This window comes from Perca fluviatilis, chromosome 3 (genome assembly GCF_010015445.1).
Source record: "Perca fluviatilis chromosome 3, GENO_Pfluv_1.0, whole genome shotgun sequence".
NCBI classification, from domain to species: Eukaryota; Metazoa; Chordata; class Actinopteri; order Perciformes; family Percidae; genus Perca; species Perca fluviatilis.
Genome location: NC_053114.1, coordinates 35,419,996 through 35,708,353, shown reverse-complemented (window position 1 = coordinate 35,708,353; position 288,358 = coordinate 35,419,996). Strand labels below are relative to the sequence as shown.

Here is a 288,358-nt window from a genome sequence, read left to right as displayed (position 1 = left end):
TTGCCCTTATTGATGTATAAAAGATATCCCACAGAGCTTTGTGAAACACCATTAGCAGGCAGAAGCTGAATTGTTCATGAGCTGCCTCCAAATGAGGAAGAAGGGCAAAAAAAACCCTCTAAGATTAATAAGACTTCCCCTGGAGTGTGATAATAGCATGATGTATGTGTGTGTGGGCCTATGTGTGAATGTGTATTTTCAGCCCAGCCTCTGAAGAGTTTCCATTACTAACAGGCATTATTCGGTGAAACTAATCTATTTTAAATCTCAAATTGAGGGGAAAAGATGTAATGTCATTTAGCATAAAGGGAAGGATGATGGTCATTACCATAAGGGCCATCCTCATTTTGACTTAGACTGCTGAAGCCTAAATGATGACACTTAAAATGCCACCGGAGCTCCACAGAAATGAGACACTTGCAGCAAATGTACACTAGTGAGGCACTGTGTGAGGCCAAATCTTCCAGGCAGACACCTCTATGGTGAACCACATATAAGAAAGTGTCTCAGCAGGACACTGCAGCAGGATCTAAAGATGTCCAGCTTAATCCCGCTAGGGGCACTGGAAAAAAATCATCTTTGGAAACACCTTCTTCTTTTTAGTATTTTTTTGTGTTTTTAGACGTTTTTAGACGTCTTGTACACATAGACATTAAATTTGCCTCTGTAGGCACATGATGCCCATTAGAGTTCTTAACTCACCTAAAAAAAAGACTAGTGGCCACAAAGGACAATAAATACAGTACTTAATGGTAACCAAAGCAGGGACAACCTTAACCATTAACCTGGATCAGAGAGAAGAAACTAAATGCTTATTGAAACTTCAATTATGAGCAAATCATCTAAACCTTGTAGTGGAATGTTATCATTAAAAACTCCCATGAAAAGAAAAGGTTTAAAACACCATTTAAGTAACTCCATAGCAACACATGAACTGAGCTTAATTATTAACTTGGAAGTCAAGAAGAGTTCTACCAGTTGCAACACTGTACATTACATCAAATCTGCACAGACTTAAACTTTCTCTACGTCACATGTTTTTGAGCAAGAGCTTGAAAAAGAAAGTTGAAAGAACCCATTACAAATATTCATAGGCTTGACTGAAGAAGGAAATTTGTGAAATATTAAACAGAGCATTGCACCCTGAATCTAACGATTCCTGAAGTCTCTGTATATGTATTCAAATCCAAACCTCCTAATTATTCAAAAAGGGAAGCCACGGCAATTCTGACAGGGCTTATCAATGAGAAATGACATCTTGTTAAGTTAGGAATTCTCTTTGTGTTAGCAAGGTTTCTCTAGTTAATCTGGCACCTTTCTTGATCTGCACCAAGGTAATTGGAATGCACAGTGAAAATGCCTGCCTTATTGAGCCAGCCGAGAACAATGAAAGAAATGGATATCACAACAGGCGTTAGCTTCCTAATCAATTCTCCAACTTACAGTTCAAAAGTAGGTTTGTACATTTTTAATGAGGACGCAGGGGCTGTATCTTCCTGGCTCCGCTCACATGGCAGATTACTGCTCCAATTAAGTAAACTTTCACTTAGACATCAAGTACTTACCTATTTGTGGTGAAAACCTTGTTTGTTGTTGGTTTTCCAGACAAAAACCAACACAAATGTTGACTGACAATCTATATTCATCAAACAGTTAAAAAATTTAGCAGAGCGAGAAACTGAGACACAGAAATATCTTAAAGTTTGCTTGACTGTGTGGGTTAATGTGGTTTCTTTTTGTGTGCGCACGTGCTGAAATATGTGTGTGCATGCTCACTTATTTTACTGCGAGTAAATGTGTGTTTATCCAGTCATCACACCCCCAGTGCCCTGGCATTAAGCAGAAGGAGGGGTGAGAGGTCAGGTCAGGGGCAGCCACGACCTTTCCGTCTCAGCGGCACAGTGTCATCCTTTGGGCAAGGCAAACAAACAGGCCTAGCCCCCGGGCAAGGTGGGCTCAGCGGGGTGGCATTGCCAGGTCAGAGTATAGCCTGGGACAGGACAGGATGGGATGGCAGGCCCTTGATAGATGCAGCTCATTATTCTCACCCCAGAAAACTAGGACAATTACAAACAGAGAGATGCCATGGCAACTGGGGTATGGGGTCACAGGCAGAGGGCTTTTCATCCAAGGTAACCCAGCCACATTTGTCAACTCAGCCACACAAGAGCACACACATGGACACAAATATGCAAGTACACACGCAAAGTTTCTAACATTTGATCGACCAAAGAACTATTATGGATGCAGTATCACAATGGTCACAGTAGCTATGTTTAACCTCTTGCGTGATAAGCACAAGAAACATCTAATAGGTTAGACTCGGACACACAAAAGGCATAATAATAATTAAGATCTAATAATAATTAAGATCTTAAATAAAGACTTTTTGGTAGGTTTTTATATATGGTATGCCTTTTTCATAGACAGAAGTAAAGATAGACAGGTACAGCCTTTGCCTTTGTATCTGACCTACCAGGTAGCTCAGAAAAGATTAACAATTTTTAAGTAAAACATTAGTAGCTAATAAGGACCCTTTCATTTGATTTATTTGAATTATGTGCAGAGCAGGACTAAAGTGCTCCCAAATGCTCATGTGAACTTCTTCTGAACATATCACAAAAAAGCAGTTCCCTCATAAACTGCAAATCCACCCCCCCCCCCCAAATCCCAAATTTAACTAAGTCAAGGAACTGTATATTCCCACTCCTTTTTGGTAAATGTCTTTATATGACCTGCACATTTTCCCATGTTGTTTTGTATAATTTAAAGAGACTGTAAGGGAATGAGGGGTGTGTGTCATGATGTCTCTCTGAACTACCTATATTTACTACTGAAAGTGAATTCTTTATGTGAGCACAGATATCAAAGACAGCAGGATCAAAGAGGATTTAATAAGCTACCCACTGTTCTACGAAACTTCAACTTTCATGTCATGCATTTTCCTTGGTTTCTTCATTTTGTGCTTTGGGCCAAGAAACTGACACTAAAGGCAGGCATGTGTAGTCACATTGTCATTCTCTATTCCTTTAATTTGTTAGTCTGTAAACCGTGTAGTGGAGAATGTCCCAGTGGCTGGCAAGTGCTGAATTTTTAAACCGTGTCAATTTTGTACACCACATCAACTATCGCTCTTCCGGTACATGTTTCCTTTGCTTTTAGCCAATGGTATTAATAGTGTCTTCACATTAGTCAGTAGCCCTTGCAGGCAGGTACATTTGCAAGTCCTTATGTAGCAGATGCTGCTGTTTTACTAGTAATATAGTGCAAATAGCAAAGCTATGCACCGAATACATCACTCAGCTCTTTAAGCTGTAAAATAGGGTTTTATGGGTTTGTGTGCAGGACTATTTATTGGCAGGGCACAATAACTTCCTGGATTCTTGTTATCACCATGAGGTTGCCAGGCAACCAGAGGAGACTCAAATAAGTCACTGTGCCTCTCCAATAAATAGTCCAGCACAAGTTACTTGATGCTGGAATTACACAATATTAACCCCTACAATGGAAATGGATGGGTGTTTCTAGCTACTACATTAACCTATTTATAGCCAGGCTGTGTTAGCATAATTATAAGACTGCATTGTTAATAGTCATGGACTGTAAGTATAACACCGTGCACAAATAGTCTTTCATGAGAAGTTTTTATTTGATATGCATCTAAATCAATCAGATGCTCATTTTAGCTCTCTGTGAATGGTATATTGTAGGTTCACAGATGAAGACACAGAAAGATAGATATCAGCTGATCCAGAGAGATGTCAAGTCAAAAATCCCATACCAGGAATGTGACCTGTGTAAACAGAGACCAGCTAAACCTGAAGCCCCAGTTGGTGGTTGTAAATCCTCATTTCAAGGCATAACAGTCATTCTAATGGTTACTGAGAATAGTGTTTGCAGGTGGAGAAAAGAGTAGAGAAGACGTGGAAAGGCACATCTTTGTCTACATGACATTGTTACAGAAAGAAGCGTTTATAACTCAGCTATGTAGTCAGGGCTTATGATTAGAAGGACCACAGAACTTTACCTGCAATAACATCCATAATAATTTGCTATTATATAAGAGACGTTATTTTCGTCACAGTAATTTGCTAGGGAGCAAAAATGTAAAAAAGGGAAAAAAAATGTAGGTCAATGGCGGGCGAATTGCGTTGATAAACACGCTAAAATGCGATTATGTGTCTTGATAACACGCCAAAATAGCATACGAATTGGCGTGTCATATATACGCCACTTTATGAGATCAGTCTGAAGTAACAATCACTTCTTGCTTAATAAATGTCCATAATCCATAATACATGTTTTGAAAGGTGCTGACAAAAAAAAAGTGTTGTTCCCATGGTGCTAATGCAAACATATTTACCAGCACTTATCACAAACTTATCTACATACATTTAAGCCAGGGCAGATCCTCATATAGGCCGGTACGGTTTTTCTGTGTAATCTGTTGGCCAAAATCACTTCTTGCAGCACATGGAGAAAATACAGTTCTACCCTTGCTGATTCACGCTTACTCCTATACTCTCGGGTCCCATGAGGTGATGGTCCCCTGTGGAGAAACCTAACAAGGCCCTCTGATGTCACTCACTGCTATGTCTGTGGTGTTATGTATTCAATGCCCTCCTCTCCAGAGGATTACAGTAGCTCACCGTACTGGTGTGTATGTCAACTCATGTCTTGGGGTTATTGACACATACTGTAGCTGCTGCACTGCAGCGCATAGTGCCTACTGCATCCATCACTACTTTGAGAATATATTGTATGGGTGAAACATCATGCAACACAGCAGTTCAATACCGTAGAGGAAATTCACAGAGGTGAGTATGTTTGCAATTGTAGCTATACCAGTCTGCAGACTTAAACCAAAATGCAAATGTTTACTAAAAACAAAAAAAAGGACTCATACAGAGACACACTCACTCGCAAACACAAAAATGCAGTGTGCCATGCAGTCAGTATGCTTTCCCTTATCTAAACACCATCAGTATCTACCTGAGTTGAAATATGTAAGCCAATTACACGGTAGATATCCAATATATGCAGAATACACTGGAATACGATACTATAGCCAGCCCAGACAGCAAGCTGGCTGGTTGCATGGGTGATTAACATTTGATGTTAATGGTAGGCTTATGTTCAGGGCAACTGCGCTGGGGTTAAGTAATGATAATAGCAGACTTGGCCACACCACATCTGTAATAATGTTGTCTGCAAAGTGTGATGCGATGATTGTGAAATTGCTACTCTCTGCACCGTTTACTGAACAGTCAAACTGTCAAGCAACCGGGTCACAAAGGAATACACAATGACACACATCAGAAAGACGGAGATACAGTATAGTCACAAGGAAATGAATTTCAACGTTCCTTTGTATGGAATGAAAAATTAGTTAAAATGATGTTACACAAAAAAAATTACATTGAGAAAAGGGGGGATTCAGCATTGCTAGAAATGAAAAATGAGTGAAATTTACATGACGCTTTCATAGTTTCAGAAAAATGCTAAATTCAGTTTGAATCATTGAAGTGGTGTTTCCATTCAAGGATGATCAGACATGGTCTTCATTTATTAAGCTGTGTTTACTGAGACGATGAAACAACATCATCAATCATTCTTAAAGACTAGTGCTCCGATGGGGAGAATTAGAATGCATTACAGATGTCACGCATCATCAAGCTAAACATCTCATTTCCACCTCGCTGTGAGCTGTGTCTGCTCTGTGTCTGAGACTTGGATCTTGCTCTGTCTGTGGAGCATTTGTGTGTATGTGTCTGTGTTTGCCTGTGCATGTTTACGGTTAAGTGCTCTTGTGGCCATTCTCCCTGAGGCAAGGTATCCATCACCGTCCAAGCAGATTTTGACTGGGCACAGCTTAGGCCCTCAAGCCTGTTCTGGGCCCATGCATATCCCCCTGGGGTCCCTCTATGTCAAGGGATACCACCTGCACCAAACCCACACAGACACGCACACACAAGCTAATACAAATCACTGTGACCCTAACACTCCTCTAATGCCCTCATTAGGTGATTAGTCCCAGAGGCGGGACTAAACTAACATTGCCCACTTCCAAATACCCAGCTTTGCCCCTAAGGGTAATAGTTGAGTCAGGTGGGGGTACAATACATGCAAACAGACAACAGGGTGAGATTTGTATATTTTGCTTGCCCTCTCAAAGTGGTTTGCATTTCTTTGTATTGCTTTTACTGGGATGCATGAATTAAGGACAGCTGTCTATTACTGCCTTGTTTTTTTGTTTTTACTTTAGCCCACAGGAAAAGACAATGCACATTAAATAGTATCATTCTAGTGAGAATTAGAAAAAGAATACACTTTGTTGCCTTTTTGCTGTGTTCAAATAGCTACATTTCATCATACTTTTCTGACAAATAGTGTTATGAAGAAACAGTAGCAATGCACACTAGTTGGACAAACAGCTCGGCAGCTTTTTTGAAATTATTGTTGACAGTTGTAGATTGTGAATTAATTAATTATGTATTTATTTTTTGTTTCACATTGGTGTTTGTTTCCCCTGGCCGTTGGGGACTAAATACTGCAATGCAAAGCTCAAGGCAGATATCCTAAAGCGAAACTATACCATCTTGCAAGTAGATCATATCTAAAGAAACTCAAAATAATTTAAAAAACTGAAGAAATATGTTTCTGTACGTCAAGATCAAGTCCTAATGTGAGGGCCTATATTATGGGAGCGTAACCAGGAAGTTATAAACTCATTTCCCGGAGAGTGTGTGTATTTTGTGTGTGTGCTCACTGGCATGCACATGTGTGATTGGGCAGGAGTGGTTTGACTATCCATATCCTTCTATATTTATTAATTCATCCAACACTCCTCCAGCCTGATGTGTCACTAACAACATTGAGCTGCAGAAACCTCTCCAGGAATATTAAAGTCAGCGGCTTTGGCGTGGTAATTAACTATGAAATATTGATGCCTATAACTTCTTCTGTGGTCCCTGTGAGCAAGCCTTTAAGACACACTGGGTATAGAGGAAACTGTATGTGTCTGAGAGCTTGCGAACCTGAGTCCCCAATAAATAATTGACAGCAACATAATTAGCTTGGTGCTCTATTGTGTTAGCACGTTTCGCACACATCCTCAAAGCATGTTCTGCTATGAAGAAAAATGTCAAACACGGGCACAGAGAGATCTCTGAAGATGTATAATTGATATGTATTAGAAAAATGCTTTTTTGACCTTGTGTTGCGTGTTCAGTTAACTATGATAAAATAATTATGATAAAATGTGAGTAAAGTTGTTTTTTTTATCCCAATCCTTAAACACAGCAGGAGGAACCATCTGTAGAAGTGAGTAAACCTGATGTTTCAGCTCCTTCGTCTGGGCTCAGTGAAAAGACAATGCTTTATCTTCATACACTGCTGTGACTCACAGTAAGCATTGAAGGGTAAAACACACCGACTTGCTTTACGAATATGTCCAAGTATAATAAATGAATAAGATTTGCATGTATTTGTGGGCATTCATTTATAAACACACTCATTTACATAGATACTTGTATATTATAAATTACAACCACACCCTCCACTGTACACATAGTTTTAAAGGTCCTATGGCATGAAAATTTCACTTTATGAGGTTTTTTAACATTAATATGCGTTCCCCCAGCCTGCTTATGGTCCCCTAGTGGCTAGAAATGGCGATAGGTGTAAACCGAGCCCTGGGTATCCTGCTCTGCCTTTGAGAAAATTAAAGCTCAGATGGGCCGATCTGGAATCTTGCTCCTTATGACCTCAAAGGTTACCTCCCCTTTCTCTGCTTTGCTCGCCCAGAGAATTTGGCCTGCCCATGAGAAAGAGAGACATCATGGCTTTCAAATGAGCAAAGTGGCAATTGGTTAAGGCCACACCCCCACCCTCCACCTTGTCCCCCACTCGCTCCTCCTCAATAGCTACAGACACAGAAATGGCACATCCTAAGGAAAGCTCATTGTGGGACTGGCTCTAGTGGCTGTAATTCTGCACCAAGGCTGAATTTCGGGAAAGAGATTTCAGATACAGTATTAGGGGACCACTGAGGCCTATATAAAAGCATCCAAAGAGCACCATGTCATGGGACCTTTAATGTTGTTACTAGAACAGGGGTGGGTAGTATCAGACACATTGGTCAGGCACAGGTTTACTATAAAGTACCAAATACCCACCAAAATATCAGTTTGTCATGTTGGGCAGGATTGGTTTCTTGAAAGGGAGGTAAATGTATGTTACTCATCCACTACTCAGACAGCTCTCCTCCCCACTAGTGTAAGGCCTGCTTTTTGTTTTGTAGTGAGACACCAAAAAAGGTTGACTGTTTTAATTTGTTGTGTTTAGTATGAAAGGAAAACTTAAAAAATGTCCAATACTGTACACAGAAGTTGTTTTTACAGATGTAGCTGCCTCCTTTTTTATTTGCTGTACTTGCTGATAGATAGATTCAGTTTACATGTTAGCCACAACCACTGGTGTTGCCAAGTGTACTATATTCCATTTATAACGCATTCTTCTACATTTCAAGCCAACATGTTGGCATGAATATGTCTAGAATCAACAGTAAATATTCAGTCACTAGGCTGCAAAGAGGATGAGAGTCCCAGAAGAAATGAACCAGTGCCTCCATACTCCTTCTAGAGAAATGCATGCTGGGCAGTGTTGGGAACGTTACTTTAAAAAAGTAATTAGTTATAGTTACTCACTACTTGTTCAAAAAAGTAACTGAGTTAGTAACTGAATTACTCTATAATAAAAGTAACTCGTTACCAGGGAAAGTAACTATTTGCGTTACTTTAAAAAAAAGTTGCTATATGTCAAAGAATTTGGATTTTTTTTAGCAGTTTTCACAAGTCGGTTGAAATGAGTAGAACAGACAGGTGTTTAACGTACATAACTTTCCATATTTATTGCACGTTGACAGACAGCAAGAGGTTTATCCTGCACTTCAAGTATTATCTTTGTAAGAAAAGTAAACAGTTACACCATATAAACTTATATGACACAAATACTTTAACAACATACCTGCCTATCATATGGTTGACTTCAGCCTGTGTCATAGGTTTTTGTTGTGAGGCAGAAAGATCTAGCTTTTGCTGCTTGGAGGACTTTGCTCCGAGTCCTTCTTTGCTAGTGGATAGTGAGCTATCATCTGTGGTGGAGGTATCGCTGGTTTTGGCCACTAGCTTTGTAGATGCGTGTGTCGGTGTGAGATGCTTCATTAAATTTCTTACAACGGATGTCGACAAAGTCTTCACTCCTGGACATAATGTACACATTACATGCACGTTCTTGCCTTTGACCACAATTAATTTGAAGTAGTGCTTATATCTCCACCTTGAAAACGCCAACTTTTCATTGGATTGCTCCTGACTCGCCATCTCTGCTGAATCTGTTTAGCTGTTGTGTGTGTGTGTGGCGCGTGTGCTGGCATGTGTGTAAAAACATGATTGGCTACCATGAAACATGACTCTGCCTTAGCCAATCATAATCGCTTATCTCGTTATTAACCCACCTCCTCACTAGCTGCGAGCCAGGGGTGCGTTCGGATTACACAGTTTATTCAATCAATGCCTAGTAACGCACCGCATTTAACGTCCAATAACGTTAACGGCGTTGTAACGACGGGAAAAGTAATTAGTTAGATTACCCCGTTACTGAAAAAATAACGTTGTTACCTAACGCCGTTCTTTTAAACAGCGTTATTCCAAACAGCGTTATTCCAAACACTGATGCTGGGTAAACAAAGCTACTTGGAGACTGTGGGCCCTATCATGCACCAGGCGCAATTGCCTTTGTACACCGACGCATGTATCATTCCTATTTTGCACCCGACGCACAGCAGACTTTTCCCTTCACAAACGCACGTCGGTAAATTAGGGAATGTATTTGCGCTCCCGGGGGCGGTTCAGCGAAAAGAGGAGGCGTGTTCCGGCGCAAACGTTACCTGGTGCTATTTTGCAGTTTCAGAAAACAATTCCGCCATTGACCAGGAAAAACCTGGTCTAAAGTCAGTGGCGCTAGTTTAAAGTCAGTAGCGCGTTATTCAGATGCTATTTTAGGGGCGCATGCTTGGCCATAATGTAGCGTGTGCACAATGCGCTAACACTTCTCTCTTCCCATTTATGCAAACCATACATAATTACAAAGAAAAATATTACTGAAAATACTCTTCAGGTGTTTGAATCAGGAGGCACTTTACAGTACGGTCCTCAAAAAGTCGCAGCATTCTTTGTGGCTTGTTGTGTTTTACACAACATTTCCATGAATCATGGATGTGTTGATGACATAAATGAGGAAATATTAGAGGACTTAAGGAGACGTAATGTTGAACTATGGTGGGATTGGACACTCCGGCGGAATCTGGTCCGGGAGTAATGCACGATGTGCTCCTGATGGAGCGGGTGGACGGAGATGGAGTGGGGGGAGGAGGAAGGGGCACAACAGGAGCAGGTGGTGCGTTTGGAGCCTCCATGGCTGCAGCAATCCTATCCACTTGAGGAGATGCGCCCGAGAGGCCGCAGCAACATCGCCACCCGGCCAAACGGGCATTTATTACTTTGCCAAATCCCGGACAGCTCCCGCTGGCGTGCGGCAGGCAAATCCGCCGTCATAATAGCAATCCGCCATGGAACAAGCGCGCCTGCTCTTAAAGGGAATGTGAGATGACGCTCTGATTGGTTATTTTCACATTACGCCCAAACCACACCTAGCTACTTCAGACCAACCCATTTTAGATTTGCGTCGGGCGCAAGAGTCACAAGAGATCCGCCCACAAAGCTACTTGCGTTTTGCGTTTCATACTTGCGTTTCAGATCATTAAAATAGGGCCCTGTGTCTTATCATGATACCTCCTTATTAAAAAATATATATATATATATATATACATACATATATATATATATAACAAAACCATTACATGTTAATGTATACTACTAATGTTACTATGTTATTTTAATGTTTCAAGATGCAACTTTAAAGATGATTGCAACTCTTCCTCACCTGAAAGATAACATGACAATTCTAATTATAACAGCTAGGAATGCCTAGTACTGTGTAACAGGCAAATTTATAAAAAAAAATCACAAGTGAAATACTGGAAGCCGACAAATCCAGAGCTAACTGAGGGCTGTCTGCTCAATATCATCATCATGCCATGGAATAAAATAATCCCTCTCATCTGCTCGGACTTGTTAACAAAGCTGTCAGCTTGCTTTTACAACCAAACAGTCAGACCCTCTCTCCGACAGTGGAGAAGGAGCAGACTCTGTGTAATGCTTCAAACAGCAGGAATACTGCCCCCCCCAATACCAACACACGCAACACACCCCTCCCCTCTTTCCTTCTAGTGTCGACTAAATGTCAACTCTCCTGACATACAGCCTTGTTTGCAGCCAATGATTACCTCATAGCTAATTAATCCTGATTCAATCAATGTGAATTATTCATATATTGTGTGTGTGTCTCTCTGTGTGTGCGTGTTTATGCTACTTGTGCATGTGTGAGTGTGTGTGAGAGACGGAGTAATCAGAAGGGAGGACCGGTAGGTTAGATGATGATGGATGGCACTCAGTGAGAGGCCTGTTCTAATCAGAAGGACCTTTTCCCTGTGGTAGACGAGGTGGCAGTAGAGAGGATGGGGAAGGCTGATTGACGGCCGAGGAGTGTGCGGTTGTATTTTTGTGTATTTGGGAGGTCCCTTGCATTTCCGAGTCTATAGAGCATGCCTCTAACAGAAGTCCAGAAACAGTAGATGGAGGAAAAAGAAAAAGCGCTGTGACTACACCACAGATACATTCTGGTATAAGAGAAGAAAGAAAAAAACGGATTAGGTTGTTTGCATTTCTTTAAACCAATTCTAATTGTCTTCAGCTCCGGACCCAGCTACGGTGGCTCTGCAAAATGGTCTCGGGATGGAACTTGTTTTGGTGAAAAAGATTGCAAAAATTGCACCACGCAAGAGAAAACGCCACATAAAATATTAAATTAAAAGGTCCAATGTGTAGGAATTTCTCCCATCTAGCGTTGAGATCATATATCGCAATCAACTCTCTCGCGCCACGCAGTTCAAAGTACGTATTACAGCTACGGTAGCCTTCATGCTTCAAAAAGACGGTCTCTTGCTCTTTTCAATATCCTTTTTCTTTTTCTGGAAATTGGATTTTGAATACGTGTGGTCCTCCAAGTTTCCTTCTTAAAACTTGCCGGGGCCGGGAAGCTACGATACCCATTAGCAGCATTAGTAGCACCTGTGCATTTATCATGTGACAGCAAAAACTGGCTAACGTATTTCAAGATGCCGCATGAATATGGAGCGTCTACCCCAGTTCATGCAAATGCAAATTTAAAATTTCAAGCCAAAAGGAATACTTGGAATTGATGGTGGTGGTAAATATTCATGAAAAAGGACGTAAAGAAGTTTGTGAACGGGCAAAACAGATTTTGATAATGAACAACTAAAGACGTTACACACTGGACCTTTAACTTAACTGTTCACACAATAAAGTAACGTGAGCTATTTAGATTAGCAGGATACATGGTTAAACGTAATTTGCTCTTACCAGTGTATCACTGTGTATACTTCCATAGCAAAACTCTCATATTGGTCCCAAAACGTCCCAGTTGGATGGTAAATGCCATAAACATATTCCGTGTAAATCTTTGCAACCAGGCCTGCCTTGTTGCATGATCCAAATTTTCTTCAAAAATTGTCATTTTCAGTGCGTACCTTGCACGCGCAGGATGTCAGGCAATTATCCTGGAAATGTACTTCAGTTGATCCAGACTATACCGAGAGAGACGATAAGAGATGAGGAGCGAGATAATTAAAATGTCATAGAGGCTAAATCTGACAAGTGACAAGAGGATGTTCTGACAACAGAAAGTCAAAAAGAGATGAATCAACCTCAATAAACACATGTACATACACATTGATACAAGGAAAATGTACACAGATTTTATCTTTCAACAGTCACCCTCAAACCGAGCAGGTTGCTAGAGACAGTAAAGGATAGAGAAAAGAACACAACACAAAAAAGCCAAATGTGTATATATCTTTAACAAGTGAGGGTAAGGCTTGTTACCCCGATATGTCCCCGTTCTTGTTAAGAGTGGCACAGAGTTAGTATTACTTTAACATGCATACTAGAGAAAAGCCCTGTCTAATAGCTGCTCTTTTTATAGTCTCCCTGTTGCACTGCACCAAACCACAAGAGGTCTTGGCATACATCTTATATCAAACAGCCAAGGCCAGGAGATTTAAAGAAAAAAACATGTTTGTTGTCTCCTTTCCTCTGTTCATTAGAGGCATTCGAGGAATTGTCCCCAGGTAGCCTCTTTCTGGTTGCTTTTTGGAGTTACTTTAGAGAAGTTCTACCAATGGCATGTTTAAAAGATCATTTGTAGATACTCAACACAAACAAACCAGCCTCATTTAAAATGTTATGGCATAGTTAATTTGTGTGGCTTGTTTGCATTTGAGTAAACATGGTGGCGTAAACATGTTATAAATATATGAGTATTCTTATTAATCTGGGATTTTCTAAGATAATAAAAAGTAATTAGATAACAAGCATTAATAAGTAAGGAAAAAGCTGTCGCCTTGCCTCTTTTCAGATGACACTGAAGGGGAAGGGGGAGTAAAAAGCTGACCTAGATATATATATATATATATATATATATATATATATATATATATATACATATACACACACACACACATTTAAAAAAAAAAGAAAAAGAGAAACAAACTTGTCAAATGTTACTGAGAGATGGATGGCATCTCTCTTGAGTTTTTAAATATTTATAATTTATCATGGCAGCAACAGCACAACCGTTTAACCATACCATTGCATTTAGACCATGATTAACAGATAATAGGGGTGGAAAGAGAAACTCAAAAATCTATAGATTCCTCTTCTTCTGATCTTACATACTAATGAGATTTTCATGTGTCAAGAGTTCCAAGGTTGTTGTTTTTTTTCATAAGTTGCACAGTAGTTTAATGTAATAGTGGTTGTGCATACTTTATGCACAACCACTTAATATTTAATGCATACTTTACTGAAGTAAGCTTCCAATTCTAACTAGGGATGTTAATAATTAACCCTTTAACCATTAACCGAACAATAATAATGTATCCTATTGGTTGAACAATTAAAACCCTCCTAACCCCAAAACCGGCCGGCGGTTTTGAAAAAGCATGTTTTTTTTAAAAGATCGCCAAAGAAAAAACACTTACCCTAATTAGGCCTGCAACTAACGGTTATTTTCATTATCGATAAATCTGCTGATTGTTTTCTCAATTAATCAATTAATCGTTTGGTCTATAAAATAAAAAATAGAGAAAGGTGTCCATGCAAAGTCTAAGCTGATGTCTTTTAATGTCTTCTTTTGTCCAAAACCCAAAGATGTTCAGTTTAATATGATATAGAGCAGGAAACCTCCATATTTAAGAGGCTGAAAACAGCATTTTCTACGATTAATTGATTACCAAAATTGGTTGGCGATTATTTTTCTATCAATCAACTAATCGATTAGTCGACTAATCGTTGCAGCTCTAATAATAATACTCTTGTTACAGTAAAAGTACCGCATTGAAATTTTTAATTAAGTAAAAGTATGTAAGTATCAGCAGGAAAATGATCTTAAGGTATTAAAAGTAAAAGTACTCATTGCAAAACTAGTTACTAAAGATGTCAAATAAATGTAGTGGAGTAAAAAGTACAATATTTCCCTCTGAAATGTTGTGGAGTAGAAGTAGAACGTGGCATGAAAAGAAAAGACTCAAGTAAAGTACCTCAACATTTGGACTTAAGTACAGCACTGGAGTAAATGTACTTAGTTACATTCCAAAACTGGTTTTAAGTTAGTAAAAAATGTAAATAATTCTTTGTGTGTATGATGTCCAGCTAAAATTCTGTATTGTATATACATGTGTTCCCTTAGGGAAACGTTTTATTATCTGTTTCAACTGTTGTTCTATTATTTTAAAATAATTAATAAAATAAATGTAACTTGTGTTTTTCCTTTTTTATGTTTTGTGACATTATAACTTTGTTATACTGCTCAAAAGAAACTTAGGAGCTGTTCCTACTTTCTGGACATAGTTGCGTTTGTTAATTTGAGATGCAAAACTTGCAGATAGAGTGAAAGATGAGCTCACAGTGAGTTATAATGTGACAGGAGCAAAAAAAACTCAAAATGGCTTGGTTTTAAAAACAATACAACTAAAAAAAATGCAAAAGTAATACAAAAATGTATTACACTATATTATATATACTATATTATACTATACAGTCTATTTATTAACTACTAGTTCACATGCTAGTGCTAACTTTGCACTGGTAAGTTGCATTTTAAGCTTTTTTTCTGCTAAGTTCGTGGCTCTCTGCTGGACGGTGCTCACAGCGGAGAGCTACATAACACATGCCACTATATCAATGAAGACTGGCGCGTTGAATCTAAATTAGCATCCATACTTCTAATATATAAGGAAAGATAGCTAAATAAGAGATCAGACTCATGCCTACACACTGAAGACTTGACTCAAACTTGCAAAAGTGAGTTTTGCAGACATGATCACTATATTCTTTGAGAACATTGACTCCATTCTCTCTCTCCATCGACAACCACTGTCTAGAGGTGTGACGAGATCTCGTCCCCACAAGATCTCGCGAGATTAAACGTGACAAGATATCTTGTCGAGGTAAAAAGTGTCTCGCGATATCAGTACACATAGAAGATCCCCCCGGCCGTTCTCTAAAGTTGACTCTGAGCTTACTTTTGCAGAGCGATAGTGGAAGAAAAAAAAAAGTTAGAATGTTAGAGTTAGAGTCTCTCGGCCCGAGACGCACACATGTCCACAGCACGCAGTTCACTGTGGCGCTGTCTCGCGCACACCGCTCTCTATCTCTGTTAAAATGAGTCGGGAAGCAGACAGCAAAACCTAACTTTACTTTTAATGACATTAAACAAAGAGAAATGATCTCCCTTCATCCTATAATGGTCATAAATTGATACTAGAGTAGCCTACTTCCTTGTTTAGTGCTGCAATTAATAAAATGCAGAGGAGGAGAAAATATCTGTCTTCACAAAAATCATCTGTTGAGTGTTTGATGGTAATTTATTTGTGCTTTAGAACATAATCAATGTGAAACAATAGTAAAATAAGCTTTATTTCTCTCTGTCTACTGAACAATGACAAATTCAAGTACAAAACATTTGGTCTCAACCGTCTCAACTACTGCCAGAAAACACCTTTCTTCTCTGAGTGAAGAGACTCTCTCTCCACAATACATATGGAATAAGTAACAGATCTACAGGAGAGAAGCCAGTCATTTGAGTTTATGGCAAAACCTTCCAGTGCTCGGTTTTCATTTTGTGACTTTCGATTGAATAAAGGACTATTTTTCCAGTCTTATTTCTTCATTGAAGTTTTCTGTAAAATAGTGTTAAAATCTCGTCTCGTCTCAATCTCGTGAACCAAACCTTGTGTCTCGTCACACCCCTACTGAGGTCATCTGCTTGATGCATGATCACACACAGGGCAACTGCACAGAGTTTCAGGGACTCCAAAAAAAACTTTTTGAAACTGTGTGGATCTGTGTTAATGTGTCACAAACTGTGTGTTTGCTGAACTTGCGTGTGGTAGATCACTGGAATCAAAGGCAGCGACACAGCATCAGACTGTTGCAGTTGCTAGAGTCATTAGGTAAGGTATAAGAGAGGAAGAACGGTGATGTTTTAACGCCCATTCTGCTCCCTCTGGAACAGGAGCTGGAGGTGGCAGATTGCACGCACGCACACTCATAATTACACATGCAGGCAGGCTCTCATGCAAACACACAAAAAGCTCTACACCCACATGCAGCCATTCACACATAGGCAATCACAGTAAAGCATACACAGGCGCACTCCGAGAGCTGCACAGGTGGTGCCTCATATGAGGTCTGCACTTCACATCAAAAGGACACCTCTGACATCTCAGATTGCTCACAAATGATGATGCACAGAGATCTTTTGCCACTACAAAGGCAGAACAAAAGAACTGACATGAAAGAGAAGTCAATAAACATAAGGCGTTTAATAAAACATTTTTTTTTTTTTCTGCTGAATTCACTACAAAGGTTTTCACTGTTTTTACTCTCGCACGACAATAAAAAGAAAAAGCAGGAACTGTTGACTCACATGATTGACTGAGAAGAGATTTTCACTTCCGGAAGTGAGAAAATCTCATTCTTTTTTTCCATGAGGATTTTGATTATTAGCCATGATGTCTAAACCATCCAAGGTAGACTTACCATGAGCTGCGAGATTGTGAAACGATGGTTTTAGCCCCTGTAGAAGCCACAAGTCCGTATGAAATCAACCTTGTTTTATAAAAAAAACGCACAATGACACAGAGAAGTATTACCATAGACCTTAAAAGAAATGGACAATGTGATGCCGTAGCTTTCCACGGAGACCAGTGAAGTCTATTAGAAGCACTTTTCCGGTGAGCGCTGAGCGTTACTGCGCAGCCTCCAACTGAGCTTGACGAAGTAGATGTGACGTGAGCAACATGTCTTCTGCTAGCTGTGCCAAGAGAAATCTCAATCATTCCCAATCTTGCAGAGATGGAGAGCGTAGGTATATGTAAGGAGATAACATAGGCACAGGCTAATTATTGCTAACTAAAATGCTAGTTAACATTAGTAATTCAACTTAAACAGCTAATGTAAGTCGAAAATGCCTGCGAGCTTCTCCTGTACTGTACGGTAATGGAGCCTTTTGTACATTGTCTTGTTTCTTTAGAAATAAACAATGGACAAATAAAGTCTTTAAACGCCTCAGATGTAAAGTTATTAGCTGTCAAAGTGACGTCAAAATGAATGGCAGTCAATGGTATGCTAACGGGAGGTGATGGCTCGTTAGCAACAAAAAGGCTTCATAGGAGGTATGCTTTGTGGACACTCGCTTACCCCCTTGAGTACTACGCTACCCCCCGACGTATCTGATTGGTGGACCTTGCCGTTACTATGGAAATGTTTACCGCACCAGTGAGCAGCTACCACTGAAGTCTATGATTGCTTATGTAAACAGTCGCCTTTTTTGGGGGATTTTTGCGTTGAATCAAATGTTTTATGGTCACAAATCATCTTGTGACCATAAAACTCAAGCTGGTTGGTCCAGTCTTAAAACTGGTTACATAAGCATTTTCTGAAATGACAATGAAAATCACTTCTGGAACTGGAGCTGTTCCAAAAGCGCTGTTGAGCTCTATCCAGTTATTTTCTGTGGGGATGGGCCTGCCCTGGTTAGATTACGTAACGTGAGGGCAACTGAAGGCACATTTCAGTGCGCAAGTTTTGTGGGTAACATATGAACACACATCACACATACGGTAAACTGTAATCTCTCTATTCCACTGTAGTTGACACACTAGTTTGCTACTTTGTTTACTCTCAGTGATGCAGCACATAAAAAGCCCCCGTACCAAAGGCATGCTGTACACATGCGGACAGATTGGCTCACAACTCGTACCAAATATGACCAGCATCAAAGTATGCTGCACGCAGTCTCACAAGCTGTGCTGGAAATACACATGCAGCAGCAGCACAGAGAGCATGTGCCCAGTGCAGAGGCGGCTGAGTAGGAGCGGTGGCTTACAGATGTTTAGTGTCCCACAGCAGTTGTTGCAGCTACAGTGAAGTGTCAGCCCAGGAGGACGGAGAGCTGAGGCACAGCGGCATAGAAACAGAATGGAACATGAGGTCACACTCAAAGCCTCGCAGCCCGCAGCACCTCAAACGCCTGGCCCTGCCAACAGCCTGTGAGCAAACTTAAAGTCAACACAAGTCAGGATGGCGGGGTAGATGATGGCTAAATCTGAATTTAATCATATTCAGGTAGTGGGCTCCATCCTTACATGTATACTGTACTCCTTGTGTTCAATAAACCAGGACTAAGGGGGTCAAAGTAGATGCTGGAACATTACCAACGTGAGGAAAGATAACAGAGGGTTGTTAAAATATAGAACCACGTTTTATTTTTTCGTGAATGCCATTGAGCAAAACCAAGGTTATGTATTATAAAGCAAAATAAGTTTCTAATCAGCTAGTTTGTAGACAGGGGATTTAAAAAAATAATTATACAGCTGACTTCTACAATAGAGTATATTCTTACTGAGCGACTTTACACAGTAGGTTGGTATCTTGCAAGCACAGTATTTTGAAGCTGAATAAAAGACTAAACACAACTGTGACTATCAGTATTTTTGATTAGCAGTAGTATGTTTAGTGCATAAAAAACAAGCATTCAAAATTCCCGAACCCTTTCAAATTCAGGCCAACAATGTACTGTACAGGGTTCATACGCATTTTAACCAATACTTTTCCATGACTTTTCGGTAAATTTCCATGACTATGTGTTCCTGAAAAGAATACAAATCTGTGTTAAAGTTTACTCTCAGAGGTTTAACTATAAAATGAACGACAATGTATTTGGTTCATAGTGGAATTCATAATATCGCTCCCCGAATACAATGTTGAGGTTAAGACGACATGAAAATACATTTATTAATGACATATTATTATGCTGTGTTAAAAAATAATTCTATGACTTTTCCAAAACTTTCTGGGTCTTTTTATGTTTCCAAAACCTTTCCAGGCCTGGAATTTGCATTTTTCAAATTCCATAACTTTTCCAGTTTTTTTCAAAACGTATGAACCCTGACTGTAGGTGGAGTACAGCACTAAAATGCTACGATTGCTACTTTTGTACCTTATTAATACAATAGACTTGACTTGACATCTTGCATGTCCACTGTAAATCTCTACAAACACTTAGGTTAGTTTGAGAGTTGAGTGACAGCAGAATTGTTTCTAAGTTAATGGAAGGGAGGGGGCTGCATAAAGGGTAGTTGACATTAACTCATTGCTTTTCCAGGTGGTCTGTGCCGAGGTGAAAATGGTTACGGTCATAGGTCAATCTAGTCTTTAGTTTGTCTCTCTGATGTGGCACTGTATAACGACTTCTGGCGTTCAAAACGCTCTCAAAGCCTTTCCTGTTGGAGAGACCCCTTGCATTTGTGTGACCAAGTCTTCCCATGTTGGTTTTGGCCTCAGATTCCCAAACCCTGACTGCATGAAGTATCCTGCAGACAAACCCAGATTAAACCAACTGGTGATTTCCTCTGTGTTTCAACATTCTGTGTACTATTTCAAATAGATGATGCAATATAATTGAAAAGTTCACTTGATGCAGTTATTTTTGATGTTTAAAATGACTAAGCCTGTTCCTTTTTTCCTCATTTCAAACATTCATCAGGGGTGCTCAGGGTTTTTCATGTTTGTGTGCGCGCAAATGTATCATTGGCTGTGTGAGTGTTATGTTTGTCTGTGTGTACATGCTTGTGTGCATGGCAGTGTGTGCTTAAGCCGACTGAAGGATCACTCGCACACGGTAGCGTAACATGAATATTCTGCTTTGCGTCTGGCTGCTGTGGTCTCCCTCGGTATGGGTAGCCGTGTAGCTGGAGGTGGGGGTGGTGGTCGGGAAGGGTTACACTCTCTAATGGGCTACCCAGGGACCTGACGCCACTCTCCAGGGACACATGGGCTCCATACAGCCCAGCCTGCAGCCTTTGTCAAAATGCACACTTCCTCAGATATTCCTTTTCAAATCTATTAACTCCAAACTCAAATCCACACCCAATTAGGCTAAGCAGGCTAACTTCATAGGAACATGGCATAAGAAAGTTCTGATGTGGAGCGTGTATGTTTGCTTGTGATTATGCGGTGTGTGTGACAGTGTAATGAAATCAGAGTTGGTCCTGCAGACAAACTACGTGCCTACTTCTGTTAAGATTTACGTAACTGCTCATCAGGATTATGTTTTATCGAGAGAAATAATTAGCAAATTAAGAGAAACATAAGTTATTATTGTTTAAACAGAACTCTGAACAAGTCTATATTTTGCTTATAAATTATTACATAAGGCTGGATTAGTAGTATGCAGGATAGAAGTGTGGATGTGCCAATATCTTTCCTCCATTACACATCTCTGTGTGCACACAATTTGAGTGATTGTGCACATTTATATCCGTATCAGCATTTGCTTGTGAGTCTCTGTGTGTGCGCTTCACCTGTCTCTATGACCACCATGGAGAGCAGTGGGCCTCCTGCCCCCTTTAATCAGAGTCACACAATGGTGAGGCTAAAGCCGCCTTATCTCTACACAATCAGATTAGAAGGGATTGCTGCTCTGCTAAGCACCACAAAGCACCCCCCTCCACACACACACACACACACACACACACAGGATCAAGATGATTTGATTAATAATTCGTGATCATATTATCCTTTAAGAAGCATACATTGTTTTTATTTATTTTCCATTTGTTCCTATTTTTCCACACAGTTCTTAAGGCTAAATAGAGATTGAAAGATTATCTTCCCCACCTGAGCAAGTGCTCTCTCCTCCACCCTCCTATCTTTTCATTTCTCCCCGCCGCTTACTAGAGGTGGTTTGTTTGTTAATTCCGCCAGTGACCAGATGGGGGTGCCATGAGTGCTGCACACAGTGGGGGCCTCCTCCACACCTAATCTCATCAAAATAAACATGCCAGCAGTTGTCAGCTTCTCCAGCAGCGAGAGGCAGGGAGGGAGGGTGCTAGAGAAACAGGTCAGGCTAATCATGCATATAATTGCATTTTGACATTTTGGGCTACTGGGACCAGACCTTTGGATATCAGGTTATCCTCGAAGCACTTAAGTGATTAACAAATGAAAATGCAGCTCTGAAACTTAATTAGATATTATGTCTCGTCCATGCCAACGGGTGGGGTTTTAAGGTAGCTAGTTATCAGTGGGTGGGGGGTGATTGTACTTAGTTAAATCAGGAAACATAAAGAGGTGAGGAAAGACCGAATCTAGCCCTTCCATTTTAGGAATGTGTTCTTAAACAAATCCCTTAATATTGACTGCAGTTGGATTTTGAAGACACAGTTGATTTTAGGCTTTATATATGATGGTCCAGGTTGCAATCATTATTAAATGGCAAGGAAGTGAGGGCACTCTATCATTAGCTTGCTTCAACTTCCTTGTTTGCTCTAAGGAAAAATTACAATTACCCTCCCTTGTGGCACAGTTAAGGAAAATAAACATTTATCCTCCATTTTCATCAAAAAGCCACTTATGGCAGTGAGAGGCCTCTCTCTCTGACTCACTCTCACACACTTTCTCTGTCTCTCCATCATTTACCCAAGAGTAAGTTCTTCACATTAGAGTGGTGTAAACAGCCACACGAAGTTCAAGAGACCCCAGGGTTAGATTGCTCAGCTGGAATTTGTATTTTTCATTTTCTAGCATTTCACTAATCAATAAAAAGCATATGCAAAACAGAATTGGATGACTATCTACAGGACAGGTTCATTTGACAAAAATGGAGACATTACTGCTGACAAAGTGTGGAATGATCTGGTTGTAAATATATTGGCATAGCATGACCTTGTATTTCATTCCAATGTCATTTTCTTTGGTTTGTTTTAATTTATAAAAAAAATAAGTATACTATAGACTAGTATGCACAGATGATTAAATAAAAAAAATCTATTTTCAAATAGTGATTATTATTTTGAAAGCTAGACTCCCAAAACAGGAAGGTTGACGTCAACACCTACAAAAATCTAACATTTTCTTAACATGTCCTTCTGATGCCATCCAAATAAAAGGAACATTATTCTACCCAAAATCCAAACTAAATTTTAGAAGAGCCCCCCATGTTTAGTCTCAGACCCTGCATAATGATATAACACTGTGATGTCAGTAGATTAAAAGGGTGTTCCCTACAGTTTGACCCAAGTGGAGCTCTCACTGGCCACTACCTGATTCTCTGCTCACCACTCAGCTTACCCCCATGTTGGAACCCGCTCTTGAACATGATTAGTTACTTTTCCACTTTACTAATTCATGGGCCAACTAAAGCCTCTAAACACTAAGGGCACAATCCAACTCCTTATCTTACTTTCTTTCTTACTTACTCTGCACTGCGTTTGTCCCTGTAAAGTACAGATCCACTCCATTTGATTGTCCTGATTCCTTGTACTGTTTCTGCTCCAGCAGATTTGGTAACCCATCACCATGCGGTTCACTCTTCCATCCATAACAATAAATCCCAGTGCAATGCTGTATCAGGAGACCATCTAACCTACTTCACTTTTCTATAATAGCATTTTTTTTTTTGCAAGGGGAACACATTTAAAAAAATCTTTTCAAACAATTAGATATATGACAGTATGTATCAAGACTTGTCAGAAATAAACAAATCATAACAACATCATTGAATGAGGGATTTGCAAGTGGATTTATAAGGCCCTTCTCAGATGCCTATATTAATCATGAATATATAGCTGCCGTCATTCTAGTTTACATTTCATTTTTCTTATGTAAACAAGAAATGATACAGTGGTTTTATTGAACACAACTGGGCTTTTACTGACTTTTTCACTGGCAGATCCTATCAATGACTGGGTTTGACAAAGTATTTGAAACGCAACACTGATTAGGACATGACAAAAGTTCCAAACAATGTGATATATTTGTCACTAACCGACTTGTGAGCTGGATTACATGGTGACTGTATCTCTTAGTTCTGATGTAATATTAATTTATGCATAGAAATTGAATCATTCTCATTGTGTCTTGCAGTATATGCTGCAGTTACAAATAAATCATCTGTGCAAAGAGTTACATTTAATTAAAGTCAGGGTCAAGGACAAGTATTTAATTTAAGTCAGGGTCAAGGACAAGTATTTTGAGTGTTTCAACACATAACACATTCAGTAGCGTTGAATGTGATGTGCAAAGGCTGCCAGTACACTCCACCCTATACCGTTCAGAGCTCATCACCAGCACAAGGACTGTGATGAAGACATGGCTCCTGACAGACGTCCTGGACCATGTCTGTGTTTGTGCCTCTGCTTCACGGGACAACAAGAGCCGTCACTCAGAGAGGATAGGCGGGGAGAGGGAGGGATGCTAGGGGGGTTGGGGTTGAGGATGTGAGAGGGTGGACGAGGGAAGACTGGGCCTCAGCTGTCAGCTCCGTGCACTCACATATGGTTCAGTGTCCTAGTAGCACAGTATGTTAAATGACAAAGAGCCCTCCCTCTCCATCATCATAGGCAGACACACCTTTTACAGACACCTCTGTCTGTCTGTAGCTCTGCACACATATCCATGTGTACACACATTTTCAGATATGCACAATACAACCACACAACCATACATACATTCATATATATATATATATATATATACACACACACACACACACACACACACACACACACACACTATGCACACCCAAAACATGCACAAAGCACAATCAGAGGCAGGCATACTCATCTCCTGCATTTTGCATAGGTGACACTTTTCATTATTCAAAGCTTCTTTCTGGGGATGTGGTGTGCACATTGAGAGGCGACATGCACTCTCTCCAAACAAGGTACACCTTAATTATGCATGCTCAGACTACAGGCATTGCATTTTGGTGTGCATGTGTATGAGTCTATGTACTACTGTTTTGTGCTCACTTGCCTAATTGTGAGTCATTATATGTGGGACATGTGCATCTTCAGTATACCTCTGTATGTCTGAATGTAGATAGTTGGCACTTCTCTGTGTACACCTGCACATTCTGAATACAGTATCTTCATTTATGTCCTTGCAGGTCCACAAGTGCAGACATACATCTGTGACAGAGCCTGTGTAAAAATCCCATATTATCTGTAAACAAGCCACAATAACTTCCAAGCATTCTATTCAATAGTGTCACATTATATTTTGTGTAGAAAAAAAGCAAGAAAAAAAAGAAAAATACCAGCCTACGTTAGCTTAGCCGATTCAGTGTGAACAGATGAGATGTGGCGTGTCATAAAGGGCTCCCACCTGACCCGCCCCTCATCAGAGCCATCTTCCGCACTCGACATAACATATTTGTATTGTTGTTGTGTGTTTAGTCTCTTTATCCGCCTGACAGGGTTTCAAACTTGCACGTCTCTCCCTGAAGAGACAGCGGTGATGAAACAATTCAAAAGATGGCGGATCCGTCGTTCACTCAGCGTTACAGCTTACTGTGAAACACACAACTAGGCTTTCATTTAGGCGATTACACCAGATTAAAATTTCCACTAATGTTGGGGAGTGCACGTTCCTTCAGAAGAGGCCTCCGCTTTGAGTGTCGACACAACGACGCATTAGAACAGTGAGCATCACATTAACCAGCAGCTCTGGCAGCTCAGAGGTGCAGCAAGACAGGGATTTTCAGCCTGATTGGGTTTTCATCTTGGAGTAAAGGGATGCATTATTTATTTTCCAACTTATGTATGTGTATGTGTGTGTATGTGTGTGTATTGTGTGTGTGTGTGTGTATGTGTGTGTGTGTTTTAGATGAAAAAGCCAAGCCAAGGTAAATACTTTAAAACATTCTACCTTTCTCTTGATGCAGAAAAACAACAAGCTTCAGGGTCAGAGAGCAACGTTCCCAAAAGTGAAATTCCAGCAATTATTCACGGGAGATCCACAGCGGGTGCTCAGGGCAACATGTCCGCACCCTTGAGTGGGCAGAGGAGACTGACAGCCCCATTATAAAACGGCCTGCGTGACAGATAAATATTTCAGACACAAATAAATAAAGGATGCCCGGCGTTTTCCCTCTGAATGACTTTTCACAGCCGAATGCCCACGGCCGCTTGCCCCAGGATCTCCTGACGGCACCCTTCACCCCTCCCTCACCATCACCCCACCACCTATTCCACCTCAGGCTCTATGCGACACCCAAATACAGGCCGCCAAACCCCTCCTGATGTTGCCCGCCCCCACTGCACACGGCCACGGTCCTCCTCCTTCCCTGCACATATCCCCTGGGCCGACCGCCCCTCGCAGCAGCATGCAGGTAAAGGCGCTGCTCCTCCATTTCTGGGTACAAAGAAGCAATTAATCTACGTGTCTGAGACAGGATGTCTAGAAGGCCTTCCTTTTGTGTTGGTGAATCTCTCTCTGTCGAGCAAACTCAGAGAGCCAGGGTCCATTGTTGCCCAGTAATTACTGTAATGTGTAGAATACATGGTGAATTGTAATGACTTTGTTCTTTATTGTTTGTTTTTTTCTTTATTATTTTTTTGCAAATGTTACCTAAGAGGTGATTATACATGGGGTTGACTAGAAGGTTCTCGTGGGATATGTTAAAAAATAAGAGATTTCATTTAATAGTAGATTAAGTGTGTTAAATGGCTGCGGCTGTAATAGGCATGGCTAAGCGTCTCCTATGCCCTTCCCAATAGTTTCTTATGGATTACCTCGCTCCATTTTATTAGGGCAGAGTGCCATCCCAAAGGAGCACAGTGTAATAATTCAATTAAGGAAAAATAGCGAGACATTCCTGTGGTTACAACCTAAGGGATGTCAGATGGGAATCTTGCAGCTACTTGCCACAAGCAAAGAAATTGAGAAAGACTGAAGAGAGAGACAAAGTAGGAGAGAGATAATTTCCCAGTACCAATAGTATAAGTTCTTCCCTCTAAGGTACACACTGGGAAAAGATAGGAGTCAAGCATAAGATGAGAGATCAGAGTGAGTGATGGGAAATCTCAGATCAGCTTGCTCAAAATATAATATAGTATATTTTGTTAAGGCTACCTTTGTATCAAACTTTCAGACAGTTGAAATCCCTGCCATGAACAGTGCTGAGAATGACAAATATTAACAGTGGAAGCCATATACTGTATAAAAAACTATGTAAATATCAGCACTGACAAGCAGGTATCAGACCAGTATTGTATCTGGCTAGAATGCAATCATACTGACAGGTTTGCCTGTGTTGGCCTCATTCAAATGGTTCTATTGTGTCCCCGGTAGTTGGGATATCAGGTTCTTTCTTTGATGTCCTGCTGGACAGCACAGAGAAAGCAACTCTTCTACCAATTGGACTACTACACCCAACAAGTTAAAATCCTGAGGTCTTTTTGTCTGTATCTCCTCCTTTCACTTTTCTCCTCTCCATCTATGCCAATATTTCTCTTTCACGGTCTCCCTAACAAAAATAGTGTTGAGCGGTGTTAGCAGTGAGATAAAAAGAATGCTAAAATATTAATGGAGGTGTGCTTTGTTCTGGCGAGCACAGAGACGGAGTTCTTCTGACTAGTAGAAACCAGGTCTGATTCATTAGCTGGGGTATCTGTGCGAGGAGGTCCACAGAGGGCTGCCACATCCACTGAGAATGCTGGGTAGGCCACCCCACCCCCACCTCCCGAACCCCTAACCAGCATACCCCCTTCCAATCAAGCCCTCCCATGCACTCTCTCGGTCTCTCTCCTCCTTCCCCTTCTTTCTATCCATCATTATCTCCCACCTCTGTATTCTCTCTGCAATTCTTTAACCTCAAAACCTCGGTTTACTGTCTTGTGAATTCGTCTCATATTATCCTCTCCTCCTCTCCTCCTCCTCCTCCTCTATAGTGATAAGGTTCCATTTACCTCCCCCTCAACCCAACCCCCCTGTAAGCATGTTGTTTGTTCTTTCTAATGCCTCTCCAGATGCGCTAGTGAAAAAAAAACACAAAAAATAAAGAAAATTGTGTCTCCCAGATCCACTCGACACTAGATCTTGGGGTAAACAAGCCAAAGACCTAAGAGCTACGATCTGGTGCTACACTTTACCCTTAGTGACTGCCTTTGAGAGGTAAAGTGCTACGTATTCACACACGTTTGAATTATGCCAGGCTGTGCCGGGGAAGACTGTACCACAGGGAGAGTCCAGCTTCTTTCTCTATCTCCCCTTTCTCTCATCTTTTTACTCTACCTCACTTCCCCCTTTCCCTGTGAGACAAAGATGATCAAACCATATTGAGTGGACACAGTCCCTCCACAAACTGGAAGGGGAAAACCTAGAGAGAGCAACAGAAAGAGAGATGGAAATTATAGACTCCTCCGAAACTCCTTTCTTCCACAATCCCTTAAAAAGATGAGCTACTTCCCCAATGAATAGGGAACAACTCATTGGGATCGTCAAAGAACAAGATTGAGGGTTTCTGGGATATGTTTTATCTTTTGTATGCTCTCATTGGAAAAAAAAAATCAATAGAGCAACACGAGGAAAAAAAAAAGGAAATATAACAATGAGGCTAGATGAAGTAAAGTTTTCACAGATGTCTTAATACTTAAGAAAAGTACTACACTAGTGACTTTGTTTCAGGATTAAAAATTATTAACTTGGGTTTCTGTGTAGGAAAACTCTCGAACAACAGTGACTTGCCAAAACATTACACTGAAATCAGTGCATGACGAATTCTCCATTAATAGGTCGGAATTCATAACAGATGAAGACGAGCTGTAATGTCTGTTGTGGTTTATACGGAATGCATGTATTGTGGTTTGTTGGAAGGCAGCTCTTTTCTTGTTCAAATGGCTTGTAGTAGTCCAGTGGGAAGTTGGGGGAATATGGGGACACTTGTTATTTGTGTAAACAAGACTTGACAACGTTACCTGATGCAAGAGAGGGATAATGCACTGTAAACAGAAACCCAACAACTGAGATGCTTTATCGCCTGAAATAAATAGTTATGAGCAGACAAATACAAATCATGTTTGACATCCTCCTTACAGCCACTGTTATGTTAGGTTTATATTATATGTTATATAGGTCAATATTACATAATCGTCATGTTGTTATTAAGGTTAGGTTTTTGCTATATCATATTTTATATTATGTTTTATATTATATATTATGTTTAAATGCACACAATTGGTTGTATTATGACAAATGCACACAGACTTGGATGCAAACACATACACACACACATTTACCTTCTCACACATGCAAAGTGCTCTCTCTCTCTCACACACATACAAGCACCCTAGCAAGCAAACAAGCACACAGATGAGCCACGACAAGCTCAAAATCCCTTTATTACCTCTCGTTGTTGAGAGGATGCAGAAGTGGCCCGCCAAGTGCTCCCCTCTCTCTGTATATAAACCCTTAAAGCCTAGTCCCACAACCAATGAAAGGCTAGTGCAATCTGTAAGCAACCCTGTTCCCATATGGGCCAGCCTGCCATGGGCCTCGTTTGCCTTTGTCCTGTGGCTCTCTGAGGGCCAAGCCCTGCACGCCCCAGCCTAGCTCCAGGCATTTATTAAATATGCACCTTCCAGTTGCTGTGAAGAAAGATCCCAACCAGCTAATCTCATCACAGGCTGGGGACCCTCCACATATGTAAATCTACATCTGTTCCCCTTCAAAGGAGAGAGATTCTCCAGGATTATCCTGCACACAGACCCAGACACACACGCACGCACACAAACACACATTACTCTCCCACATGGCCACTGCCAATCAAGAAGTCCCCCCGTTGCCACACGTACTTGTCTGCCTTCCCCAGACTCCAAACATACCCTCCTTTCTCAATTAGCTTGATGACAACCAATGGCCAAGAAATTGCTTTTTTGTCAATGCTTTGTATTTTCCTTAGTGGGAAGTGACAAGGCAAGGCCTTACAAAGCCTGCCCCTCGCCTCAAGGCTATGGCTGGCATTGGGATGCAGGGGCTGGGACAGGGCCCATAAAGAGTGGCGCCAGAGGCCCAGGAAGATGGCACCATACCGAGAGAAACATCCTATAGTGCCCAGGGATATCATTATACATCCCTGCAACACAGGATTAGCTTGTTCCCTGGCTAGGAGCTGCCATGAGACAGTATATGGGAGAGACGGCTTCATCAAACATCAATGACTGGCAGATGACAGCAGAAGCAGCTAAATGTAAAGCTCTACTGTAAATGTGCCACCAATGCAACACAAATTGTATGCATATTGAAATTATTAACTCAATTCAACCAATGACACAGTAGGGATTGTCGGTTAAATTAGGATTTCCAGTTGATGATGTTTGGGACCCCCAGGGACCCCAGGGAACCTGCTTACACAGTTTTAATATGTTTGTATCCTGTATATGTTAGATCATGAAATAAAAACAAATTTATATTTTTAACTATATATATTAACACCATAAACAAAAAAACTGATGATTTTTTTATTTCTATTTTAAGATATTTGGTATTAGTATATATACTAGAAGTTAAGTATTTCAGAATAATGTCTGACATAGTGTATGTGAGTTTACCTATAAAACATGACTGAAATTTATTCCACCACATAAATAAAACCTCAGAAGCAAACACGCTTATTTGAAATATTGCTTGCTGACCTCGTGAAACTTGTTTAATTTCCCTGTTATAATCACTAACCCTGTATTGAGTTGCCATAATTAGATAGCATGGTGGTGCAATATGTAAAAGGTGCAGCCCCACACAAGTGTCAGAAAACAGTGTTCTTAAAAACAGTACATGCTCTTCACAGAAGTGTTAGTGTAAGCCAAGATATACTGCTAATACCTAGTTTAACACAAAACATTGGTACAGCAACAGATTGAATAAGTGAAGCTACCCATTTTATTATATGTAAGATTACACATTCTCTATGACTGAGCCATGGTTTGCCTGGGGAGTGTAGACAAGACCGGGTAGAAGTTGTCCCTAATTCATTATTACTTGCGGTGCAACCATATCAGTAGTCAAAAAGCATCAATCAATCTCGAGTGTTTGCTTAACCCCTGGTGAAATACTTCTCATCATGCCTGCATTGCAGCCATCACACAAGCTTGCGGTGACAGTAGCACTGACATACTGTAAGGTGCTTATACATGAATATTTCTGGTGACAGACTAATATGTTAGCTTATTTTACTATGGTGGCACTGTGTGGTAATAGACTTTTGGCACTGATAATTTAGTTTCTCGGAATGTTGGTGGCATAGAGTAGGACTTTAAATGTACTCTACAATATTTCCTGCAAGTCTAAATACAGTGTTGTCTAGACCTCCGTCCAAATCAAAAATGTAAATATCTGTCACATAGGAAAATATACTGCTTTTCATGAATCAATCATTCTATGGATGAAGCGACAAAACCTGCGTCAACAACAGAATTGAGAACAGTGGAATTTTGAACAGACTATTATACAAAGTAAAATGATTTGATTGTGATGTGTGCCCTCCAACCAATGATCAGCACTACTGTACACATACCGTTTCACCAAAATCAATCAGGTTTGTGTTAAATGTAATTCACCTTGAGCTGGAACAGCATGTTCACATGAGCTAGTATCGTATAATTAGATTAAAAAAAAAAGAAGAAAAAAAAAAGGCTCAAACACAAAGAAAGACCATCTGACATGACATAACAGCTACACAGAGAATGGTTGTTAAGACGTGTTCGATAGATCCGATTTGCATGTTTAATTAAGCTATCAGCTCAGTACAACAGAGACCCAGAACCTAAAGCCGCAGAGTCAACAGCCCCTGTAATAACACCTCCCTACGGTCAGACGGGCTGAGGAGAAATGGAGGGAGGAGGAGAGGAGGCAGGCAAAGAGGGTGTGGGGGGGTTGCAGTCAGTCACTAATACAGTGAAAGGGAAAGCGCAAAGCTTTTCATTAACACCCTGTGAAAGGCACATTCACACTCCAGCCCACTAATTAAGTCAGGCCTCACTCACTAGGGTAAAGGAGAGAGAGGGAGAGAGCAGTAGAGTTGGGAAAGAGAGAGTGAAAAATGAGGAGATTTGGGGAAAAAATTGAAAGGAGGAAAGAGGCAAAATTGTGTGTTGGTGGTGAGATGGAAGAGAGAGACGGACACAGAGTGAGAGTGAAGGAGCAAAAGGAGGAGGGAGGTGCAGAGATAATATCTCTGCCCCTAATCAGGTTGATTTTAAAGTCACTCGTTGCCAGTCCACTGCAGGCCTCATTAACTCGCCTCTGGCTGGCATCATTGTTCAGGCAGCGTTTGAAATCCACCAAAGGAATGTAGATTTGCTTTAATCCGGGCCCATCAAAGGTAACACTGATGCTGCAGTGACGCCGTGCTTCTGGATTAGGCCAAGCTCGAGGGGAGAGAGAGAAGAGAGCAGCTGGAACGAGAGCGAGAGACCCATCCTCAAAATTTAACCATTTCGAATTCAGTAGGTGACAGGTCTCAAGAGCCTCACCAGCACTGAAGATGACACTTTCAGGCGGCATTTGAATAATCTCAATGGTCTAGGTTACATAATTATGCCATGACAATTTGGGCACATATGTCAGAGCACAGTCTGGCAGCCAGCATGTCAGTGTGGGGAAGCTTACAGGGGTAGGGATAAGCGCCATACTGTCCCCGCATTTACTCTCCTCCACTGTGTTCTGCTAGGTGCTGATTTGGGAAAATTTGCAATTCAAAACAACTTTTTAAAAAGAATATTTTTTCGTCTCATGAATACAGAATTCGGGGGCAGGGTTTAAATTGCACATAGCAACAACAGGAGACCATTTTGTGGTTAGCCTAACCTTGGCTATGTCAAAAGATGAGGACTAAAGACTGGCGGCATATCTGGGAAATGACATGTTGCTGTGCTTTTCTTCATGTTCACCGTTTGCATAGTCAGCCAGGAAGCCCAGTTCAAGCCTTCAGGAAGTTCTACATGTTCCAAAAGGACAGTCCATCGGGATTACTACTAACTGAGATTATAAGGTTGTGAGGAAAAAGAACATCAGTGTTAGAAGGGCAAACACAACAGATGGGATTTAGCCCCATATATAGTGTATGGTGATCCTTGACAGTTGTGATAAAAGGCATGCTAAAATACACACTTTTATCACTTTCTAACTGTATCTTAAAAACATGTTTTCTGAAAGAGTAGTGTCCACTTGAAGAGAGAGCACCCTCTTGTCTAGGATACCTCTAAGTCCTGGGGTAAAAAGAACCTACTGACATCTCATCTTTATTTATGAGCAAAGCCATTACTGAAGATATTAAACTATAAACAGTTTCAAGAATACCAAAGAAAAGTGTTAGTGCTAAAAGGACAACTCCATACAATCTACCTGTTCATTCCCAGAACGCCGGTTCTTAGCACATTGTTTAGACACAGGATGAGTCATGCTGATGTTTTATGCTGATTCCTAGCATGCTTATGACATGTTAAACAGGAGTTTCAGGTGTCACCAAGCATGCCCCAGCATGCTTTGCCACAGTCAAACCCCAGTGATGCTGAGGATTCTCAGGGGACTTGAGGGCGAGGCGGAGAGCGGGGGATAAGTAGGAGTGGCAAAGAGGCGAGAGATTGTGGGCATGAGGGTCCTAGGCTCACAGGGGGAGCCAGGTTAAGCCAGTTAAGGGCATTAGACCTCCAGGCTGATGAAAAGGGGCCCTCCCAGATCAAATTGAAGTAAATCTAGCCTAAATCCACCCTACAAAGGGAGTTTAGACTTCGCCATTGTGCAGGCCAGAGTAAACAGGGGGTCCTTGGGTAAGCCTCCCTTCACAGGGGACAAAGGAAGAGAGTTGAGGAACTGATCTTACCCCAGTAGGCCAATGTTAGCACACAGATCACAGGGTTAGACACACTCAAACCTATCAGCTGCTACACAGACCTCTACGGTCACAACACTCTCCTAAGCCTTAAACGAGCTATAAGTTCTCTACTGGCTCTGACACTCTAGCATGCCCCCCATGACTGCTCACATTTCGCCCTGAAGACAGGAGTGAAGATAACTTTGTGTTCAGTCGCTGGCTCCTGGACAGACATCTCAAAGGGCAGTTTCCTCGCCCAACTGGCTGTTTCACACATCTTGGCATTTTTTCTTTCACAGGCTAAAAGGATTGTTATTGTATTGTGTCTCCACGACAACTGACGAACCAAGCCTCCATCATCCTTTTCGTCAAAGCATGAGGCGATTTTCCCAGATGGCCGCCGGGCACTTGTGCTTTGAAAGCAGGATCACAGTGGCGGGGGTGGGGGACCCTCCCCATTCACTAAAAAAAAACTTTCCAGAAAGGCAAGCACAATCATCCTGTTAATGGTTCTAATTGAGGCATCATCATACCCGTCACACTCCAGCTGAACCTAGCACAATAAATATGTGTTCAATTAGGATCCATCAAACGCTCCCAGCCACCGCTGCTGGAAAAACAAAGAGGGCCCTCGGCCCATGGGCCTCATTCAATTCACCTGGCAATCATGTTATGATGCTCTCATTTTTGACCTGTTTCAAATTATCTCTGGGTAAACAAAACCCTTCTCCTATCCATTTGTGCCAAGACGATTGTTCTCCCTCTCCCGAGTCAAAAACTTTGGCAGATTATAGCCTCTTTGTGCTTGAAAGGTACTAAAGTACGTGTCAGGCACTATTACAGTCAAGGTCTACACAAACATGCACTCACACACACAGACAGAGGTTACAGGCCCAGCAGGCGTTTGTGTGAGCCTGCAAAAAACAAAAAAGCCCACGTAGCTTCAGTAATTATCAGCCGAGGAAACCATAACAGTGTTCACACAACAGAAGAATGCAAAAACAAAAGATCCATTCAGCAGCAGTAACACCCAAGGTGTTTTCATAGTGACGGCCATCTTGTCAGCTGACAGAAGCCGCTAAATACAATGAAAGATAACCGCTGCAGGCAACCAGGTGCTTCTTCAATATACCAGTAGTCTATTTACAGCACATTGAGCATGGCTGTGTGTGCATACATGTGTGTGTGCAAGCATGTACTTATTTGAAACAAAGACAAATGGACAAAGTGAGATGGCTCTGTCTTAATTATACATCGGATACTTAGAGCGGTTTATCAGATAGTGGGTTAATAGGAAGAACATGTTGGTTTGTTTTGATTATACATGAGTAGTATTTTCATACCTGCTTATACGTATGCTCACTACGGCAGTCACTTCTTGTTAAAAATTCAAAAACTACCATTTAAATGTGGAAAAAATTAAATATGCAATCGGCAATTACAGTATTTGCCTGAATTCATTTACAGTGTTTGAGTGCACTTTTTACACCTGTTAATATTTTTGTCTTGCTGAACAGATAATCACAGCACCAACAAAGAGAAACTGTGTTGAAGTATTTTGTATTCGACACCACAGCTAGACAAATTGTGTTTAAAGGTAAGGCTAAGGTAACATTCATACTGGTATACACATAGTGTATTGGTGGAAGAGCCTGTGGAAGAACACTTTTATTCTTAGTGTAAATCCAGGATGAACCAAGGTTTCTTTTTCTTCATTGGTAGGCCTATATCAATTATACTGTCACAATAAATAACTATTGACCCTAACTAGATATTTCCAAATATTGTATTATTAGGGATAGAGCCAAAGAGCAGTCGCTAAGCAAACATGCCGTAAAACAGTGTGTTTTTTGGTGGCTACAATTGAGAGTTTTACCACATGGCTGTGTGTCAGCGAACAGGCTTGTGCATGTGTGCCGGCTCCAAATGAGCAGAAGGAGGGTAGAAGGCTCGTCACAAGCCTGGCTATAGGAGATGATAAACAATCGAGCTGAAGTCAGCCATAAGGAGAGTCTGCCTGTCAGTCCTCTTACCCTAGAACAGCCTGGGGTTATCATGACGTGCCAGCACATTTGGTGTGAGCGTTTGACTGCTTCACCTCCTAATCGTGCCTCCTCCGGGCAGCGCTCTCCTGGGAGAACTCCCATCCTATCCTCTTCCTGCTGCCTCTCTTTCAGCAGACTCTGTGTTGTTATACTGAATAGTCACATAACTGCGGATGGAGGAAGCTTGTAAAGTGTGAGGTTTGTTTCAACAGTGGAAGTGTCCATTATTTATTGTTCTGCAGGAAACTGTGTGTTTCTAAGTTTATATACATACTAAGCCTCTGGGTATTTTCGATCTTGGCCTTACTTTTCAGTTTTTGCCATCATGACAAATGATGCGTCAAAAATGTTGTCACTGTTCTAGTCTAGCTCTGGTCTCCTATATACACTCAGGCCTAAGCAAGCACCAGCAAATACATAGACATTTTTTTAATATCTTTTTTTTTAAACAGGTGGTACAAACATATTAAGTTTAGGCATAGACAGACACAAACATGATTTATGGAAATATATAAATTATAGACACACTCCAAAAAAACTAAAACAGGCCCTCCTGGGCTGGAGGTGGTTGCTATGGAACATTGGTATCGGTAGCCTACACCAGCAGCTAGTAGGGCTGCTCAATTATAGAAAAAATCATAATCACGATTATTTTGGTCAATACTGAAATCAGGATTATTTATTTAAGGATTACTCATTGACTTTTAAAAAGATGTTGCATTTATTGAATAAAAAAAAAAAAAACAGTTAAATCAACAGTGAAAACACCTTGAACTGTGTAACTTCCCCTTAATACTTTTTTTAGTGAAATTTTTTTTCCATTCAGAACACAAGACAAAATAAGAGTTTATTTGCGTGGTTGTATCAGGGTTTACATGGTTTAAGTTTCAAAAAACACCATATTTTTGTTGTACTGCACATTGCTGCAGCTCCTCTTTTCACCCTGTGTTTAGGTCTCTGTTTTAGCTACAGAGTGAGACATCTCACTGCTGTAACATCTTTGTTGGCAGTCGCACATGCGCAGTAGCTGTTTAAACAACTTTGGTCAGTTACAAGGCAGGATTAGCCGAGAGACTTCTTCTAAACAAGGGCGCACTTCCAACTTTGTGTGGAATACCTGCAGAACAGGGACATGTAAGTAGTTCTTTGGTAGATTATGGTGAACTAGTGTGTGTTGTAGCAGTGTTTTGCCATTGAGAACGAGCTAGCATGCTAGCGCTAGCATTCTACGGTTAACCCCTTCGTCTCGGCTAGTGACGTAAAAAGCCCTGCTGATTTTGAACAGTTTACCCGGAGACTGAAGGCAGGTTACATTCAGAAACCCGTATCTCACTCAAAACAGCATGGATGTTTTGTTTTTTCCCAAGTTTGTATGTGTGTGGAAGCACCAGAGACACAAAATAATCCAATTATTTCATAATATGGGCGCTTTAAGGTAAAATTACTGTATAGGAGTCGGGTACCTGGTAAGTAGACCATGTTAATGTTTATTAAATATTGTCTTAATAAATAAGTTTATATATCAGATTTTATATATAAAATCGTTAAGGCAAATACAGAGTCATGTTATATTTGTTTAATATATTTACTTTTCTAATGTATTATCTTCCTTTCTAACAGGCATATTCCCCAGTTTAAAAAAAACATACAAAAATATCTAAATGGCAAAATGACACTTCCATCCACAGAATTTAACTTGTAGTTTTAAAAAGGTGCAGCAAAGGTCAAGTATGGTAGCTCTGCACTGAAGCACTTCCAGTAAATGTGTCCCTCCTGTGTCATTGCTAACTATATTTAACTCATGAACACATTAAGCTCTGACCAGTTGATCTATAAAGCTAAATGATAGAATTAAACTTTTCCCACATTCAGAACGCCAAAGAAAGACACAGTAAAGACTACATTCCAGGTAGGTTTGTATGAGAGGATTCAACCACCCTGAACATTTCTAGCTCTAATTATTGTGACAGTGTCACAACTATTTTCTTTCCCCATGTAAGCATCTATTTCCATGGCAGAGGCAGGCTGTTTGTATGTGGCCTGTGTAGGCCACATCTTCCTCTGTGGCGTGTTGTTTTGCGCATTTCTGAACCCACCCATTTATTTTGGTTTGTCATAAACTATATTTATCTTTTTTTTCTCTGACAAGTTGGACTTGAAAAAGAACAAAGTGTAAAGAGCAAGGCCCCAACAGCTCTCCCTTTCTGGCTCTCTCTCAGAGTCCTAAGAATTACTGTAAGCCTGCAGAATATACAGTGCTGCCGTTCTGTAAGCCAACATTTTGATTATTCCTGCAATGATCATAACAGGCATGTAATTGTAACTCATAAAAAGGCTAGCTGGTCAACTTGTTGACAAGAACATGGAATAAATACAACTAAAGTCAAACAAAGCACAAATGCACAAAAAAAACATTTGGAAACCAAGATGAAAACAAGTACGAGAGCGCACACTGTTTCTCAAAACTGTCTGTGAATAAATGATGTGAAGCTTCTATGTGTTCACACATAACTGAAACCATCATGGTGTTTCGATCTGGACGCCATATGTAACACCATGAGAGGCCAGGTACCATTGGCGTCTCATCACATAACTATAAACATTACACTTTGTTCTCACATTTTGTTCCACTCAATATCAGAACAATAGATCAAAGGCTGAGTGTCAACTCAGCCTTAGCGCTCTCTGATACTTATGTCATTGATAGCTTGTATGTTGTGTTCTATAATTTTATATTAAAATGTTGTACATTTCTAATTATTCCTTTAATAATAATAATAATAATAATTTATACTTTATTAATCCCGCAAGGGAAATTACAATGTTTTTTCACTCTGTTGTTAGAATACACATACACACAGGCCTGAAATACACACACATGCTCAGTACCTATACATGCACTAATGGAGAGATGTCAGAGTGAGGGGTCTGCAGCTGTCGATGGACAGGCGCCCCGAGCAGTTGGGGGTCCAGTACCTTGCTCAAGAGCACCTTGGCAGTGCCCAGGAGGTGAACTGGCACCTGTCCAGCTACCAGTCCACCAACATACTTTGGTCCATATGGGGACTTGAACCAGAGACCCTCCAGTTCCCAACCCAATTCCCTACTGAGCTACTGGCACCCCTCGATTGGAAGGAAATTATAACTTTACTGTGCCACCTCTGAGATGTATCCGTTAAGATATTACAAATGGCCTCAGGCATCAACAGGTACAGATACTGGTTTGGTAAGTAAGCATTTAAATTAAATGTAAAACTGAATTTTACATCCAGTCGCACATGTGCGACCAGTTAATTTGCCCCCTTTTTTTACACATTAAACGTGGAAATTTCAGTACCTGAGAGTTCGTAAGCGCAAGCTTATCTGTCTTCTCTGCATATGACAGAGAGCGGAGCTCCGGCGCGAACGCACACACACACACACATACACAGAGGTGCGGACGGAGCAAACTACTCTGCAGTTTTGTTGAAGTCACAGTTAGTCACGGAAATGCCGACAAAGTGGTTGCAAGTGTGGTTACAGTTGTTCAAAACTTCACGCAGACAGCGTTTGCTGCGATATGATATTAACGGCGATGCGAAATCGGTCGCGGTGCTGTTGATGTACACTTCCTGACAAGAGGGAGAGAGAGATGCACGCACGCAGTTGGATGCTGTCCTCATCTCCTACTTCGATGCCTAACGAATCTATCTCTTTCTCTCCCCTGTCTTTCACTGGTTGAAGCCTGAAAATACTGTAAAACAAATGAACAACATAACTAATTACACTGGTCGGGCTGCTCAGCTCTGTTTCAGACTGATACCTCCGGTTCATCTTCAACACGGGCCTTTTTCAGTCGCGGAAAATACTTTTCAATAGGCTACTCATCTGGATTGAAGCAGAAAACATTCAGTGTAAGAGTAAAAAATGACATAACATTATTTATAATACGTTTATTTGATTCACAGCTGCTACATATAGTGTTTTGACAAGTGGGCGCAATCGCTTGCTAAGAGTCGGGTCGGGACTCCAACGTTAACACACTGACAACATTTTATTCAGAATCTAAAATATTTTTATAACACTTTTTAATGTGTGATTGTGTAAAGGTGTTCACGAGATATATACCAACCTTTCATGAACTTGTGAATTTCGCCAGCCGTCTTCTCTCCTTGATGGAGACCGACGCTGTGTGCACGGTGGGATCGATAGTGTTTTAAGCCTCCAACGTCGCCTTACAGGCACTAACCCTCACCGTAATCTTAAACATAACCATTGCCGAGGTGCCTGTAAGGTGATGTTTGGGGGCTTAAAAAACCCAACTCCGCACGGTGGGAGGAGCTGTGTGTGTGTGTGTGTGTGTGTGTGTGTGTGTGTGTGTGTGTGTGTGTGTGTGTGTGTGTGTGTGTGTGTGAGCGAGACACAAGTGACAGAGAGACGGAGGAGAGCAGGGAAAGTAAATGCAGAAGAACGTATTTTAAATAGCGTTTAAAAAATAATAATAATAATAACGAAACGCAATGTGCGGCGGCCGGTGTTGATAGTGAGGCGGACCGCCACACAATAGTCTATGTGTGGGGAAACACTTAATTATTCCACTCAAGGTTGTAGGGACGGGTTTGGGAGGAGAGAGGGAGGGGTTTTATTTTTTTATTTTAGTTTAGTAGCCTTAACAATGCATTTTTAATTTTAAGTTGAATTCATTGTAATTGTAGACTGGAGACTAGAGCTGGTATATTTTTTAATGTTTGTACTGTCATGACAGCGATGGTGCTGTCAGTTTACCTTTTATGTTGCATCTTCAAAAGTGCACAATAAAATGTGAAACTAAATTTGAAACATTGCACATTGTAATTTCTATTATCAAAGTGTTTATTAGTAATACAGTGGGAATTAGTAGAAATGTGAATATTTGGTTAGCATGTTGATTTACGGTGTGTGCCCCTAAATTTTCTGGTTGCGCCCCTAAAATTTTCAGTTGGGGGCCACTGTTAACCTGACTCCGCCAGATGGATTGCTTCGCATTTGCTCGGCATATCCATCTGGGAACTTTCCGTTAGAGAACTTTTGGGAAGGGGCGAAAATACTGGTTAGCTGATTGGATAAACCATCTGTCTATCACCTATGTTGGTGATAGACGGGCCAAATCAACCAATCAGATCAACGAAGCATATGAAAATACAACCACAAGCCCCTGCTGCTGCAGGCAAAGCATAGCTCGTTAGCTCAGCAAGCAAGCAACATGTCGGTAAAGGATATTTGCGGTTGTGTTGCGACGAATTTACAAATAAAAGCGCACCCTTTCAGGTTCCCGGTCCATATTCCCAAAAGAAGGATCCAAGAGAAAAAGCATTAGCGAGCAGCTAACAGAATTAGGGATACCGCTGGCTGAAAATACTGGTTAGCTGATTGGATAAACCATCTGTCTATCACCACCTAAACCCGCCTCAAAACCAACGCTGACTGGCCCGGTCGTTTGGCGAACGGCTCCAAATTTCTCTATCTCAAGATGCCAGACTGATCTGCGAGTGGAAAACTGGAGCTTGCGAGATCAGGACTGTCTCACGAGGCTAGGCCACTGTGCTCCTAGTGAAAAAAGTTAGTCTGGAGCCCTGTAATGTGATTGCAGACGATTTAGAGACTCAATCAGATTTCAAAGGGGGGTTGGGTATGTGTCACACTGTGCCACCCTACTGGTTCAGTTAGAGCAAACCCAGTCTAAGGTTAACTTATAACTGATCTAAGACACTAGTTTAGAACAGTTATAAGTTGATCTCAGACTGGGTTTGCTCTAACTCTTGTAGCTCTTTAAAGAAGCATGCTGGCTAAAAGAAAACAGAAGATCCTGTCCACCCACACAAACTTCTCTCTTACGCTAAAAATTTTGACAGCTCTACTCCAAAGAGCATTGCGCAGACTGAACGAATAAGCCACAGCTAGAACTTGGAGGCTTAAATGATGCAAGAGGGTGGGCAGCTACTCAGGAGGATGAATCAGAATTTCTCAGTGCATGGGTATACACTCTAAATATGAATTATTAAGTGGCTATCATACCCCCATAGTATGAAAATAAATCCAGGGGTGGATGAAATGAGAAGGGGCTGAGGCAGCGGACCTGAATACTGATGTGGAAAGAGATCCCAGAGGAGGCACAGGTACTAAAAGGCCGCCAGGAAGCTTGCTTGGATCTCACACTGCGAGTACCTGATTGTGCCTTTTAACCTCTGACATGGAGGATCACAACACAGACTGTGACCATCAGTGCTCAGACATCCAACTGGACACTGAGTTTCCCTATATGATCTGCTGAAGTAAAGCATCACACTGGTATATCCGTAAGAGAAGAGCCCAATTTGAATAATAATGCACTAGTTCAAACAACTACTGCTGAACAAACTTCATTAAAAGTGTTACAATAACAATCTCTTTAATGACAATTTAGCTATTTTGATAAAGCTTATCCCAGAAAGGGCTAAAAATATATAGTTGAGATGCCTTAAAAAAACAATGAGGTTTTTTAAAACCAAGTTTATCTCCTTGGGAGCATGAAGGTACTCTGCAAATTTCATAGCAATCTCCCTATTTAATTAAGCAATATCTTGCATGCAAAGTAAAAAGGTTGGCCTGAGGTAAAGCTCATGGAGTGACAAATTGTAAAGCAATATGTGGACCATGAATGTGCTCAGTAAGGGTCATGGCAATCAGAAATTGTAGATTGTTATATGTCTCATGTACAAATGTTGGACTGATGGTGATGGAAAAGCCATGGGGACGTCAACAATATGATAATTCATCATCTGTGGACCCTGAATAAACACAACACATTTCATGGCAATCTAGCGATTACTTTTTATTTTTTTAGATCCCACTGACCTAAAGCTGGTTTCACACCGCTGCGCAGCAACCAAACTGACAACAGCCTACCTGCAAGAGCGTTTCCCAGTTTCCCAAAAACCCAAACGTTTTTTAAAGTGGTTCCTGCGACCCGGTGGTTACCGCCATAAGTTTAACATGGTTCACCGTAAATATTCAGAACAAAAGTTTAGCAGTCTGGCGGTAGTTTTTACAAACAGATGGACTGACCCAGTGATCAACACAACCATCCTTATGCTGCTACCAGAGGGGGGAAAATGACTGCTTCTTACCTCAACCACAACTTTACCTTCAATGAAAATTTGAGGGAAACATTAAGTTGGTGGCTCAACCATAATTTTAATATTTGTAAGACTATAATAAACACAGTAAATATTGAACACCCACTGATTATAAGCCACAAATCTAGCGAGTGTCTTTACGTGATGGCTGGCATACACTTCACTACAGAGCAGAGCGGAACCTTGACACCAGAGCAAGGATTTCATTTAAAGGTATTTTAGAGTCAGAGGACAGTGTAGACACGCACACATCTTTTTCACCGATCTTCCTGTGGTGTAAAAAAAAAAGGTGATTTTTAGTTGGGGGGTTAAATTAAAAGTAACATTTTGAGAATGTAGGTATGGAAATGTCCCATCTTCATGTATTTTCAGTGTAACATGTAGTGACAAAATACTGTAATTACGCAGATTGCTCATCAACACTACATGATCCGATTCAAAAACATTTTTGATATTTGAGTCACTTTGGATATCTTTTGCCCTGTAACTGACACTGTTGAGTCTTGACTTTGTAAGGTGGCTGTACAGTTAAATGTCTCAGACAGGAGAACAACAGAAAGTATGAATGGCGGTGTTCTTAATACTATTTATACACTGATCTAATTTGACGTTATTAAAACCGTGAACCGATGCAGCTTGTGGGTGCAGTTTTTGAGATATAGGAGGTTTGAGCGTGTGAAGGTAAATGTTATTGAGTCTTTCACCACAAGATGGGGTCTGTCTAAGAGGTCTTATTTCTCTCTGCACATGCTGCTGTGGATCTAGGGGCAGTGTGCCCTGGGACTGTCACAAACCACAATTACATAGGCACACAATGTGCCTCTGATGTTCACATCATACTCCTTAAATAAACCCACCCCTACACGGAGCTAAACTGGTCTAGTTACACATTCACCACATTTTGGGACAATGGTTATCAACTTTTTACAGGCTTACAACTGTTAAAAACAGATTAGTCCACGTTTTTTGATTGTAACCTGCTCTCCAATTCAATGGATGTGCATTCAGCATGTTGAGCATACATAGTGTGAGGGTATACTGTATCACCGTCTGTTACTTTCCTCGTTAGTAGATCAGCAAATTCCATTTAATTAATTACAAGACGAAGCCTGGAGACTATAAAAAATAGTTGATTTCATGAGCCCTGGACTCCTTTTGTGGGACGGACACAAAACACAGTCTTACCTAGTAATGCTAGAAAGGCCAGTTGCAATGGAAAAACATCTGGAAAACTGTTGCCCAACAAAGGACTGTTCAGATGAACTGAGGTTTAAGAGGCCGCAGTAAATTTATATACATCAAACTCTGTTATAGCAAGGAGATGAAAAGCTCACGGCAGACAAGATATTTCATGGTCCCAGATCACACCAGCTCTAAGCTGTAACATCTTAACACATCACACCTGATCAGATGGCTTTAAAGCCCTAACCCCTGCATGGTTTCCACATAGAAAGATGTACCAGACCGAGCCTTTCACTCACTGGGAGTGAAGCCAAGTAAACCCTAACCATGTGTGCAGCATCCGGCCAGGCAGTGTTGAGCTCAGTCCAGCATATGGTTTCAGCTGATGCAGAAGTATGCGAAAATATCAAAACTGCAAAGTAACTACTAGTATTCTAACTTTGTAAGAGTAAGTTACAACACCCCATCAATATCCCTGTAAAACTACACAAAATGATCTAAAAGAGAAATTAAAAAGAGAAATTGCTTTTTCTGACATCTCATTTTCTCAGTGAGGAACATGTTTAGACTTCACATATAGTCCCAGGTGAAAGCAAGAAAGTATCTACAAATCCAGGGAGCATATTGTTACCGTGTGTAAAGGAAATATTATCATCAGAGGTGGAAAGAGTACTTTGCTTGCTCTGCCCTTCTGCAGCCACAGACACACCAGCAGCTTCTTTTCTGCTGCAGCTGCTGCATCAGCTGTTTCTTCTCTTCCATTCTCACAACTAAATGTGACTTTTGTTTTACTCTGTAACGGATGCAACTTAAAGGAATACACCACCGTTTGTTGAAATAGGGCTTATCACGGTCTACCCTGGCTGTAGATAGGTTGGCCAACGCATTTTTTGTCTCAGTGCAAGTAATTAGGTTGTTTTTGTTGTCTTTTGTTGGCTCACTCTTACTAACAACATGCTAACTGGCAACATAGGATTCCATTCACTACGCTAAGCTATCTAGCGGTGGCGCTGCCGATGTTGCACCGGACTAAAACAATGCATGCACAAAAAATGCGTTTGCCCACCTATCTACAGCTAGGGGAGACCGTGATAAGCCCTATTTCAACAAACGGTGGCGTATCCCTTTAAAATTAGGGCTGGGACGATTCGCCGACGTAATCGATTACGTAAATGTGTCGACACAAATAATTTGCGTCACGCGTCGAAATAAAAAACAACAGCATAACTGCCTCCAGCAACAGCGCAAGTATGGATTCCTCGCGAGTTCAACAACACGTTGAGAAAGAGGCTCGCACATGGTCTTCTAAAGTGTGGGAGTATTTTACTCTTAATGCCAACAACAACGTGGTAGTCTGTAGACTTGGTAAAATGCATCACTGAGTCAGGATAACAGCAGCAAAACACCCTAAGTTCTGCTCACCTTTTTGCTCTGCTCCCTTTCCCTCCCAAGTAGAGTTTAGATTCTCTGCCCGAGCCCGAACTTGACCCACAGGCCCGGGTCGGGACGATATTTCCTGCCACTACGGCCGGGCCAGGCCGGGCCCTTGATCAAGCATTTGTGTTTTTTTAATCATTACTTTATTAGCCTAATTGGGTGGGGAGAAAGCTATGCCTCTTCAGCTTCTCCCGTAGCTCTGGGTATATGTCCTGCACTGACTTGAGTGTGAGGTAAAGTCTGCTAAATCGTGTCTCCCCCATCTGCAGCACTGTCTTTGATTATTGCGCAACCAGGCCAGACTGTTTCAGATATCTCACGAGTCCTTTATAACGTCAGTTATAACTAGAGGTCGACCGATTCATCGGTTTTGCCGATTAATCGGCACCGATAGTTGATTGGTGGAACTATCGTTATCGGCAAAAATCCATACCGATAGTTTTTTCTGGTTGTGTCCGTTGCTGGAGCAGCTGAGAAGCGCACGCTGTCATTCATTACACAGTACGCGAGAGCTGAGAAGGGTCTGCTGGCATCATGCATTACAATAGCGGCCTCTAGAGGCGAAATAAAAACCATCACTGATGCCTCGTGTTGTTTATTTCGACACGTGTTGCGCGCTGAACAGAGAGCACATGCTGTGCGGAGAAGGCTGACATCAGATGCGCGTTTAAAGCATCGACAGCAAAAAGGTATGTATACAGTACATTTTGTCATATCATTATAAAGTTATTAATTTGTTGAATAGATGCTGCATTAGTAGAGAAAGAACAGCACAGTATGTTTGTTTGCTTTCGAGGCTGAGATGACGCTAAACATTAGTAGTAGGCTAACTTACCTCAAGCGGTTAAAACACTGACAAAAATAAACGCAAGTCCGACCCAAATGGATCGTCCACGATCCCAAACGGCACCTCTGATTCATATTTAGATAATTTAATAACAGTTAAACATAGAGACTGACGTAGAGACTTAAAAGTTAACGAATTAGCCGTCGTTAGACCGGGGGTGTCTTTGGTGTCTTTCTAGCCTTTACAGGTGATTTTCTATCCAGCCTGGAACTTGTGCCTTTTTTCGGGGTTGTTGAGCATTAAAGTAATGGTTCGGAGTAATTTCACCCTAGGGTCCTTTGCACCATGACCTTGAGCCAAACACCCCCAGAAGCTTTTTTCACCTGAGTCGAACATTGGGAGAGTTAGCGTAGAGTAGCGTTATCAACTGAATAGCTTAGCGCAGGGGCTAATGGATCCGAAGTGTCTCTTAACATTACCCCACTAATAATGCCCAAAATGATACCAAACGTCTACAGTAGTACAAATAGGTTATGCTCTCATAAAACGATGGATTGTAAAGTTTGTAAGTACACCAGAAGTTTATGTAAATAACACTTGCCTGCTGGCTTCTGCTCTCTGCTGTTGTTGCTGCTGCTCTAAGACGAGTGCTTAGGGCCGTCTACAAATTACAACACCGAAAAGAGATGCAACAAAAATATTTTTTAATTTAACTTATTTTTTAAAGTAAGTGCTGTAGAATAACTAGCAGGAGACAAGTTATAATTGAGGTAAGTTTGGAGACATTACCTTATTTAATCATTAAATTAATAAATATTTTTGTTGCATCTCTTTTCGGTGTTGTAATTTCGACCCAGGTGAAAAAAGCTTCTGGGGGAGTGTTTGGCTCGAGGTCATGGTGCAAAGGACCCTAGGGTGAAATTACTCCGAACCATCACTTTAAATCCAAACTGTTACATCCAAGATTTATCCACTTGATGTCCATAATTCATCACGTTTTCGGTCATTTCTGCCACTAACTCCGTGCTACCGACAAGTGAATCTCCCATGATGCCTTTGTTTATGTTTTCAACCAATGGGAAAGCAGATCCGTCACACATTACGCCTTATATGGGCATCCAAGCGAGAACAGAGAGTATATAGTGGGAAAGATAGATCCCTCCAGGTCAGAGATTGTCTGTTACTGTTCTAAACCGTTCTACAGCGAAGAATGGCGTCACTGTTTTGAGATTTGGCATACATTTGGGCCTTTTTTGAAGAAATGTAAATAGTTTGTCCTCTATATGAATTATAATGCTCATTATGTTTATTTTTGCACTGGATGACTCCAAATATGTAGGAGAACTGTTTTAGACAACACACATGCTTGTGTAGCATTGCTGTGGGTGTATCAAGTCTAAATACTATCGGTCGATTAATCGGTTATTGTCAAATACGGCCCAACCTAGCTATCGGTATCGGTAAAATCCACTATCGGTCGACCTCTAGTTATAACGGCCCACGTATTAAAAAACTTTTAATCGGACTCTGGCTCATAATTTCAGTTAATGTGTCGGGCCGGGCTCGGACACAACGTGGGTAGGGTCAGGCTTGATTTTTTTGTGCCCGATCTAAGCTTTACTCCCAAGCATGTGCAATTATAAACATAGTGACACGGAATGTGTTCCCAGTAGCAGCCCAACGGTACGTTAGTCTGTTGATTTGGTTTACCATCATCATGAGTGATCCAATCGATTCCAGACTGTTATATTAGACACTTTGCAACTTGCCTTATGCTGGATTTATTTGATACATCATATATTGCTAAAATTGCACCTTTTTTACTGTAAGATTAAAGGGAGAAGAACTTGGATGTTAAACAAGAGCTTATTCGTTAAGTTTACTGTTTAAAAAAAGCAAATACAGGCTACTTGCTCTGTTTACTTTAAGTTTTTATTTTTGTATTCCTCCTGAAAGTGACTTTATTTTGTGGTTGGATTGATAGCCTACATCTGGCTTCAGGTTGCACTACAAATTCATTTTACTTGAACAGTGCAATGTTAAACAATTTTAATAAATAGAGATTTGAACTTTATTGAAATTTGGTAATATATATAATTAATCGACTAATGGAAAAAATATATTGCTAGATTAATCGTTTAAAAAATAATCGTTTGGGACAGCCCTACTTAAAATGTATAAAATACTGTATCGATACACAGACGCCAAGTATCGATATTTTATGATATATGTGTTGGTCAGTCTGTCTGCTTGACAATCCCATTTTGCGCGAGATGAACAATCAGAGAAATGTATCTTTTTAGATAAAAAGATGTTGACAGAATTTTCCTTTGGGGACATCATTTGAAATTGGGAAGAAGTTGGAAAAAAGGTAATACATTGCAGTATATCGCAGAATATTGCAATATGTTTAAAATCGCAATAATATCGTATCGTGACATAAGTATCGTGATGATATCGTATCGTGAGGCCTCTGGTGATTCCCACCCCTAATGAAAAGTACTTAGATAAGGGGCGACCTCTAGCTTACCCAGTAGAGTGTGCGCCCCAAGTAAGCTGAGTCCTTGGCAGTGGCCTTGGGTTTGAATCCAACCCGCAGCCCTTTGCTGTATGTCGTCACCCTCTCTTTCCCCTTTCAGCCATGAAAGCCCCAAAAAATAAAAAAATTAAGAAAATGTACTTAAGTAAAAATTAACAATTTTTAAAAATACTAACAAAAACTACACAAAAACGACTTTGTTACAGTAATGACAAAAAGTTGCTTCCACCACTAATTATCAGCTGCACTGAGATCCTAAGTCTCAGCACCAGCACAGTGCTGTTACTCAGAGAAAGTCTGAGACTAAAGTAATACATTTGTGTGTTTACAATACAATGGAGATTATTAGTCTTTAAATATATCAACAAAAAATTAACAAAGTAGAAAGGGACATCATGGATGCATTATAAAGACCACAAGGCCTTGTGTCTTAGAATTAATGACAACACAGATTTATGGTTTTGTCACAGAATCAAATAATCACTTTCACAGAAAAAAAAGAGAGAGAGCAGTTGTTTGACCGTTCATCGGCCCTATAGTATACTGTTTATGTTGCAATGTCCTGAAAATGGGATTTTACAGTCACTGCTTTTATTCCCACATAAACAGTCTTGTATAAGCCTGTTAAGAGAGAATCCAATGGTATCTTGCAAGCTTGGTCCCAAAGCACCCAAACTACACAACAAAGCACAAAGCCTGTACAGGTGCCAGAGCCTGACCGTCTGCTTCCACTATCACAGCCGGATGTTAATTCTTCTCTCTGTGTCTCTCTTCTTCCCTACCTATTCCATACCTATTCCAAACTCCAAGCACTACGAGGAGTATAAAAAAGGGAGCAGCCCGAGGGCGAGAGGAAGGGGTTTTCTAGATTTTACTTTTCATCTCACATAAAGTATGTGGCAAGAGGAGTGTAGGAGAGGAAAAGAGCAATAAAGTGGTAGGGAAAATTAGAGATGAGAGCAGAGGGAAAGATACAGAGAAAAGGAGCAACTGAGGAGAATAAAAAGAGTGGGGTCATATTTCTTTTCTTCGGCATATATTTCATGTTCTCTGATCTGAGAAGGAAATGTTAAGTAATTCCAGAGAGATACATAGAACATGGATACAGCCTTCAATTTCTACTTTACTGACTTTGAGCTTCAAAAGTACAGCCAGCTCTCTGAACTACCCACCAATACAGCCTTTGTAAATTCACCACTCTCTTGGTGCTTTAACACACATATAATCAAATTTGTAAGGAGATCATTATACTATATGTCTAAAACTTGTCAACTTGTTTTGCATAGCAAGCTATTGATAGCAGTTAACACAGACAACCCAAATTAAGCATTAGCTGTTTCTGATTGTTTTAAATCGCAAGCTACCCTCATCCTGCTGGCAAATCACAGCTGTTGGACTACAGGATGACCTGGTGTAGCAGCTATCTGGCAGAGACACCACAACAGACCGCTCAGGAGAGGCCCACAATCACATCAGAGTGAGTGATAATACACTTTAGAGTGGAAGAGTTTTGAAGGCTGTCGATGCGAGTGCTGCTGGCTGAACTGTTGAGTGCTATAAGGAAAGGCTGATTCCCTGCTGCCTATATATCACTTGACAGGTGAAGACAGGGGTAGGGGGGAGGGAGTGAACTTGGTTTGGGTCTCTCCAATAGCGCATCACTCTGGGTAACCAATGAGAGGTGATGGGGGCTTATTGACTTGTCTGGCTTGTAGGGCACTCAGTGGCTGACACTGCTGCATGCAACATTCTTCAACGCTAAACCAAATGACCGAGCATGATCAAATCCTTTGCCCGCTAACCTCTTTACACCAAGATACTCCTGAGTTTACCATCCAGCCAGCCTTCCCCATTCACCTCCCTCTGGCTACAGGGAGCAATGCATTATGTCGATCGATGCCAGAAACGCCATTTTCATCTCTCCTTGAAAGTGTGTCACAGGAGGGATTCCAAAAACAGTAATTCAAAGCCTCTCTATCTGTCCTGGCACAACCTTGACAAGGACCTCACTTTGTGAGTGTCTATAGGAGCAGAAATGTACTGTTCATCATTGTTATACAAGGGCTTGGTAAAGAAAAAAGGTTGGTTTTCGACTTAAATATTTTCAAGAACTAACCTTTACGTTTGACAGTATAATGTGGTGCAAATACTGGAGGAGACAATATCATTGTGTGTTCTTCACACAGAAAATTGTGTTCCATTTCCCCCAAACTAATGTTGATATTAAGTAAACAATGCTGTTCAAAGAATCCAACAGCTTCTGAGGTCAGCCTAATCAAATATCATTTGCACGGACATGCAAATGTCACTTTCACATTTGTCTATACACAGGGATTGCTTTGTGGGCTGAACAAGTCCATAAGAAAAGGGGCAGTATAAAAGGTGGTAAGCCATGCTATTATCTCATTACAGGTGTCTCTGCACCACGGTAAAGGAATCATGTTGAGGACAGAGCTATAGAATAGCAAGCTCCTCTCTTCAGACGGACAGTAAATTGAGATGAACCTACTTGAGATGAACTCCTAATCAGCCTCCAGACACAGACAATCTCTCTGATGACTGGTGAAGGCTATTCATTGGAGAGGAGTTTAACATCATTGCGTCTGATTGACTGGGCTTTCAACCACTGTGGGTTAAGGGGGCTCCTGGGGTTAGCCTGGTCAGACAGAACAAGAGAAAGCAAGATAGAGACAGAAAGAGAGGAAGAGGAAGAGAGAAAGAGGGCCCTTCAGTAAATGGGCAGTCCACAGAGAGTTGTGCCGCAGTTTAATGGAGCCTCATCACGGCCAGTCTGTCAGTCAGTCAGGTGAAACAAGGTCTAACGGGGTCCTAATGAAGACAGCTTCACGCCGCGTTGTCTTGGAACTGCCCAGTTAAAAAGCAGACCCACTTATTATCTATCTTCCATACTGTGGAATATTACCCACTCAAAGTCAACAAGAGCAAAGCAAGATCCAACTTTAAGACCAAGGCAGCCAACAACAGATTTTGCTCATTCTATTTGGAATGAGCATAGTTGACAAACAGCAGAGGAGAGGGAGAACTGCTGCACTGTACAGCTCTGACTGAGTTGTAGACAAAATGCTGCAGGCCAAATGCTGAAGATAATTACATCTGTGTTGATACAAACAGTTCATAGAATAATACACATATACAATGTCCCAGTCTTGTTATACTGTACATCAGCACTCATGGAATGCCTCTTGGCCAATCAAATACACGTGGATGGAATTATCGTTCCTATAAATTCCTATATGACACTCCTAATTTAAGAATAATAATTTGTTGTTTCATTAAGCTTTTTCTATATTGCTTTTGTTTGGTATGTTGGGCTGCAAGTTATAGGAAGACATTACGTATATAAAGCACTGCAGTAGGGATGGGCGATATAGACGATATGCAATATAAACAATACAAAATTGGCCTACGATAGAGATTTTAATTATATTGCACTATCGCGATAATTCATGTTGATGACGCAATCTACCCACGAAGTTTAGAGCCACGAGCTGCAACCGGCTGCAACACGTCATCGTCATCTTGAGTAAACATGACTAAAAGCGAAACAAGGAGCTGGTGAAAAAGACCGGTGCAACATCCATTATTTGGACTTGGTTTGGATTTAAGCCGCTACAACGGAGCTGTGGTCGAGCCGTACCACGGAGCCTTTCACCAGCCTGACCATTCACTATATAACGGACGATTGGAATCTTGGCAGCCGGTGTTTGCAGACGTTGTACTTCCCCGCTGAACATACAGCCGTGTTTGTGTGTGTGCAGCAGCGGAGTGGGACCAAAAAATTTACCGGGACGTTTACGGCCCCTGCCGTACGGGTTGAGCAGAGGCTGCACAGTTTGACCAGCAGGCAGCGTATGGCGTTATATATGTGTCACATTCCTGAGCGAGTAATTGTATGTTTTGAGCGCAGAGAACTATATTTTGCAAGCACATTACATTACATTTTGAACAGAAATTAACACTCGCAAAAAATAATTTAGTTTGAGTAAACAAAAACCTATTTCGGGCACAATAAATGTATTTGCATGTCTTTCTCTGCTCGCAGGTAAAAGCTGCTGCGCTCCGGTCCTGTCTCCCTCGCTCTCAACCTCTTCTCTCTGCGCGCTCAACTCTAGACACGCTCGCTCAGATTTTCACAGCGTTACAAGTGTGCCACAAAACCAACCAATCGCAGAATCAAAAGGTCAATTCTGATTGACTGTTCACCTCCAATTAGATCGCAAGTAGCAGGAAAGACATATCTACACAACACCTGCAGTGATTCCCCAGCAAGGGGTATCTCTGCTGTAGCTAGTGGGTACTTGGAAAGATTTTGGAGCAGCTTAACTAATCAAAATAATTTAATTATGATTGATTTAAAACAATATATCAGCTGAAACAGCTCAACACATATGTTTAAACATATAGCGAAGTAATCAATGGTAGAAATAAAAAGCTAAAAGTGGCCTACTGACGTAGCTAACAGTTTAAATGATTAGTTAAAAGTAATGTATGACTTTTGAAACATTAACCACACTTCAAGTAAAAGGCCAAGCTAGTAGAATTTCTGACCAAACCAACCTAAATGTCTATAGTTCAATTGCATGAAAATGTAAGAATATTCACTTTAATAGGATAGTGTGAACACATTGGGAATTGACGGGGTGGGTATGTGAGTTAATATGACAGGGATGTGGGGGAACCGCAGACCAGAAGGGTTGGAAAGCACTGATCCACAGTATTTTATATTATTGACCGACCGGTATATTACAGACATGCCTTAATAGTTGTGTTAATCACAACACCGTTTTTTGAATTACATATCTCCGTGTGTGACTAACATCATCCTTCACAAGAAATCTAACATTAGCTAGCCCAGCATGGATACAGTCTATGCATCCAACATATTCATCTGAACAAACCTAAAATGTCACAATACAGCCACTTAAAAGAAGTTTGTAATACTGGTTACATCGATGTGGGGTTTTATTAACCTTAATTCTTTAAGGTTGGTTCAATTGACTTGCAAAGTAGCTATCCGTTGCTAACGTTAGCTAGCTAGCTTATTTATGTCAAAAATCAGTGGCTAAAGAACGTTACTGCCAAGATATGATTTCATTTTAAGACAGATGACAACACTTGACGAGTCTTATAACACCTCTCTGGTCTCTCGTGAAATCATATCTTGGCAGTAGTTAGCTAACGTTTCTGCTTTTTGAGATAAATTAGCGTTAGCAACGGATAGCTCATTCGCAAGCTAATATAGCAACATAATTCAGGTTAATAAAATACGGTAATGTAACCAAAGTATTAAAAACTACTTACATGTGGCTATAGTGTGATGCGCCTGCTGTTCAGTCTCGCATTGCGAGACCTAACTTAGCTAGTTACAGTGCGCGAGGCCTGTTCAGATGACATGTTCGGCTGCTGTGTGTGAGCTGGCTAGATTGCTTGTGAAGGATGAGTCAAACATAAGGAGATATGAGTCAAACAAAACAACGGCATTATAGTACACACAAATATTAAGACATTTCTGTGAAATAGCTATGTCAATAATACAAAATACTGACCAAAATGTGTTTTAATCCAGTAACATTAGTCGAACAGCTCCACTGTAGACGGTATTTGCCCGTTAACAAAAGTGTTGACTGAAAAAGAACGGTTCCTCCTAGATTTTTGTTTCCTGATATTGCAATCTATTGGAGACGAACAGCCAATCAGAATTGACCTTTTGATTCTGCGATTGGTTGGTTTTGTGGCACGCTTGTAACGCTGTGAAAATCTGAGCACGCGTGTCTAGAGTTGATCGCGCGCAGAGAAGAGGTTAGAGCGAGGGAGACAGGACCGAGCGCAGCAGCTTTTACCTGCGAGCAGAGAAAGACATGCAAATACATTTATTGTGCCCGAAATAGGTTTTTGTTTATTCAAACTAAATTATTTTTTGCAAGTGTTAATTTCTGTTCAAAATGTAATGTAATGTGCTTGCAAAATATAGTTCTCTGCGCTCAAAACATACAATTACTCGCTCAGGAATGTGACACATATATAACGCCATAGCAGCGGCGCCAGGCCGCCGGATGGTGTTGCTAACAACTTGCAATGTATAACTATTATCAGACCGGCCCACCGGGAAAAGTTCAGACTCTTCTGTGTGTGTCTGTGTGTGTGTGTGTGTGTGTGTGTGTGTGTGTGTGTGTGTGTGTGTGTGTGTGTGTGTGTGTGTGTGTGTGCGGCGCCGAATGCGTTACATTAGGCTGCAGGTAAGAAACTTTGTTTGAAATATGTTTTTATTTAAAGTATCTGTGCATCTTTGCCTAATACTGAAAGTATTTCCAGTACAGTGTCTGTTCCTTAACTAAACAGACACCAGTTTTTCCTGTTCTCTGCATCTTGGGTGGCATTTAAGAACCAAGGACTTAAACTTACTAAGTGTAGTGCCTTTTAGAATGGTTTGCACTAAAGAGAAGACACACAATACTTTAAGCTTTTTCTTTGTCAAAGTCTCTGCAACTAGTGTACTTGAATTTTATTTATCTGCAACATTATGTTGTATAATTACAGTTTTGACCAATAAATGTTCTCAAAACTATATACTATGTTTCTTTCTCTTTAAAAAAAAAAAAATACATTTAGCAGTTTGGTTTTCCTTAGGGTCTATGTAACCTGGTCTGAAATGGTTCTATTATAATTTATATATCGCAATATATATCGTTATCGCAAGAGGCTGCAATGTATATCGCAATATGGATTTTAGGCCATATCGCCCATCCCTACAATGCCATTTGCAAATGTTTCCCCAATCTTATTAATAATACACAACCATGACATTGCTTAACTGAGTCATTAAATATGCATATGCACATTGGGATACCGAGTTTTCACAGATTTATAAAACATTCCCCACTAAATGCACCTAGAAAAAAAAGAACACTCCAGAGGACCAAGGGGAAATTTTTACAGATAATTGAAATACAAAACTGGAGGTAGGTGAAGCAAAATTATACTATTCTACTACAGTCCAACTATAATAAAAACTCTTTTAAGACAACTTTTAATGCCCTCCTGGAAAATTTTGGACAAGCATTTGAGTTGAAAATTCTCCTTCTCAAAACAATATTGTACTACTATCAAGTTCCCCTAAAGTCAATGCAAACAAACCACCAACAGGTCAAGGATTAGTGGTGTGAAGTAGGGCTTGACGACATGATGATATACAGTACATCGTCAAAATGCGAAAAAAAATGTTTATCATATATATTTTTATGTAAAAAAAAAAAAAAACACTGCGTTACGGCAATATTTACATAATTTGGACGCCGCTTTACGTTCTGATCCTTGCAAGTTATGTTCATTCTGCACTAAAGATCATAATACAATAAGAAAATACTAGTACTTTTCATTTGTCAGTATTTAATTCACAAGGAGTATACAAAAAGTGGGCTTAACCATGTGGCTATTTGTTATAGACTTTATTTATGGAAGTACCAGAAAACATGCCATTTTTTTAGATATATATATATATATATTAAGGGTGTCACGATTTCTATTTTAAATCGAAATCGATCGAAATTAAAGGAATATTTCACCGCTGGAAAGCTGAATATATCTTTAAATTGGATCACTTATGTAGTAGAAATGTGAAAAAAAAATTGAAATTGGTGCCTTCTAGGCCGAGAAAAGCCAGAAAATGTGTTTTGGTCTTATATGGATGAAAAACACCAAATCCCAGAATGCACCTGCTTCGTTGTTTTGAGTCCACTCCCAAGCCACGCCTACCGCTTGACAGACCGACAGAGGCATTCAACCATATGTCAATGCATTCAACTCAACTCAAGCGTGTTTTATTGTCATTTCAACCATATACACGAAATAACGTTTCATCGTGACTCAAGTGGTGTTACACATTTAACATATATAAAAACGACATTATATAAAAACGACATACGAAACAGGCTACATTTAGTACACACACTTTATAGGCTCCGTAAAGTTCAGCTAACGCATACTAGCATTAGCGCTTGGTGGGCTGTAAACACCGAGCATAAACACAGCCGTGAATTAGTGTGTAATGTAGAATGGTCGGCATTTAACAGTCACAAACTCCACCAGCAGTTAGCAGTTAAATGGATACAAATCACCACATTTCTGCGCCATTCCTTGTTAACACAGCCCACCTCTTTTACCTGGCGACAGAGCATCTCTAGCTCGGGACGGCTAGCAGGCCTGGTAGCTGGACAGTCCGGTACACTATTCAGGCATGTTTCCACAACAACAAAAAAACACGGCGCTCTCAACTCACGTTTGGAGTGTCGTTGAAGTTGGATGTAGTCCAGTTTGTGGTCTAAATGAGCGGACACTTGCAAGCAGGATCCGTAAAGTTCATCTAACGCATACTAGCATTGGTGTAGCTAAACACAGAGTATAAACACAGCCGTGAATTAGCGTGGAATGTCGAATGGTCGGCATTTAACAGTCACAAGCTCCACCAGCAGTTAGCAGTAGCTAGTTGGATTTTATTTCTACACCAGTCCGTTTAACACAGCCCACCTCCACGGGCGAGAGCAGCCTGGTAGCTGGATAGTCCCGGATCCGGTACACTGTTGTTCAGGCATGTTTCCACAACAACAAAAACACACAGGAGTTTCGTTGAAGGAGGATGTAGTCCAGCTTGTTGTTTAATGAGCAGACACTTGCAAGCAGGATGGCTGGGACAGGTGGACAGCTACGATAGCTTTCCACCTAGCCGATGAGGATGTCCCCTAGCCGGCTAGCGGCATTGAGCGACACCGCTGGTCTCCGTGCAGGCGAAGCTCACGTAGTGTGCCGAGTATTGCGTCTGTAATAACGTTTCCTCCATATTCTCCGATCTGTACCGATGTATCCCGGTGGTACACACGTCCGTTAGTTTGAATGCAGATAATTGTTGTAAATGTTTTTTGACAGTCGTTTTCATTCGGAATACCTCGGCCAGACTTGGCAGTCCAACCCCCTGTGGGCGTGTTGAAAACATACGGAAGTAGATCCTACTACTGGCTGTAGTCCTTGCCTCTGGCCCAAAAATCTTCCAATGACGCAAAAATCGCCATTTTACGTCATCGGAAGATTTTTTCCAGGCCCCAAATGCAGAAATCTCTCGTCTCAGGGGGACATGAGGGAGGGAGGCACGGTCATTCAGAAATACTATCGGGTTTCTACTGATACAAAGCTGAATGCTAAATCGGTAAAGTATCCCTTTAAGTCACAATCTTGGATATCGAATAAAAAAAATGGAATCATCGATACTGCCACGCCCCCATGTCACATCCGGTCGGCTTGTCAAGCGGAAAAAAACACACATGTTGAAGTGCTGCAAGTCAGTCAACCTCCTCTAATTTAGCTACAGTCAGTCAAAAGATAGCATGGCAACTGCAGATGCAGGAGACCCATCGACAGAACTTGAGCCCCCTCCTCTTTTACTGAAGTGTGAAAGAGAAGGAGGAGTGAAGTATTTTGGATTTCCAGTGAATTATGTTGACAAAAAAGCCACAGTTTGCAAGCTCTGCTATGTGCGTGTACCATATTCTGTGTGTTTACCATTGCACGTTAGCCTAGCAGCTAGTGGATATTCCTTCTGCTTATAGCTTTATCCCAACAAAACGCACAGTTGAATTTCGGCCTGCATGCACGTTTTGTAGCCTAAACGGAGCAGCTTCTATTGGTTATATTAGAGAGCAAAAAGTTAGCAGACTGCCCGAGTCGTCCTCTTTGCTATCGGTCTGCTCAGCTGCTGCGCTGGTTCGATGGTGTTTTAAGCCCCCAACTAAGCCTTCAAGGCTACGCTGCGACCGTCGTCGTCAACCATCATAACCATTGCCTAATCCTAGTGCCTTCCAGGCAGCGCTGCCTGGAAGACGACGTTGGGGGCTTCAAACACCAAACTCCGTGTGCTGAGCGTCTGCCCTCAGGATTGTCGGTAAACATTTTTTCTTCTTTTTACTTTATTGACAAATTGTCAAGTTTCCAATTGACTGAAGATATGTTATTGTTACATTATGTTGTTAATAAATGTTTTAAATTTGACAATGTAATGTGGTACATTGCGAACAAAGGTCAGATATTATATAACATACAAGTCTAGTCTAAAAATGGCATAGCAACCTGTGCTTAAAAAAAAAAATTTAAAATCGATAATCGAATCGTGACCTTAGAATCGAAAACATAATTGAATCGAGGATTTGGAGAATCGTGACACTAATATATATATATACAGTGAGGAAAATAAGTATTTGAACACCCTGCTATTTTGCAAGTTCTCCCACTTGGAAATCATGGAGGGGTTTGAAATTGTCATCGTAGGTGCATGTCCACTGTGAGAGACATAATCTAAAAAAAAAAATCCAGAAATCAGCTGTATCATACAAATAAATAGTTAAAAAATCATACATTGTGATTTCTGGATTATTTTTTTTAGATTATGTCTCTCACAGTGGACATGCACCTACGATGACAATTTCAGACCCCTCCATGATTTCCAAGTGGGAGAACTTGCAAAATAGCAGGGTGTTCAAATACTTATTTTCCTCACTGTACATATATATATATATATATAACGATACGATATCAAGATATGAAATCACGAGATATAAAATCACCTATGTCAAGAAAGAATATATTGCCCATATAACCCAGCCCTAGTGTGAAGATAGAAAGAAATAGTCCTTTATGGAGTTTATGAAAATTTACCCTGATGCTTTTTAAAAGCCCATTCTACAGTTATCACAAAAAAATTGAAATGGTTTTAGGTTAGTATAGGAATAGTAGATTAACTGGAGAGCCAATCAGACCTACTGTCCATCCCAGCCCAGTAGCATTGCCTCAGGACACAGCCTCTGGGTGGCCCCTAACCAGGCCTTGGCCTGACGTCTCTACAGTAAGTGCTATGTCACAAGGCTGCCAGGGGCTTCAGCATATGCCACCAAATCCCTGGCGTCTCCCCCATGGAAAACAGAGCCACTGCTAATGGAGGCATGATTTTCTGTATGTATGTACCTGAGTATGTCTGTCTGTGCCTCAAACTGACCTTCAGATGGCCCACTCCTCCCCACCGCCAAATGGCTTCACGGCTGGATGACGCTGCATTGCCTGACTCGCTACATGTGGGAAACAGAGAGACAGAGAAAAAGGGAAAATGGGTGAGCGTGAGGGAGACAGAGACCTTCTTATCTCTCCTTGACCTCCGGGTTCAAAGCAAAAGTTGTGCTCTGTGAGTCCAGAGCACAACAACGCAAGCATGAACTGTTCATCGGATGTGCAGTCAAATAGCACCTTTGCACATGAAAACAGGTGTACATACATTTATATATATATATATATATATATATATATTAGGGCTGTGAAAATAACGCATTCATTTCGATTAATTAATCTGAGAAAAAATAACGCGTTAAAAAAAATAACGTAGATTAATCCATTCCATATTGACGTTTGACCCAGAGCCGTTCGACTGTAAACTGAAGGAGGGAGACGAGAATGTGCTGCCTGGATCATTGATTGGAACATTTAGCTACTTGTTACTTCTTCCTGCCAACCCTGGCTACCGAAATCTGGTGCCACTGATATGTCTGCTCTTCTCTCTGATGCTCTGAAACGGATGATACAGGCAACACAAACGCCGCTTCACGTGACGCTAGTTAACACTATACCCGACAGCAGCTAACGTTAGCCTACCGCTAGCTAGTAGCTGGATTAAACACTGTTAAAATGCTGACAGCTAACGCTAAACGGTGTAAAGTTTCACTGTTTTACTGTAGAGGATTCAACACCGGTATGTAAAAATCTGCTAGCCTGACAAGTCAGCTGCCACTAGGGTGTGTCTAGATTTCTAGGCTAACAATCTGCAGCTGCCGTCGGAAAAACAACACAGACGGTGCGTTCAATGAAACTGGTAAACTACAGCCTTGTGGTGCATTTCAAGTTATTGTAAATGTCCTTTTCCCATCTGGTGGTTGTTTTTGTCGTTCAACAGCAATTTACTAGTGAAATAAGTTATTGTTATTGTTATAGATTATTATCAAATCATTTCATTTTGACCATATGGCCTTAGCAATAAACAAGCCCTTCTTTAATGTCACCGACTGTTGTTTAGTACCCTTCTTTTTTCTTTTCTTTTTTTACTTTCTTAAAAAGTATCAGTTCAGGCACTGTTAATTATGTATGCGATTAATTTCGATTAATTAATCACAGAGTATGTAATTAATTCGATTACATTTTTTAATCGATTCACAGCCCTATATATATATATATATATATATATATATATATATATACAACCAAACAAATGGAAATACAGTAGATACTCAAACAAAACATACACTCAAAACATTTAAATCACAATACTGGGGCTGGGGCACTGCTTTAGAAGGAGCTGTAAAGCAACTTTGTTTACCTTGCTGAGAAAAGGTGTGAGGTTGGACAGATACTGTGACACTACATGGACAACTGTACAATGTTAAAAAACAAAAGAAGTACAGCAAACTCTGACCCCAGTGTTATGATCACGAGCTATAATTACCGGTGGTGTATTTTCATTGTTCAAAATATAAACTCAATCTTTACACATTATGACTTATATGGCTTCTAAGTCATCCACCTATGTGTAAACAGTCTGCAAAGACTGCTGAGTGGAAACGGCTGCACTGAGGATCTGACCTATGAGCCTTGGCAACAGACCTTTCCATGTATTTATTTGTGTTGACTTTGTTTATACTGCATGCATGCCTACTGCCAGTCAAGCATGCCATTGCCCACGCAGTAACCTATGTACCGAAATCCAATCGTAGAGCAAAACAGTTTTAATAGAAGTTTGGTACTTCTTTTCCTGACAATGGCCAGTGCCCCAGTGTTGGTCTGCCATTCTGTGGGCATCAAACATAATTACAGGGCTTTGTATAGGAGTATTGGGGCAAGATAAAGCCGTCATTACAGTACACATACACTGTCGAGACACAGCCCCAGCACTGGCTACAAAGCAATCACTACAAATGTATTATCTTTCCTGTACAAGTCTATAATTAGTGATTCCCTTGTTACAAAGTAGGCATATGTTTCATGGAAGAATGAAAAGAAACTGATTACTTCAAACCTTAACCCTGTCCTATTTCTCGGAGATAGGTTTATAGCAGGCAAAGATAAGAGGAGAGCTACAGGGAGGGACTTTATAATGTGTCTCGGTATCAGGGAGCATGAGGGGAGTTCAGAAGCAGAGTGGAATGAGGAGCCTGGGGCTTATGTCTTCAAATCACAGCTTTCCCAAGCACTGTCTCTGCTTTATAACAGTTAAGATGTTAGAGGGACGGGAATTAGTTTTGACAGTGTACATTCATAGATGCTCTTATAGTCTGTGTGCATGTGTGTGTTCATTACACACACCCAATATTATCATCAATAACAGCAACTTACAATATCTCTAGTGGCTACTGTCCAATATAGAGCAATTAGTTTACAATACACTTCTCCTCTCATATCTAGAAGGTATTTTAGGAGTGAAGGGGTTTATGCTGGCATCCATAAAACATAAAGGGGTCACATTAAATTGCAAGGGAGAGAGGAGATGAGACAAGACTAATTATCTTTATGGCCTAACGGCAATATTTTATTTAACTTCAGCACTGGCTCCTTTGCTATGTTGGCCAGTGTGGGCAGTGGACATAAGAAGATTTACTCCTTGGGGTGCAGCTGAGCAGGTTTTTGTGAAAGGTATGATTCCCCATCAACTGCCAAACTGTAATATACAGATGTGATGTATTCATTCTTCATCAATGTCATTCTCGTGGGCCAAATACAAAAGGCAACTGTACTACTAAAAATCCACATACACATGACCCGAATGCTTCCACGCTTCGATTGCTGCCATGGTAATCAATGTCCAAATCAGTATTTGAATGCTTCATTATTATTTTTTTATTATTATTATATATGCATAACGCCAAAAATGGATGGAGTTCTGTTTGTTGTGTGTGTAGGGGAGGAGGGGTGTGTGTAGGTCTAGGTGCGGCGCTGTCCCAGGTACTGAACCCCCCTCCCCCTTCAAAGCTTTAAATATATTTGAATTCTTCCCACCGAAGCCACAAAAGTGATTTTCGGGACAGCCCTAAAAAAAAGTGGCCTGGATTATGGCAAATTCAGCTCTAACACTAAGAAAATGCCATAAATAACACCAATGCCTGAGACAAGAAGGCAGTCAGGGGGAAGACGAGGCTGTAACAGAGAGAAGACAGAAGGAGGAGAGAGAGAGAAAAAAAAAAACTGAAAAAATGAATTGACACCCAAGAACAGAGAAGAAGGAGGGAGAGTGGTGTCATGGGAGCTGAGAGAGGCTAGTGCCATGCTATTGAGCGCCTGGAAGAGCACGGTCTCTGATTTCTTCCCTTTCTGCTTTTTTTCCCTTTCAAAGAGCACTTGAAAGCTCTTCTGAGGTATCGAGCAGGTAGTAGTGTACGGTGTGGCGGACTGGGGCCGAGAATGGGCAGGGCTGAATAAAGCAGCTCCCTCTTTTTCTACCCAAAGCACAGAAGTGGAGGACTCAGAGGTCCAAAGGCCCAGCGGCCCAGAGCTCCAGCCAAGCGTCTCTGAGGAGCCTTCAACCGGGCAGAGGTGGAAATTGGAGGCGTGAGGCTGGGCACCCAGGATGAAGGCAAACCCCAAAAGCTGCCTAAAAAGTAGCTTGGCTTGGAAAAAGGAGATATATATATTTCAAGAGATAGTGCCTTTTTACCAAAACAGCAAAACACTTGACACTGTCATTCCCAGATGTTTTACACCATGGATTAGAACCCTTTTGTATTCATTCCCATGATCAAGCAAGTTTCAAACAATTAGTAACACTAGTGCCAACAAAAATACAGTACATTAACCCATGCTATGTCAATGAGCATCCTTAATTTGAGTCATTATGACGCTAAGGTTTTTATTGAGACCTGAATAACACTGCTGAATTAAAGTAGGCTGGAAGGCAGTATTGACTCAATCCAGATTTTTTTTAAGTTTTAAACTTCAAACAGTATCAATTATAGAAATCGGCTCAGAGGACTGAATCAATAAAGTATTCAGCTGCAATCGCCAGAAGATTAGGGGAGAGATGAAGTGCAAACCCACAGGACTGCCTAGATCTACTGCATGGTGGATGCTCCAGTAAACTAAGTAGCTTCAGATGATCAAACAGGAGGTATTCCAATCAAACACTGCATAGAGCTGGAGTAGCAGAAGCTGTTAATACAGTGTTAACCTCTAGAGAACTGCTTCCAAGCCTCGACTGAAAAAAGTGAAAGGAGATGTGGCACTACAGTTTCACAATAAGTCTACTCACACTGTATAAATTGTTGTGCTACAACTAATCTGCAATACACTACACAAATCGATCTACACAACCTGGGAAAATAGGAAATGTAAACTGATGAGACACACTGTAAAGTACCAAAAACAATTAACCTGACATCAATAATGAAAATATAATGTTAGTTGGGCTACTCAACAAATTCAGAAAAAATCTATCAGGGTATCATAAATTAGGGTATAAACTCCTGCGGTTAACAGACTTGTCTGTGGATGTGCATGGAAAAAAACAAACCGCATATTCTAAGCTTTATTATATTATTTAGTACAAAGTTTTGCAACCATATGCATATGTGGACCGATCACGGCTGCTGCAACACTACACTTCCACTCTAAATCAATGAAACTGGCTACACTTGCTTGGCTGTCCTGCCTTCTGCTTGGCTGACGTGCTGACATGCTGACATGCAGAGGTAAGCATATTACCTCATTTCCAGTTGCGGATGCCTCTGTGTTGCTAATAGCGTCTGGCTTCGGTAGGTCAACCCAGTTCATTTTGTCATATTCTTCATTACAGCGGCTAATTATTTGATTTACATTTAAACCTCCACTAGTTCTGCTCAAGCACTCATAGCTCTCTCCATCTTTTAGCGACTTTCTCGCTAACCCCACAGATGTTTACATGCTGTTCAGTTCTGTAAGCTACTTTAGCTTAGCAGTTAAGGATGGCTTCTCTCTCTCCCTCTCCGGCTCTCTGTTGATCGGCACGTGAAATGTTTAGCTATTCCTCTGCCTCCTGTTGTGATAATTGTACATGTAATAAATTGAGTTTGCTGTGTTGGAGGCGCGGCTCCGCACCAGGGGAACTCGATCGTTTAACGTTAGCTGCTATAACTTAGCGCTCAGTAGTCAGTGCGGGATGACCTCATGTAGGTCGTGTTAGCCCTCCCCTGGCAGCAGCAAGGATGAAAGAAGCAGAGCCCATCAGGTGTTAGATCCATGGAAAAGAGACAGCAAACTGGTTTGTAATTAACAAAATAAAAATTCACTTGTCAATCGTGCTGAATAATGGAGCTCAGCGGGCGGACTTGCCGCTCCGCCAGAAACATCTCTAAATGCACAGTAGGGCGCAGATTCTGGAGATTATTTTATAACATCTTAGTTCTGATAGTAAGTTAGTTAAAACCGCTTTAATAAGTACGACATAGGAAATATACAACCTAAAATTCATGTAATTCTCTCCACTGCGGTCTCTCTGCTCTGCTGTCCGCTCTGTGTGTGTGTGGGGGGGGGAAGCTCAGCCCCACATTTGTGCAAACAGGCAGCACACAGAGCAGAGGAGAAGAAAACAGAGAATGGAGAAAGGCAGAGAGGCTAAATTCCCACTCAAGGGTTTTGAGTGGCATCCCTAGTACGCAGCAAGCTGTGCATTATCAGACGTAATTAACGGCTGAAATTCCATTATTGAGAAAATTTCAGGAATTACATTTTCTAACTTATAATAATAATAATAATAATAATAATAATAAAATTTATAATATATTATTAATATTAATAATAATAACATATCAACCACCAATATATTGTGCATTCCTCAAAAACAAAAATCCCAATTTTTTGTTTCATCCATCTAAAGCTAGTTTTGGTGTGCAGTTCCTATTTACTCTCTCCTCTGCATTCTATTAAGCCATTGATTGAGCTCCTCTCTCAGCTCAGCTGTATTTGATTGTTCACTCACTCGCAATCATTTCCTGTGTAATTGTTCACTGTTTCGGCTGTTAATCCAAAAAAATCTAAATTATTGTTGAAGTTACATGGATAAGAAGTTAACTCTGTCTGCCAGTCCACCAGGGTGTTTGCAAAGAAATCCTACATCTAAGTACCACATGTTCTATTTCCATGGATAAACAGTACTGAGAAATAAGGGTATTAATCTTCAGCTCAGGCTTGTTAAACAATTAAGGGTAACTGTTATCAGATTGCCTACGGTTGACTCTCACAAGCATGCATACAAACAGACAAAAACAAAAATACACGCGTGTACATGCATACATTTGCTCAAATGCATCCATATATGTACACACCCACTCCTCCACAGTATCAGCGTTACACTGTATAGATCTATTGACATAGCCACTCCATATCAATGACACCTTCAATCTACAGGCCCTTCTCCCTGAAAGCCTCTGTTGCGACACAATCATTACAAATTGATTGCAAAATAGCTAACAATCATGATTAAATCATTAAATTCTTGTCTACGCTTCAGAGAATGGGGAGAAAATTAACTTCCCACCAACCTCATTTTTTTCCGAACACGAAATAATGATTTTCTGCCAGTCTAATTACAAAGCCAACATCTGATCAAGCCCACATCCAGAGGGGATTATCACATGCGCTAGTATTAGACCTCATTACCAGCCTGAGTGCAGAATTATTACATCTTGTAATTGGATGGTGAGATTTATATACAGATCAGGCCAGTTTCTGTAAGATTGTAATTACAGGCTTCGTTGGTTAGCTACTTATCACTCAGCAGTGGAGTGCTGGAAATCGGCGCGTGGAAGAGCATTTCATTAATCCCTCACCCTGTCTGAGGGGGGTACACTGTACCTTCCATGTCTGTTTTAGGGACAACATCATCATTCGCACATCAAACAATTCATCACCTCCTCCTTTGCCCCATACCTGGCCAGAGAAGCCCTCAGTTTCCTGAGCTCTTAAATGAACAATCATGGGACATTTGTCTCAATAAACCCTCCACTTGAATTGTTGACTGAGCCCCATTTTCTAATTACCCAAGATAAGTATGTAGAATATGCTCTTAACAGAGGCATTGTGAAGAACCTTGCTTTGGAATTAGCTGTCTAGAGTAAACAGGCAAAAGGCTCATCACACTGCAACTGAGAAGGAGTGTGTATCTGTGTGTGCATATAGGTGTTTGTGAACCCAGTTATTTGGCTTCATCCTTTTATACAGCCCAGAGAGCACAGCATCTTACTCTTCTCTCTGTGGGCAAAGGCTGTTCTAGTTGCCTTTAGCTCATCTAAATTATTGAACACACTTTCTCCTCTTTTATCTTAAGGATACCTTTAATTAATGGAGCGGGACACTTGTTAAACACCTCACTTTCCATGGCACAAATCTGCCAAGTGTGATTAGACAGCATGCTTCATCAGCGGAGCAAAAGAGTGAGATAGAGAGGCTTCTGCAGCCATTATCATCATTACTCGTCACAACTCAAGCAATTGCTGCTCTACTTACAAACAGGTCACTCGCGATAAACCAAAGTAAATCTGCTCTGACAATGTCAAGTTCTGACACCTTTTACATATGGTAATAAATTGAAAACGGGACTGAGGCAAATCTTGAGGCAAATGAAATGAAAAATGACAGACGGGAGGAAAAACGAGAAATGTGTGTTGTAACGTGAAGCTGATGGAACACAAGTCATTTCCTGTCCGCCATCCTGCAACTCAGCAAGAAACGCCTTGATCCACGTGTCGGGGGGACACTGGCGGGGAGGAAAAGAAAGCATCAGCACCTCTTCACAGTTAACACCCATGCAACTTACTTTCTCTCTACATATCACTGAGCCCTCCCCTGTAACAATCAATACAGGCCTACATTTTATGAGACAAGGAGTTAACTTGTTCAATTATGCCACAGACAGCTCCATTCTTTTGTAACAAGTAATCTGGGTAGTGAAATCAATACTGACAGGCTCACGGCACGCTAGCTAATTTCATATTACCTCCAGCCAATGGCGGAGCAGCTCGTAATGGAGCTGTAGTTCCACTTCATTATAAGAAAGGAGGGGGGGATCAATACTAGCACGGACACGCGACGCCCACATTAACACATACACACACAAGCAAAAATGACTGATTTTCTACACATGGACTAACACAAACACATACGGGCAAAGAGGGCAACTCTGCTACTTCGGAGCCCCCGGGGGGCTACACTGAGCTGTCTGATGCAGGGCAGATGGAGTGGGGGGGGGGTGGATGGGGGTCCAGGGTCATAACCCCCCCAAAATAAATTACACTTCCAATTGTCAGCAACCATGTGCGCACAAACACAACCACTAACTAATGCACACCTATCTTTTTTAAACACTCAAGCAATCATGAGGGAAATATCCCCGTTTTTATTCACTGATCTTCCTTTGAGCACCACACAAACACACGCATGCACACAATTAACACTTAACTTCTGCACAACAAGGTCATAATCTGAATCAGAGGTTGACTACTGAGAGGGAAATAGAAAAAGAAGAGAAAAAAAATACGGGAGGATAACCTTCAGATGGTGGATCAAGTCTTTGACCTCTGCAGCTAATTACAAATTAAACTCCATATCTTCTTTTGTAAAAAAAAAAAATATATCTCCATTCTTTTTTCCCCCCATTATTGTTATCACTCTGTAGGATTAGCTGGGGACTAAGGGGATGATGTTGTCTAAGCCGATGTCAACTGTACAATTACTCGACTCATCCATCGCTTTCCAAGAAAAATAAGACACTGTAGATTAAGATAAGCTGTCTTGAGAAAGAATGGGGATGTAAAGCCTTTGACAATTACTGAGTACACATGGCACAGGGTGACAATTGCTCTTGGTAAACAAACTAAATACTCATTAGACTTAACTCTGACATTACTTTTTTCATAACTTCCTATTATACAATTTGGATTTATTGCACTCATTAATAATCTTTACCAGGTTAGGCTACAAACACCATGACAGCAGCATCATTTAGCTTTAGCAAAGGGCACTCGCAGAATGGACGGCTATGTGAGAACACATCTCAACTGCGTTAGGCGAGAACCCAATTAAATGCATTTTAATCTAAATATCCCTCAATATGCTTTATTGTTCTCCTTTGAATTCCCTGCCACTATTCCATATGGAGCTCCAGTTATCACGCAGACAGGCTTTATGAGCCTGACAGAGTTGTGCAACACTGGGGCTCATCAGTCCTCCGCAATTAAGGCTGGCAATGTCTCAGCAATAGGGGGCACAGGCCTGTAACAAACGCCTGGCTTTTGGTTGGAATGCATTCAAGACTCAGCTATTCGCTGGAGCTTCCCAACATGTATTAACAATTGTGTGTACACAGCATCCATCACATGCTAAAATTAGTTTGTTTGGAAAAAAGTTTAAATTTGTGGATAATTATTATGATCATTGTTTTCCTTATTAAGACCAAAGGGAATATGTCAGTTGTTACCATTCAGTATATCAGTGTAGATAACAGATGTACAAGTCACACATTTTATGATTCACTTGCTCTGCTGCTGGAATGTTGCAGAACCTCCTTGTCCAGAAAAGAATGGCTGTTTTCCCTCTGTGGTAATGTTTATTTGTCCATCTTTGGTACCAGAGTGTCCCCATTTCTCTAATCTAAATTAATATATCAATACTGATCGAATTGTTTAGATTAGAGACCAGTGGATGCACTTCCGCTGTTTTTCTTAAAGTTGATCAATGTTTATGTATTGTATTATGTATGTACTTTTATGATAAATGGGCCTATGCAATTGATGAACAAATGTATGTGCTGTCTTTTTTTTTACTTGTGTGTTTTGCGGTGATTTTATACTGCAGACACAGTGCTGTCCAAGGCAAATTTCCCATTGGGATAATAAAGGCTATCTCATCTTATCTTAGATCCCATCTTAGGTTAGGAACAAAATTATATAAATGCAGACAATGAGTTTACAAATTCTGTAGACACATACGGAAAACAAAATGAATCACCTTTTATAGGACTATGTGCTTGAGAGCGAGAAGGAATCAGAGACAGGCAGAGCAGGAGTTGAGGGATGGAAGATTCCGACTCACTCTCGCCCATTTTCACCTCCCATTATCTGATTAGCCTCCCATTTCTTCCCCATCAGTGCAGTGACCTGGATTTCGGTAGGATAGTGATGGTCAGCCAGGGCGGGGTCTGGTGAGAGGGGCCAAACCATTTGGGGGTGGCGGAACTATAAATCAGCAGCGGGAGAGAAGATAGAGGGGGATTTATAAAGATGTTGTGCTCGGCCAGCCCACTTGTGGACACTGTGATGAATTCACAAGCCCATTGCCAAGGCAAACTACTTCATTATACCATGGCCCAGTGGTCATTAATCTCCCTGGGAGGCCAGCATCCTGGGGGATCGCCAGACCAGAGAATTTATTCAGGCCTGGAGGTACCCATTTCATTAGCCATTCAATCTGTTCAGTCCCCCTCTCTCCCTCTTCATCCCTCTCTGTCTCTACTTGCCATCACCATAGTTTGTATTATCTAATAAATAGTAGCTCAATTTCTCTCTGTGTGTTGTCTTTATTGTAACAAATTACTCATTCACACAACATTCACCGAAATGTTAAATGCATTCAAATACTGGCTTTTTTTGACACATGGGTTAGATTCAGCTCCGGTTGGATTTGTATTAAAATAGGGTATTTTGGTTTGTATAACCACGCATGTCGAAATGCATCATATCTGATGTCCACAATATCTAGTGAGTTGTGCATTTGTGTATCTCTGATTATTATAGTAACCACAGCAAAACAACCACTGCATTTGTGTACTGAGGGTCCAACACTGCAAGTTCAAGTCCAACAGACAACCTCCCAACACATATGACAAGGAGGTGAGGCAGAGTGGAGACAGAGAAGAGATTCTCAGAGGTAAACTCTCAACTGGCTACTTCGGTCCTGTAATGGTGTCATTACTGGGGGCAAGTGCTGCTGGCCCAACATGTTACGAGAGGGCCAAGATCCAGCGATTACTTATTAATGCTGGGACTCCTTATTCCACACACACACAGAAAACAAATATGCTATTCCCTCCGTCTATTACTGTGATCAAACAGATGCACCTGGACACAGAAACACAGCTGCATACACGCACACAACAGTGCGTGTGCACAGAAACATACATGCTTCAAGGTGAATCAGTGTTGCAAGTGACATTGTGAATGCCAGTGGATATCCATATTTATCTTCAGCCAGGACTTGCTAAACAACTCAGGTTAGTTGTAGTGACATTATGTGGAACTGCTAAGTGGTAACACTGTCAGACACAACCACAAACACTTATGCATATTATTCTTGTCTGACACACACACACACACACACACACACAGACACACACTGTCTTGCTATCTCTCACACACAGCCCAGGAAACATTCACATTAAATACATCCTAGTGACTTCCTCTCCTGTTGTGAGGTCTGTAATACCACCATGTCGGCCAAGCGCACTAGCACCCTCAGTCTGTTATCATGTGATCAGACCTTACATCTAGAAATGTAGGGAAGGCTTCATCTTCCTATGTTCCCTTGCTCCTCTCCCTGAAGGATTTAACCATATATATATATATATATATATATATGTGGAATAATTTCATCAACCAAGATGTGTCCCGGTGGACCCCTTCCACTTTAAACACTTAACGGGTTAAATAAATAATGATGGCTTGCACACTGTGTGTGTGTGTTAACGTTAACGGCACCAGCCACTAGCCCGGGGTCCCACAGCAGCAGGAGTCCTTAAAGCGAATAATTTGCTTCCGCTCAGGCCGCCACACTGTAGCCATTCGCCAAGCAGATTATGGGCCTTTAAGTAGCAGCCAGGCCTGAAATGTGACTCTAGGGCTCACAGGCTGTCGATGAGGAGGCAAGACTCCTTAGAGAGAAACAGTGGAACAGGGACAGAGAGGGATGGGGACTGACAGTTAGGAGAAAAGCTTAATCTATAAATATAAACGTAAGAGAAAGAGGTGGTGGGGCGCTTACCAAGATAAACACAGCAACATAGAGCAAGCTCTGTATCTAGGTCAATTGAACAGGTAGGCTATAGGAAGCCGACAAAATAATCTAAACCAATTATCGACAATTTAAATAACTTCCAGGATTCAATGGAAACAAGACTGATAGTTTTAAAAAGGGTTTTGGTACTGTGTTAAACGGTAATGCTGTCATACAATTCTAAATAATGAAAGGCTATTTCCTCTGATGCAGGAGAGAAAGGTAAAGATGTCACCTGTTGCTAGATAGGATTTAAAAAAAAAGACAATCAACAACATATCAACCGGCGGGTTTGTAAGTACATCAGTTGTGCATCAGTTCCATACTTGTGGGTGCTTTAAGCAGCTACCAAATTTACATAAAGTTGTGATTAGTGTGCAGTGCGGAACACAAGCAACTGTGATGAGAATCATGAATGACAGGAATGACACAGTAAGATACGTTGCTTACCTGTATGACAAGTTGCAGGTTTGAGTGCACCCAAACTGAAGTATGCCAAGTGTCTGTCGCCTTTTCATCTGACCAGCTGACTGTAGCTCATTCCTCTTTTACCATTTCATCCTTAAGGCAAAATAAAAAAAAAAAGAATTTCACAAACTTAATGAACTTAATTCAGTGGGACAAAGTGAGTCTTTAAAATGATTACGATTCACATTCTACTACTAGTAGGGCTTCACAATTAATCGCAATTGTATCAAAATCTCAATATGGACTAGTGCAATATCCAAATCGCAGGGGGCGCGATATTTGTTAATGGCAGAATATGTGTCAAACCATTCTGAATTAAGTATTGTGGTGCTGCAGAGATGTCCCAACTTATAAATCCTATCCTACAGACTAAAGAAAAAAAATCTTTGTTTGGTACAGATCCTCGCTAAAATAACACTATAATCACTTTAATTTCTTTCAATGTTAATTTTTAATGAAAAGTAGAATAATGATACAAAAACGATCATTCCCTCCAATATTGTGAATCATATCGCAATCGCAATATCAGTCAAAATAATCGCTTATTAGATATTTTCCTCATATCATGGAGCCCAAACTACTAGTCACATTAAAGATGGATTACTAAATCTGAAACATTTGGTGTACATGCAGGTGTATCTATAAAAATATAAATAAAGAAATGCCTCAATAAAGATTTGATTTTTAATATTCATCCTAAATACCTACCCTCGCAGAACTTTATTGTTAACTACAAATTGCTAGTTACTCCTGGTTTATGCATAAACCCACATGAACCCAACTCCATCCTATGAACTGTGGTTAAAACATTACTCATTCTTCACTCCCATCAATATTATTACCTCTCCCTCTCTCCCCCGTATTTACAACCTCACATATCTATCTCCATCCAGGGCTACTGTACTACTACACCCCTATCCTATTTCACTTCTACAGTGTTGTCCCATCACTTTAGAATAATTAAACGGTGTAAAAGATGCAAAACATATTTACAGTACTACAACAGAATAAGACCAAATACATTTGACTTTCTACTAGGAGCAGAAACAGTGTGATGAGAGATGCAACATGGTCTGTACTGATCAAATGGATTGACAAAATGCTTAAGTGTGTGTGCTGTCATCTGTGTGTGATAATGTCTGTTCAGAGTCCTCGTCCTAGGTTTGGAGCTTATGATGATAACCCCATTAAGATATCAGGCTTTAATTCAACAGCTTTCCTGATAAAAAAAGCCGTAATCAATAGCATCTTTCCCTAAACCTTTTCTTCTTGTTTTTTTTTGTAAGCTTATCACGTTAGGACTCAACTTTACATCTGCGATTTCACTCCAAACAACGCCAGGCTCCAGTAAAACCCTGGAGAAAGCAAGCAGACACATCAGTTGATCTATCGTGGCATCTCCTCACTGAAGAGGGGACAGCAACATCAAATCCCCCTGAAATGACGTCTGAACATCAATACATGGTCCCCGCCCCTCCAATGTGACAGTAAAAGCCATATTGATTTCCACCCAGATTAAGGATACTACTGGGAGCAATTTAAACATACAAGCTGAAGTGTCTCGGCCCAATCGTGAGTGATGTCTTTCACCATGTATAATCACGCCAGCACTGTGCATTTTGGAGCAGCAGGATCATAGAAATTTTAAGGATTGGAACGACCTCGGATGGATGGATGGATAGATAGATAGCTAATAGCTAGATAGATAGATATAGTCAGAATGATAGATATAGTCTCTCAGATGCAACGTTTTCTTTCTCAACATTTCTTTGCAACATTTTCTTTTTCCTTCATCATCATATCTGCAAACTGAATTTGAAAACATGTTGGCTCTATACTAAATTAGCTAGCTAGCTAGCTAGCTAACTTATGAATATTGTGACATTTATTAGCCTACTAAATGGTTGACCCATTCTTCAAAAACAAATTACTAGCTAGCAGTAGTAACTAGTAGAACTAGTTTAGCTAAATAATGTACAGTAACGTTAGATCTTAAATTGAGGTTTCTGGTCAATATTCTAAGTTATAGTTAGCATTAATGTTTACTGATGTGAAGGCTAGCTAGCTTGCTAAACCTTGCAAGCCTAGCTAGTTAGCTAGCTAAAAATACCTGTGTAAAAAAAATAAGGTTTAGCAAGTAACGTTAATGAGTTAGCTTTGTTGGTGAGGTAATTAGCTAGCCAAATACTGTAGTAATGTAGTAAATACTGTCACCGCTGAAAAAACAGCTTTCTATGGTAAAAAAAAAAGGCATCTTACTGATGTTAGTCAAACAATTCATACTTAAAAGCAACTGTCTATACTTATCAGTCACACGGTGTCCTCTGAGTTCGACCGAGCGGGAAAGTTCGCCGTCCGAAGGGGGCGTGTTGGTGTCATATGGCTGTAAAAAACAACGGGAATCTGTATATCTTTGCCAAGCGCAAACCAGTACAGAAGGTATCGATACATTGTTGGGGGAGGGGATATTATTACTGGCGAGGGGAGGGTCATGTCTATTTTGGCTAAAGGTCCCAAAACTCCTCCGGTGGCCCCTGAAATAAATAACGAACAGTCCCTTAACGATGGCTCAATTCCATCAAGTGTCCCAGTAAGCTATATCAGTGAGTCAGCATGCACAATACCAGGGCCTTTTGAATACACCTGTGCTTTTCCTACTATGACATATCAACATGTCTGCCGTGAAAAAGGTCTATAGGCAAAACATTATGTGACATACACAGGTGATCAGGCATTTTAGTTTGTAGGCTATGTCTATTATTTTGTATTCTATTAGCACTAGAATGTAAAAAAGAATTCCCGATTTGCTTTATTACAAATCTAAAAATAAATGAATTTGAAATGGGAATCCATACATCAAGTGTCCAGGGCACTAGGCTACACCAGAATTATGATTATTTAAGATATTGACATAAATAATACCAAAAATATATATTTTCATTATATTCTTTAGCCTAAATAAAATATATAAGCTATTTACATTAGGCCTATACTAAGATTTTACCGTTGAAGTGATACCTAGAGACTGTTTGAATTGCATATTAGCGCATACTAATTATGGGTGAAGGGTGTACTCACACATTCTACTCTAGCCAGCTTGTGTCTCCTGGATTTGAGGTTATAGCAACATTTTAACCATCATTCATGACCCTCATATTTACAACACAGATGCACCCAGGCACCTACAGATGTGCATGCACACATACACACCAATTGAGTCCATCCAGACTTTCTTTCCCCCAGCTGCGCTGCAGCGCTGAGGCCATGTATCCTGATGGCACTGATGATGCTTCATGCAGCCCTCAGGCCTCTGAAGGTTAACTCCCTGACCTATCTGTGGTCTCCTGGCTGAGGGTTGCTCTGATAGATTGGCCTGCTCACAGATAGAGAGGCTGTCCTAGTGTATAACTCAACAGAGAGAGCACAATAATCCAGTTTGTATTGTTTTACATTTCATTTTAGATGGAGCTCAATATTTATGTCTTTATACTAGCAGCTCCTAGCTGTTTTGGCACCATGCTGTCTCTTAAGACTCCATTAGGAATATTTATAAAGAGTAGTAGCATGTTAAAAATGTTTTTTGTCATTATACTGTACACAAAAGTAGCACCCATCATGATGATTCTATGTATCTAACCTTGATACACTTACATGAGAAACAAAAAAGTGTATAAATGAAATAAGGGTTTGTAACGCAAGCATATCATGTAGTTTTGGGTTGTGTTTGCATGGCCTTTGATCAACAGCGTTTTCTTCTGTTGAGAGTGCATAGGTTCTCTCAGTACACACTGCCTGCTAGGCATCTTTACACAATATCCCACCTGGGGAAACCAACTGGGTGAAATAGTAAAGGAGGAGGGGATGGGACGGGAGGCAGAGGAAAAACAGTGAGGGATAAGAAAGAGGGCACAAAGCTAGAGAGAGGAATGAAACATAGGGTTAAGAGACGGATAAAAAGACTGTGAGACAAAACAGAGAAGAAACAATGTTTTCGGACGAAACTAAGCAACATCGCGTTCGGTGTCGGAGATCAATCAAAGCCCAGGTGAGACCTGAAGATGCGTGCACTTGAACTTGGCTAAATGTTGCTCTTGAACATGTGATAGGTGCTGCGAAAAACAAGCCATTAGAGCTGGTTCAGGTAAACAAAATAGGACTCCAGCAAGAACAAGCAACGCTGAAGGGTTGGGGGGGTGGGTGGGCGTCTTTGAAGTGGCTCGGAGTATTCCCCTGACACTTGGGAGATATTTATTTGAATAATGTGCAGATTCACACCCGAGTGAGCAGAGATCTGTACGGTGGGTGGGAAGATGACAGGGTTTAATTTCCAACTCTACTGAGAGTTGTAGTGAGAGTGAGGGAGGGAGGGAGAGAGAGAGAGAGAGAGAGGGAAAAGGAGACAAGGGAATTAAAGAGAGAGGAAAAAGAGCTATATGAGATGAGGAAGGAAGATGGAGGTATATTGGATCCCCCTGAAAACATTTTGACATTTTAAACCTAAGGCAGTTTGTAGGCAGTAAATAAAGGTGAGGGAATCAATAGCAGTCAGTGATAAGGGGATAAAGCAGCTAAATATGAAATACACCCTAACAAAATGCTATGGATTTCCAATGGGGCCACGTGACAGCTGCTTTGAAATGCAAATAGCAACTTATGCACATTGTCCTTCTCAGGCCTGGCCACCTATTGATCGGCTAAAACAAATTCTATTGATCATTGAATATTTAATGGCGATAATTAAATCTCTCATGGAGGTACTTACACCCCATTTCCAGTTTTCATCGTCTTTCTCGGGAGACCAGCCTTTGACTCACTGAAGCTTCAGGACTGCTCGATGAAGAATAGCGCACAGCTAATTGCAATAAAACTAGATATTGAGTTTATTCTGAGAATATTGACCAGGCTGTTTCCTGTCAACCTGCGTGTTCCTTGCACGGGAAAAGACATGTCTGGTAAAAAGGTGAAGTGGAAATCACATTGTACCATTCTAATTGAGGCTGCCAATTATCAGCAAACGTTGTAAAATGTTCCTGCCTTACGTAACATTTCACAGAATTAATGTATTTAGAATGATACAATTTAGATCCAAATTATGTCTTGCTGGAATTTCTCGGTGGCTGGGTGAGAAAGGAAGACTTTAATAAAATGAATAAAGATAAAAATAAAATGAGAAACTGTCATAAAAATTCGCTGAGCTTAATTGAAATTAAATGAGCTGGATTTATCTTGTTGAATATTTGTATAAGCTTGTTGCTGTAGGAGTAACATATACAGGTAACATATGTGCCATTTGTGTCTTCAATAATGCACACACAGTGACCAAAAGGTAATGGTGCAAAATCACCAAAGTCAATGGTACAGTACAATCTTGTGCATGTAAGTGTAAAACATGTCACTTGACGCAATACTGGGAACATTAGCCATATAACAGTGTACTTTATGTACAAAAATGCACTGCTCCTGTATTTTCTAGTGTGTATTGTGATTTAAGAAGCAGCTAAAGGAGCAGCAATATTTCTTAAACTCTGGTCTTAAAGTTCCTGTCGTATTACAGATATTAAAAAGTGAGTTACTTTAAATAAACAACATGCAATCAATCCAGCTTTTTAATGACTGAATACATGTGTGTACTGGACACATACAAATAATGTTCATAATCAATCTTTTCATCTGGGTTTGACAGCAAACAAGCCTAATACCCAAGATGTTATGTTGTTGCTCTCAGCTCTCAGGGGCCACTTGTGTTCTCTCTTCGGGAGCCAGAATCTGAAAATGTCCTTACACTGATGCAAAAACACGAGGGAAGAAATATCTCCCTAATCGATTGACATAATTTATGACATTAAGAGACTGGCAAACAGGAAAAGGTTGCTGTCAGGATAGTATTAGAGGGCAGCTCTTACTGCATGGGCCAGTGTTAAACAAAGTGCCAATCAATAGCCCTTTTATTAGTGACCGCAATCAATGTACTGGTGACTGAGTGAGCCAATTAACGCTATCGACCGCCTAGGCAGAAGAAAGAGAAGAAGAGAAGGGGACGGGGGTGTAGGAGAGAGAGAGAGAGAGAGAGAGAGAGCAAAGAAAATATGGGAGACGATAGCAGAGGATGAGCAGCAGTGTCTTCCTCAGGTCTTGTTTTCCTTCTCATCAGTAGGGAGGGGGGCATCTGTGGAGGGAGAAGACCAGATTCCCACCAAGCGAGAGGCCCCAGGGGTCTGCGGCTGAGGACACCCTGACAGAAAGCAGAGTACGCCTATCTCCCAGGAGGAAGTGAGTGTGTGTGTGTGTGTGTGGGGGTGGAATTTAAGGGAAGCTGCTGCCCACTAGTGCTGGGGCTGAACTGTACTGAGAAAACAGCACCACCCGTCTTCTCACCGCTGGCTCTGAATAGTAATGAGGTCACAGGGCTGTAAAGTCTCTGTGCATGCTCCACTCCACCTTTCTCCCCAAGATGCTGACCAGTGTGTGTGTGTGTGTGTGTGTGTGTGTGTCACTGTGTATGTGAGATAACCTAGGCTTGGGGACATATGTTACATAATTTCCTATTGTCTCTGTGTAATACTAAAACTGCATGTGACATTAAATTTCGGATTCGTCTGAGCTTTCTCCAAAACATCCGCTTTTTATGAGCTAAGAAAAACAGAACTGTTATCTGCTTTGCGACATTGCATTTCTCAGTCAAATGGGTTTTTAAAAATGTTTTAGCTTAGGAAGTGGGATAATTCTCTCAACCCATGAAGGAAAAATTAATCATTCAATTTATCTAAACAAAATACATGGAGTGTCTACATGTATGGTATATAGGTTGAAAAAAATGTTGCGTTGTAACATTTCACTATCCAGTGTTGCGTTTTATTGTGGTTGTCTTTCAGTTTTTTTCATGTATTTTAAGTATTTATATTATATATGCCACGGATGATTCATCAATTGTAAACAAAAACTGTAAATGAGCCAGAGTAAGTAAGTAAGTAAGTATTTTCATCTGGTGTGGTGTCCCTCGCCATATTCCAAAAAGAATAGAATAGAACAACATTGCCTGTAGAGGTAAATAATATCTATAGAATGATTGCCGTGCCACACCAAAGCTCAGATGTTATCGTAACAATTTCTGCAGCTCATAAAGTCTGAAGCCTCCCGTCACACCTTCTCAGTAACAGAGGGGCTCTGCTGACATTCAAGCCCCCCGTATTTTTGTTGGTATCCTGTTCCCAAAGAGAAAGGGGTCAGAAGGACATCTGCTTTATGTCAGCTGGCAGTGTAGCACTTGGCTCAGGGGTTATCAGGCTCACTCTATCAGCCTGTGGTCGGAACATGGACCTCTCCTTCCTGAAGGAAACCCTCCGAACCAGCGTGCCGACAGCTTGAGGAGGTGCAACGGAGACAGAGGAGAGGAAGGACTGGCGGGAGGTGGAAGGAAGAGGATGGGGAGAGAGACTATAGGAAATGACAATGTGTGTGAAGCGATAAGCCCCTGGCAAGGCCTCTCACACCCTGGGGGTGGACTGGGGGCTACAAGACTTCAGCCTCAGTGCTCAGTCCTACGACTGTCCCTGATGACCCTGCCCAGCCAGCCCATTGCAAAGAATGTGTTTGCTTGCTGTCTGACATAAAGTGTACCTTACTGTAGTTAGGCTAGTGTTGTTTTCAAAACATTTAGCATACAACTTGACAAGTAGAAGTGAAATAACTGATCTGAAAATGCATTTAGGAACATTTGAAAAAGATAGGTCATTAAATTTAAACAAAAAAAAAGATCTGTTATGTGATATTGATTGCTACCTTATGTATTAATCATTCTGTATTTATATGATGTGGGTTCTTGGAGGAAGATCTTTTGCAATAAAATGTTCCGTACGTATAGAAATCAAGTCTAATTGAATGATTAAAACATATGTAAAAGTAAAATGACTCGCATAACAATTCCAAAAAGATAATCAGGAAAAGGGTGCATCATTTTAATTACCTTATAAAATGAATAAATGTTACTTGTTATATCCACAAATGTTGAATTGCTAGCTATGAGGAGTGTTAACAAAGGAAACACATTATAGCCCAGTACATTAGAATCAGTTCAATTAAGCATACAAATAAATATTGTACCTGTCTTTTTATCCTATTATCATTTTAATTGCATAATGAAACTCTTACACAGTGTGTATGGATTTAAACCACAGCTCCCTTGAAATAACAGTAGTATGTCAGACTTTTGTCGATCTTGAAGAGAGAGTGAGAGAGAGAGAGAGAGAGAGAGAGAGAGAGAGAGAGGGAAACTATATTGTAGTCTCCTGTATGGGAGTCAGGGAAGGTGTCCATCTCAGGATAAACACTTGACCTGAGTGCTTCTACAGATTGTAAGTATGCAAAGGTCAAGACAGGCTAAGCACAGAGAGCTGAGGTATAGTGAGGAAGAGAGAGAGAGAGAGAGAGAGTGCTGGATGTAAATGCAGCCAGGCTCATCCCACAGATATGCACTTAATCTAGAGTATAATAGTAGGATGCTACAGTTCTTACCATGATTAAACTTAAACGAGATAGGTCAGGTGACGCTGAGGGCCAAAAAGAGCAGAACATGGAGGAGCGAACGCAGAGAAAAGCAGAGGAGTGTGTGTGAACGCAGCCGGGCTCCAGTCTGCGAGAATACTGCCAGCAGTTTGTGATGAGGGAGCTTCAGATGAAGCGGAGCGAAGTGAGCTCCAAAGCCAGGGCTGAGTGAGCAGATTAGAGGACAGCACAGTGCTATCACTCTTCCATCCATCCAAACAGCCTGCAGTGCACACACACACACACACACACACACACACACACACACACACACACACACACACACACACACACACACACACACACACACACACACACACACACACACACACACACATATATACAAAAACACAGTTACCAGACTTACAAGACACAGACAAAGTTAATGAAGGTAACAGCAACATAAATTCCAGCCTGGTGAAAACGTTCACGGTTTGATCTGATGGAACACAAGGTGACGTGTAGATACCTTTCTTGCTTGCAGCCCCTGTAGCTGTAAAGAAGTGTAATCCCTTTGCTCATCATGTTACCTTCTTCCTTTTTTTTGCAGGAATATTGTCAGGGTATTATAATCTGACCTCTTTCAGGGTTTGAGCTGGAATGCTTCATTGCAGCACTGAGCCCTTTAAAACAACGTGTTCGGTTACCATAACCTCCCTGTCGATAAAAAATCATAAGCAGGCCGGCTTCTCAGTTTTAGATTTTGTAAGTTGTATCAGCATGTGTTTGTTGTGTTAGCCGAACTACTGAATGAAACTGTTGGCTGCCACTCTACCAAAAGAGTAAAATGGATGCACCTATTGCGGGAGTACATCCGCACGGAAATACTTCTGATCAATTTCCGATCAGACAGGTTGCATTGAAGTGTGAAGTGTGGATACATCCACATCTAATCACTTAAACTTAAAGGTCCCATGGCATGAAAATTTCACTTTATGAGTTTTTTTTTTACATTAATAGGCATTCCCCCAGCCTGCCTATGGGCCCCCAGTGGCTATAAATGGCTATAGGTGTAAACCGAGCCCTGGGTATCCTGCTCTGCCTTTGAGAAAATGAAAGCTCAGATGGGCCGATCTGGAATCTTCTCCTTATGAGGTCATAAGGAGCAAGGTTACCTCCCCTTTCTCTGCTTTGCCCGCCCAGAGAATTTAGCCCACCCATGAGAAAGAGACATCATGGCTTTCAAACGAGCAAAGTGGCAGTTGGTCAAGGCCACACCCTCACTCTCCACCTTAATAGCTACAGACACAGAAATGGCACATACTAAGGAAAGCTCATTGTGGGACTGGCTCTAGTGGCAGTAATTATGCACCAAGGCTGAATTTCGGGAAAGAGACTTCAGATACAGTATTAGGGGAAGACTAAGGTCTTTTTTTTGTCACATGCAACACCATAGTGAAATTTGACATCTGGATTTAACCCACCCCAAGCATGAGGAGCAGTGGGCCAGTGTAAAGCGTCCGGGGAGCAACTTTGGCTTCAGTGTCTTGTTTAAAGACACCTCGACATGCGGACAGGAGGAGCAGAGGAAACATTGTGGTTAAAGGACGACTGAGCCACAGCCGGCCCAAAACGAAAGTTGCATTGAAAAGACAAGTGTAACCACGGCCGCAGTTAAGTAGGCCAACTGACCGACCGCTAATGCTAGTACAATAGTTGAAATCCTACAGTTATACTTCTTAATCTGGAGCAGGTTGTCGTATTAATCTGTAAAATTATAATGTTAGCTAGCTCATGTTGGCTTCCAAAGGGGAGACAGAGCTGTCTCTAGGATCAATTTAGATGATATTTCATATCTTTAGCTAGCAGATTATCAAGGTTAATTATTTCCCTAGGATGGAGCAGTTAAACGCTAGAAAAACACTACTTGACCAATTTGACCCCCCTCCAAGACAATCGTGGCTTAAACATTGCTTTTGAGTTGTGTTATGACAGAATTCAGGAAAATAAAGTTTTTTTTTTATCTACAGTCACCCTCATTGTATTGCAATATTTGATTATAAAAATGTGAGGTTTTAGGATACTTCTTATACTGAGGTGCAGTTACACTTACTTGCAAGTGTTTCTTCAATTGTTATTGGATATTTTTTGTTTTATTTGTAAATTCTATTGTATTGTTATACTGTAAACTTAACAGTATTTTTTATATTTCTTACTGTCCTTTCTGTTTTTATTCTTTATATGTTAAGTGACTGTTGTACTTTGAGAGCAAAGATTAACCGGAGTCAAATTCCTTGTTTGTTTACGCAAACCTGGCCAATAAAGCTGATTCTGATTTTGTTACATATCTAATGTGTGCACTCTATTACAAAAAGAACTAAAACAAATAGAAAGTATGTTATTATTTGTTCGCATTTTTGCTGCTCCAAGGTAAAACACTTGCGTTACTTTGTCACTGATGCTCACTTCAATCTCTGTGTGTTTCCCCCCCCTCTATTTAGCCTAAAGGTAACACCATATATTTACTCTCAACACCTTGGGGTGACACTGCTGTGCTTGCCGCTTGGAATTTAAGCTGTGCTAAAGAGCTGTTTTACAGCCCCCTCAGACGTCGCCTGTGTCAATTTGTTTTCCCACAAGCAATGTAAACATAACACTTGTTGAAGGACCCTCATTCACCATATATTTAAAAGGAATGCTGTTACCCCCCCACACCTCCCCCCCCCCCGCACCACTTTTCTGTCCATATTTTACCCCTTATCGTTCTCTGAATAAATATCCTTGAGATAAATAGAAGGCACATCTTCATTCTAAATATTGCAACCTCAAAATGGAAAACATCTTGAACTGAGCATGGAAAGAGGATCCTAAAAGGAGCCAAGTTGTATTTCAAGGACACTGTCCCCTTATTTAGAGGCGTCTGTGTGACCCCAGAGCAGGGGGGGGAGGGGCCTTGTGGAGATCTGATCCAGTCCTCCTGCTTTCTCCAAAGTAAGCTTGACGATCCGCAAATCAGAAATTAGCCTTAACAAGGCAAAGTTGAAACAAAAGTGCGTGTTTTTTTTCTGTAATCTGATGATGTATTGGCCATGAGGCCAAGGTCAAGGTTCACTCAGTAACCATGTACTACGCTCGTTTACATTAACCAGAGAAAAGACTAATCAAAGGTATATGATTTCACCCTCTATACAGTTAACAGGACCTTTTGATGTTGGCAACCATGTAACATCTGCTTTTAAGTTGGATGGATTGAGGGAGCCCCATTCTGTTTTTTTCTTTTCTTTCTTTTTGTAGGAGTAGATCCATATTGGGCGACGGAAAAAGACGGAATAAAACTTTGCTCAGGCCTAACAGATAGAGCTTGAACTCGGAACTTCTTTTTTTCTTCTCGCCACCTGAAAATTAAATCACGCAAGGGATATTTTTTTGTGATTTGTAATAAAAGTGACTGCAGAATATGAGTGGAAAAAGAGAATGAACTTTATTGTATTTGTAGTCACTGTTTTAGGTAACAGTCTTGAGATAAAGAAAGTAGGTTGAGTCACGTTGGATCACTCTGAGTTTGTCAAACCTCTTTGTGTGTTAAGATCAAACCCATCAATGTTAAGGGGAAAGCAGAAGTGTCGGGTTTTTGTACATGGACAAGAAAATATACCATCATTAGCTTTGCAGCCTGACACAATGTGGCTGCAGAGGAGCTGAAGACAAAGACAAATGTTGCAGCAAAAAAAAATATACTTTTAGCCGCATCTGGATCAAGTTGGGAATCGACCATGGAGGGACCTCCACTGGCTAAGCAGCAAAATGAGGAACAGAGGGCCCGAACGATTGAACTGTCATTGGTAGAGTTGCGATTTCCATCCTATCGGGGGGCTCTGGCTGAGACTCGGGGTGGGGGGGGGGGGCCTGGGTATCTATCCAGCTTACACAAAAATCTGTCTGTTACTTGTTAGCGCTGAGCTGGCACACTTACCTGGACATGAAATCTATCAGGTCAATGTTCTTATACCTGCAGCAAACCCAGAGCTAAGTGATGATGACTACCAATTGGTCGCTACGTCTTTTTCTTACCAGGTTGCGCAATCAAAACAAAGAAAATGTGCCTACTTTAATGGCAGATAGATTTTCACTTACTTTTTTTCATCAGTGTAATACAAGCCTAATTCATCCTCAGTACATAACTTTGCCTTTTCCTTCCTTTGCCTTGACCTATGGGAGAAAAATCAAAGTGGATATGCTGAGGGCTTTAGAAAAAGAGACATTTTCCCTACATTGCATTGGGCCTCTGAACTTTCAACTGAACTTTTAGCATGTGTTAAACGCTACATTGATGTGATCGAAATTGACACTGCTATGCTACGAGAGAAGAGAATGCTGAGCTGCTCAGCATTCTCCATCATCATAGACCAACATTATGTACACACACACACACACACACACACACACACACACACACACACACACACACACACACACACACACACACACACACACACACACACGCACAACCCACTGAAAAGTTCACAGTCCAAGCTCACTGCCAGGAACCGAGAAGAAAAATCCAAAACAATCTTTTTTTTTTTATTCTTAAAGAAGAGCAAATCTAACTGTCAGCTCAGTGAGGATTATTCCACCACGGTTGGCTCCCCAACTTCCCCACCGTAATCCACCCAAAAAACTCTTGGTGAAGCCTTTCAAAACAATTTATGCAAACAAACATCAAGCACAGCTATTTGTATTGGCACCACTTTGCAGTAAACCAGACTGAACCTAGACCAGATGGGGCTGGGCCTTTTCTGTCGCAGTGTGGTGCAACACTAGAGGCAGCTCAGCAGACACTGTCTTCTGTAATGGAGAGTGTTTCAATATTTAGACCACTTCTCATCACATTCCCCACTTCTGGGTGTACATGTGTATGTGTGGTTGATTATCACAAGGGCACATAGAAGGGAAATATTGCAACCATTTCTGCATCGTGTTGTCATTTTATTCACAAACTTTTACTTGTTTTCAGTGCATCCTTAAAGCAGGCTATTATCCATACACACTGGGTTGTAGGTGTACTTAACATCTCATAGTGTGCAAACTCTTTGGAGCACTTTCTACTCTACTCAACTCTTGACTCCACATAATGGTTAATTAATATTGTGTTAAATGTTGATAACCAGTTGCATATAGCTCAGAGCTGTGCTGCACAAAATACAAGTTCCTCTGCCTGGAAAATATGGCTTAACATGAGAGAAAAGATGCCGATACATACCGTGACCCGTCTGGTGTTGACAGTGGTGGCTGTGCTGTGGCCGGTAATTGGACTGACAGTAATAGGAACTGTCTTTCTGCCTCTGCGGGCCCTAGAGATGGGCCACAATACTGCTCAGGATTTAACAGCTGCAGTCAGATGGAAACCATGTAACTGCAATTTTCCTCGTCTTCCTTTTTCTTCCTCCGTTTGAACGCTGACATGATCATTTATGAGTTGAGTGAATTTCATGACCCTCGGGCCCTTGAAAACCTGGTCAACCGCCAACATGCGATTTCAGAAATACATGGTTGTCAATGAGAAAATGAGCCCTCCATTCGTCATTCCAGAGGAACTTGGTTTTTTGCAGATACATGTATTTACCCGACAGCAGCGTTTTGCCGCTGCTGGCCCTCCGCCTTGAGGGAAAGTTCGGTTTGAAGTCAGCATCCATCTCGGCGAAGACCACACATACACAAACACAGGCATAGTAGCAGGGAGGTAGCCTACACAGACTTCCTTATTTCTGGTCACTGAAAATACATATTTGATCAAATTTGGGTCCAAATGTTAATTCATGAGGAGACGCAGATCCACGCAATGCCACCGCGGGAGCTTTGACACACCCAGAATAGACGTGTACACACACCACTTGCTGTCAAGACAACACATAGGCCTAGACAACGAGCCTAAGGCCCGCAGATGAAAGACGGCACATGGATCCACACATCATATGATCGACCCACAACCTACCCGTCCACACACACACACACACACACACACACACACGCACACACATTGGGAGAAAATAGACACACATTCCTCCCACTTGTTCGTGGCCTCTCTATCTCTCTTACACACACCTACACTCACACAAGCTGTGCAAGCCCCGGCACACTCTCCATAAGCAGTTATTTCCCATAGTCACTGCCAGCACGCTCTCTCTCTCTCTCTCTCTTTCTCAGTGACAAGCTACAAATCCCTGACACCACCACTGATGATAGCTTTACAGTAGAGCCTCAAGGGGACTCTGCCAGGCGGCGCACACAAACAACACACACATGCCTCTTTCTCTCTCTTTCTCCCTCTCCCTCTCCCAGGAGCCCCAGGGGCCTCTGGGATATGTGGCTCCCAACACAAAATGCCTAGGGTTTGTTTGAGTTAAACATCTGACTACAAGCAATCAAAGTGGCGAGGATACGAAATGAAACACCGGCTGTGGCTCAGTCGTCCTTTAAAAACACCAATCATGCCTGTACATTAATGTACAGATCCATGTTTAAATTGTGGAAAACAAAACCAAAAATATATATGTGTAATTTACGGCCCTTTCAAGATACAAATTGTCTTTTAAAGGCAAGATACCAATCAAAGCATACCACAGCACAGTGACTCCACTTAAACAGACATCAATCTTGTACTGTCATTAGTTATCATCCTTGTTTTCACACCAGATTGATTTATTGAGACAGTCGTCATGTCATACTCGCCCTATCTCTTTTTTCTCTCTCTGTTTGATGAAGCTTTAATGACTCCCCCTGTGTGCTGTAATTATTCAGCAGCCCTGGGGATGTTTGTTTTGGTGTTAACCGGTCACTGCTGTGACCACATCCGCCGTTGCTCTATTATTTCTCATTATAATATTCATTACTTTTCTTTCCATTTTGGATAATTTTACAGTAGTGGGGGCCGTTTCTGTGTATGTAGTGTGTGTGTGTGTGTGTGTGTGTGTGTGTGTGTAATAATTCCAGATCACAAGTGCCTTGGATTTATTGGCATATACCAATTTGGCTTTAATGAGATCACACACCTCCAGGTAGGTGCAGCTTCATCCCCTGCTCGGCTCCCGTCTCTCAGTCTGTCTGCCCTTATTACCATTTCATACACCCCCCCTCCACCTCCAACTCCACCTCCACCACCACCGCCGCTGCTCCCCATCTGATGAAAACCCAGAAAGGCTTTGTGTGGTTCATTAAGTCAGCATAGGAAATGTATTAAGTAGGAGAATAGGGCTGGGAGCTATTGAGTGTTGACTTAACCTTTCCAGTTTTTTTCCCTCCTTCTTTTTCCACCCAGTGATGCTTCTAATGTAGGATGCGTGCATTACTCAGTCTCATTAGTAACCGCATGGATCTGTTAGAACAAGATATAATGGAGGTTTGGACTTGCTTTTTCTTAAATAACATGCGTGAGTGTACTATGAGGGTGAATGTCTTTGTCTGCTTGTAGTTAAATGTTCTATTACATGACCAGTCTTGGGTCAAATGGTATGTCTACAAATTCTAACTGCTAAACAGAGTTTGTTGTAGACTGTTTCAAGCAGGCATGTTTTGTTGCACGATGCAAATTTTCCTCAAAACTCAAAAAAAAGTTTGTGAACGGCAACACACAGAGAGCGGAAAGTGAGGGACACCTGGCGCTGGATGTCAGGCAGTTATCCTGGAAATGTACTTCCGTTGATCCAGATTATCACTTTTTTTTGACTGTTCCCATAAATGTGGTACTCCAGAGAGGAATATATGAAATTTTTGATATAAATTTGATATAAATGATACATGATTTAAACCCAGGGTGGTGCGTTTGGACTGGGACAGGGAGTTGAACTCGGGCATGGCCTGGCAGCTTAGGGATGGCTGGTACCCTATGCTGCTGCTTAAAAAGCTGCTCTCTGTGATAGGATATTGTTCCTATTGCATTAACACTGCTGGGAGAGTAGTACTCTATAGTACTCTAAACCATAGATCCTCAACAGAGGGGCTTTGAAAATTTTAATATAAATATAAATATAATATAATATATGTTCTATAAAATTTTAATAGCAAAGATAGATTGGCCTATTTGTAAGAAAACAAAATTACACATTGTAGATAAGCTTACTATAGGTAAGTTAGCCACTGGTAGCCATACAGTTAAGCTCAAGGAGTCACTGTGCCTTCCAGATGTATGTTTAACATTAAAACATGATGCATAAATAATATCAATTTCTTTTCATCCATTCTGCACAGTTGAATATGCAACTCAATTGTGTATGATATATATGGTAGGCGTCCCTACTTGGTCTCTTGTTCATCTTTGGGGTCCCTGGCTTAAAAGACATTGAAGACCACTGCTCTAAACCTCTAAAACGGCAGACTTTGCCAAAAGTAATTCTACTCAGGAAAACATCTGAGGAAAAGGAATCACTAATTGCTGTTGTCAGCCATTTAGCTGCTAAAAAACAAAAACTTGTTACAATGTGATAACTAAGTAATCCAGACAAAACACTCATTGTGGGGTTGTCACACATTTTAGAGGGAAGGGCACTGTGGCCAGTCTGCCATTACAATTAGTATTAATTTCGGCCTGATTCGGTGGGATCTACACTGACTGCTGGACATGCATTATGCATGAGTCTGTCCATATGCACTTGGGCCATCATGCATGCCCTTGCAGAAAAGCATCGACCACCGGCATGCAATTACATTTAGCTTGTTTAAACCTTCTCTGTGTGCACATTCCCCTATGGAATAATGCTTTAGGCATAAAAGTGTGCATTCTCCGTAGATAATAAGTTCTGATATCCATCATTAATGATAAATGGAAGAATGTTAAATTACAGTTATTGTTGACATCTGTGTTATTCCCATTAAAACTCTTGCCACTGTCCACGTAAAAGCATGTCTCCACATTTAGTGATTCTGAATGTTTAAGATAAACTGGAGGATTAAGTGTTCCTTCAGGGAATGAAGCTCAATAAATGATTTAGAAACCCTTTGGATTATCGGATTGCATTGTCACAAAGCTAAAAAAAACACAAAACATATCTCATGGGTTTTGTTGTTTTTCATATCTCATGAAAAGTAGATGTTTTGGAGATACTTTTTGTATGTTTTTCTCGTTCAGATATCTGATCCAGAACACCGTAAATAGCCAACATACATGTACATTGCCTTTTTCACCTTTTGTCCTCAGACTGTTTTCATTCATGCCACAGAATACGTTTATATATATATATAGTTATTATAATCAAGTTGGCCCTTTCACTTTAAGTTATAATTGAGTTTAAGTTATTTGCACTATGCCCATTGTTGAGTAAGTTTTGCCAACTTAAAATGTTTGGGTGCAGAATGAGCCTGGTTTTAAGATAAAATGTCAGAAAGTGAGATGGCAGGAACTGAACTTTGAAAGAATCAACAAGTTAATGGAAAAAAAACCATTTTATTTAAAAAAATAAATAAAAAGCTACATGAAAAGTAAAGTTCGGTAACATGGGGAATAATGCTTAGTATTGAGGACCAACCAGTTTCCTGCTGTAACTTAGTTGCCTGTCAGAATGAGCACCAAATAACTTGGTGTGTGTAAGACTTGCTGTTGCCTCTGGGTGTTTACTGCAGGCACTTCCCAGAGCCTGGACCATGACTACTCTGTCCACATCCATCTCTGTGGAAAATCTCTTGACAGGAGATCTTCATCTCCTACACGCGGCTCTTTAGCGCCCCTCGGAGAGGAAGCCCATAATCGCAGAAGCGTCTCCAAGGGAGGACACGCCATAGGTATCAGTTATGGAGAGGCACGGCAGCGGGAAATTTGGCACAAGGTATCACTCGTGACAACGGAAACCTTACATAGCCCTAGATAGTCAGAAACAGGCAGATCATATGACTCAGTAGGACTGATCATGGCTGTCACTGTCAATACAAATATAGTGTGTATAGGGGGAAATGATAGACACCCCCTCCCTCCCTCCCTCCCTCCCTGTCCCAGCTCAACATCACACGAGGAGGGAGCTCAGCTTGTTTATGTTTATGGGAGGGAGCGAGAGAACTGGTGATGGTTGAGCTGCTGATCTAATAAGGCTTAAAATTATTTCTCGTTTCATTCACTGTGAGGAAGCATCATTCCTTACCCATCTTTCATGTGAGCATCATTCAATTAAAATGCAATTCTCGTCGCCCCCTTCCACGGATATTTAATTAGACTGAAGATCAGGGCTTCCACTGTCTTTTTTTTTTATTTTAGCACAGCTCTTCGGATTTCACCTCTAAGGCATATTTTCACTCTGTTACTCGTTGGTTAAACAAGGGCATGTATCCATTTGTTAATTGATACAATTACGCATTACGCGTAATGGTCACGTAGGTCTCCAGGCGCGCATCAATCACTGGTCTATTGACCTGCCAAAAACCCCTCTAACCGGTCCTGCTGGGACTGCATCTCTCTCTAATAGAGAAAGATAGAAACATCATCATCATTAACTCCGGGATGGACCTCTGGCCAGAGAGCCAGAGGCGAACAGAGGTCGAGATAAAAAAGAAAAAAAGACGTTAGATGTTTTTATTCAACCAGCTTTGATTGTGATAGATTGTAAATAAACGAAACTGTTTTAACCTACAATATTTTTTATTTTATTTATTTTATTTTTTACAGAAAATATTCAGCAGACATTCTAGTTTACATGTTTAATTTTTTTCCTGGGTGAGAAAAAAAAAAGTTATCTCTTCTGCTGAATGTGTATGTGTTTGTGATAACTCACACGACTGCCCAACTATCTTCACTGTCTCTTTTTTCTCATTCATTTAACTTCACAAAGGGTTTCCATATGTTGCCATGCTACAATTCAATAATGATCAACTATAATAGAATTTTCCGAGACGTTATCTCAGCAAATCTGTGTAGAATTCTATTACAAAAGCGGGACATGACTGTGTACAGTGCACCTTAAGAAAACCCTGCGTTGAACGTGATTGGCAAAGACATTATTCTATCCTTGGTACCCTGCCGTTCCGGGATTACAGTGACGTCACGCTGATACCCTTGCATGGATGAATGCTAAAGAACTATAGAGCCACAAATAATAGCACAAGCAGAGTCCATATCTTGCAAGTCTTACGTTATCCTTTAAGCCTCCTTCAGCGAACACAACAACAATTTTTTTTTGCACTTAATGACGCTTAATTTCATTTCTTATCGGGTCCTTTGGGGGGGATTATTCATTCATATAAAACAATCTGCAGCTGGTACCATCCTAAAGTCTCCCTCCAATGAGTGAAGTCATCTATTATTGAGCGAAAGGCCGTGCGTGGAAATGTGTGTAAGACGGTGGATTTGAAGTTGAATTGGTTGCAATCGATCAAGGGTGAAGAATATTGCTGATGGTAACAAAAGAAGCAGCTATGTCTTTCTCGCAATTTGGATACCCCTACAATGCAACTTCACAGGTAAGTCTCTTTGCTTTTTTATTTCTCCTAAGTGTTGTGTACACACACACAACACACACACACACACACACACACACACACACACACGCATACACATACACACACACAAATGGCATTTTTCGTGCATATTTTCTTCTATTGCAGTATAGTCAGAGCACCTCTCTCTATAAGCAACATTTATGACTGAGTGACTGCGTTGACAGTATTGACAGCTATTTTCGTGTGGTGCTTTTGTTGTTGAACCAAGTATCGATATACACGCACCCGTGTCCAATTACACTGAATTATGAATGAACTCACGTGTTTTTCTGATGACAATAGAGATGAATGTCACCTATTGCTCGCTATGAGGTGTAATTGGACTGTAACGCATGCTGTACACATTCGCAAACTTTCTTAAATGGGACGTGTGGGATTGCTAGACACCTTGCATGATCCTGAAAGCATTTTATAACTCAATTAAAGTGGTCTGTTTACATTTCAAGACACCATTGTAGCGCTTAATGACAAGTTCACAGAAGTTCAAGTCGATCAGGGGACAAAAGTTACTCCCATGGAAAAGTTGTCACACAACTTTTACCTCGATAATATTTTAACTTTCATTACATTATATAGGCTATAAAATGAATTTAAAAAAATTACTTGTACTTGTACGGTGATACTACTTTAGATTTTTTTTTATCTTATTTTGAACCCGATGATAAACTAGAGCAGGTCACTTTTACGCAGGGATTGCGCACACCACTTTCCACCTTAATATCCACTGGAAAAAATAAAATTCAACTTTTTTATTAAAACATGAAAAGGGACAATAAGGTGATATGCTTATTACACGGGTTCACAATGTAAGATTTGTTTTTCTCTCATTCTAGGAATTCTCTGAAAAGTGACTTACCTTGAAATAAGGCAGGTCACAAGTAAAGATAATAACACTTGATTCAGGATAATTGAACTAAAAGCAAGCTCACATATTCACTCGTTTTGGAATGTCAAGGCTCAACACTAAAACTGACTGAGCTCAGATAACAACTTAACTCAGATATCTTTTTGCAGTGCATCACCCACATTCAATTCAGAGTTGTCACAGGCATCCAAATAAGAGCTGAAACAGCCAATGACCATGTCTATCCACGATTCTCTTCATGCAGTTTTTCGTGTCGGCAAACCCCAGTACGACTTGCTGCGATTCGATTTCCAGGTCGGTCTCTGACGGGACAGGCGGCACCCAGACCGCCGCTGCCGCCGCAGCCGCTGCTGCCTCCTTCTGCTGCCCGTCCTATGAGAACCGGCTCCTGGCGAGCAGCCGGACGGAGCTGAACGCAGCACTGGGGATGTACAGCTCTCCATACGCCGCAGCGGCTGCCGCCAGCCAAAACTACGCCAACTACTTCCCCTACAGCACCGACCCATCCGCTATCTACTCCACTCTGGTGGGCATCAGCCTTATCCGATCCGCAAAGGGTGGGGGGAGGGTGGCTCAGGCTGATCGATCAACTGGGTTTTGTTGATAAATTTATTTTACACTGCAAGCGTATCCGTCTCGACATGCCATTTAATCGAGCATCCAGTCTTAGCTCCTTCCCCTTAAAAGGATGTCAGGTGAGGGGAAGGAGTGTAGAAGCAATGCAGAGGAACTTGTCTTATTCGAGTCAAATGTCCTTTTATTATTATAAGCAATCGTCCTTATTCTGCGTTGTTTAAAATTATTGGCTCTTTTGTATGTTGTTGAACCAGCATTTGAAAAAAAAAGTTTAATTATACTTCAATATATACTTAAATGTACTACTCTGTCAGAAAGTACAATTTTAGAGTGGATACAGGACTAAATACCTTGTTAAGTGGCTACTTTGCAGTGCAGCTTTAACTTTTCTTTCTTTATTCTCTCTTATTTTCAACACCTGGAGTCAGCTAAAATGTACTGTCCATGGAAAAATTGCACGTTGTACACATTCTGTTTTTCATATTATAATAATAAATACCATTCTAGGATCATGTTTGCATATTGTACCTTAAACCTGTTAAGTTACATTTAAAAAAAGACAATGATCTCATGTAAAACATATTTTCACTCTTGGTTAGAGGGATTTGTTATTGATTTAGGAGCATAAAAATAGCAAAGGTCTTCATTTCTTTTTCAAAAATCATCAAAATGCAGAGAAATAATGAACGCTGCATACTTATAACAACCTTATTGTCTTTTACAGAATCCACAGTATGACATTAAGGACAGCACAGGCACTTTACACTCTGGCATCACTCAAACCGCTGCATACTATCCTTATGACCATTCACTTGGACAGTATCAATATGACAGGTAAATTCTATGTTTGTTTTTGTCTACTATATGTAATTATGAGTGTAAACCGACCTGCCAAAACTTATTGTACCACTGATAATTAAAAAGCAGCCATTCAGAGGGGGAATTTGTCACATTTAGATCAAAGGTCAGAGAGTAACTCCATACTGATGCCTTCATGGAGCGAAGCTGTATATATTTCAAACAGCAGGGATGTGGGCTTTAGGATGTCTGAGTGAAAAGTCTATGACATCCTTCATTTACTGCACTAATGGCCTCTGTCTGTGTGTATTTGTGTGTGTCCCTTTTCCAGATACGGGACAGTGGACTTTAATGGCACAGCCAGAAGAAAGAACGCGACTCGTGAAACCACCAGCACTCTGAAAACATGGTTGTATGAGCATCGCAAGAACCCGTACCCCACCAAGGGAGAGAAGATCATGCTGGCCATCATCACCAAAATGACCCTCACCCAGGTGTCCACCTGGTTCGCCAACGCCAGGAGGAGGCTAAAGAAGGAGAACAAGATGACCTGGTCACCAAAGAATAAGGCCACCGATGACAGGAAGGACGACTTCAACAAGAGCGAGCAAGACTGTGTCACCAAAGGTAATACTTTGTCTATAAATACGGTAACTTACACTAAATATGGACCAAAAATAAAACAAAGTAAGTTTGAGTGAAAAAAGTATATTTAAAGGTTTTCTGAACAAAGACAGTGTCTCTATGAGTTCATAATAGGCAACTATAAACAGTGTTACCTAAAAATGTCCTCTCTTCCATGCAGATTCTAGTGATTGCAAGGAGGAGAAGGATCTGCATCTGAGTGATCTGGATGACATGGACGACGACGACTGTGACAAGCTGGACAGTGACTGTGAAAAGGTGGCTGCCGATGAGCACGACCTCCAGAGGATCATGGCAGTATCTGGAGCCCCTCAAAAGAGAGACTGCAGCTCCGAGCTGCACCTGAGTTTAACTAACAGCTTCCACGCGTTCCCCTGCGCCATCAAAAGTGTCTCCACCATCCCTCCTCTCCCGTCTGACTTCCTGGATCCTGTGTTGTCCAAGGCACCTTCCTCGACCGGCCCCGCGGGGACAGTGTCCCTGTCTCACTTTGAAGCATCAGATAAGCCTCGGATTTGGTCTCTGGCACGTACGGCGGCTTCGGGGGTCATACTGAGCCCTCAGCAGCATGGCTCGGAGCTGAGGACAGGCAACACAACCGGGGACTGCCAGCTCCAGAGCGCCAGGCTTACCGGGGCTCTTACTGGACAGTGTGGGGCCATGAGAGGCCTCCATGAATCGAGCAGTGCCACCAATACTGAGAGCCCCTTCTCTGAGGGCTCATCCTTGCACTCAAAAGTCTATGGCAATGGCAGCTACAGTCACAAGGACATCCAACTGCACTGTTCATCCTATGCTGCACTCCCAGACACATGTCAGTACTCCACTATTGAAGGTATGTCATCTTATACCTGCAATACCATGTTACAAGGGATAGAAGTCGGTCTCATATGTGATGTGGAGGTTTTCTGTGCAGTGGCGGTTCTAGACCATTTGAAATGGAGGGGCCAGGCTGGGATTTTAGGGGTACCAAACATTTTAAGCATTTTAAGTGTTACCTTGGTTCTACAAAAGACTAACGATACACATATAACAATAAACACTCAGTGTTAACCTACATTTTTATTTATCACTGCACATGGACAATATCCCCTCTTTGGGGATAAAGGTGGGGTTATAAATGTAGGAGAATATTTGCAACAGTTAGGGTGGCCAGAGGGGGGTTGAGGTTGCCAAATACTTTTAAAACATGTTCCATGTGTTGTTGGATGTAGAAAAGCCTATCTAAGGTTATGAAGTGAAGACATGCTTTTACCTGAGGCCCGTTTCTTAGTTATGCTTTTATTTGGGTGTGTAGGATTCTCTGGTGGCAAAGCAGAGACACAGTCATCTGACCTGAGCGAAGCCTGCGGGACCGTGCAGGATGACAAGGTCACTGCGTTCAGACCGGTGATGAAGAGGTGAAGCAGGTGAGAGGCTGCACTGAACTGGAAGAAACCAGTGAAGTCACGACACACACACAACACACACACACACACACACACACACACACACACACACACACACACACACACACACACACACACACACACACACACGGGGCATAGAACAACAACCTCAAACACTCACAGGTGAACAAGGACACACATAGACACTCGATGACTCACTTTTTTATGAATAGATGTTGTTTAATTTCATTTTTTATTTTATGTAAATATGATGATTGCAAAAATGGCAAGTGACAGGTTACTAATATGCATGATTTTAAAAAGTAGTTGATATAACCATCCAAACATTTGACAGAATATTCATGTTTCTGTTGCAATCAAGTTAAATGTATATAATATAAAGACTGTTTATTCCTTCTTATTTTGGGAGATTATTTTAATTCCTGCTGTGTCTTTTTTTTCTCTGCTAGATTGGTGTAACCTGTACCACAATAAATAATGGGACATTTCTTATGCACTAAAGGACACACTGGCCGAGTCCTCAATATGACACTTGGGAGCTACCTGGCGCTGCTGCAGTGAGAAGCTGTCAAACTGTGGACGTGTCTATCATTTTGCACAACTTTGTTTTTATGGTGTAAAAGACTATATGCAAAAAAAATTCTAGATGCGAAAGTATGAGAATGGCCAAATGAAAACGGCCGGTTTTGTGTATGGCAATCGTGTAGTGTAGCAAACCTATTTATTTCTCTATGTATTTATTATTTTGTTATCCTGTTTGTTTCTTATCGGATGTGTTTATTGGTTGAATTCGTATCTCCTCTGAGTATTTTGTTACATGTTGCGTTTTACTGTGGCTTCGTGTCATTTTGCCTGATGTAAAAGAAAAAAAAAGAAGCTTGTCGGACATAAAGTTGACCCTAAAAGGACCGGATCCCCCTGTGTTGCGCGTGGACCTGGAGGATTTTTGTCTTTGTGTTTAAAATGTGAGCTTGTTCTGTGTTTGCCTATCACGGCTTTCTTTTTTTTTTTCTAAGAATACATTTTTTTTTTTTCTTTCTAAGAGCTTTCCTTGTCTGTGTCATGGTTATTCATTTTAGATTTTAGAGCTCAACGTCCTGTCGGCCAATTAAAACATTTGCGGATGTGCATTTGATCAAAGTTTATCATCTTGACTCGACAGCGTAAAGCCGCAGCGCTGATGGAAGGTCATAATTCAGAGGAGGACGTGAGTGAAATCCACAAGTTGCGGAAGAAAGGGGACATCATCCCTCTATTGTCAGCATCTAATCAGAAGTGGCATCGAACACTTTGTTACTGTTCAGGCCGAGCGACGAGGCAGGGACATAGGATGAATGCTGCTTTGTCCCCTGTGTAGCGAGCCGCTGCACTAACTTAACATTGTGTTAATTAAAAGGTCATTTGTAGGATCAAACCCAGGCAGAGGAATTCACATGGTCCATCAAAGTCCGTTTGATTTGGCTGTTTTGCCTATACAGTCCATCTCGTTATCGGATAACTTTTGAGACTCTCCTACACACAGCTCTGTAATAAGATGATCACTGTAGTGTGTGATGCGCGCTGACGGCTATGAACAACTTTTTCATCCTCACATTTCAAACTTTGAAAATCAAACAGTTTTGTAGCAAACGACAAACGAGTGCTGTGTAAACCAAATGCGGCTGGGATGTGGATTTTGACGCACCATCCTACTGCACAATCTACAAAAAAAAAAAAAGACTAGTGACAAGACTAGGCTATGTGAAACGTGTTTTACTTTAATTATGTAAAATAGGTCACTTGTGACTTTTTTTTTAAACAACTTGTCTGCCTAAAGATAAAAGGAAAAAGCTGTTCGTGATATAATTTTAATTGTTTAAATAATATTATTAAATCAATAATTTCCTTGTCTTACTATGTTCCCCTTTTTTTTATTACTTTGATCTCCTGTCTTGCTTCCTGAAACCAGTGAATTATTAGAAGTCATAAGCATGGCAACGATTTAGATTGTATGACTACATTTGACTCCAGACCACAGGCTATATACCTGCACAGAGTCCACAGCTTCGCTTAAACGTCATTTGAGGTCGTATTTGTGGGATTATGTTTGTAATAAAAGTATTTTAGGGCAATTCAGGCTCAATTCAGAGGCGCTGTGGTCATCCCTATGCGTCCTTAGCCAATGGCGGAGCTGTCAGTAATGCACGGAGCCTGGTAAATCAGTATATGGGTAAATCCAGGAAAATCTATGATGAGGATGAGGAAGGGCAGGAATAATAACTTAGGCCTATTGAGATTTTTTTTTCCCAGTTCAATTTTCCTCCTGTGTTAATCTGAGACCTAACAAAATGATCTGCGTGAGGCTGAAGGCACAAACAAATATATTTTAATATAACCTTTATAGCCCATTAGAGCTATTTCAAAGGTCTGAATCCCTAATTTACTGATTCACGTGTTCCTGTCATATGTGATCAAGAAGACACCTTTACAGTTGATTATACTGTATATTTTCAAATGAAGGCCAACTCAATAAATGAAGAAAAAATAGATAGACGGGAACAAAATGTTCAGGAAAATGTGTGGAGGAAAACAGGAAGCAGTTCACTCCACCTGATGGGAGTCAGGAATGACAGCTCTTACCCATCAGGAGTCAGTCAGTAGGCCGCTACTGTAACAGTCTGTCTGTTAATGACAAGCTGCTAACAGGGAGCCCCTCTCCTCCTCCTCCTCCTCCTCCTCCTCAACACTAATCAGTCATAACGCCTGATGCGATGCTCTTTATGTTATAATGTAGGGTAGGTGTGTATCAAATATTTACAACCAACTTTAATTAAATCGGAGGCTGTAAAGAAAAGCTGCCTTATGGTATTGAAGGTAATGATGCATGCACAATGGGATTACCACCATGGCGATGTACCTGGGGGAAAGCACAGATAATGGTCATGATGGGCTCATATAGCAGCGTATGCCTGAAGCAGCTAACAGGTCAATTAGTCTGTCCTATAGGCTATACAGTGTTTTACATATGGCTAAAGCAGCTGCACCGAGCAGAGGCAACCAAGAGACACATCAGCCAGCTGTAAAATGGAAGCTGGTCTGGATGCCATGGACCAGAAACCGCTTCCATATTGTGAGAAAACCAACATTTAAATCAATGAAATAAAATAACCTAAAGTAAAGGGAAGGATACATAAATAGATGTTTTAGTATAATCTTGGTGTTATTGTTGACAGTGGTGGACTCAGGGGGAGGGGACAAACACAAGACATTCTGTTTGTCTGACATCTTTAATCTGAGGCGAGACATGAACTCGGTGATAAACCTCAGTGTAACATAATAAGTTGCTTAGGTAGCCTATATATGCACAACTGAATCTCCCTAATACACGCTTTCCTCTTGGTAAATTACATTTTTCATCAGGGAGGGGGAGATGGTGGGTGCCTATGAGGGTTATGAGGGTTGTTTGCATAATCCAAAACACACACACACACGTGCAAAAAAAGAAAAACAAGCTATGGTAAACATCAACACTTGAACAGGTTGGACATTATTAATCTGTGACCATCCTTGGTATGAAATCAGAGACTCTCTTAATGCTCATATGTCTGTTATTATCAGACACTTCCATAAGTGTACATTCAGTCAACCCCCACCTGCCATGGATCTTTGATCTTTTCTGGGCCAACTTGCTGCTTGCATCCTATATGCTCTTTTCAAGTCAGTAGGCCAGCTGACTGTCAGAAACAACGGGGGTTCTGGTAAAGTCAGTGTTTGGGACATGACACACTTAGTTATTTTTTCTTTCTATTTTGTAGCTCACCTTAAAACTAGATTTTTTTTAGCTGTGCACTGTAAATGTTTAAAAATGCAACACAGAAAGTGAGAATATATAATTATAATTTTTTTCTTCATGATGGTCTGCTATTTTTCACACAAAGTGATCAAAATGACAACGTTGGAAGTGCAGAAATTTAACACAGACCTTTTTAAAATTGTAAGTTGTTTTTTTAAGAATTGAAAAAATGTGTTCTTCACTTTATTAGGATATCAGTTTAAAATGTTTATTTTCTAATAAAGTGGGATTTTTGTAGGTCAACTTGTTTAAACTGCAGGAAACTACATGTGAATTTAAACAATTCTGAATTCAAGGACAATTCTTTCAAATAATCCATATGAATATAAATGTTGACAGCTTAAACGCCTTGGAGCAATGGATACAGTGAGCACAGGGTTATTTAGTTATCCACTTGTTAAATAGTTTTCCTTTTTTCTTCTGGTGCTACACATCTTCTAAGACGGGTGTCAGCTTAATGCCTAAATGTAACTCAAAATGTAAAATATACCGCACACTTAAAAAAAAAAGGTAAGATAAAGAAATACCACTTTAAGCTGAAAACCTTAAGCATCACGTGTCCTTTATTATTTTTATTGCTATTTCTCTTAAACAGAGCCTGAAAGGGGCTGAGCCCAGTTTAACAATGACTGTTACTGTGGTTTGTTGTACTATAGGTCAATGAGGGGTTAACCTCTGACAAAGCACTGTCAGGAAAATCCATCACATGTGCACTTCACATTTAGGCCCCCACTTAATGAGCATGTGCCCGCGTTGTTAAAGACTATTAATTGTTCTGACATGATAGCAATGGCCTCTTCGTATAAATGGAAGCCATAATAACAACAACAACAACAACATCTCAAACAATAATTTGCCCTCTAGTCTGACAAAAGAGGCAGCATGGAGGTGCCGTTTGATGTGTCCCACGCTGGGCAGCTAAGGCTCATAAAACAAAGTCTTTGTACCAGTGGCTCAGAGTTCAGATGAGGAGGACACTGTACACACTTCATTACATTTTGTCAAAAGGCGCAATGAAATGTGTGTGGGACATTGTTTCTGTGCATGTCTTCCTCCATGGAATTTCTGATTGTCGATGTTGCTACAAGGTCTCTACTAATGAGTTTTGTCAAAGATAATTATGGACTTGGTGGAATGGCCAGAGAGGGGATGAAAAGCTGGCTTTGTGTTTGGGTAGATGTTGCATTGCGACCCCTGCTTCTTTCTGTACCCCGTGTTTGACCTGCGCTGTTTGTGTCCGCAAAAATCCAGGTCTTCGTTCCATCGCCAGTGCTGTACTCGAGGCAGAGTGATCTGCTCCAGAACATTTTCCCACTCAAGCGTGTTACCAACAGGACCCCAGTGAACCGACCGGAGCATGGCACAGAGAGATGATAGTCCTGCCATTTCCCAGGGCCTTGTTTCTTTTGCAGACCTCATTTCCCTTGAGAGTAAGTAGGCTCTTGGAGTCTCCTCTGGCCTGTTAAGTGTGGGAATAAAGACTTGTAACCAAATTCTGAGCCTCTTTCCGCCTCTCATCTCAGTTCGCTGACTGTCTATGAGACTGTGAGTTCCCTGAGCAGCTCCTTCAGCAGCAGACTGCTGCACCCTCAGTGCAAGAAGGAGCGCATTCCAGCAGCAGTCAGACTCTTTAATGCAACATCATAATGTAGCACTGCTAGCTGTTTCTGCAATATGAGCCATCACTGGACAATATTCTGCACTATGCATATTTATATATTTATTACTCTATGTTACCTTCAACTGTGCAATATGTCATTTCTATTCATCCGCACCTTACTCATCTGCATATCTGTGTTTATATACTGTCTGTTTATATAAGGGTGTTTATTGTGTAAATATGTTTGTTTTTACTATTATTATTATTATTATTATTATTATAACTAATTCTATTTTTTAAATATTTCTTTTACTTTATTTATATATGTATTTGTGTTATTCTGATGTGTGTACATTTTTTTCTTTTGAGCTGCTGTAGCACAGGAATTTCCCCAGTGTGGGATTAATAAAGTCTATCTTATCTTATCTTAGCCCCTAGCTCAAGTGATACAACAGTATGAAGGTAAGATTCACCCTGTTACAAAGCTATTTATCTTCACTTTCATGGCTTCTGCGGCTTGCCCAATGATTCTCCCCTGGTGTCAATTCCACTGCCAAACCAAAGGGCAAGGTCAATCTCACTCTACTACTGGAAGGAGTACAAATGGTACTCTGGGATTGTTTGAGCAAATATTGTCATGTTTACTTTGAACATGCACAGAAATAATCAGGTCAAAAAGCCCCGATTGCACAGTAAAAGGCTCACCCACAAGGAGACACAATAAAATACGTTCTTCCTGAATGCCAGCACGAGAGGAGCTTTCATGTTAGGCCTGAATCCTTACATTGTACCCATAGAGTGCTTAACTGTGTGCGCTTTTGTTCCTGTTATCCTGTTTGTCCTTTTATTTTTGTCTGCTACTAGCAGTTTTGTGTTTCTGACCTTAGGTTGGCGTCACCACCATCAGAATAATCTCCTGGGTAATTTTAATGCCCTTTAATAATCCCCCGAATCTCATTTTTAATCTCGCTGTCTCCTTCTGTTTTTCTTCCCCTTCATGTGGGGCATCTGTTGGCCTTTAATGCATGCTGTTGAGTTTCCATTTGACTTTTAAACGGGGTGTATCATGTCGTAGCCGGACCACAAATTAGACATATATACCAAATTTTACAGTCTCTACAAGCCATGTCGCTTTTGCTGAAGTCAAAACTAATTTTAGTTATGAAAAATAATACACCTCATATGCAATTCTATGAATCACATTTAAGAGGAAGCAGGGCTCATGTGACTGACAGAGTCAGTGTATCGACACTAAAAATAACGTGAAAAGTAGGGGTGTTTTGCTGATGTGGTGGATGGCCATGTTAATTCACCTTTCCACCAGAATCACTTGTTAGACACAACACAAGTTTGATTCACTAGAAAAAAATATAATTGGATCCTTTAATCATAACTACACCTTAACCCTGACTTCATCATTATGCGTACACTAAATCAAGAGAATGATCTATCACCCAAGTGTTTTATCCCCTTTATAATCATTATTTGGTCTCACTGCTGGTATACCTACAATATTTTATGGTTGAGTTTCAGCTGCTCTAATCAACTTCCCTATTCTCATAAACCCACTTTACGTGACCTTATGAATCCATTGTACATAACCCGGTGGCAAACACATCAATTAGCAGCTAAATACCCTGTTATTCTCACCCCGTTATGTTGGTGGAGACCAAAACAGAGCTAAAGGTAATTTGGAATATAGTAATAGTAACATTATAATTGTTGCTACATGTCTGCCAGACGTGAACAGTGGTGGACTCAGACTGTCTGAGGGGCAGGGGTGGAAAACAAAGTGCACCAGCTGCATGCAGTGGAACACCAGTGCGCAGAAAGTTTCCTGGCATATATAGACAGCCTGTATGGCACCGCATCACATTTTATTAATTTTAAGGCGACCCTAGAGTGCACTTCATCACGTTTTCTCCACTGGAAGGGCACTCTAAGGGCACTTTTTCATGTTTTCTCCATTTAGGGCACCCTAGAGGGACCTTATCGTGTTTTATCTACCATAGCAGCATCTAAGAGGGCACTTTTGCCGTTTGTTTAGATGAACAGTCAAAAATACAGTACATAATTGGAGTACAGTACAACCTGTTAAAACAACTCTCACTTTCTATGGTGTTTCTATGGTTTCAGTTTTTTTTAGAAGGGATGACCAGATTATAATTTTGCAGTCGTACTGAAGCAGTAAAATGTTTAGTTTTATGATGTTTGTTTGCAGTTCCTTGGTTTAGAGAAAAGTACCCTGTGGTGTATTCACCATGTGCAGACCCACATACACAATTTAGCAACTTCACATTCCGTGGACACAAATCACATTTAAGGACGAACTTCTGGTTTAGGATGATTTAGGGTGAGAAGAATCATGTCACAATAGGTTTATTTTTGTGATGCTGTATAGGTGACAGCCTCCGGAGCAGTTCATTTGGACTGCAGACAGCAACAATGTTCAACAACAGTATTCTGCAAAGCAGCAGCAGCACTATCAATTCTCTTCAATTTATGTCTCCAATTTCCTGAGTTCAGCCTGTGCCAACACCACTGCAGATTTGACAGATGAAGTCCAGCATGTGAAGCCAGCAGCTTGTCTCTCTCGGAGACTCGACACCTTTTTCTTTCTTCACAGATATGCAGCACAATGAGTAGCTGTAGCAGTAGTACCTATAATGAACAGCCTCCTCCACCTGAACACAGTGTTTCTACTACATTAGTTGCGTCAGCATCATGCGGGCAGGAGGAAAACTCGCAGCAGGGCTGTGTAACAGTATGGTGTCGACAGCACTCTTCTCCATTGGGCTCTGCTTGGGGGCCTGCCTCTCTGTGTGAAGCTCCTGTGTAGGATTAGACACTGGTGTGCAAGTCAAATGGTTGCTAGCTCTAATGGAGTCTCCACACCTGCCTGATGTCTACTTCAGCTCTGCTTACTGTAACTCATGGCCCTCAAATATCAAGCAGACGCACCAAGTAATGTAGAGACATTCCCAAGAACAGTATTTTCATGATTACCGAACGTATCATTACTGTGACAATGGTGGCTTCAAAAACATATGCATGCAAAGTGACTAAAAATGACAGAAGAGCACTTTGATGCAATTATGTCATGATGAATACTTACAAAAGGCTCTTTATCAAAAACAAAAGTAATTCAAGACACTGGGGAGAACCTCGTGGCCTGTAAATCAAATTGCATCCTATAAATACATTGTGTAGAGGCCATGAAATGTGAAAAATGGCTTTGTTTATCACAAACAAACCAAATAGGCTCTCATCAAGCGGCATCAATGCATGGGCCATAAAGTGCCCCACAACAAGGCGTTGTTGTTGTGGTGGCATGCCAGTCGTGACGTGGCTTTGATACAGCGGCACAAATACGAGGCATCAAAGAGGGGCAGTCGAAACATGCTCCACATTCTACAGCAGCAAGGTAAACAGCTGAGGGGAGAGGAGGAGGCGGAGGGAGGAGGGAGGAGGTGGTGGAGAAAGACTAGGGAGGAGGGAGCAGCAGCAGAGGGAGGTGACACACAGACCACACATTTTTAAAGTTCACTCTTAAACATAGTACGCTCATAAAAGTACAGGTCCCATTATTCACGGGTGGGATTTCTCTCTGTCCCTTTCTCTCTCTCTCTCTTTCTCTCTCTCTCTCTCTCTCTCTCTCTCTCTCCTTTTCTCTTATAGCATGCAGGCAAACAGCCCAAACCCCCGAGCTGTGTCAAATGATGGAGCATCATAATTACGCCCTTTTTATTGGCCATCTTATTCCAGCTATATGACTGATGCTGCTCCCAACCCTAAGTGTTTCCATTTGCACTTTCATGTGGCAAACGAGCAGAGAAGCCATGGCTCGCCTGCCTTTCAAAGGTGGGCTGACAAATATTTATGGCCTGACGTGAAGTCACTTTTAATCAGAGCTGGTGACCTGTTCCTGAGGAATCTGGCCGCTGGAACATGCTTATCTCTTCCGTAATAAATGAGCCTTCAAAGGGCCCACTGTGCTTGCATTATGCGGTTGTCTAAAAATAATAACTGACACATTTCTTTAGAATCACTCATAATCAAGAACCCAAAGGAGGCAAATGCAGATCTCTGTTGTAGCATGGCAGAAATAAATCAATGACCTCCCTCTACTGGTCAGAGGCCAAACTACAGTAGAGTGAATTACCAGCCCCTCTGACACCGTCTGCTTTCATGACCTGGGGAGAAAAACGCAGCAAGGTGAGCCAGGGTTTGTCAAGGAAATATTCTTTAACATAAAATATGCTTTCTAATTCTCTGTTTTTGGATAACTTACATATTACATTTGTTTTATGTGTCCTTTTAACGATATTTAAGGCATGAAAAATGACATGTACACACTGAAAGAGCAATCATGAAAACTGATGTATTACATTTAGAGGACAAATTATCCACATCCTGTGAACCCAAATCCCTTTAAAACTCATGGATAACTTGTATAACCTTGCAGCAGTCAAAAGTAAAGAAAAGTCCTATCCATTTAAAAAAAAAAGAAATGTTGTAAATCCTTTGTATATTACTGTGGGCAATTGAGGATGTGATGGATGGCAAAGTAAGCCAAGAAGAGATCTGTTGATGAAGCACTATTAATAGAAATTACCTCAAACTTCCCGACTTCATATCCAAGCCAGTCAAGATGTACTGTAATCCTTTGCTATGGTTTAACTTCTTCACTGTTGTCCCCGTCTGTAATCCTGCACTATGTTTTAGGCTGTCTAGTGTGAAATCTAGATTTATGACACCAATATGTTCTTTTCCATGCTTTAACAGCCTATAAGGCATTATGGGGGGCTCCCTTAGTGAAAACAGATATTTTTCCTCCATATTAGGAGTTATGGGGAGAGTGATCCTTAAAAATGAAAGCCATAAATCATTTCCCTTCACGATTATACCATTAACAGGAGCATGGTTTTGTCGTTTAGGTCATGCTAATAGTTTGGGCTTGAGGTTGTGGCCGTGGGGAAGGAGCATGGAGCGGCGCATGTTCCCCTTTGCCAGCGAGAGGGAGGCGTTGGGAGAGCTGAGTTTGTCTTGGTGGTCCTGTGTTAGTGCTTCAGCTTTCTTAGCCTGATCACTGTAGACGTTATCCGCATCTGCTCTGGATTTTGCCTTTCTTTTTCCCTCTCCGTCTTCCAATTGGAGTTTCTATATTGGGCCTGGTTGTGGTCTTCCAGAGAGACCCCACGACAAACTATTGGAGAATTTTGCACTCTGCAAAAGGCACCGGATGCCAACAGAGTACATATTAAATTTGTTACTAATTTTAAACTTGGCATGGCGGACCACGTAGCTGCCACTAGCTCACTGGAAGCAGGCGGGTTCAGCCCCACTGCAACCACAACCACAATACAAACAAAGCATATGGAACAGCAGCTCCCAGTGTACTACTGACAGTAAATGTTTAGAAAAGGAACTTTTAAAAATAACCCAGTGTAATAGAATTAGTGGGAGAGAGGCGCCTGGCAGCATGTTTTCCTCTTTTTCGACTCCTGTACCAGATTAGAATAATAGTTTGAGAGGCATAACCAAAACTAAAGAAATGATGAGGCTGCTTTTGTGTTTTAAGATCATTCTCGTGAGCTGCCTGTGGCTGGGAAATCCTGGGGCATCTTTTTCATTTGTCATCTCATTTGTTTGTATTTCTAACCTTCCCAAAAGAGCACTTTAAAATCTGAAAATCTAAATTGAATAACTTACTGAGCTATGTGCATGCCATGGTACTGCAGTTAATACCATTGAGTGAAGTATTAAGTAATAAATCAGAAGAACTCAGATATTTTACTTAAGTACAAGTAGCAATACCACAGTGCACACAACTCTGTTGCAAGTAATGACATTTTATTTAAGTCTGTTAATGACAAGCTGCTGAAAGTATAATTGTGTTAGCATTAAAATATACTTAAAGTGCCAGAAGTAAAAGTACTTATTTTGCAAAATCATGACCCATTTCAGAATAATGTTTATTATGGGAGTATATTTATTGAAACATTAATGTACAGCATCACTTCAATGTTGAAAATGGTAAAAAATGGGGCTAATTCTAACTACTTTACACAGCCTAATCTATTATAATATCATCATTTATTTGTCCATTATATTTTGTATCATTAATCTAATCAATCTAAACTGCAAAGTAACAAGTAATTAAAGCTTTAATATAAATGTATTGCAATAAAAAGTAGAATATTTGCAAGTATAAAGTAGCATAAAATGGAAATACTCAGTACATACTTTCCTTATGCTTCTGGTGAAAGTATACCAGAAGCATGAGGACTTGGATGCATTTTATTTCCGACCTTGTCCAACAGCAGACATGTGAGCTGCAGCCATGGAGCTTTCAGCGTCAGTGTGAAATCGCTGCTATTAGCACCCAACACAGCTTCATGGCTCTACAGCATCTGGTGACAAGGTTGCAAGGTTTGTTTTATAGGTGCATGTCTATCTGTGTGTGGCTATTTGACAGTGTGAAACTCACTGTGATATTCTCTGGTTTCTTTCAGCTTTTGCCTCTTCCCTCCAGTTCATGCTTATTGTCTAAGTGGCTGTGTTAAACAGGATGTTGTTGCTGGCCCCAGCTGCATCTGTCACCCATGGAACTGCAGTGACCTCTAGAGACAGTTCTCCCCACATACAGTGTGGAGGCAACCTGAGGTGTTTTGGCAAAAATCAGGTGAGGTGAAAGTGCGTTTGTGATCACAGGCAAGTTGAGACTGCGCATGGCTCCGGGGGCCAAGCCTGGATGCGTCGTTAAATGCACGTGCACAAACTGAGTCAAACATTGGAACAGAATCGCACACACATGCAAAACCGCACACACTCTAACATGCACACACATCATTAAAAGTGCACGCCAGCGCTCAAACACAGCTAAACAAACACAAACAGACGAGACCCTGGGCCACCCTGCAGATCCCCCTGATCAGTGTGGGAGCTGCGTCTTCTCTGATCTAATATGTTTAGCAAACATTCATTTATTCTCCCCAATCAATAACACAGGGAAGCATGTGTTTATGACTCTGCCTCTGCTCACTCAGTTCATCTGCAGTTCATCGAAGCTGAAACACTGGTTTGCCCTCTAGCCTATCCCTTTTTCTCAACTAGTCAATGATGAATGTCTCCGTCACTCTCTCTTTATATCACCTTCTTTCTATGTCTCTCTCTCTCACACACACACACACACACACACACACACACACACACACACACACACACACACACACACACACACACACACACACACACACACACACACACACACACACACACACACACACACACACTTTAATTATCAGCATTAGCATTGTTTTGAACTTGCATTGAAACATTAAAACCAATACTAAGATGCCTGGAGGCATATGGATCAAGGACAATCTAGGAAAAACACAATTTTATGTCATATTTTCTGAACAAATATGTCTGTCTAGAGCTGCGAGTTAAAATCTTTGACACACAACTGCAGCAGGAGGGAGGCCAAATATTATTTTATGGTTCCTCTTAGCAAATATAAAATGTTTTGATAAGGAAGCAGATGGAGATAGCACATTTCCAGCTCATTTTGATGTGCAACACCACCACCGAGAGAGAGTATTACCTTCAGTTGCACTATGAAAGTAGAGCGACTCTAGCTAAAAAAAAAAAAAACGATTATACGGCATCTTCAAACATGCTGAATGATTCGCTATGGAGCCTTTACACCCCCAAATTCCCAAGGTAGAAAATTATCCTGAATAAAACGTTCCAAAACGTAGCTGTGAATCAATATCAGATGCAGGCTGAGTTTCATTTGAGGGAAACCGGTGCTTATTTTAACTCTCCACTGAGGAACATAGACTATCTAGTAAAGAATAGAGCTCTTTCATACTCCCAAGTGCAGTAAAGGGATTTTATATGGGTAGTTATTATTGTTATCATAATTATCATTCTGTGTGTACCATTAAAGTGGATGATGGAGGATATATGGATGGCTGAGGCTGTAAATAATGGTTGCGGTGGAGGGCTGTAAAGCTGTCCCCTCTTTTCTGTGGCAGAATAAATAACATGTGTGCACATGCTCAGTGCACATCTACACTCATCGCTTTGTTCTGTGAGGTCAGTAGGTACTGTGATGTGAAGTAAGTTATCTATGGTTACTGTCGATAGATAGTGATATATATATATATATATATATATACACGATATATACACTTATTTCTGTGAGTTGTGTAAACTTTTTTTACGTGAAGGGACAAGGTAGGTGAATGCAAATAACCCTACCTGAAAGCAGCATGTATAGACAATACATATCCCAGGTTTGTCTGTACTGTATATGTGTGTGTGTGTGTGTGTGTGTGTGTGCATTTACAGTGCTTCCCATTAGCCATGTACAGTACAGGGGCCGATGCACAGATGCCCAGAGTGGTGCCATACGGCCGATGGCTCATTAGAGCTTAGATGGAAGACATGAATCAAAGGAGGAGAGGAGAGGAAACAATCAATCTGCCTAATGGGAATCCCCTGTGAGGAGCGTGGGCCAGCCGTCCCAGTGCAGCTGTAGCTGTTTTTATATGTGACCTCCCAGCTTAAACGACCCACCAAAATGTCCCCGCTGCTGCTGTAGCCACCGCCACCGGAGAGCACAGTACACACACCAAAAGAGACCAAAGCCCCACAACAAGCTATTAGCATGGGGGCCTCCCACAAAGTGTGTGGGCGCCGCATGGTGACGATGTGGTTTCTAAAGCGGAGACTGGGAGAGCTGGCGTTCCCAATGAGTCTCCGGCAGTCCCCCGCACATGTGTCGCCCATATCCTTCATACCAGCGAATGACACCCAGCTTAATGTAGGGGTATATCAAAGAGTGGATTTATAGTGTGGAAGGGCGCCTGTGTGCTGGGAGGCATGCAGAAATGGTGTGTTTACTGTCAGTGTGTGAGGTTGTGGCCAAGGTTAAATAAGACATTGTTGTGGTATAGTGTACTTCATGAGGTCAAGGTTAGGTTTCCTCCCAGAGTTTACCTGAACTTTCTCCCCTCCCACTTTGGTCTTCAGACGGCTTGCATGAGCTTTGATCTGGTTCACCGTATGCTCTCTGCCTGCTCAAGACTACTTATCTATTCAGCGTGGGGTTGCCAGCAGTGCTTTAAGAATCGAGTTATGCTAAACAGAGGTTGATTTAAACCAGAGGTTGACCTCTGACCTGGGCTTAGAGGATAATGTCCCAGGCAAGGAGAGCAAAGTCATGTTACCGTCCATGAATCAGGTCCCCACCGACATTATTTCAAAATTGCTTAGTTGCATGGAACTCCCTTTAGTGCTGAACGGACTTTCATAAAATTGATTTTCTGAGTACACCCTTTTAGCAGCTATAAGCTTGAAATATGAACCCTTCATTGCTGAAAGCATTTCATTTTTTTGCCCCTGTGACTAATGATCCAGGGAAGAAGTGTGTTTAAAATTCTCCTCGGCAGCCATTTCCATAATTAAACACTGCTAATTATAGAGCTTTGGCTGACTTTAAACAAACAGGCACAGTTGCCGAGCATGCTTTCACGCCTTCCGTTTGGAAATTTATGCAAATTGTAACCGTATCGTGTGTTTTTTTAGATGAAACTGACAATATTAGGACACATTGCTCATGCTCACGAAGATCAGACAGTAATGCCAAACGTAATGCTGAGGAGAAGCCATTGGTGGTTTTGGAAGAAAATGCCCTGAACAGGTTTGCTATTCTGTACAATGAGGATCAAAGCTCGCACCGCAAAAGTATCAGATGATTGAATGTGTTCACTGTTCACATACATGTGTGTATATGTTTGTGCATGCATGAATATGCATTCATTCATTACCATGAGTGCCCTATGGTAGAATAAAAGCCCCTGTCTTGGCCAGTAAACATTTATGCATTGTTGATTCTAGTACTATGATACTGCTTGTCAATTTATCAGCCTTTGACAGCAAGCCACTAGAAGCCATTATATCAGACAAATGGAAAATTATATATGAAGATTAACATCAAGTCATTTGTTAGGGAGAAAATAATACTGCTAGGAAATCAACAGGGCACAGGACTGAGAGCTATGCTGCCAGTAATTCACATATCAACAGCATTTAAATTATTAAAAAGATTGGAAATCATAATTGGCCATATATTTTTCCCATTCTTCTCCACACAAATGGCTCGCCTGGGGTACTTGACATTCACCAGTGGTTTGTAATGTAAATGACAGAATCTATTTTCTCCATATCTTAACAGCGGATGGAGTGATTGACTACTGAATAAAAGCAAGCTACAGGTGGGGGTCAATTATCATTTGAATAATCGAGCATCAGTAGATGCCTGGCTTGGCTGTGAAGTGTGACACATTTTTATCTCTATGCATTTCAATGAAGTCAGACTGGTACATAAAAGGTTATCACCTAGGAAACATATTTGCCTAGGCGCAAGTTAAACAGGCAAGTGAGATCAGCATAGATATTCAATTTAACCAGTCAACCCTGACCTATAAATATTTCAACAAAACCCAATGAGGACCCCCTCCCTCCACCCCCACCCCCTTCTTTCCTTCTTTGATCCAATTCCATTTCAGCAGCGGGAGATACGAGGAACGAGAGGGAGGAAGGACGTGGGGGGAAAAAGGGGGTGTATGAGAAAAAGAAAGTCAAGCACATTGTAGCTTATCTATTAGGTGAATTGTTTAATGCATCTGCCATCTTCTCACCCAAGGGACGGGTGGAGAGTGAGAGGGGAGAGAGGGGACAGATTCACACTACAGGGCACTGGTGGCTCCAAAGTTGAGGAGGAGACATGGACAAATCTATAGTTGTGAGCTGACAAATCTGGCCTGACACGGTGCTCTGTAGCGGGTCGACGCGGGAGATGGGCATTAATCACAGCGTGTGCTCTGCCGAGAGCTCAGGCACACTGGGGACACCTCAAAGTGAGCTGGAGGTTATACAGGCGAGGGGATTAATCAATACAACCCCATAATAACAGCCAACCGCCAGCACTTAAAGCCCCACCGGTACCAAGGCACAACACTCTCACCGGCCAACTCGTACAGACACTTGCTCACAGATACATGGATGAAGAAGCATGCACACACTCCTGTGTGTCTCCCTTTCAAGACTGTGTGAAATACATTGTCTAGAGCTGTCTGTAAAGCACAATGCACATTCAGAAGCATGTACGTAGACACCTCAGGCACACATTCAATACTAATACCGTACATTCATTTCCTAACTTTTGTCCGGAAGGGATTGATATATGACAAACAAAAGTAAACCTAACTGACTGGTGATAATTACATGTATTACCTTGATGCCATCTCTCTGTGGTTGTCATAACAGGGATGGAACGATGTCTGGACAATTCAAATAATAGTTTGTTCTTAAAGGTGGGGTAATTTCAAGCAAAGAAAGTTACGCTCAATAATTACAGTAAAAAAAAAAAAAAAAAAGGATTGTTCATTGGTGCACAAAACCCTTTCACATACAAACACCTCCATCTCATGACCACACCTCTCACACCTGAGAACTGGGCGCACACTCTATAATGCCACGCTGTGCTGCGATTACGCTGCTGCCTCGCCAACAGCAAACTGACAAGCCCTCTCAGCTGGGAGTATACTGGGGATGGGGGTTTGGGGGGGGGTGTGTGTGTGTGTGTTGGGGGGTTGGAGTGGGGCAGGGTGTGAGATAACTGCAGTCACCAGTGTGCAAGGAGCCCAAAAAACTGGCTCAAGTGTTCTCTCAATGGCCAGCGCCACCCCGCCCCTCCCTCTTTGTAGGAGTCTGCCACCCACAGAGACCTCGATCAGCAGCCCCCGGCCTGACAGCAGATCTGTCAGCCCCCCCCGCCCCCTCACTTCATACAGTCAGAGAGGGCTGGTTTAGCAGGAAACAGACAGTGTAGCAGGAGGTGAAAACTCCAGCTATTTGTCAACGTGGCGCCCGTGTCAAAATGTCAGGCCCGGGGACATTCCCCGTGCAGCTGGGCTGTTAGCTAAGGAGACAGGCCGTATGGTCGGAGCAGGAGCACGCTGTCAACGACCAGTCAAACTGCCTGAGACCGGCAATCAAGAAGCTCTTTCCCTCGCTCGCTCTCCCTCTTTATCTATCTATCACAACTCTCCTCCATGCTCTCACTGACTCTTATAAATCTGCAGCTTTTTTCCCCCCTGACTCTCTCAATCTCTTGGCCCATTCACTCTCACTCTGTCATCCTCAGTTTCTCCAATTTTTATCTGAATTTTTCAGCACCTGCACATTTCCCCGCCTGTTCATAATTCATCATATGATCAATCTGTCCTTCGTTATCACTTTTCTTCTACCAAAATGGAAGTAGTTTTTTTAATCATATATAAAACTGTATCTCCCTCTTTTCCATAACATTGTTTTTTTTCACAGTTTTGAAATACAATGGGAAATGGGGAAGAGAATTAGGGTGAGCAAAACAAGTGCAGTAGGACTTGCCAGATTCTGGATAAGCTATAGGCACGTATTAAGATTCAGCCAATCACTGACAGGGTGCTGTTATTTCAAAAAATATTATCCTAAAACTGTGAATTATGTAGCTTGTGGCAGATTGATAGGCTGTCAAAAACAACTATTTCGGTTGAAATCTCATATAGCGAAATAGTAAACATCTTCGTGTTTGCTTGAAGTGCCAAGTCTGGTGGTAATTTCATTGTCTATCAGCCTGACTAAGATACACTCACCCCAGAGAGTTCCAGTCCCAGAAGATTAAGAGCTGAAATAACAATAACAGAAAATCAAATCAAGTAACATATGAAATGTGAAAAAACAACATTAACTGTATTCATGAGTGACAAATTCATTTGCTCTATCTTTTCTTAAGCTTCTTTGGCTTTGCATTTACTAGGAGAGGGTGGAGGATTTACTGTGCAAAATGCAAACAGGGTATTTATGGGTCAAACACAGCCTAGCTGGCTTTATGGCAGATTATGCCCTTTTTTCCAGAGGAGAACACAAATTCTGTTTGATAGTGGATTGATAACATTTTACAGCATTTAATTCTGATTCGTATTAGGACATATAGTCAGAATGCTAGAGGATTGGTGTAGGGCAGGGGGGGTGAAGGGTGGGGTTGGCTGATCTTTCATTGCAATTTTGACAATGTTGTAATTGTTGTGTGGGTGTGTATGTGTGTTTTTTGTCTCTACTTCGGGCCTGTCTCTCTCTCCATTTTTCTGTCCATTGTGTTTTTCCTATCTTAACACCCCTCCCTGAGTCCATCTGGTACCTTTGCTCCCCCTCAGAACGTCGGCCGGTGGAATTCCCTGGCCTAATTAATGAGCAGACACTCACAGACGGCCAAAGGCTCACATGCCTGTCAGGAGGCCCTTTATTGAAAAGGGAAATAAATTAGATCAACTGGACAGAATGTACCAGCCAACAGCATGTAATGTCACATACAGTTTTTGACCAATATGGGTTTTTGAAAGGTGATTGGATGCTTTTAGACTTTTAGATTTTAGATTTTTTTGGGAAGATAGACAAAAACTTTGCAACCATTTTCCTTTTCAAATTTACAAGGTTTGTCTGTTTACTAAATTATTCAATAGTAGTAAATACCCCGCAAGATGCAACATATTTAGAAGGCGTAACTATTGCAACAACCATCATGGTGGAACAGTGAAGCCTTACCGTGTGGAGTTGCATGTGTGTGTGGGTTTCAGCAAGTTATCTGCTTTTCTTCTCCACGCCAAAGACACATCTACATCACCTATAGGTGATGTTGGAGTGCGTTTATTTGACTTTGTGTGATGGACTAGAGAAATTGCCATGTTTTCTTGCCTCTTTTTTTTCTGCATGCTTAGAGAGGCTGCAGTCCACCTGCAATACTAAATAGAATATGGCTATAAAAGACGGACGGGTATGTAAAGAAATGCGAAGAAAACAAATTTTATATATTTGCATAATTATACGACTAAACAGAAACTCTCTGAGAGTGGCAACAATAGCTGCCAGGCCACCCAGAGAGACACTCTGGGATCCAAAAATCTTATCAATGAGTTCATCCTTTTCTCTCTCTTCCCAAATGCCAAACAAGTCATGGAGAGCTCACAAGGCAAGAGTGAAAGGAGTTGCAGAAGAGAGACAGGAAGAAAGCTCTCTTCCAGTCCGTCTTTGGCAGAGTGAAACCGAACAAGAAATGATGTGTTTGAAAATATTTGCCTTTTTCTTGTCTCCTTTTGAGTTGTGACATTATTAGTCATGTGGGACATCAATCATGCAGTGAATTAATGACACATCCAGCCCATGAATCTTTCAGCTCCTTTCCCCAACCTCAACAAGGCATGCTGGGGCTGTTCCTGCTCAGCAGCTGCTGGAGCAAGGCTGTGCCGGAGCCCGGGCGGATTTGCCAGCACCGCTACTTTGATCTCAGCTTGTGGAACAGATAGCTGTGAGGCTGGGCCTGGATCTGGCTAGGTTGGAGTTTGGATGCTGCGCTGTACGAGGCACACACACACACGCACAGTAGCCCCATTCCCACAAGCCCTCCTCTTCTTTTCCTCACACCACGGACACTTGTTTATGACCAAAAACTGACCGAAAACCTGTATTGCAATATACACATAAAAAACACATAAAAAAATAACACAACCTGATTTTTGACATTCTACACCACATAAATACCATTTAGCTCAAATGTGCAAATGTTTTTGCAATTAACTGTACAGCCCTCCTTCCTATCTATTTCGTTTCCGAGGAGCCGTAATTCAGGAACAGCCTGCTCCATTCACACTCCCTGGGCAGCTCCACTGACATACTTTCCCAGCTAATGGGGCCACCTGCAGGTCTGTTCAGGGCCCCGTCCGGACAGTGTCAGAGGGGAATGCAGACAGAGCAGGCGGTGACGTGGGCGGGTGGTGGTGCTGGGCATCTGTGACTGGCACCAGCATAAGAGCTCTTTCATTTCCCCCTGTTCAGCTGAGTGCCACAGGCACACACACAGAGCCAGGCACGGGTACAGGCCAGGGCACCAACACATGTCAGGAAATACTTTCTCTGTGATCTGAGTGAGCGGGGCCCGAGTTAATGCTCCTGTGACATTTGGACTGCAATGTGAAAGCTGCAGAGAACGCAAAAGGCTCATACAAAAATTCCAGAGGGAAGCCAACAGCTAATTTTACTCCTAAACATTTCAAACACCAAATAAAAAGGACATACATTATACGCATGAAGATTCTATGTGCTAAAAGTATTTGATGCAACTGACATTTTGAAATTATCTTTCCTTGTGGTAACAAGTCCTCCAAATCAAATGACAAAATATGTCACTTGTCCATGCCCTCTAGCCTGATTTCTAAGCAAAAATAGAAAATGAGCCCTGTGCAATTAGTACGATCACGTTAGACCATTGCAATGAGTGAGGGGTCACACTGGACGAGTGCAGTGAGTGGGAACATGTTAGACCAAGTTACGACTGTTAGGTCACGATAGACCATGATGCAATGAATATGACACAAAGAATACAAAAAATCCCCACAAAGATTACAAAGAATATGACACTTACCAGGTTTCCCTGAATAGTCATTAGCAGAATTCGAAGAATGTGAGCATCGGCCCCCTCAGGCCGGCAATGTCATATAAAACATAAAAATATACCTTTTATGTCATATTCAATATATCCATTTTCCGACGGTGTAAAGACTTAAATTCTTTTTGTCCAGAAGCTAAGCACTGCGGCGTTCCAAAAATGTCTCCCGTGCGATTGTAGGCCTTCCAGAAGCTTTGTAATCCAGCCTGGAACTGCACTGTCTTTTCTGAGATGAACGTAAATCCACAATAATTAATCAAAAACTCAACAGTTATTTATCAATTTTTTGCCATATTGAAAATCAAACGAGTTGCTGTTAGTCCGGCCACTTTGACTCCCACAATGCATTGGGTTTAGTGTGTCGATAGATGCTGTCTTGCCATATATTGTCATATCCTATCAGATCTATTACGGTAGCAACCACAAAAATGATAAAATAGCATAAATGTATGAAATAATGTGTAGATAGTATTGTAATGCGTGCACCAAGGACACATTGATCATGGATATTTGTTTTTTTATTGCGCTTTTACATGTTTTGTCTGGCTTATGGACATACAGTAGAAGTGTTGTCAGAAGAAACGTTGCTTGCTCAGCCAATATATATCCCTAACCTGATACAGTATGTTATAACTGCTGGTCACAAGAATAGGTCGTGATAATGACTTTTAGTGACAGATGACCATGTGATGCTTTCACATGAAAACTTGATGATGACTACCCTTATTGAGAATGCGGAAAATGATTGATCCAAGACTGTGATTTGTTGCGTTTCCAACTCTCAAACGATGCAGAGATGACATTAAAATACCAGAGCAGATCATGTCGCATTGGATGCCGAAGCTATCAATATTTATGCCGCATTTCCCTGTTTGTGAGCTTTTTTATTGCACTGCTGAGATGGTAGGATGAGGCTGATGAGATTTATGTCTTTACCTTGAGTGTTGAGCGGGTTGAGATGGATTGGATGTGAAGGACTGGTTGAACACATAGGAAGGCTTCAAGTGGAGACCTGGCGTTGATGAAGGACACTGATGAGGCAGAGGCTGAATGAGCCTACACGAGCAGGAGAATGAGTAAGAGAAAAAGGTTTCTCTTCTTGCTGAGGAATCGGATATCGGCTTGCTACTATCAACGGGATCCTGGAAAAAGGTAACATGAACATTGGCCATTTATATCGTTTTATACTGAAATGACGACTCACAGCAGCAGAGAGGAGAATAGTTTTAAAGTTTGGCAGCAACGATATGATAGACCTAGGGAGATTGTGGCAAAATCTGATATAACATACATACATACAGTACATACAACATACCTACAACATAGTCTGTCACGTTATTTGTCTGATGTTCCACTTCAGGGATTGTTTAGGTGATTTCCGCTTTCTTCGTGTTTTTCTTCGTTGGCATTCTACATCCATGTTCTAAACTCTGGTGTATTTATGAGGACTATGGTTAACTGCTCCTCAGATCTCTGCAGGGTAAATCCAGACAGTCCTAGACAATCCGTTTTCTGTTGCATGACTAAAACAACTTTTGAACGTACACATGTTCCACCGTAACAAGTTCCGTCCCGATGCTATTTTGCAGGGGCACTGTCTTTGTGTCTGGCGTTTAGTGCCACCCAACATGATTGTGATTGGTTTAAAGAAATGCCAATAAAGAGCACGTTTTTCTCCTATCCCGGAATGCTGTGTGGACTAGACAGATCCTCCTCCGCAGCGCAGTGGAGGAAGGTCTGGCAATGCAAGACTATATACAACATGACTCGACTTGATACAATACCATATGATACGATACAACATGATACAACACAATAAGATCATATGTCAATGTCCCCATAAGCAATTCACAGCACAGCTGTTCCACCATAACTACACATTAAATTTAACAAAAGTCAGTCATTTACTTAATATGAACATCTGAGACATACATGTTTACTCATCTGAACAGCCCTAAACACCCTTATAATTCACACATTAAAGCTACTTTATCGTAACCCACTCCTCAAAGGAGCAGTGGACAGCCATTTACTACACCCAGGGACCAACTCCAGATCTGAGACAGTGTCTTGATCAAGGGCACTGACTGGAGAACCTAGTACAGGTTTTTTGATGGTGTACAGAATCCACACAGAAAGGCCAGGAATGACCAGGATTTGAACCCAGAACCTTCTTGCTGTGAGGCTACAGTGCTAACCATTGGGCCACCATGCTGTTAATGATAGATACTTACATAACCAGTATTTGCAACAAACACATATTGTACTACTTCTGTAGAACTGAGTCATTTAACTACCAAAGGTATGAATGACGGCCTCCAAAAATTTAACTTACACTGAAGAACCCTGTGTCTTCCACCTGAGAATAAAAGCAGCATTTCAAAGCAGAGGCCAGACACAGTTTCTTTTAGCCTTTCTGATTAAAGACAGCTCATGCAATCATTTTGTTTTAATCTGTGTATTTAAAGCCATGAAAACAAAGCTCACAGGAACCCGTTGGACAACAGCGATGAAAAGGGCATTCAATTAACAAAAGCCTGGGAGTGCCTGCTACCTGGGCTGTAATTTCCTTAAACACCATCCTCTGCCGTTAAAGAGGGGTGTTAAAGAGAAAACTCAATGCAGTCCTGACACACTGGTCCCTGCCTTGGGGCAGCCAAGCAAATTTATGGGTGTACTTTGCTCATTACACCAGAGAATAATAAGCCTTTAAAAACAAACCTATAATTTGCTGGGTCTCTGAAGTCCACAGGTCTATTCAAATCATTTAGGTACTCACCTTACTGTAAATTTCAAGCTAACGTACCTCCCCCTACATGTTTGGTATAAGCTATTTCTTTTTTTTTTGTTACATGTATGTACATAACTGTAAACAAACATATATGTAATTTAGGTTACCCATCTATTCTTAGGCTGAATCTCATTTCTCATCTTACCCCTTCCCCTTACCTCTACCCCCTTCGTCTTACCCCTAGCCCTTGTCCCTTGAAACCAAGGGGTAAGGGGTAGGGGTGAAAACATATTACTCTCTCTCATACAAACTAATAATAATAATAATAATAATAATAATAATAATAATAATAATAATAATAATAATAATAATAATAATACATATCCAACCTGTAAGAATATAAAATATTGATATTGAAATTCATGGCTAAGAATATCAATTTAAATGATCTCGTCAATAAGCCATAATTCCTGTCGACAGGCTACTAAACACATACAGCTATGCACTGTTCACCAAACACTCCATCACTGAGAGTGGAAACCTGACCCTCCATTCAGAACAAAGTGGAAAAACGCAGGCCGAGTTAAGAGGGAATCAAAAGGAGAACGATTTGGAAATTCAAGGGGATCAAATGGTGGCTTTATTAGGAGCTGAAGCCTCAGGGCTGGGTGGAATGAAAGCCCGGTCTGTGCTGGGCCTTCCTGGCCAGGTCAGGCGAGACACCCAGTGAGAGAAAGCACTCAGGCCTGGAGGAGCCTTCACACCGTCAACCAAACCCTCAAGGGTCATACCACCCTCCTGCCATAGCATACTGCTGCACAAATGTCTTTCTCAACAGGTACAGTGAGCAGGGGGGCAGCCAGGTAACCCAACGCTGATGGGATCACTCAGCCTCTCTGCAGGCAGGGCGGTCATTTTGTGTGATCATCGTGTTAGCACTGCGCTTATGAGATGGCAAGCTTTTAAGTGAATGGGCTAAATGAATGTGAAAAGCATTGCTCTAAGCACCGAATGCAGGTGACGACAATTCAGGTCAAAGATTATCTTGTGTCTTGCAGGGGTGTGTGGAACAAATCCAATTTTTGCAGCTGGGACAGAAAGTAAAGCAGGCCAAAGAGGATATCATTCATAATTACAAGGCTTAGCCAAAGCAAATGCTCCCCCACGGAGAACTGCAACAATGGCCTTAATTACATTTTTTTTCCTCCAACCCCACCTCAAAGTAAAAACACGGATGACAAATTTGGCATTGGGATTCCAGCTCATGGCTACTCTCTGTGCCAATTTCACTTTTTTGCTTGTTGCCAAGACAAATCATATTAACATGTTACTAAAGAATACTTAAACCTTTTGGCTACATACCAGCCTACCGGTGCCAGTAAACTTCATTAAAGCGAAAAATGCTTTTAGGAAACCTTTCCTCAGTTGCAATTATAAATAAGTTCCTTCATGGAGCCCCCCGTCATGGGTGGGCTAGCAGCCCAGGGGCCACTGGCGTGCAGACAACTGATCACTAGCCTGAATAGAAAGCAAGCCCAGGGAGCCAGCTCAAGTAACTGCTTTGTTGCTGAATAAATGTCGCCAGCAACAAAGTTTACAAAGGGCCATTTGTCAACATGTTTATGCAATAAAGGTCTATAACTACGGTGAAGATAGCCCAAAAAAAAAATTGTCTGGGCCCATCAGGGAGAAAATAGCCTATTCTGACATAACACGAAATAGCCTTGGTGGGGACTGGCTAATAGTGCTCGGATTGAAGAGCACAAAAGACTCAGTGGTTGATCCAGTGTGAATGTGTAAGGTGAGATGACTGGAGCTTCTGAGTACTACAATACAGGAGACTCTAACATATTCCCGCCAAAGTCCTGTCTCTGCCTGCCGTCACTGCTGATAAAAACACAACAAAACTCTTCTTTCTTTCCCTAATTAAATCTAACTAAAAACACTGAATATGCAATTCATAAGAATTGTTTCACTGATCTGGCAACGCTCACAGTTTTTCAGCCTCCTTATAGACCCTAGAGGTATGGGCAGGCACATAATAACATATTAATTTAGTCTTAAATTGCATTATTTATTACTTCATTTATTTGCTTAGGAAGCATTCCCAAATCTAGGAAACCAGCATGTTCTACCTGCCTGCAAATGAGCAATCTATTGAGACTGATATACAGAAAAATATGTTCCAAGCTCGCAAACAAATACAAGTGAGCAGATTGAAATTCTTTTTTGATTAAATATCTGCATTACTACACCCCTAAAGCACTCACAAATCAACCACATCTACACAACTAAAAACATATTACTGAACATCATATGTTTTGACTGGAAGATAGTACTATAATAAATTCCCAATTGTTGTGTAATTTTCAAAACAATCTTTGGTGCCGTAAGCCTGCATAATCAACCCTGTCTTCGTAAGAAATTAAGTTTCCATAAAACTAAATTGCATTCTCAATTATGTTTTGAGGAAAACATATTTTCTCTTCGATTACATTTATTTCAACACGTCCTCGTTCCAGTGACATGCGCACATTGTGAAATAATCACAGTTTTAAACATGAAGTTAATGTTAGGTTTAGGAAAAGATAATGATTTTGGTTAAAATAAGTATGTTTGTTACACAATTTAAGTTATGTACGTTATGGACGTGACTAAAGTAAGTATGTGGCGTAAGTTAACTTACGTACATAAGTTAAAATAAGTCAACATTGCTTTTCCAGAGGAACGATCCACGGGACACCTGGGTGAAATTTCTATTCTACTCTATTTCTCTATTGGCCTTGATCTGCCCTAACATGGTATGGTAGTTAAAAGACAATTATAGAAATTATTAGACGTATGAAATCAATTCTTGGATTAAACAATACAAGCCTGTACTGAATGTTGTGAAGACATTAGCGCTGCCATGTCTTGTGTGTCAGCAAGTTAGCAGCAGAACAAGAACTTGGGGTTTGGTGCTATTCAAACTGTTCTTTTAATATCCTCATTAGATAAAGAGAGCTGCTGAGTGTTGAGATCTACTGACAACCTATTAGGACCTTTTCATCAGCAGCTTGCCTCCTGAGACTTGCTAGAGACAGGGCTATGAATGAGGGAGCTGTTCGAAGAGGCCAACCAAAGGCAGTTCGCTGTCTCCTCGCCACTCCATCACTCTGTGACCCCTCCACAGGACACGCCAAACCAATCAGCAGAGAGGCCTTTAAAAAAAAAAAAAAATCACCTTACCTGTCCCAGGCGATCCCCGGTCAGTTAGTGGACCCCTCCCTTGATAGGCAGGACTGCGGTAACTGGAGGAAGGCCTTCATTTCAGAGAGGCCATTAATCTTTCTTCCCTTCTCTTTCTGACATCTAAACCAGACCCAGCCAGCAGCCAGCCTCTTCGCAACAGCCTCCTCTCTGGATCTGATCAGAGCCACGCGGCAGGCCGCCCGCAGAGAACCAGCACCACTACTACCTCCAGACACATGTATGAAAACACATGCATACCAGGTACAAAATATACTATATTTACTAACACAGAAACATGCACTTTTTCTCAGCTAACTAACAGGAAACCAGCTGAGACTGACACTGACAGCGAGCTGATCCTTTCCCCTTATCTCTCCCACACTCACACTCGCACATATCTTCCTGACAATTTCTCTCATTGTAGTCAGACACCAAATGGAAGGGAGTTGAGGGGCTTCAGAGATGACTTCCGACACTCACTGCAAACGAGGCACCTTAAAGATGCTCTTGAGGATGGGGGTTTGCCTAAATGCATGTTTGTTTGAACACACAGGTGCGCTCACACCCAGATGCTATTCCTGTTTTACTGACACTAAAATGATGTTTCTCACTGAAACCCCTGATACTGGTGCTTCCTCATGAACTGGGTAGATGATGTGATGGCAGTAAGTTCAGAGGATGCAGATGATGTGCAGTGATACGACAGCTTACAGCTGTGATACCTGTTTAGACAAACCCTCTGACAACAAGATGTGTCACTAAGCAAGGATTTGGCACAGCCGATTCCCGCATAACAAGATGCGGATTTGCTTGCCTCAGAAGTACGGAGACTAGTCTCGAAGCCTCTCTTATGACGGTTAGTGCTAAGCCACAATGTTCACACAGCCCCTCGGGGCTATTTCACTTGCCAGCACCAAAATAGCAGTCATCTCCCAAATCTTCTTGTGAGGAGAGAACGTCTCATTGATGAGGATAAGAGGAGAAAGGGACAAGACATGCTCAGGGATTAGAGGCCCTAAACTCCTGCACAGCACACTCCACCGTCTGGTACTGTTCACTGAGCCGTCTTGACAGGAGGGGGCCGTTTGGCATTTGAGTAGGTTAGCTGGGGTCATGGAGCGTTGCTCAGCAGGGATTAGGAGGAGTGTGGCCCCCTTCGCTTTTAATCAAACCCTTCCAATCAGGTCAGATTACAATGGGATAAGCAGCTTCAGCACATTGTGTGGTTAATACTCCTCTCTTGACGGGTCTCCCAAAAGTCCCCTTTCCCTGCAACTAGAGGAGGGCTGCATTATGTCAAGAGATTGCAAATTATTTTTCATTATTGCTTTTAACAAAGTAGGTTAGCCGTAAGGGATGAACCAATATCTACAAAATATTGGTTATAGGGACGTTTCTGTGTGTTTTGTGCACACCCTTTTTTCCAAAGGCTTGCAGGAGCTGTCTCAAGTCTCTTTAAACATTTGCTCTTTTTTCCACTAGTGAGCCTCAGGGCAAATGCTCTGTCCTTTAATGCTGCCCTTTGTGTTGCACATTTGATCACATTTGAAGTAAACTTATATCAGGCAGGTCAGTCATAACTAATTCTTATTTGCTGCTCATGAATAGCAAAGATCTGGCTGTAAGGTAAAGAAAAGAAAATCAGTTAATGTCTTAGATGAGCTGCAGGTTTGATTCACACGCACCTCTTTAGATCCACATCAGGCAGATCACAGAGGGGTTTTGTCACAACCGACTGTTTTACTAGTTGTTTCAACTCTGCAGAGCTTTTCTGAAGAGTTAGGTAAACAGTGTTAACAAGGTAGAGGTTTTCATGGTCTGACTGAACAAAAGCCACAGACGAGGCACTTTGCCTGCGCTACCAATACACCGTGATCACTATCCTTAATCTGGGAGTCAGGCTGCATACCTTCTGATTTCTCTGTTAGAACATGGAGAAAAGAGCGGTCCGTGGAACTTCAAAGGGGCAGGGATACGCACATGGCTGCTAATTTTTCAGACTGGGCATATGTGGTGGAGAGCTTGGATTTGAGGCTCTCCTCTCACTTCAAAGCTAGGCGCCTTAAAAGGTCTGGCTGTGTTTTGACGTGGATCTGCAGAGGTGAATGAGAATCAAGCACCCGCTGCAGACCCTTCAGAAGTCTGGCTCACTCTGTTTAACCCCCCCCTCCACAATTCTCCCTCTGCACACACTCTCTCCTCCGTGCCTTGACAAAGAGAAGAAGAAAAACAAGAAAATTCAATAATGCCTTTGAGAGGCAGGATTACCTGAGGAGACGCCTGCGCCGCTATGCCGCGAGTGAAATCTCATGTGCCCTCCTCTCCGTCTGCTCTCACCACATCCCTCCCCCTTTTCACTCCTCTCTCCCTTCTACTCCCGAACTTGGCTAAAGACAGCCCTCAAAAAGCACATCAAAACTCTCCTTTGATGCCATGGCAGGCAATTAACCCCTCGAGTCCAAAATTACAGATTGCTGGGGATGTGACACATTTTGGATGGGTTGGGTGGCAAGTGTGCAAGTGCCTGCTCGGAGGGGGGAAGGGGGTTGTGGGATTGGGGTGGGTGTATTGTTTGTTTGTTTTAAAGCAGGCTACTTCTTTAATGAAGTGATGCCGTGGCAGATTTGAGACAACCCATTTCTGTCAGTTTGAAAAGTAAAGTAGGGTAAACCTCTAGAGAAAGGGCTAGCTTCACCGGAGGAAGTGTTTGCACTCGATTATTTGTACTCCTGCTCACTTATGAACAATGCTGCAATACAGAGGGAACAAAGGAGCCAGGCTCTTTGCGAATTTTAATTAAGTCGTGGGCGCAGCCAAACAATGATGAGGTCTATCCCAATTTCAACTGTGTTTTTGTGTCACTCGCTCCTGTTGTGTTGCTTTGCATAAAAAATAATTAGGCTGGGTTGGAGCGGCAGTGGTGGATGGAGATGGCAGATAAAGCCCGGTGTTCCCTTGACTGATGTAGATGATGAAGTGCATTGTACATCACTGGGTATTAAAGGGATTGAATGCCATGTGCCGTTTTGGCACTGCAAACGATTTACAAAACGACTCTATTTTGGAGACTCGTCCGTCGCGGGGCAGGTGTGTAACAAGCTTTGCCAAGTAATGCAATGACACTGTGGTGGAGGTGTGACAAGTGCTACACGATATGACAAGAATGGCCTAGTGTGAGCCAAGCCATCCTGTGTGCCGTGACTGGTGACCCCTGGCAACAGGGGCTGTCTGTCTGATAAAGCGCTATGGCTGTTGCTGTTCATGCTGCTGACATTAAACACATCAAAACACCTGAGACCTTCAGTGCGAGGTATTCAGCCCCAGCAGTGTGTGCATGCCCGATAAAACATAGCACAGGCCACAATAAAACTGATAGAGCTGAAAAAGAATGACTGATGAAGACGCACACACACACACACACACACACACACACACACACACACACACACACACACACACACACACACACACACACACACACACACACACACACACACACACACACACACACACACATTTCTTCCTCCCCTTCTTTTAAAAAAAAAAAAAAAAACCTTTTTTTCCCCCCGCCCCCCCCCCCTCTTTTTGCACTGTGGCCATGGGGCGTCTTCACCAAAAAAACAAAAAACCCACCCCACCCCCCCCCCCCCCCCCCCCCCCCCCCCCCCCCCCCCCCTGCCAGCTTGAGAGTTAGTAATGCTGTCAGTTATGACAGTCGGCTTCCTCAACTCTGTATTACGTATGAGGCCTCAAAGTGTCTCTCAGTGCACTGCCAGGCACTCGCACGCAAAATTACCTAAGTTCAAGCAAACATGCAACACTCTGATCTCGACAATTAGCACATATCACAACGGTTGGGTATACGGCATAAATCTGCAGTTTCTCTCTGCTGACGACCAATGAGTCATTTATCCTCCCTCGCTGCAGACTCCCTGCCTTTTTATCCTGCCAGATACAGGCAAAGGCTTCTGATCTCCTCAAAACATTGTTTTACGCAGGGCCTTCGCGCCGCCCTCCCCTGGCAGACAGTGAGATTACACAGTGATTATAAGCAACTCAATATTGTATGACAGCCTCTTCCACGTGAGGGACTTACAATCATGTTTCATTAATTCAGCTTGAATGAAGCCTCATTTCAAGCATAGAGGAGCTTAAGATTTATGTGAAATTAATAACAAAACAGATGTATTCAGAATATCATATCTTTGGTATGAATAAGGGAAATCAGATTGTTTTTTTAAATGCATAAAAAAATAAATGTTAGACCTGTATACACCCGGGCTTACAGGGGTGGCACATAAGAGTTCAAACTCTTCACTTACATCATGCATTGTTAGGTACCAGAGGGGGTGTCAAGTGACAGATTTGTATCAAATGGCCTTATTTAACACTGCCTCTCGGCTTTAATACTGGCAAGCCAAAGCAAGCATCATGCTGGATATTCCAATAGGATGTAATCACCCGGGGATCTTGCTGAAACATGGTATGCATCAGAGCTTTCTTGTTTTTAATTTTCATGAGTTGCCATTACCTCTCATCTGTTCTTTTCTTCTGTAACAAAATGCATCTGTGTTTCGAAAAATGTCTCACGCACTTTGTTCGACCTCAGAGAGCCATACACCAGATAGCCTCAGGCCAGAACCGATGTACTCCCTTTCTCTTTTGTATGCACTGTCTCTCTGCATAGACTAAATATGGGGACGAGAGCTTCACAGCCTACTGTCTTGCATAGTGCTGCCCTCCCCAGGTACTCCACCAGCGCAGCTCAAACTGAGGCAGTGGGGAGACAGCATTTCTCTGCTTCAAAGAGGGGAAAAAGATAAATCATTCAGGTTGGGCTTTTGTTCCAATATGCCACAGAGCTGCGATCACAATCCCTTTTTCCACTCTCTTTGTTTTCAAACTAAAGCGTCTGGATGTGACAGGGAATCTGACTTCCTCTGCAGGTTGTTTATGCAGCTCAATCACTATAATTCCTCAAATTTGAAATGACACCATTGAGGTGCTCGCTTTTAGAAAAGTGGAGCTGTGAGATCATCTTGTGCAAAGATTGGCCACTTGTCATTTAAGAAACAAAGCATATACACACAGTGTATATTTCAAAACACTTAAATATATAGATATATATTCTGTAGATGAACTATTTGATGTTTCAAACAACAATGTACAATAATGGCAATAGGGTGACAGAACAATAAGTGCAAGCTCGAAGATGAAATGTGATTAAAATATGATTAGTAGAAGTTAAACTGACAAACTGACAATGATTGATGTTATTTTTGAAGCTATTTGAGTTGAGACAGATATTGATTTACTCTGTAATTAATTTAATCACATTTATTCTGCTCCACTAAGTCAGTTGAAGCATGAATTCAACTTTTTGTCATCCTCACTGAAGAGGGCCTGTATTTATTCATGCTCTCAGTCATTGATGTGAGCCCTGTGTACGTCTTTGTCAGACGAAGCTGCAGAACTCCTGTCTATGCCAGCCTGCCATCCCGCCTGCTTAAGTCGTTTAAAGGAATACAATGCAAACAGAAAAAACAATAAAGGAAAATCTGAGTTATTAAATTGGATATTGCGGTAATGCATAATCTAACTTCATCTCAATGGATCCGATGGAAATTCTTTGTTTAGCCAGAGTGAGCTGAGGCACTCTAATAATTGAAAAACCAATTCAAATTTATATGAGAGCCGGGTCTATGCAAAAGTGGGTGGATGGAAGAATGAGGTGTAGGGGTGCATTAATCTTTATAACATTATTATTTTTTCTTCATTTCTCGAATAACAATTGTCTGCTGTATAATAGGATCAAAGTGAGTTTGCTAATAATGTCTGAAGAAGAAGGGGCTTACACTATGCCAGTCAAACACTTTCTAATGGTGTCTAATTCAGTCTGAACTCAGCAACCCTTTGCACTGCTCGCTCTGCTTTACACATCAATGGACACAGTGGCCCTCCAGCTCCTGCCGAGAACACAGTGGGGCAGAATAAAACACAGCATTGTGCTAAACTGTCTTTAATCTATTCACTGTTAGGGCTCAGCTAATGTTCAGTGTTTCTGTTTTATAATTACATCCAGGCAACAACTAGTACAACTCTTAACATTCATCGTACATCCGTTCTACATCGCACCATGGAAGTTGTAAAGAGAAGTCGCTTAAAAGAAGCAAAGCATGCCTGCACACATTTTTTCTTTGATTGACATACAGATAGCTCAGATCATGGAGGTGAGTGTGGAGGTTCGGGGCAGGTGGTGGGAGGTTTAATGTGTACCGGTGTGACATGTTGTTAATTAACTAATAAATAGGGAAAGGAAGGGTGACAGGGGGGTCCAGAAGAGGGAAAGTGCTCCTGCTTATGGCCCCTGGGGTGATGTGTGGTGATGTGTGGAGAGACATGGAGCCCAGAAGCTTTGGCCACTTGCCAGCGCTAACTGTACTTCTCCCGCTCCTCCCTGCTGAGAGAACATCCATCTCTCTCCCCAGCCTGACACTCCGTTTATTCCCACATTCATTTGTCATGTCCCCAATCAGCTGGATGAATAGAAATGCTGTGACCATGATGAATGGTGATTCTAATTAAGACCAAAAAAGAAAAAAGATCTACGCTCAACTTGAGATGCTATTTTCCCTTCTTTCTTTTTTTTCACTCTTTCTGTTTATCTAATAAGAGGGTACCCCCCCCCCCCATCTTTTTCCTGCTGTTTGTGAGTGATGGCCTTTGCAGTCACTGTCAGTCAGCTGTAGGTCATCTGACAGCAGAGAGAGAGAGAGAGAGAGAGAGAGAGAGAGAGAGAGAGAGGCTGGATGGAGGAGCGTGGGGCAGCTGAAGTAACTCTGGACCCAGGACGCTTTTGTTTGTTTGTTTGCTGTGTTTAAAACAAAGAGCGCATGGCATTGAGAATTCCATCTGAAGGAACTCCCCTCAGAGATTAGTTATTCAAAGGCATGCAAATGACATCGCCATGTGCTGGTTTACAAGGGGGTTGTGTTCATTTTGGATCTGCTTAATTGCTTCATTTCTAAAATAACTTCTCTGTTGTTCACCAGCACAATACAGATAAAGGCTGTGTACAGCAGAGCTGTAGCGTATTTGATGCATTCTTCTTTTTTTTTTGCATTCTGTGTGCATTGTTTCACTGGTTGGTCTACAGTGTGTTTATCAAACATTTATGGGCAGCTTTTTAAAATACAGTATGATGTGGGTGAGGTCCTTTTGACAGCAACATTGCAAGCACAAAAATGTAAACACATGAAATGAAATGAGCAGAAAAACCTCAGCATTATCTGTTCTGCTTAACAGATAGAAAGGTTGTAATGTATTCATAGTATGCCTATTTAGGCTGATTATTGTACCTCTAAAAGCTATTGCCATTGAAATGGAAAATACATACTCTCTGCCCTTGGATATTCTTCAAGGAATGGAAGAATGCAGTATGTAGCAACAAAATCAGTGTATTTAGCTTCATTTGAAATAGTTTAACTAAAATACATGTTGATGTTATGTTGATGATTTACAGTCCATAGCTTACAGGAATTAAATGCATTGTTTTGCTCGGTGTCTGACTGTCTGTCTACCACTGTAATGTATGCAACTATAATCATTTACAATTTAACACATTTAAATATGTGATTTAAAGGAAGGTTAACCACACCAAATTGCATGAAATACACTTAAAAGTCCAAACCTGTGACAGCAGGTGCTGCTACTCTGTGTGGTGACAGCAGCCTGAGCAGCAATACAAAGCCAGCATTCAGTAACTACACAGTCACTGCGTTTTGGCCTGCAGTTTATAGCTAGTTTGATTTTATTAAATTTTAAAAGCTGTAATCACAGACATTTGGCAACATATTTAAAGTAGCAAAAACATGTCAAAAAGTCTGATTTTTAAATCAATTTTGACCAAATGTAAAGTTACTGCATCTTACCTTTGTATGACAGTATTGAACAGTTAACCACAAAAAAGTAAACAAAAATCAATATAAAAAAAATCAATAACACCAATAACATTCACATGTTCAAAGCCAAATCAGATAAATAATGAGTATGTGAATGTGTATCATTATGCATGAGAACATGGAGAAAGTGATAGCCTATGGGCATGATCCAGGAGAGGAAGTCCAGCAGCAGCACTTCTGTCCCAGGGAGTTAATCACCTTGGATAGGTGCAAAAAGGCCGGATTGAATTACAAGAAAGCAGCGTATTTGCAGAAGTAAGCCATGCGTGATATGCCTGCACACCTTTTAAACATGCAATGCCAGCAGGGGCCCCAGCATTTTGAAATCATTGAAAAGAATCAATTATTGTAACTGCAACCGAGGCAGTCAAGCATGTAACACACGACATATCTACGCATTGCAGTTTGGGGAGCCTAAAGCCGCATTCGGCTATCTATTGTGAGATTCTGTAGGGTAGCCAACATTATTCTAAAGTAATACCCATAATACATGGCACATACATCCCCTCGACGATGCTGGATACATTTCTAATGGATCTTTTTTGAAAGGCTAATATTAGCCGACAAAGACTGCAAGATTTGTTATATCAGATACAAAATAGCATACGGCCACTTGGTGATGTATGCAGCTGTCGTTTAATCATAGCAGGTAAAATCTTTTCCAATTTAATGAGAAAAAAAGATAATGCCACTGCATTTTGTGATCCCGGCACTGCTTACTTTAAAGGCAGTATTTTTATTTATTTTTACTCAATTAATGGCATGTTGTAGCATGTCTTCAAACCAAGTGAAACCTAGTGTGAAAGCAATGGTTTGTGGATTGCTGTCCTCAACTAAGCCCTTCAAAATAACCCCAATATTGCCCGAATATTCTAGTTATGTACATCACATAACCTGCTTTACTTCCAATCAGCTCAGAAGCCTTACTTCAGAACTAACATGCCTAATCCCATGTTAAACAGAATAACACATAATAAAAGGGAAAAAATAAACATCATCCCGTGGTCAAGGCCTAATTCTCTTTTTCATGTCCGGCCTAAGTGGACAAGCAATGTTATTTATTGTAAAACAAGGCGGGGACAAGGATCGGAGCTCCTCTTTGGGCACCATCTGAGGACTGAACCACTGTTTTCACATCATATCCCAGTGTATACAAGCTGTAAACCTGCATTTGGTATGGCCTAGGCCCTTTGTTAACACTTGTATATTGGTCCTCCTCTTGATCAGACATACTCACAAATATTGATCGCTACAAATTTTTGACATTGCCCCCATTGCCAGAACAGCAACCTTGAAAAAATAAGTAACATTAGAGAGGCAATCCTCTTCTGCATTGCCTGTCTACTGTAGCTCTGTCTGTGTTGTGGAATGACACCCCCCTCCCGCCTCTTCCTTAATGCCCGTGTATGCTTATGCTGGCTGTTCTTGTTTGAGGGGCATTGCTTGATCATTCATTATTAGCTCACGTCTGTCAAACCAAACAATGAATAGACTGCTCAAAATTGATGACTATATAGAAGTGCATATGGGCAAAAAAAAGCTTTCATTTAGTGCCCTACTCTCCATGTAGGAGGTGACAGCCATGATGGATATGACACTATACACCAGATTTATCTTGGAAATGGAATAATTATGCACTTAATGCATGACTGGTGGTCTGCATTTATACTGATAGCTAACAGGGTAGGCTGCAGGATAAGCAGAGGGGGTTGGACAGTAAAATCCCTGAGGCTTTATAGCCTTGGGCCCCTTTGGAAATCTTTAACTACTGGAAAACACATTTTCTTTGGTCAAGGTTAAGATACAAGTCTACACATGCCAAGTGACACTCTGACAGTGTCACCTCCACAGGGACGGTCGGCTCATTGCAAGGTGACCTTAGATCAGCTAATGGTGACTAATACCCCTGTAGAGGGAAGCTAAGGGTCATAACACGCCACACCACTTACAGGAGAACGATACAGAGACACCAGCTAACACGGATCAATATGCGGCATTACAAATTCCTCCATCTTTCTTTGTTCCTCTCCACGAGATCAGACATGGAGACACATAATGTAGAAATAATGTAGATTTCCATCCAATCTCCTGTGAAGGCAGAACACAAACACCTGGCATGTAAATGCTCACTGTTTCAAGAGAACGACTTTCCATTACAAGTTCTCAGTTTGGCTGTTGCTCAGGGAACTGAACAAACAGCTTTACATGCAGCGCTGCCTTTATAATTGAATGTGCATTTCCCAGACATCAAAATGATCTGAATGTTGCAGCCGAGGCCTCTCTCTTCATTTTACCTCAGTCTAACTTCAGACAGGGTTTCTTCTTATACCATGGGGGGAGGATGGAATCCCTCACTAGTGTCGCTGAGTGTTTTGTGTAACACTAGACAAATAATCCTTCCTTCTGAGAGGCGTGAATGTATTTTACAGGTATCCGTCATCCAAGTGTCAATCCTGCCGGCAGATTTCACACGCCACTGGCACCACTGCACCTCTGCCTGCTCGCTTCCTGATTGCATAAATACTCCCAGTGACACAGTGGACTGCATCCAATTCCACACCCGCTCAGACATCTCAGGCAAGTACATGCACAAGCCAAGAGGGAGAGGGAAAAAAACATTAACTAATAAATATAGAGCGCCAGTTAAGGACAGGTTGAAGCTTTTATCTGCAAGACTGGCTTCTCCACTGCTGAACTCAAGAGGTTCTTGTTAAAAAAATACACTCAAGTGATGCTGTACATCATCAGCATTAAAATGGGCAAAGCTTAGAAATGTGTCATTTGGGAAAAGGGTCATCAGAGTGCCTAATAGTGCCTAATAGCTCATATTAGCTAAATACTCTGTGTCTCCACACCTCAAAGACAGCTACTCTATGATTAAAGTAATTGTGGTCATTAGCCTTGCATTTTTAAATAATAAATTCCCAGAGGCTTAGTATGATTACACTGTTTTGCTGAGGCCCTTTGAAAAGCCACAAATCCACCCTGGCGCTAAACTATGTACAACAAATGTTACAATGCCAAATTCCAGGTAAAGGATGATGAACAGCAGCTGAATGGGAAAAGGGTTCCAATCCATCTGGCGGGTTCCTATTCATTTCTGTTCCTTTGGTTTTAGAAGTGTGTGACGGTGGTGCACTGCCATGCCTTTGATCAGCTGTTGGAGACAATGCCGCTCTCCTCAGCCCTTTGGCACGGGGGTTTACCTGCTGCTAAGTCAGGTATCACAGCCAGGGACCGAGCACCTTAAAGAGGCTTTACCTCTCCTCTGGATCAGGCTGACATGATTCATGTGTGCTGGGTGTGGATTTGAGTCCCTGCTGTGGCACAGCGTCTTTCATGTCAGGCTGTTTATGAGAATATGGAGATGGGTTTTGCGTGCTTGCGGGTGTTCCTTAAAGCAGCGATACGACCTCAGGCTGGGCTTGATCCCTGACGAGTCAGAATCTACCTCTCGATGAATCTCTTGTAGCACACTTAATACCCATAAGAACATGGTGCACAAGGTCCCTCATCTTGGTAACAGAAAGGAATTTGAGAGGAGATTAATATTATGAACAGTAATATTCCCCCGGCGGCATATGCATGTGCCAGGGATTACAGGGCTCTGGGGTGATTACCGGCAAGGGAAGAGGGGTTACAAGTCCAAAAAACTTTTCACCTCCACCCAGGGCACCAGAGCACACATAGAAATACATAAACACATAATAACAGAGCATGTGTACTTGTGTGCATGTGTGCGCTTAAATCTGTACTTTGTTATGTTTATCACAGCAGTGCATTTCTTTAGATCGGTACTATGTCATGATGATCACATTTTCTTAAATATAATAAATATTTATATCATTTCAAGATGAAAGCCAAAATTCTGTATTCCTGCAAGCATGGACAGCATTATATTGGACCTAGCATATGCTAAATTCCTTCATCAGGCCTGCAATTCTTTTTTTTTTGTACAGATCAATCATATGAATTACCCCACTACATCCAATTTTAACAGAAGCCACTTTCTTTCATTATTTAATCTTTTTTCACTCCCTGATGTGTGAGTACACTATTGGTTTAGTGAATTAAGAAGAGGAAGCATACAAGGCAAAGGGTAGCCAAGATAATCTCCCAAAGGACAGCATCAGAGATCCCTCAGGGCTGCATGTCCGGCCCACTGTAGATATCAGTTTTCTGTGAGGCATGAGGACCTGCCAGGTTTAGGGCCCTGCTCACTCTAAGCCTTATTATTCCCCTTGCCCCCGGGCTGACGCCAGGCCACGCGTGCAAAGCAAGCCAAGGAAATCGCCTTCAGAACTTGTCTTATGACAGAAGACTCAGCAATTTCCTCAGCACCTTTTGCGTGAGGATAACACGCAGTCCACTTTGGCCATGTGCAACCAATAAGCAACTAATGAAGGCCAGGCTGTCCGGGCAAAGGGGGGCTAGACAGGGCTGAAACGGGCCTCTCATGTCTGAAATTATCTGGAGGAAAGTGGTCTGACACGCTGTTCTGCTGCTAGGTGGTGGCGTGAAAGAAAAGAAACAACACTGTTTCCATTTAGAGTTAAGTCGGAATCACAGCGCGCCAAAGATTGCACACATTTGTGAGGGAAAAACAGCAGGATATTTCCCTTCTTTAGACTCAAATGTTGACTTTGTAGATTCCACAAGCTCTCAGGGATTGAGTAGAGGAAGGAAGGCAAGGGGCACTGCAGTACGCCTCCATGCAGTGTCTGAGTTTGTCAGCAGCTCATAAGCCTGAAGTTCAAAGAGCAATCTGATAGATAGATCGTGTGTTTGCCAGCAGACGGCTTCCGTCAGACAGCACCCAGTAGTCATCAATTAGAAAACTGAAGGGTGTCATCCACACACAAGCACAGCCACTATTTAGGTGTGAATTGAGCAGGCAGCATTGCTAAAAATGCCTACAATCATACAGGACCAATAAACAGTAATGTTACATGATATGTGCTTTTAGTCTGCATCAGTATTTGCTGTTTTTGTTTGAATTGACTATACTAGTAAAATATGATCAGTCTGCAGCAAACTAAATCAAAGAAAAGTAGTTTAAAATTTGCAAATAGAAGACAATAAATCATCCTATAGTACTATGCATTCTGTTCCTCCAAATGTATTAATTGTCAGCACACGGCTTTAGTGTATTTCACAAATGCTTTGTTGTAGAAATAAAGGAAGACTGGCATAAAAAGGGATTATATTCCCTGCTGTGTATAAAGACAGGAAAGGGTCTCCCAAAAATGCTTTGTTAGAAAACCAAATTCAAGTTAAAATTCCTTTTTTTAGTTTTTGGAAATAATGCATAGTAAAAATCATTACACCTGTAAAAGCTTGACACATGTTTGAAGTGGATAAATCAATCCAAGTACGATGATAAAGGTGGAAAACTGGATACATTTTTGCTCCATACCTTTACTTACATGAAGACTTGAATTTCGGGTTTTCTAACCATTTATTGTTAGATTTACTTCTGTATCAGTATAGCAGGCAACTGTTTTCAGCAATAAACCAATAACAAACCTATTGTATACTACCTGGCCTGCACCAAACTGCAGACAGACACAATTAGCAACTAGCTGGTGAACAAAGTGAAGCATTTAGCTAAAGAGCCAGATTGTTTTCCTCAGTAACTGGTAGAAACCAAACCAAAGCTTAAAGGAGTGAAAATGTTACTTACTTTCGCCAAATGGCCAGAAACACGACTCCAAATGAATGCTTGTGTTGCCCTATATCTGTGTAAATAAGCAACTGTTTGCTAACAAGTTTGCCATATCAACTTCAAAGGTGGTAATAATATGTCAGTGTGTTCACAGTTTGATTATGTTGCCCCCAAGTGGCCAAACAAATCAGTTATAGCAGACATGACATGACAGTTAAACCAGTTAAAAACAGAAAAAGACAACCAAAAATGTTTAAGACAAAGGCATGCCAAGACATTACTCTGTTTCTCTATGTCACAAAATGCTTTTGTAGATTAAACAGAAGCTCAGTCTGCAACAGCAGCATGTGAAGAATTTAACAAGAGGCTAATGATCCTTAGACCTTTTACCTAAATATCATTTAAAGTCTTGTGTGAGGAAACATCCCAATTCATAATGCATGAAATTCATCATTATTGGGATAATGCGTTGGATGAATTACTTTGCAAAGGCGCCAGACGCCTGGAGGGTGACCTGTGACAATTCCATAAAACACCTCTTCAGAGCTGAGGGAATTCATTTTCATCTCCCACTGGCTGTCTTAATCACCATGTTTCATTGTGACAGAGAGTTCACTGTGGCAGCTCACATTTTAAGAATGGGACTTTTACTGTAATGGGTTTCACTGCTGTCCAGTCACATTCTTTATGTGTACTAACAAGGATTTTAACCAAATTTGGACAGACTTCTTGATCAAAATAGCATCAATTACAGTACACTCTCTCCTGTTTTTGGTCGGACAGCCTATCATTTGTGAATACAGGGTTTTAGCAACCTGATCTCACAGAATTTCCTTAACTCAAATTTTCTTTGGCAGTTTCACCGAATCGCAAAAAATGTAGTGATGGGCCCACGGAATAATTCTGTGAAATGAACACGGATCGCCGAAAATTCCGTGATGGGCCCACGGAAGAATTCCGTGAAATGAACACAGCCCCTTAAGTTAAGGAAAAGGTCCTGGGTGGGCTTACGTTTCCATGACACACGGGACAACAACAGGACTGTTTGGTTTAGGAAAAGAAGAACGGGATGGTTGGGTTTAGGAAAACAATAAACGGTTGGGTTTAGGAAAACAATAACAGGACGCGGGACAACAACGGGATGGTTGGGTTTAGGAAAAGAAGAATGGGACGGTTACGGTTGGGTTTAGGAAACGTGACACATGGGATATGATCCCCGATCTTCTGGGTGAAAGTCCTGTGTTTGACCCATCCACCACCCCAATCAACCTCCCTACGCGGATTTTCGGGCTTTCAAACTACTCGCTACCGTAGTCGCTCCTAATGCTACGTCATCTTAACATTGACTTTACATTGGCATTGTTTTCCGTGGTGGCCACACAGAATTTTCACACATTCCGTGCTACCACCGTGTTAACAGTTCGTGATCATTTCACGGAATTCTGTGAGACCAGGCTGGTTTTAGAGAGTACATAGTTGACAATCAACATCACACAGAATATAACTTTTACACTATGTCATATTGTATCAATCACAGCTGGCTGTGTGAAAGGTTGACAGGATTAGCATTTAGGACACATCATAGAAACCATCTGTTTCAGCTCTGTATCCTCTTTAATCCTCTGATCTTCAATTGACAAATTTCATATCCACTATGTGATATACATATTTAATACTTGGTTTTGCAAAAACATTGCATAGTATATACATTGTTAGCTGACTGTACTTACAGAATAACATCAAATAAGATATCATCGCATGCATTTTGCTAAAAATCATGCAAAAAAAGACTTTGCTTTCAACATCAAAACATTTAAATGGAAATAGTTCTGAAGTTAGATGTGTGGATGGAAACTGTGGGTAGCAGTAAAAGGAGTAATAATATAAGTGCAAGACCGAGGGTGCTGTAGAAATCAATACCCCATTGCATTTGCATTGCTTTGATCATGTACAGCAGGGCCGGGAGATTAAGTAATACAGATTCTGCCTGACAGGCCGATCATTAACGCTAGTTTGCAATCAGTCTGTGCATCCACTCGTCCTGTCTAACGCCTTGGGAACACAAGTGTTCTACATAAGTGAATTTAGGAGGGCACATGTAAGACAGTGGCCGTAACAGGCCGAACAACGTGCTAAGTGGGTGTTGTCTCTGTAAATCATCGTCTGACTTCAATCACACCTAATTTAGAGCCACTTGAGTTAAGAAAGAGGTGTAGGTGAGATCAAATGCTGCAGTTTCCTGGAAAAGTAATCATTGCAGAGGATAGATGGAATTTGGGTCAACAGTGACCATGTCGGAGGGCAACCTTTGCCCTTTGTCTCTCGCCCTGGTTTACCCCCCTACCTCTAATCCAGTCAAGGGTCATTCTGCTTAAATTATTAAGCACACTGATCCAAGGACACAGTACTAGCTCATATGTCAGTGATATCCACAGTGCTCTACATATGACTTTTCTGGCTGTGGGCTTCCCCCTTTTGCGTAGTCTTTACACACACACACACACACACACACACAAATGATAAAACAGAATAAATCAGGTCGTGGAAAATCACTGTCCTTGATACATTACAAAGATCTAAAATATAATGTGGTGGATTATGCTTTGATATCAGCTCTTATTTACGACCATGTGTCGAAAAACACCTGCCCTCTATCCCAATAGGATCAGCGGATTAATCTTGGTAAGACGTAACACACACAGATGGTCAGACAGGAAAAATTAGAAAAGTATGCAATATGAATACATTTGTCTTGCGTAATATCAAATATGATTCATCTATCACAGAGATAATGGCTTGATGCATTGGTGTACTTAGCAAAGAGACAAAGTTAATTTCTTTGTAGGCCAAATATTCCTACCGAGATCCCCCGTAATAAAAATGATTCTACGGGGAATATTATATAAATTAAATGTAAGCCATCTATCTGGTTTGCATAGTAATGGCAACAGCGTTAACTCGTGGATTGATTCATTTCTAGTCACATTTCAATGCTGCAAACACAATGCACTCAGGAAGATATGTTACCGCCTGCCATGTGTTATATATTATTTTATACAGCAATAAATGCATTCAAACAGAGACCAGGAGATTACTCGTCTTTTGCTACTTCTTTTAAGGTGGCAAAGAAAAAGAACTGTTGCGTGAGTGTCACCCATCATACATCTGACTTTGTTGTTCATTAGGATGAATAGAGAAAGGTGATATGGTAATTTGGAGCAGCACGATCACTGCTCCCCAATGGCCAGTGGGCCTCAGCTTCCTGACAAAGGTCTTTTTCAATATCCTGCAAACATGGACGGTGGCGACGTGCATGCTATCCGGTACTTAAAACACAGGGGGACTACGGGCTGCAGACACGGCCCTACAAGAATCCGATCACAAGTAGCAGCAATAGGAGGAGGCATGGCTTCTATGGCCAGAACACTGGCTCATACATCGGCACACCTCTGCCGTTACACCACACAATAAAGCTGTTTTCATGCAGCATAGTCTCTAGACACTGGACTCATGGTTAAACACGCCATTACTAATGCTAGGAGTGTGAAATCAGTAATTCAAACCCTGTTTTAGTTGTGTGGAATCATCCCTTGCTAATGTGTTATGGTTAATGTTTGTTGTGTGGAAGTTTGTATTTATTGTCCTCTTAAGAAGTGCATGAACCTAAAATATATCTTTCAACAGTGGAAAATGCTACATACTGGTTGAGCTGTGTTATCACTTATCAGAGGTTTACACAAGGCAGTCAGTCTGGTGTGTTTCTAGGAAGCCTGTAGGGTACTTGCTTGAGAAAAAAAAAAATGTAATTCAACTCTCCCTTACTAACAAGGTGACTAGGGGTCAAAGAGAAAAAAATGAAAAAAACGTTATTGAATCATGCTCCCTCACCTTCAGAGGTGACATCGAGCTTGTTATTGACAGGGAATGGGAAATTCACTTTTGTCTGGAATTTGTGATGGTTGGCCCAAACCATAATAATGAATGGCCTATTGAGCTTTGAAGGCATTACTGTTATCTTCCAGGAAGCAGGTTCGGTAAGGTGACTGTGGGGATTTGTTTGAGCCACTTCAAATGTGACTGATGTTTGAATTCAGGGGGGTGTAATGAAATTAACTCCAGCTGTTGAAATTTGCTGTTTTACGTAATGTAGGCATGCCAAACGATACACATCAAATCAAATCAAATCCTCTTAGTCTGTTTGCGTACTCAAATCAGATTAAAGCTGCTTACCTGGGTGTATTACACTTTCCCTGTATGAAGATCTGCCGACCCTGAGGTAAAAGTTGCATGCTACCTCATCTGACTGACTGTCCAGCATCTTCTCAAAACTTATGTAATTATTAAAATGAAATGATTGTAAGGGTTTAAAACTCTTCTTGCATGGCAAGTCAGGACATTGCATGGCAATGATATATGTCAAAGGTCTGTTTTAAAGCTGAAGGAGACAGAAAGGAGTTGTCAGGCCTGGTCGTCTTTTATTTTATAATGAGTTCAAGGAAATGGTAGTGAATCTGATTTCCCGAAGGGTCTCTGTTGTTTTGGAAACACCATTCTCATTCTCTTTTAATAGATGATTACTTACCTTCTGATTGTTTTTCTCATTCCTAATTACACTCCCAGGGAGAAAAATCACCATTAGCATAAAAAGCTGGTGTCAATGAATGAACTCTGGCTGAGGTGGGACCTCCACATTATAAGCCAAACTCTTTTCAGATAAATTGTCCCAGCGAAGGATGAAGATTGGAGTTAAGTAATAATTATTGTAGCGTTTACTAATTCCTATGCTAAAAGCAACATGTAGACAGACAGAAGCTTCCGAAGCCGACATGTGCAAACAACATAATAGCTCATCTGCTGCACAGCTCCCTTAACTGTCAAGAGCTCCAGACAGACAACGCAATTCACCGCTCCTTTCACTCACTTGCATCATGCAGTATTTCATTTTCATCCAACAATCCAGGTAGCAATGTTCCTGACTTATCAAGGCTATCCAATTACTGTGACGGCCAAATCAGATCACTGCTGAAAAATTCATCCCCGAGTGTCAGCCTGCGCACAACAAGCAAGAGCCGCAGCACTCCAAAATTACCACTGTGAATATTTCAGAATTACTAAAAGCAATCCGAGGTAGACATTCATATTTCATCTGCGTGTCCTCGTACCTCAAGATATCTTTGAGAGTAATTTGTTTTTGATGTGAGAAAGGCATCAATATTTCAATTTCTTAAAAGATCACACTAACAGGCCAATAATAGTCTCCATCAGGGAACATAGCATTAACAAACAAGCTGTTTAGTTGTCGTGAGTTGGGATAACTTAAAGTCATAGCTCACATTACATATGAGAGTCTTGAGGATATTGTGGAAATGTGTGTATTTTATTGCAGAAGTCCTGAAGTTGCCACATTCTCTGATCTCAGATAATCACACAGCATCACAGAGACCTTGACAGCAAACTTCCTTACATACTTAAATAAAAGGAGACTACTCAACATACAAAAAACAAGGCAGAAAAAATAAGGAAACATGGTCCCAGAATTACAAATCAAAAACAGAATTAAACAAGGCTTAAAGTGAAAACAGAGATAGACTGGGAGAGGAAAAAAGAAAGAGAACCATTCTGCAGAAAGTGAGTACAAACTGTGAAGTGCTGTAGCGGGGTCAACCCTCCCCTCTCTTGCTTGTTTCCATCTGCTGTTGCCAGCCTCTGCCACAGAGTGGTGCCGACACTGCTGTCTTGGAGTGAGGCAGGGCCAGCCCCGTGTCCTATAAACACACACAAATCATTTACATGCTGTACTCATCAAAGGCAACTCTTCCTCATCTCCGCCGAGATTTGCTGCTGATCTGAGCTTCCAATATTGCATCTCAGAGCGTCGGGGCTAACCTTTGCGACTGCCAAGAATGTGATTAATTTTTTAAATACAGCTGTTGACCTATTATTGAGATGGAGAGGAGCCACAAGAGACACTCATCTCCTCTCCTCTGTATAATGGAATGCATTATTGCATCAGTGTTTACAAGGCGTGCTAAAAGAGAAACAGAATGTGGGAGAAAGCATTAAATAAAGCAATTCGGCTAATGTCGCTTTGGGCCTTGTGCACACGCAAAATGTCAATCAAAACTTGCACTTCTTTGATTCATTGCAGTTTGCTCTGGCAGTTGCATCCGAGCGAAGAGTGGTGACACAATGTGGAACAATAATTACCCTGCAGTGTTAAAGTCCTCCAGTGTCTTGGTGCATTCATAAATAAAATATGTTCAAGATAATGGATTTATGTTCAATAATTCATCATCGGAATGTTTCAAACCGAGTGATATAATATGTGTCACAGTATTCTGTAACACAGTGCTTAGCCAAATGAAGTTATGTTGAAACAGATTTATTGACAGGGCTGTTGCTGCATTCATTTACTCAGCAACCATTGCTTAATTACTCCTGCAAAGCACATAAAACAAACAATGCCAATAGACTGATTCTAAACCACTCAGTGTCAGTATTAACTACACACCCAGGCTAACTATGTATTCAAGCCAAGACCAAACAGCACTGAACATTACACACATCTCTCGAGCACTCTGAGTGGCGCTGAGTTGGAGAGAGAGGAGAGGAGCGGGTGGAGCAGCAGTGGGACTGTGATATTTGTCATTCATGACCTTGGTGCTAGCCAACCATACAGGCAGTTTGGTTTGATGACCCATCAGAGAATCTGTCTGGGTCCTTGCAGGAGCCAGTGGACCGGGGTGAGGGAAGAGGGTGACATCCAGGGCTGCGGTCTGTTCAGCTGGACTGGGGTCAATCAGTGGGCCTGAAGATCCAGAGCCAGCTGGAGAGCTATGATACGACTGGCCATCAAGTCCAGAATGTCCCCAAGAGGAGGCCCTGCTGGCATGCCGGAGGAAGCCACTCATCCTCATAATTAATGACACGAGTTTGTATGGTGTAGGACCAGAGAAAGCAAATTGCAGCGTTGCATTAAGTTGCATGTGTATACTGTGTAGAAATCCCTCAAAGTCATTCAAACTAAAACATAAATTGTCCATAATGAAGGTGACATGTGTGATATATATGTTGCGCTGTAAACGATGAAGTACAAATCCGCTCTACTTATGTAAAGAATTGCATATACAACCATGATTGTGTTTAAATCATCCATCTCAGCAACAAACACAAACAAATGAAAGAGATGCACTTGCAATCGCCAGCAACAAGACACACATTTTTTAAAAAGCCAAGAGTATTTCATCAAAACACATAAACACACACACCCATTGTGTGGTGCTTCAATCTAGACGGAGCTTAAGCATTCAACTGAGGCAAAAAAAAGAAAAAAGAAAACAATTTACATGCAAATCAACCCTTATCATCTCAATCTCTTTATGCCACTTTCGCCTGCAAAATTGCATTCATATGCACAAAGGCATTCAATTACCGTAGCTGTGGCTCAACTTTTCACATCTCAGTGTTTTCTATTTGGAGAGGCAGGCCCATGTACGTTTAATAGGTAGCCATTCTGTTCCCCGGCTCTGCCAGAGATCACTGTGAGTGTGTCAGTTAGAGGAGATGGCAGCATGTATCAGTGCATGAAATAAAGCTCCTGCTCCAAACTGACAGGCCCTGGATATTGTTGGAAAATGGATGTTAAATTCACTCTGCAACCACCAACAGCAGCCCCGGCTATGAAAAATTAACTGTACTCTGGCTAAAGGGAAGGGAAATTGCTTTGTTAGATATACCACAACATCCTGTTTGTGAGCTATCCATCTGTCAGATCTCTTTGCAACAAAAAAAAGGTCCTTCAGCTTTCTCTATTAAAGAGTCCTCTCTCATATGCTGTTCAGAGTAATCCAGTATGAGAGCGGAAACAAAGAGATGTCAAAGAGAGTTAGAGTAAATCCTTAATCTATACTGTAGACTACAAGTCAGTAAAGAAGACTGGCTCCAAGGGCCTCAGAACAGACAGAGATGCTAGGCGTATGTCAGCCACCAGAGGGCAGTGATAGTGATGGCTCTTTGCTGCAACCTCAACTAACTTACTCTGTTCGTGTGAGTCACTACATTGTGATTTGAATTTCTGGCAATGATTAGGAACTTATTTCATGGAACATTCAGGCTGTGAAAAGTCAACGATCTGCAACATGGTTTTAATGCAGCACATGATAATGACATCCCTGGAGTTAGGTAAAGTACAGTGGAAAAAGCGAAGAAAAATAGATAAAAATAAAAGTGAAAAATAAATGACGAAACTAATAAATTGTAAAAGTACTTACATTTAGTTCTCGAGAAAACTTCTGCCACAGCATAACAAATACACTAACATACTACAGTTAATGAAATACATGTTAGAAATATATATATAAAATAAAAGGTAAGTTTGTTTTATTTAAGCTAATAATCAAAGATGTTCACTGCACTGGAACGATTTTGGTAACATCTGAAACAATATCTTGCAAATATTTATGAAACAACACCCATAGCCTTTTTCCTTCTGAACTGACAAAAAAAAAATATCTCCAGTTTAATAAATTAGGTTGGTTTACACCTATACCATTTTGGATGTATGTAAATAGTAATTTATTAGATAACAAATCTTTTTTTTCTTCAAAATGAGATATTAATTATGGTGCAAAACTGAAAACGAGAACAGATTAAATAAAAAGGTTATGTGGTTAAATGGTTCACTGGCCCTTTTCAAAATACCAAGGTGAGTTTTCATAACCCGCCACTAGATGTCAATATACGTCTTTAAATAGCGTTTGGCCTGTCTATAGCTGGGTGACTGTGTTTCTCTCCTGACAAAGTAACATAACTGTCCTGTTAGAGAGTTGAACAGGGCACATTTGCACAACACTTTTTGCAACTGTGCCTAATAAATATTAATACATAATATGAAGTCAATCACTGTGCAGCATGCCCTTTCATAAAACACAAACTCAGTATCACATCAAAATAAGCAGAAAGATTGGACATCACTGCTAATTCGTGATGCCATAATCATCACATAATCATCATCATAACTGACCCCCCTCCACCTGCACATAATTCCATCATTTAACCCACTTGTAATGTAACCAGTGGGACTGAGTTGGACATGTCATTTTAACAGTATTGAATAATTGTAGCTACTACTGTATGTTAATAGTGATGTAGGCCTATGATGATTGGAACCGATCAGCATTCAGCATGATGAGGGAAAGAAAATCCGTAAAGACTACACATTTCTGCCACATTTAGTCTACATTTAGGCAATCATTCGTGTGTTTGATTGGGGCTACCTCGCTCCTATTTCCCAACCTGGAGAGACTGCGCAGAAAGCTGTCCGGGAAGAAGAAAAAAAAGTGCATGTGCAAGCAGAACTGAGAAAGTTCATAGAGCCGAGGTGCAGGATGTCCCGTTAAGGAGAAAAGAAAACCCTGCAAAGGAGCAGAAGCAACACAAGCTGACGGGGTGAAAGCAGTGCAAACCAGAGCGAACGAAATTTACCACACCTATATTTTTAAACTGGGAAAATGGGCTTTCCGACGATATTTAGTTGTCGCCGGATTGTTCTCAAAGTGTTTTTGGTTCAGTTCATCGCCTTTCAAGCAACATATGCTGCTCCTTCGCCTATAATCAGGTTTCCTGGAGACGATACTACTCCCAAAACAGACAAAGAGGTTGCTCTGGTAAGTTTATTGGTTTTTCCTAAAACTATTTTCAAAGTGGGTCAGTCAACTGTGAAGTGACGGTGTTTATTCCTAAACTCAACTGTTGGGGAATAGTTTGTACATTGTTTATTTATTTATTTATTTATTGCAATTTTTTTTAAAGAAATACTTAAGTTAAACCCTTTGTATGTCTGTTTTTCTTCTTAAGCACTATCTGAATAAGTTTTATGGATGCCCACAAGACAGATGTAACCTTATGGTGCTCAAGGACACCCTGAAGAAAATGCAAAAGTTCTTCTCTCTGCAAGAAACTGGAGAGATTGATGCCAAAACTGTGGATATCATGAAAAAGCCCCGCTGTGGCGTTCCAGATGTGGCCAACTACAATTTCTTCCACAGGAAACCCATGTGGCAGAAGAAAGACATCACTTACAGGTCAGGGAATTAACTTTACCTACACAAATGCTAAACTAGCATTGGATTATCCTGCACTTTTAAGTGCTACATTGTATACTGCAAGGGGTATATTATAATGGTAGTGGGTCCAAATAAATTCTGACTCTGAATTAGTAATACTCAAATAATGACACCATGGAAGTTTTAAGCAGTATGGCCCATATGGAAGGTAATAACTTGGACCTAATACTAAAGTGATTTTATATGCATTGCATGTATCACATCAGGACATCATGATGTTTGCCAATCACAAAAAGGTAAAATAGTCTAACTTGACCCCACCCAACTGCTGCACATAAATCTGTAACCGTAAGTATTGGGTAATACATGGGATATTTCTGAGTCATGTGATTCCCAAAACAGTGTTTGATGAGTGCACAAAAGTATAAATACAAAGCCTGAGCCTGTTTGCTTTGAGAGATGGACCACAGCGCACTCCCGCCCCCCACCCTCCCCTCAACCTCCAATCCACCCCACCCCCATCCACACAGTCGCTTGCATCTTGTGTCTTGCTTACACCAGCATTCCTACGCAGTATGTGTCAGGTCTTTTGTTTTCGTTCCATTTGAGGTTTACAACAATGTGGAATCGGTTTTGTGTGGCCTGATCATTCCAGCCCATCTGCCTGTGTGTTTGTAAGGAAGACTGGGAGCCAAAGACAACAGCAACTAAGAGATCTTAGACTGTTTTGAAGAAAGGACTGTGTAGACAGCCATATAACAGGGTTTGTGGCTGAACACTGTTACAGGAACCATTTTCACAAGATGATTCATAGACTGTTATTGCCACTGTTTTGCTACTTTCCCATGATCTGAAGTTTGGAAAATAGATCTTATATTTCTACACGCTTTTCCAAACATGACACCCAAAGAGCCACCGCCACTATCCTGATTACACACCTTTTGTTAGTTTTTGTTGTTTTCGAATGAAAACTGACTGTCTGTTAACTCTGTAGAATCCTTGGATACAGTCCCGACCTGGATGAGGAAGTCATTAATGACGCTTTCTTCAGAGCCTTCAAAGTATGGAGTGACGTCACCCCACTCACGTTCACCCGCCTCATGGACGGAGAGGCTGACATCATGATTAATTTTGGCCGCAATGGTATGCCATGGTATATAGACAATATACAGTATATAGATACTGTATCTGTGAAATACTGTACTTAAGCGACTACTATTGCTGCTGTCAGTTGAACTATGGTCAGGTTATCTGTATATTGTTGGGCAGTACAGTTAGTATCTATGAGCAGGTAAAACTCTCTTGTTTCAGAACCCTGACACCACTCAGTGGATTTGTATCATGTCTACAACTCAAATTCCATCAAAATAATTGGTTTATTTTATTGTAAAAATGTCCCTGTGAAAAAAGCCTCTGACTATAACTCATTTGTCATCTTTGCCGGAGTTTGGATCAATTGTCTTGGCATATGGGAAACGGTAGTGTATGCTTACATACTTGCTCTGATGGGGCACATGAATACTATTTTTAAAGTTAAAGTTAAAAAATGTAAGCACTCTTAATAACTAAGTTGTGACTATGTGAATTTGCCTTCCACTTCCAAAAGATTAAATACAGCCATGTTAGGTCATAGCCCAAGTTAGAAAACAGTTGAACAGAGGTTCACTGCCTATGTTGTTATGTTATGAAAGTGACTCTGCACCCCACCAACCTATATAATTTAAGAACACGTCTTCCCACAGGTCATTCCAGGAATTCCAACGAAAACAACCATTTGATATTTACGCACAGTGTCATAATTTCATTCTGTCTAGCCGTAGCTGACCATGTCAGGAAATAATCTGATAATTATAGTGGAACAAAAACAAAAAAAGACTTCACTTCAGAAGATGTGAAACTAAGGAATATTTTGATGTTTTAAAACACACAAATGTCATATTATGTCAGAAACACTGCTGATATTGATCTTGAAGTGTATAATAATGAATGATGTCATCGACAGAGCACGGAGATGGTTACCCCTTCGACGGAAAAGATGGCCTCTTGGCTCATGCCTTTGCTCCAGGGCCGGGAATTGGGGGAGACTCCCATTTTGATGATGATGAGCAGTGGACACTGGGAGACGGTCAAGGTAATGAGGAAACACTGTTTACGATTTGTGCAATAATGGAATATAATTTGTATCCATTTGTTTAAAGATGCACCAAATATGTGGATTTTGCATATCCATGTCCAGTCTTTTATTCAAAACAAAGCATAGGTACCACATTGGTGAGATGACAGTGCAGACCTATACGCAAAAATGACATTAATAATACATTTGACTTTCAACTACTTTGTTTTGATTTTCTTAACTTTGTCTGAACTTTCTGGCACTGGATATGACGAACCTCAGCCATCTGGAAGCTGAAAAGAAAGAAAAAAAGATCTCTGTTGCAGTCATATGTATTTGCACGCCTTGACCCAGATAGTTTCATGTATATCCTATTATTAAGTATCGTCTTGTCTGAATTTATTTGTGCAGAAGTAATCTATAAACCTATTCTCCCTGTCTCATGGCACAAAGAAGTCTCACAACACTTAGAATGAACTATTTTTTTTTTATTATATCAGTGCCTTTGCAAGTTGTGCCCCATTTACAGAAGTAATGTGTACCATACATCTGAGCTGCATTTTAAATGGTATCCCATAGTCCAGGTACTGTAGCCACTTGTTTCTATTTAGTTCAAAACTATTTTGCAATTTACTTGGCTATCATATTCATGATGATCATCATGCTTTCATTACATTGTTTTGGGAAAATATATGACAGTAATGTAATGTTTAAAACGTTTGAAGTAAAAAAAGTAATAATGTGCACAAGTTAACATGATCCTTAATCTTTTAACAGTGGTAAAGGTGAAGTATGGCAATGCTGATGGGGAGTTCTGTAAATTCCCCTTCCTGTTCATGGGCACCGAGTACAACAGCTGTACACCTCAGGGCCGTGATGACGGCTTCCTGTGGTGCTCAACCACATACAATTTCGATGAAGACGGCAAATATGGATTTTGCCCCCATGAATGTAAGTTTGTCCTGTGTTTCTCTTTTCTTTTTTGACGCAACAATGCGGCATTGCGATGTCTCCTAACACATTTTGCTCTAGTCTCTGTATAGATTTGTAGTTTTGTGGCCTCAGCAGCATTGGTTTCTTGCCCTACTTGCATCTGTACTGAAATCGAAGCAGTGTATTACTGGCAAAGTAAGATTTTTCCTATATTCAAAGCCGTTCTGCTGATTTTGGACAGAAAGAAAGTAGGTTGAACAGTATGCCAGAAAAGTGTTGTTTTTGTTTTGAGTGGATTATGGAATATTTCTTTTCCAAGTCAGTGCCCCACTTTAGAACACTGGGCTTTGTTAAACATTTTGTTTATTTGTGTTATATTGCTGTCCATGATACTAACATGATTACACAAGTGCCAGAGTACACATGTACTAAGTTGTTTTATATGATAACATGAGTGAGGCCTGTTTGTACTGTAGCCATCTGTTCTGTTTAGCTTTCGTACTGTATTGATTTAAATTAACTTCCATTCCACCTTTTTCCTTTATTCAGATTTCAGAGCACCTTCGTCTTACTTCACTTGGAGGTCTAAGGGCCTTAGTTGCTTACAATAATCCTGTTGGAATGGGGACTTATTCTTTGTAAACATTTTAAAAAAATGCATGATGTTGTATGATGTTATTAGTTTATCTATAACACCTCTTTGTATTTAGCCTATTGATATTTGTTTTACAGTACTATTCACCATCGCTGGAAACGCAGAGGGCGCTGCATGTAAATTCCCCTTCACCTTTCTGGGAGAGAAGTATGACGCATGCACCACTCAAGGCAGGGATGATGGGTACCGCTGGTGTGCCACCACTGAGAACTATGACCAGGACAAAACCTTCGGGTTCTGCCCTGAAACTGGTAGGTGGTGACATCTACTGCATGGTATGCTGATCACATAATGGAGTACTACCTAGTGCTTCAAGTAAAAATCTATTGTGCCTCTCTGTTGTACCGACATTTTTAAATGTGTGCATACTAGTGTAGCCAGAGGTGTATAAATACTTGAGTAAAAGTACAAGTGGTCTATCAAAAAGGTGACTTGAGTAGAAGTTGAAGTGCTCTTTAAGCACCCCACTTAAGTGGAAGTACTAAAGTATTCAAAAATTTTTGTACTTAAGTATTGCAAGTAGTTTATTTTGTACTACTCAAGTACTAAAAGTAAAAGTACAAGTATTGTGTTATGTAGTTATTAAAGAAAGCAGTCAAAGTTTAAATATCATATTGTTGAGTTGAACTTTTTACTTGGTATTAAGGCAGTCACAAGCTGTACATAGATGTAGAGTCACATAGGACTAGAGCCATGTAGAGTACAGATACAGCCTTTTAGTACTTAAGTACAGTAGTGAAGTAGTTATACTTTGTTACTATACAGCTCTGAGTGTAGCCTATACATTGTCCTCTGTTTATGCGTCCACTGTTACCGTGTGGGATATAGCTTTATGGAACATGCTAATTAAGAAGCTTTTATTCATCTTTTTCCATTCTTTCTTTTGGTTAGGTTTGGATAGGTTTGTCTCTATCTTCATATGACATGATAAATACAGCCCGAGCCAATAGCCCCTATATTTTCATTTTATTGCTGTAACTTCCTATTAACTCCCTAAATTCTCGTCCATTCCTATGGAAGATTTCAACTTTAAATATTCATGGGATTTTGCAAGATTATTCCTGTTTAAGGGTTATGTGCTTGCTTGGATGCACACAGTGCATTTTACTGGCTGTGCTAATTTTGATGTGCAGTGCATGGTGCCCTGTCGGGGTCTACAGGAATGCTCCAACTGTGGTTTTTGGTCTTGCTCGTGGTCTGCTGAATGGCTGTGAAAGTATTTTAATGTGCAGTGGCAGGGCTTATTTTCCATTCTGTCAGTAGGACTGATTTTAGGGTTGAGCTAGTGTAGTAGGGAGGGAGATAGACAGAGAGAGGTACCACCACTGGAGCTTTTATCTGGTTCTAATTGAATAGGAAAGTAGTTTTGTTGTAAAGCCTTGTGCAAGCTTGTGCTAATAAGAAATTATTTATTTATTTATTTTAAACAGCACTAAAATAGTCTTGCCAGATTGAAAATGATCTCTCTTTGAAAAAAAATCAATTTGGGCAGGTGCTTTTTGGTTTTGTGCCCAGCGGATTAGTTATTGATGTCATGTGTGTTGTGCCAGTGCTTTCATGCTGTTTTCAATATTATCTGCGCTCACTTCACAGTACAATGCAAACTCTTTGTTGAAACATTTGGCATATGAATAAATTAAGTTCAATTCACATTTCACTTTTACAATACACTTTTGTTGTCCCCCACAGCCATGTCAACGGTGGGAGGAAACGCAGAGGGAAGCCCCTGTGTCTTCCCCTTCACCTTCTTGGGTGACACCTATGAGTCCTGTACCTCATCTGGACGCAGCGATGGTAAAATGTGGTGCGCTTCCACCAAGAGTTATGATGACGACCGCAAATGGGGATTCTGTCCAGACCAAGGTATGAATAGTGTGTGGTCTTATTCTTAACTTGAAAGACGTAATGATATTATCAAATTCCCATTTCCCACTGTACAGTATCAGTATTTTATGAAGGGGTATTCAAAGTTTACAGTGAAGTTTCTTCATGAACTGTTTGTTTACAGGCATAAGTTTCGTCACTCTCATGACCGGCACATTTGCATCATTTTTAAACTAAAAAAAAAAAAAAAAAGAGGCAGCCCATGTGTTTGGCCCCCCCCCTCTTTTTTTGACCACTTTTATAACCCAGAATATTTATGGCCCTCTTTTTTTCACATAAAAAATATACTTTAAAATAATAAAAAAAAAAAAAAAAAAAAAAAACTCCAGAGCCCACGGTGAGATTAAATGTCTTGTGTGGCTAGTTTCCTGGGCAGAGATCAAGCCTAATACTAGAACAAAAAAGTATATTTTTCTAAATAAAAGCCAGGAAAGATACATGTAAATGTACTGTGAGTGTGTAATCACCCCTCAAAGATGAAATATTTGGGTACATTTCTTATAAACAGGTGTGCCAACAGACAAGCCGTTGCCTCCAACCCAGGGTCCAGTCACTCCAATGGACATCTGTAAAGAGCCAGTTGTCTTTGATGCTATAGCACAGATCAGAGGAGAGACCTTCTTCTTCAAGGACAGGTAATCAAATCAAAGAAGAAGTCCTAATATTGTTTTGACCTGAACCAGACCTTCAGCAAGTGTGTGCCACATTAAAGTCCCATGACATGGTGCTCTTTGGATGCTTTTATATAGACCTTAGTGGTCCCCTTATACTGTATCTGAAGTCTCTTTCCTGAAATTCAGCCTTGGTGCAGAGTTACAGCCACTAGAGCCAGTCCCACAATGAGCTTTCCTTAGGACATGCCATTTCTGTGTCTGTAGCTATTGAGGAGGAGAGGGGGGGGGGCAAGGTGAAGGGGAGGTGGGGGGGGGTGGCCTTGACCAACTGCCACTTTTCTCGTTTGAAAGCCATGATGTCTCTCTTTCTCATGGGCAGGCCAAATTCTCTGGGCGGGCAAAGCAGAGAAAGGGGAGGTAACCTCCTTATGACCTCATAAGGAGAAGATTCCAGATCGGCCCATCTGAGCTTTCATTTTCTCAAAGGCAGAGCAGGATACCCAGGGCTCGGTTTACACCTATCGCCATTTCTAGCCACTGGAGGACCTTAGGCAGGCTAGGGGAACTCATATTAATGTTAAAAAACCTCATAAAGTGACATTTTTAATTTAAGACCAAACAAGGTAAGAGCACTGACAATGAATTCCATCTAAAATCAAACCACGTTCCTGACCACGTTGTTTGAATATGCTAGTCGCAATGTTTTCATTAGCTATCTGAGTCATACATGCAATATGAAGTCCATGTTTGATGCACTTGAAACTTACAAGCGCTGCCAACATCTGGTTGAATTTACTGTCTGTGATCTACGGGAAGAATGACAAACAAAACCCAATAGCCTACTTCTGGTTTTAGGACTTATGCAAGTGAAATAAGGCAGCCTACACAAGGCAGAATTTAAAATAATTTCTCCGCAAACCACGACCAGTTTGACATGAGGTTTCTCGTTAAATATTGTTTCTCTCATTGCAATCTTGCACCACTTGAAGATTGTGTTTTAGATTCTAATTTCATGATGTGACATTTAGCAAGAGGGGAAAAAAACAACTCTTCCTCTTCTCATACAGTGACAACCAAAATAGTCATCAGTCATAAACACTGTCTGCAGTCCTCCCTCTCCACCGGCGCCAGTGAATGCAACGTCTTGTAAGCTTACTGTGTCTACTGGCTGACCCGGAGTAGAAAAGGAGTTTCTTAAAGTGCTGTGGTTTCATCAACAGTCTTTGTGAGTCAGCGTATACTCCCGTAGGAAGGTGAACATTTTCATCCCAACAGCTGAAGTTTGTTGCAGACAAAATTCTCCTCAGAGTCACGTAGAACAAAAGCAATAATGTGGTAGAAAAGAAACTGAAAGAAAACACAAATAGTGTCCTTGTTAGTTATAATTTGTTAACGCTTCTAACTGTGCTGTAACATCGACTCCTTGCAATGCATGGCCATAAATGTTTCCAAAGCAAACAGGCTAGCATACCTCCGTACCAAAGAGTGTAGTTTTTCAGTTAGCCTGGTTTTACTGTCTGAGAACCTTGAGTTAGAAACTGGGAGAAACAATCATGCTCACAAATCCAGCTTTAATGCAGAATGACTTTTCACCTTGCCTTGGCTCTCTTCCACACATATGCAGTGCTCGTCAGAGCAGCACAGACAAACTTTGGCCTGTTTTTGAGAAGTCAAGCTGGGATAATTCTCTGCTTCTCACTAAACACTTCAGATAATGCTTTAGTAGTCTAAAGATGCAGACCGATGAACTATAAACCAACAGAGGAGTGCACCTGGTAATCATCTGACTATATAATCCCATAAAATTCGATGACATGGCATTGCAGTCCTGGGATTGTTAATTGTAACACACATATGCCAAAATGCCATTTAGGTGCTTGTAGGGTATTGGAAGCTATGCTATTCATTGTATTCCTTATATATTATTTGAGTCAGGGGACTACACCACTCTTTGGGTATTTGCAGCTGGGCTAATTTCAACAGATGTATAAACTATCATGATCCGGAGCAATCATTTTCAGCCAGTGAGAAAAGGCTTGCAGTTTTGGTTAGTATTTGTCTGCCATCTACAGCAGCTGAAATATATCAAGAATTACAAAGTTGCATACAGAAATACTGCATTTACTTAAAATGAGTTGACTTTTTCAAGACCTACTTGACATCTCTTATGTAACCATGCAAGGCTTTTTGTGATATGTTCAAGCAGTTCTTGATTTGATATTTGAATTTGAAGTTGCGATGTATAAAATGTTCCCAAGCTCCAAAAGACTGAGGATTGATGTGAAGGGGAGAAATTGAGGACAGAGTAATCTCAAGGCACGGAAGTGAACGAACAGTACTGTATATCTCTCTGAAGTCTGAGATTAGATGAAACGTTGCAGTACAGGCCTGTAGTTCTGACCTTCCCAGATACTTAATGAGTTGCCTGAAGGCCAAGTCAGGTTTGTAAGCTGTGGAGCTCTGGTACAAGCCAAGTTGTATAGCTTCAGAGAAAAAGCGTTGCCCTCTGGGTTTCAGGGCTAATGCTCACCTACTGTAAAAGTAGGATACCTTGTTTTCTCCTGGTTCAGCATATTTATGATGTAGGACAAATATTGACGTGATGCAATGAGTCCTACTCATAGCACTCCTTGAGCTCAGCATAAAACTGTCAGTCTAGAGGCTTAAAGAAAAGGCAATTATAAAGTCTGTCTCATAGAAGCAGTTTGGGCAATCTACTGGGTCTAGTTGCTACTAGGTCTGTTGCAAGCCATGTGCTTGTAGCCTAGCATGTAGCCAACAGAAGCTGTGTAATGTGCAATGTACATTAGCTACTTTAAATTGTAATCTTAAAGATTACAGTCCTGGTTAATTTGGTGGCACTAGTGGTTAGTTTGGTAACAGCAAGTGTGGTTTAATACTACACCCGATGAGCAGAAGAGCAACTGGTGTTTCTGTTTACAGCCAAACAAACTGAAGTTGTTTTAATAAAGGATCCAGTCCAAAACAATTACTACTGCAGTCAGATTTTCATGTTTTTCACAGCAGGTCACAGTAAAGTTAGTCTTGCATTGCCAGACCTATCTCCACAGAGCTGTGTCAGTGCTGGAGTATTGTCTGGCTACACTCTGGCGTGTTTGTGTTTCTTTAAACCAATAACAACCTGCATCGCTAAGCCCCAGATGCAGCAACGGTGCCCTTGCAAAATAGATAACGAAGATAGCTGAAGAGGAGGGACATCCTGCTTCATCCCAGCACTCCACATCCGGTTAGCCACACTACATAAAAGTTGGTTAAATTTCTGAGAAGTTGGTGGTGTGCAGCCTGTTGCCTGCAGCTGTTCATTTAACAGTGTCCCATTACACCCTTGCAAAAATTTAAAATCATCCCCTGACGAAAAAATGCAGAGAAAGAATGTGACGATCATGCTCAGTACTAATCGCTGTGACAAACTCATTACATTTCCTGTGGCTGCTTTACAATAAAAGACACCATTGTTTTGCCAGTTAACCACCTTTAATGTAAAGCAGAGACATTAGTAGAGATATTCTGTTTGCATAAGCAGTCATTTATTACAGCGCTGACTGTAAAAACAGTTAACAGTGAGGCTGTTATCAATGAAATAAAATTGCATTACACACACGGCTTTTCCTGTGAATCCCTCGTGCTAGCTTGGCAATATGGATCCAGCGCTGGAATGGCTGCCGCTACCAATACAAATTGCCACATATGAATGTAAACATATTGAACATATATGTTGACCATAAATTGTAACAAAAATGGGCTTTGATTTAATGAAAATCTTAAGGATTCTAACTTAAAATTACTTCAAAACGGCAGTGAAATCCCATCTGTTTAAAGCTGCTTTTAACCTGTAACCAACTCAGCTGTTTCCATTTGTTTCTATGCTGTTTTGCTGCACCTTTTTCATATTTATCTCTAGTTATAGATGTTTCTATACTGATCTTGCATTTTTTTTTCTTTGTTTTTACCTTGTAAAGTGCCTTTGAGTACCTTTCAAAGCGCTATATAAAATAAATGATTTATTATTATTATTATTATTATTATTATTATTATTATTATTATTAAAGCAGAGGTTGTTTATAGAGTACTAAGAACACCCGTTTAACTGCCAGTTGGCCTTTCCACTGAATCTGTTGCCCAACAGTTCCTCGGACAGCAGCGAGTGATAATCTACATATAGGATTCGTCATGTTAGCTTAGTATAGTGTGTTTGTATGTTTTAGACCATTTACTGGAAATCACATACTTTACATTACATAAACCTATTAAACTTAAAACTTGTGTGAGCTACAAAATCCATTAAAGTGAACATCATGGCTGCTGATATTTCTGTCAGAGTTACATCGTCGTTGCATCGTAATGCAGGCAATTCACCTGCATTACCACACATTTATACCAGTACTTGGATAACAATACATTTGGATAAATGCATTACCTACTTTAAGGTTTGAAGTCTCAGCAATGGTTTGGAAAAATCTCTTTCAGTAAAGTAACGTACAGCGCAATGTACACTATACGTCTAGATACTGTTACACTTAACCAGCCACCAGGCAGAGCTTTAATTCTTTTTATTTTTTTTATTTATTTAATAGAGACATGAAGAAAAGACAGAAAAGCCCCCTGGATATTTTTGGTACAACGCAGGAACTTGACAAATTGATCCACACTGCTTAAATAATGCAATTTATAGATTTTTAGTTCAGATTGAAATATCTCTCCTCTTACCTCCTGACAAATGTATACACAACTTTGGGTATGTGTGTATGTTAGTGAAGTGTTATTCTCATCTCCATTGTATCATTATTGCAACTCATTTTTGCAATTGGCAGATCTTTTTCTTTTTAAAAAATAGGTCAGTGGAAAAGAGTTTGGGAAGCTGCCGTTGTTGTGCAGCTGTGTATTGGAAATCCGGGCAAGATAGGTCTTGTTCCGCTGGCGTCTGCAGCCTCAGTCCTAACGAGAACCAGATGCTCATGAATCAGGCCATTGTGGCTGGCTCGGCCAGTGAAGCGAACTCTTACACACACACACACACACACACACACACACACACACACACACACACACACACACACACACACACACACACACACACACACACACACACACACACACACACACACACACACTTCCCCCACCTCCTCAACACCCCCCTCAGCCCTTCTTTCACTCTCATTCCATCCCCAGCTCATCTACCTTACGACCGCTCACCCACTCATTCTCTTTCTGCCAGGTTCCTGTTCAGGTCAGTCAACTTCAGAAGCAAGCCCAACGGCCCTATGCTGGTGGCCACCTACTGGCCAGACCTGCCTGCCAAGATAGATGCTGCCTATGAAAACCCAGTGGAGGAAAAAACAGTGTTCTTCTCAGGTATGCTGGATAAAACAAGAATCTGAAGAAACGGCTGATTTAGACCTTCCTAAATATTGATGTCATATTATATGAACTGCTCAGCCTTTTTATGACCTCCCTGTACCTCTATGGTGTTCAGAGAAACAGACAGTTCCACTTCCACGAGTATTGAATAGATTTCTTCACTCTTTTACCATTTGGATTCCCTCATGGGCGTTTCTGCGAAACTGAAACATTAAGAGAAGCAGGAATGTTGGCTGAGCCCTCTTGTGTGCGGTGTGGACACTTGAGATGTTCAACCATAGTTATTAGTGGTTTATGATACATTCTTTGCATTTTACTAATATGACAACCTTCCTGAATACTGATGAAAGTTAAATAATATATCCATCAGCTTCGAAGAAATTTACAGCAGAGCTGGTATGGCTATGGGGGAGACTTACTGAATGGTTAACCGATGATATCATACTGACAATATATGTGCTCAATAGATTTGTAGGAATATGAGATAATATAATAATCAGAACATTTTATGTAAAAATAATTAACTTGCATCAATAAAACATGTCTTTAGTGTTCTTTTAGCCTTTTTAAAATTTTTGTTTACTTACTAACTCTTCCCTTTCAGGCAACGAGATGTGGGTCTACAAAGCCGATGAGCTGGAGAGAGGCTATCCCAAGAGGCTTTCAAGTCTTGAACTCCCCACCGACCTGCAGCAAATCGACGCTGTCTTCAACTTTAGGAAGAACAGGAAGACTTACCTGTTTGCTGGGGACAAATTCTGGAGGTGAGGAGGAGTGAAGCAAATGCAACCATTTGTGAGCCTAAAACCTTTGTCTGACACACCCCAGCTTGTGCTGTTGGTGTTATCATCTCGTGTTGCAATACTGAGGCTACGTCTGGATCTAGTTAGCGTTTGGTGTGACCTAAGCTGCACTGTAAACCACAAGCGCTTCACTAGCCCTTGCACAACATGGGAACTGACTGTTTTATGGAAAACTATAAGTAGATGTGTGTGGGGGTGTGTGGGTGGGTGGGGTGAGGGAACTTGTGATGCACTCATTAAAGGATTATACTGTATAAATGCACTTTTATTATGTGTACAGATACGATGAAGATAAGAAGAAAATGGACCCCGGCTTCCCCAAACTTATTGCTGATTCCTGGAATGGAATCCCAGATGGCATAGACTCTGCCTTCACTCTTAATGGCATTGGTAAAAGAAAATCTTTCTTTTAACCTAATTTGTTAATTGAGAGGCTCAGTGTTATTTGAAAAAAAGGAAAAGAAATTCCAGAAGCTTGCAGCACCAGTTGATTGAATGCATGACCTAAACCTGTTAGAAAATGAAAGGACTGTAATGGACTTTTTGCAACGTGTCCTTTTTTCTACAAATTAGACATATTTAATATACCACATTCAATCAGTTTCAATCAGATTTTCAACTGTATCTTTTAAGCAGCACTGGTTTCAAGCCGAGTCATTACAGTATAACAAGACTGCTGCTTTGAGCTACATGCAAACATGCTCATTAAAGCGATGCTAACATGCTGATATATAGCAGGTATAATGTGAACCATTGTCAACATTTTAAATTAGGATGTTAGGATGCTATTATTTGCTAATTAGTACTTAAATGATGAAAAAAAAATTTGCAAGCGTAAACTAAAGTATAGGACAAATGAAATGTTTTACCTCATTAAAGACACCAAAAAGCACAAGACACCAAAGGTTATTACAGTTCATCCTCACGAGGACATGAATGCCTGTACTACATTGCATGACAACCCATCCAATAGTTCTTGAAGCATTTCACTAAATACCATCAACCTCATGGTGGTGCTATAGAAAAAGTCAGTGGATGATCGAAGTCATTAGTTTTAATCCTCTGGGGACAATGAATGTTTGTACAACGTGTTCTTGAAATCCATCCAATAGTTAGAAATAGTGAGATATTTCAGTCTGGACCGAATGGTAGGCTAACTATACCCATGTCGCTAGCATGGCTACAAATTTTACCACATAATTGTGTGACAATATGAATACTACAAACATAAACTGGTATTTTACAACATGAAATAAATGCTACATTAATATATCAATCTCTTTTGGAAGGGATATGGAAAACTGTGAAGAAATAAACCTGCAATGACCACTGTATCAGTTCTAAATCATAGAATAGAGACTAAAATAGCAAAAGGCATTCTCGGTCTACTACTTTGTTTGAGTCTTTAAGAAGACCTTAGGGAAAAAATGATTTTGTGGTGTTTCGATTATAGGTGGATTAGAGCTAGTGCTCTGTGTGCTAGTTTACAGTATTCAGGCTGGCATTCCTTGTGGTTAGATCCAGTCAGCTCTATCAGCGAGTCTGGCACTGTGCCTCTGTCAATAAAACCCCTTATATACCACAACCCAGTAAGCAATGACGTGATCTAGCCAGACATGAAGTGTTTCAAGGAACTGACTGAAAATGAGGAAGTAAAACGGGCCAAAGGGAGTAATTCTGAAGTTAGGGAGTTATCTTTGGCCTGATGTTGATAGAAAACAGAGGGAGAGCAGTTGCTTTATGTCTCTCATGCTTTAATTTGCTGTGAGTAAATACCTCATGACGGTTAATGTTAGCTTTAAGGCATTGCAACTGAAGTACAAGAAATATATGGATGTGAATTTCTGTCATGACACCACCAGTAAACTTCCTCTGAGACTGTCAGTGTCAGCCATCTATCCTTGAGGTTAGAGGTGCAGTTTTTTGTCTATGGCAAGCAACCAGGGATTTTTCCATCACTGCTCTCCTAACATACAAACAGTACTGTAAGCATCACATAGCCCCTTCCCCACACAGTGGACACACATATTTATATAAAGCAAGTCTGTGCACCTTTACAGAGGTGCCTCTGTATGCTTTTTGATTAGCATGATTTAGTGAGTGAGGCTAAACATTGGCTTCAGTAGAGCCTGATTTGATGTTTTAATCCTCGAATCTTTGATTGAAACTGATTATACTTTTAGACTACTGTATATGCTTTTATTAAAGCTTGATTATTTTATTGTACCATTGCATGGTCGTTTACAAATGTGTTAAACAAAGTATGCTTTGTGCTTGTATTTAACAGATTACAGCTACTTCTTCAAAGGCAACCACTATTTCAAACTGGAAGACAGCAGCTTGAAGATTGTCAAATTGGGTGAAATCACAAAGGACTGGCTCGGTTGTTGAGCATTTCCAAAACGTCTCGCAACTGGCTAATTCCTGTAATGACCTCTGGCCTCATGAGGACATTGCGATAGTATCAAGCACAACTTGAGGCCGCCGCAGTGCACACTGTTGTAAGTTTTTATCCCAGCAACTCTGCACGCTTCTGTGGGAGACACGTCCCTTCCAGCCTGTATAACCAGCCTCCAGCTTTGTAGAGAGGCACCTTGGGACCTTCTTCACAGGCTAAACATAGGCAACTGGATATTTGCTCTCTGTGTGATGTTGACATTTTATTTGTTATGCTGATGCAGATTTCAATATGTACCCCCAATTTTATTGTTTTATAGTTTTTTTTGTTATTTTTTTTAAAAAACTCAGACATCGGGTATGTCAACACTGCATTGAACGCAGTGCTATACTGTGCTGTGAGATATTGCCGTTTTATGCAAATTTAATTCTTAAATTTAATAATCAAGTGCATTTTTTTTATAAATTTATCAACTTTTAATTAATGTTGTCATTATTGTGCAATACATTTGACAAATAAATTTGCACAATGTGTTTGACCGAAAAATGGTGCTTTAGAGATTGCTTTTTGCCTATAGTCCTATATGTGTGTGTGTATATATATATATATATATACAGTATATACATTTTATCTTCTGTGTAACTATGTCTGACTACTTATCCTCTGGATGTTAGAAAGTAGTATTCACAGGCACACATTATTCTTCATTTTCATCAGCACTTTGTATAGGACTATATAAGGGAACTGCTCAGTGTGGAGACCAAATTATTGTCATGGTAACTCCATGTTGCATTTCCCTTCACTAATGGTACAGGAAGATTAAAGGCACAGGTTGCCTCTAGAGGCTGTATTGCTTTGCTGCATGATGGAATCATGACAAGAGTACCGCAGTACTATTGTTTAATAATCTTTTTTATATTCTCTTTTCTCTCTGGTGTTTTATCAATACAGTTATTGTGTTTTGTGTTGTTTTAATGCTTGTGCACTTTGTTACTGTCATAAATAAAGATGGTCAATATAATGTGGATCAGTGAAAAACAGAGGGACAACTGCATGTACGGTACTTGCAAAAATGATTCAAGTAGGTGATTGATGCAGTTATTGGGGCTCTACCATTAGGCTTGTGAATTCAGCAAACAATTATAAAATAACAGTGATGGGAGAGGTTTTGACATAATTTACTTGAGCAGAACTAGCAATACCACAATCTCTAATGGCCCTTTAACGTTGTAGTTTTAATTTTGTAGCTGGCAGTTGTGGAGCAAATCTACAGTGTATTGCTACAAACTGCATTATATTTTATGAGCTTATATGTTAATGGAAACTTTGAATCTAAGGTAGTATAGCTGTAAAATAACAACATTGAAGTAGGACGTAGCATAAAGTAAACATACTTTGTAAAGTACCTTAAAAAAAACCCTGCTGATTACTTCCCATACAGCTGATTAATATCTCTTTGGAGAGAAGACAGAGCTTTCTTTTCAGGGCAGCACCAAAAGAGAATTGTTTATGAAACTGCGCCATCTTGTGGACATTAATGAGAGCTTGTAAACAAATATGTTAATACGTCACATTTTCCCCATGAAATCTGTGCTCATTCGCTACTTGTGCATCACTGCTACTATCCTTGTGTTATGGTCATTGATGAAATCTCTGTGGTTTGTATCACTATTTGCAAAATGCACATGCATAGCCACGGACAGCCCCATAATTGGCTTTTTGCTTTCATCTGAAATATCGAAATAGAAATACGTCGAATGTAATATCATCCTGCAAACGCTCGAAATGAGGGTTCACAAATTGTAGAAATGGATGCTAATCCGCCTGCAGGCTTAAAAAAATAACACACACTGATCGGACTAGAACCATAGACTAGAACCCCGCTGCGACCACGTTGGAGGTGGAGCTTGAAAAAAATAAAACGCTCGTATGGTTCCGCTCTCGCTGCTCTGTGGTCGCGTTTTGCACGTATGCTCGTCTTATCTGGTGAGAAATGACTTCCAATTTGAGGAAGTGAAATGATAACCTAACGGCGCCTCGACTAAAACATTTGCCTGTCTTCGTTCACTGGACTGCAATGCCGCCACAGCGAGTATTCGCCCTGCCGAGGCAACAATCTCTGCTGCTGCCTGCCGTCATCAACCCGTTTGTTCAAGACACCAAACTAACAACAGCTACTATAATTAAAGTGAGTATGGCGTTTCAGATCAGTGGTCATGTAAAGGCAAGCTTTTGTAGAATACAGGCATCGCTTTTGGCAGCACGGCTCACACACACACATCTGATGTGTGAAATTACACCATACATAGGTTGCTGCGTAACCAGGGCCTATAATCTTCTCCAACGAGGCTTTGACAATCGGCTTGTAAAGCATTTAAACAATGAGAGCTGTTGTGTGTGCTTTCTAGAAAGCCGTCCAGTGATGTGGATTGCTAGACTCGTGCATACAAGCTCTTAAAAATGTAAACAGGCAGGTTGCAGTTAACCCTGGCAGCAGTCTTCCCTTTATGGTAGCCTATAGGCCTGTAATTTATGATCTGTGTATGTGTGTTTGCCCCTCTCCATGCAGTGTGTCCTCCTAGGAATATTCCTGGTCCCTATTCGCGCCATCCTTATGTCCCTGGTTCTCATGGTGACATGGCCAGTGGCTGTCATAATAACCCTCAACCATCCTCTGAAAGGAGCTGTGGAACCAATGACAGGCTGGAGACGGTAACTAGGATACAAACACACCATCCCACTGCAACACAGCCTCCCACGGAGCTGCCCCACACCTCACTTGCAGCAGATCGTCAGACTCATACATCACGGCCTTGTGGATATCAGACTCACTTAATGTCTTATCAAATCTGAATCACTTAAAAACTTCATAATTTTACAGTACAGCTGCCTTACTGTCATCAGATTTTGTTTACATAATACAACATTTTTTCCACTTGGTTACTAAAGTAGAGCTTGGCCTAATGCATGTACAGGTACCCTGGCTATGGCGTCAGAAACCCCACTTGGTTTTTTACTTCCTTTTTACCAGTGCAGCGTCATGCAAAAGTTTTGTGTTTGCAAAGCAACAATGAGTCACCATATATTAAACCTAGCCTACAAAGAGGGTGTTGGCCGCTAACACCATCATTTTTTGCAGGTGACCCACCCTATTCAGTGCATGTAAACATAGCTTTGGTGAAGGAATACATTGATATTTGAGAAAATATGTTGAGTTTCACTGTACAAATATGGTGCATTTCACTAAAGCAAGAAGTAGCAGAAGCAGTGTGTTTCCTGGGTTCATAAACGGCAACACATTCTCAAAATAATAGTTCCATCCTGACGTGACTTGAAGAATGTGCAGCAGTTTGCATTACTGCCGAATCAGGTTTCTCTAGATCATATCTGTACCAAAAGTAGTACTTAAGCTCAGTTGCCCTAAGATCTCCGAAAGGAAAGAGCCAGTGGTATTAGTGGTGCTTAATAAAAGGAACTGAGAGTGATTTATCCCTTTTTGAGTAGAAACAATCACAATTGGTTATTATTATTATTATTATTATTATTATTATTATGTAAATTAATTACATTGGTCATCTAATTTGGCAGTGTATATCCACATAGTATAAATACAGTATGTTATATGTTTTAATTTAATGTACTTAGCATGTCATAATCCATATATTGACATATTACATGTAAAATATCTAGTGGTTGGATTGTAGTATTTTAACTCTGAGTACTGTAGGATTTTATTCTAAAATGTGACCGATGACCGGTCTGGCCCTAAAAAGGCCAGACTTAATCTGACTCCAATTCTATGGTCACTACACTCTGAATGGTGTTCGTTTACTGGTAGATCAGAGAAATAAAACTCAGGATTCTAAGTAAGACTCAGGACTCATCCAATTAAAGTTAATAACAAGCTTTAGTGAAGAATGATATTGCAAAATATGTTGGATCTGAACACCTGTATGTTTTTAATCTCCTGCAAACTTAAGGAGTTTCATGAGAGCCAGGTCATTTCCATACTCTGTGTCACAAATCCCACGCTTGCAAAACATTGCTCCATAGTTGCCTCGTTCCCCCCCCTGATCAGAGAAGACCTTTTTTTTTTCAGGCAATATCTCACACTCCCTTTATAATGTCTAATCACTGTAAAACCAGATGGCCTCTCATAACCCAGGGACACGGAAGGCAACAAGGTCAGCATCATGAACTCTACAAACCTGTTACTTTACTCTCACAAATATATTCTAACAGTACCAAGTAGGGTGCGGCATTTTAAACAGTTTAGCTGTGCAGATAGTAGCTGCTGTAGGCACGGTGTGCAGTTCTGCAGTTCACAGGAACATTCTTGTGTGCTTAGAGCACAGCTTTTTATGATGATTGTGACCAAACATGGTCTAGGGGGCGGGAAAAAAGAGAGAAGCTTATCTTGCTCACCTACCTATTGGTTTGCTGTTAACAGGCTCAGATATGCTGGGGTGGGGATGGGGGGAGTTAAAGCACTGAAGCTTAGGATTTACACGGAAAGGACAAGATTACTAAATAGTAAAAAAAAAATGTACACTTTGAATTATTAATTTTATTAAAATGGACAATTTAAATGTTCAGTAAATGGTGTTCATGACATTACCATGGAATCAAAACAAAACTCCAAATGGAAGCCTGCGTCGCTCTTTGTTGCTCAGGGCTTTTCTGCATATTTAAGTAGCCAATATGTTTGCCATAATAACTTGATCGGCTGATACTGTATATAGGTGTTGTTGATCAATGATTGTTTTTGTGTGGGAAGCTTTCTACTCTCCAAACTGCATTGTGTTACATTAAGCTCCCTACCCCATTGAGCAGTACGAGAAATGCAGCTTTAAATAATCATAGGTTTGTCTACTCTACTACTTTTGTTACATTCATTATTTTTTTTCTCAATGTCTCAATCTATACCATGACTTCACACAGTTTCTCTAGATTATGAGGAAGTATCTGGTGATGCAGGGAAAAGTACAAAATGATGCAACTCTTCCTGTTACTATAACAGTTTAGCTCAGTCTATTCTGTCCCTTGTCACATAATAACCCTGGAGGTGATAATGTTTAACAGAGAAACATTTTAACATGGTTAGTCCTAGTGTGAAACATAGTAGTGCCTTTTGAGCTACGCGTTTGTTTTTCCATTTAAACATTTTCCATAATTTACAAAATTCTCTCATCTAAAATGTTCTGGTCATCTCCAGGTTCATGTGTCGGAGAGTGATGGCTGCCTTGGGGAGGGCTTACTACTTCTCCATGGGATTCCGAGTGGTGGTCAAGGGCAAGCAGGTGGACAGCAGTGAGGCCCCTATCTTGGCTGTGGCCCCCCACTCCACCTTTTTTGATGGGATTGTGTGCATTGTTGCAGGCCTGCCCTCCACCGTCTCCCGTGTCGAAAACCTGGCTGCACCCATCTTTGGCAGTACGATGCTTATCATTTGCTTTGCTGTTTCCATACATGGAAGGCAGTATGTGTTTATGGGGGCTTTATCGTCCTCTTAAGTGTGTGTTGTGTGTGTGTGTGTGTGTGTGTGTGTGTGTGCACTGCTAATGTAAGCTATTTTAATTAGCTGGATACATGGTTATACAGCATTTGCACTTACCAGTCTATCACCGTGTGTACTTTGTCTACAGCGATCCCTGCCAGAAGCGTCCCAATTAAAGGTCCAATTGCATGAAAATGTCACTTTATGAGGTTTTTTAACATTAATATGCGTTCCCCCAGCCTGCCTATGGCCCCCCAGTGGCTAGAAATGGTGATAGGTGTAAACCGAGCCCTGGGTATCCTGCTCTGCCTTTGAGAAAATGAAAGCTCAGATGGGCCGATCTGGAATCTTGCTCCTTATGAGGTCATAAGGAGCAAGGTTACCTCCCCTTTCTCTGCTTTGCCCGCCCAGAGAATTTGGCCTGCCCATGAGAGAGAGACATCATGGCTTTCAAACAAACAAAGTGGCAGTTGGTCAAGGTCACACCCCCACCCTCCACCTTGCCCCCCCTCTCTCCTCCTCAATAGCTACAGACACAGAAATGGCACATACTAAGGAAAGCTCATTGTGGGACTGGCTCTAGTGGCTGTAATTCTGCACCAAGGCTGAATTCTGGGAAAGAGACTTCAGATACAGTATTAGGGGACCACAAGGTCTATATAAAAGCATCCAAAGAGCACCATGTCATGGGACCTTTTAAGAGAGTAAATGTCGTAAACATATTGATTGTACATTTTTACAATCATTCCCCGAAAGAACCTAGCAGGCCTGCATTGTTGCACGATCCAGCTTGCTAGCTCAAAGTTTGTTGTTGTTTCCGGAAGCGAATAGAGTTTGAGAACGGCAACACACAGAGAGCGCAAGGTGGCGCTGGATGTCAGGCAATTTTCCTGGAAATATACTTCCATTGATCCAGACTAATCGTCATCTGACTGCACAATTTTTATGTACATTACTCTTACTTACAGGGGCTTGTAACATATGTAATGCAAAGTTATCATATTATACCCCCTATTGGATATCATTCTGTTTGAAAATCCCATTGAAACAGACCCTTGGCAATCAGATATCATAACTAACATTTACAAATGTGATTTGTGAATTAAGAGTGTGCTGTAGAGTTGATAAATATTACTTATTCAATCTATCATTTTGATAGTAGTGACACCACAGAGTTTGATTTAATTAACTGTCACATAATGGGGATATCATCAGTAAGGCTCCATTAATTGGCCCTGACCAATTTAATGCTAATGAAGCCATGCAATTAGGCAAAGCCTGGACATTAAATAATGAGTGAAAAATGACAAAAAAATATTTTTTTTAACAATAATTTCCTCTTATAAGTGTTTATGTTAACGTGTGTGTTGTATCCTCTCTGCAGGGTTAGTGCGCTGTCTTCAGCCAGTGCTGGTGTCCAGAAAGGACCCAGACTCCAGGAAGAACACCATCCAGGAGATTGAAAGCAGAGCCAAGTCAGGAGGCCACTGGCCACAGGTCTGTCCCAACACAAAACAACATCCTCAAGCAAACATTCCCCTAATATTAACCCGGTATTAGCAGTGATTATAGCTGCGGAGAAAACTTTAAGTTTGGAACGTCATCAGGAAACCAAAGAGCCGTAAGTCAGGATGTCCATTTGGTTTCCTTTGTGAGTTTTAAACGTTAGCCACTGTTATGCACCTTAACAAATAAAACTATTAAGTAAGAAGACATCTATGTTGCACCAGCAATTTTTTGTTATTTTACACTGTTTTGTCCTGCCTTGGTTGCACCGGACTGTTGTGGTCTGCAGAAGCGCAGAGAACTCTCTTCTTTTTTTTTTTTACCTATTTCAAAAGCATACTTTGCATGTTGTTAGCGGCAGTAGCATAACATTGCATTCTTAATAGAACTAATGATGCTTTGTTTGTCAGGTTCTGATATTTCCAGAGGGAACATGTACAAATCGCTCCTGTCTTATCACTTTCAAACAAGGTACGAATTTTTAAAATGTAAATTAAATGTAGATCTGTTGCTCATAGCACATTTTCACTTGGCTTGAAACTAATCCACTGAGCAGAAAAAGGCTGCACAATATAAGAACACTCGATACTTCCACTCTTCCATTCATTCATTCTATGACGTGGTTTGTGCATTGACTTGTCGTCAACCGATACCACCAAAACTGGGTTTGAGGCAACGATTCAGCTTTCATTCATTCCTAAAGAGAAGTCTCCATGATTTCTTTCACACTGTGTTCGCCACCTCTAGGTGCCTTTATCCCAGGGGTTCCTGTGCAGCCTGTGATAATGAGATATCCCAACAAACTGGTGAGCGAGTGTGATTGTAATACAGCATATATAAATATTTCACCTCACATCTTGAGAGCCAAATTCCTAGAGGCCACGCTGTACTAGTTTGCACAGAAGATACTTACGGTATATAGAGGCAGAACCAAAGATGAAATAGAATGGGGAACTGTACATACACTTGATACTGACAGCAACATTAGAAGCTCAGCTTGCAACACACAACCATTGTATACCGATTGTATCCCAGTGTTAATGTTATATGAAGCTTCATGCATTCCCCTTTATTTTTCCCTCCAGGATACAGTGTCCTGGACTTGGCAGGGTTTCAGCACGTAAGTTTCTCATGTTTCACCTATAGTATGCATGTTTCCTGAAGGTGGTGTGTGCTGCTACTTTGTCTTAGAGAATAATGTGACTATAACACCGTACCAGCAACATTATTGACTTGTATTGCAACACCTATTTTTACTGTTGAGTAAGTAACCGACTGTCTTGCTTGTGTTATGTGCAGGAAGACGCTGCTGCTTCTAACTTTGAGCCAGCTGTACACCACAGTAGAGATAGAGGTAACAGGCATTCTCCAAATGTGCATCCTTATACTACTTTATAATGGCAAAGTACAAACTACAAACTGCTATTGTAATTTAGATATAAAAGCATGTTGTTTGGTGTCAAGAAATTGTTAAGTAAGAAATATGTTATGTTATATATTTTATTTATCGTTATTTATGATTTTTCTCCAAAATGCAACTTTAGCTTTACTTTTAATTTTACTAGTTGTATCAGTGCCACTCTTAACTATCGAATTAAACTAAAGAACGCTAAGTGTGCAACCTTAATTTGCTTCAATATAGTCATTGGATTTTATGTTTAACTCAAAGATACTATACTGTATCAACCTAACTAGATGTGTTTTCTGCATTAGGGTATTTGGATTCCATCCAGGTTTAAAGTTTACTTTCTGCTTGGCCTTCCTTGTGACCTTTTTCGTCTGTTGACTCTGTTTTTCAGTTCCTGCCGACGCATAACCCCACAGAGGAGGAGAAGAAAAGCCCTCATCTGTATGCTAGCAGAGTGCGAGAAACTATGGCCCAGTAAGTGTTAATCAGTCTGAAAGGCACATTCCACTGTGTATTGCTCAAGCACACAGTACGACAAAGTGTAATAGAAAAGCAAAAGTACATGCTTATATACACTCACCTGAAGGATTATTAGGAACACCTGTTAAATTTCACGTTAATGAAATTATCTAATCAACCAATCACACGGCAGCTGCTTCAATGCATTTAGGGGTGTGGTCCAGATCTAGACAATCTCCTGAACTCCAAACTGAATGTCAGAATGGGAAAGAAAGGTGATCTAAGCAACTTTGAGCGTGGCATGGTTATTGGTGCCAGACGGGCTGGTCTGAGTATTTCACAATCTGCTCAGTTACTGGGATTTTCACCCACAACCATTTCTAAGGGTTTACAAAGAATGGTCTGAAAAAGGAAAAACATCCAGTATGTTGCAGTCCTGGGGGGTGAAAATGCCTTGTTAATGCTAGAGGTCAAAGGAGAATGGGCCGACTGATTCCAGCTGATAGAAGATCAACTTTGACTCAAATAACCACACGTTACAACCGAGGTATGCAGCAAAGCATTTGTGAAGCCACAACACGCACAACCTTGAGGCGGATGGGCTACACCAGCAGAAGACCCCACCGGCTACCACTCATCTCCACTAAAAATAGGAAAATTAGTCTACAATTTGCACGAGCGCACCAAAATTGGACAGTTGAAGACTGGAAAAATGTTGCCTGGTCTGATGAGTCTCGATTTCTGTTGAGAAATTTAGATGGTAGAGTCAGAATTTGGCGTAAACAGAATGAGAACATGGATCCGTCATGCCTTGTTACCACTGAGCAGGCTGGTGGTAGTGGGGGTGTAATGGTGTGGGGGATCCCTTTTGCCTTCAGAAGTGCCTTAATTCTTTGTGTCATTGATTGAACAAGGTGCTGGAAGCATTCTTTAGAAATGTTGGCCCATATTGATAGGATAGGGTCAAACACGGTATTAGTATGGTGTTCCTAATAATCTTTTAGGTGAGTGTATATAAGTAATGAATACAATGTTAAACACATATGGGGTACATGTAAGTTGATGGGAACATTAAATAGGTGGTGGGGTGGTGGAGAGTATGCTGTCTAATGTGATGGCCACGATTTAAATTCAACCAATGGTTCTGCATTCTTACTGACATTAGAACTACATTAGTGTAAACTGACATTTGCGTATCTTTCTGGCCTGCATTTGAGCGCACCAATGTATATAAAATATATATAATTTTTTTAGATAGATAGATGGATCTTTTATTGTCGTGCTCAGATTACAATGAAAATCTGTTCAGCAGCTCTTTCAGTAGTGTGCATACGACATTAAATAAATAGAACAAAGTTAAGTAAACAGAACGCAAAGGCAACTAGAAAAAAATATGAATAAAAGCAAAATATATACAAGTTATCTTAAATAGTATTATGTATATATACAGTATATACACACACAGAAGTTATCGTAAATAGTAAAACACAAGTGTAAAAGGTGACCTTTAACCTTTAAAACAGTGGTAATGTAAAATAGCAGAATGAAACGATTGTTTGTGCAAAACAGCGATTCAAGTTCTTTCAGTCTTTGCCGGGGGGGACAGAGACAGTGGCTACAGCTCTTGGAAATTAAAATTGAATCGAATTGTGTGCACTGTCTGCTTCCAGGGCTTTGGGAGTTCCAGTGACAGACCACACATATGAAGACTGCCGCCTGATGATCTCAGCTGGTGAGCTAACTCTGCCCATGGAGGCCGGCCTCGTTGAGTTCACCAAAATTAGCCGTAAACTCAAGTAAGAACATCTCACTTAAGTACACTGTAGGCATCGTCATATAGGGACATTTGCAATGACAAATTTGGCTTGAAAGTTTTTGTTATTGTTAATGTTGTCTATCCCACACCTGACAACCGATCTGCAAGTCATTGACTTATGTAGCTTGAGAGCGATTATGTAAAAGACAAAGTTTGACAGAGTATGACAAACACCACATCATCCACCTTGTGCTTTGCCCCCCTCAGTCTGAAGTGGGACAATGTGAAGAAGGAGCTAGATGGCTTCGCAGCCATGGCTAGCTCTTGTAAAGGAGGACGGATCACCATTGAGGAGTTTGCCGCATTCCTGAAGCTGCCTGTCAACCCAGCCCTCGAGGAGCTGTTTGCATTGTTTGACAGGGTGAGAGACATGTACATCAAATATTTAGTTTTTATCTAACCAGAGCAACTTGGACCACTGAATAGTTCCATTATGAATTTTTCTTTCGTTGACACACAGAATTGGAATAAGTCTTTGTACAGTGAAACTTTTCCATCCTGCAGGAAACGCAGCATAAATATACTGGTTGACAACATAATGAGCAACAATTTTAATGTTCAATTTACATAATAACATACATATCATGTGTACTGATTATAGTCAAAATTGGGAGGGCATCAGGGTGTGGGTTCAGGATTTATACAGCCTGGAAGAGGAAACTATGATTACAGTAGTTTGACCTCCTTCACTGTGTACATGCGTACCAGAGTGCGAAGCATAAAAACAGCCTCTAACATCCATTTCGATAGGTATCCTTTTTCCTCAGAAAACCTATGCGTCATTTTCCAGTAATAGAAAATTGCAATTTATAGAGATCCCTTGTGCTGTTATAGATATTACCCTTTTAATTTACCATACTCCCTTTAACATTCAAAAACAGTTGGTGCTAGACAAAACATATATTTCTAGATCACAAAGAGTGAAGTACTATCCATTTTAATAATCTTTGCATTTAATGTATTTTTATTGCTGTTTCTTTGACCCTGTCTAGAACGGAGATGGCACCATAGACTTCAGAGAGTACGTTATCGGTGTGACCATCTTGTGTCGACCGGCCAACACCGAAGATGTGCTCCGAATGGCTTTTCAAGTACGACAGAAGTATTGTGACATTGCTGTGCTCCTACTAAAGATGCTGTTTTTTTTAATGTACACTGAATACAAAGACACAGAAATGTGTATGGTGGGATCCCAGGCTATGGGATCCTGGTGGGATCCCAGGGGAGGCAGAGGGAGAGAGAGAGAGGGAGAGAGAGGGAGAGAGAGAGAGAGTGAGAGAGAGAGAGAGAGAGAGAGAGAGAGAGGGAGAGAGAGTGAGAGAGAGTAGAGAGAGAGTGAGAGAGAGTGAGAGAGAGAGAGAGAGAGAGAGAGAGAGAGAGAGTCTAATTCGACTACATCCATGGTAAACATAAGTTTAGTACCATGTCAAGGTGACAAATGATGTGTATATCTACTAACTTACACTAAATATAAAAAAGGTTAATATTAAAATTACATTAAAAATAAGCAAAATGCAAACACAAGTACTAAACCTAAGCTAAATCACCCATCCCTGTCTTTAGTTGACATTAGAGCACAGCAAACAGTACTGTGGGAAGAACAGAGGAAGCATTTACAGAGGGCTTGGATAATGTCAAGTTAACAATGTGTGTCTGTTGTGGAGGGCTTGGAGTCATGCTCGCCATAAGTCATATGTGGTTCTGGAATAACAGTTCTGGTGTTTGTATAATTTAACTTATTGTCCGACTAATTTAGCAAGAATTAGCTTTTTCTAACCCGTCTACCTATTTTCATCCCTTTTTAAAGTGCTCTTATAATGCTTTTTATTTTGTTATATATCTATTTTGTGCACGTTATAGGTTTACAAAGTGAAAAAGCCCAAAGTCCACCCCAAACACAAACACCGTTCACAAACTGCTCCAAATAGCTCTATTGTAGTCCAGCCTTTACTTCCGTGACAAACTTGCGTCACTTTGTAACACACGTTATAGTGGTTAGGGTTAGCTGCTAGCGGGACACTCCATCATACTCTGCAACTGATTAGCTAGCAGTGCTGACCTAGTTACTGCGCATGTGCGACTCCCAACAAAGATGGAACAGAAGTGAAATGCCTCACTCTGTAGCTAAAACAGAGAGCTCAACACACAGGGTGAAAAGAAGAGCTGCAGCAATGTGCAGTACAACAAAAAGATGGTATTTTTTTGGAAAATGAAACCATGTTAACCTATTCTGGTACAACCTCTAAATACAATTATGAACCTGAAAATGAGCATAATATGAGCACTTTAAATAACCTTTTATTTTTCCTGAACATGCAAAAATTGGATATTGAAATCATTTTTTTTTCTCTCTTTCTGTCCTATCGCGTGCAGCTGTTTGATACAGATGAGGATGAGAAAATCACCCGAGAGGAGTTTACCGCTCTGCTGCGCTCAGCTCTGTGTGTGTCCAATCTTAACATGGCCAAGCTCTTCAAGGAGATCGATGCTGACGGCTCTGGTTTCATCACCTTCAGTGAGTAGACTCCCAACGCCAAGCTACATCTTGGTCTTCTGACCTTCTTTTGCATTTCCTCCAGGATATTATGGAGTGGGGATATGTGTAGTGAATATATACATTATTTTACCATTATTATAATTACTTTCCGGAGCTACACTGTATCCTAACGCTTTTTCTATGTGCCTGTGATTCTTCAGCTGAATTTCAAAGCTTTGCCACAGCCCACCCGGAGTACGCCAAGCTTTTCACCACCTACCTGGAGCTTCAGAGATACCAAGCAATCCAAGAGGCAAGTCCAGGTGATTTGGAATTGGCCGGTCAGACCTGCTCAGGGGAAAAACAGGAAGAGAGCACCTCTGACAAAAAAGATGACTGAGACTGATGATGACTGTGAACTCTCCTTGACTGCACTGAGACAGAACACTGTATCCACTGCACTGAGAAGGAAAAAGCAAAAGTTGTCATCGGCTCTCTCTGACTTTTAGCAGATTCAAGTCATTTGCCACAGCAGAGCCATATTATAGGTCATGTGCTTGCCTTTTTATAGATGTTTTTTTTAGAGTGTGTCCATTTTCAATTTTAGTGCCTTATAGAGATTTCAAAGAACCACTTCCCTAAGTCACTGCACAAGAAATGTCGTATTGCAGTCCTTCTTATCCTGAAAAATGTTTGTGTGTTTTGATCATGTGTTCATCAGATAAATAAAAATAAACGAAGAGCTAGGCATAGGATGAAAACATGTCATGTGGGCACTCATCAGTGTTTTACATTTCTAAACCCTGCAATCGTTGGAGTTTTAATGTTAGTGACAGTGTTTTATGATATACTTAAAAAACTGCCTCGCCATGTTTTTTGACTCGGATACATACATTCTCTGGAGCCTGAGCTGACCCTTGCTTTGACTTAGATGAACGTAGCTTTGTGTACCTTCTCCTTTGTCTTTGTGGTCCTCTGTAAATAAGTATAAAAAATTGCCAAACCAACACCTTTTAAAATATAAGCAAAGAGTCCTCGTGCTTTTGTGTTGCAGTATAATTAGTGTACAGTAAGCTTTATTAAGAAATTTCCAATCTGCCAACCCACAGATGTTGTGTATTAAAGTTATGTCTTCGAAGAGCATACATGCTGTGCATTACACTTTTTTTTCCAGCGCTCAGGGACACAGACCATGTAAGACGGCTGTATAATTAGCCAGAGGTTTGCTTTGCATGTGTATCTATTTGCATTTCTACAGAAGACTGTTGTTGCTGAGACAGCAGCACATCTACGCAGCTTTAAGTTTACTTAAGCAAATCAACCACTGAAAATAGGGCAATTTGTGAGCAAAAAGGCAACAGTGCTTCTTCAAAACAGTATATCCCAGCGGGGTATGCTTTCAGATTAACTAGCAGCACTGTTATTTATTTAGCACGGTGCATTGCAATTATATGATTTTTCTTTTTGTTAACACTGCAAAGTTTGCTTTTTCAAAATAAAACAAGAATACAATTTTAATCTTGCCTGTGTTATTATATTCACCACTGAGGAAACTTCTGTATAATTTGTCTGTAATAAGGCAATGAAAGGGCTACATATGTACCTCTAGTTCTTTAAACCACCACCAGGTGCCAGTAGTTACCTACAACAATTCCATTGTGTGTGTGTGTGTGTGTGTGTGTTTAGTGTTGTACTGCTTGTAAGTACCACTTTGAGTTTTACACTTTTACACTTTTTGTCATTTTGGCCTGTCCTTTAAATTAATGGTAGTGCTAGACAACAATGAGGTTTAAGTTAGAATCTGATGTATTGGTAAGGGTAAAATAATGCATAAGTGTGTGTGCATGTGTGCAAATGTTACATTTATTATTACATCCTGAGGCACTAAAACAGAAGATAATATGAATGAGTTCTATTTTCCCTCTTATGCTTTCATACCAGCAGAAAAATAAAAGAATCTTTAATCTTGAACATAAACATTTCATAAAAGCGCCCCCTTTTTTTGTTCAATGCTCAAAAACCTTAGCAATGTCTTAAAGAAAACAATTGTGTTACATTGACTTATGTGCTATCGTTTTTCAATTTGTCTGCATTGCATTTCTTTATTTGATCTTTCTGTGACCCAACCTGTTGTCATTGTGAGGTGAGAAGAAGATTGAATCATAACAGATGCAGTATTTGTGTGCTAATGGGACATTTTATCATTAAAGAAACACTCGGGCATACTGTATGAGACTTGGAGAACAATATACTGTAATGCATTGATAAAGACAGATTCTGAAGGATTCTTTACCATGTGAAAGGATTCATTTAACATATGTGCTTGTCTATTCTGTCAATATTTTCTCAAACAGAGAATTTGTGTAAATCACACGTAAATAAGTGTACGAAAATAAACATTTTCATCAGATAGTCCCTTCCTTTTGTAAAGACATTTTTTTATCCATTTTCTTAATGGTCAAAGCCTTACTTTTTTACTTTTTGTTGAGACCATAAATCCATTTTTGCACAACTGCATATTCCAGCTCCACTGCTGTCAGGAGAGTAGTTCATCTGTAAGGAGGCAGTGATGCTATACATGGTGTTTTAAATACAACTAACGTGAATGTGCTCCCACACACAGGCACACAGACACACACAAAAAGGGCATTCTTGTCTCCATATGCACGGAGGAGGTTGAAATGAATGATGGAGAGCGGGTCGCTTCATTAAAAGCCCGCTGTTAGACAAACTGTGATTACCAGCTGTGATTTCCACCTTCAATTTGTTTTAACCTTTTCAAACGTACAGAGGCTCATTTCATTTTAATCAAAATTGATGAGATGGCATGAAATCAATTAAGTGACATTGTTGCAGCATAACTCCTTTCCCATCCACAGCTCCAGCTCTCCTCTTTAGGCCCCACACCCCTCCATCCTTCCTCTTTCCTCTGCATGGCTGTTGTATATTGCTGTGTCCATTTCAGCCCTGCCTGAGGGGGTGATCCTGTCGCAGTAGATTGTGGGAGATATGTGTTGGTAATGCAATTTGGCCTCCTCAGGACCTGATTGAGTGAGCAGCCTCTGTTTGTGGACAGAAGCTGGACACCGGCCTCATAAGGATGGGGGACTCACTGTGCCAGGCTGGACGGAAAGGTCAGAACCGACAGGCCTCGCTGTTTAATAGATGTGACACTACTGTGTGCCACAATTGAGCCAGGGAGCCCTGTTTTCTAAAGCCAAATGAGGATGTCCTCCTGGCTACACCCCAGGTTCAGACCCAGTCATCTGTTTCTTTCAAAAACTTTGAGGGTCTTTAACCTATTTTGTTGATGGGTTCGACTTATACAGTAGATGGTAAATGCTGTCTGTATTGTCACAAGTCCCATCCACCGGGAGTATGAGTACATTCTTTTACATTTCTATAAATACAGAACCAAGATGCAAGTTTTACCAGCAATACAATACAAAGGAAGGATGCATTGGTCATGCAATAGTTAAACAGACAATTTATTTTTTTGTGAAGTGACTTAATCAGTGCAAGGACATTACAGGAAAGTTATGTAAGAAGAAGAAATCTGAGATATTTTGGCTTTAGGTTCCTTTAGAATAGACCTTCCTTCTTATATCAACAGGATACCCGGGTGTGTGTATACACACCTGTGACCCCTCCTTTGTCCTGCATGATGAACATGAATGTATGGCTTCAAACATGCAGCACAGTGTGCATTAACATTACACAGCAGGTTAGAGGTTAGTTGCGGATTAGAACTACTGATTGAGCTAAAATACTGTAAATTGTGGGTAAGGTGAGGACATTTCAAGGATAGTTAAAGCTATTCTTTCCTTTTTCTCACACATGACTGAAACAATGCCTTTGATAGGTCATGTATTAGCATCTGATGCTTACATTAAGTGAAATATTGTAACCCAAGAGGCCTTGTTCTTCATGGCTGTATCAATCATCCAATGGAAATATTTTAGATGTCTTGTATATAATTTTATACCCCTTTCTCTTTAATTCAGCAAGCCATACTGGCACTGTGTGTTTTGGCAAACTCTGGGACGTACAGTATAATCTTTTACAATATAATTCTCTGAATTTTGAACAATGCTTGGCAGCATAACACGGTGTGGATATCTACACATTTTTTGATGAGACCATAATGCACTTACAAACACACGCCCAAACAACACACACATCTTGCACCACTCTTGACTCCTGCAGTCTTGAACCTGGCAAGCTGTCTCTTTCAGCTCTTCGGGGAGTTCCTCCAAACCTCATTGTTACGTTTCCTTATCACACCAGATGACACCTTGTTGACTTTCTCTCTCTTATTATTCTCTCAGGGAAGTGATTGTTCCTAATTTCCTGTGTGATGGTTTATAGGAACAGTGAAGGTCCCGGTGAGGGCAAGATTTGGGGAACCGTATGAAACATCAGCGGTCCAACGCCGGTATCTGCTGCGGTATCTGCTGCGGTATCTGCAGCCAAGGGTTTGTTTTTTTTTGCTCAATGTTTTGGGTGTTTCACATCTCTGCGTTTGATTCTTTTCCAGATTTTTTTTGGATGACGGGCAACAACGTTTCCTGTGTAATATTCAAAGATGGGTCAGCGCAAGGTTGTGGAAAAGACATTTGTCTTTTACTTGTCAGTGAGACTTGCCAAATAAGGTGTGGAAGTGTTTACATGATCCCAAAAAAGTTAAACTCATCCCTCTACGCTTTGCGAGGCGAGGAAAAAAAATGTCCATTTATTGATAACAATGTTTCTCTCTTTATTTCTAGGAGCCAAGTGACAGAACGTATGACGTGTTACAGTGTTTATGACAGTGCAACAATAAGTCCTACGAAAAAATTACATAAGAGAACATTAGAAATGTCAGTATGTAAATAAAAAAATGTGTCTCTTATGGGTGATGTAATCTTTCTCTGAGACTTGTCAATCAATCACATTCTTTTTTTAAGCACTCTCACAGTTCAAACAGCAATAATACCAATCCTCCTGCTGTCAAGCCTCCATTATTGTGCCCCTTAATTACTACCAAGCATTCTAACTCAACTTGTGTGTGTGCCCCCTGCTGTCTTCTCCATTCACCAGTAACTTGGAGATGGAAGGGTTGTGACCTAGTGAAAGATAAAACTCTTTGATATTTAGATGAAGGAGACAAAAAAAAATGGTTATTATTTCAAGCATTTTGAGGACAATGGCACCACATTCTCACAGATTTGTTTGGAGTGTAGGTGTTGGCTGAAGCACAAGATGAGGCGCTGCTGCTGAGAAACTCACTTTACTGGCCTGGCCCTTTTGTTGGTAAATATACAACCCCATTTCCCAGATGTGCTATGCGCCACTAAGAAATGTTTCTCTCTGTGACGACATCTGACTCACACTATTTCTTCTCAGTGAATGTATTCATCATGTAAGGAATAAGGCCCCGTCCACACGTACCAAAACGATCTTTTTTTTACCCGTCTTCCCTGGATTCGTTTCAAGAATAGTTGCGTCCAAACGAATCCACTTGTAAATGACTCAATACGCTACTTCATATGCCAGGCCTATAGGCGGCGCTGTTTCTGCTACAGAAATTCACCAAAAAACGGAGAAGAAGAGCATAGTCACTTCCACTTCCCATCATAACATGACTAGCTAGATTATCATTTTCTCTTAATACATCCGTGGACTATAATAACTTTCACCACTGCTCATTTTATAAAGGCTGCCGCAAGAAAATGAGTCTTTGTTTACGTTTACTGTTGGATTGCTTTTTATTTTGCATGATTGCAGCGCGCTAGCAGCGAGCTAACGTTCGCTAGCTCTAACATCGGCAGTCAAACAAACATCAATGATCCATGAATGATGTCTTTTTAATAATCTATACGTTTTTCTTGCAGTAGCCTTTCTACAATAAGCCGTGGTAAAAGTTACTATAATCCGTTCAAGGAGTTGATAAGCAGACAGATTAGCTAGCTAGTTGATAAGTTATCTACTTCCACTTTATAAACAGATAGCCATAGCAGCTAACGTTAACGTTACTTCGCTGCTGGAGCGGTCAGCTACTTTAGCGATGTTTAACGTTGGCTACATAACGTTAGCAATATATCTTGTGTAGAATCCAGAGGGAAGGGTCAGGGAGCAGACACAGAGTATTTAGATGAAGTGAGCTGGTTTGACCATGGAGATGGGACATGCTCGCTTAGCTTCACCGCAGTTGTTTGCGTCAGCGGCCGTGGGAGAGGGTGTAAAAGAGGGCTGTGGCGATGACATCATCGATACGGATCCGTATTCACCATCCAAACGAAGCCAAACGAGAGCCGTTTTCGGATTTTTTCACCCTGAGACCTGGTTTCAAAAAAGTGCGTTTTCAGGCAGTGCGTTTGCAGGATTCGTCTGGACGGTCGGCCCAAACGATGCAAAACATGTGCGTTTGCACAAAAACACGTTTCCGTGTGGACGGCCCCTAAGACTTAACATTGCTGAGGTGCTTACATTCTGCAGATACTAGTAAAGCCTAGAAAGAGAAGCTTAATGACATTCAGACCTGGTACTTTAAGTCTATGGAATGACAACAAAAGAAAAAGGCCCTTGATGTATCAATGAGCACTTTCCAAATTTTAGAAGCCTGGCTCACACAAAACAATAGGCCTTTTAAAAGGCAAGGCACGTTAATTTACATAGCACATTTCAGCAACAAGATTCAAAGTCTGTCTGCTTTTCACAGCAGACGTTTTCACTTGTCATAGTAGGAGAAGCATGTGTTACTAATAACACTAACGGTGGCTACCAATGCATGATGCCAGGAACCTGAAATCAAAGCAGCTATATAGAATTCAGCCATCATTTATTTAACTATTCACACATGTGCTTGTCCTACTGTGATAAGTCAAAATGACTTCTGTGACAAAGCCTATCTGGAAAGGCTCAGTTAAGTTGTGTCATAAAACACTGGTCAGTAAACGGTCATTCTAAGTCATTCTTATTTGTACTATGGAGTTAAAGCATGTTTTATGATATAGTTGACACTAATGGCTAAGTAAATAAGCACGACTGAAACTGCAAGAGTCTTAAAATACACAGAAAAGGTGGAAGAAAGGTCGTAATGGTGTGTGTGTGTGTGTGCGTTAGAGTGCGGATCGGGCCGCATTTTTCTGTCCGAGCCCGGCCCGCGTCCGACAGAGCAGTAACCGAACCCGGACCGAGCCCAACACAGATACAATCTCGTTTTTTTCTCATACTAATGACACCTACGTTTGTTTGTGTGGAAAGCCCGCTTTTATTAAGCAACTGTAGGAAGGCATTCGGAAATGTCAACAGATGAGCACATCAGCGCACACGTGGCAACAAGCGCACATTAGGCGTGCACCTACATAATAAGCTTTTTTAAATTTAAAATGTTCAATGCCTTATTGCGCTGATGTGACCGAGCCCGATCCAAAATCAGTTCTAATTTAAATATCTGTCCGAACCCGGCCCGTCCCGTCGGATACCGTTGGGTCCCGACGGGCTCGGTTCGGGTATCCATCCTCTAGTGTGCGTCGGTGGGCCCGGACGAGTTTTTGTCTTTCAGAGTCTATAGCAGGCACAGATTTGAAGATAGAAGATGCTTGACAGTGAATATATTGGTATCATATGTATTTGAATATTTCTGCATACTGAGGGCCTTTTGGAGTTGGTTGATATTATAAGTAGACTTTTTTGGGTTCATATGAAAAGTGTATACCATGTAATTATGTTATCTAATTATCTCTAATCTTTTTGGAACTTGTGTCATTCTGTATTAATAACACTTGTTGTGACCTCTAGAATAATCACAGCCTCATGGAACTGTACAACTACAAACTAGAGAACTAGGGCATTCAGAGAAAGTAGGCAGTTTCCAGAAAAGATGTGCTCCCCATCCAATCTCCAACACTCAAAAGTTTTTGATACCAAATCCCAGCATTGCTTTTTTAAGGTATTCTTCAAGATCTTGGTGTCTTAATGTGGTATTTTGAAGGGATTTCCCCCCCCCCAATTCTTACACTGTAAATTATTTTGAGTTTTAACAACTCTTTCTGGATTGTGCTGTCAACATAACGATAATAGTTGAGGGTAAAAATAAAAATAAAATGTGTCCACCAACTAATTCCCAAGCTTTCAACAACTAATATAAACTGGCAACTTGCAATTATAATAGTCAGAGCAACGCAATGTTTCAAGTCCCTTGGACAAAAAGATGTATTTTGTTGACACAATGAAATGAAATCAAATGTATTGCTGACGAAAAAAAACTTATCTTATTTTTTTTTTTACAGTGTATCAATTAATTAGTCGTAAAATATGGTTAAATTGTTCACCAAATCTGTGTAACAAATGGTATCAAACAAAAAACTGCTTCAACAATTTAATGCCATTAGGGTTAATAACCCTAATCCTAACTCATTAGAATGATCAGCTTTAAAATGCTGTATATCACTTCTATGTGGATTCTAATGTTGACCTTCCACCACCCCTTATACACCCCCTGTCCAACACCCCTACCCCTCTAGAAAAAGGTGGTGGAATGGTAATGTAAGGAAGAAGCAGTGCATCTATGCACAAGCAAGTGCAGAGGCAAATGGACAGAAAGGAACAGAAGTAGAGCTCTTCGCTGTGACCCCAACCAAATGCTCGGGTTAAACCCAGAGGGTCATACTGCGACTGCTGAGCGGCTGCGTCTTGTTTCATTAAATTCTCATCCAAGGGTCAACATGGGAGAGCCTGAACCTTAAGAAAAAGAAGGTGGAATCCAGGATGATAAAGGTAACAGGTGAAGGAGGATATCATTTTGCCTTTAGCAGTACACTTCTGCGGGTGCACGATCACAGGTTCAGTTCCTACTTGTTACTGTCTGTTCTCAATATGCACCTGCTTTACATCTGTAAATCACTTCTGATGGATGGTTTCAATCGAACTATGCTACTCTGGATTATTTGTATTTTTAAAATTTTAAGAAATACAGTTGTTGAATGTACAACATCACACTAGTACACATTAAGAAATACACTCCCCCATCAAACACTACCATGATGGTAATTCAATAGTAATAGATTAATAGAGATACCTTACAATATAAAACAAAGTGCAAAAGAATAGAACTAACTCAGGAGAGAACAACAGTAATAACACATTATCCTTCCTTGTTACCTGGTCCTTTGCTTTACCATCGCTGCAATTATTCAATCTTCACAAACAAAACGCCCAAAACCAGCCCTATTAGGGTTTTATAAAACAAGCACTGGAGAGCAAAGAGAACATTCATTGACTTAAATGGGATGAACTGATCAACCATATCTAATAAAAATCATTGCCCCTGGCTAAAGCTGCTGTAGAATTGAATTACACATAGAACACAATGCTTTCATGGCTTCTTAGAAAAATGTAATTCAATCTGTTTAGTACAGAGAAGAAACAGATAAAGTCCAAATTAAAACATTAAAAAAAGTTTTTGCTGCATGTGAAATCCAAGCACTAATATGGAGCTGAAGGTACAGTGATCGTATGTCTCTTGAACATTGTTATATCCAGGCTTAAATCTGAAAAGCAAATACATGATCCGTCGTTTTATTTTATTCTCCTTTTATTTTATTCTATTCTAGACATGGAAAACTCTTCATCAAATAAATGCACACGCCCATGGCTTATAAAGTTCACCTCGAGGTTTTCTAAAACAGAACATTTGATTTATAGAAAAGGTAAGTAGTCATATTATTTTCCACTCTACGTAGATTCATCTTAAAACCAGCGTGCTCCCGACTGACTGTTGCGCTGACAAGTCAAAAGCAGATGCACAAGTTTATGGGAACTTGAGCTCAGACAAAAAAAAAAAGCGATCATCCCAAGTCATCATACTGGAGAGAAAGTGTTCAATTATAAAATACCACGTGGAAGAGAGAGAGCAACCCGATTTAAAAGCCTGCATTTGATATCGTATCTGCTGGATAAGGCGAGTCTTAGAGTTGCTTCACAATGGGCAGTCTTCCCTCAGATGCATCTGGACAACAGCAGCATCGGGTCATGGAGAAGTGTCCCTAGCTTTACCAAGTACGGAGGAAAGCCTTTCAGCTTTAAATAGATTTAGTAACGGTGACATATTCAAATAATCATGTATCTTTGTCATTATCCTTATGATGTTTTTAGGTGATTGTTTGATAGCGCTAAATACGCTCAGCGCGCGGGCTGACATGGAGACGAATTCGCTCTGAACTGTCTTTCACCTGCTATTGCTGGGAATCAGACTACACATGCAATATTGTATTTGAATAATGTGCAGGTATTAGTAGCACACAGACATTAGGTCTTACTGCTATAGGAGGAATAGTGAACACCTATCCCACCCCATGCAGTCCTAACCTGTATTTTTCGCTGTACTTAAACTTTACGCACAAACACCAAACCTTTCCAAACTCTCTGTCTCCCCTCCTCTCCAGCCCGTGTACGCGGAGGTATCAGCTGTATTTTCGGTGGAGAACATTCGCTTATCCTGTGTTTTGTCAGCGGGATTGTCGTCCTTAAGCGCACCGACTCACACCACCAGCTCCGCCCGAAGGCGCAGGGGGCCGTGAGAGCACCAGGGAGAAGATGAATATCCAGGTTCTGCCAGAACACAAGCTCTCGTCGGTGGCCCCGCTGAAACAGTGCAATGTGGAGAAAAAAGAGGTTGAACTGATACTGGTGAAGGACCAGAATGGCGTCCAGTACACCAGTTCCTCCATCATTCCCACCCCTGGCCACCTCGCAGGTCCTCCCGGATCCACCGAGGACGAGCGAGAAACTTGGGGCAAGAAAATAGACTTTCTCCTGTCGGTTATTGGCTTCGCGGTTGACCTGGCCAATGTTTGGAGATTTCCTTACTTGTGCTACAAAAATGGAGGAGGTGAGTAAACCATGTATGTCTGATAGATTACAGCGCGTGCACAGATGTCTTAACAATTTTAAAAGAGGTCCCAAAACTTATCATGGCGCGTCGCCATGCTAAGGTAATAAATCCTTGTAGAAACATAAGAATTAATTTTACAATGCGTGACTGGGTCGACCAGGTACACTGCAAGTTATAATAAGTCCCCACAGAAAAATGTAAGTACTTTTTTTTTTTCTTCATTGATGTTTTGTCTTCTTTCATTCATTTAGGGGTCAGGTGCCAAAGCGTCCTTAATTTATTTAACTTTCAAATCTTTCAAGTTGTTTTGACTCCAGCTACAGTTATTTAGCTTCGATGTTGGTTTTCTAATTCTAGTTCCTTTAATATTCTTGAATCAGCTGTTCAATTGTCCCAGGTGTATTAATGGGGGAAGGTCATTTACTGTAGCTTACATGATCAAGGAAAGGCCTCATTTCTTCAATGCATTCACATGGGAAAAAGATACTGTGTAAACTGACTATCATGTGAAAGGTCAGATAATTAACGAAAAATGGCAGGAATCCTGGTTACTCAGCAAGTCTGGATACAGAATAACCACCCTGAAAACTATTAAAAAATGAAAGTGCACTGTAGCGAGCAGGGCGAAGAAAGTAGTGTGTGTAGTTGAATCACAAACAACTAAGGTTGTTTTAAACAGTTGTTTTATCTTCAATATGTTTCTGTTTTCAATTGAAACGTTTGAAAAAAATAGGACCAAAAAATGTCTTAATTAACTAGATACATTGTTATTTTAAAATTCCCCCCAATGTAAGCTGCCCCCCACGACACTGTGAAGCATATGCAGTTACAGATAATGGATGGATGGATTTTGAAATGGCTTTAATGTTGTGCTACTTTCAGTCCTTTAAATCCATAGTTCACTAGAAAGTGTTTTAGCTTACACAATGGAGAAAATGTCCCCTTTCATAAAGGAATGCACATGTGTAAAGCCACTGTAGCTCTAAAACCCACCTTTGGCGTTTTATATTGTCAAATGATTCATGGAATGGATTAGCGTTGACTTGTAAACCCTATAAATATCTGCTTTTTCCAGTTGCAAATATAGTGTAAGGCTTATTTGCCTGGTCTAACGCAAAAAGTGTCTGAGCTCAGGTGTACTCAGTAAGTGTGAATCAGTTTTCAAAACTATTCAGCTCTGAAGCCGCACTGTAGTGAGAGAGAGAGAGAGAAAAAAAGTACAGCGTGTGTAGTTGAATCAACAAAGGATTGTTTTAAATATAGTGTTGTTTTACCCTCAACAATCCTCATCAACAGAGTGCTCACTACAATGTGTGCCCTGGCTTCTGTTTGCCTGCGTGTAGATTCACATGGGGAAAATCAACATGTTGTGCTCAGTGGCCCAAAAGGTCAACTCTACCACTGTCCTGTCAATCATATTGGCCCTCAGCAAAATGTATTCATTACTGTAGATAATGTGTCATTTGTGATGGACAATGTCAAGAACAATTCAATTACAGGAAGTCATTTCCTTGTTGATGGATGGGCTGCTGAGGCACAACATGAAAATAGCTGTGAGCCTTCCTGCTTGTAAGTTATGGTGTGTTGTTTTTTCAAACAATATCAAGACCACCAAACAGCATTTTTTTTTCTTTTAGTATTTTGTTTTGGCATAGCACTTATTTCTACATTGAGCACCTATTCTACAACATATTTTAACTGTAAGCTAAAGTCACGCTAGCAGGAAATTAGCTAAAAAAATACTTAAGAATGTAAAGCATGAAATGATTTCTCTTTCCAGGTGCCTTTTTGATCCCGTACATTCTTTTCTTGGTTATTGCGGGGATGCCATTGTTCTACATGGAACTTGCCTTGGGCCAGTACAACAGGGAAGGGGCGGCTACAGTTTGGAAAATTTGCCCTGTTTTCAAAGGTGAGCTTTAACAGACACACAGATACAGATACACACACACACACACGCACACACACGCACACACACACACACACACACACACACACACACACACACACACACACACACACACACACACACACACACACACACACACACACACACACACACACACACACACCTGTGAACTTGCATGTCTATTTACTTCAGCCTTTCTTTACCCTCTTTAACTGTGCTACGTAAAGCTCAGTCAAGATCTTTTATTGCCTCTCTTTAGTGCTGTGCCCTTTTCATTCATCCCTTTGTTCGTGTCCTTTAATAACCCTCATAGGTTCATAAGTGTCACTTATAACTAATCTCTGTCACATCACCTCTTTCTTTGTTTCACCTCACTGTATTTTTCTGACCTTTCTCCGCTTGTACTTCCAACCTTATACCCCTGTCTATATTCTTTTTTTAAATGTCAATTTAAAATGAGTGAAGCAAAAGCAAATCAGGCTAGTGTCCATGGCATGCTGAGGATGTTGGGGTCAATGTTATTGCAAGGCAATCAATTAAATTAATCTGAGACACAACCAAAAATCTCAGATCAAACAATCAAAGATATATTATGTACTATTGTTATAGAGAAGGCTTAGACTGGGTAAACCCAGCCCGATCTGCCGGTGATTTGATTTCGCCCTGCAGTTCAGGCTGGAAACCTGTACATTTATCTATCCTGCTTCTGTTACAATTTTGTGGGGACCGATCACAAACTGGCTTATCCACCTGGCGCGCTATTGGCGGCTTTAACACAATGATGATAGAGAAGCAACCAAGCACCGTCTTGTTTGCATTCGGCCACTGAAGCTCAGCAACCCGTTGATGCCGCTGTTGCTGCTACGTCACCCCAATCATTGGTCTGATTGGTTGAAGGACTATCCAATTGCGTACAGAGTCATTTGAACTATGCCCGTTGATCACACGTCTTGTGCAGAGAAAATACAGAGCAGGCTCCCCAGACTAATGTTCAATCTTAAAAGATTGAGCTTGGTCTGGTCATAGTCAGACTAGAGAAGGCTTTGAGCACATTATAAAATACTAGACTAGCATAGATTTATGTTGTTTAAACTTTAAACTGAAACTTCAATAAAGTTAATCATAGCAACTACAAGATGATCTTTTTCCCTGTGATTTGGACTTCACTATAAAGCCAAACCTGCAAAGAGCTGTCCTGACTAGCATTAGCCTTCTTGCGTAGATCAGCGAGAAAATTAGATCTAATAACATGCATCCGGAAGCCTGACTTTTTCTTATGTTGTAGTCCCTTATACAACAGATTATTTTATGAAGCAGTGTGTTTCAAAATAGGCTACTGGCACATAAGTACCTCAGTCTGCACTATTGAATCAGCACCATTCATTGCTTTTGTTGGCTTCAGGACTGAGGAGGGTTTGCTTTTTTCCTGCCGAGAATGAGTAGGTGATGGATTTATGGCTTCTCTGTTTTTACGTAAGGATATCACATTCCAGTGGCGACAAAACAACTCCTCCCAAAATGTACTTAAGAGAAAAGTGCCAAATGTTGGAAAGTAAGCATTAGCGCCCAGTTTGATGAATGACAATGTGAATGTACCCACCACTATGTTGCTGAGGGAAAGATGTGTGCAACGATTTATCGTGCACAACGATTTGTATGATATCTCATGAAACGGCGACCGGTCACCCGTTACGCCTACATGGCAGTTAAGTTTAGCCACAGAAAGGTGGCTGTGACGCAGGTGTTGTGGAAGTTTCCTTTGCAGCAGGGGTAGAGTTTTCAAAGTTTTTGTAAAGTGAAACAAATAAGACAGTAGAAACTAAACCAAGTTTGGTTTTTGTATTTTATTAAAAATATATTTGCAAATATAGGAAGAACATACATTTCACAAAAGACATCAGCCCAGTGTGGAAAGGGTTTCTTCAAATGAGTGAACAGAAACACCAGGCTTATATGCATCTTCAGAGTGACAGCACACACGCACTTGGCTTATTATGACGCTACAATTCTTACAGGAGATCTGATACACATGAAAACAATCGAAAAACACAAGAGACATCTCGGAGCCATTTTGCCTCCTCCTCCCTGTACGACCTTCACCCCCCCAGTTACGTTCAACTGGCATGGGAAAACTAGAGATAGTTTTAGGGTGACCTTGTAGCCCCTATCTGTTCAGACAGACACGGCTCACATTGTATTGTAAGAAAATCAAAGTAGAAATAAAAGGAATTATGCTTAAATGTAATTTTGCCATTACACAGGTACTAGTCCCTGTGAGGTGACGGCCGTTACAGCGGTCGTGACAGTTGAGTTTAGCCACAAAAAGTTGATTGTTATGCAGCTACCAGTCACCGTTAGGTGACTGGTAGGTTAAGTGTATGCAACAAAAAGACTAGTTAAAATTAGCACCCTAAGAAAGGCCATCCCATAACAAAACCTGCACCAGGTGAGAAAACACAACTCTTACAGCTGTGATGTTTTTATAGTCAGTGCAGTTTCATGAACGGGTTTGTATGATATCGTACGAAAATTAGAGCGACGTGGCAACCAGTCACATGACAGTTCAGTTTAGGGGTCTTTAAGGAAACGTTACTGTTAGCCGGGTACAGGGCACCGTGAGGTCCCGGTCGTTTCAATTAATTCAATCAATTAAGTTTAGCCGACAAAAGGTGACTATGAGCTATAGTATTACTTAAGTTACCCTTAAGTAATACTCTTGGGACACGAACAGCCGTTTCCTGGAGGAAAGTCTTGTGTTTTCCCCTAAACTTTTTCTGTGACACAAACTCTGCTTCCCCGTTTGAAAGCCCTGTGTTTCATGACCCATCCATCAATCCACCACAACTCTCTTCACGCTCTTATATATTGCTGTGCAATTAATCGAAATTTAATTGTGATTATGATTTTGGCTCCCAATGATTACAAAAACAGAATAATCGAGAAAAACAATTATTTAGCTCATTACGTTTTGCACATAAACTCTTATTTTCTCTTGTCTTCTGAATGAAAAAATAAAGTTTCAATAGGAAAAGTATTAAGGCAAAGTTCACAGTTGTATGTGTTTTTTTTTTACTTTTGATTTATTTAACTTTTTCCACTGTTTTTTAAGTTCAGTAATGGCAACATCTTTCCAGAAGTCAACGAGTAATCGTGTTAAATTATCAGGATTTCAATATTGACCGAAATAATCGTGATTATATTTTTTTCCATAATCGAGCAGCCCTACTCTTACACATCAGCAGTCATTGCAGTGCATACAGTAATAAATATGTGGAATACATACGAATTATAGTGCATTACTTTCCGTAGCTATATGTACGAAGGGTTCATGAGAACAGCCTGTTGTAGTTGATGCTGAAAAGATCTCAGAGCTGTCAAAGAACCATGTCAAGCTGAATGGCAGTATCATGCTAGTTTTAATTGATTAAGCAAACTTTATCAGTGAAATTGATAAAGTTTTGAGAAACTGATGCCACGTCCACAATTTAGCCCCACCAAAAAGCTTCTGCTTCAATGTTCCATTGCCTGTCAGTGGTGCTTTCAAGTGCAGTGTAGAGAAAAGGCAGAACAAGACAATGTGTACATTTTTTGTGATTAAAGATGACAGACTCAATGTTCTCAGCTACAAAGCATCCAATGCACTGGGACTGGTTAAAGTAGTCACAGCAGTATCGACACCACAGTGTTGCAAAGCTGGTGGAACGTCATCCTGAACTGTTTTAAGGTACCGGAAAACTAAAAGACTTCAAGAGTTCAACAGGCTCAAGTTCTTCAGTTTTATCTTCTATGCACAAGGTATTTCAGCCGATTCCAAGAAAGTCGCTGCAGTTTAGCATGCTGCAGACCCCCAAAATCCAGGTGAAATCAAAAGTACTGGGTATTGCAATTTATTTCGCTAGGATTATTAAAGATTTCTCCATCTCAGAAGCGTGTCGCAAGCTCACCAGAAAAGAAAGACACACCCCCGGAGGCCCCCAAAAAAAAACAAAAAAAAAAAAAAAACCCAAAATTGAACCATAAATAATATCATTGTTATGCTAGCCGCAATGGGACCACGGTGGTACTCTGCAAAATTGACAGGTGAAGGACATAATACTACGCTAGTCGGTCTATCAGAAATGTGGAAAGGAGATACTCCCAGATAGAAAAGGAAGTGCTGGTAATTCTGTGGAGCTGTGAGCATTTCCACCTGCACATCCAAGGTCATCCTTTAACTCTAGTGACAGATGTAACAATCCGAGACATAGACTGTATAAAAAGATTGCAGGATTGTGTTTCCATTTCAGCTCAATGTATATATATATAATATAATAGAGTCTTTACTGAGTTTTGCTATCATTTAGTGCCACAGTGGTTTCTCTCATCTCTGTTGATCCATTCCACAGACAGTTCAGAATGCTCTTTTGTCAATAAAGTAAAATATAAATAAAATAGTTTGCAGACAATTCCGAGTGCAGCCCGTCTAGCAGCTGAGCAGACAGAGAGCAGAGACGGGGACTCTGCAGTTCGCCAACATGTTGCTCTCTCTACCAATGTAAGCCGCTCTGTTTTAGGCTACGAAATGTGCATGCAGGCTGAAATTCAACCGTGCCGTTTTATCAGGATAAAGCTATAAACAGAAGGGAACTCTGCTAGCTGCTAGGTTAATGTGCAATGGTAAACAGTGCAGCTTGTTAAGCTAGTTAATGTGTCTACCTCAGCTGAGAACGGAGATACAAGACTTTACACAGGTACTCTGGCATATAGGCCTAATAGTCAACACAAATGGAATGTTATTATGTGTCATGGAACATTGCGCTCCCCAACTCGCGAAAGGTCGGATTTGCTCCATCTTTTGATGATAAGTTTTGTTTAGAAAACCTTGAATCGATGTAAGACACAATGTCATCAGACACAATCCATGTCATTAGACACAACGTGGTGTTGACGGTGACGAGCTCAGACCCGCGGTAGGCGTCACGTGACCGCGGTATTGCGGTAATGCAGTAATGCGGTAACCGCCCCAGCCCTAGTCAAGAATTCTTCAAGAAGATAGCTCCAGAGCTATTGAACATACCACCAGATCCTGTTGCCCATGATGATTGTGATTACAGTGATGACTTTATGATCACAACAACACAAAGGCACAACAGATGTCCTACCGCCTACCTGAGGGACTACACGCAGCTCATTGACTGTTAAACAAGTGGACAATCTCTTAGCCACATACAGTAGATATTGGTTGAGAGAAATTGACTGTAGAAGACTTTTGCCACTAAAAGTTGCTGAGGGATTGCTAAACTGGATCCAGCTAGTTAGACGCGTGCACTCAGAAATTACCACACAATTTAACTTTTTATTCATACAAAAACAAACAACGGGGTACATTCTACCTGACACGATACCACGAAAACTGTATGCTCATTCAGTGCCAATCACCCGCACCTTTGCTGGAGAGCTCACCTATATGGCTGCCAACGCGTCACCCAGTGTACGAAGACATATTGACACACACATAATTGGCTGTAACATTGACACTAACTTGAACTATTGTGAACTCGAAGGACTGATTTTGAAAATGTACGTTTATGATATAATGTAATTTTCCTTTAGAACAATATTTGTGTTTGTGTTGTCACCTTTAGAATTCATCTTATTCTATGGGTAATGTGTTCAGGCCAAGAGTGTGAAGGCAAAGTGCTTAGAGGCACTGTTAAGACAGATTTAGCATATTTCTAGATGAGTATGATGTTCAGTGCAGTAAGAAAAGTGTTGAAATTGGTTTAATATGTGTCAGAGAGTGAAATCATTATATTGGTAATTGCTTTAAAAAAAAGAAAAGGGCGATGTGATGTTCTTAGGAATATTACAGTATGTGTTCACAGTGAAACTACGCCACCTGGCGGAGGCACATAACTTACAGTCAATCAGCAAACAGGGAAATCTGTGCGTGTAAAAGCTTCAGTTTGTAAACAATATTGCTGTTCAGTAAGTCATTTTTCATCTGGTGCATAACTACACAAGAGAAACAGAGTTATGGGTGTTTCTAAAATTAATTAATTAATTCAATCAATGTTATCACACACAATAAAGCAAATATCACCCTGTTTCAATGTGTATCTGCATGTATCAGCAATACCGAGATGCAGCATGTATCTATACAAATTATTTGGAAACATTGCACATTATGAAACATATATTAACAGCAGAAAATGAATCAAACATGGTTGTCTCTAAAGAGAATGTGTATTAAGTCAATTTGCACTGGGCTGCAACTGCACTGAGCACAGTGTGAGTGTAAACCACCATTTTGTTCTTCTTCACTAATAACTCTGTGTTTCTCAGGTGTGGGCTATACTGTGATCCTCATAGCCCTGTATGTTGGCTTCTACTACAATGTCATCATTGCCTGGTCTCTCTACTACCTGTTCTCCTCCATGACCAATGAGCTGCCGTGGCTGAAATGTGGCAACATTTGGAACAGTGAGAACTGCACCGACCCCAAAGCCCTCAACGGATCCGTCCTCGGCAATGGAACATCTTACGCCAAGTACAAGATCACCCCGGCAGCTGAGTACTATGAGTGAGTGATTTCTGAAATTCAGAGTAATTCATTTATCAGAGAGTGACCTGTGTGGGCCATTGCATGATTTACATGTTATGCATCATTAGAAAAAAATGTAATAGAAAGACTTCAATCTGACTTTTTCCAATTTGAAAAGGAACATAACATCTTTGACATCACACCTATTGACAGACACAATTAAATTCCCTTCCAACACATTTTGCCAAACCAATAGCAAATTAACACATCAGATCAAGTAACGCACAGTCACACTGCTGTGCAATTTCTGTTGATCTAATGCATCTCTCTCTGGCAACGCTTTAACGAAAACTGAATTTATTCTGAAATCATTTGAAAATCAAAAGTCACGCTATTTGGTAAATGGGAAAATGCAGTAATCTGAATGACTGTTACACGGATAGATGCTGCTATTCAAATATTTTGATGATTACAGTACATTCATGAATGCAAAAAGATCAAAGCTTTGGCCTGCATGTAAATACAGCCGCTGTCTTCATAACACCATCTATGTTTGCATGTTTCATTCATTCTCTATTGTTGGATGTTTGTTTGATTTTGAGACTTTAAACTCACGCAAATTTGCTGAGTCAGTACTTTGAATACAGCCCACCCAAAAACAAACTGCTTCATATGGAAGTGAAGCTTTCATGTTTTGTTTCATGTTGTCTGAATTATACTAGAACAGTATGTACATCCGTGAGTGCACCAGTATTCACATGAACGCGGTAACCAGTCACTGAAACACGAGTAGAGGACTCCAAAATTAACCAGCCATAAATATTTGCACTATAAAAAGGTGTATACATAAAAAAGTTCAAATGCACTCTTTGAAGTGCATGAAAAAGCTCCAACTGTTTATACTTCAAAGACAGCCAGTTCTTCCCCAGCTTCTGTGAAGACTTGACTGTGCAGCCCAGAGGAAGTCTGTGGAGTGACTTGGACAGTAAAAGGGACACATGCTAAGCGTGACGCACAGAATACATTGAGCATGCATCTCTACAAAAAATGGAGCTTGTGTAAAGTTCCACTCCCATTCTGCTGGGCTGCACAGCCTCGTACAGTATGTTTATTTAATCAGTATGTCTGGATATCGTTTACACTTTGAGGAACCCTCGAACTTGATGTATTTTGAAGTATGTTAACACTTTTACTTAACGCGAGGTCAGCATTCACATAATAGCTCCAGCCTTGTGAATTACTACAGACTTTAAAAAAACTGATGCAATATTGCTCAAAGAGTAGACACGGTGCCTAAAATCAGAAGGCAGACTGTGTTTCAGGTTGACGATTACACCTGACTTATGGGAAATCAGTAGATGTGCATAGACAGACTAACGGCAATACGGTACTTCAAGACAGATCTTGCATGGGGTTAGGCTCTGTAGGGGACAATAAATCCTCCTGCTTACAGCTAGCTTTGTGCACAGAAGCAATGCCAAGGCACAGCATGAGAGAGTGAGGCCAACTGAGTCAACAATTCTCTTGCTTCACCTCTTACAATCTTCATCCACAAATCCTTTTGAGCCTATCATGTTCAGATATCATGAGCGTAGTTGCAAGAAAAAGTCAAACAAACTAATTTAAAATTGAACATTCTTTCAGACTTAGTTTACACCAGAGCTGGTGTGGAGTTTAGGCTGGATTACCGAGGTGCTTAATACAGTATACAGTATTACTATTGGGCTAACATTTTAGCTGATTTATTGCCTAAAATGTACAGTACAACAGGTTTTTCATTACCACAGACAAACATACCGTGCCTGATCATTCAGTTCATTAAAAGAACATGCAATTTCATTGATTCGCTCACACTGCAGATAATGGGATTGGGGCCATTATCAATGGCAATGAACATTGCATTAGAGAAAGATGAGACTACTTGGTGACACAGGTATTCTTATGACCTGTGGTAATGGATTTTTTGGCAAATTGGAGGCTGAGGTAGTTTCTCATTACATTGACATCTTTCAAATACTGTAATTGTAGTTATTTGATCCATTGTTGCTATAAAAAGCCGCCTAAATGTTTAAAGGAACACACCGATTTATTGGGACTTTAGCTTATTCAACGTATCCCCCAGAGTTAGATAAATCCATACATACCCTTCTCATCTCCATGCCTGTCGTAACTCTGTCTGACGCACCCACCGCAAGCCTAGTTAGCACAGAGAATATAGTTCCCAGTTTGTATACGGTTAGAAGATGGCTGTGTCTCATGTGACCTTGTTATTTGTACACGCTGTGACTATACAAATCACAACATGTAAATAGGACAATGTTGGCGTTATTTTGTCACTAATTTTGAGCAGTAGGCTAGTTGGAGCCGGTTACCTCCGGGATCTGTGCTAACTAGGCTAGCGGTGGGTGCGTCAGACAAGGTTACGACACGCAAGGAGATGAGAAGGGTATGTATGGACTTATCTAACTCTGGGGGATACGGTGAATAAGCTAAAGTCCCAATAAGTCGGCGTGTTCCGTTAAGCCTGTCCAACCCTGTATAGGTCGTTTGTGCAAGCAGCTCATAACGACCCATAATTACGTTTCTTGTTAGGCAGCAACCTTTTGTATATTTGCCCCAAATTATGTATAAGAAGGTGGCTGGGTCAAACAAACACGGTGTTTCACTCAGGAGGCCGGTCATTGTGTCCTGAGCGAAACCATAAGTCAACTGTCACTTTTTTTTAATTAACCAAGTTTTACTGACCTTAGTCTGTGAAGCAATGATGTCCGTGACGTCATGTTACATCTTCATTTTAAAAGTTGTATGTTACTCATTTTAAGCCATTTCCTAACCTAACTAAAACTAAAAGTTAAAGTGTACAACATGTTGAGAAGAACAAGCTGGTGTGACTTTACCATCATCATGTGACAGGGCTTGTTTGGAGCTATGTGAAGACATGTCCTCTGCCAAAAAGCTGACCTGGAAACAGAGATCCGGGCAATTCTCTGTAATTAATTTGATAACTTGTGCAGCCTGAAGAGATCAAAGAAACCTTCAAAACCTCCCAAATCACAGCATCACGCCTATGAACTCTACAGAATAAAGCTGTCTTAAAGGGTAACTACCGTTTTTTCAACCTGGACTCTATTTTCCTATGTTTTTGTGTCTAAGTGACTGACGGGAACAACAATCTTTGACATTGGTCCAGTATTAAGCAAGATCGCTGCAGTCGGCAGCGGCAAAACAAGCTACAATGTAAGTTAATAGGGCAATTGTCCAGCTTGTATTTACCTTCACAAAAGTGCTCTTTTTGCTGCTGACAGGCTCAGATTAATATTCTAAGTGCCTGACAAGATTATAGAAAGGATCCCTTCACAGATAGACCTTTGAAACCTCTTTGAGACCTTTCTGTTTAACCAGTAACAGCTCTGAAGTCTCTAGCACTAAACCTACCAGACTCCATTTAAAAAAGCAATACTTTTCGCGTGTATAGAGCCAACATATTTTCATATGTTAATAGATAAACTGTGTTCATTTCAACCAAAACTAGAGTTGTGATGGTTGGAAAAGTGGAAAGACGACCCAGAACGGCTTTTCATAGTTTTATTTTGTTTCTATCAACTTTGAATGAAGTGTATTTTACGATGCTAAAATGACTGTTTAAACATGTTTATTTACATGGAGTCTGGTAGGTTTAGCGAATGCAATTTCGCAGATGTTTTTATGTTTAAAAATAGGATCTCTTACTCTTTAACAGAAGGGTCGACCTCCTTAGAAATCCTTTCCATAATGTTGTCAGACACTTAGAATATTATCTAAGCCTGTCAGTGGCAAAACAAGCCCTTTTGTGAAAGTTAATACAAGCTGGACAATTGCCCTATTAACTTACATTATAGCTTGTTTTGCCGCTGCCGATGCAGCTGCGGTTACTGGACCAACAAATTGTTGTTTCCATCAGTCACTTAGACACAAAAACATAGGAAAATAGGGTCCAGGCTGAAAAAAACGGTAGTTACCCTTTAATGTTGTCTCATTGCTATTAAGGCATACAAATCATGAAGCAGTTCAGATGGGCTTTCAGAGAGTTCCAAATCTGCCAGTATGCTTCATCAGAAGGGCGTCGAAAATCTTTGGAAACCCCCTTCCTCCACACCTTTTGGACAGGGGATGGTTGCATCCATCATTTTCTGTAACTTTTTTCGAAACCGGTATCTGACATTCACGTCAACTCCAAGCAGTAGAGGGCCAGGTGTGTGGAGCTGAGAAAGTTAGCAGGGTTTAAACTTGTTTTTCAAGCTCTTTTGTTTATCTATTTTACTTCTGCCACTTTTTATCTCTACAACCGAGTGCAACACCATGACTGTCTTTTAGGATTCAAACAATTATCGCATCTCGCCCATCTCTACGACAGTTGGGTTTTTACCTTGCCTTTAAATGTGGCCTCTCAGAACAGCTATAAACACTTCTACATGTCGTAAGATCTAGTTCTTTTTAAGCATAACCAGGCCCTTAAGGTCACGGGCAAAAATCAAAATTCAGGCTGGCAGGTCTCAATTCTATAGCTGGGCTTTACGTAGGTAGTGTGTTTACACTGGAAAAGTAATCAAGTGGGTATACAAAGTGGACATGCATACTGTTATGCATATTTAATCTGCTTGAACATTGAGTTTGTGTGGCATTCATGGAAGCACACTATTGTCCCAGAAAGTATTACATCTTTGGACAAACACTGAGCTTTCTGTGTAAGTCCCCCTAATCAGTCAAGTAGCCATACAGTAATGTATATCCGATTCAGTTACAAAGTTTTCAGGAATAGAAAAAGAAAACGTTTGAAAGAAATGATGACAACAACTTGTTTCATTAGCATGGACCCATATCCCTTCTCTTTGTATCTAGCCTGAAGCAACCACATCTGATTTCATGTCAAGGATAACTAGACTTGATAAATGACCCTCATTTAAACAAAAAAATCTATTTACATAGACACTTGAAAATATTGCTTTCACTTCAATCGCACATGCCATGTAACACATTTGTTCAAAGAATTACATTTAAAATAACAAGTATAGTGCATTTGTAATTAATTAAATAAATCAGGTTGAAATGAAATAGAACCTAGATAGAACTTAGCTGTGTTTTGAAACTCAGGTCTGTAGTGCTTTTTATTTATATATTTTTGCATGCCCTATTTCACGTTCTGTAACCAACATTAAGACCAGACTGCATGCAATAGTGTGCCAGCCTAAAGTACACAGAGACCAACTAATGGTAACATTGAGTGTTAGGATAGCAGCTGAGTAACGATAAGAATAAATGTGTTTAGAGTAACTGGGCCAACGGGACCTTGATTGATGTTATAGTGATGTTATTTACTGGCAGTGCACTACTAATGCTATCAGATGTACAAGGAGGCCTTGAGGCATTACAACATAACACTACGAGGCCCTCAGGTCAGTGCATAGACTCTAAATTTCCCTCCACAAATAAACTGACGTATTCACGCCGCTATCTGCGTCCCCATGGACCCAGTAACTTTGAATTTATTATCAGCGACAGATAAGTAAATGATGAAGAGGAGTTTCACAGATCCTTTGGTCCCTTCGGATTGCATGTCTGAACATACTTTAGTTTGCGTGTTCCTGAGGGTGTTTTGTCTCGGGCTGTTGTGTAAGCAGTCTGAGTATCAGATCCAAATCCAGTTCCGCTGTTTATCCGTAACATCACATGCAAACTTTATTGTCTCTTTTTTGAGGAAAGTCTTGGGAAAAAAAAAAGTGAAGAGAAAGAACATATTGTCATGTATTACTGTAAGTCCATTTTCTTTCGTGGTTGGCTCTTTAAGTGAGCTGTAAAACATTTTCAACATAAGACAGTAATGCAGGTGAGCCCATAATGTCACCAGATGATAGGACAACATACTGAAAGCAGTGTCTAAATGAAGTGGCCGCAATAATTTGATGTATTGTATCACATAAACTTGGCCCTTACCCCACTATTATTATCTGAAGTTGGGTGCTTCCTTCCCACTACTCTGAGCAGACATTCAAAGAATGAGCTTGCAGCTGGGAAAAATATTTAGATAGGGATGGAAGAGACACCATTTTTCTTCCTTCGTTTCACTGTGGCAAAATAAAACACTTGATCCTTGATCTGACAGTAAGTGTTTGGTATTTAAAACCATTAAGCATTCAAAATCATTTTGTGTGTAGTTCGGTGAAAAAGAAAGACAAAATGTTCCAGTCAACAGATAACTGTATTTACCAGCTTCACTAAGCTTTCACCAAAGAATGTACTTTAGGTAAAGGATATTTATTCCACATTATTGTTGAAACAAATTTGAATTAATTTGTTGTAGGTCATTTAACTGAATAATTTGGCCAATGATGAACTGGGATGACATGGCAGTAACAGATTGGAAATGCTGGTTAAAGGTGGAATGCTGTAATGCATGTCCTAAGAGAGCATCTGTCCCATACTTCATTTCCCATCTTCACCTAAGACACCTACAGTGTGGGCTGTTTTGCTTAAACTCCCCTCAGCTGCTACAGAACCTGGGTGGGCCTGTTCTACGTCTTTAACAGTTAAGATGTAGCCAAAAGAAATAACATACCATACCATATAACAATGACATCACATTATATGTTCCTGGTAGTGCTTATCGTAGTTCTGTGACTTATAGGACACGATTTTATTATCTATTAATAATACAAAGCAATTATTGATTTCTCACTGATAAGAGTATACAGTATATCAGAATTAAAGAATGTCCAATGGATATCATGATACAGTATATATTCTTTCTGTTGTGTGTGTGGGTGTCTTTCTGCAGACGGGGTGTGCTACATCTCCATGAGAGTAGGGGTATCCAGGACCTGGGCCTGCCTCGCTGGGATTTGTCATTGTGTCTTGTGGTGGTGGTCTTCATCCTCTATTTCAGCCTGTGGAAAGGTGTCAAGTCCTCAGGGAAGGTACAGTCCTGGACCACCAAACAACAACCATTGTTACTTTCTCGATTTCTACTTCTTTTGCTTGAAAAAAAAATTAGAAGCCAAATCATTTTATGCCAACTATAATATCTGCACAAATGTTTGTAGCTGTGATACATTTCGCAGACATCTTGGAAAGCAGCTCAGTATAAACTGTCGGTACTGGGTCGAACAAGTCAGGAGTCAGTGATAAACATTGGACATAAACATGGAGACTATTTTCCCATTTATGCCCATAATGCTATATAATCTACTGGAGTTACTTGCAATAAAGCTACAAATTATAGCAAACATTGTGATTTTGAAGTTACAATCATAGTGTTTAAGTTATCATATCCACTACATATTGCATTACATATTGTACATACAGTATTGTTTCATGCTGTATAGGTGTAGCACATACCCTTACAACTCTAAGAGTCAGACAGTAAGAGAGGGGGAGTGGGACTTTTTCCACTTTTCTATTAATATATACTGTCGGCCACATTCTGATTCTGTTTATTGAAAGAATGGTTCAATGAAAATGGGCTGCATGATGTATTTTTTCCCCCTTTTATCTGTCTGTGTGTATTCAGGTGGTGTACATCACAGCTACAATGCCCTACGTGGTACTTTTTGTTTTGTTGATCCGAGGCATAACTCTACCAGGGTCCTGGGACGGTATCAAGGCCTACCTCCACATAGACTTCAAGCGGCTCAACAATCTAGAGGTTAGAGACACAACCCATCCATGGGTGTTGGAGAGATTTTGAATGGGTCCACATAGGATCAATAGTGAGAGCAATGAATGATTCTTGCTTTCAGTATGAAATCCCATGTTTCAATGTGTTAGTTGTGTTTTTTGTTGAATCTTTCCATTTATGTTAGACTCTATGAGTAACATGTACATCAAAGTCTAGCCTATGTGGATTTAGAGAGCCTTTTTGTCTGGGTTACTGTAATTTATTGGGAGGAGTATCTCAATCTCTGAGGGCTAAAGGCTAGATTCCCACTGGTGTCTCCCATACTGAATGTATGTATATGAATGAATGTACTCAATGCACACATACCTAAGATACAATCTTCCACTAGCTGAGTTGATGTATATGTGTTAGAGTTTAGGAAAAGTCAGTTATGTATAGCTTTAATTCACATGTTTTGCAAACCAGAGCCATGTGTTTTCCAAAGAAAGCTACACAGCTTGGTCAAAATAATTGAATGATGAAACTAATGACCTAAAAAATGAAAATCAGCATTTGCATATCTGTGTAGTATATTAGTCTGGATTGTTTTTAGGAATTCAAAAGCTTTTTCTTTTTTTTTCTTTTTTTCATATTTGCTCTAGGTGTGGATTGATGCTGCTACCCAGATATTCTACTCACTAGGAGCAGGATTTGGGGTGCTCATTGCTTTTGCCAGTTATAACAAATTCGACAACAACTGCTACAGGTAAGAGCTTGCACTTTATTTGTGATTTTTTTATAATCCAAAGCAAGCCCACAGCAACATAACATCCTGCTGTCTTTAAGCAGCTGGCCTCCTCCAGGATGTAACTGGATCAGGCAGCAGCAGAGGTGATGCTAATCTGTTGGGGGGAAAAAAAAGGCCCAGTTTTTAAAAAAAAAAAAAAAAAAAAGGGAAAAAAAGGGTTTTAAAAAAAAAAAAAAAATTTTTTTTTTTTTTTGTTGGTTTTTTTTTTTGGGTTTTTTTTCCAAAAAAAAAAAAAAAAGGGGGGGGGGGGGGAGCCACTTATCTTTTTCCACATTAATAGGTAGCGGTGGGGCTGTTGGAGGCAGACGCTGTTGGCAAAACAGCAGGTTATTCTATCATGTTTGTAAATTTACTACACCCAGCAGACAAAACTTATCTTGCTGAAGCTACTGAAAAACTGTTAATGCTGACATGATCTCGCTGCTGCAGTACAGCTATCTAAAAAATGGTTCTTATCAAATACGTCATCTCCCAACGGGGGAAATACTGTATAATGCAAAGTGTCATCAAAGAGGCTTCCAAGCTAAATCAGTACTGGACTGTAAGTAATTAGCATTATGGGCCCTTCCTCTCATGTCCTGTCCTCGTTTCCTCCACCTTCTTCAACCCCAGACGGGGCCTCCTGCCTTCCTCCCCTTTCATGTCCCATTTAGAAATGTGTGTGGACTGCCGGCAGGTGGAATTTGCATTATCAAATCTGAACTAGGTGAAAGGCAGCAACCCGGATGAGCCAGTGCTGTTAGAAAAATAGGCAATGAACACAGAATTGTGTTTGAATGCCCACACAGATGGAGGAAATCTGCATAATGTATAGTGCAGTGAGTGAGTAGCAGTGTGTCCTCCATTGATTCCTACCTGTAAGGAAAACACAACCCCAGGAACCAAGGAAAGAACATTTTATAGGTTTAAATAGGTTTTTTTTTCCTTGTCTGGTAGAAAACTGCCAGAGCAATCAGACGAGTACAAGATAAGGACGCAGCACTCCTGCCATTCTTTGTTGGTTATGTCTACAAGATTGTGTTAAATGCCTGCTTTTCAAAAGGTTCTGTGGCCTGCTGGACTTAAAATTCAAAATGCCCCGTCTCAATTATCAGTACAGTATATTCCAAATTGAACTTTTCGGTTATTTAAAATAAAAACTACAATTCAAAATGATCAGGAAATCATACTTAAAATAAAACTGAATCTTGAAATACTTTGTAGAACTACAAGCTAATTTGAATTATTCTGTTTAAATAACATTTCCAGAGCCTTGTACTTGAACTGGATAGCTTCCAGTTGTAAAATGAATATAAATTCCTTCTTTCTTTTGCCTAAACGATAATTACTCTGTAATTAATGTATTAGTTTGTCATATACAAGGCTTTAAGTGAGGCACAGGCTCTTGTGATGTAAAGCAGCACATGTGCATGTGTGTAATGACCTGATCGACCAAACTGAAGAGTAGGATTGAATAAAAACTGAAAAAAAGTTCTCGCCAAGGTTCTTATCACAGCCTGCACACAGTACAAAATGAAAAGGAAGGAAAAGTCAGTGTGGTAAGAAAATGCTTCATCAAGAGATATCTGTTCCTCAGCCCAGGGGGTGGCCATGGTCGAGATGACCCTGTTCAGTTTGTTAGACAACCGTAGGTTAGTGGCCACAGAACAGCACACTAATTACCTATCAAACCACCAAGAAGCAGAGAACAAAAGTTTCTCATTAAACTGAATATCCGATCTAAAACACAGTGTTTGGCAGACGATCAACCCATGGAAAACTTGAAAGATATCAAGTAACACATGGCCTCATTTTGACTTTGCATGTTCAGGTCAAAAGCATGCTACTGGCCTAATGTCTCTTTTAACAAGAGATAGTTTGTCCATGTAAAAAATTAAGTTGGTGACTCGCCAAGCTACAACTAAAAACAAAACTGTTGGAGATTATTAACATGGACCTTCAGGGTTGGACAGTTGTGGAGTTTAGACATGGAAAATGTACAGATAAAGAAACCCAGCTTTCTTTTGAACTTGTTTTTGTTGTTGTGTGTTTTCTTTTTGTAGGGACGCTCTCTTGACCAGCACTGTGAACTGCGTCACCAGTTTCTTCTCAGGGTTTGCCATCTTCTCTGTGCTTGGTTACATGGCTTACAAACATGGGGTGAAAATTGAAGATGTGGCAACAGAGGGTAAGTGCTGGTGTCCAAGGCCCTGTTCACACCTGGCATTAAAGACAATTCCGGCACAAAATTAACCTAGGGGTTAATAACACATGGGTACCGAGTCGACCGTTCTCTGGGATATGTTTTCATGCTTAATCGAATGTGACCAGTTTTACCGTGGAAGTGGAATGCTATTTTGAGCCTTGTTAGTGGTATAGAAATAGAGATTTATTTTTACTTTACCAATGCCCCGAGTACTAGCATTACAAGCTAATTAGCGGTTAGCGCTAAAAGTGGTTACATTCGATTAGCATGAAAACATATCCCAGAGAACGGTCGACTCGGTACACATGTGTTATTAACCACCAGGTTCATTTTGAGGATATTTTTTATCTTTTTTCTCACTTGCTATGACATTATTTATTGGTACAATATTTTGGTCATGCATACAAATTTGCACTTTGTAAACATTTATGAAAGTCATCACTTTTGTGTGTGTGTGTGTGTGTGTGTGTGTACAGGGGCTGGATTGGTGTTTATCATTTACCCTGAGGCAATTTCTACACTGCCTGGCTCAACATTTTGGGCTATTGTGTTCTTCATCATGTTGCTGACTCTGGGCATTGACAGCTCGGTGAGTCCCAACAACCACTACGACCACTTTACAAAACTCAATCATATTCTTATGACCTGAAGTAGAAATATCTTTAGCAGGATCACCACTCTGCTACATACATTTCCGTAAGTATAAAAGCACAAATACAAGAATAAGACGCAAGTTGAGTGTTGAATATTACGGATGAAATTCATGCATAAAAAAGGCTCTTCCTCTTAAACGAGGCACAGTTTCCCTTGTGTTTGATCCAGTGCTAAGAAAAACTACTCCCTTTACTGTGCCTGTACAGAACAGTGAAGACACAGTGTACTTTGAGACCCCTTTCGGTTTAGTAATGATGTCCACGTATCATGTTGGAAGACTTGCCCATTAAACCTGACATTTATTGGAACATAATGGTGCTTGCATACTCAGTGTGCAAGTTCATCTCTGAGGAACCGTGCTGTTTATTTTTCCCAAAGCACAAATTTGCTTTGAATTATGTGAGATTACCATGACTTATGTGAACAAGTCTGCTATAACATGCAGGTGCGCGGGAACCTATTTTAGAGCAGGGGTGCTGAATAACAAAATAACGGATGTCTGACGATTTCTCCCCCCATGAAATGTTTCGGATTTTGACAGCTAAAAACGTAATTTTAGCGCAGTGTATGGGTGAGAGTGAGAAGTTTTAGAAAAGTCCTGGGCAGCCACAAATTCCACTGTTACACAATTATGCGACAGCACTCGCCACTCCGACTCCACTGCGTGCACCCTAACATCACAGAAGCGCACTTGACATCATTAGCCTGTTTCAGTATATAGCTAAGGTAAATTACTTTTCTGATCGTCAAAACCACACCAGCGATGTTTAGCTTGGAAATATATACTAATAATCAGGCTGCAATAACCTTGCCACCAATTTCCTAACTTGTGCCTTCTCCACAGCAAATGTGTCCTAACCACGTCACAGCGGTTTCTGTTACACAAAACATATGCAATGAAAACAATCGTACTTACAGGCATTAGCTAGCCTAGAAATCTAGACGCACCCTAGCGGCAGAAAATGTAATTTTGCAGCCAGGGGGGTCCGTTGACTTGCGAGCTGGACAAACCAAACTCTAGTCAGGCCAATCACATCGTGTATAGAGTCGGTGGGCGGGCTTATGGCTGCTGCTGCTGGGAACAGCGGTCTTCTGGAAGACTTGTGGAGTTAAGCTTTTCTTTGAGAAAAGAACGGCACTGAAATCATTCTTAAAAAAGGAAGATGTGTTCGGAGTTTTGCCGACCAGATACAGCAAAAGTTTAATCTATCAACTAGTTTTGCTATCTTCTTCGTTGCTCTGCCTGGTTGTAGCGCTATCCTATTGCGTGCAGAGGGAATTTGAAAGACAACCGTTTATCCCGCCCCTCGGCTTGAGCCCTGTCAATGGTGAGTTCCCAGACCCAACATCTTGATGTGGGTCTGGCTTGTCAGGCTAGGCATTGCCCTCACAGGGAACGGAATTTAAAGCAACTTATTCTTTTTGCAGAATAACCAAAGTTTCAGGAGACAGTGAACCAGCGTGTAAACCATAGTTCTTTTCCACACATGAGCAGGAAGTAAGCTGAACATATTCCTGTATTTCAGGATAATTACCAATTGTGCCCAGTAGATGGCACTCAAACACAACAAATTACACAAGAAACGGCTTATCATTCATTCTCATCTCAGCTGAAAAGACCGTTGAAAAAGTTTCTGTCCCGAACCTCCTTCCAGGATAACTGAAGTTGCTTGGCTGACAGGGCTTTTCGAATCCTTCTGTAAAGTTATCGTTTGATGCTATGAAGGTGCTGCTAACATTAGCCGAGTTGCTTGCTAACGTTATTTCAGACACGGGCTTTTCAGCTGCCCCAACAGAGTTTGCCTCAGTGGTGGACGAAGAAACATCAACTGTAACATTTACAGATGAAATCTTGCTAATTTTAGCAGCATTACTATGCCGCATTAAGAAAAAATCTTGTATCCTTTTCTGCGACATATTCTTCTCTACAACTAACGTTCCAGTCAACTAGTCTTAGCCTGCTCGCTTCTCAGCGAGTCACGTCACTTGACTCAATTTCACTTTGACCAGTTATAACAGTTAATTTTTAGTAGGCTATATTCGAACCTATCCATAACCCTTTTGTGCCATTTGCCTCATTATTTGATATACAAAAATATAAATAATGTCATACAGCGAATTAGTAATTATTTAAAAAATATAAAATCCAGCTCCTGCCAACAGGGGGTGCTGCAGCACTCAGCACCCCCTTTCCCGCGCCCTTGATAACATTCCCAAAATTATTTTTTTTCTCTTTTAAACTTTCCCTGGTAGCATGGTTCAGGTTATGAGTGTTAAACGTACAATATGTAACTTTCTGCCGCTAGGGGTCTCTCAAAAACAATGGATTGTAAACACGGACTTTTGATGACGTTGGGAAGTTACATGGAATTATGGGAGTTGTAGTTTTTATTGTTAAACACCTTCGCTGGTTAGAATGCATCTGTTCACGGACGAGTTTACCCATTCAAGTTTATTCACATTACGTTTAGTAACGTTTATTCATGTCATTCTGATAAAATAGCTGCATTTTCCCCAACATAATTACGTTTTTCTTGATTCGATCTGTATTGGTAGCCAACGACCAGTTAGCTAGTGAGCCAGCAAGCTAACATTAGCCAGCAGCTAAAAACACAGTGACTATCACAATTTATTTCACATGTCAGTGTCACCTTTTGGATGGTTTCAACACCGGGCGGATGGGGTTTGTTGTAACGCTAGCTAGCTAGCTACTCAACAAGGCTGAGAGACGGGTGTGGGTGGGGATTGCCAGGGGAATCTCCCGCCGGGATGGCAAGGACGGTCGATGGCCATTGTGCAACAGCAGAACATCTCCAAGCTGCCCGGAACGATCTCCCCCTTCACTTTTCTTTAATCTTAACTATTCGTTTTGGTGCTTAACCCACCTTTTGACAGGTTAATTTAACTGTAAAGACAGCTAAACGTGAAGGGGGGAGAAATTCAGCAGGGAGGAGATTTACCGGTAGCGCTAATGGAGACGTCGCTAACATTATGGATGGCCGCTGTTGTGACTCGGATTTGGGTCTGGGTCTGATATGGTCTGTTTCCCGACGCTTCATTAAACTGCCGTTGGCGTCGTAAGCACCCGGCACCGGAGTTAAGTGCTGTATAGTACTTATAGTACTGTATGGATTGCTGTAATGATAGTGGCTGGCTGTTGGCTGGCTATGGGCTAACGGTAACTGGCTATTGCTACATGTCCCGGCTGTGTTGTCAGCTCTCATCCCAAATTAAGTCTCTTTGCACCAGGGGTGAGGCAGACAGACCGGGGTGTGCTAGCTGGCTAAATTAGCATTAGCTTAGTCGTCTATCTATACAGCTAACGTTAACATTACTGGTGAACCCTTTTGTGGGTTAGCCCAGCGCTGCTTTTATCCGTGGTGAAAACAATCACGCTACTAATAACTTTATGAGCGTGTTGAACGATGTTGTAACCCTATAATGTTATCCACCAATCATTAGCATTAACGTTAGCTACTTGTCAACCAACACATTGTAGTAACGTTAAGCTGGATCGATATTGATAAGTATCAATAAATAAGATCTCTGCTGTATTACTGTGTTGCAAAGTGGCATTTAATTAAACACAAAATGATGCCTTATGGCAGAAAAAGCAGTATTACTGTTAGGAGTATTTTTTTCTGTGACATTGTATGATTTACAATTACGCTCGAACGTATCATCTGGGTGCCGTGTTTTGACGGAAGTTACGAGTAACTAGAGGGTGAAAGGTTATATGACACCACTGACAGGCGACTATAGGAAACGTCCCGTGTCTGAAAATAAAATAACACATTTCTCTGGATTTGACATTTGGTGGAAACATTTGGGATAGTGGAACTACACAACTCAAAAAAATATATAACATAGGTATGGTTGTTTTTAGACATTTTAATGCAGAAATGTTACATATTGTACCTTTAACATATGCTGTTAATGTAACAGAAAGGTACTTTTAAATGATAAATACACATCCAGGCTGACTTAATATGTTTTATTCAACATAATAATACCAATGTGTTTGATATTTTGGATGGATACTGCCAACTGTTAAGCAGGGCAAATAATAAATTGTCCAGCACCTCTGCGGTTGGTAAACCTTTAAAACAATTATTAACTTTTGACGACTGAATGTGGGGGCAAGTTGTAGAATTTAAGTAAAAGGAGTTGAGTAATGTGGGCTAAACTATGTTTCATTGTGATCAGTGTAAAAGTGACTGTAAACAGTCTCCAGCAACAAAAACTTCCTTCTTTGACATTTCAAAAGCCAGAAGTAATTTAACAAAACATCTGCCCAATGACTCACTCAGGCACTAAATAAACAAAAGACAGTTTAATCACCTCCTATCTGTCAGCAATTTTCCCAAAGTAATTAACTTATCTTCTCAATCATTTAACAAGTAGATCAGATGAAGACCATGTCAGTACTTTAAACTGTAATGTACTAGGTATGTGTATTTTGTTCTATGTCTGTGCCTGTACTTCATTATTAGGCTGATGTTAGTCACGCATTGCCAGACTTTCCTCCGCAGCACTGCCAAGGAGGGTCTGGCAAGTCCACACAGCATTCCAGGATGGGAGAAAAACGTGCTCTGGTTTAATGGTATTTCTTTAAACCAATCACAATCATCATGGGTGGCGCTAAGCGCTGTGCAGAGCAATGGCACCTCTGCAAAATAGCCTCAGAAAGGAACTTGTTTTGACAGAACGTTTATGTTCAAAAGTTGTTTTAGTCGTGGAAAAGAAAACTCAGATTGGACAGATAGTCTAGCTAGCTGTCTGGATTTACCCTGCAGAGATCTGAGAAAAGGTTAACCATAGTCCTCATAAATCGACCGGAGATTAACATGCCAACACAAAGGAAACCCAAGGCAAAGGATATCCGGCCTAAATGAGTGAAATCCGGCGGAATTTCTGTCGGCAAGGGAGCAATCCCGGAAGTGAAACATTGTGGATCTAGACTGATGTAGGATCCAAGACACATTCACAGCCAGGCACGGACTGGGGCTAAAAAACATCCCTGAACTTTCTCCCAAATAGGCCCATCATCCGGCCATTCGCCCCTACCCGTGCGCAACAGACACTAGCCAGGATGTCCTGATACTATGCCACAATATTGTAGACTATTTCAGAAATTATTAAACACGTTAAGTTTGACAGAACTAAATGGCACGATAATTTTCATAATCATGATTAACACCCATGTTGATAGCTGACTATACAATTCGCTAAGATAGAGATAAAGGCAGCCTATTATAATTTTTCATGGCACTTACCAGTACCTCTTGCTGATGTGAAATTAACTCTGTAAGCTTTTTGCATTTTGCTGCATCAGTCTTGAGAGACTTGGACCTTTTTTCTTTGAATTTTTCCCATCCACCTTTCTCCTTACGTTTTCTGCTAGCCATTGTCACGTCTAATGATGTAGGCCTATAGACTGGGTAAACCCAGCCCGATCTGCCGCCGATTTGATTTCGCCCTGTAATGTTTAATCTTACAAGATTGAGCTTGGTCTGGTGATAGCCTGACTAGGCTTTTTTTACACGTAGCATATTGTGATCGTATTAGCGTCCCCTGCTGTTGGCTGTTAATATCGCTTTATTAGACTTTTTTTGTGCCGACGGCCATCGGTTGGATGATCGTTCTGGACTTTTCCCAGCCCTGGTTGGATAATAAAGTTCTTTTCTGTCCAACTAGGTAAAAATTGAAAGCAATTCCTATCAACCTGTATTAATGCACATATGATGTTGTAATTGCAAAATGACCCAATCAAAAGTATGTTTGGTTGGAAATTGCTAAACCACTGTAAAAAGTTAAATTTACTTATGCCAATCTGACATAAAGGACTTTAGGGTACAGTTTGTATCAGCATACTTAAGAATCTTTAAAAGTTAATCCTTAACATTTTTGTCATGTTGAAGGTCTAAAGCAGTGAACGTCAACTGGCGGCCCGCGGGCCACATCCGCAGAATAATCATGAATTCACAAAATGTAAAGAGGAAAAAACGCGTTCTGTTATTTATCATTTCAAGCATTTAGAGCAAAAACCCAGCCCCCTGTATTTGCATCTCTATTCACATGCTGGGATGCCCGAGCTCCACATACACGGCTGAGCCGAGATGTGTGTGCATTAAAACACGCAGCACCTGACTGGGAACGATACAGAGAGAGTTACCAACGGCCGCTGGGGCAGATGAACTCACGCTAGTCTCTTTTATGTAAATAGGCTACAATTAAACCTTCGTGAGCAAAAAGTCAATACTGATCAATGCACTCACCTGTGTAGACTGGCATAAACATGTAGAAAGCGATATATCAATCTGCTCTGTCTGCTCAGTCCACTCTTGTCCACCGCGCTGTTTTACGCAAACACAGCTCTACTCTGCAAATAGCAAATTTTTACAAACATGCTAAAACAAAAGCTATCGGTTTTTAGTCTAACTGTTTATCTTAGTTTGCCGGGAATCTGGAAATTTGGACAAAGTCTTGTGAACCTCACTGCTGGCTGAACAAACCAAACTCCGCTGGAGCGGTAAATCTATGGAGGTATTATAAGTGGCCACTTAATATGCACGTGAATGACGCAATCGTTATGTTCGAGTTCTTCATTCTTGATGATGATGATGCTGGTTGTATTATTTTGCAACAGCATCTTTCATTGAAAATGAGGCATACATGACGAGTGCATAGCCTGCTTGTCATTGTCATTCATCATTAAAGCTGGGCTTTTGGCTTTTCCACATCAACTTTTCCCTTCAGCCTCTATGACAGTGACATGTTTACCCGACAACAGCCATTTCTTTCTGCAAGCATTTTCCACCAATCAGGATGCTGCATACTACAATAATGTTTCCATAATCACAGACTTTAACCATCACTCCTCAGTGAACTGCCTCCTAGCCTGAGATCTTTTTCTTGTTAAAGAGCCAGTTATCATTATGGAGTTTCCATGTTTTTTCTGGCCCTTGAAAAAATGTAGTTGATGACCCCTGCTCTAAAGGGATCTCTTCTGGCTAAACCATTGTCAGAATACAAAACTGACTGTAATCCTCAATTAAAGTCTAGTTATAGTGTCTATTAGAACATTTTAATTGGGTAGACATTTCTGAGTCTCACGTCTTTCTCTGTTTGTATCCACCAGATGGGTGGCATGGAGGCAGTCATCACAGGCCTATCAGATGACTTCAAGATCCTCAAGAGACACAGGAAAATGTTCACCTTCGCCACTGCCTTTGGAACCTTCCTGGTTGCACTATTCTGCATTACTAATGTCAGTAAAACTTTAAATGCAATACTTGAATGAAGTACTTGTCAAAGCGCCACTTTAGACATCATGCCAGCTGATGCAATGCTTCAAATTTTCTTTCAAAATCAGGTTTTGTATTCTTTTCAGCCATGCACAACTGTACAAAGAACAACATTCGCTACAATATTAGCCATTTCACAGCAAGAAATATTGTTTTAAAATATTTCAATTTGTTGGTACTCCTCTGTAATGACTTAAGGGATGGCATGTAGTCTCAAAACATGATTAATAAGAGCTTTAAACTGGATGTGACCGCTGCCTGGTAGGAAGTATTCAAGTCTCATGATGATGTTATGTCGTCACAGTGAAGTTTCAGGAAAAATATACCAGAACTCTTTCAAAGGAAAGATCAAAAACCCTCTTGCATAACACTCTGATGACAAATTAGAATTTAGTTAAAGTTGTAGGCGGGAAGGAAATGTTTAATTTTCTCTGTAGTCCCTATTCATTCAGATTGCATCAGCACAAGGGGGAAATGCTAACCGTAAATAGAAATACAGACTTTGGTGATTCACATGGTTTCTGTCCTTTATCAAATCAATGAAATTATTGTGTACGATTAACGATGCCTTTCTCATGCTATTTCCGTTGCACAAGATACAGATTGTACCACTTCAGATACAAACCAAGGATTTATTGTACAACATCTCCAATACACACGACAATCCGTTCTTCGTCCTCTTCAAAGTGCACTTTAAGTCACCTCAAACGGCAAAACAACCATATACATGTATTAATCTGAGAGGCCATTGCTTATTGACTGCACACAAGGGTCCACTTCTCTTCAAAGGTGAAGATTTATAGACCACACACACTAAACTTTCTCTTCTTCTTTCCCTCTCTGTAGGGTGGGATCTACGTGCTGACCCTGTTAGATAAGTATGCAGCAGGGACTTCTATACTATTTGCGGTGTTGATCGAGGCCATTGGAGTTTCATGGTTTTACGGTATGAAGTTCTACAGTACTTTGGTATTAAATTGATTTTGTTTTTACAATTACTTCTACTTATTTATATGATGTACTCTTATTCCATTACAAAATGACATTGACAACGTTAGTCATGACGTTACAAAATGAGAATGAAATTAGCAAGATAAAACTGACACATCTTATCCGCTCAACCATTCTCGCCCTCAATGTAAAAAACAACAACACAGTGAAACATGTAAGATGACAGAAGAATAGTCAGTGACAAAAATATTGAAGAAGAAAAAAAAAAAGCAGGCCAAGTTGATTAGTTTTTAATTTTAAGATTTTGCAAGGCAAAAACTATGAAGACCAAGATCATAAATGTAATCATAAAATTAGGTTTAGTTATTGTAACTTACATAGTGTCACATTTCTGGAACAACAAAGTTCTGATCAATGTTAGAGCCTGTCGACTTTATCTCTGTGTACTTTCACGTATGCAGTGCAGGGGTGAGCAAGGAAATAAAACAAAGTCATAAGATTGCATGCGAGAAGACACACAGTTGCAGGTCTATCAATCCTAGTCTATCTCGTCACCATCTGTAGACATTTAGAAAAGGGTCATGAGTTATATCAGCTCAGGGTCAGACCACGTCAGACCAAAACAACTTTTTTTTTACTTTTGCTCTGTAACTTCTCACGCTCACTCCAGGTGTGGACCGCTTCAGCGAAGATATCGAGCGAATGATGGGCTTCAAGCCAGGTCTCTACTGGAGGCTATGCTGGAAATTTGTCAGCCCCGCTTTTCTGCTGGTGAGAGGAATAAAAAAACATTGAAGTAGTTACATTTAGCTGGTTTTCCTGAACAGGAATAATGTCTGATTCCAGACGAAAGCTGTATGAAGGAATCAGTTATTACAGCATGCAGGAAATACGTTAGTGTGCTTGTCAGTGACGCAGGGATTTAACGTAGAATTAGAATTGCAGCCCTATTAGAATCAATAGCTAAAGTAAAGTAATGTAATAAAGTGTGTGGCACACTGGAAAAAAAGCATTGACCAACCACCACAGGGTGCAGCAATGGTGCTTCTGGCTTGTACCCATAGGGAAGGTGGGCTCATGGAGGTCAGTTTAAACCTCAGTACGAGTTCTTCACTGGCAGGTGAAATAAGTAGCTTGCGACTCCACGTGCATAAGAGCAAGCACATGACAGTCACGTGCTTCCTCTAATACAAATGGTTGTCTACACCGTCCCCTGGACAACTGTGTAAATGTGTAACACGGGCTGCAATGCAGGAGAATTGGTCATTCCACATTGTGAGTAAAAGGGGCAAATTAAAAATGAATTACCATTATTTACCGATATATTTTGGTCTTTGCTTTTGTACTCTAAAAGAGTAGACATGCTTGTCAAAAAATTGCTACTTAATGGAGTGCAACAATTACATGCGGCCTCTCTGTTAAGTGAGCGTTTTCATCATGCACAATTGTGCTCGTGACATTGGAGATGAGTAATGTGATCGAGAAACCAATGATGCAACACCACACCCTACCAATTATAATCCACTTTATCCAACCTTTTACTTGCAGATCCATGGATGTGCACTGCAATTATTTTAATAAAGAGACGTTGAACATTACAAGCAGCACTAATACAAACAGATGTAACACTCCTTATGTGTCTGTTTCTCTTTTTTTCCTTTCTCTCTCTTGTGTCTATCACAGTTTGTTGTAATCGCCAGTACTGTGACATCGTCAGGCCTAAAGTATGATGAGTACATCTTCCCTAATTGGTCCAACGTAGTTGGCTGGTGTGTTGCCATGTCCTCCATGCTGTTTGTCCCCTGCTATGCCATATACAAATTCTGCAGCGTACCAGGAACATTCAAAGAGGTCAGTATCAAAACATTTGTGTACACAGGGTACAAAAAATACATTGTAAGCTAGATATGTTTAGTATATATATAAAATACACTGACTTAAATTGCTGTCAGCATGATCACTGAAGAGGAGGGAATACTGTTAAAACTTTTTTGAATGACACAAGCACTTGGTGAGAACAGTTTGTACTTACATATATGGTACAAATAAAATAGGATCTCACACACAATGTACTGGTAAACAGTACAGTTGTGCCTAAAGGGCATACAGCATGTTCTTCTTTTTAACAAAACTTAAAAATAGCAATCTAATTTAGGAGAGAACTTTCCACTCTCAACTTGATGAAAATGGCACTGTGAGAACACTTTCAAATGAAATGATTGCTTCAAAGCATTGAGAGTTTATGATCACAATCATCAAAGCACCAGAGAGCTATTTTCATCCCTCAGCAGTCAACCAGTGTCAGCTTCACTCTACTGTAACACTTATCACATCGCATTGGTATTTCCCGTTGGTACTCAGGGTTTAAGAATCTTTTCAGGTTCTCAAGTTTTGACTGTCTCCTCCTCATAATAACCAGTGTAAACATCTCTGACCTTCTTTATAAGGATTCCTCACAGGTTCCAAAAAGCATTGGCATAATTTTGTCAGAGATAAAGTCCATAATGACTGTTACTAATGCCTGATGTTAGATTTGATTGCACTCAGGAATGCATGTTAGGAATCATCCGTGATCCTCCAGTATTTATTCAATATTATGTCTGGTTTTTCCATTTCACTCACTGTCTTGTCATTTCAGACCCAGCCACCCCTACTCGTCCTTTAAATAGCCTTTTTCCACCAGTTTCCCCACCTGACATGCTCCTCCCCCTTTCTCAGCTGCTTCCCATTTCCCTGATTGTTTCAGTAGTATTTATACCGGCACAATTCCATTAGTCAGTTGCTAGATTGTCTTTTGCATTATGCTTAGCTCTCCAGCATTCAAACCTTATCTTACCTATCCTAATCAACAACAATATCCAGTAACTCCCTATCAACTGGACTCTGATTCCCTGCCGCTCACTGATCACTGTCGGTTACGTTTACCTTCTGGTTTTGATCCTGCCCGTTTACTGGAATAAACCTTTTGGACTTTGTTACTCACCTTGATTGTTTAAGAGTCATGCTTGTGGGTTCTTGCCTGTTCTGTGTCAGTGAGCGTTTACACCCTCTTATATATCAAGCAGTATGTGGACCCTTTGGATCCTCTAAGAATATGCAAATGTGAAAAGTCCTTTAAGAAGGCAAGAAATGAAGAATCAAATAAGAAATAAAAAGAAGAGATCTTAAAGGGCAAGTGTATGGTTTATAAATGCCTCAAAGATGATACACTTGTTTTGTGAGTAAGTGTTGTAATTGTTTTTTTCTTTTGCAGAGGATAGCCTATTGCATCACCCCAGAACATGAACAGCATTTGGTGGCTGAGGGAAATATACGGCAATTCACAGTAAGGGCGACTTTTTGTGCTTCTCATTAACAGTGTTAATTTGAACTGGCTAAATGGCTGCAATTAATAATTGTTTGTGAATTGACTTGTGCTTGACTGACTATTGCTAATTGATTTAAAATGAACATTTTAAAGAGTAGAGACATATTTTTTTCAGTGTAGGCTTTTTAAAGAGTGGCTTACAAAAACAACACATGAGGATATAACAACTGCCATGAATTATTAGCATGGAGAAAGCAGGCATCAGTGACTAAGAAAAGAAATGTCAACCAAGGCAGTTAAAATGGAATAAAATACAGTGGACATGAAGTCACAAAACAGACGTACAGTAAGACTTTCTCTTTTTTTCCAGCTTAAGCATTGGTTGGCCATCTGATGGCAATCACCCAGAATTCCCTCATCCATTCTCACATCTGGTGTTTGGAGTTCCTGTGTGCCACCAGTGGTCGGACAGACAAGAAGAGCAACAGACTCCAACCTCTCTCAGCAGCTTGCCTCTTCTCCATGTGCATTTACTACCCAATGCCTTTGTTGTCAACAGCTTAAAGCACTTTGATTTCAGAGTTAGGCCTGTTAACATTTTGAAACCATTCAAGAGCTTCATCGCTTAAGGGAGGGGCACCCCATGGGGACAATGTACTGTTATTTGCCCATGGACATTTTTATGTTTTTTATATACTATTTGAATTAATCATAACTTTACTTATGTATGTGATGCGACAATTATCTCCTGGAAGGGACATAAAGTTATAGTAAAACAAAAACAATCCCATTATCCTGTATATTAGTATGCAGGGGAGCCAAATATTTCAATTTAAAAACTTTTTTAGGTCAATGATAATTTATTATTACATCACTGTTATGTTGGAAGAAAGTCTCGCTTGCTGGTCTTGCTGTTCTGTTGGCATAGTGGCTTGTCTGTGTCAGTGCCTTATCAAGCGAGACACTCCATGTTTCTTACAGTCCGTACAGGAAGAAATAAAATCAACTGTGTTGACTCAGGAACTCACCAAATCAAGCCACAGTTAGTAGATGGCAATCTCTTGATTTGACCCAGTCCTTTGATACAGAAGTCAAACAGCTGGAGGTCAACAGTGCATCAAGGTCAAGCTCCTTAAATTATACCAGGCCTGCTATAATGCTTTTGTGTCATATTCTGTTACAGAAAAGGGAAAAGTGCATGCATCACTCCAAAGCTTTAAAAGAACTGAGACAGGCTTCATTCACCTTATACTTTGAAACGTCAGACTCACAACCATGCCTTAATCTCAAAGAAAGTCTAAGGCTGAACCTGGTCAGTGCCGGCTGTTTACTGAAGATTCAGCAAAACAAATGGCGTAACTGTTACAGTTTTGTATTATTGTTGTGTGACTTTTACTTTGCAAATGTTTGTCTGTTGTCTGCTTCTGAGGAATATATGTGGCTTTTCCTCCAAAGAGAAAGAGAGAGAGAGAGTGTGTGTGTGTGTGTGTGTGTGTGTGTGTGTATATTCAGATTTATTTGCAAACCATAAAGTACGCTGTTAGTGTACAATACATGGATGGGTGACTGCTGTCAAATGCTTCTTTCAGTGCATTAACTTAAATGCATGATAACAACGCTTATAATTTCTATTTGAAACATCTCTTGTGATGTTCCACTTTTTCATCACTATGGAAGTGCCAATATGTTCCTTTAGGAATGTTTTTGATTATCTTATTCAGTTTCTCTTTTTTATTTATTGGAATGAAGATGAATTTTACCCATGAATTATAACAGACCCTTACTGAAAGGAATAAAGCCACAAAGAAAAAATCAAATATATGTGGAATATATAAGAAGACATAAAAAATATATTCTTCTGTTATGTATAATCTTGTATTTATCAAATTGTTTATAACAAAACGTGAATGTAAAGTATTTTAAATGTAACTGTCCACAGTCATAACATAGTGTTTGATGTATAGCTAAGATGAACTATTTAGAAAAAGTATTCTTCAGAGTAACCCTGGGCTACTTTGTCACATATGAATGTGAACAAATACATCCTAGCTTTCCTGGACTATGTTTACAAAAATACTATGTACAATACCAATGTCCTGTTGAACGTGAGTGAAAACTATATATGAAGAAGTCTGAAGTATTCACACTATTATAATAAAGAATTTCTTCTACACACACTTGCTCTGATTAAATGTCACTTTTCAGAGACTTTTTGGGTCCCTCTTGTCAAACTCTGTTCAGTTTTACTGCTGACTGAGGGCTTCTTGTAGCGGCTGATTGATCCATTTTCTCTCTCTGATTCCAATGTGTCCAGCTGTATCGTAAATGTACACTGTATACCATCAGTTTTCCACCGTGAACACACTATACTAAAAACACAGTTAAAGTAGGTATTATGTTTGCAATTGTGAGTTTGGACTTATCCAGAAAGAAAACTAATCACTTACTATCATGAGTAAGGGCAATTGGGACACACAAAATGTCTTTATGTAATATTCTGTCAAGAAATTATCTTATAGAGATATTGTTGGGACATACAGTATATTGACCAGGAAGCCTTTAAGCTGTCTGAAATCAGAGCATTTACAGCAAGTTATTGGTGGACATGACCTAACTTGGCCTCTGTGTAGAGTTGAGACTTTACTGGATCCTACCCAACACACAACTTAAAGTGATGGTTCGGAGCAATTCACCCTAGGGTCCTTTGCACCATGACCTCGAGCCAAACACCCCCCAGAAGCTTTTTTCACCTGGGTCTAACATTGGGAGAGTTAGCGTAGAGTAGCGTTATCAGCTGAATAGCTTAGCCCAGGGGCTAACGGACCCACGTTTGTATCTCGTAAATTACCCCACTAATAATGCACTAAATGATACCAAACGTCTACAAGTAGTACAAATAGCTTATGCTCTCATAAAACGATGGATTGGAAAGTTTGTAAGTACACCAGAAGTTTATGTAAATAACACTTGCCTGCTGGCTTCTGCTCTCTGCTGTTGTTGTTGCTGCTGTAAGACGAGTAATTAGGGCCGTCTACAAATTACATCACCGAAAAAAGATGCAACAAAAATATTTATTAATTTAACTTTTTTTTTAAAGTAAGTGCTGTAGTATAACTAGCAGGAGACAAGTAATAATTGAGGTAAGTTTGGAGACATTACCTTATTTAATCATTGAATTAATAAATATTTTTGTTGTAACTCTTTTCGGTGTAGTAATTTGTAGACGGCCCTAAGCACTCGTCTAACTGCAGGTAGCAGCAACAGCAACAGAGAGCTGAAGAGAGCAGGCAAGTGTTCATAAACGTCTGGTGTACTTACAAACTTTCCAATCCATCGTTTTATGAGAGCATAACCTATTTGTACTACTTGTAGACGTTTGGTATCATTTCGGGCATTATTAGTGGGGTAACTTACAAGATACAAATGTGGGTCCGTTAGCCCCTGCGCTAAGCTATCCAGCTGATAACGCTACTCTAGCTAACTCTCCCAATGTTCGACCCAGGTGAAAAAAGCTTCTGGGGGGGTGTTTGGCTCGAGGTCATGGTGCAAAGGACCCTAGGGTGAACTACTCCGAACCATCACTTTAAGGGAAATGCTAGAGATAACCCAAAACTATGCCAAGCCACAGGAATCCTTTTGTAGATGTGACTAGCCATTTCACCACCCAACAAGCACTCCATCACTTGTGAAACCTACATAAGGCAGGGCTGAGATGTCTAAGACCCCATCTCAGGCAGTCAAGTTCCAAGTTCAATTCTCTCTATAAGGTAGGGCTGGGTCTGGTATGGTGGTGCAGCATACCCCATCTCTATAGGTTTCATGAGAACCTGCAAAGGATGAGCCAGTATAGATAATGGATGGATGGCAGTAGTGGCCATAGTGACAATGTACCAGGAGTGGATGAGGTTCATTGTGAGATGCTGAAGGCTCTGGATATTGGTGGGCTTTCTCGAGTGACACACTTCTTCTTGGATGTTGCATGACGGTTGGTGACAGTGCCTGTGGACCTTCAGATGTAGTGGCGGTTGCCATTTTTTGTCCTCTAATAAGTAGGATGCATTTCAAATCCCATCTGGCCTGGAAACACCTTGGGATCCACCAAGAGGACCTGGAGGATAAGACCAGGGGAGAAGAAAGACTAAGCTTTGCTTGGCCTGCTGCCACGACTTGGATGTATAAAGGAGCAGATATCTGTAATGTGAATCTAGTCAAAAAAGTCACAATGATGACATTAAAAATGTCTTAAAATTGATTTTGACTAGTGAAAATATTGGTGATTATTATTCTTACATTTTGAATGTGATTGCAGAGGGCTTGAATTATTCACGCAGCAAATCGCTCGTCACGATGCATTTAAAATATAGAGCCAGGTTAAACCTTTTATCTGTTGAAGCTGATTGCAATGTCTTGTTAGCTGCATTCAAGGCACACACAGGAGCAGAGGGAAGGCTGGGCCAAAAAAAAAACTAAACAAAACACTGGTCTTGGCAAAGATCTAAGGAGACTTTTATTGCTGAAACAATTGGCCAAGACAGAGAGAGACAGAGATAAGTTCAACAAGTAAAACAAAAACAGAGAGGACTGACCTGATTACAACAGCAGATGGGCTGTCAGGGAGAGACTGTAACAAATGTTAATGGATAATAATAATGGATTAACAAGTAGCAAAAGCCAACTGCTTGAGAAGGTCCACAAACATGTTTTTTCAGTTATGTTATCAGAAGACACAAGCCCACAGCAATTTTCAAGAGACCCAGAATGGGTCACTACAACACACCATAGAAAATATTAACAACTAGAAGAGAGTTGTTAGTCCCAGAAAATAGCAAAATTGAATGGCAGATGTCTGGTACCCTCCGCTTTCTTTGTGTTGGAATTCTAAACTCTGGTGGATTTATGAGGACTATGGTTAACTGCTCCTCAGATCTCTGCAGGGTAAATCCAGACAGCTAGCTAGACTATCTGTCCAATCTGAGTTTTCTGTTGCACGACTAAATCAACTTTTGAACGTACACATGTTCAACCAAAACAAGTTCGTTCCTGAGGCTATTTTGCAGTGGCACCGTGGCGATTGTGATTGGTTTAAAGAAATGCCAGTAAATGTTCAAGGAGTAACTTAACACCAAGCTGAAAAACAGTATTTCTCTGGCCTCTGTGTTTGAAGTTTCAAGTCTATTTCATGTGGTCAGAAGTGGGTTCTGTTGCACCAGTAACCACACCCAACAGTGACGTCACTGGCACACCCTTGAGTACACTTTTACATCACTGCAGCAAGGTGAGAAGAGACCAAAATGTCAGGACTCTACAACAACACTAAATGAATCTGTTCTGCAATTTCTGATTTTAATACAAGCTGTTTAGTAAAGCTAACAATATAGTGAAATATCTTGAATTTATCGTTTCTTGAGCTTACTTCTGGAATACAATTACACCATTGGTTATTGATGTGATTAATAAGTTAAGGCATTTTGTTACATGACATACCGGGCTCCAGGACAACAGTGGCTCTGCTGCAGCATTTTTAGCAGGATGTGTTAAAAAAAATAAGACGGTGCTAAATGTGGTTGATTACTTTGATATTAACATTGAATTTCGTGATGAGCCTTGAATTTGTCTGTCATATAAGTGCAAAGGAGCAGGTCAGGGTTAATAAAATGTAAAATGTCTAACACAGCATTATGTGTCTCCAGGATTCCTCCTGAACTAAAAACGGTATGTGATGAATATAAAGTGACCAGGACAGTTTATTGGGACAAGATAATTGCAAACTAAAACAAAACGCTATCTTCCTACCCAGTGAAATTATGTTTTCTCCTCTAGACCCACCTAATTCAACACAGTCTCACGGCAGTTCGTGAAATGGTCACGTTATTTTTAATCTATCGATTCGTGTTCATGGGGAAATTTTTCTCGTTTTTTTGTGGTCGCCAGCATGAAATGGTCTATACGGAGATTAACGGCTACACGGAGATTAATGGCAACCGCCACACACGGATTTTCGGCATTTCATACTGCTCACTACCATAGTCGTGCAACGTTAGTACACGTTAGCTTACATTTTCGTGCTGGCCACCACGAAAAATACGACAAAAACATCCCTGTGAACACGAATCAGTAGATTAAATAACGTGACCATTTCACGAACTGCCATGAGACTGGGTTGCCTAATTTGATAATGAACACTTCCATATCTGATAATCTTAATCTATCTGCCTTTGATCTGTTGTTTTGAAGTTGGGTTTGAATTGCTGCCTTTTCCATCTTGTTTCATCCCAGCCCTGCTTTGTAATGCCTCCAGTTCTACCTTAATGCAGCAAAAAGGTCAAAACCACAAACTTTCATCAAATTTGTTTAGCCAATAAAAGTCAACCCCGACCACCGCAGACTGGTTCTTAATTGGCAGCTCTGTGCACCACTAATGTGATTGGGGCCGAGGAGAGCCATTTTTTAATGCGCTTCTTTAGACTGAGGACTTGTTCTATACTCATAATCCAATTGCCAGAGAATAATCCATGTGACTGAGAAGTAAAATCCCTCTGTGGTTGGCAGGAGAACTTCTTAGAGAGAATCCTGCCACAAGGAGATCAGTGTAGGTGATGTGTGGAAAAGTTAGTTATATTTACACTCTGAGCCACATGCCACCCCTTGGCAAATGTTACAGAGGATTATTCCTCAAGTTTTGCTTCCTGTAACTACAGTGATTTATCACATGCTTACAAAGTTCTTATGAAATGCAATTGTTATGAGTGGTACAGATGCAGCAGTGTGTCAGATTTCAGATCAACTCTAATTTATATGGAGCAGTTGTTTGTATCAACTATCTGATTGTGCCTCATGAGATCTGTCTACTGTATATACAGTACTTTAAAGTTGATATCGGGTGATGACTCAGAAATGATGTTGGGAGACCTCAAAGATGACGACCAGTTCGATGAATACAAATCAAATGCAGCTTTATTTAAACAGTGAACAAACTCTCATGACAATGAGACAACCGTGAGCATACAAACGTGTCTGCTCAAGGGTGACCAACATATACATAGAAATAGATCCCTTTTAAACTCATTTTGTGCTCACACAGCATGAGATATCTATGTCAGCGCACAAGTTTACTTAAAACTGAACCTTTTATGGCAGATGCTTCTAATAGATTCTCACATTCCTGGCTCCAGTTCCTCTGTGTGAAAGTTGTACCCAAACTCATAATAGATTCTACACATTCTACGCTGTTCCTGTGGGTGAAGGTTGTCTCCAGACTAACCTTCTTGTGTAGTACCCTACATACAAGATATAAAATACATTTGAAACATGTAGGCTGAAATATCCAACCTATCAAATGTGAGCATATACAAGTAGATAGTATATAGTAAATATAGAGCTTGAAGTAAATGTCACAGATGTGTGCATAATGGCTGATTCGTTATGGTAGTGAGTAAGTGTTACTGTGGTGTTTAAATCCAAAGGCTGTTGGGTTTAACAGAGAATGTCTGTGCCTCTCTTTGGTACAAAAAATATTCCCTTGTTTTTCTTGGAAATTTGAAGAAAACTCAGTGAGCGATGAGCTTTTCCACCATGATGTCCAACAGTGACAACAACAATCCTTCAATACTTGAGGTTGAACAAAAATATTTTCTGGTAATTTAGCATGTGGCTGTTGCACCAATAGTTGTTTTCCATTTCTGAATGCCAAATTGAATGATTAAATTAATTTGGTCTGCTGCTGTTTTGTTCTATGTAGCGATTATAATGTTTCCTAAGGTGAGGCGTGACTTATGTTAAAATACTTAATTGTGAAGCAGCAACAAACTGTACTATAAGGTAGTGTTTGGGAAATCACTGCTGAAAAGTAAAATGATTTATATGTTCTTATTCCTTATGGACAAAAACAGAAACGGGAAGGAGTGCAGCTTCATCCTTGACCTCCGCATCACTCACATCTTTATCAGGGGATGAGAAAAAGAACAACAAGAAAGAAGAGCAACAAAATAATCCCAAAAGAAAGCAAATACTGTACATAAAAATAAATAATAGTCATTAATAAAGTAGAGTTCAATGTAAAAATATAATGAAATCATTTCATATTTCACCCCAAAAGCATTGTTGTTTGTGTACTTACAAAGTAAGAATGAAAGAACAGCACATGGCTTGTTGTCTAATGAGTCAGTACATGAGAACATTGGATACTTCATAATCCAGCTCACGCACCTGATTTTCTAAAGGGTAAGTACACTGTAAGTACAGGAGAACAGTGGCTACTTCATAATTCAGCTAGGGCCCTTGAATATACTGACTCACAATGAAGCTCAGCGCAAATTCTTTCAGGAAGATGTCATTAACCCAATCACTACTCTTTCTTCTTAAATCAAATCAGCTGTTTAGAAGCGATACTTTCAGTTAAACCAATCAGACTTGGCCACGAAATTCAAGGGCCAATCACAGCCTTACAACTCTGCTTTAAATCTGTTCTCTCCCAGTGCTGTCAGCTGTCGTTTCAGGCAAAGCGCTCAACCCTGGTCTCTGGTCTCCTTCTCCACCGCCACCAGTGTCTAGACTCCATCGGGGGTTATGTTCCTGTTCTCTACCCCTTTACAAATATCAATAATTCGATGGAGTCTAATCTCCAAAAGACTTTGTACATTTTATCATGCAGTTGTACAATAAATATTTTTGCATATCTGCAAACGAAGTCTCTCCTGATTGAATTTTCTTTTGGGGTTGTTTGCCGCTCCACATTTCTGGAATGCGGCACAAAGCATTTAAATTGGTCTCTACCCCATCTGTCAGTCAGTTTAAGGCTTTGATAAATGACTTCTATATATCTACTATTTTTTGTATCTGTTATAATTTAAATGTTATTGTAATAATTATTATAATGTAATTTGCTGAATATGCTGTGCACCCATTGAAAATGAGGGTCTACCTCAATGGGCCCCGAGTTTTAAATAAAGGTTTGAAATGAAATGATATTAAATTTGACAGGGTACTCACAGAGTAAGAAGAAGAGAACAGCACATACATTGTTGTTACTGTGTAATTACATCACTGTATTATGACTGTATGATGTTTTTGTCCTTGGATGAGAACACAATCTTTCCATAGCTGTGCTCTTGAGAAATGTAAGTCTACCTGATAGGTGCTGCAATGCTGGATCAACATGCCTTCTAGGAGCTAATTTTCAAAAGTATAGATCCATTTCAAAAACGTTGTACCTTGCTTTAACCAACGTTCAGGTTTCTGTTCTGCATGCAAATTAGTACACTCGAGAAAACATTTAATATAAAAAATAGTTGTCTATGTCTTACTAATGTAAGTAATCAACTGGGGAAGTTGCATTGTGATATATGTTAGTTAAATGTTTACTATATTCACCTGCAGTGTCTCCCTTTAAGGTGAATGATTATCAATAAGTCACATTCAACTCTTTTTCAAATGGAGTCACTGAAGGCTTGACAGTCTGTAACCACAGAGCAGCTGGGGGCATGGCATTATGGCCAGCATTCTTTACAGGCAGGAAACTCCTCTCCTCCCATGGGCACACTCCATGCATGATGCATTTCCTGTTTATATCTTGGGCCACCCCAATAACTGTGAATACCATAAAGAACCTGGACTAAGTCCAAATAATCTTCACAAAAATCAGAGAACTGTAAAGACAATGTGACCTTTTCCTCCACATTTGTGGTTCGATTCCATCCTTATTTGTCCATAGTAGCAAAGGGTTCTATAAAAAAAGTTGTGCCTGTTTCCTGTCTCCTAAGTGAAAACAGACTTGAATCTAATACATGTCAAATTTTGATTCCCACATAAGATATGATAACATATGGACACAGCTTCTCAGAACTCCTGGAAAATATTTCTGACCTCAGGACATGAGTTTAACCTGGACACTGAAGCTTAAATGAGTTAATGTCCCGGAAACACTAAATATGTATCTACGTGTGTCGATAAAACCATATTATTTTAGAGAGGAATATGTTGTAGGAGTTGTAACCATAATATGGGCCCCCTCCACTCTGTGATAAACCACATGTTAAGTTAAAGACATTCAAAATATTGTCTATTATTATGTGATCCCACAGTTCAAGTAATTTATTGCTAGCTACACACAAATAAGCAAACTGTGTAACTTCATATTAGAGTCTTAGTACTCTTAAAGCTGCCAAATGTATGCGTGAAAGGCCCATTGTCTGTGTGCGTGCATAAGAACACGCATTCTTGCGTATGCATGTGTGCTTATGTATACTTTTATAAGAACGTGGGTGCACACACACACAAACTGTGTCCACACACATGCAAAAACTTCCATTGCAGACCACAAAAATCTGATATAAATCCTTCTGGGAGGGTTATTGTGAGGTTGATGTTTAAAAATAGACACAGAGTTTCTCCACACATTTTCCATTAATTTCACATGTTAAAAATACCAGTCTGGGCACAAAGACAGCAATTCCGTCCATTCATTGTCACACTATACATCATTTTCATTGTTTATGTTCAACACGGTATTGAATGACATTTCCAGGGGTGATATGAAGTTGATTTGGCAATTTAGTAGAGTAGGGCTTTTTTAAATCTTCACAGTGAAGATAAGACCACCAGGGTTCTATGTGCACTTACTTGTAAGCATGATGATATCTCATTCTGAATGAAATGTATACTATTGACATTGAGGAAAATTTTTGTTTATTCAATCATTACAAATTCAATTAAAACAAGAAGAGAACAGTGAGATTGAGTTATGCTGACCTTACATGTCAGTTCACAGCCATGCTTATCTCTTGAACATCAGTAATAGGAACAGTTCCAGATCTGCCTCATCTTGACACATAAATTAAAATGAATCAAATCACAACCAGATCCAACGGGACTTTTAAAACAAAGTCCAAAGAGGATGCACATTTAAAAAATAAACTGCAGTACTTGTTCCAATTGTATGAATAAGCATTGATGTGAAAATAAAATGCTTTATATATTATGTTGTATACTATGGTAACATCAAGGGCTCACAGTGCAGCTACATTACTCCCTGTGTGGACTGTTTGTTTTATGTATGTGAATTTACTTTTAATGTTTGTGCTCCAGGAGTGTAAAAACGTGTATTCATTTAAGCATGTCGGTGTGTATGTGTGTGTGTGCATGCATTTATATTTGACAAACAATAATTCCCTCTTTATTTAGTTAGTGTAATATGGTTTACATTTGGTCTTTTTAAGGGCTTTTCACCATTGATAATCAGTGGCAGTTCTGGCTCATTTATACAACAGGTGCCAGACTGGGCCCACTTGTTCTTTTGGAGGGGCCAGTTAAATTAACCATGAAACTAAGTGATGGACGGTGTTCATTAAAGCAGCGGCTTGGGATGAGAAATAATTGTAAGGAAGCCAAGTGAGATGGCCAAGATTCTCTAAAAATAGGTAATGAAATGAAACACACAATGTAGTTGGCCTGCATTTTACTCACGCATTTTGTAAATAACCCCAACCCGTTTTAAGCTAAGGCTCTCTGACGGCAAGGTAAAGCTGTGAAAATATTCTCAACATAGCGTACAATTAAAAAATTATATTGATTTTTTTAAGTGGCTTAAATAAAGACCATTGTTTGTGGACCAAACCAGAGTAAAAGCACAACTAAATATTGTAATTGTTTGAAATATTATTCGGTGGGAAAAAAAACACACCTCAAATGGGATACTGGGATGTTGTTCTATGTCCTCTGGATGTGTAAGTGTAGGCAATAGCTACTTGATTAGCTGATGGCATATCTATGCTGTTTGTGTTTTCAAGTTTAAGTTTTTGCTCAGTGCCAAAACATTGTTTATGCATCCTTATGGAAAACAAAATGTTGGAGATATCTCATGGTGGGCTAGGCTACTTTTAATGTTGTGAACTGAACTCTATAACCTAGAACAACACATTACAGTTTGTTCTTATACCATATGTAAAAGGGGATGTGGTGGGAAGAGAGGGAAGTGAATAACAGAGATAAGCAGATGACGGTTGAAACTGCTGTAGAAGTCCCCAGTCACTGTGTGCTTGCGGCTTAAATTTGTGTTACGCTTTCCATCCATCCTCATGGGGAGTGTTCCCAAAAGTGTTATTTTAGAAGCTCTAAGAAAAGGATTTCCAAATAGTTAGACATTAGACTTTCTTTTTATAGTACACTAATTTGTTTTTTCCGGCTAGAGTAATTTGTAGTAATAGAAATGTGATAATTAGTCTAAGCAAGCCTAGTTCAGATGGACCACAGGTATGTAATGTTAGAAACACTTTCAAAAAAGTAAAACTTTACCCTTTCTGGTACTAAACTCTTTACATATAGATTTCACAAAGGTATCACTGGTTTCTTAACATTGATTGGATGTACCATCTGAATCAACATGTACAGTATAATGGACCCTGTGCATTACAATCCATATATATTGAGGTGTACATAAAAACACAATTGGCAAAAGAGCTTTTAAGTTTAAGACTCCAGCAGATTGGAATAATCTATCTGTGGAAATAAGATCAATTTCTTTACTTGGTTTGTGTAATACATGCCCTGTCTGCTCACATTACAATAAACTGTTATTAAAGATGCATGCAATCCTTATATCTACTGTCCATACCTAATGTTTATATTTGACTGTATTTAGAAAATCACTCATACTCTACTGTTTACTTGTTTACTTATTTACTTTTTATTGGCCATCTTGGCCTTTTGGTGGTTGTAATGTATTGATGGACATATGCAGGTGGTGTTGTTGTTTTGTTTTTGTTTTGTTTAGATTTTATACTTCTCTGTTGTTATGTAATTACTGTGTTATATGTTGGGACCCCCTCGAAAATGAGATGATACATCTCAAGGGATTTAATCCTAATAAACAAATTTAAACAAATTTGAACATAAATACACCTACTTAATTACTGCTACACAGTGGCGATCTTAGACCCTTTTTAGGGGGGCCTTAAAAATTATGATAATAAAAAACAAATACATAAAAAAAAATCAATTTTAGTGCTTCGAGTAAGAGTTTGCGAACTTGTCTGTTAGTGACAGAGGGCAAACAATTACAGGTTCAAAGAAACAGGTTTAATGTCCTGTGTCACTGTCGCCAATGCTATGCACCTGTAACCCAGTTGAGGAAAGTTTTATTTTTTATTTATTTATTGTTCACACCTCATTATCATTTCATTTGATGCTGGTAGTCCATAAAGGGACTTTCGTAGTTTTTTCATATGTTCAATATTTTGCATTTGTCCTCAGCCCTAATAATAAATACATATATTCATTGTTATCCACTGAAATTACTGTTTTAACACTTTTGCAAGGCACTGTATCCATGTCACATTCTCATTAGGGGCTGAGCCCCCCTAAAGGTCTGATCCTAGAATTGCCCCTGCTTGCTACATACACTACCTGTTCCTCGTTCATGTGATTAATGACTAAGTCAACAGTCCAAGTCAACAATGGTCAGTGCTAAAATTTAAGTGAATTTAGGCAGCTAATCAACATCACTTGTCCTTTTGCAGGCAAACAAGACAGAGTTCAAGGCCAGTTAGTTGCTATAATTTCAAAGGAACAAATGTGGAACCTACCCACTACTGGAGAAGCTTTGAGTTTATAACTACGTATTGTTGGCCAGGTTTTTATTTATCATTACGCAATGCTGAAAAGAGTTTAGATGATCTGCAATGGTAATACAGAGATAAAGCAAAGCAGAAGAGGTATGGAGTTAGAACAGGAACAGTAAGGAAAAAAGGAAATATTGACCATACACAGGAAAGCCTTACACAAGAAATGCCAGAGTTCAGAGTGGGCTGTGGGTCCAGAAGATTGACGTTCTCTCCTAATATGCAGATTATATGTAAATCACACTCTCGCCTCAAACCCCTCCCCTCCACGCCAAATAATTGAAAAGAATGTTAAAACTGAAAAACAAAAAAATTAAAAACAACTGGCTGCGTGAAAAAAACCTGACACTGAAAAAACAGAAGATGGTCATTGAAAAACACATAATTCAAAAACTATCAAAATGAAAATAAATGTTTTAACTGAACGTTTTCAGTGCTAATGTTCCTTATTCAATGCCAAATTTAATTTCCGATGCCTTACCATCACTGTTCTAGCTCCATAAAATACAAACATGTCCTGTGGTGAGTGAGGGGAGAATGTTTGTTTTAATCTAACCCTGGATTTGTTTCTAACTCTTCTGAGTCTGGTCCTTGGTCTCCTTTCAGTTTTCTTCCTCTCTCTTCCGCACCCTTATTTTCCCTGTTTTTACCTTCCTCTCCTCTCTGTTTCTCTTTTATGCTCTCATTTTAATCCAGTTTTCGCTGGTTCCTAGTCTGCAATCTGTCACAGATGGAGTATGGTCCTGATGTTATCATGTCCATCAGCAGCAGATTTCCTGAGAGGATTTTGTGTGTGTGTGTGTGTGTGTGTGTGTGTCTGTGTGTGTGTGTCTGTGTGTGTGTGTCCTTGTGGACAAAAACAAATCTATGCAATACTAAGCAAAGCTTTGGTGTGACGCCCAAAAGAAGAAAGAAAGATATTGTTGCAGATTTTGAATGGACCTTCCTAATAAAGTAATTTATCATGTAAACTAAACAAAAGAAAACAGTTTGCTGTAGAAAAAGTGGAATAAAATAGTGATTTAAGAAACTTTAATAAGCACATTTACTATTAATACAACTGTACTTTCAGAACAGACTTTATGCGTTTAAACATGCTGTGTATTCCACATCCTGCTTTGCCAAAGTATCTCTGTGATAAGACACAACATGTGCATCAAGTGTGTGTTAGAAGAGAGACATAAGTTATCTGAGCTGTTTTCTTATCAAACAAATTTATAGTCTCAGCCAGGGCATCTGGTGTGGGAGCCAAGGTCCAATACGTTATAGAGGAATTGAGTGGCATACAGAGGGAATTACAGAACACCTGGAGGATATAAGGCAGGTTATTGACAAGATGGTTCATAATAAAGTGGAAAATACATAAGATGGGGGTATGCTGGTTAATACCCTTGGCTTTTTTCATTGGTGGCTTTGGGAGGGCCATGCACTATGCTGCTCCAGTGTCTATCTAGACCGGCTTCATTTGTCAAGTCATGTTAACTCTCGATCACATCTGATCAATGTTGTACTGAAATCCACCTGATCTGATATAACTAGAAAATTCATTTTCTGGAAAAAATATCTGATTATTTCATGTAGTTGATGCTCCAAAGTCTGCAAGTTGACCTGGAGGATAACAAACATGTTTGCTATGACCAGAAGAATATTTTGACATCCATTACATTTATAGAATAAACACATAGCATTAAATCCCATTGTTTTGAATGTCAGATGTCTAAAATGTAATTCTAAACTTTATGCAAGTATAGTGTGAAATGTTTGTCAATCATACATACAGCATGCAACCTAAAGCATCAAATACATAAAGGCTCCAATAAAGGGTTTCATAGGGTTGAAAAATACATATAGCCAACAACAAATGGTTGTGATAGCACCATTTGTTCAAGACATCCGCAAAACAGTGACCTATACTGTTAAATCCCAATCCCTGTGATTACAGACCAACACTGAGAAAATATTTATGTTTTCATCAACATAAAACATGGTAAAGATCTTACATATAGCTTGCAAATAAATGTACTTAAATATAAAGTACCGCTAAGTGGTGGAATAGCCTACAAAAAGTCATGAATCATATACATGACTGATGTGAAGGCTGAATCAAAACCTCCCAACTAGTGATACAAAATTAGACTTCATGCAGTATTACTTAGCAAGTTACTTAGAATAATGAATAACAAATGTGTCACAGCTTAAAAAACAAAACTAGGTAAAACATTCCAAAAAGCAACCACCAGACCTCTTCACATGGTGTAAACAATTGCAAATCACACACAGTCAAAAAATGACATAACAACCGATAAATGTGAAATTAGGTGATTCCATATCCGTTCATAGCTCCAGCAGGCCCTGTCCATGGTGCTGAGGGTCTGTGGGTTGACAACACACAGCCCTAACACACACAGCTACATCTAGGCAAAAACGAGGCCTTGGATTTTTCCCATTGCAAGTAAAAACAATAGACGTTTTTTACAGCAAGCGTTTTGAGTAGACTCCTTTGTCATTTCACCTCGCAGAACACGGGAGGTGCTATCGCTGCCTCGATTGCTTAGTTAGTTTGTGTAATTGTGTGACTTTGGTAAACCAAGTTTGTGGTATTGTGTGACTTTCAGATCCAACCTAATGTGGCGTCCACATCATCGCAGGTAAATTAAATATATTTGAAAAATCTTGAACCGAACCTGGAATATGCCTAAAGCAACCAATCTCCGACTTAATAAACACACCTCTCTGACTGTACCTCTCGGTAAAACTGTCTACCATGAGACAGAATATATGAGACATTTTTTCTACAACTTCCCCTTCCCTAAAAATGAATGCAGTCATCTGTAACTGCTGTTTTGAGGACGACTTTTAAGTGTTTTGTGTAAGTGTTTTTACTGTACATTATTGAAACATGCTGTTGCTATGACACACGCCTACCTGATTCAGCAATCAGGACCCTAAACATCAGATTTACAAAGAGGATGTAGAGCAGATGTAGGAATGGGAGACAGGTTAGGTTAAGCCTGGAGCCAAGCAATACAGTTGAACAAAACAAAGTACAACTCAATATTAAATAGGGATGATATAATATTATAATTATAATAAATATTATATTCTATATAATATTGAATCAAGTCTAAAGGCAGTTTGTTGACTATCAGTTGAGAGGTCAGTTATGCCTCTTTATGTAATACAGATACTGATGTTACAGTACAGTTACACATTGTGTGGCAGGAATAAGACCCAGACCCACAGACTGAAACCACCTTACAGACCGGTCAAGCTGCTTTGGAGACAATATAATACCATGGCCAACCTTTCAGTCACCATTGCTGCCATGCTGCATGGCATTTATTGTCCACAGATGCAGATCTTCAGTGCTAGAGACAAAGTGGTAGGGGCCCTGGGGCCACGTCAAGCTAATAATGGCAGGCAAAGGTAATTGGATCGACTTAAGTCCCCTCAGGCACAGTGCTAGAAAATCCTAATCAATGTAGAGAGACAAGAAGTGCAAAGCTTTCCCAGCCAATTAGATTTTGCCATGTAGCTAAATACTATTAATTCATAACACAGAGAAATCCCCTCTTTCAAACAATAGTCTTTAAAGTTGTTCTTTATCTCATGAAATTTAAGGAACTACACAAGGTGGCTGTGGGGAAAGATGGTCTGGGAAATACACTAAAAGGTGTTCATTAACATCACAGTGTTCCACAATCTTTGACAATGACATAACTGATTACTACATCAGTTTAAAAGGTGTGATTTAACTATTTATTTTAAAAATTAGTTACACAAATATTCCTGCAGAAAATGAGATGTATTGTATTGTAAGCAGAGGACATTCAATATGCCTTTCAGTATGTTAGTTTGAACTACAATTTGACTTAAAGCTTTAGTGCTTAACTTTTAATATTAATGAACGTCTGTTACATTCGAGCCATTGCCAAATGAAATGCAACAAAGCTAATTAAGACTATCAGCTCCACACAACTCTCTCTCTCTGTGTATTTCTCAGTATGGCTATGTTCAGAAGATTGTGTCGTCTGGTGACTTTCTCACGCAGAAACTCTGGTGAAGATAATTACCTCTTCTGAAGAGTCCATCATGTTTTTTTTAATCCTCCGTGTCATCCTTGGCTACTAGCAACTGTGTGGAGGAGGGGTGGGGGCGCATGCGCGATCACGGAAGGCTTGTATCATGTGGACGCGCCAACAGTTTTGTTGTTATTACTTAGAATTCCTCATGGAGGAGACATAAACTACGCACTATAGCTTTAAAGGCACAGTTCATCCCTTAAACCAAAAATAAATTTGTTTCCTCTTACCTGTAAGGTTATTTATTAAATCTAGATTGTTTTGGTGTGAGTTGCCCAGTGCTGGAGATATCGACAGTAGAGATCAGAGCATGTGAGCGAAGCACGAGCGAGCAGGGAGCGTGAGGATTTTGGATGGAGCGCAGAGCGGATTTTTAAAATGCGTCAGCTTAGTCGCCTTATCTCCCCTACTCCAATTTCCCTCTGGTACCGCTCACACCATGAGTTTGAAGCATGCCCGCACTCGTCTCTGTTTTACTGCAGCAAAGTACATGCAGATGAACGGAACCCACCCACCCTCCCTCTCCATGCCGCCAGTGCCTGTCATCCAGCGGACGTTTTGCTGGTGCAGCTCTGGGCATGAAGGGAGGGTGGGCGCCATTTATCAGATAAATATAACGCAGCTCTTTTCTTTTTCTTTTTTAAATTGGAGCGAGCGTGGAGTGATCTTGAGTGGAGGGGCTACGAGCGGGTTTGAGGGTGGGAGCGGAGGGAAAGAACAGCTCACTTCTCCACTCCGCTCACATGCTCTGGCTCGGCCTTCTCTATAATATAATGGAACTAGATGGCATTCAGCTTGTGGTGATGAAAGCACCAAAAAATACATTTGAAAAATTCAACAGTAATGTGTCTTTTTAGAAATCATGACCCTCTTACTCATGATAATCCATAGACCTGGTTGTAAGCAGTTTCATGTAGGACCTATTTTCTTTCAATCTGACTACACCTGTCCGTATCACCATGCAAAAGTCCCTCATGCTCTAACATTGCATTGGTAGCTTGTTGAGATTAGTTTATAGCTAACTGATACTGCTCAACCTTATCCTTTTAAAAAAAAATGCTGGTCTTTGGTAAATTCTGATTGTTTGTGTTTACCATTTTGTTTTGTTTTCTTTTGCAACATTGTTGATTGTTCGATATAAATAATAAATCAAATCAAATCAAAATGTTTATATCTCGCACCAACACAAGCATGAGCCTTTCCTCCATGACTCACTTGCTTCTGTATGGTAATACGGTTGGTGCTTGTATTTCAGTAGAAAGAAAATAGTTCCTACATCAAACAACCACGTCTGTGGATCATCTTGAGTAACCAGGTCATGATTTCTGGAAAAAGACACTGCTATTAAGTCTTTCAAATATTTGTTTTTGGTGCTTTGATCACCACAAGCTAAGTGCCATCTAGTTCCATTATATTGTAAAAAAATATATAGAAGAAATAGAAATATAATAGAAATAGATTGATAAATAGCACTACAGGTAAGGGAAAATATGTATTTCTTTATTTTTTGTCCCTTTAAGACCAACTTCTCTTTAGAAATACATGGACTACCACCAGAAAATGGTTGAATCAAAGTTAATATTTTCTGAAATTGATTAAGGTCACTCTGAACACCGGAATAATGTATTCAACTCAAATACAGTTAAGAAGCATAAATGTTTAGAGTTTTCATGAGAGTCTTCATTTCTGTTTGTGAATTTTCTGTCATTTATGGTGCCTTTAAGAGAAAAAGTGTTGTGGGATTGACTGTAAATAAATGTCTGCCAAATTAAATATTGAGAGGTTATCCTGAAATATATATAATTTATTCATTAGGCGTTAAATGTCTGACACATAGAGGGAGATCACTTATACTGTTTCGTCCAGAGGCTGAGAAGACCAAATGAATTTGCAGAATGTTTGAGGTATTCTAAGGCTGCCATCTAGTGGCTGATAGCCATAATCACAAGTCAGAGAAGTGAGAACTGCAACTGGTAGCACCATGTGAAAACCAAAGACAGTGAAATAAATGGACACAGTGGCACCATATACTTCGACGGAGACCAGTGAAGTAAATTATAAGCACTTTTCCGGTGATGACTGAGCGTTACTGCGCAGCCTCAAACTGAGCTTGACGACGTAGATGTGACGTGAGCAACCTGTCTGAAAGTTGTAAGTCTTCTGGTAGCTGTGCCAAGAGAAATCTGAATCATTCCCAATCTTGTGGATAAAGTGGATCGTGGATAAATGTTACTTCATATGAATTCACTTGCCACATACCAAAGTATTTCCAAGCCATCAAAACGTTTCTGAAATATTTTGTTCCGATGCTTTCATGGACTCTCTAAGGGCTTCTCCCGATTGCCTGCGAGCTTCTCCTGACTATATGGTAATTTCTCTACTGTGCAACAGAAAGTCGTGTGGTGAGGACACAATCATTTCCTAATCCTATTTTTACAAAAACGGTTGCTACGGGGCCATAACGTGAGACACAAGGTAATGGAGCCTTTTATTCATTGTCGTGTTTCTTTAGAAATAATCAATGGACAAATAGAGTCTTAAAACGCTTTAGATGTAAAGTTATTTGCTGTCAAAGTGACGCCAAAATGAATGGGAGTCAATGGAATGCTAGCAGAAGGTGATGGCTTGTTAGCCTAAGGATCATCCCATAGGAGGCACGCTTTCCGGATGCTCGCTTACCCTCTTGGTAAAAACACAAGCTCAAGTCATTCAGGTAAAAGAACATTGGTCATCCATCTCCTGGTATCACAGCTGTTCAAGTGCCACATTGGCACAAAAGTGCATGGGGCCAGGAGTAGCCAATAGCAGTTTGTCGTATTCACAAGCTCAGCGTGGAAGTAAAATGAGAAGAATTTGATTGATTTGATTTTTTTGGAGCATTCTTCAAATCTAGTCGGCCACAAGTTGTCTGCATAACTGCCTGCCTTCTGTAACCTCAGCTAATCATTTGTTGTTTAGCTATTTCAGAAATGTCAATGTGTTGGAAATGTACAGGGTCATTTGTGCAGTCTTTTTCTACAGTGAGATCCATGGCCTGACCTCAATTGATCTTTGACCATACCATGTAAGCGCAGAAGTGATGCAGGACCAGCCCAGGACAAATGTTAGCAGCTCCCATTGTAGTACTTTCTCACATCAGTCTCTTCCTATGCTGTAAACAAGCTGACCCTCATGAGCCTAATGTTTCCTGGGACCTGCCCCTCCTGCTTACATGTCTTTCCACAAGACTGAATAATTGTGGTGGAAGAAAAGAATGCTTCATGGCCTGCCTGCCTGCTGCTCACTGACCTTCACTTTTACACAGCACTGCATGGGTTAGTCAAGCTAGGAAATAACCTTATATGGTTGATGGCATCTCATGTGTATTACTTTGCCAAGTTAGCAAGTCAGTCAGGAAAATAAATTACTTCTTTTACGTCAAAGCCTCAGTCTGTCTGGAGAGACAAGAAAATAGCAATAAGTTGTTTGGGACAGGGCTGTTAAACACAGTTTATGTGTCCACACAACCAAGGTTTTTCAAAGTGTCAAAAGGCAGGACATCCTCTGCATATCGGTCTTTGACAACATTACAAAAAAACAATCATCTCATATGATCAAGCCTGCATTTCAGTAGATTGTTATTAATATATCACATTTATATTGCATTTTAGGTAGTCCATACATCCTATTACCCGTGACTGTAAGGGTTGGCCTTGAATGTTGGGAAAAAAAAGGTCTACAACTGAAAGCTTGTTTGTAATTATGTATGCAGATCAGCAACTCTTATTTCTGCATATAGGTACATGTGGTTGTCCCTCCAGCACCTCAGCCAAGTGAGTAAATTACACTTCATAGATTATTATCCAAACTCTTTTTCTTCGGATGGCAGATAGTTGTTTCTAAATCAAAGTGAAAAACACCCAAGACACACTCACTGCTGACAAAGCTTCTGCAATCCAAACATAGCAGTAGAAAGATCTAAAACGGCCTTAAACAGGACCTCTAATTACAGCCTTGCTAGAGAGTCTTTGATTTCTGCTTTTTAAGGTTTGAGTAGCTCCTATTCTTGGAAAGAGGGGGTAAACTTTACCCTCTGTTAGTGATGTCACGGTAATTCACTGCTGAGCCTTCCCCTGATAGCTTCAACAGCTGGGCAAGTCAATTCAAGTCACAGGTTATGTCCAGTCAAGTCGAGTCCTTAGCATTCATTTATTGTCATATAGTGAATGATTTAGTAAAGATTGGGGAAAAAGCAACATTTCGAATTTTGATTGACCATGGGGTCGAAGGTTGAAATGTTATCCAACTGTTCAACAGTTGGAATGGGGGCTGGGATTTCCTCTCTTTTTGACAAAGTATCTTTTCTTTCTACCCTCTACTTCCCACTCTTTTCCACTCTGTGGTTCCACTTCACCAATTCAGTTTGATTATTTTCCAAACTGCCACGTCGCTGTCTGTGTGTTTTGGGAATGGCCCGCATAAACAGAGGACTGTCTGTCTGTCTGAACCTTGAACAGACATGGTTCACTCTGTTAGCTGTCTATGACACAGACAGCAGAAAGGGCTCACCCTACTCACCCTCTCACTCTTCATGACTCAGGGATGAAAATGCTTTAATCAGAGTTGTGCCCTACGGGTCACTCCTACTCCTTGAGGGGGTGTGAGTGTCTTTCCAAATGCATCTCCGAGACCTCCATTCCCTTTCTGTTCAAACAAAAAGACCAGGAGGGGCTGGCCTGTGGGCGGGGAGTATGATAATAGCCTCTAGAGGAAGTGAGCGCAGTGTAGTGGAATGTAGTTACCATTAGTGGGAGTTGAGCTGAAGCTGGCTAACAGCTAGCCTGCTATGTTGAGTTGCTGAGCTGGAGACGCAGAGGATAGTGATGAAAACATGCCTCACTTCACAGTGGTACCGGTGAAGGATCAAGCTCAGTCCAACTACGATAGTCTAGAGGGGATTAACTGGGTGGATTACAGAGACACTGGACAGGACTGTCCTGATCATCAAGATACTGTCAGCTCTGATGGTAAGTCTCAACTAACTAACTTTTACTCAGCTCTTTTCTTTCAGCTTGGACACAACATGACTAATTTGAATGTTTTTAACTTGATAAATGTCTCCTAAAAGTGATACTTCATGAGTTGGACCCAGCACAGCATGGGGCAGCCTTGCTTTGTCTAGAGAGCCCTCTGAACAGCTGGTTGTATGGTAACCATGGCAATTATCCAGGGCCAGAAAGCAGTTTTCCTACAGCAGGCAGGTCTGTGTTTGACAGCTCACTTTAGGTGAAGTGGAAGAAACACTGCTTTTATCGTTTTGGAATATTTTTGCTGCCCGTGGAAGCCTTTTAAAATAAATTCAGGGACAGATGAGTAACAAAGGGAAAACAATGAAAGGCGTGAGAACCATGGGGGAAAGACACAACGGTTGTGGGAATGTGTGAGGGGGCCCTGTACAGCCTCAACAAGAAAAGGCCTCAAGTGCTTCCTTGCACAAAAGATGGAGCTCTCTTTGTGCCAACGGAGGATTTCCTTTCACAGCGACTGGCTGCTCAACAACACAGGAGCAGATTTCTCCCTCCTCACTTCTCTTTTGCAGCTTGTCTCTCACTGTCACTCACTTGTTTTGCTTACAGCATTGAAAGAGGGGGGTAGGGGCAGTCCCAGACAGAAGATAAAGGGAAGACAGAGGGAAGACAAGGAGAGGAGCGAGGAGTTTGTAGCCGCTGGGTAGGATTATGTGAGAGCAGCACTGATTTGTGTGGGCTGAAAGCGTGAACCAACTTGGGGAACAGAGTTTTTTAATAAAAGACACACATGGGTGTGGCCTTCCAAAGAAGCACCCACGCTTTGCCAAGCGTCCAGAAGGCCAGGCTGGGTACAAACCCACACGCTGACTGGCCACCCACTTATATTACCTCACCGTCATGCTGCCTGTGAGCTCAACAACAACTGAATTACATCGGAAAGTTCCAGAGTTCAAGGCTGAAGACTCATCATCTAACTATTTGTTTCTGTGTTAATGAGCCTCCAGGGAGTGAACAGCCAGTGTGTGTTGAATTTGATGTATGTGCATTTCTGTGTGTTTGTGCATACAGTAAATGTGGGAGTGTAAATGTATACATTTGTATGAAAACTTGCCATGCAGATGAGATTATATATGTTTCAGTGAGACACAGGGCTCAAGTAGATTGCATGAAGCATAACAAGAAGGAATCGAAGCACATGTTGACCTAGCTGTCTGTTTGTATATTATCTGGAATGCATGGACGTTACCCTTTAGAGCCAAATGGCATTCACAAACAGCAGGAAGGCAAGTTAATACATTTATAAGATACTGTACATAACAGTGATTCAAGTGTTAAAAAGTAGTGGCCCGAATGTTGTCTAAGCAAATGTTGTCAAAGCAGAAATCTGTACTAGGCCTACATGCCTCCAAAAGGTTTTGACGATAGAGGGAAAAGCAGTTGTCCTCATATAACCCTCGCAGTTTTATGGTTGGGTTTCGCACAAGCTTGTTGCTGCCTCCCTTGTCTTCCTGCTCTCACAATTCCCCCTAACCCTCCAGAGAGAGCTTCCTGTAGCCTGAGAACAACAAGCATTAAAATTAGTGTGTAGCTGCAAGGATGACTGTATGATGGAAGGGTGAGAGGGAGGAGAAGAAGAAGGAAGTGAGAGTGTGATTCAGCGTGACTTTGCGTAAACATACACGCCACTTTCTAAAGCCACGTGGCGTGTTATCGCGAGGCTACGTGTAATCGCGAGGCTAGGGTTGGTTTTAACATCATACGCGGTGGAAAAGAAAAACAGGTTAGGATTAGGAAAAGAAGAACAAAACGTGGAAAGGACGCGGTAAGGAAACAACACACACGGAAAACGAAGTAAACATCACACGCGGGACGCAATCCCCAGTCTCCTGGGTGAAAGTCCTGTGTTTTACCCATCCACCACCCCGGTCAACCTCCCTACACCGATTTTCGCCCTCTCATACTACTCGCTATGGCGTCAATTCACACGCAAACGCAAGGTAATGTAAGTCAATGGAGAACAAACGGCGTTGATAAACACGCTGAAAAGCGAGTGTGCGTCTGCATAACACGCCAATAATGGCATACCAATTGGCATGTCATACATACGCCACTTCATGAGATCAGCCTGTGTGATGAATGATGAGACGGAGCAAAGGGCACGCAGTACCATTAAGTTTCCAACACATGTGGGAACTAAACAGTAACAGCTACTCAAAGCAATGTAGCTGACTGCATTTTTGGAACATCTTTACTGTTTTTAGTTATTTAAACATCATACCGGACAAATTTTTTAAGTATACAATAAAATATCTTTTTTTATTATTATGCCTATTTTTTCACGAGTAGGCATGTACATATTCAATATTTCTCCGACTTGAGTTTTACATGTAGCATTATGAAACATTCAATCAGTAAAAAGTTGGGTGGGAAAGTCCCAGTATTTGCTGTCGTAAAACCAGTCAAAAGTGGTTGCGTGTACTGGATGATTTCATAATGGGAGTGGTGGGCTTGGGTATGGTACATGTTGTATGTCTCAGCCACAGTGTGACATCCGCAGCATGGACGAAGTGACATAGTGCAGAGTCTGTATTAGCTTGTGAACTCAGCTCTGTTCAGCCCAGGACAGGACCAACACTGTGGCCATTGTAACTATGCTGTATTCCTGGGCAAGAGCAACTACCCTAAATTGGATTCACATTTCAGAGAGGAAAGTGTGCTGCGAAAGTCTAGCAGGAAAAGTGAGCAAGAAACACTATTTTCTATCTCTAAGTATCTTTTTGCATGACAAGTAGATATTCCAGGTGTACCAGTGTGAAGTAAGGCAACAAATAATATCCCATGAACTAAATAAAGCTAATGTGCAGTAGATATTACTGTTGATGTAATACGTTATCCGTAAATGGAATTCAATTAATATACCTACAGTTAACTTTTCATTTTCCTATGAATATAGTGCAAGCTCTTTTTTTCTGTTATCAATCAATCAAATTTATTTAAAGTGTAATCACCATTAGACATGGTCTCAGTGTACTTTAAAATTAAAGGAACACAGAAATAACAGACAGCAGAAACACAATTGAACAGCATTAAAGCAGTAATAATAAACAATACAAAACCAGCAACATAAGATAATAAGTGAAAGAGTTTGTTTGTGAAGGACGCAGAAAGGATGGTGTGTAGTATAATGAGTACAGATGGGTGTTCAATCTAGATTAAAAATTGTCCACTGAGTGAGCTTCTTTAACATGTATTGGGAGGCCATTCCACAGATGAGGGGCACGGTAGGAAAATGCTCTATAACCAACAGATTGTTTGCTTACTAGGGGAATGACCAGGAGACCAGCATCAAGGGAGCAGAGAGACAGCGTTCCGGTGTATATGGTGTAATAAGCTCAGAAAAATAAGGTGGTGCGAGTCCATGCAGGGTCTTAAATGTTAAAAGAAGAACCTTCAAATCATCTCTAGCTTGCACTGGGAGCCATATTTGGTCATATTTTCTAGTGATTCTGGCTGCAGTGTTCTGAGCAAGTCGAAGGCCTCTAGTGGCACAATTTGGAAGACCAGAAGAAAGGACATTGCAGTAATCAAGTCGGGATGACAAATGCATGGATTACAGTTTCAGCATCACAAAATGATGAAATGGGTCGAATTTTTTCAATGTTACTGAGACGGAAAAATGCTGTCTTTGTAATAGCCTTGATGTGACACTGGAAAGACTGGGTAAATAATATAACCATGTAGTGCAAATGTATTTTGCTTGTATTGGCCTCAAACCAAACAGGTGCTGAGAAACTGATGTAATGAGTAGATGACGTGGAGAATGCTGTTTGTGTGTTCCAACTCTAATTCAGGAGAGCAGGATGATCATTCCTGTCATGCTGTCTGGCATGCCACTCAGATAACCCTTGAGAGATAAACACACTGTGGTGCAGCAGAAATGTGGAACTGATGACAGAGTTAGAACAGATTCAGACAGCCACACACACACACACACACACACACACACACACACACACACACACACACACACACACACACACACACACACACACACACACACACACACACACACTGGTGCACAAGCCTTAACAACTCTTTGTAAGTCTAAGAAGTTTAACTCTTGTGTGTGGTGTTTCTCATTTTTGTTACACAGCCAAAGTTCCTGGGTCTGGTGGACCCACCACATTATAAGGCTTTTAAATCAATACAGCCATAACAATGTATGTAAAATTACTTAATAGATGTTTACTTTAGCTCAATTACCAATAATATATACATAATTTATGGTTCATATTTGCCATTTACCCCTGTGAGATCACATTTATGATAATTTTCGTTTTTTGTGAGAAAATAAGGAAATTCAATTATAAAAAGGTAAAAAAAAATAGAAACAAGATTTTTGATCAATATTGGTGCTTATTTCTTAGAACTTAATCAGAACAGGAGTAAGTGCTTGAAATGTAACAATTTTGTAACTTTGTGTGGGAATAGCAGGTGCAGAAAGACAACATTGTTTCATAGCTCCTACATGTAAATACACTCGGGTCCAGTAGACCCAAATACCTCATATGTAATAATTATTAAAACAACTTATTTTCAATGACTGCATATGGTACACCCCCCTGGTGTCTCATTTTCTGTGAAGAACATAAAAAAATAACTTATTTTCAATGACTGCATATGGTACACCCCCCCTGGTGTACCATATGCAGTCATTGAAAATAAGTTCTTATTTATGTTCTTCACAGAAAATGAGCCAAGCCCAATGAGTTTGACTCAAGAAATAATAAATAGCATAATTTTTCTTTTAGCAAACATTGAAAATGGGTCCCACAGACCCGAACACCATACAAGGGTTCAAGATTTTGCTTTAATTAAATTATTTGTCACACATTGTTTCCTATGATTCAACTGCCTTGCCATCCAATCATCTGCCATTTTTGTTCTATCTCTTCATTCACATCAAAGTGACAACAGGGCAAGCAGAGCAGCTCAGATGTTGTTTTTTCCATTGTGCCCCCCAGTTCTTCCAGAAGATCTCCTAGCAATCATATTAATTCAGGATATTCAACTTTGTCAGGATGCATAGTATCCTGGATCCATGAAATAACTGGCCTTTAAAAATAAAAATCAGTCTGCCTCTATGGGAATTTAACATAGGGGTGTGTATACTTATGCCCCCTGTATTTTAAGGAAGAACATTTATTTATTTACGATACATTATTCATTCACAAAGAAAATTGGCGGTCTCAAAGGTTGGATTTTTCCAAATTTTTTCAATTAAGGCATTAAGATCAATTTCCAAAAGATGATTTTTTTATTCCTCTTTTTAGTCAACTGTAGCAGGGGTTCCAATACTCATGAGCAGCACTGTATGTTTTTAATTGGCTACAATGGTAACTGGTGGTAATGGTACAATAATAACTAAAAGTGCCTCAACAGAGCGCAAACTTGACTATTGAGTGTGATTTCTGAACAAGGATAACACCTTCTTATCTTTAAAGTAGACTGTTGCTTAAAGGGGATATTCCTGTTTATGTTCCCTCCATTTGTGTACAAGGAAAGTGCTGACAGCCGGGTTGCAGTACAGGGGACTAATCTCACTATTATTTCCAAACTCCTCCGTGGACATGACAGGGTACAACTCAAGTACTGAAGTTACTAAAGGATAAACATCCTGTTGCTGACCTCCACGGTAGTGTTCTGTTTATGATATTTAAAGTAGATCATGTGTAGATAGTTTAGCAGTGACTGTTTATCTTTACCATAGACCGTACAGTCTATAATCTGTACATCTGTAACATTTACGTAAAGCAGACATTTACAAGAATGGGTTGTGTGTGCAGTAAATGTACAGCTTAAATGTCATTAACAATTTTGCAAAGACACTGCAGATAGGCAATTCTCCTGTACAGACCACACTTTGGGTTTGTTTAGTCATTAGATCTACACCCACTGATGTGCCCATTTAGTTAATTTGTGTCTTTTCAAAAGTCTGTTGTACGATGCACCTCTTCCCGCCCACCTTTACCCCCTGAGGTAATCAGGCTGAGCTGTCGTCCTTTTCTCATCATTAGCACACATCAAAGCTAATATGTTTTGCTGTGCGGCTCAGCAGGTTAGCATTCCAATGCTCGGTTCAGATGCTGCTCCGCATGAAACACAGCCATTACAGCTAACATTGGCCTATTGCTATAGCACACATTACATTGGTTCTTGCCACAGGCTAGGGAGGAGAAAAAAGTGCAATGCAAAAAAAACAACTAGTAGCAATTTCTGAAAATATGCCTACCCACCATGTTTATTTTTAATGACCAAGATGACAGCAGTACACTTGAATGATTTAAGGATTGCCACAGACTAGAAAATATGTACCCCCCTGGGCAGTTCATGCTCGGTTTGAGACAAACATTTTCATGGACATATCTGCATTCATATATGCTATTTTATTGGCTTTCCTTCTGCTTCCCTTCAGCATGTGCACTTGGCATGCCTCAGTTTTAAGGTATTATTTGCAATTATGACAAATACCATGCCTAACAATGTTGTATCCTGCCTCCACAGTAGTGCTTGATGCTGTAACTAACATAATGTGCGGGGTTAGGGCTGTACTGTGTACACATGCAAACACATAATGACCCAACTGGACTTTCAGAACTCCTGTTTATGAGTAATGGAAATGACATTTCATATCATGTTGGTAAAGCCGGCCTACTTTACACATACTGTAGCAATACTTCAAATAAGTCATGTCAAAGTTTGAGTTCAATCTAATGGCCGGAACACATATAGCCGACAGCCGACCGTTGACAGAAAAACCCGCCGATATGATCAGTCGCGCCCCGAGGTCCAAAAAACTGCCACAGAACAGACCAAAAAGACGAGGAGACAAGACATAATACATCTCTATAACAGCAGGCGGCGCTAATCTGTAATGTTGCCCAAGAAATGAAAACCGGCAGCTGATTGGACGAACGCGTCACATGGGTTTGTTTTCTCCGGAAATTGAAAGCCAGACTGTCATGGCAGCCGTTCAGAATACGATCTCGTATTGTACTAAAATAGTTCACTGAAACGTGTTTCTGAAAACATTTTAAGCAAGAAATAGGCCATGCAGTTGCTGAATCTGTCTTCATTTCAGCTCAACAAAGATCAGTTTAAAAGATTTTCATCAGATTTTGAGAGACTCTAGTCACCTCATTCCGCTCGTCATTTCCGGGTCAGTCCCGACTTCCCTGCTGCCGACCGAACATGTCAGGTCGGCCAAAATGAACGCCGACAGCCCCCCAGACGGACGACTGCACGGGACACACCGAACAGATTTGAGTCACTGACCTCGCCAGACTGTCCCACGGCCGATAATCGGCCTGATGTGTCCCGGCCCTTAGGATTGGTTTCTCAATCACTATTTTGCCTTCTGCAGCTGATTGGAAAAAGTAAAGTTGGTAAGGTGCAGACAGTTGTAAGTGGTCAGAGTGGCTCTGATGGTTTGGAGGATCATTTTACAGGCCCAGAAACACAAACAATGAGCTTAATATAGTGGACAATAGAGAATAAGTTTACAATTTAACCAGTTGACCTAAGTCCATGCAACAGTGTTGTATTATGTTTGCCCAACTCAGTGGCATAGTCACATCCAGCTATGCTTTAAAGCCATGCAGTGTATAAAAGCAGAGGGAGCTAATCAAATGAAGAATGGAGCCACAGATATTTACATACTGTCTCTTTCATTGTCTCTCTCTCTCTCTTTTACACACTTACACAGACACAGACACACACACACCACCTCCAAACACATAATCAGTACAACATTATTGCCAACTAACTGCACAAAGTAGAGTTAGCTAAGCTCTACTACTTTTCTGCCTATCAGTGTTAAGTCTTAAGTGTTTATTAAACTGGTGGTTTAGCAAAGAGGCTTTTTCAAACCCTAAGAAGCTAATGGAAAGGGATATTGTTTTCCATGACTAATCTACTTTTTTTTTGTTTAAAGTGCAGACACATTGCTGTGAAGATTTTTTCTGCCTTAAACATTCGGCCTACTGGTTTTTAAAACGTACATTTGAAAGATCACTGTAAAAACTCTTGATTACTAAAAATATCCCACCCAAGTGCACTGTGCAGTCTAGATAAAGTAAACTAATGCACTGTTTGGTAAAAAGTCTTGAAGAAGTTTAGCAAGAGCCGCTTTCTGGAAGTTGTAAAAAATCATAACTCATACTAATTTTGTCTTTGTAGATTTGCCTAAAACGTTGGCTTTTGTTTGTGTCACGCACTTTGCACTTTGAAAAGACTTGACAACGTAGCATTTCTCTGGGAATTGATCTAGTTGTAAACACAAATTATAGCCAGACACCCCTGACACATAAGCAGTCTGTCAAAACATTTGTTTTGGACTTTTGTTCCTTTTAGTGTTTATTGACTGGAGCTAAATACTATGACTTAGTAGTAGTAATAGTAGTAGTAATAGTACTTATAATCTTGGCTAATGACTATAGTGCATGCTCTTTTTTAATGTTTGTCTTTTTCTTATTTCTGACGATGCTGTAAGTACAGTACCCTGTGCACCCCAACACCAACACTTTATACTTAAGGAAGCTGAGAAACCTCAACAAAACAAATAATAGGTAGTCAGTGGTCAGTGGAAAAGAAAAAGTAATGTACGCCCTGCTTAACTTCCCTACTTTGATGCACCCTTCTGTAAATGTGTCGGCCCTTCAGCACAGATCTTCTAGCAGTGGTGGTGAGCTGTTTTGGAGGGGGCACTGGTGACATGTCGGTACATGTTGCTGTAAAGCCTCTGTGTGCACACAGCAAGACTCTTACGTGCCTTCGTAACAAGCCAGTTAATCTTTAATCTTTTTAATCAGACATTTAATGTGAAGTTATGAACAGGAGACCCCCCACTGTCTCCTCATTGTTAAAGTGACTTTCATTTTGCTGGAATGAGCTGGAAGCTGAACTATTTTAGGCTTTACCATTATATATTAACTATTAGGGTAGTGTTTGGAGCAGCACAGAGTAACAGTTCCTGCCAGGAAACATTTGAACATATCTTAGTCTATGGCTAATTGTGGAGCAACATCCACCTGCATTGCTCCAAAAATGCTAGATGTCTTTTTAAGTCAATCAGTGCCTTCATCTCATCTACAGTAGTCCTCACTCATTGCTGCTTGGAACATCAATGCAACTGACAGCAAGATGACACTAGAGGACAGTGTCGGCATTGTTTTTACTCTTATCTCTTCACAGCCATAACTCACATCCAGCTGTGTAGGCTAGTTGTTAGGGTTTGGAAAGGCAGACCAATACGAATGTGGCCTTTATGCTTCAAATTATCAACTATTTGTTTTAATACACCTATAAATTATTGTTTTGCTCATTGCTACATTCTTGGAATAATGACTTGGAAGAAAGATTGATGACTGATGATACTGATTTATCCAGACTGAACATCAGTACAATGTAAGAATACAAACACTGTAATACTGCACTTCTTTGAGATACCTTAAACCCAACCCAAGGCTCTTAAATCCTTATGAGCAGACATGTGCCGTGCATGTGTGTGTGTGTGTGTGTGTGTGTGTGTGTGTGCACGTCATGTGCGCCATGTGCTTGTTAGTCAGCGAGTTACCACTGTATCCTCCACTCCCCACCTCTCACCCCCCTCACCGTGCACCATGTGTTAAATCAGGCCCCTGAATGAGTATTCACCCTGGGTGACCGAGTGTCCTGTATAGTGATCGACAATTCCCCAAGCTAGAGCACAGAGTGCTCTGTTGCAGTCTTCACACATCGTATAACTATGCTTACCCACAGAGATACTAGCAGCAGTGGGACACAGGACACAGGTGAGTGAAGACTAGCATTGAAGCTCAACCAACTCACTTACAACAAAGCTGCTATACCTTCAACACTAAATATTTTTCTATTTCATGCCCACTTGGCTAAATTGGCAGACTTCTTGTTGCAGGATTAATTTGGGTATTGAGATGCCGCTGTTAAGGTTTACATGCTTTAATAACCCAAGGTTAGGTAATTTCTAGGTAATGAGGTGTGTACGTGCCTGTGAACGTTTTCAGTGCTACTTTGCGCGCAATAATTACCCCAGGCACTGCGTTCATCTCTGCTTGATTCTTTTCTTCAAAAGCAAAAGTTAAAGAGAGTTGAATCTAATTATATGCCTGTTTATCACCTGGACTGTGCTTTGTTGGTCTGTGCTGCTTTTGGCCTTTCACTGCATGAGTTGTGTTTCTGAAGTTACATGGAGATTATTATGATGTTTAAATTATAATTGATAGTGAGAGTTCAAAGCTAACTGAATATTAAAAAATATTGCCATGGAAAAAGGTGGATTTGATATTAGGTGTGTGCCATATTACATCACTCATGATAATATATTTGTTCTAATCATGATATGAAAAAATGTATATCGTGATTATGCCAATATTCCAACTTGTTGACGTAATTGCCTAATTTAACTGTTTAGATGTGCACTTTGTTGTACTATTTGTAACAACTGAGATATAACTTTCTCTTAGCTTTTACCGAATAATTGAAGGCAAACTATTAATGTTTATGTTGAAGTTTTTGTTGCAATTCTATGTTCTTGTAATTAATAATAAAATATTGTCATATCATCACAGATATACCCTGAAATATCATATTCTTTAAGGGCCATATCGCCTACCCCCAATTGCTATAGATTGTTTCCAACAAATGATCTTATTTTAATTTTTAAGGCAAATTGGTGACATTGATAAAAATAAATTGTATATGTCCATCAATGAAACATTTAGCTTAATGTCATCATGAAGATGTACATTTTTAATTCTAAAAAAATATTGAATGGATTTTTAATCTTTAAGAAATGTATCTAAGAATTGCTTTCCCCTTAATTTTTGTGTTACATTTGAGAAGCCTCTGAATCAGCACGGACACCGCTGGGCACTTTATACTGTCCATGGAAGTCTGGTTTTTACATTAAATAAGCATTATCTTAAGACAGTGTGATATAGAAATTATTGATAATATATCTTTAAGAATTTTTTTGCTTGATTCATTGGCAGGAAAAATAACCTTAATTTAGCCCTATATAACTCAAAAAGCAACTTTGTTTTTTATTGTTAACCATAAGTCTTGTTTTCCTCTGCCTAATAGGACACGAGAATCATAAAGAAGACAGTCCATTTCTCAACAATGCTGATGCTGCTAGCAAAAAGAATGATTTCTATGACAGAAATCTGGCTTTGTTTGAGGTCTGTTATTTTTATTGCCTAATATTTCTGTCAGATGATAGACTTGCACCAAACTCATTCATTTACCTTCTTCCCCGTTCTTCTTTCAGGAAGAGCTGGACATCCGGCCAAAGGTTTCCTCCCTGCTCAGCCGCTTGGTCAGCTACACCAACATCACCCAGGGAGCCAAGGAGCATGAGGAGGCGGAGAGCGCTGAGGCCTCACGCAGGAAGACCCCCAAGGTCAGCAGTCTGGGCACAGCAGAGGAACACTATAGCCTCACTGTTTATTAGCACCCAGTCTTTGGAGGTTTAGAAACATTATCCTCCATCTCTGGCTCTCTCCCTGCCTCACTATCCAAGTTCTTGATTTGTATTAACAGTTGTTGATTGATTGCTTATGCCTTTGCACGCTCTGCAGTCAGATCGTGGCTGCGTACGACCTGGATACATGCAAAGAGCTGATAACATGATTGAATGACCTTTAAAAAAGTGCATCAGTCAATACAAATGATCAATACACTTGTTTCCTGAAATGTCATGGTCAATATTCTCCTCTCTCTCTTTCTCTTTCTCTCTCTCTCTCTCTCTTTTCTCTCTCTCTCTCTCTCTCTCTCTCTCTCTCTCTCTCTCTCTCTTTGCCCCCTCCCTCTCTCCCTCTTTATCTCTATCAGTCTCCCAACATGGGCACTCTGATGGGGGTCTACTTGCCGTGTCTGCAGAACATCTTTGGTGTCATTCTTTTCCTCCGACTGACTTGGATTGTTGGGATGGCTGGCATCATGCAGTCCCTCCTGATTGTCCTCATGTGCTGCTCATGTGTTAGTATGCACACACACACACACACACACACACATAGCCTACTGTACACACACACACACACACACACACACACACACACACACACACACACACACACACACACACACACACACACACACACACACACACACACACACACACACACACACACACACACACTATTATGCTGGGTTGATTACACCAACAATGTGGGCCAGCTTCTATTGCTACATGGTTGCATAAGCAGCAGACATTATTTAAGGTGAAGAATGTCACTTTGAAATGTTTTTTTGGTATTTTACTTAGTATGCTTTAGTTACCTTTCTTAAATAACAAATACTGTGGTCTTATTAACATCCGGGCTACATTATCTAAATATTTAGAGATACGCTTTCTTAGATGGAAGCTGTGCTGGCTTTCAATTTGATCATTGGATATTACCGGAACACCCCAAGTTGCCATAGCTTTTCCATATTAATCCTATTTTTCCCTTTCTTCTGTAGACAATGCTCACGGCCATATCAATGAGTGCCATTGCCACGAATGGTGTTGTTCCAGGTAATACTTTGAACTCTACTGTATTCACTGAAAATGTCCCTAAGCAAACATGTATCCAGCACATGTCCTTCAGCAGTACTATAAATACTTTTTTGTACAAGTAAATAGACATAAACTGCTTTTCAAATAATTACTTGCTGGACCTTGATATCTCCGGACTGCTCCGAATAGATGTAGAAGGTACATTTTCTATTACATATTCTTCCACTTGGGGGCAGCAGAGATTTACTGTTGTGTTCAGTGCATGCAGTACCGATGCTTTCCAGTGGCTTTTTGTGTGTAACACTTTGTTTTACTGTTCTAGCTGGAGGGGCATACTTCATGATCTCCCGATCCCTTGGCCCTGAGTTTGGAGGAGCTGTGGGTCTGTGCTTCTACTTAGGCACCACCTTTGCTTCTGCCATGTACATTCTGGGTGCCATCGAAATCTTCTTGGTCAGTTTGCTGAAATATTATTCTGTGGTTATATTCCAGCTCGCATTTGTATGCCTAGATATGATTCCTAAACACTGTTCCGTAAACAAATATAGCAGCCATTACATGTGTTTTTAAATATACTGTATATGCAGTAACCTTCCTGTTGTAATTTATTTTTTCCTTAGAAATATTTGGTCCCCCAGGCGGCCATATTTCACGCTACAGACACCCTTGGGAGTGACAGTGCCATGCTGAACAATATGCGAGTCTACGGCTCTATCTGCCTCAGCCTGATGGCTGTGGTGGTTTTTGTAGGAGTCAAATATGTCAACAAGCTGGCTTCTCTTTTCCTGGCCTGCGTCATTATCTCAATTGTTTCTATCTATGCTGGGGCATTAAAATCCATGACTCATCCCCCTGAATTCCCGTAAGTCTGCAGTTTACTAGAATAAACATGTCCATCCATCTTCGTACGCTTATCCGGTGACGGGTCGCGGGGGGAGCAGCTCCAGCATAAACATATGTATTAACAGTAAATAGAGTTAATTGTGGGGACCTTTATATATATTTAGTGTCTTAAATGGGGGAGAGAATGCTAATTCTGTGTGGTATTCATTCCACATGGAGAAGGAATACATGCTTTTCTATTGTTATTTTTGTTTTTGTATTGTATTTTCTCTGTGTTGTTACGATTCTGTCTCCAATCTGCCACTAATTAGGCCTGGGGTGCCTATTTGTTGTATCATTTTCCAGTTAAATAGTTTGAGTATAATTTAACTACTATGGTTATAATAATAAAGGAGATATGATGAGGACCATGATGATGATGATGATGATGTTGTTGTTGTTGGAAATAATGACGACTGATATAGTAATCATTTTGATTTGTGTCCATGTTATTGCTGTAGGATCTGCATGCTGGGAAACAGAACGTTGGTGAGAGATCGCTTCGATGTGTGTGCTAAGACTGTGATAAAGGGTAACATCACGGTGCCCAGTCAGCTGTGGGAAAGGTTCTGTCTGCCGGGGAACATGAGCAGCGCTCAGTGTGATGACTACTTCATCCAGAACAATGTGACAGAGATACAGGGCATCCCTGGACTTGGCAGTGGAATTATAAGAGGTACATTTATTATTAGTTGATAGTACTGTAGGGATTAAAGTATACAGGATGAGATTTCATTAGATAATACATATGTTAATGTTGACTCTTAAAGGTGCTGTAAGTAGGATTGCGAAGATCCAGGGCTTAGCCAAAAAATTTGAATATCGACAACTTCTCATTCCCTCCCCCTTTCTTGCTAAAGCCCAAAACGGTCTCCTAAGCCCCTCCCCCCACAAGGGAGAATGAATACGTGTGCATGAGCAGTGATTGACACACAGTTAGACCCCCCTCCTGGCCTTGATTGGTGCATCTGAACAAGGAGCTGTGGATTTTTGCAAATCACACTACAGGCTGTAGGTGGTACCTGCTTCATGTTGTTCTACTCAAACAAAGGGTCAGTTTCAGCAAATATGACAGAAAATTTGTTTTATAAGTCTTACCTACTGCACCTTTAATGTTCCAAGTATATATCATTACTATAAACATACTGATTAAGGGGTAAAAACTTTTTTTTGTTACCATTCAAGGTAAAAAAATAAAAATAAAAATAAAAACTTTTGCACATGATTTTAAACAATTTTAAGAATCAATAATTGTTCTATGGCAAACTTGAATGAATAACACACAGGCCTGATAGAATGTCGCTCTCTTAGTTTGTTGCTAATGTTTTAAATGTCTGTTCTCTGTTAGAAAACATGTGGGGCGACTACCAACAGAAAGGGGAGATCTTAGAGAAAGCGGGGCTACAGTCAGTGGATGCCCATGGTGCCGTGGAGAACTTTGGCATGTATGTGTCAGCAGACATCGCTACATCATTCACACTTCTGGTTGGGATCTTCTTCCCATCTGCCACAGGTATAACAACGTCATAAAGCAGAAAAAGTTCTTTTATGGCACATACCTCAGTCTACAGTCTGTATGAAACTGTAAAATGATTCTTTCCTAACATGTTTACCTTAAAACTTAAATCATTTAGCAAATGATGTGATTGTGACAAAAACCTAAGTGTAATGCCTCAGTGGTTAACCTGTTTAAACGTAAATCTATAATGCAGACATGATTCCAAGCCGAATTGTTTGTTTTGCTTTAACTACCTGCTATGTTGTATTATATACAGTACCAGTCAAAAAGTTTGGACACACTTTCTCTTTCACTTGAATGGGAAAGTGTGTCCAAACTTTTTGACTGGTACTGTATTTTTTTCTTTCTTACAAAAGTGACTTTGCACACAGTAAAATAGGGATGATTTAAACATCACTTCAATCCATCCAGCAGGGGGTATAGTTAAACAGCATTTTCATGTCCTCTGTTGTTTTAAACTGTCTGTTTTGTTTTATAGGTATCATGGCAGGGTCCAACAGATCTGGTGATCTCCGTGATGCTCAAAAGTCCATCCCTGTGGGAACTATCTTAGCCATTACTACTACTTCACTTGTTTGTATCCTTATTCTGTTGACTACCCACAATAAAACTAACAGTCTTGCTCCTTCGAACAGGATAGGAAAGCAGATTTAATATAGATCTTTGTGCCACCGTGAGCTCCTTGACCTCTCGTATTCAGATTTCAGTTCTGTGGTTCTGTTTGGATCTTGTATCGAAGGAGTAGTCCTTAGGGACAAGTAAGTTTATGTGTGTCCTACTGCAAGTTAGTACTATCAAAAACACTTTCTTATAAAGTAGCATTTAAAAAGATCACATTCTTGGTTATATTCAGTCAGCATGTACTTGCAGATTTGGAGACGCCGTTCGAAAAAACTTGGTGGTGGGAACGCTCTCCTGGCCGTCTCCGTGGGTTATTGTCATTGGCTCCTTCTTCTCTACGGTTGGGGCAGGCCTGCAGTCGCTCACTGGGGCTCCCCGACTTCTACAGGCTATAGCCAAAGACAACATCATTCCTTTCCTCAGGGTGGGACAGTACATACTGTTGATAAATACATTATGTAACAACTTCACATTCTCTGAAAAAATGGCCATTGTTGCTGCAAAACAGAAATGGCTCTTACAGACTTGACTCACACACAGCCAGAGACAACAGTTACTCCATAGTCTGCTTCTTATTATTTCCAAAACATATGATCATTTTAATATTCAGGATAACCTCTAAATCACATGTTGTGCTGGAGATGTTTGCTAATATTTGAATTGCAAGTTTATTTGATTATGATGCAGTAACAAACAATACGTGATTTGCATTGCTGCATTTGAATTACAAATTTGTTTACAATGTTTTTGTTTCAGGTGTTCGGTCACGGAAAGACCAATGGAGAGCCTACATGGGCCCTACTACTGACTGGTCTCATAGCTGAGCTGGGCATCCTTATTGCCTCCCTCGACATGGTGGCTCCCATACTTTCAATGTAAGCTTGCATACTGTTCACAAATACGCCAAATATATGACATATGCCAAGTCATTTCTTAATTTCCCTTTTTTGTTTAGGCTGACTAAACCACTAATCATATAGTATCTACCTCACATGTGTTGAAATTCTCCTTGTGTTTACTCAACAGGTTCTTCTTGATGTGCTATCTCTTTGTGAACTTAGCCTGTGCAGTTCAGACTCTTTTACGAACACCCAACTGGAGGCCAAGGTTTAAATATTACCACTGGTGAGTACAGGTGTAGCTCCACCATACTTCTTAAAGGGGGTAGGGGGGACACTTTATTTTTACCAGTCAGATTGTGCTGGCTGCTATACTTATGATGTAATAGTGATGCTGTTCTTGGTATGCAAAAACATTACTTCAGGTGTTATGTGTCACCCACAGGGCTCTGTCCTTCCTTGGCATGAGTATGTGTCTGGCTCTAATGTTCATCTCCTCCTGGTACTACGCTATTGTGGCCATGGTCATTGCTGGGATGATCTACAAATACATTGAGTACCAGGGGTATGTCTGGAGTCTAATATGCATTTGCACGTTTCTTTTTCTTCTTCTCTTGTTGCTGTCCTATTACAGTACATTCCTGTATAGTATGGGGTAATGATGGCAGTCTCTGCGTTTCTGTCTGATCTATGTGGATGCTGGTGGACAGCTGGTCACTCAAATTGTCTGCTATTCCTTATTTGTTTGTGTCTTGTCTCATCCACTCCCAAACAACAACAGAGCAGAGAAGGAGTGGGGAGATGGCATAAGAGGACTGTCCCTTAGCGCTGCGCGATACGCCCTGTTGAGACTAGAGGTTGGACCCCCGCACACCAAGAACTGGAGGTACAGCAAGAGACACTCTGAACGTCTCCACAAAAAACTCCTTTTGATCGCATCTCTGAGGAGCCACATTGCATGTTGTGGTATAAAAGTGGTTTTCACATCTGTGTTCAGTGACGAGAGGAAAGCATACACTATAAATAAAGCAGCATCAAACATGCCACACTGTCACCCTCTGACAACTATCAAATAGTTCACGTTGTTATGATTGTACAAAGCCCATAAGGAGTCAGTTTAAATTTAAAAATGTTGGATTAGTGAGAAGCTTAAAGTTTTATCAAAATCCTGTCTCTACCTTCTATAAGAAATTACCCTCCAGAATTATTGCAGATAATGCCACACAAAATAAACAACATATGAGAGATTTACTACCAGCTGTTATCCATACTGTCACACAATGAGTCAGTTTTGGGAAGTTGTGGCCTGAGGAAGGGATTTATTCTTTTAATTTGTAGCATGCTTGCTTGGTATTTCCAGTAAGTTAGTGTGTCATCTTTTGCTGTATCACTCAGATTCTGCACTTCCTCTTTCACCACTTCCTCTTAATGCTATGGCAGCAACACAATAGCTAGTCTTGATAGTTTTGAACGGGGACATATATCATTGAAATGTAAACAAGGCAGCCCAGTAAGCACCGGCAAGATGATTCAGAGGTCAAGAAATGTTTGTTTTTTTAACCTTTATTTATCCAGGTAAGTCGATTGAGAACAATTTCTGCAACGAAGACCTGTCACATTCACACAGTTACACATTCATACCTGGAAGCTGCCCAGTACAACCACAGTCTGATCTGCTGGCCACTGAGCAGCTCCACTGGAGCAGTTGGAGGTTAAGGGCCTTGCTCAAGAGCACCTCAGTGGTGGTAATGAGGGAGGGGACCAGCACTGCTCTTTCACTTTCCCCACCCAGATTTTATCCTGCCGGTCTGGGGAATGAACCTGGCGACCGCCGGTCCCAAGCTTGCTTCCTTAACCCCTAGGCCACCACTGCCAAAGATAGACATTAGATGTTTATGTCGCGTGTAAAATGGTGGCTCGACAGCATTTCTATTTCTTTATTTCAACATGATTCAACCTGATTTACAGTAAAATACTCATTGTAGTCATTCAGATGACATAGAAGCATATGTGTCCTAAATCTCCAAACTTTCACATTTCAACCAAATGTATCCCTGTTTTCAGTTATGTATAAAGTACTAGAAAGCAATACTTGAGTAAAAGTACAAGTATCGTACTAGAAAAAGACTTTGGTAGAAGTGAAAGTTACCTTTTAGAATATTACTTAAGTAAAAGTCTTAAAGTATCTGATATATACTACACTTAAGTATCAAAAGTAATTTTCTGATATTTAATGTACTTACGTATTTGAAGTAATAGTAAAAGTTTTTGTTTTTTTAAAAGCAAGCGGTTAGAACTTTTATTGTGAACTTTATTGTGGCTTTCTTATAGTAAAGCATAAAGCATATTCAGGGTTCCCATATCTTCTTAATCTCACTCGTCAAATCAAAATCACATTCTGTTCTCTGACTTTTCTTAAGTTCAAAGAACAAACAGCAGATTTTTAGAGCTGACATCAATGTACAGAAACATTTCTTGCAAATATGGCCATGGGTGTATGACGTTATCTTCACCACTTCCTCCAGTAGGTGCTCGTGCTTCCGTGGCGGTTTCAGTTGTGCGTCCTCCTCCTCCTTTAGCAACAAACAAGTGCTGAAATAGAGCGCGCGGCGTGCGGAGCGTGCGTAATGCAATCTCGCCAAACCTCCCGTATTGCAGTCACACACATTTCTTCTAATTTTATTTTTTAGTAACGAAGATGCTTAGTGGAAATATAACGGAGTAAAAGTATACATTTTATCTAGGAAATGTAGTGGAGTAAAAGTGAAAGTTGACATAAATTTAAATAGCGAAGTAAAGTACAGATACGTGAAATTTCTACTACAGTAACGAAGTATTTGTACTCCGTTACATTACAACACTGCCTGTTTTAAGCTAGACGTATTATATATGTGTTTTGACCTGCAGAACCAACTCATATTGTCTTTGACTCTGTGCACCACAGACCTCAGCTGCTTGTGCTGTTGAAACTGGATGAGGACCTCCATGTAAAATACCCTCGTCTGCTCACCTTTGCCTCGCAGCTAAAGGCAGGAAAGGGTCTGACCATTGTGGGCTCTGTCGTCCAGGGCAACTTCCTGGAAAGCTATGGGGAAATGCAGGCCGCTGAGCAGGTAAATACTAGAGAGGGGTGTACGCTGTACATGCTCTATACAATTCTCTATTGTACTCTGTTGCTGACTGTGTTGCAACTCATTGTTACAAATGGCCACCTTTTGTAATTTGAAAAGCACAATGAAGCGAAAAACATGCCTCAATGTGAATTTTCCATTTTTGTGACAGTTCTTTCTCAGCAACAGTTTTTGAAGCTTTTGTCACTTTAATCAAAGAGCATGGCTGGAAATAGCTTGTTGTTGTCACTACAGTATGGTGCCAATGAGCCATTTAATAATAATAAAAGGCATTCTATTTCAGATCAAATAACGGGGACTGGCGCAGGAACCTTTTTCATAATGTGATGTGTTTGGTGAAAAAAAACAAAAAACAAGTGAAGCAAAGTTTGCTCTTGTTTACATGATTACAACTGGAGAAATGAATCACCCATCCTCGATTCACTTAGTGTTAAGCCAATATTCATGTATTATGTGTCAAGAGTTATCATTAGAGCTTGTGCTATACAGGGAGGTAATGGAGGTAAAACCTAATTCATTTAATTTCAACTGTTTAAAGTGCTCATATTATGCTTTTTGCCTTTTTTCCCTTTCCTTTATTGTGTTATATATCTTTTTTTGTGCACGTTATAGGTTTACAAAGGGAAAAAGCCCAAAGTCCACCCCAAAGGGATTTACCATCTCCAACAGAAAACACTGTTGAGACAAGCTGCTCCAAACAGCTCTATAGTCCAGTCTTTACTTCCGTGACTAACGTGTGTCACTTTGTAACACACGTTATAATGCTCGCCTAGCTGTTAGCGTGGCACACCCTCATACTCTGCTTCTGACTGGCTAGTAGTCTTTACCTAGTTACTGCGCATGTGCGACATTTAAAATCAGGTACTTTTTACTTTTACTTAAGTAGGGTTATCATCGTTGTACTTCTACTTTTACTAAAGTAAATATGTCTCTGGTTATTTGCACTTTTACTTAAGTACTGAGATTCAGTACTTCCTCCACCACTGGTGATGCCTCACTCTGTAGCTAAAACCGAGAGCTCAACACACAGGGTGAAAAGAGGAGCTGCAGCAATGTGCAGGACAACAAAAATATGGTGTTTTTTGAAGATGAAACCATGTAAACCTATTCTGATATAACCTCTAAATACAATTATGAACCTGAAAATTAGCATAATATGAGCACTTTAACATTTGTTTTGCTATATAAATCCCTATTTTGCAAGTGTGTAGTATGCACATGATCTTTTAGATCATTTTCTTTTAAAGCATTATGTAGCTATGGTTTACAACTGTTTTGGTTTATCTGCTTACTCCTTATTGTAATCATGAACTACAGTTCTATTTCTGTTCTGTTTGCCCACATTTTTTCTGCCAGACCATTAAGAATATGATGGAGATTGAGCGAGTCAAGGGTTTCTGCCAGATTGTGGTGGCATCTAAGGTGCGGGAGGGTATTGTCCATCTGATCCAGTCCTGTGGTCTGGGGGGCATGAAGCACAACACTGTGATGATGGGCTGGCCGTACGGCTGGCGACAGAGTGAGGACCCTCGTGCCTGGAAGACTTTTATCAGTAAGAGTCTCACTGAAATATTGTACATACAACATGATATTTAAAAGGCCAAATGAGCATTTGCAGTATAGCACCCATATTAAATGACTTTCCACTCCAAATAACCTTTTATTGTGTAATGTTACAGGCATAGTATGCAGTTGTCACAATTAAATGCTCATGCACTAAACTAACGCCTTGCTATATTGACCTGAAAATTACAGCAATTGTGGGCTTAATAAAAGCTCATATAAATATAATATTTGGATGTTTGAATACATTCTGTGTTAGTTTCCATCTGGCCTGTACAGAAGTTGTATCTAAATTAATTTATACAAATAGTTAATATCCATGACTCCGTGTTTTCATCTCTACTCAGACACAGTCCGCTGCACCACAGCTGGCCACCTGGCCCTGATGGTGCCCAAAAATGTGTCCTTTTACCCGAGCAACCATGAACGCTTCACAGATGGCAACATTGACGTTTGGTGGATCGTCCATGATGGGGGGATGCTAATGCTGCTGCCTTTTCTGCTCAAACTGCATAAAGTGAGGCGACAGATATCTTTTTATTCCAATACGCTACTTTAGATAGTTATAAATAGAGCAAAACAAACTTTGTAAGTGTAATCCTTCCAACTTGACATGCTTTCCTTTAATATTTGTTAGTTTCAGGTCTATGTTATTTGGGAGAATGCCTTTTAGTATGTTTTGTGTAAGTAATTATAGTCACATTTGTTCAGTAATGTACATGGTATTACACTTGTGGAAATACCACATGGTTATATTTGTGTTTTAGGTTTGGAGGAAATGCAAGATGCGCATCTTCACTGTAGCCCAGATGGATGATAACAGCATCCAGATGAAGAAAGATCTGGCCACATTCCTTTACCAGCTGAGAATAGAGGCTGAGGTGGAGGTGGTGGAGATGGTAAGAATCCCTCTTACACAATCACTAATCTGAGCAATGTTTAAAACTCGTATATGGTTTTTTTTATGGGTAGAACCAGCTCAAAACAACTCTGTAACTCTGTAATAAAAATTGCAACTGGAACCAGATGCCTATAACTACAAGATAACTACAAGATGCTACAAACATGTTTCAAATTACAGTGTTAAAAAAACAAACTGCTCGACTTGAACACTTATGAATTTACTTCCATGGTCACTCCTGTTCATGTTCAACCGACACATATGTTTAAGTTGGATTAACCACTAAAATTATGTTTTGCAAATGGTACTGTAGCACGACAGTGACATCTCAGCGTACACCTATGAGCGAACGTTAATGATGGAGCAGAGGTCCCAAATGTTGAGGCAAATGAGGCTGTCCGGTGCAGAAAGACAAAGAGAAGTATGCTTTTTTTTGTGTTTATTCCTGAAATATTTTACTAATAATATAATCATATAAATAAAAAAAACTAAAGTAACATATGCATGATAAATCACTGAAAGACTACCGTGTTTTCATGTTTCGACTAAAGGTTGTCTGTAGAGTTGGAATTTGGGAATCTCACCTGCTCGACCTTAACTCTGTTCTGAATAACAGCGGTAGTTATACTCAGTATATTGACAACTCAGCCTCATTATATTCCCATGGCACTTGCAGGCCCAGCTGGTTAAGGACAGACACTCTTTGGTGCGTATGGGAAGTCTATACTCAGATGAGGAGGAGGAGGTGGTGGAGGCTCCTCCAGAGAAGGTCCAGATGACGTGGACAAGAGAGAAGTGTGAGGCTGAGAGGAGGAACAGGAACAATGCACCCGAGAACTTCAGAGAACTCATGAGCCTCAAACCGTGAGTCCCATTCAGTTAACCTCAGTATCACCTTTACTGTAGTCTATATCCACGACGTTCCACTTCCGGGATTGCTCTGTTGCCGCCGGAAATTCCGCCGGATGTCCTTTTTTTCAGCCGGATATCCATTACATTCTGCTTTCTTTGTGTTTGAATACTACGGTCGATTTATGAGGACTATGGTTAACTGCTCCTCAGATCTCTGCAGATGAATCCAGACAACTAGCTAGACTATCTGTCCAATCTGAGTTTTCTGTTGCACGACTAAAACAACTTTTGAACGTACACTTTCCACCAAAACAAGTTCCTTCTCGAGGCTATTTTGCAGCGGCACTGGGGCTCCGTCCGGCGCATAGCGCCGCCCATGATGATTGTGATTGGTTTAAAGACATGCCAATAAACCAGAGCACGTTTTTCTCCCATCCCGGAATGCTGTGTGGATTAGCCAGACCTTCCTCCGCAGCGCTGTGGAGGAAGGTCTGGCAATGTGAGACTATCTTTTCTCCCTTTCAACCAGAAAAAAAAACGTGCCGTTAAAATGCTAAACCTTTCATTTAATTTTCCCCTTCCCTTGTTGTAAGTTTCCCTATTTTAAAACAGTGAGCGCTTGCTTGGAAATAGTCCAAAAAAGTTTCTTATTTGCACAAATCCATTCTACTCACTGTCTCTCCCACTTGCTCCACTCCAGGGATCAGTCTAATGTGCGACGAATGCATACAGCTGTGAAGCTGAACGAGGTAATAGTCAACAGGTCCCATGATGCTCGATTAGTGCTGCTCAACATGCCAGGGCCACCTCGTAACACAGACGGAGATGAGAACTGTATCCTTTACCAATATGAACAAACAGAAGGGGTCTTGCACAAATCAGGGTTTCTGCAGGTTTCAACACGTCAAATTTAAGACTTTTTAAGACCTTTATGAATGAAATTTAAGACCTATATCACGACATTACAGTACAACGAAATGCAGAGTCACAATAGTACTTGCAAAGTAAATCAAATGATTTAAATTGAATAAAAGCGATACAGAGTAATAATGATCTGTACATACACAGAAAATTATATTTGGACTACAGCCAAAGAAAGAACTACAACACAGAATGAAAAAAAAGAAAAAAACATTTCAATGAGCTTTAGAGGTAGCGTTACATGGATGTTGGAAAATTAAGATTGTTTAAAATGATTTGAGACCTAGAACACAATACTTCAGAATTTAAGACTTTTTAAGGCCTAACATTTTGGTTTTTAAATTTTAGACTTTTTTAGACCTTTTAAGACCCCGCGGAAACCCTGATAAATGTATAAGAGACTTTGGGCCGCAGTACACATACAAAGTGTGTAGGCTATGGTGTGGCTGGTTTTACTTCTTTAACGTGTACCTCAGATATGGAGTTTCTGGAGGTGTTGACTGAAGGCTTGGAAAGAGTGCTGCTGGTCCGAGGTGGAGGTCGAGAGGTTATCACCATCTACTCATGATCAATTATTAGCTGCTACACCTTAGCATCTGCCTCATCAGAATGCATTCCGCCTCTGGACAGGAGGCAGCACCTGCTTTGCTGCCAGACAGTTCTGGGTAGACGCATGAATTTGACACTTTTATAGTAAAGTATGGATTTTTCAGTACGAAGGAGTTTTTTTTTTTTATTTGTATAGAATACTGGCACACACTAGTGTTCACCTCCACCTGTATGTTCACAACTCTGCCATTCTTTACAAATGAAAGCTGTTTCTCCTTCAGAAATCAATACTTTAGATAAGCATTTTCTTATTCATAGGTCACAAATGCCTCTTCATATGTGATAATAAACCTATTTTTGAAAGACTATGGCAGACTATCCTGACTGAGAAGTACACATGTTGGTAGAACAGTTTTAATAGTATGCCAGATTTTTATTCTGAAACAGCTCTTCGATTATTTTGGAAGCACATCTCTATTTATTTATTTATTTTTTTCAACATTTCCCCACTGAGATAAAGTAAATGTTACTGTGGTTATCGAACACACCGCTTGACGTTGGTTGTGCTGTAGAGGTGGCATGCCAGAGATCATAAAGCAAGTTTTCAAAAGAAGTTATAATTTATGATTTTTTTGGACAGATATTTGTGTTGTTAATATGAGAGAAAAATGTATATGCATGACTTTTGACTGTTACATTTGTACTTTTTCTACAGACCTGGAAAGCTTAAAAAGATGGCTTAATTTAAAGTTATAATCCCACTTTTGATACTATTTATGGTCTGCATTTTTTATGCAATAGCCATTAAACATATTCACACTGAATGGCAATTGTAAATACCTTTCTATTTAGTTGTTTTCATCGTTTCATCCCTCACTGGATTATAACATACCTACAACGTGAGTTTGTTTGTTTGTGCTGAAAACAAATACACTAGTTGGTATTGTGTTGTATTTCTGACAAAGTAGCTGCTCAAGGAGTATTACACTTCCTTACAATAACCATAGGTGTAGCCAAATCAACCCTGGCTGAAATCTTAAGGATTACAACTTTAAGCAATTCTGATCTCAGCTACATGAAACTTTCAGACACTGTTTTGTGTATTTTCCGTTTTATTTTTTTTATTTTTATTTTATAAGAAGCTGATTATGATAAGTATTTCAGGCCAGAATACAGTGTAGAGAACAACTGTATGTAACTGTATGTAGACTAAACGATCTGTACAAGCTAACAGTGTTTTATTTGTAAGGGATCAACCATGACAAGCTGTGCAGTTATTAAAAATGTATTTCACAATGCTAAGAATGCTCCTGGTATTCCCTTCACTTTAATAAAAACAGGCTGGAGTGGATTATCCCACTGAAAAATATGTCACTTGCCAGAAATCCGAATATATGTTTTTGCTGGTTAAAATGTTGGCAAAATACAATCTTTAAGTGGAAACTTTATGTTGGCAGTATATTTTAGAGAAGCTATGAGTATTTATTTTTTTAAGAGTGATTATGTTTACAGTGCTCATATTATGCTTTTTGGCTTTTTCCCTTTCCTTTTTTTTGTGTTCTATATGTTTTTTGTGCATGTTATAGGTTTATAAAGTGAAAAACCTCAAAGTCCACCCCAAAGGGATTTACCATCTCCCACAGAAACACTGTTCACAAACTGCTCCAAACAGCTCTATTGTAGTCCAGCCTTTACTTCCATGACGAACGTGCGTCACTTTGTGACACACGTTATAATGCTCGCCTAGCTGCTAGCGGGACACTCCCTCAAACTCAGCTTCTGACTGGCTTATAGTGCTGACCTAGTTACTGTGCATGTGGGACTCCCAACAAAGATTGAACAGAAATGAGAAGACTTACTTGGTAGCTAAAACGGAGAATTCAACACACCGGGTGAAAAGAGGAGCTGCAGCAATGTGCAGTACAACAAAAATATGGTGTTTTTTTGAAAATTAAACCATGTAAAACCTATTCTGGTACAACCTACTACTAAATACAATTATGAGCCTGAAAATGAGCATAATATGAGCACTTTAAATCATGTATATGGTGTAGAAGTTGATAAGCATCAAAATGAGCTTACCAAAGCAAATTCCTATACACTTAAATCTGAATCTTACCAAGGTAAGTTTTTCAAGTGTTTCTTTGTTCTGCTATTCTAAGTTTAAGATTGTGTTTGTTAATTCTATGTGCAACAGTTTTCTGTTTGGCCAAAAGGCAGAATAGCTCACACTAAAATACACACTATGTTTTGTAAACCTCTATAATATTTTATTATGATGTAAGATCAAATAAAAAGAACATCCGTTTATAAATTGCTCCCCCTGTACTATTTTGTTGAAGCGCCTCATAAAATACCTTAAAGTAATATTATAGAGATAAATAGTCAGCGTGATATTAAAGGTGCAGTAGGTAAGACTTATAAAACTAACTTTCTGTCATATTTGCTGAAACTGACCCTATGTTCGAGTAGAACTACATGAAGCAGGTAATTAAAAAAAAAATCTGGCTCCTCTGGCACCACCTTCAGCCTGTAGTGCGGCTTAGGAGACTGTTTTGGGCTTTAGCAGAAAGCGTGGAGGGACTGAGAAGTTGTCGATGTTCAAATTTTTTGGCTAAGTCCTGGATCTTCGCAATCCTACCTACAGCACCTTTAATATGACGATAATGCAACATTGTGCATTTAACTGCAGTGTAGCTAAACTGTTTACCTAAGCTGTATGCCTCTAGTGATCTCACCACCTGCTCACTGGTCAACAATGGATACTAAAACCCTTAACAAACAAAAACTAAAAATAGAGATTTCAAAAACTTAAAAGTGCCATCTCTGCAGTTTTATTAATCAGTGTAATTGTTCTTTCCTTCATGTCATATGTTTCATATAGGTGATTTCAGCACAGGTACAACTAATTCAGCATTTAATTTATGGTAAAGTGCCTTTCAGAGGACTGGTCATTAATTTATATGTAAAGCACACTTTATACAGACGTTGGCAGTTAAATTGCCTCCCAAATGGGGCTACACATTGAATGTTTTTTTTTGTGTTGGTGGTAAGAAAGTGATTCTCCCCTTATCTTTACTGACCTGTGGAGCGCTGGGATGACCTGCAAATGGCTACATCAATCTCATTAAGCTCTCCTTATTTATATAAAAAAAATTCTGCACTTTAAAACAGAAGAAGTAGCTTAACTGAGTTTTTAAACATTCATTCAATCATAAGTAGGCTGGAAAGCATCAGAAGTATGACCAGGATTAGCAGACCTTTTGGTCCATTTTGGGCTCTGGAGGAGGGACTAATGTCAGAAGGCCTTCTTGGGTCAGGAGGTCTGAGGACCAGCCTGCACGGGTTCTGCACTTCCTCTACTGAGATCTGGACCTCACTGGGCCGATTCAAACTCAACCGATCTCTGACCTGGGAGAAATAAAGTGAGACAAGAGAGGGAGGTGATAAAACGTTTCAACTTTTGAACTCAGATGGGCTGTCAATTTAGTTGAGAATATTTTCAAACTTGCAGTGCAAATAAAGCAATTTATGTATTATATATATATATTTTTTTTTGGGGGGGCTTTTCCACCTTTAATTGACAGGACAACTAGGTGAGAAAGGGGGGGAAGACATGCAGGAAATCATTAGAGGTTGGATTCGAATCCTGGACCTCTGCATCGAGGCATAAACCTCTCAGTATATGTGCGCCTGCTCTACCCACTGAGCCAACCCAGCCACATATAATATATTTTAATTATAAGTCAATCTTTCATAGTCTATATACACAATGTTCCACTTCCGGGATTGCTCCGGTGCCGCCATAAATTCCACATGATGTCCCTCATTTAGGCCAGATATCCTTTGCCTTGGGCTTCCTTTGTGTTGGCATTCTAAACTCCGGTGGATTTATGAGGTTTATGTTTAACATTTTCTCAGATCTCTGCAGGGTAAATCCAGACAGCTAGCTAGACTATCTGTCCAATCTGAGTTTTACTGTTGCACACGTTCCACCAAAACAAGTTCCTTCCCAAGGCTACTTTGCAGAGGCGCCATTGCTCTGTATGGCGCCCAAGATGATTGTGATTAGTTTAAAGAAATGCCAATAAACCAGAGCACATTTTTCTCCCATCCCGTAATGCTGTGCGGGCACCTTCCTCCACAGTACTGCAGAGGAGGGTGTGGCAATGCAAAACAAGTCTTTTAAGGTCATCTATTGCTGATCTGTTGCTGAATCTGAAAAAGTTATTTTGGTCAAAAGAGTTTTTAAAAAATGGCCAGAAATTCTTGAATAGTCCATCATAAAATAAGGTGGTTAAGTGTTTATTTATGTCGGGACAGAAACACATTTTGTTTTAGAAAGAATACAATATACAGAGTCACATATTTGATACGCACTAATAAAATAACTGTGGACACTTTCTATAAAACATACATCCTTTAATAGTTCATTATAGCCAAATCACTCCTGGGGCAAAGCTATGGAGTGAAAATTTGCCTTTCAGTTACCTACCTACTCCTCATTTATCAAAGAAGGCTGTTCTTTGACATACAACATATTAATCTTCAAGCTCACCCTCTCCACTTCCTCGAAAACGCGCAGGAAGTTCCTTCGAAGAACATCTGCCAACTCATTCTCGGTCCAGTTCCTTTGCAGGAGTTCCTGGATTAGGGCAGGATACTTTGACACATCCTCTAGCCCCTGAGGAAAGCTGTTTACGAAAAACACATTTCAATTCTTGGATATTACTTTGCAAAAGAAACCACTCATTCTGACAGTTTTGATTAGACTAAATACATTACTTATGTGGCACTATGAATAAGTAATACAAGTACTAATAATAAACACATGTAAATCTAGTCCTTCAATATTACTTGTTATGTGACATTCCAGTTTGGACTAGATTCTGTCTCTATGCGGGCGGGGGCAAATGCCCACCATTCTGCAGCAAATCTTCTGCAGCAGCTCTCTCTTTATGCCTGTTACAAGTACAAAGTTATTGCATTTTTTTTTTTTTTTTTCTTTTTATAAGAATTTTTCAGCCTGTTGACAGCTGAGACAGCCAAATTGCTGATATGATGACAGGCTAACAAAAGTACAAAATTGATCTGGAGAGTGCCAGAGAGAAGTGTGTACCCTACTGACATGAGCTTTGTATTTCAGTGTCTATGTGTGTAGAGTGTGTTTCTGAAGATTCCCACTCATCCTGGTTCTAGGATAGACAATATGTAGATTTACTGTCTTTTGACTTTCTAGCTATCTGTATGTTGTGTTTGCAAATGGATATTTTTTTTTTTTTACCTCACAGCACCTTCAAAGTCCCCTCCAATTCCTATCGACTCAGCTCCGATCACATTCTTTATGTGATCAAAATGGTCTGTGAAAACCAGGTGGAATAAAAAATCAACTAAGTAAATACAAATTACAGATTTACGTCAGGATAAAAAAAAAAAGAAAAAGACAACATGGATGCCTCACCAGCCACACGAGAGATGTTTGCTTCATCACTGCAGGATATGAATTTGCTGTGGAGATTCACCATGATCAACCCCTGATTCTTTTTCTGAAACACAACACACACATGTCACTGCCAAGTCTGGTGAATAAGAAGACATACATAGTGAAGCATTAACTAAAATAAGCTGTGTGTAAATTTGTTTTTCAGACGCAAGTACAGAAGCCTTTATTTCTGTCTCATTTACATTGACTAGTTGTAGTGGTAGAAGTGGTAAACATCAGGCTTATGCTTTTCTTATCTCAAACACCGTGTGCAGCAGCAACACACGCAGACACACAGACACAGACAGACAGACAGACAGACACACACACACACACACACACACACACACACACACACACACACGCACGGTACTGTCCATGCCAAATTTACCTTAAGAAGCAGATTCAAAAACTGGTGTGGATTTAATTATGTTTTATGTTTTTCAGATGTCAGCCAACATGCTGTTATAATTTTGTGAGAAGGGTTTAAAAAACTGTGCTCTAACTCCTTGTGCACGCCCAATGGATGTTTCAAATTTTATACTGACATAAACATTTAGAATGATGTGCAGTACACTGAACTTGGCTGTTTCCATTGCATAAAAAAATACTTACTTAAGGAACTATGCCACTCCTAATCACATGCTATCAATATTTACAAAGTAAGACAAGGTATAATTTAGTCTTTTAATAATTAACATATATTACTGGTAGTTCTGTTATGCAGAAACAGAGAGAAATGGAATACATTAATGGGACTACATTTCTCATGAAGTTGGATGATTGAAAAAAGCTAGTGTTGAAGTAGATTCATCCTCTATTGAAAGCAAAGTACAGTATACAGAGTTATAGACTCAAGTGGGAGGAATGAAGAAGTTAGTTATGAGTTGGCCCCAACAACTGAAGCTGAATTAGGAGATGAACTAATGGTAGCTTTAAGACATATTCATGGGGGGCATTTTAAATGCATTGTGAAAAAAAGAAAGATATTCAAAGAAGGGTGGGGGCTTGGAAGAAAGAGAGGAGACGACACATTCAGAGTGCAAAACTTTGATACTAATGGTAGATAGCCGATACTTAGCTTTAAAAAAGTCAGAGTACATTCAGGTTTGATTCTTTGATCATCAACCTCATAACAACCAAGCAGTTTACTACAGTTTTACAGTTTAAGTCTCGCCCACAGCACAAGTGTCGTAGAAATCGACTAAAGAGCAGTGGGTTGTACACTCATACAATTTGCGTAATGTCTTATTCTAACAGCTTACATTATGCTGGAGGAAAAACACTCATCATTAGTGGCTTCAACCAGTTAGTATGCTTTTTTTCAGAATGTGAATCATTGTTTTATGTTGGAAACTGTACCACACAATCAACTGACTGCCAACTATAACAGTCTAAAATATACACAGTGCAGTTGACCTAATTTAGATCTTAAATGTCACTCCGTGTGTCATTATCATGTATTCATTTGTGTAACGTGAGACTAGAGAGGAAATTGTGTTCGTGGAAATGATGGAGGATATGGAACATCAGCAATTACATGTTAACTTGATTTCCTGATCCTTCAAATATTCCCTTATTATTTATAATCAATTATACTGACTATTAGTGGGCTAAAACCTAAAAATTGTTAAGTGGTGGAAATCTGTTCACAAATGTTGGATCCTGTTGATTAACAAAAAAAAGCTTACAATGAAAACATATTACATGTCAGCGGTATATATATATGAATCATAATTACTATCAATGAATCAGTGACGTGATTAATAATATTTCATCAAGCAACTAAACTAAACAAGCAATATAATTACTCAAATAATTGGTTTTCTTACCAGATCATGCAGCAGCCAGTCAGGTACATTGCGGTCATGGCTACAGATTGAAAAGGAAGATGAATGGCTAAAAATAACCGGAGCCTTGGAATGCTTCAGTGCGGCCCAGGCTGTGTCCCAAGAAGTGTGGGAGAGGTCCACTATCATTCCCAGTCTGTTCATCTCCTCCACCACGGCCTCAAAAACACATTCAAAAGCCACTTACAGTATCATGGGAAGGTAGGAAGTCAATTGAGCCGACAACAGGAGATGCTTACGCACACATTATGTAAACACAATCAAGCAGAGAGCAATCAAGGAAGTCCTACATGCTGCTTTTGAGAGGGCCAAGCCAAAGAGGAACAGCATTATCAAAATGTGATTTGAAAATAAGTTAACATTGTAAAACAGCATTGCTGACTTGCAAGTCCGATTTGGGTTACAGCAGTTTCTCTTTAAATAGCCTCAAGTCAAGAAAGCATTTCGTATGCAGAGCATCAAACAAGTTCAAAAATAACAACCGCCACATCTATCAAAGAATGGGTTTCTCTCTTTAAATCAAACTGTCATCTTAAATATACAGCAGATGTCATGTTCTAATACTTTCTCAAGAAACAGCTGACCAAAACAAGCAAATATGCTTTGTTGAATGTGATAAACCAAACAATTCTGTACAGTTGTTTTGTTTATATAACTGAAGATTAAGCTTACCTTCCCAAAGTGTGTCAGGCTGTTGTTCTGTCTTTGATAGACGTTATAAATTTTTGAGGATGATTCCGCCCTGCATTGAAAAACAATATTGTCACAAATCATTAAGTGTTGTAAGACCTGTGTATCCTTCACTACCATGAAAATAAAATATATTTAAATAGGTTACTGCACCATTTAGGACATCTGGCTAGGGCACATTAACCTACATGCTATGTCAAGTTACAAAAAGTAGTAATATACTGTAGGTTAATTTGCATAGAAGGAATAAAATAAAAAAAAAATAAAAAAAACATTCAACCTTTCCATTCAGTCAACCCTGTAAATAAACCCCTAATCTAAATATGTAGCAACAGAAGCTTATGATAAAGGGATAGTTCTGGATCAGGTCTGAGCCAATGAACAATGTCAACAGACAAAATTATTAAAGCTCTAGTGCGTAACTTTTTTATATTAATGAACGCCCGTTACATTCAAGCCATTGTCAAATGAGTAGATGCAAAGCTAATGAAGACTTTCAGCTCCACACAACTCTCTCAGTATTTCTCAGTATGGATATGTTCAGAAGATTGTGGCGTCAGGCGACTTTTGCGCGCAGAAACTTGATTGAAGATAATTACCTCTTAATCCTCCGTGTCCTCCTTGGCTACTTGCAACTGTGTGGAGGAGGGGTGGGGGCGCGTGCGTAATTATGGAAGGCTTGTATTACGTGGATGCGCCTACAGTTTTGTCATTACCTAGAATTCCTCATGGGGGCGACAGAAACTACGCACTATAGCTTTAACAAACAAGTACGACTACAGTAACTTTATAGGAAGTTAAAAAAATTTAACATTTGTATTGGATCAAGAGATCCTGTTTTGCTGTAACCCTTGTATTGATACTATGTTGAGTCATGTGTCCGTCATTGCGTTTCTGCAATATATAAATCACATGTAGCATTCTAAATAAAGTAATACATTCAGAATAAATTTCTTGACTACCAGGGTGTATTGCAGGTATGTGTGAGGGTCATGGAGCGGACCCCGAGCTGATAAAACATCCGCAGGGCTGGAAGGCTACTGTCAATAGAGTGGCCGCCCTCAATACTTATGAGACAGGCTATTTTATGCCTCATTTCAGAATTCCTGAGCTCTGCAATGACAAGACAAACATGTTTTACACATACTGTACACACATTATCCAAAATGAATGTGACCCAAAGATCATTATAACTTGAATGGCTCTTTTCCAAATGTGAACTGTAAATAAGACATACATTAGAGTATGGATTCATGAATGTATGTTTTCTATAGATTCATGCTAGAAACAATGTTTTCAAAATAATAATAATAATAATAATAATAATAATAATTATTATTATTATATTCCTATTCAGATAATCAGCTAGATTTAATTCCTCTTTCATCTCACGGTTTTGTAGGTAAACTGTCTGCAATGCAATGTCAAGGTCTACTATACCCTGAGCAGATGTGACCAGCTCAAGGTCCTGGTACTCAGTGCACATGCGTCTGACCACATCTATTTGCTCCAGAGTCAGCCTCACAGCATCCTTCTCCTGGGCCCCACACAGTACATAGACTGCAAACATCTGACAAAGAGACAGGGACATGACACAAGAGAACAAGAGAGACATTTAAGTTATTGCGGTGAATGTCATTCTAGGTTTGGTCTTTCCACAACATAAACTCAGTAGCCTAGATGCTGTTATTCAAATACTTTAGAACAGATAAGTGAAAGACAGAATGAATTGCAATACCTGTGCCTGTACATGGCCTGCTTGGAGACGGGTGATGTCGGTGGCCACTTTGCTAACGTTATGCAGGTCAATTTGGCTCAGCCGATTGTTGTGAAGTATCCTCAGCTGGAGAGCTAGGTCATTATGACTGACAGATGGAGAGAGAGGGTGTAAGGAAAAGGGAAGGCATGGAAAGGCATTTTCATTTCAATTCCATTAATTCATGTCCACGAATGAAACTACTGTGTAGACGAGGCAATAAACATCCTTTACCCATCAATAAGAGGATATCTGGACATCAAGTCATGTACTCTCTCTCTCTCAGAGTATCCAGATATCAAACAACACAGAGAGGAGAAAACCACCAGATGTTTCAGGGACTTCATCCACAAGCCGCTTGAAGCACTTGTTACAGTTTTCCTGGAAGGCATAGTCTGATTAGAGAAAACACACCAGTGCATTACAGTTATATCTGATAACAACATATTATTTTTATTATTATTATTATTTTTAATATATATATATATATATATATATATATATATATATATATATATATATATATATATATATATATACTATTATAGAACTAGTACAGTGACTGCTAGAAATAAAGATAATAGCATCATTGTAAACTTACTGCTTCATATCTCATGCTATGATAATCCTTGTATGGTATGATGGGATCGTGTATTCTCTCCCTACTTATTAGAACAGAAACACAGTGACACACTGAAACAGTTAAAATATTGTTTAGGTGGTAGCTCATTTGATATGCAAATGCACACTGGACAGTAAAACATGATGCATCCTCATTTTCAATTCAGTTTATATCTATAAAACCGTGGAACAGTTCAATTTAAAAATAGACTTACCTGCCAGGTGGTTAAAAAGCAACTTGTTGACCAACTTGTTGTAGAAATGCACACAAGCGGTACGAACTTTCCAGCTCTCTTGCCAGCCTACTCTCCGCCCCAGAAAAATACAGAACAAACCTATACAGAACTGGTTGGTGTGCTGAGTGCTGCATTCAGGTCCTGGCGGAATAAATATAAATACACAAAGTTTCAGTTTTCCGACATGTTTAGCCAACAGATGCTGGCATTAGAATGGCAGTGACAATTACTATCTCTCGATGGACTTTAACTTCTCGTATCGCCCCAATTTCAAATCCTTGCATGTGCATTTGTTAGTAGTGTTAGTGTTGCAGTGAGTGTAACTAACAATTGTAACAGATCGGATGAACAAATTGCTTATTGGCACGATGAAAAACAATTCAATCTTTAATTTTCAGTCTTTCCATGGGCAATGTTATTCATCTAGCCTACTTACAGTAATTATGTATTTAACTGCATTGCCTCTCTCAGAGTGAGGGATTTACGAGGAGCGTATGAAGGCACCGTGGAGACCTGTGGTTTCCATCTGTTGGCCAAATAATGTAAACGCTACCACAAAAGGCTCATTGGTCCTGTGCAATCAGCGTTCTTTTATTTATTTTTTTAATATACATTTGGCACGTTTGCACAGATGATTATATTAACTGAGCTACCATGTTTAAGATTGACAACGCTTTTAGCCGTCAAGATTCACTCAGCTGCTAACATGGCAAGCGGAAGTGACACGCTAATGAAAGCATGGCCTTGGTAAGTGACACAAGTAATTAGTCGAACGATAAGCACGCACATTGAATATATGTATATATAACGTTAACGGCGTTAACGGATCAACAGATTGAAAAAAAGATGAACCTAATAAAAACAAAACGTGTTATTTTGCTGATACCCACAAGAACGGTGGCCAGGAAGGACATTATTCTGTGACCACCGGCTCAAGTGTGTATGTTTGGAAACACCTATAAACTTTTTTATTTTTGTTTGAGGAACCTGAGAGTCATCTAAACAGGGGTAGCATACGTTTTGTTAAGTAGATGCTTAACATTAGATTGGTGACTGGAACTTATCAGCGGGCAATTATAACACCCATAATAGTGTATGGATTGTGAGCTCCTGCACTAGGCTGGTGTTCTTTTGCCCTGTTATAATATGGATGACTTGTGCTGCTGAGTGCCAACCAACCTGTCCCAACAACATTGGATAAAAACAATGTTGGGAGGTTTTGTGAGTTCTGGGAGAGTGGTTGGATTCAGTTTTGAGTTCCTGCCATTTTGGGGATAGAAGGCAATGCACCTTTATGATCATGTGGGCGGGGAGGCCAGACAACTCTCAAATTGTGTATCACCCTGGTAGCCAGAATTCAGGAGCAGATGCTCTTTCCAGGCAGTATTCAGAAGATGTGGTTGTGGTGCAAACTTTTCAGGACATATTCAATGTTCTGTTGAAGCCACACCGGGGCTGCATCTCATAACCCTTATTTGATAGCTCCTCGACTCCTCGGTCCTCGGCTGAACCGGAAGTTGTTCTGTCCCTTCTCGGTGAAGGCCGTCTCAAAGCTCTCATTTCTGCCCCGAGGAGCGAGCATCGAAGAGGGATCCTCTGCAGGGCCTTTTTTCTGATGGTGTCTATGTTGGGCTCCCACTTTAGGTCCTGGGAGATGGTGGATTTCAGAAACCTGAAGGATTCCACAGCAGCCACAGGTCAGAGTTGGACATATTGGAGCACACAACAAAACAGGGCAAGAACAAGATCCCCATGTAAGAGTGCATCATGTTTAATCTTTGGCGTCCCTGAAATGCTATAAGGTGTGAGCTGTTTGTAAAATGCCCAATAAGATTATGATCAACAGTCACATATCTACAAATATTAACTAAGATGTGTATGGTGGCCCACTATTTGCATGAGTTTGGTTCTTTAGCATTCAGCAGTAGGAGAGGTCTTAGTTTCTCAGAGTAGTGGTACGAATGGTGAATGCATTAGCTGTTAATGTGTTTGTGATAATTGTTTCTTTTGCTTGAGTGGTACTTTGGTTTGTTTTGGAGAGAGAAAAAGCTCTTGCTTGTGGTGTGTAAATTGTGCGTGCTCTGTGAGTGCATTATACCAGCCTGTTTATGTGGACTTTTAGGACCACATGTGGCGTAAAACAAGGCTGGCAACCATTTGACATGTGGTATATTAGTTTCTCGTGTATTATAAAGGCATGGTAGTCATCTCATATGTTGATGTAGTATTTGTAGGATGCATTACCTGCCACAAGATGCATTCTGTGTGCAGGATACATCCTAATTTGACCGATTTAATCTGATGACTAAATATAAAACCACCAGTCCATTAGGTGTATCTGGTATGAATTTTTGATACAAAGTAGGTTGTCATTTATTTATGCCAGATACCCTAAGTAATAGTAAGAGTAAACATTCAGGCACCACTCCACTGGAGCAATACATGTAGCCGGTCAGATTACTTTGCTCTGCTTTAACAATAATTGTTCCCGAAAAGATACATCTGATACTGGGAATTGCAGCATCTGGCCTGAAAGCCGAGGTCCAGACCACAGAACACAACCTCTACTTGTACATGCTTTTAAACTTGAAATGCGCTTGTGCATAATTAATCCAGGGTGGATTGTGCAAATGTGAATGAGTCTGTGTTGATGGGGAGCATCAGGGTGCCACAAATGAATTTCAATTAATTTCAGTGGGAAGATGCGAAGCCTGATTCCGTGGTCCACCCACTGAGATCTGGCCTTGTAGTCTGTAATGAGGAGAGTGATTCAGCTCTGATTGAAGCACCCTACTGCTTCAATGGAGTAATCACAACTGTGTTGATATTACTCTACCAATCCTCCCACTGCGCGGAGTGGACCCCCAGCTGACACTGTTTGAATTCAAATTAACCAAATCATTTAGTCATATTGTCGACCTTGGTGTGGAATGTGACTGGCAACACAAGAGATAAAAAAATCCCTGACGTTTTAACTGAGTTTTCACTGTTTGATGAGAGCTGAAGCCTGTCATTAGTGGAGCTGGCTGCTGTTTTTGTTTTAAATAATGTGGTGGAAAGGATGGATGCAGGGTTTTAGGTCAATGTCAGGTGAACCACTTCAGAAAACTGATTTTCTAAATAATAATAAAATTCGTTTTTTCTTTAAAATCCCTAATATAACAGTGCAGAGAAAGGATCACAGAGAAGCACTTTTAATGACCATGAGGAAAAGAAAAGGACTACTCAATTAGAAAATAAATAAAATAAGTTTTTTTCTTTAAAATCCCTAATGAAACAGTGCAGAGAAAGCATCACAGAGAAGCACTTTTAATGACCATGAGGAAAAGAAAAGGACTACTCAATTAGAAAATGCCACTGTCCACAAGTGTTTTTTTTTTTTTTACCAGGAATATACATTGTGGAACTTCAATTGTGTTACTTTTAATAATAGTTTTTAAAAACGTCCATTTTGGATGACAGCAGAATTACATGACAAAAACAGCCTTGCAATCAAATTCATAAATGTCAAAAGTGAATAATTGTTTTAATTTAAATGCTGATTAAAATGTATGTAGCATAGTACTGAAAATGGCAATGGTGCTGTGGATAATTTATTGTTGCAGCATCTATCACTTTTCACTGTTTCTGTAAAATACTTACCATGTAGTTTTCTTTTGATTGACACTTGACACTGCTAAACTTCAAATGGAAGACTAATTCTTGTGAATATTGTACACACACTATAGGGGACTCTGTTATCCTTAATACTGTCTTTCTGACCGTCTGTCTGTCTTGATAGTGACAGCTAACTAGTTAATACTACTTTATTGACCCCAAAGGGAAATTGCTGTGTTACAGCAGCTACTTCACTTAAATCACAAATAAGTTAGGTAAGTGGTACAGTTAATAATATGCCAACTTGTAATAACTTAAATAGGCTAAATAAAATTTTAAAATATATAATAAAATAAAACACTGAGAATAGACACTAAAGATAGGACAATAACATTTGCTGAATATATGCTGCACAATGATAATATAAGTTATGTAAGTAATTGGTGGAAGTCAAGCTAGTGCAAACTATAAAAGAAGACAAATGAAGAGAAAATAACTCAAACCCTGAAACAATACTCTGAATAATGGGAGTCTCATCTTGGTTGCTAGGCGAGTATAGGAGCCATGTATATATTATGTGTCCTTTATAGCTTTCACCTATTACGTAATGTAGGATGTGAGGATGTGAGTTTGGGCATTTTCTGTTTCTGCATACGCAAATTTCACCACCTCCACATTCACCTTCACACACAGTATTTTTCATGTGCTACTGGAGTTTGAATTAATTCTGTGCACCTAATAACCGTCTTCTAAAACCACAAACTATAATACTTGCATTTAGACTGTGTATGTGTCAAAGTTGTTGGGAAGTATGTAGAGAGTTGTTTAGTCCCTTGCTACTCTAAAGATAAGGTGCCTTTTCCCAATGATTAAATTGATTACACTGGAAAAGGGGGATCCAATTACACTGATAACACTGGGAGGCAGCAGCTGTTCGTCATCAGTACTGAGAAGCAGACTAACGAATTTTATTTTTGCAACCCAAGAGCATTGCACCTTATACTTGGTTGGTTTTCACCTCTGAACACAGCCAGTATATTAGAGCAGTTCAGTCACCATATTAATCACAGTGGAATTGCATTTCCCCCACATTGTACATGTGCACATTTGTACCTTAGATGTCAAAAGTTGGACCAGCCAGAGGGACTCCTCTTTTGCAGCTCACCATTATTGTGTTTATTTTGCTTTTTCCGCAGGTATGAACTGTTCTTCTTTGTGTGTGTGTGTGTGTGTGTGTGTGTGTGTCTATTCTTTATTTCACATATCATTCCATAAGTACAGTATAGCCTCTCCTGTTTCTCATAGAAGAAGAAGAAGTTTGTTAAGCTAATTGAATCTAAAGTCAGGGAAACGGGGAAGGGGTGGTGATAAAAGGGTATGGAGTCTATTAAAGGAGGGGAAAAGCAACATTCCCATGGGCTAGCACTGAGATTGCTATTAACCATTAAAGAAAATAGCACTGCCCACAGCTCCCACATTTGCTTGTTGTTAATTCCATTTTATAGGATGATATATGATTACAGATAATAATCTATTCTGTGACCACTTAGCTTTGTTGTGCAAACCCTCTAGTGCACAGGGCCATAGAAACCAATAATAGCATCACAGAGCATTTGATTTTTAACTTATTTCTCCACCAGAGGGCAGCAACAGTCAGAACAAACCCTTACTGGAAGCCCATCCGTCATGTCAGAAAATTACCTATATAATACACAGAACTGACAGATGCATGTGCGTTACTAAATACATAAAAAGACATGCATAAATAATTTAAAGAGCTTGACAAAATCCTCAAAGTGAATGTAATTTAGCCTCAGGTTTCATTTTTAAATTCTAACAGCACAATGCAGCAGTCACAAGCCATAAAAAATCCATGTTAGTAACCACTAAGTCATAGGTGAATTTTCCTTTTTTTGGAAAATGGTCTTTATTTAGTGTAAATACGATGTGCCCTCATTTTCTATCAGGGCTTTTGTAAGAATGCTGAAGACATTTTGGTCTCTGAACTTTTCATTTATTTTGCCCTGGATTCTGGCAGCCCTGTAGTAATGTGTTCATTATCTACTCTTACAGCTTTGACTTCAGCACAGCAATTACATCCTCAGCTGCGCTGATTAATCCAACATGGAGGCATTTCACAAAATGGTTTTCAAAAGACATTTCCAGACACTTACCAGGGTGGAGCTGTGGCACGGCTTGTTTATGCAGATAGACCGCAGCCAGTCATATTGCAAAAATATGTTTTCAATGGCTGCTTGAGTGTTCTCTTAACCTCTAGTGTATACTGTGCAGGAAACAATAGACTGTTGGGAAAGTGATTAATTCCATCTATTTTACTCCTGACGTAAAATGGAGGTCCTCCTGATGTCATGTTTGGGTATTGTACGTTTCTCCATTGTTGAACATATTCTCTCTATGGCCATTCGTTAATATGTCTCCACTGCTCTCTGCCTAACTGCTTAACCTTCCATTCTCTCCTGACAATCACATAATCAATCACTGTCCCATTACTTGACAAGGCAGACAAAGAGAGTGTATGAGTGAGAAAAACCTTTTGGCCTGTCTCGACAAGCAAGAGGAATGTCGACTTCAGAGGGCTAACAGAGGCAGAAAACATAGGCCCAGTAAATATTCAATTTAAAGGATTCACAGATAAGGCGAGTTGAAAAATTGAGGCAGCACCCATTCTTCTAGATAAGAGAAGACGGAGCCATCTGGAGGCTGGGAGATAGCGAACTCCCACACCATCCCAGAGACCTCACTCTCATCTGCTGCAGCGGCAGAGAAGGGAAAAATAGAGTGCCAACACTTTCATTATGTTAACTTCAAAATGAATTTATTCACATTCAGTGCATGTAGTTATTGGCTTTGATAAACAGAACGTTACTGTTGAGCCCGCCATTATTAATAACTATGATCGGTCAGTCTTAACAATATGCTGTTCTGTATTAATGATTTAATAACTTTAATAAGATGTTATTAAGTAAAAACACAGTTTTCTCTGCATCACCATTTTGAAGTAATCATAACAACAAAAAGGTTCTTAAACAATGTCATCCATTCCACAGTTAGATGTATCTTTAAAACTGCTGCATTTAACAGTTGCCACGAGAAAAATAACTATTATTTCGCTGAAATTGTGCAACATATATACTCAGTGGTGGAAATTAGGCATCACTAGTCTGTAGATTTGCACACACTTTGGAATAATCCCTGTCAGTCCATGTATATCTCCTTTATGATAGAAGGTATGGGTAATTGAATCAACATTTTGACCTGTTTTCCTTTAACTAGTCTCATAGAGAGAGCAGGTGTTAGACATATTTGATACACTCAGTTTAAATATACTGTTTGTGTGTGTGTGTGTGTGTGTGTGTGTGTGTGTATGTATGTATGTATGTATGTATATATGTATATATATATATATATATATATATATATATATAATATAAGTTAAACAAACACAAATGGTGTATTTTAGGCCCAGGCCTGTATCTCCTCCAAGTACACCTTGACTACATCTTTGAAAACAAACAATATTGGCAAAATGGACTCAGCTTGTGAATAACCTTGTCCAATTTCTTATAATACATTTTGTTGACTCCTCCACCATGCTATTTCGTGCCAGCCACAATGGATTTAGCTCCGGGATAATGCTTTTGTCAGTATGCTTTATCTGTTCTCTCACTCAGGTAAGCTATGCCGTTATCCCTAATTACCCCCACTGCATTTTACACTTGGCCCAGAATTCTTAATGCTTGATACCAGATGCATGTTGATTTTTAAAATTTACTTATAGCGGCATAATCTTTTTGACCTGCATCACAGACTGACTGTCCCATAGGCTCTTTGGTGAAAGCTGTTAACTCTGTGATAACAACGACCTGAAGTGATAACCTTCCAGCATTCTCGAGGACACACAGTTTGCTACATATTGTGCTGTATTGCAGTCGCAGCATTTCTTATTCAACCTTGGGTGCTCTGCTGTGCTCTGATTCATTTAATGGGATCGAGAGGGAGGTTAATCACTATGTCCGCCATAGAGTTTTAAAATACTGGCTGACCATTATATGAAATATTACGATTTGTATTCCTTTGAAAGACAAATTTAAACACTTATTCCATAGAAGTGAACTCTCCTTTTTTCTCTTTTTTTTTAAGCTGTAACATTCTCCCCAGTTAGGAGTCACTTTGATTAATTTACTTTAGGAGGCTGACATCTGCGTTTGCAGATTTTCATTAAGATCAACAGTAAAAGCTTCAGACAAGGTTTCCTCTTGTATAAGTTATTATCCCCAGAAGACATGGTTGATTAAGTGGAAAAATCTCTCTGTCTTCAGATAAGTCTTCAGATAAAAACTCTTTGTTTTGTTAAGTCTTGTTTTGGACAACTTTTAAAAAAAATATATGTAGAAATCTTTAATCCATTAAAACGTACGCTGCCAGCTGTTGTGTTTTTTTTGTTGTTGTTTTTTTTACCACTGTGCATTCTGCTCGGAGTTGAATTTTGATCCAATTGCCATAGATGTCTGCCGAAACCCGTTAAGCTTCAGCAATCACTCAGTGGCACCTTTATTGCAAATAAAATGGTATCTAAATGGTGTGAAAATACAGAGATGTGATGCATTAAAAAATATCAACTGGAGAAGGTCTGCAGCCATTTAATTTATTATGTCAGTCAACTACAAGTGTGTAAAGTTACTGTTAGACCACATTGTTCAGCATATTATTTTGCTTTAGAAAAGCTAGAATATAGCGGAAGAGGTAGACTGTACTATACAATAGATATGGTGGGTAGGTAGGCCTATTGGCTGAAAGGGGAAGGAGTATAGCGTGTTGACTTGGTTTTATATTTTACAGGAACAGTGTAGTGTGAAGCTCTGTCAAGCCTAGTTTTAATCCTTTTCTCCACTGTGTTGTGTGATGTTATGTTGTTATCTTAATGATAATCTGTGCCCGTATTTCTTCCCTAGGCATTTCTGTCAGGCTGGGTTGGTTTAGGAGCTGTGCCTTATCAACAGCTTTGTCATTAAATCAGCTTTTTCTACAGACAAATTTCACTGCCGTTATTCTTATCAAAAGATCAGCACACTGTGATTTTCTGTTCAATCAGAGCTTTGCAAATTCAATGATGTGTGAGTAAGAAAGATGAAATACAAAACAAAATTTCCATTGGGGGAAAAAAAACAATTTATTTGATTCAGTTTTCACGAGAGTTAATAATCAGATAAATAAAATTGGTATGTTTTGCATTTGTCATACCATCAATGGCTTTAAACACTTTTTTATAGTATATTGTTGGGTCTACCTTGTGCATTTTTAAAGGCTATACTTAAGAGTATGGAGGAATAAAAATGATTGCAACATGATGCTAATAAATGATTTCATCCACAGGCTGTAGATACTTTACTGCAAGCAGGAATCTGGAACCTGTGCAATTCATGGCTTTTTCTTTTGTCAGTGTGAAATGGGATGTGAATCTGTTAAAGATTTTATAGCATGGTAGCACACATCACAATTATGTGGATGTGAGGGACCATGTTGGACGTGCCGAGAAACACATCCCTTAAATGCTGTATGTACAGAGGCAAGCTTTTGGGTCCCAGTCAAACTGACCTCTGGAGGTTGGAATTGGTACTCAGTTCTTCTGAGAAAGCACTGTTCTGTCTGAGTGAGTGTTCTGATTGTCTCAGCATTGTGCTTGAGTGGAGGGCAGTGCCAAATGAACTCCTCTGATTCAATCCTCTCCACTGTTTGACAACGGTTCAGCAAGTCAGTGAGGAGGGTGTACTGAGACTCCTTCCCCCAAACACACTCTCTTACAGTGAGGGAAACTGGTGTATGGCAAAGGTCCAAGAGGTCTCTTGCATGCTGCCTGCGAGGCAGATCCGACACCCTCCTCCCACAATGCACTGAGAGTCTCTGGAGGCTGATAGCCCGGTTCCTGGGGATCCAGTGGGTCTTTGGAAAGAAGGATGCTGATGGAGGGCACAGTCCTGTGCACCGTCATCTCCGATGTCCCCCCTTCACTACTCTCCCACACCTCTTTCACCACCTTGTACCGCAGTTTGGTCAGCTGGTGCAGAGAGCCCACTTTTCGTTTCATGATCTCAGCACAAGTGATGGTCTTTGTGACCGCACGGCCTGAACCAGTGAAGACCACCTGCCTGAGCCCACCACCACTCACATCTCCCCCACTTACACCCTTCTCTCCTTGCATCCGTGCCATGGCAAATCCCATTAAGTTGCGGATCTTACTCCCCTCCTTCACACGCATCTCCAGCACCCCAGAGGCCAGTCCTGGAAAGGGACAGGGGCTGTCCTCCTCAGTTCGGCAGACTTTCTTAAACCCTTCCTGCCCTAGTTTGAGTGCAGGGGGAGGGGCTGGTAGTGGTGGTGTTGGCTTCAGTGGGCTGGAAACATTGTTGACCACTGCTGGCTGGCCAGCATTGCTGTAGGTTTGATCCTGGTAGACAGAGCAGGTCCCTGGGGTTACCCCATTCTCCATGTGGATCGGTCTGTTCACCTCTATTCCGGGATGGGGCCTGACAGCGTCTCTGATCAGGTACTGGTTCTGGCCACTGACCACTCCACACCCTCTGAACATTTCTTCTTTCCGTAACGCTCCACCGCAATGTTAGTCCAGATACACACTTTTCCCACATGGAGAACAGCTCAACATCATTTTCTTATGTATGTGGCACTCTCTCTCTCTCCAGTCAACAGCTGTAAAGTTTCAAGACCTCACATAAGAAATTTTACCCGCTCCCCAAGAGCACTATCAATGAAGTCTTTAATGCTCCCTCTCAGAAAGAGCTGGAAAAATAAGATAAACGCCTGGCTGCTGAATTAAGAGCACAGTCGGGACCGTTCAAGATGTTCTTTAAAGGGCATCTCAATTTCATACCGCAAATGACAATTTTGGAAAGTGGTCTGACGATGGATAAAAATAATAAAAAAAATCTAAGATAAATGATCCTCTTTGCATCGTTTTTATGTATTTCATATGATGCTTTCATCCTTAATAGCTACAAAAGATATAGAGTACTTTGTTGATTCTTCTTTAACATAACTTTTCTAAAGAGAAACTAAAAGCTCAAATTAGGACTCCACCTTTTTCTCAGCGATCCGGTCCTGCACTGTTGATTTTGAATTGCTGATCATGTCGCCTTCAACTCAAAATTGACCTCTTGGCTTGTCCAGCTGTTAAAGTTCCACCTCCTGTTTTGGACCTCTGGATGTTTTACTCCAGCTTGAGTAGGTCTGTGTCTCCTCTCCCTGTGCTCATCTTGGCATCCAGTGGCAGTAGTGGAGGAAAGGGTTGCAGGGAGGTCTGCACCTGGGGTGTCCTCCCAAGAGCTCTGTCTTGTCTCCAGTGGTGCTCTGGGAAGTCTGTTCTGTTCCCCACAAAGAGACATAAGGGACACGAGCTGCCTCACAAATGCTCACAGGAGGAGTGTCTGTGTGGTTGAGGGGGAGCATGAGGGAAAGGGGAGACAGCCCTCTTAAAGGCGCAGGTCTTTTCATCTTTTAGATGAACACCCTCCCCTCCACAATTGAAGCCTGCTATCTGAGGAAAAAGAGAAGGGCAGGGCTACTTTGTTCCTTTAACACCTAGAACGCAGATCCCCCGCAACTTTGTCAATCTCTTTAGAGGACGTTCCAGTGTTCAATGTACATGACTGATTAAACCTGAGTTCTGAAATAGAGACTCAGTCAACCTTTAAAATGCATTTTCAGCTACGAAACAATGAATTAAATTAGCTCTGTTATAATTGAAAACATCCTTCAAAGAGCTACTGAAAGTCAGCAGCATTAAATTGCACTGTACTTAGCCTTTATCCTATTAGATGTTTGTGACCATTACAATTTACATAATGCAACATTAATAGCTTCATTGTTGAGGCAATCAAGTGGCTAGGTAAGAATGCTTGTGTCTTAACGCTTGAATTGTTATATTGTTACAAGGCTAGAGAGCCCTTGTGATCAAGGACACAAGGACCACAAAAAGCATAGAGGCATGACTTCCATGTTCAAGTTGCTGTATTAATAGTCTAATAGTCTAATAGACTGTCTTCGTTAGTCTGCCGTCTCTGTGCAGGTGATGAGATGGGGCTGACAGTTGGGGTAATAAGCATCTTAATGGGCTTTCCATCACCAGTGGAGGGCGCTGGCTCTCCCCCTTCTGCGCTGAGTTAGGCCCAGACAGCTGTAGCATCGCCCTGTTCAGCCCAGTCTCCCGGTCGACAGGTGGATTTGTTTTTGTGTGTGACTGACAGATGGGAGAATAGGTAAAGACAGCCCACTGAGGCTGAACCTATGAGGCCGAGAGAGAGAGAGAGACAGAGAGACCGAGAGAGAGGCAGACAGTCCTAACTACTCTATGCTCAGTATATCCCATGGTGCAAAGTAGTACACAGACAGTATATACTCACTGTGGCTCAGCCCAGTCCTTACTGTGAGGTTAATTCACAGTGGCATGTGTATTATATTGGATCCCAATGGTAATCAAGGAAAAAATAAGGAAAAGCCCCCACACATCTAGCTCCAACTGGCAAAGTGGAAACTGAATGTGAATGTCTATTTATTAGCCTAACGAATCTGAATCATCATTGAATAATCAATAGATTGATTGGATTCATTGAATGATTGACTTTTTTTTTTAAATTGGTATGTATGGGGTGGGAGAGCTATTTGTCTCCGGAGTCATTCCAGACACTGCAGGAGACGTAGTGACAAATATGTCTTTTTTTGTAAGCTAAAAAGAAAACAGGAGAGAGGGAAGACAGGGGCAGGAGGGGAGGGTCTGTAGCGCTCACTACCAAAGTGATCATTCTGTTGTTTGGGATAAATTACCCACATCAGTCATACAGAGATGCACAGCTGCCTAAGGGGATCTGGTAATGTTACTGCATAATAAACTGTGTGTGTGTGTGTGTGTGTGTGTGTGTGTGTGTGTGTGTGTGTGTGTGTGTGTGTGTGTGTGTGTGTGTGTGTGTGTGTGTGTGTGTGTGTGTGTGTGTGTGTGTGTGTGTGTGTGTGTGTGTGTGTGTGTGTGTGTGTGTTCAGGATTGGAGCGGAGAGGAGGCGGAAAGAAAATGCAAGAGGGCAGGGGGTTAAAGAAGTCTGATTTAACCACAGAGAGGTTACAATTGATGATAAAAGCAGCTCTATAATTATCCCTCCTTACTGCATGATGTTGCCACATCATTGATTGCTTCTCAGTTTAACTTTAGGAACCCGTTTGCTTCCGGAAATGTAATAGATTTGGCAAAATGGCAGGGTTCTGAGCAAACTGTCTTCAGACTTATATTCACAACTTTTTGTGTCTCCATCAAGGACAAAACTATTCTCCAAATGGCTAAATGAAACCATCAGCGCTTTGCAGAAGTACCGTGCATTGACCTTTTTGAGCGGAGCTTTTTTCCTTTTTAAGTGGCTTCATTTAATGATGGGTAGAGGCGGCGGCGCTCACGCTTGGTCACTCACTCCTTCACACCTCCTACACAGAGTTGGCCTCTGCTCCTGTAGCTCTCTGAGCACTTACTCTTTACTTTATCTGACCTTGGCTGGCATGTGTGACAGTCTAGGCATTCTCTCATGCACGCTCACTACCATGTCTTCCTCCAACAACCACCTTCAGCTTTCACTTCTGCCCACCATAATTTAAGTAAAGAAAACCCATTTATTCCCAAAGATTGTGACAAATAGTAGAGGCTGTGTCTTGCTCCTCTGCCTCTTTGCTATATACTTCAGATGTCTGAAGTGGTTGTTGTTATGAATTGTAGGGCTGTCCCTTTGTTGCAGCACTGCAGAATCTAGTTGTAGAGAGGCTTGTTGTGCTGTTGTCAGGGCTGCACATAAGCGCGGTGCCTCACTGTGACAGCCGGTCGCTCACTTTACGTTAACCGCAAGTGTTTTCACGGTCATCAACCAATGGTGGCCTGGAGGCTGTCATTTCGCTCCGTGT

At 40.4% G+C, this 288,358-nt stretch overlaps 7 protein-coding genes across 14 annotated transcripts; 5 read left to right on the top strand and 2 right to left on the bottom strand.

Moving 5' to 3' along the window:
* Positions 1-91,555: 91,555 nt before the first annotated feature.
* On the top strand, positions 91,556-98,201 carry irx6a (iroquois homeobox 6a). 3 transcript variants are annotated; one of them, XM_039794924.1, is made up of 7 exons: positions 91,556-92,034; positions 93,183-93,464; positions 94,239-94,348; positions 94,644-94,939; positions 95,118-95,792; positions 96,255-96,366; positions 96,816-98,201. In XM_039794924.1, the coding sequence occupies exons 1-6, from the start codon at positions 91,969-91,971 to the stop codon at positions 96,359-96,361; spliced, it is 1,536 nt and encodes a 511-aa protein (XP_039650858.1). In that variant the 5' UTR covers positions 91,556-91,968; the 3' UTR covers positions 96,362-96,366; positions 96,816-98,201. The 3 variants fall into 3 exon arrangements, with proteins under 3 accessions (XP_039650858.1, XP_039650859.1, XP_039650860.1); XM_039794925.1 differs by having other exon boundaries at positions 91,559-92,034; positions 93,233-93,464; XM_039794926.1 differs by lacking the exon at positions 93,183-93,464 and having other exon boundaries at positions 91,561-92,034.
* Positions 98,202-146,259: 48,058 nt separating this feature from the next.
* mmp2 (matrix metallopeptidase 2) lies at positions 146,260-162,810 on the top strand. Its single transcript, XM_039796148.1, has 12 exons — positions 146,260-146,607; positions 146,798-147,024; positions 148,001-148,149; positions 149,009-149,137; positions 149,897-150,070; positions 150,785-150,958; positions 152,397-152,579; positions 153,100-153,226; positions 158,442-158,578; positions 159,189-159,348; positions 159,668-159,777; positions 161,675-162,810. The coding sequence occupies exons 1-12, from the start codon at positions 146,452-146,454 to the stop codon at positions 161,776-161,778; spliced, it is 1,830 nt and encodes a 609-aa protein (XP_039652082.1). The 5' UTR covers positions 146,260-146,451; the 3' UTR covers positions 161,779-162,810.
* Positions 162,811-163,668: 858 nt separating this feature from the next.
* On the top strand, positions 163,669-176,406 carry lpcat2 (lysophosphatidylcholine acyltransferase 2). Its single transcript, XM_039794823.1, has 14 exons — positions 163,669-163,973; positions 164,355-164,497; positions 167,001-167,218; positions 168,667-168,779; positions 169,199-169,259; positions 169,536-169,594; positions 169,874-169,908; positions 170,088-170,142; positions 170,588-170,670; positions 172,326-172,451; positions 172,679-172,832; positions 173,464-173,562; positions 174,845-174,986; positions 175,169-176,406. The coding sequence occupies exons 1-14, from the start codon at positions 163,863-163,865 to the stop codon at positions 175,345-175,347; spliced, it is 1,578 nt and encodes a 525-aa protein (XP_039650757.1). The 5' UTR covers positions 163,669-163,862; the 3' UTR covers positions 175,348-176,406.
* Positions 176,407-184,870: 8,464 nt separating this feature from the next.
* Positions 184,871-219,274, top strand: slc6a2 (solute carrier family 6 member 2). Its single transcript, XM_039795793.1, has 15 exons — positions 184,871-184,988; positions 185,375-185,820; positions 187,604-187,735; positions 194,057-194,294; positions 201,067-201,205; positions 201,799-201,933; positions 202,548-202,651; positions 204,736-204,860; positions 205,355-205,467; positions 212,674-212,802; positions 213,686-213,785; positions 214,461-214,561; positions 215,474-215,641; positions 217,044-217,115; positions 217,468-219,274. The coding sequence occupies exons 2-15, from the start codon at positions 185,526-185,528 to the stop codon at positions 217,489-217,491; spliced, it is 1,875 nt and encodes a 624-aa protein (XP_039651727.1). The 5' UTR covers positions 184,871-184,988; positions 185,375-185,525; the 3' UTR covers positions 217,492-219,274.
* A 20,270-nt stretch (positions 219,275-239,544) lies between these two features.
* slc12a4 (solute carrier family 12 member 4) lies at positions 239,545-265,525 on the top strand. Of its 2 annotated transcripts, none has more exons than XM_039796099.1 (24): positions 239,545-239,798; positions 250,962-251,059; positions 251,149-251,280; positions 251,712-251,858; positions 252,342-252,396; positions 252,701-252,831; positions 252,999-253,240; positions 253,722-253,936; positions 254,609-254,773; positions 255,258-255,356; positions 255,480-255,537; positions 255,650-255,824; positions 256,157-256,275; positions 256,427-256,525; positions 256,685-256,804; positions 257,021-257,125; positions 259,184-259,352; positions 260,727-260,922; positions 261,281-261,450; positions 261,701-261,832; positions 262,148-262,255; positions 262,511-262,698; positions 263,387-263,520; positions 264,084-265,525. In XM_039796099.1, exons 1-24 carry the CDS (start codon positions 239,663-239,665, stop codon positions 264,173-264,175), a joined length of 3,285 nt encoding a protein of 1,094 aa, XP_039652033.1. In that variant the 5' UTR covers positions 239,545-239,662; the 3' UTR covers positions 264,176-265,525. The 2 variants fall into 2 exon arrangements, with proteins under 2 accessions (XP_039652033.1, XP_039652034.1); XM_039796100.1 differs by lacking the exon at positions 239,545-239,798 and adding an exon at positions 249,508-249,652.
* Positions 265,526-266,967: 1,442 nt separating this feature from the next.
* dpep2 (dipeptidase 2) lies at positions 266,968-274,916 on the bottom strand. Of its 5 annotated transcripts, none has more exons than XM_039796093.1 (12): positions 274,771-274,916; positions 274,536-274,599; positions 274,169-274,329; positions 273,917-274,043; positions 273,619-273,748; positions 273,141-273,291; positions 272,161-272,230; positions 271,471-271,647; positions 269,618-269,702; positions 269,441-269,516; positions 268,715-268,850; positions 266,968-267,567 (listed from the first exon to the last, which is right to left on the bottom strand). In XM_039796093.1, exons 2-12 carry the CDS (start codon positions 274,548-274,550, stop codon positions 267,361-267,363), a joined length of 1,335 nt encoding a protein of 444 aa, XP_039652027.1. In that variant the 5' UTR covers positions 274,551-274,599; positions 274,771-274,916; the 3' UTR covers positions 266,968-267,360. The 5 variants fall into 5 exon arrangements, with proteins under 5 accessions (XP_039652027.1, XP_039652028.1, XP_039652029.1 ...); XM_039796094.1 differs by having other exon boundaries at positions 274,536-274,596; positions 274,771-274,915; XM_039796095.1 differs by having other exon boundaries at positions 274,536-274,627; positions 274,771-274,893.
* Positions 274,917-283,454: 8,538 nt separating this feature from the next.
* On the bottom strand, positions 283,455-285,825 carry LOC120556458 (ribonuclease P protein subunit p25-like protein). Its single transcript, XM_039796092.1, has one exon. The coding sequence runs from the start codon at positions 284,993-284,995 to the stop codon at positions 284,162-284,164; it is 834 nt and encodes a 277-aa protein (XP_039652026.1). The 5' UTR covers positions 284,996-285,825; the 3' UTR covers positions 283,455-284,161.
* Between the last annotated feature and the right edge of the window lie 2,533 nt (positions 285,826-288,358).

What these genes read in the sequence shown, in the direction of transcription:
- irx6a (XM_039794924.1), top strand. Translation starts at nt 91,969, where the DNA reads ATGGTAACAAAAGAAGCAGCTATGTCTTTCTCGCAATTTGGATACCCC. An exon ending in GGACAGTATCAATATGACAG is followed by an intron (nt 94,349 to 94,643) that starts GTAAATTCTATG and finishes TCCCTTTTCCAG; the next exon opens with ATACGGGACAGTGGACTTTA. An exon ending in GCAAGACTGTGTCACCAAAG is followed by an intron (nt 94,940 to 95,117) that starts GTAATACTTTGT and finishes TCTTCCATGCAG; the next exon opens with ATTCTAGTGATTGCAAGGAG.
- mmp2 (XM_039796148.1), top strand. Translation starts at nt 146,452, where the DNA reads ATGGGCTTTCCGACGATATTTAGTTGTCGCCGGATTGTTCTCAAAGTG. An exon ending in CAGACAAAGAGGTTGCTCTG is followed by an intron (nt 146,608 to 146,797) that starts GTAAGTTTATTG and finishes TTTCTTCTTAAG; the next exon opens with CACTATCTGAATAAGTTTTA. An exon ending in CGGGTTCTGCCCTGAAACTG is followed by an intron (nt 150,959 to 152,396) that starts GTAGGTGGTGAC and finishes TGTCCCCCACAG; the next exon opens with CCATGTCAACGGTGGGAGGA.
- lpcat2 (XM_039794823.1), top strand. Translation starts at nt 163,863, where the DNA reads ATGCCGCCACAGCGAGTATTCGCCCTGCCGAGGCAACAATCTCTGCTG. An exon ending in TGAGATATCCCAACAAACTG is followed by an intron (nt 169,595 to 169,873) that starts GTGAGCGAGTGT and finishes TTTTCCCTCCAG; the next exon opens with GATACAGTGTCCTGGACTTG. An exon ending in TGCTCCGAATGGCTTTTCAA is followed by an intron (nt 173,563 to 174,844) that starts GTACGACAGAAG and finishes TATCGCGTGCAG; the next exon opens with CTGTTTGATACAGATGAGGA.
- slc6a2 (XM_039795793.1), top strand. Translation starts at nt 185,526, where the DNA reads ATGAATATCCAGGTTCTGCCAGAACACAAGCTCTCGTCGGTGGCCCCG. An exon ending in CTCTGGGCATTGACAGCTCG is followed by an intron (nt 205,468 to 212,673) that starts GTGAGTCCCAAC and finishes TGTATCCACCAG; the next exon opens with ATGGGTGGCATGGAGGCAGT. An exon ending in TGGAGTTTCATGGTTTTACG is followed by an intron (nt 213,786 to 214,460) that starts GTATGAAGTTCT and finishes CGCTCACTCCAG; the next exon opens with GTGTGGACCGCTTCAGCGAA.
- slc12a4 (XM_039796099.1), top strand. Translation starts at nt 239,663, where the DNA reads ATGCCTCACTTCACAGTGGTACCGGTGAAGGATCAAGCTCAGTCCAAC. An exon ending in CACGAATGGTGTTGTTCCAG is followed by an intron (nt 252,397 to 252,700) that starts GTAATACTTTGA and finishes TTACTGTTCTAG; the next exon opens with CTGGAGGGGCATACTTCATG. An exon ending in TTCTGCTCAAACTGCATAAA is followed by an intron (nt 261,451 to 261,700) that starts GTGAGGCGACAG and finishes TTTGTGTTTTAG; the next exon opens with GTTTGGAGGAAATGCAAGAT.
- dpep2 (XM_039796093.1), bottom strand. An exon ending in GCCTGACACACTTTGGGAAG is followed by an intron (nt 271,648 to 272,160) that starts GTAAGCTTAATC and finishes TGTGTTTTTGAG; the next exon opens with GCCGTGGTGGAGGAGATGAA. An exon ending in TTTTCGAGGAAGTGGAGAGG is followed by an intron (nt 267,568 to 268,714) that starts GTGAGCTTGAAG and finishes TATTTCTCCCAG; the next exon opens with GTCAGAGATCGGTTGAGTTT.
- LOC120556458 (XM_039796092.1), bottom strand. Translation starts at nt 284,995, where the DNA reads ATGTTCAGAGGGTGTGGAGTGGTCAGTGGCCAGAACCAGTACCTGATC.